General features: G+C 45.8%; 1 protein-coding gene across 1 annotated transcript; it reads left to right on the forward strand.

The window, feature by feature from the left end:
* The first annotated feature begins 41,107 nt into the window (after positions 1-41,107).
* Positions 41,108-162,292, forward strand: LOC119455806 (protein artichoke). Its single transcript, XM_037717277.2, has 5 exons — positions 41,108-41,289; positions 152,493-155,547; positions 156,670-156,973; positions 158,363-158,835; positions 160,356-162,292. The coding sequence occupies exons 2-5, from the start codon at positions 152,509-152,511 to the stop codon at positions 160,587-160,589; spliced, it is 4,050 nt and encodes a 1,349-aa protein (XP_037573205.1). The 5' UTR covers positions 41,108-41,289; positions 152,493-152,508; the 3' UTR covers positions 160,590-162,292.
* The last annotated feature ends 126,066 nt before the right edge of the window (positions 162,293-288,358 follow it).

Consider the following 288,358-nt stretch of genomic DNA (forward strand, 5'->3'; position numbering starts at 1 on the left):
ATGAGAACACCCGTTGTGGCAGGTTTTATTCCATTCTCGGTTTAATTGTACATTCCCGTCTCTATATTGGCTATGCCGGTCGTGGTGGCACACTCACCAGGTATCAGACAGGTCTTAAAGCGGACCCGTATCTTTTGTTCTAAAAAAACGTAAAATACGCCGGAACCTAAACGGAACCTCCTCCCGAACCTTTAGCAAAAAGAAAAATTATCAGCGTGACGTGCATGAAATGAAATAATGGCAATGGCTGCCACATCGTAGCAGCTTTCTCGTCCATGTCCTAGTTCACCGTATCCACTAGGAGGGGTGCTCGCCACGCCCCACGCATTATCGCGCCAAGCCTTTGTATCGGCTCGGTCCGAGATCATGTGGCGCAACCGTACGTCTCCTCGTCCTGCCTTGTAGGCCATAGTATCGGCGCAGTGATATTATTCTCCGCCATTTTACGACGCCGCAGTGGTGCCACTGATCAAATTCCTCCGCTTTTGCTCCTCTCGTAGGTGCTGCTTAGTCAGGACGCTTGAAGAAATTCGTCTTGTAGCTATTGTGTTTGCTCCGGCCCAGGCGTAACGATAAAAAGTGGCTCGAAACTTGAAAATTTGAAGCAAAGGGCACGCAACCTTACTAGCGAAATTGTGGGCTTTTAATTGCGTGCACAGTAATTATTATTGTTCAGATGTTGGAGACAATATTGCCTAGCGAATGAGCAAGCTTATTTACCATTGCTGAAAATTCTTAAAATTTAGTACTTTTAAAATTCCTTTAAATTAGCGAAGAGCAGTTTTGAATCCTCATGGTCCACATATGCGATTTTGTAGAGTGATTACTCAAATCCCCGTGAAGCGCTGTGATTACTCGCCGAAGAGGAACATGTAACCTTGGCACACTGCGCCATTTTGACGCTACTTTGTTGTTGTGACATTTGATTCTAACGTGATGTTTCCTCGGCATCCACCATCACCGAGCCCTGCCTTGAATAACCCACTTCATTACTCTTGTTCTTGTGAAGGATTTTAGATGTCCTAATTGGCTCACATGTAAATAAGCTATACCTGTACAACATTTAATATCGATAATAATATTATCTTGTTTACAAATATAATTCATAATGATTTATAGTCTTTTATAAGTTCTTATACTCGCCCACGCAGCATTTTGTTAATTTCTCGTTTTTCTTTATCACTGGCCGTGGTTTCTCAGTGGCTATGGTGTTGGGCTGCTGAGCACGAGGTCGCGGGATCGAATCCCGGCCACGGCGGCCGCATTTCGATGGGGGCGAAATGCGAAAACACCCGTGTACTTAGATTTAGGTGCACGTTAAAGAACCCTAGGTGGTCCAAATTATTCCGGAGTCCCACACTACAGTATGCCTCATAATCAGATGGTGGTTTTGGCACGTAAAACCCCTTATTTAAATTTATTTTTTTTGGTTCTTTATTAAATACTAAGACTCCGGAAATATAGCCCGTATCCAGCCTATTGCCCAGGCAATGGGGATTATCCTTATAAATGCCTAGGCACGTTTCACATACTGTGGAAGAGCACATGACTTTCAAGAAGCTCCAACCAAAAAAAGTACGTTTATTTTCCCGACGTTTCGGAACCAACTCGGTTCCTTCTTCAGGGTTAGTAACCACGGTGATGTCGAGGCGTAACTTGTAAGCTTTCATGGTCGAGGTGGGGGAGGGGGTATAGGAGAGGTGTGAGGAGAGGTTTTTGGATTCGTCATGGCTACTTAGGGGCGGTAGGCTGGGCGCGCTCCGGGATGCTTCTGTGCTTAACCGTGAATGTAACCTGACGGAAGGCTTCCTTTCGAACGGTTTAAGCTATCGTTTTCGTTGGTTGGTTTAGGTTAGAATTTCAGTCTCTTGAAGGGAATTTTATGGTCCGTCTCTTCTGAGTGTTCGGCTAAGGGAGGCGAGGGGGGGGGGGGGTGTTCGCTGTCTGGACAATGTATGTTCTGGCATCGTTCTTTGTGTTGCCGAGGTGGGGAAGGGGGGCGGAGGAGTTGGAGGGAAGGGGAGAGGAGGGGGTATTGGTTTCTTCGTGGTTACGTTAGGGTGGTAGGCTGGGCATGGTCCAGTTTGGTTAATTCTATTTTTTTTTTTGGCTGTGCTTAATCCGTGAATGTGAACTGACGGCAGGTTTCTTTTGGAACGGTTTCAGTGGGTTCTGGTGCTTGTGTGTACCATGACTCCAACAATAGTCGTTTTTGTGGGTAGGTCTCGGTTGTTAGAATTTTGGTTTCTTTGAAGACAATTTTATGGCCCGCATTTTCTGAGTATTCGGCTAGGAGGTTTCACTATCTGGGGAACGTTCTGACATCGTTCTTGTGTTTTTATTGCGATAGCAATTATATGGACACTTCAACCGGATTTCTGCCGTCGGCGTCGTCGTCGTCGTCGCCGTCGCCGTGACGTTCCGTATAGATAAAATCTTCGCCGCGCGCCGTATGCCCCAGCGGAAGCGTGGGGGGACGCGCGCTATCACGGAGAGCGAACACACTCAATCTCCCACGCGCAAGCAAGGAAGCGGAAAGCCAGCGCCGGAGGGAGCAGGGGGGGGGGGGGGGGGGCACTTCTCTGCCAACAACCGCGCTCGTCGCTCCGCACAGTCTCTTATCTCTCCCACGCGCAAGCCAGGAAGCGGGAAGCCAGCGCCGGAGGGAGCATGGGGGGGGGGGGGGGGGGGGGGGGCGCACTTCTACGCTTCCAACAACCGCGCTCGTCGTTCGTTCGACCGCACCGTCTCTTATCTCCACACGGCTCCGACCTTTATGCCGCTCAGTTTCCGTTGATAGAGCGCACGTACCTTCGCCCGAGCAGCGGGCGAAGGTACGTTGCGCTGCCAGCGTTTTGACAGTCGTTGGCTGCAGTCATTCAGTGTGATCTATTCATGTTTGTTTGTGCGCGCTCACACCACGCTTGTTCATTCAGTTAGTAATAGTCGGGCCACATTTTCCAACGCACGCTACACATGCAATGCTGCCCAGATCGGCAGTGCAGCACTACAGGTGTGTCCCTTCGCACGCGCTGCCCACGGGAAGCGCTTCTCATCAACACCACCGTTTCACACGCGCCTTCTCGTGGTCATCGAGTCTCTCTTCATGTCGGTCTACTTACGCCGCAGCACACCTGCTTACTTAATCAGCTCATGTTTACTACAATTCATATTGCTACCAAGGCCGCTCACCTTACTTCGTATGACATTGCTGTGTTGCTATCGCATTCATTGCTTCGCCCTTAGGGCGAAACTGTGACATTTTTTTTATTCTTTCGGGCAAGTTTTTCGTTTAGCCAATGTATGTTGCCTGACAGTCGGAACGTTTGATTTTGTGTACGACTCTTTGGGCTTTCTCTCTTGGTGAACGGTCCATGGGTTTCGGTAAGGAGATGGTTTATTGTGTTAGTCGGTTTGTACGTAACCTTTATGCCTTCTTTCTTCAAAATTCTGCTGATGGCGCCACTGGTACCTTTGACGTGGGGGATATATATTTGTTTCCGGGAAGGTGGGGAGGTCGGGGCCTTTTCTCGAAGTTTATTTCTTTTTTGTTGTCGGATTGCTTTTCGTATGAAATGGTTCCGGTAGCCGTTCGTTTGGAGTTCGGTAGTCTTGATCCAGCTTTTGTTTTTCATAAGGCTATTGTTTCAGTCTCTCCGCAATCTAAGCGGCCTCTGTAGTTAGTTTTAATTTGAGAATTGCTTGTTACTCGTACAGTCACCCACTTATTATTTATAATGCTTACAGTGAATTCTGCAAGTTACGTCTGTACCTTTGAAGTTTTTCTCCTGCTGTGAATTACCATACAAGGATAATAAAATGTCCGTATTGGCGAAATTTTATTTTAGCAACCTTGACGATTTTCACATTTTACGTATGCATCCATAATTTCGCTTGCACATGAGAAGTAGCACCCGCCACATTTTGAAGATTTTTGTTCTCATCCAACCGCAAATTATCCAGCAATCAGTGAGAACGCTTGGTGGTCATTAGAACGTGGCGAACAAACAAACTAACGTGTTCAATCCATCTCCTAGCTCATCAGGGCTGTTCGCAGCAAAAAGTATTGGATTGCTCCTCTTTATACAGCCAGCCGCGCTATTTAGCGCATAGCGACCGGTGCCTTCCTCGTTGTTCACCACCAAAGGTATATCATGATGACTTTTCTGTTGTTATGGCGTATGTCCCCGATTCAATTCTGTATAGTGCGGGCAGAGTAAATGTTTGTTTTTGGTAGCAAACCGCACATGTATCTAGCTGAACTCTCCTTAACTGTTCTTTCTTACCTTTGTACCTTCCTCTGACTTTCTTTCGCGAGTGTGCATCGCGGTCTCTGGAACCAACATGGTGGAGAATCTCGCATCTTTTTTTTTTTTTTTCATCTAGCAGAAGTCTGGCAACAACAAAAGACCCATCCACTCGCTTCCTGTTTCGAACACAGGGAGTCGACTGCCGCTTTCCCACAACAGCGGGTTGCGCAAGGAGAAGCACGCTTTCGGTGATTGTGTGCACAATAAAAATTGAACGGAAAAAGCAACGCGGTTAACAACGCTGCCCGTTTATGTCTGACACGCTGGAAGCGAGGACGCACATTGCTACTCCAAGGCGTAGTTCGTATACAATTGCGGTTGAACTTACTTCGGCTAACCGTTCAGAGTAAATCGCGTCGCGCATTCAGGTTATATCCCGACATTGGATATAGTGGTCATCGTTGTGCACAAAGGAAGTATCTGTACGCAATTGCGTTGGACATGCCCTCGAATTACGGATTTATAAAATGCCCACAAACATTTGGAACGAAGAAAGAGAGAAGGAAAAGTATAGAGGCTAACCACGCTCACGCCCGTTTCGCTACCCTACACGCGGGGAAGAGGAAAGGGGAACGAAATACGCAAACTAGATAAAAAGAGTCAGTGTGCGCAAACAGGCAGAACATAAATCCACTTGTTTAAACCAATATCCACTCTCCCTGACTTCAGCGCAAATCTGACTTGATCTCCCTGACTTGTGACTTCATATCGAATCTGCTTGACTTCAGCGCATGCTGGAAAATTACATCAGCGACAATAACAACTGAAAGAAAAAAAAAGAAAAAAAAGCTTCATGGCTGTACAACTGTGATCGAACTGGTGACGTTATAATTTGCAAATGAGCATCGTGATATCTCTGGTGCGGCCACGCGTGCAGGCGCATGGGAAACGTTTGTATTGTTATACCATCGAAGCCAGAAAAGCAGTGTTCAGTGAGCAACCTGAATGCTACTTCGATGAACTCTTTTTGACTTAATTAGTACACGCCTTAAGCTGAAATGGTAATGATGTCAAAACTGACCTTTCGCCGAAAGTAAACATTATAAGAAAGCAGGATGTTTTGGCACGAGAAACACGATTTCAATGCAATCCTGGCTAATTTTTTACAGGGAGAAACCGGAATTTCTTAACAGCCAGATGACGGTATGGTGCTGTGAGGGAACACGAGTTCCAAGCAGAAAATCCTAGTGTACTGTAATAACTGCATTTTATTTCCACAAAAGTTAAACTACAGCTGTTCATTCACTGTTTTCTACTACATCTAGATGTATTAAAAGTAACTGTCAGTGATCCGTCGGTATACCCGCATGTGCTTTTAGCTCACTGCAGGGTTTTCTGCGCGTTCAGCTTAAAAAGTGCGAGGCGGACCTCTCAAAGTTGAATACTTCCTGGGACTTTGTTGTTCACAAATTCTGAATGCATTATTCAGCATTTGTCCAACCATAACATCTTGGTTCGTCTTGGCTCGTTAATGGCTTCAACAAACGGTTTTGCATTGAAGCAAAATTTCCTAAGTGACAGGAGGCACCTTTTTTTAAAGAAATAGTTCGCGAAGGGCCAGCTGTTTCAGAATTTTCTGCGTCGCGATATTTATAGTTCAAATGATAGGCTATATCTCCTGTTTCCAACTTTTGTGGATTTAAAACTCCTGTTAAATTATGTAAGAACCAAAATTGCGGATGACGAGATGTAGCTTGATAATACTGTACATATTCAAGCGCCGTGGTCACCGTCCAAAACTTGGTCAATGTCATTCAAACACAAGGAAAAACGTTGACAAGCGGAAATGTAATAACCATAGGAAAAAAGTTAGCTTCTTTGTTAAACATTTAACGAAGTAAATCAAAGATCATGTCGAAAAATCACAGTATCATACTTTGCCTTGACAGAAAAATATAGGCTTAATGTCTTGCTTTAATGACCGAATCTGCATCTCTATGTTGTTTTCAAGAAGTGGACATTCATTATCATACTTGGACTGCTGTAATGTGAAAAAAGTTATTCCAATTATTTTCCTTTTTGCGTTTTGTCAGGGGTCAGAGCTGGGCTCCGATTATGTTATCAACCCGATAGTGCACGTGGCAGGCGGATGATACGAAAAGGATAAAGTAGAGCGAAACGAATCGCTACATTATACCGGCATTGCTCGTCAGCTGTTTGCACGTTAGCAAAATTTGCACGTTTGCAAAATTAAAAAATTGCTGCGTATATGCTTATGTACTTATCCTAATATACACTATTTACCTGGAGTACTATCTTTTTCTGGCTTAAACCAATTTTCTAACAAAAAATGTGATATACAATTATCCGTATCCGATTAAAAAGACTGAGCCGTTGTGATAAAACCCAACACTTTGTCCAGCGACGACCAAGCAGAATTTCAATCGCATGCAAACAATGCACACGAAGCACACTGCGCTCAATGGGAAATTGCACCGTACTAAGAGCACGACATTTAAGAGTTATAAATACAGTTTCCTAACCACGCCAACAGTGGAACCGCGCATTTTCCTGGAATCCTCCCGAATATACGACAATGGATGCTTTCAACGGGCTGGAAGTTCTTGAAGTTTTATCTGTCCAGCGAACGCTTGGCAGATACTGCAATGCCGATCCTTTGTTGTCCGCACGAGGAAATGGTAACTATTATCCCCGTTGTTCATCTGGCTGGTTCCCCTTGTGTTCTGCGTCGAATATTATTTCTGTAGATAATGAGAAAGGAGAAAGAAGCACGCATTAAGCGCCTCGTTTTATTGCACAAAACGACGTAATGTGAGCGCCGTCGCAGTGATGTCATTAATAGATTGCGCCTTTCCGGTATGCCAAATTCTGTGTAAGCGAAAAGGACTTGATCCTACATTATCTTCGTAAGTTTATGATAATTAACCCCGTCTTTCTTATGTAAAATGAATACTGAATCGCCTTAAGCACTTTCCTTCCCGATGCATAACGTCTTTCGGGCTTGTACATGCGTAGTCCTCAGACGACGATAAAGCGTTTTATGGACGACAAAGCGTGAATGACGCGCGGAGCAGCGGGCGGCTGGCACGCGCAAGCGAACTTATGATGAAGAAGTTTGTGCGCAATTTGTGCGACGGGTGCTGTAATCTATGACACCAAGAAACTTTATCTAGCTTTTGATGACCGCCCCGAAGTCGTGAACGTATAGATCCTGTCTTTTGTCGGTATGCATACTAAGCGACGGTTAATCGATTGCAGGAGTAATAATGGCACCCGGACACTTAGAATAGTTCCCGGTTTGGGCAAGAGGCAGCAAGCTTGGTATTAGGGTTACTTTAAGGGAAGAATTTTTTTGGAGGTCGTTCTAAGGCACTAAACCTAATTTTCAGTTTTAGCTGTTATCAGGTGTGCCTTCGTTGGCCCGCGAGCTCATATTAAAGTGATAACAATGTCGGCGTTTGGCATAAAAGAGAATGTTGCTGTCACGAGAGCTTTGGAAATATAGTTGGACGTCCAGCTAGACCAAAAATATTCTGCAAGAACGAGCTCTACATACTTTCCAGATGAGTTTCCGGGAGTGTTTCATGAGATAAATTACTCTCTATAGACTACGCCGTTGTTCACAGAGAGAAAGAAATGAATATTCAGGATCTTCCGGTAGCTACGATGTGGGCCTTGTTTCAGGTACGTGTAATAGTGTTCCGTGAAGAAATCTCTAGTGGTTGTTTACACCTCGTCTAGAACAAGAACAAGAACTTCGCTGGTAAGGCAAATTGGTGTTTGATATTAAGGAGAAAGTGGAAAGCCGTGTAAAGTAGAATGATATTACTAAGACTGTGGTACATGTGCAACCGCAACAGATGCGCCACTTCATTGTTTACGCAGAGATATTCTCACGTGGTAGCAAACACAAAAAAGAGCACCAATTCACCTCTCCGTAATCATGGACACTAGCATAAAAGAAACAAAGAAAGATGTGCACAGGAAAGCACTCGAGCGATTCTCGGAGCAACGTATGAGTTTACTAGGTCGTAACCGCACTCTTCCGTGGCGTGCCGACGTTTTCATTTGCGGAAGCCATATTTCACCTCAAGCTGAAATTCTAATCACAGCGTATGAAAAATAAAAACAAACATTTATATTTGTAACAGCAAATGGAATCTGACTCGCCGACATGACCTTGGGTGGCGCTAGCTAGTATATTTGTAGGGGTAGGACTACTACACGCACAAAAATATACAATAATGCGGACAGGGAGACAGCCGTTGCCGTACCACAATAGCTGATGTCCAAAACATGGTGTCCATGATGAGTTTCCGTCTCTGCAATTGCTTCCGGAACATGCCGTCAGCAAAAACATATCTTTCGAGGTTAACGTCTGTTACTCGGTGGGAGCCGTTGCTGGGGCCTAGTATCCCTGTACAAGCTCCCAAAGGGAGCAGACTTGCGTCTACCTTTTACTTTCGCCGCTCGCATCTGTACTCGCAAAGCGTCACCACATGGTCCAAAATGACGGGAAGTGTTCCGCCGTGCTAGATGGAAGCCAGCTTCAACGACGCGACGCTGACTTTTCATTACCTTCAATTAATGCCATCAACATCGCAATCGAATGCTTCCTTAACACGCTTGACATGACATGACATAACATCAACGACGTGTACACAAGCCATATCATGAAATAAATGACGACACATGCGTGACATAATATGAATGGCAGGCATGACACGACAAGAGTGACATGTATGCATGACAGGATGAATAACATGTGATGACATTACATGCAAGACACGAATGACATGCACGTATAGCATTGCATGCATGACATGAATGACATGTCATACATGTCATAACGTACATTTTGTGTCACGCATAACGTACATTTTGTGTCAAACTGCGCCAGCACTGATCCAAAAGCACCCAGATAGAGCCTGCACAAGGAGTGGGAAAGTCGGTGACATTGCCGTGGCAGTGTTGCTGTGTCCACTGCAAGATTATGATGGTGATATGAGGAGAAGGTGGGCATATATAAGTTTGCAACGTTGTGGCATCTCTAAAGCCGTGCGTCCGCCCCAGTGGCTTGTAGAAAGGCTATAGCGGCACCGGTTATCAGGGCTGCGGTGTTTCCATTGGGCCAAGGACCTAAAGGAAACTCGTCTGATAGCGGCCTCTTATCGACTTTTGCAATGGAAGAGACCAGTTTCTATCGTTCTTGCGCGTAGGTGGGACAAACGCAGAATACATGATCAAGCGTTTCTGGTACCGGGCAGTATTCACAATTTGGGCTAGTGTCAATGTTACCAATCCTACGTCTATAACTCTTCGTGAATGCGATACCAAGGCGAATCCAGTGCACCATGCTTGTTTGGCTTCTTTTGAGACGTCGAAGCATTAGCTTCGAGCTCTCTGTGTTTTCTATTCTACTTTCCGTGATTTCTGCAATGAGCGACAAGAACACTGGGGGATGTGGACCTCTGGAATGGGTCCTGAATTGGGTCCTGAACGACCATTTCGTTATGCCTCCGACGTGAGTGACCGCTTCGACCCCAGCATAGTCCCGATTGAGTCATCTGATGGCTCCTCCACTGAAGATATGGGCTTGGACAGCGATTTTACCTTCGTGTTAAGCCGACGTGCAAAGATAAAGATAAGAGGGAGATCACCACCCAGTCGTCTGGCGACGAAAAAGGTAAGTGGCAAGCGGTCATATGCTGTCGCGTACGTACTAACCACGACGGCAGACAACCTTAACTCACTGAATAGGCAGAGCCTGTCGGAATATTTCGAATGAACTGCCCCTGGTCAAGAGAAAGAAATACCTATAAATGATCGAAAGAACATCCTTACGATGGAAGTCAATACACAGACCATTCTGGAAACACTGAAAACAATCACTCAGTTGGGAAGCATCCCCGTTCGCGCATTCCGCATGCACATACGGCAACGAAGCGAGAACAGGTGCCATCTACGACGTGGACATTGAGATTGCAGACGCTGACCTCGCGAAAATACTGTCATCGTCGGCTCTTGTGCTCAGCTTTCACCGTTGTGGACGGTCCCGATGTGTGAAACTAGTATTTCAATTGGAAACTTTGCCAACACACGTCAAGGTTGTGTATGTGTGGCATTCGGTACGTCCTGAAGTGCCAAGGCTTTTACAGTGTCATAAGCGTATGAAACTTGGGCAACATGTCATAAATGTCATGAATGAATGTCATTCTTGTCATGTCATACATGCATTCTTGTATGTATTGATGCATTCATACAGTATTGTTCCAACACCCAAGCTCAGGATTACGTGACGCAGATTGCTTCTGCAACATGCCGTGTAAGATTTTTCAATTTTTACTTTAAGGAAGGGTATTGTGCACCATGCAGTCCTCATGCTGCTGGTCTCCGTACAACCCTCGGTCGGTCACGTTAAGCGCATAGTAAAAATCTCCGAGTCGCATCTCTGGAGACAAGTGCGACTTTATCGTGACCAGCCGCGAGGGCGGCGCTTTTCGCGGTTTCCGGAGTGGGTGGCTGACGGACAGCTGCGGTCTCTTCGTCGCCTATCTGCTGTCACTTCTGAGTACTGGTGGCAGTGCATCGTGATTCGGTTTCCCAAGTCCCGTGCCAGGTCGCCCCGCACTGCTGCCAGCTTCCATATTATTGGGAATGTTTTCCCTCCTGAGAAGATCGTGGATGTTCACAAGGAAAAACCGAAGTTCAGCGTTGAATGCGGCGTCCCCGCGCACGAGCTTCTTGCCTTGAAGCGCAGTGTCGCTCAGAAAGTTGAAGAGCAATGCCTTGAGCGTCTCTTTCTTGAGGGTGCCCACTCGCTCTTGAGAGACCAAAGTACTGTGCGTCCCAAGATGTCTACAGGCCATGTCGTCACCGCCTTCCAGTAACGCGGTTTTTTACTACTTCAGACTGACAAAAAGGGTGGCTTTGTTGCCATGCCTACTTCACTCTTCCTGAATAAGGCACTTTACGCCATTGGGAAAAGGTTTGCTTCCACGTCAGCCTCTGCGTCCAAGGTAAAAATATGCGCTGTGGTCATGTGCAAGAAACTGAACTTGCAGTGCCTCGCAAAATCGGTTAGCCAATGTAGGAGGCACTAGCTTAGACATGTTCTTCACGGTTAAAACGCATAAGCCGGATTATGCCTTTTAAATGCCCTTTTGTGCAGGGTGTCTCTTTCTCTTTCCTTCTTAGTCTTTCTGACTCCCGTTTTGAGCCCAGTGTAAGACAGAACAACTAATTTTCTCCTCTGGTTCACATCCCTGCCTCTGTACAACTCCTTTCTTATTTTTTCAAAGCACGCAAGTGTTTTTCTCACAATCCGTAAAGAAGCCTAAACCTACGGTACACGCTCTCTACATACGGGTCATTTCAAATAACACAATCGTTTATGTGCCTCCGCTAGACATGGAAGTGTTATTGCTACAAAAATTCATTACACAATCTTTGAAGGAATACGAATTTCACGGACACTGCTGTTGTACTGCACACGAAAACTTACGCTGACTGATGAAGGGATTAAACGTGCTGTTTCCTGCTGCTTGATGCCTCTACAATATTACAACGAAGCTGTCTATGGCTAGGGTCCTATGAAATTTTCGTGTCCGTCAACACATCTGCGTGTGCCAAAACTAAGCTGAATTTGATGAAAAATCGCTTTATTCAGTGCAAAAGCTTATACGTCTGATCACTTGGATATGCATTTTCAGTAGATTGATTATCGATAGGCGCCATTTTCAACATCAATAGACTCTCAGGTAGATAATAAGGGTTTATCAAAAATTTGACACAGTGCGACCCGCGTCGGCCATGTGTACGCGCGCACCACTATCTCTTTGTCGTCGTTCCAAGTGCTTGCGTGCCTGGGTTCCTTCCGCCCTTCCGGAATGGTGGTCCCATCGCGTGTGTCTAGTTTCCTCCGGCTTCACGAGGTGGCGGTAGTCTTCCACGCAAATGTATGCCGCCGATGAAGACCGCTGATCAAAATAAAAGTGTGTGCGCGTGTGTCTTTCTTCGGGATGACCGACGTCGCCGCTCAAGAGAAATAAAATTTGCTCATACCTTTGATCTAAATTCGGTGTCGCCTCTATTTTGTGTGCTAAACTGCTTGGCCGGCAATCCACCTTCACAGCAGTGGAATGGCGTGTTATTTTTTTAGATACATTTACCGATACCTTAGTCGTCTGAACTGCTTGAAACAAACGCTTTTCTGCCTTTCATATTATAGTCAAGGCCGCCCGTCGGTGGTTCAGACCCCTTCCTGCCTTTCTGACATCAAAAATCCGCAGTTAGTAAAGGATTTGCTTCATATATAGGTCCCCCAATCTTATACTGTCAGTCTGTACGATAAAAGGGCTATGCCAGCCGCGTAAACAGTACTTTTGCAGGTGCTTTATACGTTCCGGCGGACAAAATTTTCGCCCAACGAGTAATGCCCAAAATATATTTTAAAAAATATTGTTAAATAACTTCAGACGTTTCGCAGCTATATTCAACACACTTGAAGACATCACATTCAAAGACAACTCCATTATGTTTGAGAATTTAGGGGAACCTGTCCGACATTTTCATTATCAAATGTGACATTTCGTAGCCAATGCATTCATTTGCATTCAGCAGCGGCAACCTCAACACAAAAGCAACCCCGTTCCTCTCCGGTCTTATGCTGATTATTGGGAGGGAAATGGGGAAAGCAGTCTTGTTTGCGCCACACTGCCGAGATCAGGAACGGATCTGTTATCAGATCGGCCCGGCTTCTAGACTGGCCACCTACGAGGAATCGGCTACGACACACGGGGGCTGATCTTTGTGTCGAGGCTCCAGCCTGTGAGTTGAGAAGTCAGCTGCCTTAGTGTGAAATTTGGTGATAAATACCTCGGCACAGAGGTGATGTCGAAGCGTCAAACAAATTAGTGTGTCTTCAAATACGATTATCTTACAAGTTTCGGATACATAACTCCAACCATATTCTCAAAATTTCGTACAGTTTTCTAACTTTATTTTTGTTACAATTATGTTTGTTGACTGTACTAGTTCATCAAAATTGTGCCCACCGAAGTGCAAAAAACTGCTGCTCAATCAGCATTAGCTTATAGCGATCATAGTATTTTTAATACAGTTACTAATAGTGCGACTTTGAAGTCTTTGCACATGTATAGCGCTAGTGATCGCTTCAAATTGGCAGTGCTCACCTTCTTAAAAAAGAAGAGCTAAACTTTCTGACGTTGCCCGGTAAAAGCCTAGCATAATTTACTATGACAATACGAGCTCATATGAGGCATGCTTTATATGCTTTATTTTTCAAGGCATAGCGTTTCACAATAATAATTCCCGACGGCTACGCAGCAACACCATGGAGAGATGTATCATTTAGTTTTTGTGCCATGTAGTTATGTAACTAGCTCTAGAAAAGGCTTCATAACCACAAGGGAGCTCCCCTTGTCTTGTTTCTTTATTTTTATGAGCACTCTTCCACGCGAGAACTATTAGCGCCTAGCGAAGCTGACCAAACCTAAACCATCGCACACAGAAGGTCTGGTATGCGGTACACCATGATGGCCTCCTTCTGGTGGACCGTTTCCTCGCGAACAACAAGAAGCACACGATAGAAATCAAATCATGAACGGTGCCGCTATTGAGTGTGCTTTGCTCCTTCCTGACCTCCGCTATCCTCTCTATTTCGCTCGTCTCAATTTGATGGCTGTTCTCGTGTATATATACCTCCATTGGAAGCCACTTCTTCTCTTTCATGGACCAGTAGTGTTCGGAGCGGGAACCTCATAAAGGATCAGCGTCATAAAAGAGCACCAATTCTGCTGACCCCGCAAGCCCCCGGACTGACGTATGAGGCGTCGAGATTATTACGAAGGGCGTCACATTTTCTTCGGTATTGGCAGAAATAAAATACGCAGAGATATAAGCCGCGCTCAAAATACACTCAGATCGCCCCCAACCAGACGAGGTTTCCTAAACGCTACACTTCATCCTTCAGATTATTACTTTGTGCCTTCATACTCGCTTTTCAAGTCGAAATAGGCTGCTTTGCTGCCTTTGCTGTCTTAGAAACGTCTGAGTAAAAGCGTGAAATCTTGGTATTGCTGTTCGGGTGCACACTGTAGGGGTTTTAGGTGTTTATCCGAATTTGCAGTAAAACTTTCCTTTAAAATTTTTTTTCTTTACACTTTGGCAAACGAAACGCCCATTCTACATTGGTAGTTTGTTGTTTCAGATTAAACACAGGAGCTTCGTTAAGGGAAACCTAACTAGACTTGTGATTCAGTCGGCATACTTGGTTCCAACAGCGCTATGAGGAGAGATGTTAGGCATTTGTTGCACCAAATAAACAAACTGACAGATATATTGCAGCAGGAAGAAAAGGTTTCACATCATAGTTAGGAAAAAGCCGTGATTTAATACATTTACGCACTAATAGTGATCGCGTGCTCTTTTCCTAGTAGATGTACAGTTGACTACAAAAGAGATCAGACCGCGGGATCTCAGAAAAAGCTGAATATCAGCGCAGCATCGTAACGCAGCCTAGTATTCGCATTTCCAGCCTCTACTAGTACTTGCGAATAACATTGTGATGTGCGGGTATACTGGTTACATTTACAGGCTGCTAGGAAAATCAACATATTCTGAGATCTCGTGGTCCGTAAACATTTATGGTTGACTACACATGATGTACAGGAAAGGCACATATTAAGAAAATCAACTAATATTGAGAAAAATGTATGGTTACTAGTGATCTTCCATGTACAATGCACAATACTATTCTTACTCCTACGTAGTATTCACTTATAACAGTGAGTTTCGGTGTGCACTGTGCATACTGCGTTTCTAAGCAGACTTTCCCAGCAATGCAAAAAAAGCCTATTTTATTTTTCAGAAATTGACAATTGTCTTTATTATTTCATACCTCTCCATAAAATTTGAGAGTTTACATGATCAGTCATTTAAAGATCCTGGTACGAAACACAAACGAAGCATCGTTTTCGGAATCAAGACTCGCAAATGCTCATTATCAGATATTCACCTGGCTGGTGGTATGTGTTATGAATTGCACAGGTGCTCACGTACTTGTAAGGCTGTGTTAAAGAAAATAGTGGAGTTGGATTTATTTCTCATCTGCAGCTTACAGCCGTTTGTAATTGAGCTAAACAGAAAAATCATACAATTTTTTTTCAGCATTAGAATATGGAAAGCATATACCAAATATTGTAATTTTGCAGCCTGAACAAAACAAAAGCGAATATCTGACAGGCACGTATTCATGACAATTTCAATGAGCATCTCATACACACTAACTTTACAAGCGTAGTGGCAGCGACAGGGTGTGTTACGTGTACACGCATTATTCAATGAGATTTAGCAGCATTTTAGGACACCCTACATAAGCCAATGCCAATGTGCTGCAAACTTATATCATTTAGTAGCTCACGCTCTTCCTTATAAAATAAAATCGAGGTTAATGCGCTCGGAGACACAGTGCGTTCCTGCTTAGTAATGAACATTTTATTAGGCAGCGATCAACTGCATAGACCTTTCGTAGTGTTGCAGAACAAACGCTATAACGTCTAGAGTACTTTCTCGTCTGCTCTCTCTTTTGAAGTGGTCAATCTTATCGGTAATAATACATTAAGATCTGAGGAAAAGTCGCTTGCGGTAAGCTTTCCTTGATTACATTAGTAATTGAGCTCAAAGACAATGATTCTTTGGCAAACAGGGAACGTACTTCGATTTGATAAGTTAACAACGGCGTAGTATTGTGACGAAACACTACAAAACTGACGACGCTCCTGTCACTTTTTGTGAATCAATCAATCAATCAATCAACTTGATTTTCTTTGAATAGGAGGAGTACGGCACTAAAAGCTTGAGCAGCTTGACGAGGTTTCGAACCCGTTACAGCTGCTAGCACACCACCCCGACATTGCTTTCTGACTGCGGAATCGCCTCCGCAGAACGTTCATCTTGATCATTCTTCAGGCATGTGCGCTAAAAATTTAGAGTTTTTCCCGAAGGGCGAAGCATTCTGAGTGCTAACTTGGTTTAGCGTTACGCTGTAGCTCCTCCGTAGGTGTTCTGGTGGCGTGACGCCGCATGCAAGGCAGCTGGTGCTGCGCAGCATAAATGAGGACGCTGACTCGATGCGGAGAAGGGCCGCCGACGTGGCTGGCGTTACACGTCAATGGTGCGCAAGATGAGACAGAAGGAAAATTATCGGCATTCGCAGCTTGAAGTGTGCATTATTTGTTGCGCTCGGTTCACTACCTGCACCACTGTGTTGTATGGACACAACTGCTCAGCAGGGCTGCTATCTTGTACGCGTTCAAAAAAGCCGACGTTCGGTTTCGTCTCACGCGATTGGTCCAGGCCGCGCCGATATCGAGGCCTAGGCCAATCTATGCCAATCGCGTTAGGCGAAACCGAACGTGGGCTTTTCGAACGCGGACAAGGGGCGCGATCTTGTACGCGTTTCAAAATGGAACGGAGGCGGTCCGTTCCATCTAGCCGCACACGATTGGTCAATTTGAACCGTGGCGATCAAATTGACCAATCGTGTGCGGCTCGATGGAACGGACCGCCTCCGTTCCATTTTGGAACGCGTACAAGATCGCGCCCAAGGTATAGCGGCCCAGGAGCACTAAAGCATTTGAGCGCACAATGCTCGTATACTGGCAGTGGAAGGCAGAACGCTGTCCTGCCTCTGCTGCACAGTGAATTGAGCCAACGCTTCCTATAGCTATAGCACAAGACCGATGCACTTCGATCCATGACTTTATGCTACCTTGCCTGATTGCTATAAAATCTGATGGGGATGCTTCCGAGCAAGATCCGGTGAGTTTGACGTCACCATTTTCGTCGCGACGGGATTGGCCAGGAAAATTTCGGTCCAAGTGGCATGACGTCATAGATCAGAGTGTAAAGGTCTGCTGTCTAAGAGGAGTTGATTGAGTGGAGCATCAGAGTGCGCGCTTCGCTTCCTTTCTTGCTGCCAAACTCATTGCGGCTCTCTCGCTTCTTGCGCTGCAGCTCTCTTCTCATTTGTGTTATTGCGTAGGTGTAGGGAAGCGATAAGATTTGTCATACTTGAACAAATATTGGGTACATGAATGCAGCGAGAATTAACGCATAAGACTAAGTACTGCCAGCGAAGCAGGCTTTCGCGTCACTAAAATGAAATCATTGGTGGTAGTGTGTCACAAAGCATGAAGTGATCAGGCATGTGGCTCAATAAAGCGAGAAACATTCTCGGAGACGCGATTTACTGTGTTTTTACCCGCACTGTACTCGATTCGCAGGTTAGCGTTTAGTTCCGGGTCGGTCGATGGCTGTGAAATTGGGCATGTTTTGACACAGTGCATTACTAGTTACAAAGTGAAAATGAAAAGAACGAAGGGGAGTTAGCGCTTGTATAAGCAAACACAGTGGTCAAGGAATTGTGTCTTGCATTTTGCAACCGAAGTTGTATAGCGGCCATGAAGTCTTCTCTGATTACCACCAATAAGCTTTTATTGCGTTCCCTTGACTAGGAAACACGAGAAGACTGAGACAACAAGCCGGCTAGCAGCAAACAATACTAGCGGAAGGCCAAAACAGTCAGTTTAAAGAAATATTGCCTTTCTTTTTTATTTCACAATTTCGGTATCGGGGAGCAGAATGAAAAAATATACATATAAGTATAAGTATATAAGTTTATTTTCCAGGTTCAACTAAAGGGTTTTCTGGCAAAAAGAGCGCCATCAATAAAGCGAACCAGACAAAAAGGCGGAGTTAAAGCGACTGCAAAAGAAGTGAAGGCCAGGAATTATAGTATAAGTATTTTCCAGGCGCTTGAGACTCGGAATTAATGTGACAGTCATATTGTCACGCGCAGGTAAGTAGTCCGTGGCGACGGACTACTTTGCCCCCTTCGCTGAAACGAAAGCTCTGCCGAGAGGTAGTGCAGTCGAAGTGGCGAAATTCTTCGTCGAGAACATCCTGCTGCGACATGGTGCCCCAGAAGTTCTCATCATTGACAGAGGAACGGCCTTTACTGCAGAGCTCATCCATGCCATTCACCCAAGCCAAAACAGCCAGACAAGCCACAGTAGGGCAACTGCCTAACACCCGCAGACGAATGGTCTTACGGAGTGGCTGAACAAAATCCTCGCCCACACGCTTGCCATGTATACATCTAAGTCGAGCACAGGACGTGGGATGATATCCTGCCATACCCAACCGTAAAATATGACAGTGTAAGAAACAGCGTATATGAGGCCGTTAAAGTTTATGACGTAATAGTTCAGCGGAAATCCGCTAGGTGGAGATAAGTAAAGGGAAACTGAGACATCCACCCAAATGTAGCAATTTGCTACAATGGAAACTCAACCGGGTTCCTCGAAAGAAAGCCTCGCAGTTGAAGAAAAATTCGTCCTGGTCCGTGACGCTCAAGCTGATCCAGAGAGCAGAGAAGATGTCAAGAGCCAGCGGAGCCCTGGACTAGGGGTCCCGGACCAGGACAAATTTTTCTTCAACTGCCAGGCTTTCTTTCGAGGAACCCGGTTGGGTTTCCATTGTAGCAAATTGCTACATTTGGGTGGATGTCTCAGTTTCCCTTTAAGTTTGTTTATGGAATGAACCCAACGACAATTCTCAACGCCGTGCTGCCGCACGTCACCGACGAACAGAATGTCGACGTTACCATCTATATCGAGTGCGCCAAAGAAGCCTGACAGCTCGCCCGCGTGCGCATCAAAAACCAGCAGAGGACTGACAGCCCACATTACAAGCTTCGTCAACGCTATGTGGAGTACCAGCCCAGCGACCGTGTTAGGGTTTGGACCCTAATACACCGACGAGAATTTAGTAAGAAACAGTTGCGACGTTATTCGTACCCTACAAGATCATTCGAGTATCGGCGCACTGGACGATGAAGCTGCGCCAGAAGGCATTTTGCAATCGCAGCAGCGCCGCGCACGACTTCAAGTCGTCCACGTGGTGCGTCTTTAGCCTTGCTACACCCGCGGACGAACTTCGGGATTTTGTTGCTTTTTTTAAAAAGCGGAGCTGTTTAAGTTTTAGTTTCCCCGCGCAGCGTTCACAAAAGCTCGCCTAGCGAAGACCTCACGGCGCGTTGCCTAGCAACCACCTGCCACAGCTGCGCCTCGATTCTCCTAGCTCCGGCAACGCTCCTCCGCCGCCGCACCAGCGATGACGTCACTGCGTGTTGCATAGCGCAGCTTGCAACACCGACACCCCGTTCCAGCAGACCCGCTCCATCAATGCGGTCGCCTAGCAATCACTTACCCAGCTTCGCCCAGCCATGTCATTGCTTCGCGCCGCAATTCTTGCTATGCTTAGTCATCGCATGCAGCCCATAGCCTACAGGGACGAATGCCCGTGGTGTGGGGCCACACCAACCCTATACCACATTACGTGGGAGTGCGCGCTACACAACATAGAACACCACGACACGAACACCACAAGGGAGCAATGGGAGGCACTGCTGTCCAGCTCGGCCCTCGACGACCAGCTCAAGCTGATCCAGAGAGCAGAGAAGATGGCAAGAGCCAGCTGAGCCCTGGACTAGGGACCCCGACCATTAGCGATGCCCCATTGGGGCAAGACAAAACTATCTTTGGATTAAAGTTTATCTATCTATCATGACAACACTTTGTGAAGCTTGGCCATGACGCTTCACTGATTATAAACAACATGTCGCCTCGATGGCGGCACACACAACTCTCGTAGACGTCGCACTGAGTAAATGTAAGATGGGATGGCCGAAGAAGTACAAGACTCCCGAAGAAGAAGCCGTTCAGCTGGAAGCTCGTTGTGTCACCAGCCGAGAACGAGTGCGGTGATTGCTTGTTTATCCGGAGTATCCCGCCGATGCTGCTGCTGCTAAACAGCGACGAAGGGCCGAGGATCCTGAGTTCCGAGCCCGGGAAAGCGAGCGTAGGCGACTGAATAACCAGCGACGTCGAGCAAGTGATCCAGGCTACCGAGTCGTGGAGAATTTCCAGCGTCGTGTCCGTCAATCAACGAGTTTCGCCGATGGCCGATTCCAGCGGGAATTCCTCGGCGACAAGTTTGGCCACAGCTGCCGCGTCTGTGACCGGCTTTGGTTCGACACCAATCTCTCTACTATGAGCTCGGTCACCTATGAGGTCGGTATGAGCTACGTGATCACCACCTCCGCTGCATCGCCAGCCTTGGGCAACTTAGTCCAAGCTGCTCTAATTTTTTTATTGCGATAGCAATTATATGCACACTTCAACCGCATTTCTGCCGTCGGCGTCGCCGTCGCCGTGAGGTTCCGTATAGATTACAAGGGCGATAAAATCGTCGCCGCGCGCCGTATGCGCGAGTGAAAGCGCGCGGGGGACGCGCGCTATCACGGAGATCCAACGCACGGCGGAAAGCAAACGCGACCGTCGCTCGAAAGGCCGTGGGGGTATGGGGGGGGGGGGGGAGGGGGGCGGGGCGACGTTGTTCTACGGCACCAAATGCGTATCTTGCGACCGAGCGCAAGGGGAACTGGCAACGCAATCTCCCACGCGAAAGCAAAAAAAAAAAAAAAAAGCGGGGAAGCAGCGCGGGAGGGAGGGGGGGGGGGAGCAGCTTCTACTCTGCCAACAAATACGCTTGCAGTGGCTGCGGTGGCCGTCGCCCGCACCGTCTCTTATCTCCACACGGCTCTGACCTTTGTATGCGCTGTGCATTCGCCGCTCAGTTTCCGTTGAAGTGATAGACCGCACGATTCCTCGCCCGCTGCAGCGCCTGCGCTTGCTGCCAGCGTTTTGACAGTCGTTGTCTGCGGTCATTCAGTGTGATCTATTCATGTTTGCTTGTGAGCGATGACACCACGCTTGTCAATTCAGTTAGAAAGCGAATGTGTCCAAGTTTATGCAGCCGATAAAACTACTCTACTATCCTTACTCCGAATAGCTCTCTACCAATTTGCTATCGCAATTGATGCTTCGCCTTTAGGGCGAAACTGCGACATTTTTCTTTGCATTACGCTGACTTTCCCGCTGTTCGGTTTGCGGCATCGGGACGATAATTTTTAGGAGGGGGTCATCGATTGGTGTGCTTTATCTTTCTTCGGTGACCGCTATTCTTCGGCTAACAAAAATTAAACGTTATCGCTTAGTGCATGACGCGCATGCATGATTTGGAACTTAAGCGAATGTTATCGTTGTTTCTATCTGCCTTGTATAATCAGATTGCATGCGCGACAGAAATTCTGTGGTCGTTTCTGGAAGCCACAGGGGCGCCAGCGATATTGCACTGGAACCTTCGACGAGTGATGTATAAAAGCCGACGCTCTTGACCCACTGATTAGATTTCGACGATCGCCGACTGTGTTCACCGCCATCGTTGTGTTTCGAGTGTCACTTGGTTTGTGGGCACCAGTTCGTCCAATAAAAGTTAGTTTCGTCATTCACTATTTTGCTACCGTGTTCTTGACGGTCACCACAATGTGACAATATTGAATGCGGGTCTTCTGCATGGGAAGACATTTTCTCCAGTTAAAGTTTTGTTCTGCAGTGGGGATATGCTCGGGCGATCACTGTTGGGGATACTTTGCGGGATTTGGCGTGACTAGCGGCGCACGTTGTCGATGTCGACGCATGGGCGGAACATTGCCGAGAGCGCAGTTTTGGCGGAGTGCCCGGAGCGCTGCACCGTTAGACGTCCAAGCATCCGGTGCTATGGGCACTGTAACATTCGCGGTGCTGGTCGCACTCTACGTTGGGGCCTGCAGATAAGATTGCCCCGCTTGCAGCGATATCTTTTCTTTTTATTTTTGCCACACCCTGATTGGCTACGTAGCGCACAAAAAGCGCGTCGCTGAAAGAATAAACGGGATTGTCTTCCTGGCACTGCGTGGGTCGTCTGTTCCTTGGGCCGGTCGTCCTGCCGCCCTCGGCGTCTAGCCGCCGAATACGTAACAGCACGCGAAATTGCGTAAAAGTCAAAGTATGCCCGGAAGTGAACACGAGAGAACGCCCCCCCCCCCCCCCCCCCTCACCAGAGCGACGGTATTGCGCGCCAAACGAAGCGCGAGAAGTGCGAAATGGTCATTTAACCTGCTGTACGTCAGCAGGAGTCATGTGGCACAAAATGAGCTCGGCGTATCTTCATAATTTTGATTACTGCCTTGCCTATGCGAAGTTTCATAACCCATGCTTCTTTGAGGCACTCGCGCGAAAGCAACGCACGTAGGCTTACTTCGACAATCACTGCACAGTGTTATTCTTGAGGCGTGCAGCAAATTCCATGTTTTATTGCGATAGCAATTATATGGACACTCAAAAGGAGATTTCTGCCGTCGGCGTCGCCGTCGCCGTCGCCGTGAGGTTCCGTATGACGTCAATGGAGATGAAATCGTCGCCGGTGGTAAGTGGTTCTTGAGGGAAAGGGAAAGGTTGGCGCTATCTTCTGCAGCCCTTGAGGGAGCACGGCTCAGCGCCAATTGCCAAACGCTGTATGTGCGAGTGAAAGGGCGCGAGGGACGCGCGCTTTCACGGGGAGTGAACGCACGGCGGAGAACAAACGCGCGTTCTGCGCCGTGCTCGCTTAAGGGCTGCAGAAGTAGGCGTCTCTTTTCTCCTTTACAATCACCATATATGTAGAGCAAACGTGCCTTCTTCCGAAGCGCGAGAGGCCGTGGGGGAGGGGGAGGGAAGGGAGGCGACGTTTAGCTGCGGCATGAAGTGCCTATTTATATTAGAGGCTCCGGCAACAGTCACCAACGCCGCACGCATATTGAGCGAACGCGGGCAAAACGCCGACGGCGTCGACAACAGTTCTGCGTGTTGCCGGTGCTGCTGCATTTCCAAGTTTATACAGCTGATAAAGCTGCTATCATTACTCCGTATAGCTCTCTTCAAATTTGCTATCGCAATTGATGATTCGCCTTTCAGGTGAAACTGCGACAACTTTTTTATACTTTTCGTTCATCTTGAACAACTCCAAGTGTCACGGTAGTATCAAGACGCTGCACAACAACCGCAAACGAGATACAACAAGCGACTACACCAGCTCTGTTAAGCAGGTCCGACATTTATCTTATCTCAACAGAGCTTTCGTCAGCCGCCGCTCGATGACGCGACCGTCTGTGAAGGTTGCGAATAGGTACTGGGGCTGATCTGCTAGAAAAAAATGTCACAGTTTCGCCCTAAGGGCGAAGCAATGAATGCGATAGCAACACAGCAATGTCATACGAAGTAAGGTGAGCGGCTTTGGTAGCAACAACACGCAGAACTGTTGTCGACGCCATCGGCGTTTTGCCCGCGTTAGCTCAAAATGCGTGCGGCGTTGGTGACTGTTGCTGGAGCCTCTGATATAAATAGGCACTTGGTGCCGCAGCTAAACGTCGCCTCCCTTCCCTCCCCCTCCCCCACGGCCTCTCGCGCGTCCGAAGAAGGCGCGTTTGCTCTACATATATGGTGATTGTAAAGGAGAAAAGAGACGCCTACTTCTGCAGCCCTTAAGCGAGCACGGCGCAGAACGCGCGTTTGTTCTCCGCCGTGCGTTCACTCCCCGTGAAAGACGCGCCCCTCGCGCCCTTTCACTCGCACATACAGCGTTCGGCGCGCGGCGACGATTTCATCTCCAAATGACGTCATACGGAACCTCACGGCGACGGCGACGGCGACGGCGACGGCGACGCCGACGGCAGAAATCTGCTTTTGAGTGTCCATATAATTGCTATCGCAATAAAACAGTAGTTTATGCAATGACAAAGCTCAGTTGCTACATGCACTTACGCGCGAAATGCTTTTACCTTTCGTTGCTATATATTATACGATCTACATCGCATAATATGCCCATGAGCCTCTCAGGTCTCCCCAGAATTAAATTTATCTAGTTCAAATAATCACAGGGGATCATGATCTTTAAAAGGAAATTTACAAAAAAAAAAAAGGTCTGTTGGAGCTCATATAGCAGACATTGCCAAATCTCTTCAAATTTGCTATCGCAATTGATGCTTCGCCTTTCAGGTGAAACTGCGACAACTTTTTTATACTTTTCGTTCATCTAGAACAACTCCAAGTGTCACGGTAGTATCAAGACGCTGCACAACAACCGCAAACGAGATACAACAAGCGACTACACCAGCTCTGTTAAGCAGGTCCGACTAGGAGCGTACTACTGTCGCCCAAAAAAAAGTGTACAGTTATTGCAATCCACCGGTGCTAACACACGGGGCAGAAACTTGGAGGTATACAAAGTTCGAGATCAAGTTCAGGACCGGGCAAAGAACGATGGAACGAAAACAGTTAGGCGTCACGTCAAGATACACGGAGAAAGCGGTGTGAATCAGAGCGCAGACAGGGATAGCCTATATTGCTGTTGACATTGAGAAGAAAAAAAAAAAGCCGAGCAAGTTTGCACTCGGTCGTGCGAAGCTTAGGTACAGCGAAAGTGTCAATCTTCAAGTCTTACTGGTTGCTACTGCTAGGTTTTAACTTGGTTGCTGCTAGGTCTTAACTTGATTTAACTTAACTAAGCATGTAGGGAAGGTATTCTCGAGCGATCAATTTTGGAGGTACCTTCCCTTTCGCGACATTTCGCGTGACTAGCGCTAGACGCGTCGGCGCCTACGAGCGACAGCGTTCCTGGCATGTCTCAAACGCAGGCAGGCAGGCAGGCAGAAGCAGTGTCTGTGTCGGGCGAAGCGAGCGCGCACCTGCGCGGCGGTTACTAGGCAACGCGAGGTGAGGTCATCGCTACTGCTTCGGCGCATGCGCGGCTAGGCAACGTAGGCAGCGTCGACAACAGCTCTGCGCGCTGCCTTATTGGTGCGGCTGCAACTACTTTCTGTATTTCTCTCTAATTTTAGATGCGAAGCAGCTTATGGCGGGGGCTTTGTCCGTCGCTCCTTCCGTCCCGCGGCGTCCCACACCCCCACAGCGCATGCGCGTTCCCTCCCACTCTCTCTCCTCTCCCACGCTCCCCCTTTTTCTCCTCTAAGAATCCTCTACTCTACGGAGCGGCGTCCGCGTCCGACACCCCCACAGCGCATGCACATCCCCTCTCTCCTCTCTCCTCTCCTACGCTCCCCCTTTCTCTCTTCTAGGAATCCTCTACTCTACGGAGCGGCGCGCACGACAGGTGGTGCGACAGCTGCATACTCCGCTGGGGGCGCCATGGTAGTTCCGCTGTATGAAAATGACGGAGCGCGCGCACCTCATTCTCTCTCCTGTGCAGCGCCGCGATGAGCGCTCGGGCCGCTGCCGCAAAACGGGAGCGGTGACGTGGCGATTCAGAACTTTGGGCTCGCGAAGCCGAAAGGAAACGTGAATGGCGGCAAGCGGACCCTGAACTCCGGGCTCGGGAAGCCGAATCAAAGCATCGAGCGGTGGATCCCGAGGCGGCGCGGCAACGCGAGGCCGAATCACAACGCAAACGTCGAGTGGTGGATCAAGCTAACCATCTCCCCGCAGCTTCGCATCCACACATGGTTCCCTTTAGCGGGAGATGGAGTAATTATTTTTCCTTTCTCTCTCCCGAGCATTGCACGCGCCACGCACATTCTCTCCTTCCCTCTCTTTGACGTCCCATGTCAAGGCAACATGTGCACGGCACGGAGAGGAAGCGAGGCACATGCCGCTCCGATAGGCACGCAGTGACGTCATAGCTCGGCGAGGTTTTGCGACAGCAGGTGCCACGTTTTACGGTTAGCTAGAGCAGCTTCGCTGTTAAAGAATTCAGTGTCATTCCACTCTGTGAAGGGGGATGATCAGCGGGGCTGTATATATGGAGATAAAATATATTGATTTAAATAAAGACACATACCGCATGAATTGTAATTTTCCCCCGTCTTTATTATTTTGTCACTAAGGTGACTATAGCTTTGTTGTCGCAATGGTAGACGGCCATGGGTTCTGTAACGACGCTCGAAAGGTTCTTCGCAAACGTCAAATCTCTGCAGGACCGATGACGTGTGGTAGACCCACCGATGTTTGTATAGAACTGAAAGCTGAGTCTTTCCAACAGAAACGCCAAGAACCAATTTCGTCTGGCCGAGACAGATCTACGTTGAAATAACCCACAATTACGATGGACATGGACTCGGCGTTAGCAGCCTCCCGCCACCTGCGCGCCCGTTAATGCTTCTGCTAGCGCCCTCGTTCTTCGTAGGCATGCTGTTCTTCCTCGGTCTGCTCAATGAGCAGCCTACCCATAACACGACCGGAACGCAACTGACATAACGTGCCTATGCAGTGCGTGACATCACCAGCCAAAGAGATACACCCATTGGCTAATTTCAGTTTTTTGCGCAACGCAGCCAAATGAGGAAGAAGATGACGAACGTGCGAGCAGTTGCACGAGTGCGTTCGCGCGGTTGTGACGAGGGGCGCCAACAGGCCAGCTGTGAAAGAAGATGACGCTCGAGCCGTTGTTGATGATGATAGTTTTTAGTCTACGCGCTCAGTCTACGCACGCAGCGATCCGTTGGAAACGAGTGTATAACAGCTCCGTTGTAAAAATAGAGCTGGGCAGGCCATGTAATGCGTAGAGCAGATAACCGGTGGACTATCAGTGTTATAGAATAGGTGCCAAGGGAAGGGAACCGCACTCGAGGACGGTAGAAAATTAGGTGGCTTAATGAAATTAATACATTTACTGGCGCAAGTTGGAATCAGCGCAAGACAGGGATAATTTGAGATCGCTGGTAGAGGCCTTCGTTCTGCAGTCGACATATAAGTCGGCTGATGATAATTATAATGATATTATACAAATTCTAGATGCAAATTGAGCACTAGAACTGATGCTTTGCAGGACTTGGCTTCATGTTTATGCAGCAAGCTACATATATTTAAAAAATCAGGCAACTTTTCACTAGGTCGCGCAAAGCTTAGGCACAGCGAAGCTTACTGGCTGCTACTGTTACGTATTAACTTGGTTGCTGCTAGGTCTTAACTTGGTTTAACTTAACTACACATGTAGGAAGGTATTCTCGAGCGATCATTTTCGGAGGTACCTTCTCTTTTGCGACATTTCGCGTGACTAGCGCTGGACGCGTCGCCGCCTACGAGCGACAGCGCTCCTGGCATGCCACAAACGCAGGCAGGCTAACCAAGTTTGGTAGAGTGCCTAGAACGCTGTCGCTTGCCGACGCCGAACACGTCGGCGACATTTCGCGTGACTAGCGCTGGACGCGTCGGTGTCTACGCGCGACAGCGTTCCTGGCATGCCAAAAACGCAAGCAGGCTAACCAAGGTTGGCACAGTGCCAAGAACGCTGCTGCTGGCGGACGCCGAAAGCGTTGGAAACTAGCCGCTCGAGATCAATCGGCCAGCTTCGCTGTCTTGAGCTTTGCGCGGCCTAGTGCAAGCTTCCACATTTTAGGGGCGAAGCACCTTAGGGTTCAGCCTTGTCCCTCGTAGTCCGTAGCTCTGGTTGGCATGGAGACCACTATGTATGTATGTATACGCATATAGTATACATATATATATATATATATATATATATATATATATATATATGGTATATGTACGCCAAGCTCCGGCTTCCGGAAGCCGGAACCGGAAGCCGACTTCCGCTTTCGTTTCCACTTCCGCTTCCGGTTCGACTTTCGGTTCCGCTTCCGGTTCCACTTCCGGTTCCGGAAGCCAGCTTCCGGCTTCCGGAGAACGCTTCCGGCGTTTTTCTCTCTCGTCCGTAGCTAGGGGCGCTGCGGTGCACAACGGCGTTCGTTCCCGACGCGCGCTCTCTTTCTCGTCCGTAGCTAGGGGCGCTGGATTGCACAAGGACGTTCGTTCCCGATGCGCGTTCTCTTTCTCTCTCGTCCGCAGCTGTGGTTTACCCGAATGATCCCCCGGTGCTTCGCCCACTCATCATCATTCCCTTCGTGGATATGCGGTGCTTTTCTTTTCTGCTGGCTCAGCGCGCCGCGGAGAGACGAGAGGCGGTGGTCGGGAAGGTAGGGAGCTGGCGAGGAGGAGACCGCGTGCAAATGCATGCGGTCTCCTCCTTTTCTTCAGGGTTGCCATGGCTATGGCGCAGAAGTTTCTTGGCACACACCCCAAAGTACGGCTGGCTTAAACAGCTTCGCTGTTAAAAACACAATAGTACATACTTGGCCAATGTCGAAAAAAGGAAGAAACAAAACGTGATAGCTTGCACTAGGCTCCGTAAAGCTCAAGACACAGCGAAGCTGGCCGATTGATTGCGTCTCTTGGTTGTAGCTAGTTTGAACTTGGTAGTAGCTAGGTTCGGCCTTGGCTCCGCCTGAGTTCCAATGCTGAAACCGCGTTCCACCTCATTGCAATGCCGACAACCCATTCCAGCAGACTCGCTCCGTGGGTGCGCCTCTCTCACTCTCTCTGATTTTCTTTATCTCTCTCCCGAACACAGCGCGCAAAACCTCTTCACCTCACAGAGAATTGGCACGAGCGCATGCGAACGCATCAGCTGTGGACGAAGACGACGACGTTCGAACGCAGTCATACGGTTCGCATAATCTGCATTTATGCGAACATGCATTTCGCTGCAACCACTAGGCTGTATAGGCTAGTCTGTATAGCCTAGTGGTTACGACGCTCGCCTTGGGACCGTGGGTACGCGGGCTCGAATCCCACCTCGGCAAGAAAGTTTATTTTTTATATGTATTTCTTCATTGCTGATGATGACAGTTTCTTGATACGAATCACAAATTACGAATGGCTCAAACAGCTTCCCTGTTAAAAATTAGCAACCCATCCCCTACCAGGAACAGGGAGAACGCGAAACTTGTCGTACCCCCAAAATAGGCTGCCGCGTTCTTTGGCCACCGGGTACACTGCCTTTCGTTGACGCTTGGCATTGGTAAGACGGACATTTAACACGGGATCCGCTGCCTACCGCTGTAATCAAACCTGGGCTCAGGCTGCGTTGAACACAGGATCCGCACGGCAAGCGCGAGCCCGCTCCCGGCGATGTTGACAGCGTTCCTCGTCGAAAGGGGCCTGTTCCGCCGCCGACCGAACAACGCGTGGCCTTCCCATCCGTTTGCCGAGCGTGCACTGAAAAGGAAACCGACGCAACGCGCCCGAGGCCCTGTCTTCCCTTGTGCTTCACCCGGCGCGCACCCGCTCCTGATTGGGTGCTCCTGTTATGGGCGCGCTCCTCACGTCTTTCACCAGCGGTGTATTCTTAGAATTTCCTGCCGTTTTTCTTCAACGAGTTTCCTGCTCGCATAAGTATAAAATATGTGTGCCAGTGCCTTCAAAAAGGCATCAGCACCAGTACCTTCGAGTTCGTATATTAAGTAAGCGAAGATAATTTGGCAAATACCATGTACAGCCGGGAACACTGGACGCTGTGGCTGTCGTTGGGCTTCATCCTGGTACCGGCGCCTACAGATCACATAGATTGTTACCACTAGTACCAGCTGGGCGAATATGCCATTGTTCCTTTGCCATCGGGATGAGGCTCCAATTCCAAAGGTGCGCTCTCCACATACATTTAGTCGCAACGCATTCAAAAAAGCGTGCCGAGTTTAGCTTTTCCCGCAATTTGCGCACCTTTCATTCTGCACAATGTGCCATATGACGAGGCGTTAGCGCTTCAGTACGGCGCTCAATCTTCTCAGCCAGCAATACTCTGGCACCACTTCGGGGATCTTGTTTTTCGTCTATCGTTTTCATGCTTTGGGGCTGTTTTTTATTGCGATAGCAATTATATGGACACTCAAAAGCAGATTTCTGCCGTCGGCGTCGCCGTCGCCGTAGCCGTGAGGTTCCGTATGACGTCAATGGAGCTGAAATCGGCGCCGCGCGGCGAACGCTGTATGTGCGAGTGAAAGAGCGCGAGGGGCGCGCGCTTTTACGGGGAATGAACGCACAGCGGAGAACAAACGCGCGTTCTGCGCCGTGCTCCCTTAAGGGCTGCAGAAGCAGGCGTCTCTTTCCTCCTTTACAATCACCATATATGTAGAGCAAACGCGCCTTCTTCCGACGCGCGAGACGCCGTGGAGGAGGGGGGGAGGAGGAAAGGGAGGCGACGTTTAGCTGTGGCACAAAATGCCTATTTATATAAAACGTTGTGAGCCGAGAAGGTGGTAAAGACTTCCGACGCTGCTCGACAAGTGTCCCGTTCTGATCTCGTCGAAAACCTCCGAGCCACCCCCAGAGGCTCCGGCAACAGTCACCAACGCCGCGCGCGTTTTGTGCGAACGCAGGCAAAACGCCGACGGCGTCGACAACAGTTCTGCGCGTTGCCGGTGCTGCTGCATGTCCAAGTTTGTACAGCTGATAAAACTACTATCCTTACTCCGTATAGCTCTCTACAAATTTGCTATCGCAATTGATGCTTCGCCTTTCGGGTGAAACTGCGACAACTTTTTATTGTCCTCTTTAAAAGACTGTTCCGTTAGCATGCACTTATGTCTATCACCGTATTTGATTTTCTGGGTGCACCGGGTGTTGTGACGCAGTTATCAAAAAACAGCCCGGCCGTTGTGGCCCAGTTGGTTTGGCGTGTACCGAATCTTGCTGGGACATGTTTGTAACGCTTTCTGACCCTCAACATTATTGTAACTTATTTCGGTACTTTTGTGGGTTTTTGGGCATGCTGGCCGCACAGGGCTTTGTGACGCAATTAATTTGGCGGGGACAGAATATTACTGGGATTTAATTGTGGCACTTCTTAAGCCCCTGCCCAAACAACATTTAACTTCTTTCGGTACTGAGGCATGTTGAAAACGTCGAGCGATCACCAGGAGTCATAGCACGGGAGTGTGTTGCATGCGACGGCCGACCGCGCAAAAGACAACGCCGAGGAGCTGAAAAAACAGTAACTTGTACGTGAAAAATGCCGCCTTCTGAATGACTGAAGACATGCTTTGTACCCACTGATGCCTTGACTGCGTGTAGAAGGCATTCTGCAAGCGTCTGGATGCGAGCCTGTGTTGTGGCCACCTCTATATACTTGGCGTACCATCGCATCGGCTGAGGCTGAGTTGTGTTAACAATGCTTAGTCGCCTTGTATTTGTACTTTTAAAGAGCTGGAAATAAGGCCCGGGAAATGGGAAATGCTTGGAAATCAGATGTCTCCATCATATTTTATGTATAGTATTGTTTGGGATGCATGAGGTGACGTGTTTTCTATTCTGTTTGTAAAAACGGATCGTAATGTCTCCCATTCACCACTTACGTACGTTTCGCCCCTACACGCAGTTTTCCTATGAGATTTAAATATCAAAATGACGTAGGCTTGTAATTTTTTCAGCTGATGCCGTCCGGCGGAGCTTCATACGGGAACTACTACTGTATACCTGGCGCCCCAACAATAGAATAACGCAAGAAAAGTCCGAACCAAGAACTTTTACAGAGCACAATAAACATTTCCTCATTTCACGAGGCGTCTTCGTCTACTTTATGAATTTCCACCTTGCACAGAGGATAGCTTCGATGAAGGCTTGTAAAGATTCCGCACCAAGACAGCGCGTGGTTGAGAAGTAAAGCAAAAACAAATTTCGCGCCAATCAGCTAGCGTTCGAAATGCGCGTGCATAAAAACGAAATCGGAAGTGTGGTTCAGGTGTTCACACCATTCGCTTGGTGGGCTACAATCGATTCGTCCGCTGGGCTCTATGAGAGTGTGCGCTCTTGCTGACTTTGTTTCTCTATGGCGATAGTAGAGTGTGCTAGAATGGGCGAGTGGGTCCAGCGGACGCCTTAGCAAGCGCCGAGGGCGATGCAAAAAACGTTGACATTGCCGCGGCACTGCCATCGTTTTATCCTTCAGCTCCGGTCAATAAACGTTTACTCCGGCTGTTTCGTGATAAACTTTTTAAAGCGCAAACAAGAGACAAGACACAAAAGGTAGGTCAAACACGGGACAGGTGCTTATCCTGGGCTTGTCCTGTGCTTGAGCTCCCTGCACCTGTCCAAGCGACTGTCCTGTGTTTGATCCTCCTTTTGTGCCCTGTCTCTTGTTCGCACTTTAAAAAATTTGTCAAGTATGCACCAGCTAGGCCCACAGAAAGTTCTTCTAATCCGGCTGTTTCGGCAGCGCCCATTCGCTGAGGCAAGCTCACGAGCAGAGTAGCTGTCGTCTGCTCGACGCACCGTCATTGCTGCGTCGTTTGCATTCATTACGCCGCTCTTTTACAGCGAAGCTGTTTATGCGGACCCTGTGCCGTCGTTGTCGGACTTCACTAAAGAGGGGCCACGTGACCTAGCGGGAGACGAGAGGAAAAGAGCAGCTAAACAGACGGAAGGGGTTGGAGTGACCCCTTCCTCCTGTGAGAATGCTGTGAGAGGGTGCAGATGAAAAGCCGAACGAGGAGGGGGGTTGACGTGTAGGAAAGAAGTAGGTCAACAGAGGAGTAAGATGCGAGATAAGTTCGCGTTAGCGTTGGTTGTAGATATGGAGCTTTGGTCAAGGACTCTTGTCTGGGAACGTCGTAGAAAAAGCGCGATGAACGCGCTAGGAACGCCGTTGCCCATTGACGCCGACGCGTCCCGTCCCCCGCAAGCAGCGCTGTTTGGGCCAGACAAGCGGCCGCGAAAGGAATTCCGTCTCGGCTGTTCGCTCCTATTGCAGCCGGCCTAACCCAGCAGGACGTACCTTTTAGGAGCGAAGCACCTTAGGGCCAAGCCTTGTCCCTCGTAGTCCGTAGCTCCGGAAGCGGAACCGGAAGCCAGCTTCCGGCTTCCGGAGAACGCTTCCGGCGTTTTGCCCGAATGATCCCCCGGTGCTTCGCCTACTCATCATCATTCACTTCGTGGATATGCGGTGTTTCTCTTTCTCTTTCTCTCTCGTTCCCGACGCGCTCTCTCTCTCTCGTCCGTAGCTAGAGGCGCTGCGGTGCACAAGGGCGTTCGTTCCCGACGCGCGCTCGCTTTCTCTCTCGTCCGTAGCTCTGGTTTACCCGAATGATTCCCCAGTGCTTCGCCCACTCATCATCATTCACGTCGTGGATATGCGGGTATTTTTTTTAAAAGCGAAGCTGTTCTTAGTCGACCATTCGCTGTCTGTCGGACGTCACGCAAGTGATGAACCAAAAGAGGATGATAGCCGTGCCCGGGAAGGGCCCGGCACGGCTATCAGTAGAGAATAGAAAAGAAAATAATCACTAGAGAAAACAGTGGTGCAGTGATTGTTTAGCTAGCAGGCGAATGTTGCTTATTACATAATTTTCGTGACTTTCGTGTTTGTAGCTTCACACTTCCTTGCACTTCATATTCTAAGGTGTATCTGTTTTTAGCCGAGTCTCCGAAACCCGTCTAATTCGCCGCGCACGAGCCGTGCATTGTCAGTGGCACCACGGCGGCGGCGAAACGCGATGGCTAAAACGACATCGAGCTTCCGGGTCGTTGCTGTGGGATCAAAAATTTCATTAGCGATTTAGAGGTTAATGCAAAATAAATGCGTTAGCATTACGAAACACCTCTTTGAGGTCCCGGCTTAAACCGCGTTCACCGCATCGCGATGTGTTGTTGTTCAGGAGCTCATTGGGCACATGTCCTGCCTCTTCAAGTAGGCAGGACACGGTGTCCCAACTATCATGCACCAATGTTACAGTGCTACAACAAAGACGACTTAAAGGCAAAAGCCCGAGCGCCGCTAACTCAATGAGACGACGAGCACTTCTAGCGGCGAAGCTCCTTAGCCCTTTCAGCCCTGAATTTTTTAAAACGCGCAGAGAACTTTTTAGTCGTTTTGTATTGATTTACTACGGCCTAAGAAACACAAAAATATTTAGTTTATTCGGAGTACCACATCAGCATAAAATCTGGCGTCATGTCCTAATATATAGACACCAAGGCTTAGTGGTTGTAAAGAACAATATGAAATATTTCGAAGTTGCATATTATTCTCAGCTGTATCACACATTTAAATGTATAAAAACTTGGATGATGGTGATTTGACAGTGGTTCTTTTGCAGCAGACGCCTCAAAAATGTTCTTCGCGCTGGTTATACACGGCTCACCATTGCACTTCAATGGCCTCTATCTTTGATAGTCGCTTTGTCGGACATATTTTCGTCATAGATGGCCAATTATTCGTCTGCCGTACAACAATTACTGCTCCACAAGCCTGCAAAAGCAAACTGTATATCCTGATTTTCATCGTCATCATCTTCTACCTCCGACACGCAAAATTCCTTCATCATTGCGCTTGAATGGCCACCTTCTACTTGATAGTCGTTTTGTCGGATGTTTTTTCGTCATATATGGCGAATTCTACGTCTGTTGTGCCGCAATTACTGTTCGCTAAGCCTGCAAAAGCAAACTGTGTGTAGCGCCCACCGACGCCGCAACTCGGGGACGCTAAGGTCGGTGCTGCCGGCCGGCGCCTTGGTGCCAGCGGCGAAAGACGACGGAAATAAAGTTGGGCGGCGCGTGATCGATGCGTGAGCATGGCACGTGCTAGTCTGTTATAAAAGCCTGCTGCGCTGGTCCTCTTGTTCTGGCACTCGGCCGCGACCCCTCGGTTCCGGAAATGTGTATCCTGTTTTTCATCGTCGTCGTCTTCTACCTCCAACACACACACTTCCTTCGTCTTTGCACTTGAATGGCCTCCATTTACTTGATAGTCACTTTGTCGGATGTATTTTAGCCAAAGATGGCGAATTCTTCGTCTACTGTGCAGCAATTACTGCTCCCCTAGCCTGCAAAGGCAAACTGTATATCCTGCTTTTCATCGTCATCGTCTTCTACCTCCAACACGCACACTTCCTATAGTGCAGCAAAGATATTTGGGTCCTTGATACACATACTTATTACTATAGGAGTCCCCTTTCCACTGAATACAGAAGATCAGGCTGACTTACCACCTCGGGAATGATAACACAAAAAATCGGAAGCTGTTACAAGCAACAGCGTCCTCACTGTACATTCAACTTATTCAGGGCCCTTGGCAACCATTGAGCCCTGGTGTCCTATATTTAGGACACGCAGATCATGGCGTGCTGTGGGCTATGCGCAAATAAGATGCAAAACTTCCCTATATAAATACACCCCGAAGCATATCAGTAACACACAAAATTATGATCGCTACCGAGACAATAGGTATTGAGTAAAATATTATCAAAAGACAGGGATACTGCTGCAGTCATGTTTCTTGCCTTCCGCCATTTTGATTTCACCACTAGGGCTTTCTCAGGAAGACAAGGATGAAGAAACTGTCACCTATGCTGGCGGAGGTGTATGGTGAATAGCTCAAATTCTTTTTTGAGTTTGCTAACCATTTGCGTAACGATTAAGAACAATTTCCCTTCGTGTCCTTTTTATAGGACGCCAGGGAATAAAGGGTTAGGGTCGAGCCTTGTCCCTCGTCGCGCCGTCGTAGCCACGCTAGTACTCGCCGCTCCCGCTAGAGGCGCAGCTGTGCTCTATTTCTCTTTCTATATCGTTCCCGACGCGCGTGCTCTCTCTCTCGTCCGTAGCAAGGGCGCTGCGGTGCACAAGGACGTTCGTTTCTCTTTATGTTTCTCTCTCGTTCCCGACGCGCGCGCTTTCTCTCTTTCTCGTCCGTAGCTAGGGGCGCTGCGGTGCACACGGGCGTTCGTTCACACCGTGTTCGTTCACTACGCGCGCTCTCTCTCTCGTCCGTAGCTAGGGGCGCTGCGGTGCGCAAGAGCATTCGTTCCCGACGCGCGCTCTCTTTCTCACCAGTCCATAGCTCTGGTTCACCCGAATGATCCCCTGGTGCTTCGCCCACTGATCATCATTCACGTCGTGGATATGCGGTGATTTTTTACGCTGTGTGAAATTTCTTTTGACTTTTCCTTTATTTTCTTTATGCACATTTTTTCCACATCTTTGCAACTCATCCTTGTTTCGCCAAACTCCGACCGTGACTCAACACTTTTTTTGCTGAGTCATGGTCGCTATGAAACCATATTACCATATTTTGCAGTCAATATTGCAAGTCATGTTTTTTTGCAAATCACTCTTCTTATGATTTACCATACTTGAAGGGTGACTTAGCCCTTTTTTGTTACTAAACCACTCTCACTTGCACCGTAAAATCTCGCATATTTATTTGCAAGTCACTCCCCACTCCATAATCCCTTGATTGGCTCTTAATTCAGTTGAGTCATAGTTATGGTCATGACTATGACTTCGACCATTAACCTTCAGCCTTTTCCTTCCCATAGTACCACATCCGAACCCATTCTTTGGTTTTTGAGTATTAATCTTTTTTTGCGCAGTCATTGTTATTTTTGCTGAGTCATAGTAATGATTATGACTTCTGCTGCCTGCCTTTAGTGTTTCCTTCACTTAGTACCCAAGTCCGAAGCCATTTCATTGGTTTTTGAGTGTTAATATTATTTCGCTGAGTCATTGTAATTTTTGCGGAGACATGCTCATTAATGAGTCATAATCGTATTCAGCTATCATTACCGTTATTATCATAACCATACTGGCACTCATTAATAATTACTTCTGAATTCTTTGCCGCATTTAGATGGAAGCGAAATGCAAAAACGCCCGTGTGCTTGCGTTGTATTGCACGTTAAAGAACCCCAGGTGGTCAAAATTATTCCGGAGCCCTCCACTATGGCGTGCCTCATAATCAGAACTGGTTTTGGCACGTAAAACCCCAGAGATAAGAAGAAGAATTCTCGATTCTTTGCCACTTTGTGGGTTTTATGGCGCTAGCACCTACAGACAGTTTCTCAAGCAGCACACCGGAAGTCGGCTTCAGGCAACCGGAAGTTTAGGTGCCTCCGAAACCGTGATAATAATAAAAACCCATCTAAAAGGAGGTAATGACTCAATTTAAGGGCTCTATAGGATAGATATGAAATAGGAGCATAAGTCTAGTTAAGGAAAGGGCCAATGAACTGTCAGGTCTGTCTCATCATTATGACAATTAACTATCATCGTGAGCAATGGCTCGAACGTAGTCGTCTTCCACAGCTGGCTCCGTTCCCGCTCATCATTGTAGCGTAGAATTTCACTTTTGTCATCCTGATGGGGAAGCCGCGTTTACGGGGGTATGAGCCATTGCTTAAGAGGATATGAGCCATTCGTGAAAGAAGCCCGCGAATACAGGCAAAGTGCCTCGGGCGCCCAGTGGCGCGGCAATTTTGGGAGTTTTCGCGGGCTTCTTTCACGTTCGGAAAAACACTTTTATGTAACATGTATTGAGAATCAGAAAGCTGCATCGGGAGTTTTTCATGTTGCTCTGCAATTTTATCATTGACACTTTTGATCTAATTATAATATTGAAGAAGTTGATTAGTTAATTAGGACTAATTAGTTAATTAGGCGGAATGCTAAAAATTATCTCAGCATCTCTAGGCGACTGCAAACCATTACCTTGGTTCTGTCCAGTTGGTGGTATTTGCATATTTTTAAATCTTGGTGCATGATAGTTGGGACACCCTGTACATACCTCTACCTTGTGACCATCTTCCCACACACCAAACGCATACACTTTTTTTCCACTTTGAGACTCCTAATGTTAATGCATTGAAAGCAAAAACCGTCAGATCACGCTGTCGTTTCCCCTGAATTTGGATAGATTAATTTGTTCTGTGGAATCACCTGAAATAAACAGGAAGAATTAGGATTGGTGAAGGAGAGAAGCATTTACTATTAAGAAAACTGGCGGCTGGTGTGAATGTGTGATCATAATTGTGAGCGTTACTGTTGCTTTCATTGACGGGAGAGTTTGCATTTCGTATAGTTCTACGGGGCGGGGCCGTGGGTGATCGACGTGACATGCAATATTAACGCCATTTCCAATATATTCCTTAAGGAAGCGCCTAGCATACTTGCCAGGTCTCTGCAGATTTGAGAGAAAGAAATATAATAAACTTTATTTCATGAATACCTTTCGGGGTTCACTGGAGTGGCGTTTACAAAAAAAATCACGCGTCATTCCACTGCTGTGAAGGTGGATTACAAGCGAAGCAGTTTAGCACATGACATAGAGGTGACTCAGAACCTAGATCAAAGGTATGAGCAAATTTTATTTTTCTTGAGCGGTGATGGCGGTCGTCCCGAAGAAAGACACGCACACACACCTTTATTTTGATCGGCGGTCTTGATTGTCGGCATACGTTCGCGTGGATGACTACCGCCACCTCGGGGAGCCAGAGGAAACTATACACGCGTGAAGCGACCGCCACACGGGAAAATCCAAAGGAAACTAGGCACGCAAGCGCTTGGAACGACGACAAAGAGAAGGCGGTGTGAGCGTACACATGGCCGACGCGGGTCTCACAGCGGCTAATCTTTGAGCAAACCTTATTAACTACCTGATAGTCTACTGACCTTGAAAATTGTGCCTATTGATAACTAGTCTACTGAAAATGCATATCCAAAAGATGAGACGTATAGGCTTTTGCACAGAATGCAGCTAGGCGGGAGCTGAGTAATGGCACTCGCAGTATTGTTGACGGACACAAAAATGCACTGATCCCTAGCCATAGACAGCATCGCTGTAAGAAGTTATTCTCTGCGCACACAATGCTGCCCACAGCCCACACAGCGGACGACTTCATGAACAGATGCCAGTTTTCTACTTACTACTTCAACACCAAATGTCAGAATTTGGAAACCATACCTAACTTTAGAAACAAGACGGAGCGCTTATCTTTTGTGTGTCTGAGCAAAGGTACTACTTTTCGGCTTTGGGCCAGTTGGTGATCTTCATAATTTAGTGTGTTGAGCGCGCACGAAACAAAATGAAGGAATGTTTCGTTGTGGCGCCGCAGCGTATGCCCTCGGTGTAGTTGCTGAACCACAGAAAGTACTTTTCGAGCAGAAAATACATTGACTGGCAAAATATCCGTTGCGACTTATGTCTCGTGTTGATCTTTTTGTGATGTGTTTGTATTTTATTCTATAAAATTAGAGACCCTTCTGTGGCTCTCTGTGTGTAGGCTTATTCGTGTTCCTTCACATGCGTTCAACATATTCATTATGGGGAAATGTAAGTTTTCTACTCTGCTAAATAACAACGGCGTATTATTGATGGTATTGTCTGTCTGTGCTTTCCTTTGTGTTACTTTTACGCTTTGGTAACGTCAAGAGCGTATTCTTCTTTCTCAATATCATTACAATTCTCATAAGCTCGTATTTTCCAGGAGGTTTTCACTGCAACGAATACAGTGTCAGACGGATCCAGCGCAAATTCAGAGACATGTTCATGTTAGAAGGGTGTAATGAGCCACAGACTGGTTTATTATACGACAAAAGTAGTTACAGAGCGAAAAATATCTGACAAAATAAATTACACGATCAACGACAACGCTGAAGGACCGGGTTAGGCGGAAAGTGAAGTGTGGACGCTAAGAGGACAGCATCGAAGCCGGTTGACAATAAGACCGCCCATGCGACGATAAAAAAGTAAAGGAAAACAGCAAGCAAGAAGAATTACGTTAGGAACTGTGGCAATGATGAAGAAGAGGACGAAACAGTGGAAGTGAAAGCGCTTCACAAGGGGAGAGCGATGGCCACCAACAAGGAAGAAGGCTTCGGAAATGGCCAAGACACGGAACCAGAAGACAAGAAAAACAGGGAAAAGACCGGGATCACCACCACCACCAGAATAGCGAGCCGGAACAGTCCACGAGACGACTGGAAAAGAAAGGGGTGCCAAGTCATCCCTCCTCCCAAGTCAGCCTTCTTTCTATTTTTGTCACACTGGGAGAAACGGATAGCCATGAAAACAGGTTCAAATTGAATGTAGCGGAGACGGGAAGCACAGTTAAAGAATGAAAAAAAGAAATGGAGAACGTTCCAGACAAAGGTGGACACGATGAAATGAAAACGAGACTCAGCAGAATCGGTGCGCTGGGGACAGAAAGGGAACCGAAATGGTGTGGGTGCACTAAAGAGTACCAAGCAGAAGGAACGCCGGGTTGCTCAGGCCATTCGAAGGGAAGAGGAGAGCGAGGAGAGAGCGAGGAGAGGTAGGGTACGGGAAGCCAAAATGGAGGAGAAGGAATCGCTATACGAGGCAACATGTCGGGGAAGGGATATGGGGAACGCTGGGGGTATGAAAGGGAAAATGGGGGAAGTTAGGGAAGGACTGAGATGGAGAGAGGTTGTGGGGAATCTGGCGGGGGAGACGAAGGGAAAAACGGGGGGGGGGGAAGTAGGGAAGAAAACAAAGAGGGTTGCTTAGGATGAAGAAGGGGGGAAATCGGGCACGTAAAGGCAAGAGCCAGGAAGAGGAGACGAAAAGAAGACGCCCTCCTCACCCTCGGCTCCCGCCAGAGGCCAGAGAAAAAAAGAAAAAGACTGAACGAAACGCCGGGAAGCGTAGGAGTGGGGGAGAAAGCACCCCTCCGTCGACCCCGGCGGCAGCAGCAGCCACCGTTCGGCGGCATCGGCATCGGCGAAAGTTGTAGGGGGGCGCTCGGCGGCCGATGGTGTCGCTGGTGGCACCAGCCGGAGCCGCGCGGCGCCCAGACCCGCGCTTCGCTCCGGATGCTGTGCGACGACGAGCGGCGGTTGAGGCGGCGGCGGTGGCGAGTCGAGAAACGGCGCTGAGAGGAGAGAAGAGAAGCGGCGGCCGCGAATTCCGTGCCCGGACGCCCAGTGTTCATTCGACTGTCTTGCGAAGCGCGCCTCGAAAGGCGCACTGCTAGACTCTGTCTCTTTTTCTTAGCTTGAGTTCCTCTTTAACCCCTACCCCTTTCTGTGTTTTTTTTTTTTCTGCCGTCAGGCACTTAAATCAACTGAAGAGTGTTAGCACAACAGAACTTTTCACTGTTCATCCACAAGGTGACGTCCAGGGGAATTAGAGCTGCTGTGTGGCTCCCTCCCAGGCCCTCCGTTTCGCGCCTGCGTTTTCAACTTGAGGGTCCGCAACGCAGGCTGTGCTACTTGGGATAAATGCATCGATCGAGTTCAGTGAACTTTGGATGAAGTTTTGGTATCACCTACCGAAAGATACCGACGTGACTTACCCTAACCGTGAGCTTCCTCTTGTGATTTCTTGGAGGATAAGCAAAGACTGGACTGCAATCCTTGCCCAAGAGGAATTTCTACAGTTTCCAAGGGATCGCTTCGGGGCACCACTTTCAGGGCACCTTTTTCTTCCCAGAGGTGAAAGGGTAAGCTTCCGACGCCTCGTATCTGTAGTTATCTCACCTCTTGTTGCACCTCAACTTTGAATGTAAAAAGTGGAAGTACGATGGTGACGTATTGTTTTTCCTGAACGATAGCAAACTGTTTTTCATATTCTGAAATTCTATCTGTGTAAAATCTGGAAAACAGACGGAAGCTAATCACATTCTGCGAGCAAATTACTCTAGTGATATTTGCAAATTACCTACAATTTTCAAAATGGGAAAGATAATGAAAATTGGTATAAGGAGAAAATCTCAAGGATAATTCTACCACCGTCCCACCAACACAATGGCTCTCTCGCCAAAGTTACTATCCGCAACTGACTCCATTACTCCGCGTGTAATACACTTGAAAAAGAAAAACATTCGCTCTATCATTACAGAATATGTCATTTCCAGGTAATATTGAGTGGGTAAAAACGTCAGAGCTGACAGATCATTATGGTTTATGTTCACACTGAATTGCATCGGGAGACATCACGAAACTTCGTATCGCCAAATTATGTATTTTGTTGAAATAAGGCTGATGAGCCGTCTGTGGCCTAAGTAAAAACACAAGAAACAAATAAGAAAACAGCTGGCCTTGTCGGAAGGTAGCGCCCTTAGAAGAAAATTAAGTTGGCATAGCCTGTCGCTGAGGCGGTGTGAATGCATTATTATAATAAAAGATGATGCAGCTCTGAAAAAAGAGATTGGGCAACTAAAATATGAAGCCTCATACACAAACAATTTGCTCTGATACAAAGGTAGCACTTTTTTATGCATGATAGTGGCTTGACGGCGATAGGTAAAGATTCTTTAGGCTTGTTTTGTTCTTTTCTTTTTACTCAAAGAGGCGTAAGCCGTATTTAAAAGAGACATAAAATGGTGTTCCATGATTGTTTGTTATGTGTAAGTTCTAAAACTTTTCCTCGTGGAAGCCGAGGGTATTTCTTCACACTAAATGGCCGGTTATGAACGTCGAATTCCTCAAAGTGCGTGAAACTTGCACAAAGCTTATATTTGTTATAAATAAAACGTCTACACTAGCAGCATTAGAAACTCAAAGCAACTGAGTACTTAGCCAACAAGAGTTAGCAGAGCCAGAAACGTTCGGTGCATTGTTTATGTTGAATACAGCCTTTGAGCCACGAGGCCTAACCCTTAGTGCGCAAACACGCCATCCATTGGCATCCAAGTTACTCGCTTCTTTGCATTTGTTTCTGTCTTGTGTTCATGTAAAAATGTTTTGTCTAGTGTACATCACTTTCCTAGCAAAGAGTAAGAAAATACTTGTATTGAGAAATATTGTTCACTGGTGAAATAAGACATTACGATGGTGGTAAGTGACTAAAAGCTTTATATCTTATGGCAGATGTCAAGTTTTTTCAAGCTTTGGTCAGTGTTGGTAATAACATCTGTAGCACTAAAGACATTTCACTCACTTTCGCAAAAGAAAGCGAAGTTTTATCGTATAATTTTGTTGCTGCATATCAGTGGGCAATATGTGCGAAGTAAGACATAACTTGCTAATAGATCAGTATGGACTGGTATTTGGCGATGAAGACCTAAACGATGGTGAAACTAACATGAAATGAAAATATTCTCAGAGGAACAACAAGCACGCTTTAAAATGACCAATTCTTGAAATATATATCGCCCTCTTAAGCGTTGTTTGTCAGCTAGCCCTATTTTTGAAGTAATATTCGAAGTTTTGGTGCGCAATTACCATCTACTGGGCACAAATACATACCGCAAGTTTTTTGGAAAAGGAACCTGTCGGTTGAAGCACGCCTCACCTACGAGGTGCCTTTAAATTATTTGGAATATCACAGTTCGTTATGTTCAGGCAATGCAGGTGTAGCACATAATTTTGATGGGTATGCTATCTCAAAAGTTCATACGAACAAAAGAATTACATTATATATTGCTGATTATTCATAAGCAGAAATAACTCTTCAGATTAGAAAGATAACTATAGTTACCACCATGTTTTTTTCGCCTTCATTCAAAGCAGCCAGTCATTCAATCGTTGAGACGCTAACTTCTCCGGTCCACACTTTACCGTACCAATAACGCACGATATTGTTTAGCAGCACTTGTTCCTATCAAGTGCAGGCACACCTACTGAATCCATTCATTCGCATATGGTCCCGGAGTGTTCGCGCAGTTCTTCCCTCCCAGTTTCTGTCAGGGAGCCGAGTTGGCTAATGTTCCCACACAGTATCCTTATTATCCGGAAAAGCCACTCATTGTGGGCGCTTGATTTTGGGTTGTGGACACAGCCATACATTTCCTATTTTGTTGGAGATCGCAAGACAATGCAATTAAATAGGCAAACTGCATTTATGCGGTCAAATTGTATTTATAGAGTCACAAGACACATAATGAATGTGTTTTCCGGCGATGTTAAAGAGGGGCGACCGGTCGGGTTCAAACTGTTTTCTGCTCCAGGATGTTTTGTATAAACGCTAACTAGCTTGCTTCTTTTTCACGGATCTACATCAGCACTCATGCGTATGAATATCATTTGACGACCATGATGAAGACGAAAAGTTGTTTGGCCGATTGAATTCCAGAGAATATGATGAGATGGAGGGGCTTCACGGCTACAGATGGCGCCACCACCCTTACGACGGCAAAGGGGCATTCGCTGGTTCGCTCTCCCTGCATGCAGCGACAAACTAAGTAAAACAAAATCGATGAAACACGCGCTTTCTGTTTTCGTGCATCATGCTGGAATAACTTCACATATTTGTTCAGCTTCACACGTACTAAGGTAATCAGCACAGTGCACACGCACTTATTTATGATATTTTGCAGCATTGCCCAAATGACTAGCTTTTCTAATGCTGCTACAAACTATCCGACGGTTGGATCACTGTGCATTGTGGTTGTTATGATGCTCGTCGGCCGTACTTTTTATTTGTTTTTTTTTTAAATATATTTTGTACCACGGCAGCAGTTTAGCGCTCGAACTTGAATTTGCTGCGTCTGCTGGTCCACTCCTTTCGTTACGGCGATGGTAGCGGCGTTGTTGTCAGGCCACCTGCTAATGGCCACTCTCGTCTCCAGCGCTCAGACAAACGATACTTGGTTAACCACCGTGGCTAGGATTTGAACTCGTGCGAGAGTGGCAATGTGCAGCTATAGGAGGTGTGCGCGCTAACTTGCGTGCTCTGACGCACCAAAGGTGCGAGGTCATTTTTGCTGCGTTTTGTGCCTCATAGAGACTGTTGCAGTGGTGTCGCCAGTGCTTGTACATTATAACCTGCAACAGACGGATAATATGAAAATGCGTGCATTGCAAAAATACTGCTTGTTAAGAGATCGTGCTGTCTGCTTTAAGAGCGTTATGCTACTAATTTCCTTTTTCTCTCTTGAAATCTTGTTATCTCCGATCAATTTTTATCGTCCAAATATACAATTCAAGCTGATGCTTCTAACACGAATGCAACAGCCATTGCTTACAGGAAAATGAGCAGGCCGCAATTATCATTAGATTTGTTAGCGTTGCAGCTAGTCCTGGATAAAATGGCATGGTGGCCAAAGAGTGAACTTCTCTGCTCAACATTGGAACTACCATGACGACGTGAAGCTGCTATGCAAATGGCAGCATAATCTCTGCATGAAAAGAATTGCCAGTTTCGATCGAAGGGCGAAGCAATGACTGCGATAGCAAAGTATAGCTTTGCACTTGAACTTATTGAACACTGTTCTAGCTATACGCGAGTCCGACTAACGCGGACGCGACATACGTGGGTGCACTTAAATTTCTGGCACCCTTAAATCTTTTAACTAGGCATGTATGGCCTGTGTTGACACGGCACACGCGCCACTACTGTGCCCTTAAAGAGTTGCGGCATTAATATTACATCACTTTCAGGTTGGAGCACTGATATTGTTTAGCAATTTTAACCTTTAATAGGCTGAGCGAATTTCGGTGAAACGGCATGCGCTGTGAATGGTATATATGTTTCATGACAATTGGTCGTGGGCTGTCATTATCAACATTATAATTTGATCAAGAACGTAAGGCCTGGCACAAGCAACTTTGGTGATTGAATAGCGTAGCAATACAACCAGCATATACGGCATGGATAAGCATATAGCGTGCCTAACCTTAATGAAAAACACCACCCAAGCAGTCCGTACAGATAGTTAACCAGCGAAGCTGTAACGTGCGGCCCCGGTGTTTAGCAATGGGTTAATCCCGACGCTGAAGCGTTTCTCAAATTATTTTTTTAATTTTATTTAGGAAATACTGCGGTCATTGAAGACCAGGCAGGTGGGGAGGGGAACAAATTTGTCAAATATGCACACATCAAAAGCAATAATTAATTATGCAAGAGTATACAATGGGCGATCAATAAAAAAAAGAGATGAAATGGAATGGACAGTAAAATAACGAAAGCCAATGTCTAGCACAGACACACACACAATATATATATATATATATATATATATATATATATATATATATACAACACTTCGATTAACAGCAACATTCAATAATTAGAATCTGACAGTTATCCCTGCAGATTAAACAAAAAGTAAATTGTTTTGAAACCAGCACAATAAATAGTGTAAGCAGTACACAAAAGCTCGGGCTCAGTCAACGTTCATACCGAGCAAAGCTTTCTCGAAGTCATCAGCACAAACGACATCTGATGGCAAATTGTTCCACTGAACAATTGTTCGAGGAAAAAAAGAATATTTGAATATGTTTGTCCGAGCAGTGTATGGGAGCAGGTTATGCACATGACGATGCCTGGATTCACGTTGTAAGAACGGCTGTATGTACGTCTGCGCAGGTATATTTAGCTTGCTATTGTAAACGGAATGCAAAAATTTTAGGCGCGCGATTTCGCGGCGATTTTCAAGCACAGGGATGTTATTTTCCTTCATTAAATTGGTAGGAGAATCTGTTGATCGAAACTTTGAAAAAATAAAACGTACAGCCCGTCTTTGAACCATCTCAATTTTCTGAATATCTTTTTTATAGAAAGGGTCCCAAACCACTGATGCATATTCTAGCTTTGGTAAAATGTAGGTTTTATATGAGAGCATTTTCAATTCGGGAGGTGCTTTTTTCAACTTGTGTCTCAGAAAACCAAGTTTTCGTGAAGCTGATGCACAGACGTTTGTTATATGCGTGGACCATGAAAGCGTGTTAGTAATGGTTACTCCTAGGTATTTATATTCATTTACTTCATGTACTGGTGTTTACTGAACGCGGTAAGTAAACGCGAATGGGTGTTTTTTCTTCGTCACGCGTAGAAGGACCGTTTTATCGGGGTTTAATGCCATTGATGACCGGGTGCACCATTGACTAACTTTTGTTAGGTTAGGTTAGGCGAAATCCAAGTCAACCTGATCTTGTCGACAGGTTACTTTCTTGTACAGAACGCAGTCGTCAGCGAACAATGGGATAATAATATTCGAATCAACCATATCTACTAAGTCGTTGATATATACTAGGAAAAGAATCGGCCCTAGTACACTTCCTTGAGGAATCCCCGAAGATACTGGTAATATGTTAGAAGTGTGTCCCCTCACATTAACGAACTGAAGCACGATTTGAAAGATAAGCATCTATCCAATTTATGATGGAAAATGGAAGATTAAGGTTTTGGAGCTTCAGGAGAAGTTTTACATGAGGGACACGATCAAATGCCTTGCTAAAGTCCAAAAAAATTAAATCTACCTGACCAGACGAATCAAGTGTCAATGCGATATCATGGACAGTTGTTACGAGGTACGTGCACGTTGATAACTGTTTTCGAAAGCCATGTTGAGCTGAAGACAACAGGTTATTACTTTCAAGGAAATCGGTAATAAAATGAGCAATAATGTGTTCGAGTACCTTGCAGCACGCCGACGTCAGAGAAATTGGGCGGTAGTTTTTTTTTTAGCAGATGATCTCCTTCCATGTGCACCGCTACAACTCTGGCGAGGCGCCAATAATCTGGTAAGGTCGCCGTTTTGATCGATTCACAGAAGATAGTAGTTAAGATATGCGATACTGGTTCTGCATATCGACGCAGGAAAGAGTTCGGAATTCCGTCAGGGCCCCCAGAACATGTTTGGTTACATGTTTGTGTTTCTAGTGGAATGCAAGCGCCAATGACGGGCGGATGCTGCTAACCACGACGCCGAGCTAACTCGAGATATCGAACGCATGCGACAACGGTGAGCCGACGAAGCGGCGTTGCGGGCAGAGCAGCGTCAACGGGGCAATGGCGGGAACGCGTTCGCCGGGGCCAACGCCCGCTTTCAGCGGGAGTTTCTCGAGCGGCACTTTGGCTTCGGCTGCGACGAAACGTCCAGGTTGAAATCGCGGAGTGGAACGCAAGCGCCAATGGCGGGCGGATACTGCTAACCACGGCGCCGAGCTACTCGAGATATCGAACGCATGCGACAACGGCGAGTCGAGGAGCCGGCGTTGCGGGCAGAGCAGGTACGACGCAGAGAACGACGTCGCTAACGGCGCTGCCAATGGCGCGCGCGCTTGGTTGCGACGTAGAGAACCACGTAACTGAGGCGCAGCCAATGGAGACGTTTAGCGAAACATGGGACGAACGGTTTTTTGTTTCGCCTAGCCATATACAGTTTTCGCTGTAATATGCAGAGCCTCACGGCGACAGCGAAAATTCTCTTGGAGATTCCATATAATTGCTATCGGAATTAACGGGTGGAAAAACACAGCTCTTTACGTGTGCTGAGGGATTCTATGCAAGATCATGGAGTGCTAGCAACCACTCTGGGAGAAAAAGAATACTTGCGTCTTATTTTCGACGTGGTACAGATGCACCTGGGCGGGTACGAAAGTATTGCAGAAATAACTTTCATGCGGCTGCTGTTGAAGTTGTTGATGTTGTTCGTAGTATGGAGGGCGAACAAATGGAACGAGATGTACCTTTGCGGCAATTGCATCTTAAAATTTAGATTCAACACAGATGAATAAAGGAAGAAGCACAGCCGGTGAATTTTGCTCACTGCCATACAGAAATAGGAAGTACGTCTGTCTGATAAGCGTGCTGAATTTCTTCCGAGCACCAAAATCGAAAATGTGGCGATGTTAATTCTTCACAGGGGCAATATGTAGGTATCCGATATTGCTTTAGAAGTTGCTAGATTCAGCTCCTTTGGCGTATTGTCCTATTGAATAATGGCGTTTCAGAGCAGGTCAGTTTAGGGCGCCAACATCATGTGGTGATTATGATCCTTGAGGAGTAATATCTAAAGTGCGTTAACCAATTTTTTTTTGGTTGGCCACTTTTGTGGGTCGAACAGACAATACCGCGTTCTTCAGCATCTTAGTTACGTAAATTATTTATTTCATAAGTTGATTCAGCATGGATTCCACGAAGGGAAGTTACCATAGTCGCGTTATTAGAGGCAACAACGTTTATGGTAACGGTGTTCTCGGACATAAACGCACTCGGTACGAGAGCTTGCTGAGAAATGGGGAAGCTGAAAATGGCGAGTTCTGATCTGCACTTTTTTCCTAGGGTATTATTGCTTCTCTTTACTTCTGCTTGTAAGTAAAAGGACACCACGCTGCGCAGCCAGAATGAGCAAGCTCGCAGACACATGAGGAAAAAACGGTTGCTGTGGCAGCGAAAACACGCAAAAAAAAAGGCCCACGTAGGATCACTTTGTCTCACTCACTAACCAGTAACCGTCCTCGCTAGACTGAATCGCTTCGAATATTTACCGCACAGCCCTCGTCGTTCATATTCGAGAAAACTTTGATCTCATTTTCCCAAAGACATAAGTAATCACCTCCAAACCACTCCCGACTGCAGCTGCTCATTCGCTCCCCGAACACGATTACAGCGTTAAACCAACAAACATACAGTGACCATCCAACCGCCTCTCTCTGCAAATATTTTGGATCGAACGAAAGCGCTACTCAGACTCACATAATCTGTTTACGCTTCATTGTCACACTCGCTCCTCGCTTTTTCAGCCTTATTTCTCGTTCTCCCCCCTCCCCCCCCCCCCCCTCCTCGTCCCTCTCGTGCCACTTCAAGACGCGTGAAAGACGAGCCTCGTCTCTCTTCTTCGGAAAGCAGCGGCGGGGCTGCGCCGCTATCATCAGCGTCCGCCGTTCTTGGGTGTAATAATTTGCACCCTCGGGCGGAATCCCGGTTCGCCAGACAGGCTGGAGACGTACTTGAAGTGAGAGCCGCCGACGGGACGCGGAGTTTCCCTGCGGAAGCAGAGGCGCGCCGTCTCGAAGCCCTATGTACCCTATCGTTGTCACTTTCTCGCGCTCTCAGAACGTCCGCGATAGAGGAAGGCGCTGAAGCGAAGGCACAACGAGTAATAGGGAGCAAAAGGAAGGAAACGGGTGAAGGAGATGCGACGCGACATAACGCTTAAGAGAGAGAGAGAGAGAAGCCGAAGAAGAAAGCCGGGAGGCGGTCTAACCGTGAAGGGAAGGCGGCCCATCCGCATCGAGTCACTCTTCTCTCACTTCTTCTCACTCTCGGACACATCCCGGCTGGCCGCCTAACGATGCGGCGCACCGCCAACGGCGCTGATTAACAGGACGCAGATCCCGCTCTCCCGCTGTCTTTTGCCTCACTCGAGAAACGCCGGCGAACGACGCCTGCTGGCCGCTGCTAATAGAGCAGCCCAGATTGCGCGCCGACGTCGCCTTCGAGCACGGAGGCTCCGATCGAGACCCATCCGCCCCCTCCGTCCCCTTCGCGATGAACCAGCGAGCACACAAGCCGAGAGTAAGCGCAAACACGGAGCCCCACTACCGTTTGATAGACAGGAATGGGAGAGCCGTTTCGGAGAAAGGCGACAGCGAGTTTGCGGATTCGCTGCCCAAACAAGATCGTGTGGTTAGAGCCTTGGGCAAGAGCTAGGGGAGACACTGCGACGAAGATGGTAATCGCTGGCGCCGGCAAAGTTAGAAAAAAAAAACACACACACACACACGAAACAGCATTTTAAAGAAATTGATCACGTGACAGAACGCGCAAGTAAATAATGTCCTAAAGTATAGGCCTAGCCCGCGTGTACAACCATCACAAGAGAAGAAAAAACCTTCTCGTCTAGGAACAGCATCCTTAGGGAAGCAGGAATCAGCTTATATGCGATAACACAGGCGCAACGATTCGCAATATAAAAGCTTGAAGGGAAGTACGTCCGTATGAATGTTGTTTTCCTGTTTGCTTTTCCGCGTTGAACACTAGAATAACCTTACTTGCGTCACCGGTCGGCTGCTCTAAGATGTCACCGACGGGGAGATGGTTGGTTGGTCAGAGTCAGGGTAAGTATGGACCTGTCCCAGTTCGTTATCCTGCGAAAAAAACGAACAAGTCTGCCAAATCAGTAAACGCGTCTGTCTACATAGTACAAGTCTTGTACAGCGAAAAATATGAAAATATTGAATAATAGGCATCATTGATTATCACTCTTTATACGGCAAGAAAACTGAATGCGACAATACATATATACACATTTTTTCGAGCGTACATCTACCGCTATAGCTAAATGAAGCTAATAATTAAGATTAGGATTTCAAAAATTTCTATGGCACAAGTAGAACAAAATCTTTCACTTCCTTCTCCCGCTGGAATGTGAACAGGAGCCTGGAGCTCCCCCTGCGTTTTTATTATTTGTTATGTATTACGGGAGGGGGACATGCAGTTCCCTTTTAAAGATGCCGTGCGTATACTTTGGTGATAGCTGAGGCGGCTGAAAAACACAGAATTCTAAATAATATCTTCAAAGTTCAGTAAGAAACAGCAAGCGAGAGTATTTTGGCGCGGTAACGTCGACTTAAGTTTGCGTCCAACGTAATCCTGCGAAAAACGAACAGAAAAACAACAGCACCTTTTGTTACATTCTTTGCAGCCTTTCCGCATTAGCGGGCACACCTGCGCCGATTTATTTTGTACGCTCGGGAGAGCATACGTTCGTTACCGTGTTCAATAGGTACACATCCAGGTAAAATATGGGGAATCCTCTCGCGCGTATGTGGTATGGGGGATGGCGAAAGTGGTCCTATAGCAACAGAAAATATTATTCTTGGCACAAGGCACGTTTCCTATAGGATATGTTTACCGCAATAGATGAAGAACACAAATCACTCAAAGGCTTTGGTCGACACGTTCGGGACGACACTGTCCGCGTCATCGCACCTGCTTGTATGCCTTCGTGCTCGTCTATTATGCGGCAAACAGGGAGCCGGGCTCATAGCTACTTAAGCCTAACAATATAAACACCTTTGCCATTGCATTGCTCGCCTTCGTTGTGCATATAGGTATGTGGAAGTGTTCCTTGAACTTGTGTAGTTATTTCTGCATACCTTACTTTCATCATTTTCACACTTAGATCACGTGAAAACTTACAGAAACATGAAAAGCAGCAAAAGCAGCCGAGTTGCCATATTACGGGGGCCATAATGTAAAAAAAAAAAAAACGACGCAAAAGAAGAACACGAAGTTGGCCTGTATTGGTAGATTCCACTTCTGCTATATGCAAAAGTGTCAATCATACTGTGAGAGATGGCTTGGCAAATCAAAAAAAGAAAAGACGCTAAAATTACAAACACGGGTAGGGATGCCACCCTAAGACTTTCGCACCAGACCTCTGTGACCTAGTGGATTTTCACGGTGGCCATTAAGATGGCAGTTACCTAGTTAAATGTTTTCTTGGCAAGTAAAGAGTGCGTCGGATTTTAGAAGCTTTAGAAAAATTTACTTTGAAAGTTGAGAGACATTTTTCTTTTGCCAAAATGACGGAAACACGACAAAAATTCGTGGGAAAATGTCACGTCATATTCGTATACCGGAGCTGTGGTTCAGTGGCAAAACTAAATAAACAGCAAACGTTCGGATTTCCATCAGTAATATTAAGCCAGTATTTCCGCCGAATTAATATAACTAGACTTCTGAAATGGTAAAAATCGCCAGCCTAAGCGGATTTAATGCATTTAGCGTTCCTACACATGGTGACAGGGCGGCTGTCAAGCTTCTATGAAACATTAGCACCTTTCCAATGTTAAACGTGGCAAAAAGTGTTGCTGCTCTTTTAAAGGCACGAGAAACAAATGGCGTAAAAATGCTTAGATCGCGCGCACTGCCAGCATGGAGAAACCCAGCATTGAACCGAAGCACCGCGCGATGGCGTTACCAGGCCCTAGGTTCGCCCCGAGTTCGCGTTTCTCTCGTTTGCACGCCGACGCGAGTGCTGCAACAAACAAACAAGAGCAGGTGAAAATTCGAAGTGTCATAACACTGCTTAAACGCTACGTACTGATTCGTCCTTCCCTCGAGGGACTACTTCATACCCGTTTGCATCGACAGGACGCAAAAGTTTGAGAATCACTGCCTTCGCCTTCTGTGAGGCTGAATGAAAATTCTGTGAGGCTGTGAAGCAAATAGTGCCTCACTCAGTGCGAAGCCGACTCACTAATTGCAGACTCGTGCAGAAGTAAAAATGTCCACATGCAGCCTAAATTGGGCACCATTATGGCGAGAATAGGGCACCATTATGGCGAGAATATTGGTTATGGTGGGGCTGTCATTCCCTAAGGAAACGTTTCGTGAAACCTAGAAGTTGAGATTTACGTACATGCTGCTCGGCACTAGAACGAAGGCCGTGACACCACTTCAGAATTGGGGGTTAGTAGGACGGCTATTATGTGTTTAGACAAGGGTCTGAACATCAAGGTTAAACTCAATATGCGTGTGAAATATTGGGGGTTGCCTGCTTCTCTAAAAAAAAAAAGAGCCGCTTCAGAAAAATTGCCAGATTCTTATCAAAACGCAAACGCAAAAAGAGAGCAGCAGTCATAACCGTGTGTCTTTTGCCAAATCAGGACATGTTAGAGTAAACGGTTTATGCAAAGCGCTGATATCAAGTTTTCTTCAAAGTGCTTCCACCGTGGTTGTGCTAGCGGAATAGGAAGGCAAAATTAATCAGAGATCACGCTATTGTATTTAACCCATCACCTGTTATCATTGACACCCGTAGCCTACTTTTGCGTAGCCAACCCTCCGAACTGTTATGCCTCTGCGTTGTCTTTAATTTTTCTAAGTTCATCCAATACGCTGTTTGTGTATCTAGAGTAGAAAATCGTCAATCGACCGCTTATTCTAAGCACGCAGTGCTTGGGACGTTGGCCAGATCGCAAGTCCAGATGCGGAGCAATTTATGCATTACCTGCATTCCTGCACAACACGGGGCTTGTATTGCGGCTGCGAAAATTCTACATGATACACTATTTATTCTCGTCTTTCTGCTCACGTCGTCACCGCTCAGAACTCTCTTCCTGTCCGCATCTCTTTATCCCGGCGCGGGGACAGGAGTTATTCTGACGTCGTTGATGCGCACAGTGTGGTGTTTTGTAGAGCCATTGCGGGATAGATGTGGCAAAAGAATGCAAAAGCAAGCAGTTATGGGTGCATCTCATGCAACGAAGGCACTTTTAACCTTTCTTAGAAACACTCGCATCAAATGGGATACTTCAGTTTGTTGAGTGTTCCGGTGTGTTTGGTCTATGTTGAGTATCTGCGACGTGAACTGTGCATATCATTTCATTTCTGATTTTACCCGTCTGGTGTAGCCTGCTGTAGACATGCCGCCAGGTAAACCTCTCAAAGAATAAGTAAAATGCAACCCTCCCCTCCTTTCACTCTCTTTCTCTCTTTTGAGTTGCTATAATAAAATTAATCAGAAACTAGACGCCGAGCTAACTGCCATTTCTTAAATAAATTTCTCCCTCTATGTCTCTCTCTGAGGCCTTACGGGGTACATGATCAATATAAATGCTGGTATCCGTGATATTTGTAGTTCTGTGGGATCCACTTCTGTAACACGAGCTACAGAATATGTATCTTTATGCTATAAAAAATTTCACATACATGTTTTCTGAATGTGAACTCAGTCATTGGGCAGCTGGCAGAAATAGAGGGACAGTACGTAAATATTAACAACACATTCACACGTTTAGCAAGAGTTACGCCGACCGAGTCTTGCCTAAAGAGCCTCCGCCCACGAAATTTTCTAGCACGACTTCCCCTTTATCGTAGAGAGCATTACCAACCGTTAAATGTGCACGCAACTGAGATAACAAACATATCAGAGGCTCACTTTTTTTCTTACTTCCTTTTCTTTTTCTTTTTTTGTTACAGCGCGACATTCATCAATGTGAAACTGGTCGATAGGTATCAGAATATTAAAACCGCTGGTCGCGCCAATTTAGCAACAGTCACTGGATTCGAACATAGCATTGATCCTCAATTCACACACTACCTAAGACAGAACGCCGTGCTTTGTAATATAGATGTTCCTGGCAAACTACCTTTGCTAAAAATTTCAAGTACGGTTTTCTCTTTGGAAACCTTGTATAAAAATAAATAATTCACCCGATTGTTGTTTTACTTAAAAGCCGCCCCTCAATCGAAGAACTGCAGCTATTTGTGCAGCTTCGGAGTCGAAAAAGTAGAAGGATCCTGAAAAATGGTTTCCTAGTTAGGGTATTCCATTTTGGGCCAAAATCAAATTCGGTGAGAAGAAATGGCTCAGAGTTTTATTCACCCTATTCAAATGAAGATCAATGGAGTCATGCGCGAAGCGGTTCCCACAGGGACAGGTTTAGCAGAAGCAATGGAGACGTCAATAAATCTGTTGTAGGCAAAGAATCAGAAGAACCGTAATACTGAGAAGAAAAAAAGCGAAGGCAAACGTTGGTTATCTTTCGGTGCAAACACGGCTACGGTTTTCCTAGGCCGCTGACGACGTTCGGCCATAAATCGATTAGTTTCCGAGCCGCCTGCCACCTTTTCTTTGTTCGTAATGGAAAGCCAATAATCGAATTTTCTTTGTAATGCTCCAGCCTGCCATCTCGGTTAGGTTTGGCAAACTCGAATGTCTATGTAAATGCAAAGCGCCGCCTTTGGCTAAATTTTGCTTCTTCGCCCACTGAAGAATAAAACGCCAGCACCTTTTTATATATCCCGTATACAATAAATGTTGCTGCCCTATTGTTGTGAAATCAGGCAATGGAAGAAAGGTGAAGAAAACATAATTCTAGTCAAGCACCTTAATGCGCCAACATACAGCGGTCTTGCGCAAGCGAGCAGAGTAACACACCCAATGTGACATCACCGTGAAATGTTGTCCCTGATGAATTAGAGGAAAGGCTGCGAGCTCGTATGTTTACTTCCGGGAACAAACACCAAAACGCATTCGCGGAAGAAACGAAGCCACTTCATGGTGGTTTTAGGCGGTCCCCTTTCGGAGGTCAAACCAAATGCTGTCTAACCTGGAAGATGGGACGAAGAATCTAAAGTTTCTAATGTAACGCTTAGTTGTATGGTCCTCCGTGTTTTTGATGCGAATAGCATTCTTGGCATTGTCGGACCAGCTTTTTCTTTCCGGCTATCTAGCTATCCAGCTTTCCCACCAAAAACGAGACTGATCTCCAAGATATCGCCGCATAAAAATGTGGGCCCATCCCGATGGTAGTGCAGTCTAAAATGCGGCCCGTTCACGTGGTTATGTGCCACGTGGGTATGCGCGGACTGCGTGTTGGCGTCGCTAGATGCGGCAGCGTGTCCAGAGGAGCCCAGCAGCAGTGCACGCCTCACACATGACACGTTTCCGCTCTTCGTTTACTTGAATATTCATCGTAAATGAGTTCTGCCCGAAACTCATTGGGACTTCGGTCCAAAGAGGAGGAGATTGTTTGGGCCAACTTGCTTGAGCTTTCAGTTTTCAGCAGCGCCAGCATTTGGATTAGAAAGCAGATAGGAATTACTGTGAGCACTGCAAACGTACAGGAACGGCTCGTACCATTTCCGCGGTAGTCTTTTCAAGCGATAACATACTTCTCATATGTGCAAAGCAATTTTGCGCCTTCTCTTGTTCTTGGTCTTGCATGTCCCGGCTCTATGGCCTATACAGACAGCACAGCACGAATGATGAAAATATATAATTTTTAAAAATTCATGATAATGTAATTGCGTTTCTGGGCGAAGTGCTTTGGATGCATTGTCATTGTACGGAAACTGTGGAGATTGGTTCTCCGCTCTGCTCTTCTAGAGGTGGCGTAAGTAAAAATGTGTGCCTGGCGTGCAAGGTAAGACTACATCTATTCATAGGTTGCTGCGTTCGCGAAGACATAGGTCAACTGCTCCATCAAATGTATGACACGTACACCATAATCGATTATTCGTTGGTCAGGCACGTGCAGCAGTTAAAACGTGCTGAAGTCACGAAATTATACATCTTACAAGTGCCACATTTTCCCTAGCTTCCGACGCCCTGTGAACTGCAGACTCATAAAACGTGAGATAATATCCCTCATGCGATGTGGCGTAAAACTTAGGCATAAATCCCCGACAAAATGAGACCGTCTGATAAATGTGCAGTGAACGGAGGATTTGTTGATAAAGAGAGGTCTTGTGCTGTTTTGTGTTTGGCTTGATACTGAACTGATCATGTCCGGCGGAGAAACAACAAAAGAATGAGCATGGATTACCCGACGTTCGCACGCGACGGCAGCGCCGCTTCTAATTACTTAGCGAAACATACAACACAAGTTCCATGATTTCCCAGCGCAGATTGAATATACATTTTCGCCGTGCATTTTCTTTTCCAGAGAAGCTTTTGATTCCGCCAGCAACGCAACCTGCGCCAGAGAGCTGAATTTTTGCTGTGGCATGTGACTATCAGTGGTGATAAAATAACAATTATCTTGTGTACACGTTACTCAAAAAGACAACCACTTTTTTGCGAGGTTCGTTAGCCAGTAATTTTTCTTCGGCCGCCTACTGCAGTATATGAGCGTGTGTCTGTCAGAAATAGAAGCTGCTTGCAAGCGTCTTCAGGTTGAACCTCATCCTGCGCAACGTCAAGGCAAAAACGTGAACCACCCAACTGACATTGAGCTATTAACGTGCAAAACAGACCACTGATAATGCACACAGTATAATCAGGCTATTCTTAATTCGCGTAAAAAAGATTTTGGTCTTTTTAGGCTGTGAACAAAATAGACAAGGACCAACATGTTGGAGAAGTGCGACACAATCTGTGAAATGCTGAAGGAAAAAAAAAAAACAGACATTGCAGGGTAGCCAACTGGGCTCAGGCTGATTAACATTCTTGCCTTTCCTTCCTCCCTACCTGCGCAGCGTCGTATATGAGCCTAAAATGACACTCGTGCCTGAGCTGCTGAATAGTTGTCAGATATGTATACAGAATAATGAGGGCTATAAGTAAACATCTGCGTATAATATGGCTGTTGCAATAGTTGGAACCAACCCATTTTCTTGCTTGTAACTAGTGTCCGCAGTAAATATGAGTGTTGCTATTGACATAATCGGCAATCCTCACCTATAGGCAGAAACGTGAATTACGGCCAACCTTATCGCTTCTACGTTGTTTTCCTGACGTTGTCCTGCGGTACCGGGTGCTCTAGACAACATTTCGAGACTCGAATGTCACAAGGATATTTCGTGGGCAATTCGACGAAGCCGAGGGGCTCACGTACAAGAGGCTTTTCTCTTCATGCAGGCTATAAGCAAATAAGACGCGATCATCGCGGGCAAAGACAAGGAACGCGGAGGAAACGGCCCGGGCACGCTTTCATATTCAGTGCGCGGCGTCCTCAAAGCCGTCACGAGAAATCTCTTCTTTGTATGTGGGCGCGCAAACGCATTCACGTTTATGCGTTTCTGTATCCGAAACCCTTTTGCTGGCGCTTGGGAGCCGCGGAATTTCAGCATGAATGCGTGGCTTATCGCGCAGCAAGACACCCTTCACATGTAAAACAAGAAGCGTGGGAGCGGTCTTCAAGCGTCCGTGACTGGGATCAGTCCTCCCCCCCCCCCCCCCCCGCCCTACAACCCCGCCCCTCACCTCACTTCACGCCCTGTCCTTTTCTCTTTTCCAATTTTCCTGCGAAGCAGGATCAAGCTGACGTCGCGGGGAAATGTATATTACCGTCGAATGAACGCCTCCGAATATCGACGGCGATGTATACAGCCCGGTTGCGGTGGAGTGGTTCCTAGACGACTGTGCTGCTACGGTCGTCTTATATATTCGCGACAAAACGAAAAAAATATCAAAAGAAACAGTTACCAAAGAGGAGCCAAAGCACGTGCATCTTAGTGAGCTTCCTTTTCAGCTTGAGCTTCTTTCCTAAGGGAAAAGAAAGTGGTAATGCTGGCTTCTCAGCTTTCTGGCAACGAAGTTGCGATTCTTGGCGCTCTATAGGTCGTGCTTCGACGACGTGCTACGTTGCTACCATTTGTTTCTTTCTTGCTTTTCTGTCTTTTCTTTCTCTATTTTCTTTCTTTCTTGCTGCTGCTTTTCGCGCCGACTCCGCATCATTAGGAGAAGCGACGCGACTTAGGAATATCCTTCCTGGCGTCGGAAAAATGCTTCCTGCTTTGACATCTCTTCTCGCTCTTTTCTAGGACGTTCTCGCAACTCTCTTCCCGATCTAAAGATGATGGCTGATATTTACGTTTCTTTTTTTCTTTATTTAGCTTTTCAAGCGAAAGTGATACTGCCTACAGAGCTTTCATGCCCATTCTATCTATTTTTTTTTCAGCTTCAGTGTGAAGTTCGTTTTTTATTGGTATTATGCCGGGTGACCCCCAAGTTCTTTTGTCACTTCGTTCAGTATACGTCCTTCGGATGACCGGCGCGACGTCGGCGGAAACGCGTTACGTTCACATCGGCTATGATGGATGGCTCGATGCTATACTGAACCCGAAACCGTGACTGAACTAGAAGCTCAGAATGCTGCTCTTCTTGTGTTGGTGTCAAAAGCTATTTTCTATTTAGGCGAGATCTCTTCAAAATACTTCTCTCGGCCCTTTTTTTTTTCGCCGCGTTGCCCGTCGCGCTACCGAGCAGAGCAGTTCCGTAACGAAGCCGTCGAGACGGGAGTACATGTAGTTGCAGCCAACGACGGAACGAAACTAAAGCGTTTCCACCAATTGCAAGAAAGGCCGATTCATAAAATTCTGCTGGTGACGTGTTTTAGCAGCGTGTATTTTTGCCTTACGACTTTCACTGAGGTCCTCTGTGGTCGTGATCACGTGGCCCATTTTCAATTTCCCAGTCATTGCCGTGTGTTGCTACTTAAACTTGTGCATGTTCTGAAAGAGCTGCAGCGCATACAATGAGGTCAGTCGTCTTTCTTGCCGTCGCTGCGCATGAAGCAAATGTTATTTTGCTGTCTGTTTTTCACTATTGCTCTCTGGCAGCGCATGAGGTGACAAGTTTATCGTGTTGCGTCGGTATGTGCGGCGCGCGTCGTTAAGAATGGGCGATACATTTGCCGCCCCGGTATCCAGTGAGGTGTTTACGTACCTTAGAAGGATATAATTATATGCCCACAAGTTTGTATTAAGACATTTCAAATGAGAGCTTCCTAGGTGTCGCCATAATGACTTCTGGACTGTAGTAATTATGCGTGAGTGCGCTTCGTAAGCACTGCAGAAGCTGCAGTGCGAACCCTTGCACTCACGCGTGATAGTCAGAGAAGATTTGCTCTCTCCCCAAATGGAAAGGTCAATGAGTCACTGTTAAAGAAATGTTGTAATTATTTTGTTCTTTACCTTAGCGTTGCCAGAGTTAGGCTGTTGTTCTGAGAAATGTACTAAAAAATGGGCGCGTGCATCATGTGCGTGCTGTCTTACCCTAAACAAAACAAGCGAAAGAAAGGAACGTAGGCACAGCAAGGACTAGCTGGTTAGTCTGCATTAGGATAAGGGTGTAAGCACCCTTAAACAGCCTACACCCTTTTCGATAAAAAAAAATAGTTTTAACAGCGCAGAAGTAGACACCAAAGCTCGTTTATGCTACTGCCCCTTGTGTCCTTGCATTTATTTTTATTTTTACGTGAAATGTTGCTGATCTTGTTTATTCCTCCGTCCTCTTCGGCAAATTATGTCAGCAAAAAAGAATGGTTTCGCACCTTTACGAGCAATTTTACTGAGCGAAGTTGTTGATACGACATTTCGTTACACTTATTGACTTGCTATGTTAATTCTTTCATTTCATAATCTCCTTAAGCCTTCTGACAGCCTTTGATGAACTCCACTTAAGTAGTGGCAGTTTAGAAGTATCACACAATGTGAAGGGAACGAGTGCTCTCGTAGCTTTATTTATCAGACACTTAGTTCTTGTTTTTCTTCTTATTTTCCCCTTTTATTTTCGTTGCAGTGGCATATCGGTCAACAGACCGATATTCCCCTGAATTGCTACTGCACATCTTACTATGTTTTCCAGAAGCGCCTGACAGGTCGGCACAGCAATTAGCCGCTCAAGGAAAATTCTCCAGAGTAATTCCGCCCGCTGCAATATTAACGCAAAATATCATCCGATGCACGCCAATCGAGAATTGTGGAGTATTGGTAGCGACAGGTTCCAGTTTTGTGTGAACACGTGGCGAATTTCAAAAGAAAAGTCAGTTTCTGTGGGGAAAGAAAAAAGAAAACAGAAAAAGCACATTTCTATACGACGTAGCGTAAAATCGAAAAAAAAAGAAAGAAATAAAGTTCCATTTGGCGCCTTCCCCTTTCAGCGTGCTCGCACGATCGTTCCGAGCCGTTTCTGAGGCTGGGCGCAGCGAAGCGTCAGCCGCCGTTCCCTCGCGCCGAGACTCGTATACACGCACAATAACGCAACAGCCGCCATATTTTCTTTCCCCGGGAAAGCACATCAATGTGTCGATCTGGCGAGAGCGGATGGGGATACGGCCTGATTGTAGTTGCCACGGCAACGCCATATATATACATGGATCGCCGCGCCACCTCGCCGTCCATCCCCTTTTCCGTCCGCTGCACCAGCCGTTTAGGGACTCGAAAGGGGGGCGCGCCCCCGGGCTCCGGCCCCGCGGCCCCCTTTCTGGGTGCCGGTAAATGGTGCCTGTCCGGGGTGCGCGCTCGGCTCTCGGAATGTCGACCTCCAGCGACTCGTTCCTTCTTCTTCTTGGTTTGTTTATCTTACGTCGGCGTATACATACGGCGTCTCACGCCCTCACCATCGAAAGGAGGAAGCCGTTGCCTACTTCACGGTTGTCGCCGACCAAAGAACAGACTCGCCTCGGGTGCAACAGCCGTAGGAAACAACTATACTGTGATGGAGAGCGTAGGCATCCCCCCTCAGCAATGACAACACGGGACCCCACGCCCGAGAGGGGGGCGAACGGGAGGAGTTCGGGGGGTGAAGTAGTAACGCGTCCCGGGGTCGGGTTGGCCCTCGTCCGAAGGAGAACATCACGTTCCCTTTCCTCTCACCGGGTCGCGTCAGCGCGTACAGCACCGCGCCGCGACGACCGGGAGCCGTTAGCCACACGGTTGGCTTCGCACGGCACCCATTCGCATTCCTCGCGTTTCCAAGCCCCGCGCCACGGTCGCACGTTCGGCTTGGCTGCAGCACCCGCTCGCCTTCGTCGTCGTCACCGGCTGAGACCCGCCGCCCCTTATCGTCGGGCTTCACTGCGAGCCCCGCGCTTACCCCATCGGGCCGGGCAAAACGTCTCAATGCGAGATCCTGTCGCTCTTTCTTCTTCTTCTCCTAGGCCTGGTCGTTCGGGATAAGCCCTGCCACCTTTTTGTGTGTCGTTCTTTTTTTCTCTGGTCTCTTTTGTCCAAGCGGGTCGGGTCTCTGTCTCATTTTACTCCTCTTCCGCTAGGCCTTCCGTCCTTGCTCTTTTGTCTTCGACCGTCTTCGATTTGCGGTAATGGGTCTAGGGGTAAAATGGTTGCCCGAGAGCCGATCTCTTCTCTGTCCCCCCTCCGCTCTCTCTTGGCGACGTTTTCCACTAGGCTGAAATCAGGAGCTCCCCTCGTGGATCGCGTTATCTGGTTACGCCCTTTGTCTTTCTTTATCTGTGTTTCCGCCTATCTTGTTCGCGCGAAGCCTCGGCCGTCTTGCGCGTCGGGTGACCCCTTGTGGGCACGCCTCCAAATTGGCAAGAGAACGCGGCACTTTCGGATGCCCTACCTATTATGCGTATTAGTGCTCGTCTTTGGATGATGGGTTTTCGGCCATTCGTATTTACATGAGTCCACAGTGAAAGTGTGGTATTCATTGAAGCTAGTGTATCTTAAGTTCTGTTTTGTTTTATTTTATATTACTTTCTGTCTATCAATCAAATGCGGCAACTTGTTAATATAGAGAAGAGGTGAAAAGATGCTGATAAAACGCTGTACAAGCGTCTTGAGAGGATTATAAATGGTGGAATTTTGTCATGTCGCTTACAGATATGTAATGACCTATAAAAAACAAAGCATGGCTGGTGAGTTATAACACGACGCAGAGTGCGCACTTGTATCATCTTTTCCGCTGTGCGACAGTTAACTGCAAACTGAGCCTTCACTAAATAGAGTGTGAGCAAACAATGTATCTCGTGAGTAACTTAAGAGCGTGTTGTTTTTCAACGCCTGCCTAAAAAAAACTAGCACATTCACAAATAATTATACATAAAGTGTACCTGAAGATCTATTTCTGACCAACCTGCAATTGAGGTGTCAAGAAAAGAACCCATTCAAGTAAATAAAAATAAGTTTATTCTATAGTTTTAGTGAACCAGAAACACCGGCAGCAATCAATGCCAAGAACTTCGAACGGAAACAATATATATGACCAATAAATTGCATTAGGTTCTAAATAACGTGTCTTTACACTGAGTGACTATAGAGGACGGCTGATAACGACTACAACACGGAAATGCTGGGGTATCAGAACAGTATGTGCAGGCAAACGTTGGCTAAAGTAGCTGACCTTTCTCTCTATCTACAAAGTATAAAATCAGCGCGGATCAATAAATTGAAGTTTACCGCTGCAACAATGAGGTTCTGCTAGACACAGCTTTGGCAATGCCACCATTACACTGAAAAGGATCCACCTGGAAAACCAAGTTCTCCATGTACATGCCCATATTGCAGAACAGGCGCATAATTATATGCACATGCAATGCCAAAAAATGATAAAGTTGAAGGTATTGGCCAAAGCCCATTAAAGAAAAGGGGCCTGGAAGTGTTATGCCTGAGAACGTGACCCTTGTTGGAAAAGTAGTAGCAGCACAAACCATTTATTGAACCTGAAACGACAACGACCATTGAAGCTGTTCGAGCTTCCTTCCTCACCGGTGGATAGGCTTTTCTAGTCGAGAAGCCCTGCCGCAGCAATCGACCTTATCATTATGTACAGCGCGCTATTCGGTTTCTGCCATGTTTGTAGCATCTCTTGCAAAACTTCTCATTTTCCTCCCGCATGTTGTTTGTAATTAACAACCCGAACCGCGCAAAAGGGATGTCTTGTTTTTCATGCGTCGTCTGAAAAATTGGCGCTACAAGGTAGTGCACGTTCACTATAATGTATTCAAAATGGCGTAGTGTCAGTCACAGAAATTTCCGTCAATTCCCAGAATTCTCGTTGCTCAGGCGTGGGATGGCACAAGACCTCAGGGAAACGCAACTGTGGTTTCACGAACACTATGCGCATATAGAGTTCATCACTTACGACGGGCCAACCTACTGCTCTGTGAGGACTGATGCAAAGCTCGTAACAAAATTGGGCTCGCGTCCCCCCCCCCCCCCCCCCCCCCCGCTACTTTACACGAGAACTATCAACCTTTAAAATCAGTGGATTGAAAATCAGCAAAGTGAGAGAATTTCTAGCAAAATGCCGAGCTTTGAATACTGTTTGACATCGTCTGTGCTATTATACTATGCCCTCTAAAGTCATTAAGGAACAAGCTATTTGTAAACTCACTTAACTAGTTCATTTTTATCGCATCAATTGTGATGTTCGCTGCTACTACAAAGCTTCAACTTTAGGAAGTGGTAATTTTTATCTTTAAGTTTTTATTATCTCATAGAGTCGTTGCACAAACACGTGGTGTAGACCTCCAAGTTTGCAACATCCCATAGGGGGATGTCTAATTACCATTACTCCTACAGACATGTCCGTAACCCGCCCCTACAGGCGTGTCGCATTTCCTATCACATTAACCTTCTTATCACAGCAAAACATGCTGTCTGCGCCGCGAAATGTTGTGGTCATCGACTTAGGCAGAAAGAACGTCAGGTGCTTTTTCTTCCCTATGCACATGGGCACCAGCAGCCTAAGCACCGGTATTTCCAAATAGGAATTCCTTTAAAAACATCCATACGTACCTTTCTTAAGGCCACATTTTGCGACACCATGTGGCAATAGGAGCCCCGTGCGTTTTTATATACGTCAAATTATTGTGAATGAAGCCTGTACTGTACTGTGTAGCTCCAGGAGTTACCTTGAGTGTGCTAAAATAGACTCACACAGTTGGGCAACTTGTTTTGAGAGTTTGCTACAGCCGAAAATTGTGGAAGCACTTAACATTTTTTTTTTACAGCGAAGCTGTATATGTCTAGGCGAAACCAAAATCCGTTCGTACAATATGCGCAGAAACTGTCATCATCAGCAATGGCTCGAGCGTCGTCGTCTTCCTCCACAGCTGGCTCGTTGGCGCCCCTCGGCAAAAACCGCGCGAACGCGCTCGTGCCACTGCTCCCACATTCGTCGTCTTCGGCTTCTTTCATAGCTGGCTCCGTTGCCGCTCATCATTTCAGCGTAGAATTTCACTTCTCTTGTGTCGTCGTAATGGGGAGGCCGCGTTGACGGGGCTATGAGCCATTGCTTAAGAGGGTATGCACCATTGATTGTCTTAGCGTGACGGACAGATTTAGTTTTGAAGCAATTTAATTTTGAGAAACCGCAAGCGGCAATGCGACAACGGCGCACTGCGCGCATGCCGTCAGTGACGTCGTTCTCTCCGTCGCAGCCGAACGTGTGTGTTAGCTCATTAAGAAACACAAAGACGTAACCAATCATTGAGAAATGTTTTAAGGAACCGTCGGGATTAACCCCGTAGTAAACACCGGGGCCGCACGTTTCAGCTTCTCTGGTTAACTATCTGTACGGAGTGCTTGGGCGGTGATTTTTTTTTTCAGGAGAATAAAAACAATTCTGGCTATACAGTGCGATAAATTGTCTCAGTGCTCGAATCATGGGATTATTCTTTCAGTATACACTTCAGATTACCCAATAGCCTCAAATACACACTACGTCATTTTGTCGCTTACATTGGTGCTACTATTTCCACAATAGCGCTTACTCGCTGACACTAAGCCTGGCGACTCGAGTCTGATGACGGTTTGCTAGCATTCCCGAAAAAAAAAAGAGCTTATATAGCAGCTATACCACGACGCTCTACAGCAGCCGGTTCAGGGATCCTTCCTGTTTCCGCGTTCGCGTTCTCACGTAACCCTTCTGGCACCTGGAAAGAGCAAATCCGCGATTAATGCGGCCGGCGAGGCGCATTCACGGGAGCTGTGTGCGCGAGTATCAAGGGCTCTCTAGAAAAACAACAACAAAACAGCCATAACTTCTTCTAGCGTGCGCTCTGAACAGAGCGAGATGCCACGTGGCCCAGTCCCTGTTCATTACAGCGTCGTCAAAAAGGAACATTCATCACCTCTGCCAGTTGCCATCTGTGCCGCTGCAGAGATGACGATTAAAGGCCAACAGCGCTCCGAGAGCATGGGAGCGAAAGTGTTTTGCTTCGGCTGCGCTTTCCTTGATCCTTTCAGATTGCGTGACCACACGGGACTACGGATTACGTCCGGGGATTACCACTGTGCCAGTGACGGCGTTAAGCCGGCCGGCACGCGCACAGGAAAGTGTCCGTGCTATTGTTTTGGATTGCGCTATCTTTTCCTCTTAGATGCTTTTTGTATGCAGCTTCTTCTGCGGGTCTCTTTTCCCGAGGAATTTATCACAGTCGCTTTTTCCTTGCGCTTTTGAACACAACTTTTTAATCCGTCCTTTGTTTTCGTACCTTCTCTAGACGAGATTGCGTGCTTCTCGGTCGAGCGCGACTTTCTAGGCTTTTTTGACCTCCCCAGGCATTCTTTCTGTGGTAGCGTGTCATCAACAGCTGTTCTATCTGGCTTAGCTCTCTAGATGGTTGTCTCGGAGCGCTAGTTTGGCCGCCATTTGCGACTAGAGGTGCTTAATCATTAAGCTCGAGCTGCAATTTCCGTTCTAGGCAGCGCAGATATAGTGCTGTGATTCCTATAGTGGGAAATTATTCGAGGATTGCAGTTTTGGAGATGATTTCTGAAAAACGACAGTTCAAATAAGTAAATTTTTGAAGCCTGACAAACCAGCCTTTTATTACCTACATGCGTTAAAATATTTCATTCTGCATGCAAGTCATATTTGCTATACGTGTTATTTCGAAACTGCTAGAAAAAGGTAGTAATGAAAGTATAACGTACATCATCCACAGTCGTTTCATGAATTTTATGAGAGGATTCAGTTTTCCCCTGCGTGAAAGTTTTCTTCCCACAAAAACCATGGCCACAATTTCTTGGCATATTGTGCGTTTACTTTCGAAATAAGTTGTGCATTTATTTATTTTTATTTATACAGTTTCCTACAGCATCCTTGTGGGTATTAGTGCAGGGAGAAGGTATGAAACATGGACTGTGACATGCGGTGCAATATACAAAATACATCCAGAATGCTAATGAAAAACAAACAGTGAAACAGTTCAATGATAATACAATGATGGCAGAGCACAATACACAAATACAATATCCACAATAAAACTGGCAAACAATGCAACAATTCAGTAATGTCGACATAAAAATGTGGTTATGTAACAATGTGAAAAAGGATGGAGGAGGCGCAGTAATAATTAGATCAGGCAAACAGTTCATATCGTGTATAGTACGGGGGAAAAAAGGAAAATTTGAAAATATTTAGTCGTCAATTATACTCTCGTATTTTCATACTGTTGTCCACGCGGGCGGACACTAAGCGGGTTCTTTGGGTAAGCTTCATTATTATTTCGGTTTTATTTTGTTGAATGTTACAAAGCAATGTTAGTCGTAAGTACTTACGCCTCTCAGAGAGCAAGGGCCACCCCAAACGTTTCACAATATTAGTTGACTGGTTCGTGAAATCATACTCTCCTGTTGCAAATCGAGCTGCACGCTTCTGTATACGCTCCAGTATGGCAATATTCCTTTTTGCTGCCCGGTCCCATATCATGCAGGCATACTCTAGGATCGGACGTACATTTTGCGATGTACAACGTTTGTGTTAACTGTGGCGGAGGATGTCTGAAATTGCGTCGTAAAAAGTTCAGAACCCGGCTCGCGTTTGATTTTAAATACTCTAGATGAGCGTTCCAGGACACCGTGCCTGAAAAAATAACGCCTTGGTATTTAGATGTCACAACAGGCAAGGTAATATCATTGATGAGATAATCTTTCATGAAAGGCTGTTTCTTATTTGTGAACATAGTGAGTGTGCACTTTGAAATATTAAGTGCCATTTTCCAATTGCCACACAAAGATAGAACAGAGTTAAGGTCTTCCTGCAAGGAGTCGTAATCAGTTTCACAGCCAACGTCGCGACAGGTGCAGCAATCATCAGCGTATAGTCTAACTCGGCTAAAAACAGTTTCAGCAAGATCATTGATGAACACCAGAAAAAGAACCGTGCCCAGAACAGATCTCATGCGGAACGCCAGGTAACACATTCGCGTAAAATGACGACAAACCATCGAGAACCATTCACTGCATGCTAGCTACGCCAATGACATCAGACAGATTCAAAATTATACCAAAATATGATATTTTTATTGTTAATATGTGCGTTTACGTCAAATTTCGGCCGATTGAGAGTTGGTATTCATGCCTCGTTGATGTCTGCATGCAGAGCTGAGATTGAAGGATAGGTTAAAACAGATACCTAAAGCGATACATCTACAGATGCATTGTTGATCCTGGACACCCTCACATGTACAGTAACTAGCCCTAAATGAAGATCTTACGTTTACCGCTATCTTGCTTTAATTCAACAAAGCACTTGACACCGCCGCTGCTCGCCTGCTTTGTCCGGACATTTACTTTCCGACGGTGGCGAGACCACAACACGTATTTGCAGCAGATCTCCGACAGTGAGATCCGCGAGAAACGGTGGTCTTTCACTGTTTTATCTTTTTGACGAACAAATCTATCAATGACGCTAAGCATTTTTCATATTTTTTAAACAGTCCGGTTAAAGAAACTATCATCTCAAGACGTAGTTAGAGCGAAACGGAATTACTCGTCAGCGCAAACTATTTAAAAGCTTGTAAGAATGAATGGGCTTGTTACTGTAAGTGTTGTTCTATTGTAAACCAGTCACTTCGCTTGGTATTGTCGCCAGTTCCTCCATGCGATGAGAAAACCGTTTATGACATTCTACACCACGGCCACTTCCTTTGCTGCAGGAGCAACCTTTGCTTTGGCACACGTGCCATTTACAATTGCAATGCGTACTTGTGAGCCCATCGCATGGCACGCGCAAGTTCTGCGGGGCAATCCCTAGGTGTCTCGTAAAAGAGACTACTGATCCCTAAAAGCTGGCACCGGAATACGGGAGAACCGGGCTGGCCACTTTTGTCTTGTCGCAGGAAGATATCTGACAAATAGATGAGAAGGGGCGAATTCGAGACCGGCAACAGAAGCAGCCAAAAGAGGAGAGGGCGAATGAGTCTGTGGCCTCACAGCGATCAGGACGCGAAGGTGCAGAACATGTCAAAGGAGAGACGCTGGGGGGGGGTATGAACGGAATAACAGCAGATGGGGCAGAGGCGGCTCGCGTATCGCGTACTAGAGCATCGCCGCGAGGCTCTAGATCATCATTGAAACCAACGCCGGCTCTACGAGGAAGGAAGCAGGCAGCGGCGGCAACGAACTGTGGAGTGCGAGCATCCTGGAATGGGACGTTGGGGCAATAACGACCACTTTGGAGCCCACTCGATGCGTCTCCGGAGCGCCCGAGGACGTTGATGGCGTATTCTAGGATGCGTGAGGAGACAGCTTTAGTTTCGCTGCTCTCGGTTTGACGCCGGTCGTTCTCTACTGTGAACGCCATTTGCGTATCGGAATTTCTAACAAATATCTATCATACACGAAGTAAATCTAGATTTCTCGGACTGAAGTCACAGCTCTTACCTGGTATACCTTCTTCTTCTTTGTGGGGTTTTACGTGCCAAAACCAGTTCTGATTATGAGGCGCGCCGTATATAGTGGAGGACTCCGGATTAATTTTGACCACCTGGGGTTATTTAACGTGCACTACAATGCAAGCACACGGGCATTTTTGCATTTCGGTGGAGTATCATACCTCCGCTATTTTTTCGTTATAGCAAATGTGCTGTAGAAAAGCTGGTGCACTTCATGCGATCACCAAGAACGGGCTTTTGAACCAGAGAGAGCGAGAGAAAAAGCAAGAGCTGAAAGGCGCAGATCTTAACCGAATTCAGTGTCTGGTTGGCTGCTCTGAACAAGGAAATGGGGTAAAGGCAGGCAATATGAGAATGCACGATAAAAAAGAAAAGAACGCATCTGTTCGCACACGTAGGAATACTGACTTTATTGTTACGCACGTTTGCGCGAATGTAAAGAAACACGAAAGTTCAAGCGCAGAAATGTGTAATCGGCGCATTGTAGAGCCATGAGAGAATTCACATGCACACTTCTGCACGTGATGGTTGAGTGGAAGTGTACATAGTTAATATTTCAAGACAGCAATAACATAATCCCGAAACATGTCTGGCACATTTTCATTCAGTTTCTACATGAGTATTGGATGTAGATGAGCTGCGACGAAAGAAAAATTGTTTGATATCAAGCAGCAGCCGCAGCGGGGTACGTGAAACGCCATGTGCGTCTGCAGATAGTGCATGAACACTATAGGGTACAGAAATTAAGTAACCAAATACGCAAGTTACATTTATTCACGCATTAGGAAGGTTACATGAGTAACTGTGATTATACCTAGTGGGGCTCTTATGGTAAAATTTTGCAATCATGCTCACTTCCTATTCGGTGTGGGCACGTTTGTTTTGCGGGGGGTGTTTGGGCCACTATAAAGAAATGACCCTCTTACTATAGGAGCCTGAAAATACCCTGCACCGCTCAAGCCCATCGCACTCGTAGATGATTGGGGCTCCTGCGCTTGCCTCAATCTCCTGGTTTGCGCTCCCTATGAAGACGGACGCGTTCCGCCATTGTCAAAGGGGTTGGATAACTCTCTGTCTTGCTGCCCGAGTATCTTCACGTCATTTCTGGACCGGACGTGTCGAGCGCAGGGATCCATAGAAGAGCAAGTGTGAAATTTCTGCAAGACATTGCACACTTGTAAAGCCCTTATAACTCCTTACATGCACCAGTTTGATTTTGATAAACTATGCCTACTATAGCATAGTAAGCTCTCTCAAACGCGATCATTCCTATTCGGATGGACAAACGGACTGCCGAGCTACGCCTATCTCAACGCAGCACGCGAGGATAAATTTATCTCCGATTGCGTCATGCTGCTGCTGCTGCTGTTGATCATGATTATGATTTATCGGCATCCCCTTCGAAATGGGGCGGTGACAAATGGTGGCTTGAGTTACTCAGGCGTGCTATACAGGCTTTGTATTCTATAATTTTTGTATACATCCCTTTAATGCTCTTTTTCTTTCTCAAAACTTCTCTAACTTGTACCCCTACCTATGCCTGTAACGAATGCGGTCGTATCAATCTCTTCCCTGCTTTTTTTCCACCAATACGCCAAACAACTCGTGCTTATCTCGAGTATTGACCGGTTGATGCCTCCATCCACTTTAAGTCCAAGCGCTTCTGGAAGGTGTACGTAACCTACGGCTCTCACTGGTTGAAGCCCTTCGCATTCCATTAGGATGTGTTGAGTGGTCTCCGCCGTTTTGCTGCAGCATACACTTGCCTCATCTAGTTACGAATATTTGCTCCTGTACGTTTTTGTCGTGGCGTGTATGCGTGGCACGACAACAGCGCCATCTGTTGCCGTAACACAAGCATGATCAAGTAATAGCTCCTTTCCTCTACATAATCGTACAAAAGTAAAGCGTGTGGCTTGTACGGTTGCAAAGAAATAAGTGGTAATGCTATACCATCTTTTTGTTACATGCGCTTTTAGCAAAACACCCTCTCTGACCTATTTTAGGCACCGTTTGTGGTCAAAATATGTAGATGATCTAAGCGCTTCTGGCATTTATATAGAGGGATCACCGTACTTTAATAAACCTGCCTGTCGTTGCTAAACATGCCTGTCGTAACACCACCCCCACCTCACGAAGAGAATGGTTGCCTGCAGTTCTATAGCGATCACGTGTTGTCGGCAGCAGAACGAGCGCAATTATTCTGAGCAGCGTAAGCATGAAAAAAGAAACGAAAACGTGTTTGAACCCAGTTAAGGGTTAAGACTAAGCGACCGCGAATGCTTCTGTTCCATTTGAACAGCCTCTCGTATGCATGTTTAAACGAAGTGAACTGTTTTATTGACTTTTTAGTCTCTTGAAGGAGTTTGCGTGCCTTTAGGACACTGTGTGGCGCTCCTCGAGTATATCAAGAACTGAGCGTATAAAACGCTGCACATCAGGCAACACTAAGCCCGACTATAGCCTCGCTCGATGGCTCAAGCGCTACTGGGCGTGCGCAGTTGGGTATAAAGGACGCCGTAGTGGCGGGCTCCGTATTAATGGCCATCTAGTGCTCGTCAGGATGCGCCTAAATCTAAGTACACGAGTGTTTTGGCGATTTGGTCTCATCAATATGTGGCCCCCACTGCCAGGAACTGAGCCCGCGACCTCTTTCTCTGCAGTATAGAACGACATAGCCACTAAGGCCCCGTGGTGGGTCGTGGACTTCAGTTATTTGCCGAAGAGGTCACGCGACACGACCCTTCTTTGTGGGCATGATGGTGGTACGAGAACATGCAATCAGCCGTTCTCGATACTTCACCATAAATGGATGCTACAACTGCCTGTGATTACGTTGCTTGCCATGCGGGATGCTCCAACCAACAAGTTCTATATACGCTAGAAATACGGCTAGCCCACTTGTACACTGGATCATCTTCTTTCTGAGGGGTTTTATGTACCAAAACCAGTTCTGATTATGAGGCACGCCGTAGTGGAGGGCTCCGGATTAAATTTGACCTCCTTGGGTTTTTTAACGTGGATAGCGCGTAAGAAACAATCGGTAGTGACCACAGCCTGTCCTGACAGACGCCAAGCTCAAAGCTAGAGTGCAAGCACAGTGGGCATTCTATTACGTTTTGTTGAGTAATGCGAACAGAAAATGTGCATTTTATGCTTTTTACAGGCATCCTAATTGGAGACAGCTCATGAATATGGTAGCGTCAGTGCTGAAGCCATATCGCAACGTGCCTTGGGGTTAAAGCTTCTTTGTCAGATTTTTACTCGCTTGGTAAGGCGATGATGAATTGCTGCGGCGTCAAACGTGCCGAGATAGTACGCTCGGCAGGCTCAACCCAAGCCACGGGACACGTTCCACGGTATGCACTTTTCACGCACATTTCTTGCGCCATGGGAACAACAACGAAATAAACAGATATGCTTGTGCCTGAACTAGCCCGTTTGTTTTGGCCGATGCACACGCCTCACAGCGCGCGCAGCAGCCGGTGTCACTGTGCGATCTAAATCTCTTTGTATATACGCATTCGTTCTTGCGCTCAAACTCTCCTGGTGCTGCGTTCGCTCCGCGCGCTAGAGCGTGCCAGACCCACACGCGAGAAAAGTTTCACGCTTTCGCTAGGAAGGGCGTCTGTAGGTCACGGCCTCAGCGGGTGAGGTTAGGCATAAAAAAAAAACGCGTTACAGTCACAACTACTTCCATTTCAGACGGCACCACTGCAGCGCGCCAAGTTTAATGGTGCAACAGAAACTTCTTGTCCGTCCAATATATTTTTGCGCAATTTTATATTTATTATGCTTTTACAAGACGACATCATCGGAAGCGACATTATACTGAGATTCGAAAACATGCACAAACGACCTTTAGCAGTGAGCTGCGGTGACGTGATAATCAGCCGACGAGGCAATGTGACAGAGAAACTCATCTTCCCTTCGCAATTTCAGAGCCCCCAAGAACTTCCTTTTTGGTTGAATGTCGTTAATACTGGTCTACGAAGGGCCTACAATGCATGGTGTCGTGAAGGAAGGTGGTAGAGAAGCAAGCGGTTGATGATCGATCGCCAGTTCAGCCGATCAATCGCCAGTGCGATAGAAATACTGCCCTGATCTTTTACCACACACACTCACTCAGACACACACGCAAAAAAAAAAAAAACTATTTTCTTGAGTGTTTTCGATCAGAACGTCTTCAGATTAATCTATCTGGTTTCTAATAACTAAGCATCTTAGAGAACGGAGATACACAATGTCCACTTCCGTGCTTGCTTATAAACAGTCTGAAGGAAAACAGGCCATTAGGACAAGCTGGTCACTGAACCCGACCAAAGTTGTGTGCCTCGGGAGCCGCAGATGGAAAATTGGCTCTCATCGTCGAAAGAGCAGGGATGTTTTGACAAACGAGTGGGCGCCCAAAATGAGGACTAGATCAAGCGAGACACGGCAGCACGCGACCGCAAGCCAAATAAAACGTCGAAGCACTCAAGAAAGATGGCGAACTGAGGAAACAGGGTACAGTAGATTCAGACAAAGCAAACAGGGTGACAGTGATCCACTCGGAAAAAAAAATAGTACAGTGGACGTTCTGGAGCCACCATCGCAGCTTCCAAGATGGGCCAGCTGCGGCGAAGGCTGAGGGGTTTGCCCAAAGAAAAAGCTCTGGCGAACTTAGCGGCAAAGAGCAACGGGCAAGGGAGGTAATTGGAAACTTGGGGATTAATTCTACCCCAAGAATGGAGCAAACGGGAACAGCAAAGAAAGCCCTCTGCGTTATTTGCGAAGCAAGACGAGAGTGAACGAACTCTTGTTCCCGTTTTTTATCCCTTAGCTCAGCCACTCTTTCTAGTTGAGCAGCGTTTTACTCAGTTTGAGCATACAACGAACCATGGGGAATGTTTACTTGCACGAATCTTCTTGAGGAGAAAATAACAAGTGAAAGTTTATACCATCAGGTCTCTTCTTAATGTGCGTAATACTTAATGTATTACATTCATTATTAAAATGCGTCGAACTTAATGTGTGTAATTGACGCAAAAACCGCAATATTGGTCAAACTTTTTATTGCGATAGCAATTACATGGACACTCCAAAGCAGATTTCTGCCGTCGTCGTCGCCGTGAGGTTCCGTATGACGTCAATGGAGATGAAATCGTCGCCGCGCGCCGAACACTGTATGAGCGAGTGAAAGGGCACGAGGGACGCGCGCTTTCACGGGTAGTGAACGCACGGCGGAGAACAAACGCGCGTTCTGCGCCGTGCTCCCTTAAGGGCTGCAGAAGTAGGCGTCTCTTTCCTCCTTTACAATCACCATATATGTAGAGCAAATGCGCCTTCTTCCGGCGCGCGAAAGGGCGTGGCGGGGAGGGAAGGGAGGCGACGTTCAGCTGCGGCACCAAGTGCCTATTTATATCGGAGGCTCCGGCTACAGTCACCAACGCCGCACGCATTTTGTGCGAACGCGGGCGAAACGCCGACGGCGTCGACAGCAGTTCTGCGTGTTGCCGGTGCTGCTGCATGTCCAAGTTTATACAGCTGATAAAGCTACTATCATTACTCCGTATAGCTCTCTACAAATTTGCTATCGCAATTGCTGCTTCGCCTTTCAGGTGAAACTGCGACAACTTTTTTTCTCAAAATACCGAGGCGAAAAGTCAACCCCGGTATATAAAACCGGGGTTGACACGCACCCGCCCAGTCATAGGGTGCCTCGATGTCCTCCTCGCCCACCGCTCCCCTTCCACTGGGAAGTCGCATTTGCTCTCCGCCGTGCGTTCGCTCCCCGTGAAAGCGCACGTCCCTCGCCCTCGCGAGCTTTCACTCGCACATACAGCATACGGCCAATGAGTTTTAACGCGATAGCTTAAGGGCCCCGCATCGCAGAAAATCCGGCGTCGGCAACGGGCATGCGATGTCGGAATGTGGCGGAGAAATCATCCCCAACCACCCCGACCGCGCAGGCCCTCCACGTGGTGCAAGGTTTTGGTGAACAAAAATTGAATTTCTCGCAGTGAAATCCGTCAGCAAAATGGTAAAGTATGCTTCACCATACGGCTTCGGATTCGCTGTCATATTGTTTAGCAATCGGCGTCGGATTGTAATTTGAATGTACCAGAAAAACCTAATTCTGCTACTAGGAAAGTCAAACACAAACCCCTTTTCCAGCATTTGTACCAGACCATAGCCTCCTATATTATATATATAGGAGGCTATGACCAGACCTACAGCCTAGGGAGCCTACATGCAAGCGGTCTTTGCATGTAGGCTACCTACTACAGCCCCACGTTCGGGTACTTGCGAAAATGATATCCAGATGGCGCTCGCATCCTTGGAAGGTTAGGGAGCCTACATGCAACACTGTTTTGTTGCATGTAGGCACCTGAGGACGGATAAAATTGGGGCTTCACCTGCTAATTTGTTTTGATCGGGCCCCATGCCGCAGAAAATACGGTGTCGGCGTCAACGGCGCCCAATAATGCTATCGCGTTCCACTCTTAAGGCCGAAGCTTAAGCGTACTCCAAGTTGTTGTTTGTTCTTCTATTGCCGGATGCGACCATCGAAGAGTGAGCTCTTCACAGCTTCGCTGTGAATAACATTATGTAATCTTTTATTAATGCCTTGAGGGCTATTGTATTTGGAGGCAGTTGCATTTTCATGCATACCCATCTTTAAAAATGTTGAAAATCGCACCCATTTCGAGATATTCATCATCAAACTGCATAGCTCAATCGAGGCAATATCGAGACTGAGCGCGTCCCGCTGCGACTCAGACGGCAACGCCCCGTAGAAGAAATGTGGCGCGAAGTTTGAATGATATCATGCCGTGGCAAATCCTGACCTGATACACGGCCGCATATGCTTGTCAGGCAAAGCGTGCCGTATCTGTAGCTGCCTCGATTGGCCGAGATGTTCAGTTTCAAACTTCCTCGCGCTTGTCATCACAGGGCGTTTCGGTCTGATGTGATAACGGGGCCGGCTTTTCTGCGCCCTGCGACGCACACTTTTGATATTTGTCGAATAAACCGTTGAAATTTGATGATGGATATCTCGAATTAGGTGCGACTTTCATTAAGATACAAACAAAATGAGGGTGTATTAAAATGTGACTGCCTTGAAATTCGTCATTTAAGCAACTGCCCCTAAAACACTAATAAAAAAGCTAATTAATAAACTTTTCGTAATTAGCCTTCTGAAACTCACATTAGCGGCAAAGTATGTCCATCACCTAGGAACTCCTATGTGAGAACGCCACGTTCGGTGCGCTTACAGTCTCTTAATAAACAATCTGTACTGTAAAAAAACACCCTGTATATCTTCATCCATCTTGGCACGTGCTACCATGGTTATAATGAATAACCCCGCGCGCAGCAATAGTGGTGATATTATAAATGACTTTGAAGACACATTCGTTCTATATTCGTTTTAGACTGAACTCTCACAAGAGCAACACATATTCACTTTCCTTAATCAGATTTTGTTAACACTCTCAAGAAAAGGTGCGGGAAAAGCGTTATTCTTGCACTTTTTTACGCTACCGGGGTACAAAAAATCACGTTCGCATAAATGCACAAAGGACTGATCTCGTTTTCTCTCCTCGCATCCTTCTAAGTATTTCGCATCTTTTCGGCCCGTTTAGTACACTCGACCTCCCTTCATGTTCTTTTTTCCACTCCAATACAAAGAACGAGCTCCACAACGGGAAAGAGCATGAGTAATTATTCTTACGCTCGGATGAGTGTGCGCTTTTTCTTGCGAAGGCACTGCCTCTGTGTCAGTCGGTGTTGTGCAAGAACAAAAACAAGAACGAGTGAGTTAGTCTCGCAATGAAACGTCCGCAAAAGTGTAACTGAGAGGTTAAGATCAGAGCCAGAAAGGCGCCGCCTATAACACCACTTCCTCCTCGAGTGCACTGTGAATGCCAAGCGCGCCTAGCTGTTATAATAAGTAAAGAAAAAGTGTTTCCACTATAAGGAGACAACATACGGTCGCATTAATGTTCTCGTCAGCCGGTCGCGAATTGTGCTTTCGTGGATCTCCTTACGGCGAGAGCAGACTTTGTCTCTCTGGCACAGAAATATTCTGTATTTTTCGCCGCGTGGTTCTATCTTTTCACGCAGCCAGGTGTGTGTAATAGGGGTAAAGGTGGCACTTTTCTGTTTCTCTTTCAAATCTGCTTTCACAGCGCGTTGACCCATACATCGTGAGGCGGTGCGGTTAATGAGGGAAAAGCAGTGACCCGAAAGAAAGGGCTCTCAGTATACTCACAGATTTCTTTGTTCGCACTGCTCGCAGCCGTAACGAGCATGGCTGCAAAGTGTGCCATGCGCCACCATTTGACGACTAAAACACCGCTAACGAAGGTGTTTCTAGTGAATGAAGATATACACTCGACAAAGCAGAAAGGTCTTAGGGACTGTGCTTGCTTCGCCAGCAGGGCAGGCTAAGAATTCTTAACTCGGGTCATTGCCTCCTAAGCTTAATACACACACACACACACACACACACACACACACACACACACACACACACACACACACACACACACACACACACACACACACACACAAAAGAAGAAGCTGTGAAATAATGTCTGATAGAACATCAGATGAGTGAACTACTGTGGCCATTAAAAACAATAAGAATAAGACGTTACAACGTCATTAATTTGTATTTATATTCAAGTATAGTAACACTGATAGAGCATTAGCACTGTATTTCATTCGATGCCTATGGCTCAACTAGGGAATCTGGCTGTTGTGTAGTTTGGAAGTCAACTCCTTTTGAACTAACCAACAAGGCAGAGGGCAATTTCACGGAAAAATAAGGAATGTTTGGACCGACTTAGTCGCCTGAAAAACCTGTTGCAATATTGTGGGTCGACAAGTGGGTGGTTGAAGTTTCCTCCCCAGGAGGAAGTTGTGCATTTCCATTTTGCTATTGCTTCAACAATGAGGGCGGGCGTAAGGTTCCTGACACTATTTGCTGACCAAGCCCCAACACTAAGGTCAATAAATATTGTTGCATTGAGAGTTCTTAATGGCAAGGGCAGCCCCAAGTGCTAAACGTGCGCGGTAAGCGAGGTTAACAAAGTAGTCGTAGCGACCCGCAAAAACTGTTGATATGATGGAACCATAGCCCTACTTTTTTGTCTTTTTTATTACGCATTACTACCTCTGAGTACTTTACGGTCATTTTTTATCGTTTCACAAAAGTCAACGTATACCAGTTCAAGAACTTACGTTAACCAGATAAGAGAGTAAAAAAAAAAAGTGGGGAAGTCAACCATGGTTGCATCCGTTTGGCTGCCCTAGACGCGGGGAAGTGGGGAAGAAAGACAAGAAGGGATAAAAACAAGAAGGAAGCAAGAGACTCACTGCGCGCGCACCGCGGATGAATGTTCACTCACGTATAGTTATAAGTGCCCGAATAGTCTGGTTGCTTTCAAGAGGGGCAGAAGTACTTAGGCGGCCTTGTGCATACTAGAGTTTGGCCAAGGTCCAAAGATATTTGATTCCTAGAGCGGTTATAGAAATTTGAACTCCGAGTTTGACCACCAGGGTTGCTTAACGTGCGCCTGAATCTAAGTACACGAGCGTTTTGAAGACAAGGTCTTTGCTGACTTCACATGGGTTTGACGTATCTGGGATCGAGCTGTCCTGTAACCACTTCCACAAAATAAACCACCCTTTCGCGCCTATAGACCGTCGTAGGGAGTCGCCAAAAATATGTAAATGTAGGTTCTCCACGAAGCAAGAAAAGATAATTAGTTGCTGAGTAAGTAGACTTAACCGGAGAGGTGTACTTAGTGCCAGTAAGGTAAAAAATCAACGACAATGCACCCTGGACTGCACTGTCTGCGGCATGGGCCAACCTTTCCTCTTGTTCTAAAAAGAAAGGGTCAACCAAGTGTCGACGCTAAAGAAGACAAGGTCGACGTAATTTCGCGTGACATACGATACGAAGATACAAAATGAGCTAATAATGAACACGGAAAACGAAACAAAAGGAAACAGAATATGGTGATTTATTAACATTTATTCGTCGAATCATTTTAACCACTTTTAGTCATTTTATTGCAGACTATGAGGTGGACAGCTAAAAATTATTTTCGCCACTTGACGTTATCTCCATGCAAGATAAATATAAGCGCACGAACATTTTCGCACACAGCGACGCTTCCGAAGGTGGTTGCCGTGGCCATTAATTCAACCGTAGAACTCAATCTCAGCGCAGAACGCCGCCGCCACTGAGTCAATGGCCTCTTCAGCGGTCCTTTTGCGTTTAAGTAAAAGGCTATTGCGCTGAAGCTTCACGTAAGCACCCCATTATGAGCGGGCTCGGATTGAATCCGGAATAATGAAGAAATTTAGACATCTATTCTTTCCACAAATAATTCAGCGTAAGGATTCGGAGTGAAGGTCGGTAACCTTGTGGGATATGAGACTGTCACCGTGAACATGCAAGTCATGTAATTTTGCAGATCGTTGTTTTGGCACGCAAAACCCCACAATTCAATTTGTCGTCTTTGTTCGTTCTTTTTCCTTCTTTGCGTTCAACGACACATTCGAAGAGCCTTTATCGCGTTTCTCTATTTCCCCTTGTCTTCATTTTATCTGGCTACCTGCTCTTGATTTGTGCGCCCTTGTGGCCATTAAATTTCTCTCATTTCACCGGTTGCTCACATAGACGTTGTCGGCGGCGTAGAGCAGGGAAAATACAAACGTAGCTGTTCTACCCTCCAGAGCATTACGCAGACAATTACGCAGATCCAACGCACAACTTTGGATGTGTTTGAAGTGAAGCTTTCCTGAAGCGCCTAACGAAATGAAATAAATTTGCCCAATTCATTCGTGCGTGTTTCACGTAAAATAAACAGGCGGGCGCTTGTGCTCTGAAGGGCCCATGCTACGCAATATGATACATACGGATATCATCTCAAAAAGCGCATTGCTGTTGGCACAATGGACGTTTGCGGATGATTGCGGACTAACAGCGGCCAAAGCAGTCTCTATTCGCTATATAAATACCTTACGCATGTATGTTTTATATACGTAACAAACATAATTAAAAGAAAGAAAAAAGGCGATTCACGTCTAATGGTTAGCGAATCGGGCTTGCGTGCTGGATGAACGAGGTTCGATACCCCCATCAGCCACATAGTTCTTTTTATTATTATTTTATTATTTTTTAAAGTGTGAGCTGTTTAGCCGTACAACAGCAGCACCGAGGAACCTTAGTCGGGAAAGTGCGGGAGAGCTTGCAAAGAAAGCTTCGTTTTAAAAGAATGCTCCTAACCATGGCCGATCTTTTCCACCTGTTTGAAAGAAATGAGAAAAGCAGATTTCTAGTTCCCAAGATGTGAAGCTAGATCTAGTATTGGTGCCCTTGAAGGGGTAAGGAAAATGATCGAAGATACCGACAAAGGTAAACGTCTAAAAAGGCCAATTGAAGAACAAGGTCGCGCAAGAGAAACGATAAAGAGCAAATAATAAAGCGGATGTTATTGAGGATATTAGCGCAAGCATCATATACTCGTACATATAATGTCGCGCTATGTAGTTTTGTTTCGTTGACTGCTCTACACTTTTGTATTCTTATCTACCCCATTTAGGAATATTCTATTCTAGGGTCATAGTTCAAGTGATCGGTGGTTAAGGATAGCACGCTCCATTGCTTAAGTGCAGGTGTAATGTAAGTGCACCCTGTTTATTTTCTTTTGTCGAAAACTACTTCGCCACACTATGATCAGTAAGTGGGCTATTCGCAGCCATCAATGTGGAATAAGATCACCGTAAATACGGAATCCGCAACCGCAAAACCACGCATAGTGTTTCAGGGCTCGCTACATTTTTTGTGCCGCCTGGTCGAATCTGTTTGTAACATGAATGATGCAACTCCTTTCAGACATAACATCAAGGAAAAGAAAAATGGGGTTACTTCCATGGCTTCGAAGCGCCTTCTGCCTTTTCACAGCAGCCGCTATTCCAGCATTTCTTTTTTTTCCTTTCCCCGCAGCGCTGTATCGTGTTTTCCCCTAGCGCACGGAGACAGACGAAAACGCGAGTACTGCGCTTCTGCTTGCATGCGGTTTGGAAAAGCAGAACGGTTTGAAACAAAGGGTAGTCAGATTGATGTCCGTCGGCACAGCGAAAGCCACCCGTCTCCTCTGCGTGTGACAGCCGCGCTTCCTATCTCAGAAATGGATTTATTGATTGCCCTGCTTTCCTCGCATCCCATCGTCCTTCTTGTTCCGGCCTTTTATCTGAGTAGAGCGCACGTTTTTTTTTTTTTGTATTCGACGCGCAGCGTGCCTCTACATCCAGCGTATCCTTAAACGCGTCTTTTTGTTCATGAGCAGACCGGGTAACTTCTCGTTCGTACGTGGCAAGATGTTTGCGACATGTTGACTACTTTTTTTCTACAACGGTATCTATATGTAATGGAGATGTGCCAAGGTTTTTTTTTTTTTTCTTAGTCTGTTGCTGCTTTCCGGTGAACCTCAAATCATTTTGACGTTCATACTGTTCGCACAACACAGTATGCATTCATGGGTGCCATCGGCATACATTAAAATGTAATCACTCAGAAGCCGGTTCCAACCCTGATTTATCTCCAAATGTGAATCTCGGTGTCTGAAGCCACTGTCGCAATTCTAGGTGTACCTGAAAACAGAACAACGCATTGGAGTAGTTTTGGAATTGTTCGCGTTTCAATTTATGTTGATGGTATGCGTGTATGTACACCTTTGAGCAAATATATACGGACCACGGGAGCGCGTGCCAAACTAAAGTCCCTATATGTAGGGACTTTATGCCAAACTGCATCGATGCACCACCTTCAGGCGGCGCCTCCTGTCGAGAGTGGCACTCGAGCGCAGGTGCGCATGCGCATCAAATCTTATTTGATGGTGTGTCATGTTGCTTTCCTTGACAACGTACGCTTATTGCCGATAAAACGTTCAACGGGCAGCCGCCTGTGCCGCTTCTTCTGCTCGGTCATATCTGCGCCTAGACTAGACAATACTTATTTTGCTACTATGACAGTGACTCTAAAGATAATGTCGAAGATGTATCGGTGAAGCCGCAGAAAGAGGCCGCAGCTTAGAAAGCGATTATAAAAACTTCGTTCCGGAAACGGAGCACTCGGAACTCATTATGTAAAATACCAAGCAGAGAAACAAGCAATGAAAAGCAATCCCAATACTCCTACCAATGCGAACATTCTCTTACGTGCAAAAGTGTCCATTTTAATAAAGAGCAGTGATCACGGGTTCGCTATCTGTTAAATTATTTTTATGTAGAACAGAAAGGGCCAATATAAGGCAATAAAAAACAGTGTGCCAAACTGGCCTGCAGTCAGGAATAAGGCTGAAAAATCCAGACAAGCAATATGGAAGGAGAATGACGCTTTAGAACAGAAATGTGAGAGTAGCATAGAACTAATAATGAGAATTTATCGAAATAAATTTCAGATGCCTCAGGAGAATTTGCGGGTAAGGGACAAAGACACACAAAATATTTTTAAACGGCAAAGTGCTTACTGATGAAGCAACAGGGCATGAAGGCCGCGAACCCCAGATGTTTGCTCGAATTGGCTGACCTGCCAGATCTGATAAATAGTAGAAAATAAGGAATATTATATATTGCTTGAAAGAAAAAGGAAGCATTTGAAAGCCAATTGAGCATTAAGTTAGCTGAAAAGAGATTTTGCTTACAAGGAAAAAAAGATATAGGCAAGGGTATGCATGCCAATACCATCAGCAATTCTTGTAAGTGCCTGCAGCAGACGAATCTTACATTTAACTGCGGAGTAAGAACAACCAGCACATAGTCAGGATTAGGCTTCCACGCATAGAAGTAACATATATTGTGTGTGTGAAAAGTGATGAAGTTATAAGGATATTGCCATCTACCTAGGACTGGAAGATGAAGTAACAGTCGATATGATACAGGGTACCAGAAATATCCTACTCAACAAGCTCGCGGCTTTTTATTCTCAATACTTGACCACTTCAAAAGCACCAAACACTTGCTAGGCTGCGAGTGTATTAATATTCTATCAGAAAGAAGACGTTCCAAACTACTCAATATTGTATAACTATTAGCTTGCTTTTGTTATTGTACCAAAAGTCAATAAGGGGATTTTGAATAGAACTGCGGCAGCATTTCACTTCAACTAGCCCTGCGACCACGCAAACAACTGACACGCTAGCAAGCTTGCCCTGATTGCCTCTGGACGGCAGATGAAGTCTGAAATAAAGCCCCCTGTTCATCAGCCCTCCTTGATTGACAACAAAGTTTTATATCTCTTTCTTTATCTCTCTCTCTCTCTCTACGATGGCCTCGCCTCGACAGTTCGATCTGCCATGCTCGAGGAAGGGTGCGCAAAAGCGCGCCCAGCGGACAAGGGTGTGTGATCCTGTCGCGGGACCAAGCAGCCGAGCAACGACACTGACAGCGCTGTTGGAGCGCGGAAGCTTCGGGTTACTCTCACGACAACAATCTGGCAACGGCTCCGGTCAATTGTTAGAACAGCAAAGCACGACACAACGGGGCGGCCCAGAAGGGAGTACGGGAGGAGGTCCTGCCCATCGTGTCCAGTCTGCAATCGGAGAAACGACCGTCTAGCACAGATTGTTGCCTGTCTCCTCTGCCCTCCGCTAACGCCGCTCGACTGAAGGGTAACGCGAGACGCGCACTGTGAGCATTGTCGCGTAGTCGCCGCTACATGTATATACTGCGCTCCGCCCCGCGCCATCGCATTTCGTCGCTAATGGAAACGAATGTGCGGGTGCGGGGTCGAAGGGGACAGGGTCTTTGTTTGGCGAACGCTTTGTCGCTGGACTCGGGTTCTCGGCAGCCGGCCCTGTCAGCTTTCCTTCCAGCTCCACTGAGACTACGGTGTAACATTCCGGTAAGCAACCGGAGACGTTTTTGCCCCAGCCTGCCACCTAGGGCCATATTGACCAAGTCGACATTACTCCCACCGATTCGGTTTTCTGCTCCACAAATTGTTATTTTGATTGTAAGCGCATATTGGTAAAACGCATGCATAAATAAATTTTCTTTGGTGTCAACCAAGGGCATTTAGTGCGTCCTGAATTTACAGTAATGTACTTTCTCGCCGAACGAGAGAGGGGGGGGGGGGAGGGGCAAAGAGAAGCAATTTTTTACAACTAGTCAGCACGTCATGACTGGAACACCAAACCGAGGCAGAGTTTGCCAAGGAAATGAGAGGCAGCGCATTTAGAGATAAGGGGCCGCATTCACAAAGGTCTTCTTTAGCCGCATTCGCTAATATGTCGAACATCAGTATTGGCTGAAAATTTCTCTTGGAAACCATTCAAGCATAAGTTGTTTTTTGAAGCCGGACCAAGATTCCGCAGAAGAAACGTTGTTTCTTCGGCGGAAGAAGGAACGTGGATGATGTTCCTTGACTATCATATTTACTTCTTTTTTATAACTTCATGTGATATAGTCACATTGATAAAAACATCCGTAAGGCATCTAAAAAACCTGGCTTCTGAGAGAGCGTTCACGTTCACCAAGCAAGACAATTTTTCGCACGATAACACTCGTCTCGGGTCGTCATTACAGAATACGTTTCATAACTGCCGGATTATGACATTTCCTGTAATTAATCATAGGTACGGCAACATTCAGAGAGCAAAGTAAGGAAATATATGGCAAGAGAGTGTACCATAGAATGTCTATGGTTACGCCCTACACTAGAGAAAAATAAAGAAAAAGAAGAAAGATAAGAGAAATATTTAGAAAATGTGTGAGAATATATGTGACATTTCTGTCATGCACAGTCCGTTAAAGTGTCATGTACAGACCTAAAGCTTCACGCAATGTCGCAAGGTGACGGAGTCTCAGTAACAATCCAGTTATCTTTAGGTATGCTGCAGCGCCTCTAAAACCGCTCGTGCTGAATAGTAGTCGAGATCAGTGTACAAGCATTTACAGCATTGCTCCGTACATCATGTTGTTCTCTTGGCAATATCACAGTACACGAAAAGTCAAATGCTTTCCATGTTGCCATATACCCTTTGCATAAAAAGTTTAACCGTCCAACCCGTTCCATAATTTGTAAAACAATTGTGAGGCATATCCTTCAGAAATACATTTTTAGCGAGACATATATGGTCTCATAGTTATCACGTAAGTGAACTTCAACCAGTTCACGCACGAAAAAAAAAGTAGTTTCCGAACTCATCCATTGTGCGTGAGTGGCCGAGTGGAAAACAAGAACATCAAGCATAATCACGACAAGATATCCATCTTTCATTTGATCAGCTCTTCTTATTTTGTTGATGTACATGGGCATACAAATATCAATTATCATTCAAGACGAACAAACTGCGGAAAGATGCCATTCACGAGGGGAAAAAAACGACGACAAGAGAAGTTCAAAGAGCAGAAGCTCAAACATCTTCGACTGATCGTTGTAGAGTGCTAAGGCGGCACTACAAAAGGTAGTGAGGTCATTGCAGAGGGGCTTCAGGGGCTTCAACTATTTATTTCTAGGAGACTGATACGACTCGAAACTTCATAATAAAGCCCAACAATCCTTGTTGGAGCCCATTTCTCGAAATATAGCTAGAATGCCGCCGGACGTGACTTTGTAACTTTACTAGATTGCTCTGAATCGACCAGTACAAGGTTCTATCAGAGGGGGTGCTACATGGTAAGCGCTATTCAACGGCTCTAGAAGGTGTAGCGAAAGCCTCAAACATGTCAGGCAACCTATAGCAACCTAGCTGAGCCTCGTAGGTGACGATCGCTGAAAGGCATCGCTCCTTGAATGGGCTTTTCGGTATCGCACTGTAAGGGGAAGCCAGTCCACCGAGAAGGGAGGCCGCGACGGGATATTCTTCCATCCCGCGTCTCTTCGTCGTCTCCTGTACCTTCCGTCGAGGGGGCACCGTCCGTCTATCTCGCACACAGTGGCGCTTCTGCCAGAGGCTGCCACTTGAGAAAAAAATATGAAAGAAACGGGAGCACGTATAGAGCGCCGTGGAGCAGAGCGAATGCCAAGTCCGGTGTCCCGAGCCGTCCGTCTTGCACGCGCCGTCGAAACGCCAGGCGCAGCCGTTCGTTCGCACCGATAGCGTGATTTATCGTTGCCCTCTAAGACCATGGCACGCTCACATTGCTTTCCCCTCGGCCACTCTTCCTCGACGTATTTGTCTCTTTCTGTCTTCTCCGCCTCTTTTCTCTCTCTCTCTCTCTCTTGCCTTCTCTCTTTGCCTTTTCGCGTCTTTACTTTTGGACCAGCCCCTCCTGACAAGAGGCTTTCCTCTCTAACGCCCACTGTGTCAGATGCACGCAAGTATACCACCAGGCCGAAAGGCATCGCGAGAGGTTTCGATGCCATTTAGCCAACGGTCTCAGTGCGACCCTCAGAAATGAGGAATCTTGGCTGTTCGGATGCCCCCTTCTAATCCAGGCCGCGCTGGAAGCATCCGAACAGCGTTAACCATCATCGTTCGCTGTTCCCGCAATGTTTACGCAAGCCACACTGTTTATAAAACGAAGATAACGCCTATGGTATTTCAAATTTTTTCGTTTTTTTTTTCTTCTTTGAGCGGTACTTAATTAAGCGCTACCCTGCATTTTTCCACGACCTGAGCGCCAGTAGGTGGGCAGCAGTACCGTCACAGATTTCAACACCGTCTGGCCTTAATTAAAGATGCTAATAATAAACGAAGGCAGCGAGAAATATTGACGCGATTGAAATATTCTGATGCGCGAAATGACGGACTTTAATCGTCGTGCCTTCATTCACAATCGGGTCATTTTGAGCCACAAATTAAATAGGATGTCGATTGATTCGTTGAAAGATGACGCAACAGCTGCGGGTCTTTTGTGATTGAGTTCTGTTTCATCGAGACTCGACTGGCTAACCACGCTTTACCAGGGTGTCGAGTGATGTTATGGGTGAGAACTTGTTCTCAGAAGCGACCATAAAGGCAGGCTTGCAGCGTTAACTACTCAACGGGGGTGTAGGTGCTCAGTTCCAGCCGGCGGCTACGTCGAAAACGTATCGATTATTATGGCTCGCTTGTGCAATGCATTGCAACGATGCGCAGTATTTTGCATTTTTGTTTGGGAATTTCATGAAGAGCAAATAAAAGCCGCGTGCGCACGCCATAAACTTGCATGAAATATAGCTTATCTCGCGCAATCTTCCTGGATCTCGTTATATGGCTAGGGTTCAAACTTTGGTTTATCACAACCGATAGCCTCCATGACATTAGCATTGCGTCACGTTAGTTCTCGCGTGTGCGCTTAAATTATGGCGTGCGCCGCGCCGGGTGCAATTTGCATCGCTGGTTGTCATCAGGTGGGTAACCATAAAACTGGGCGATAAAAATTGCTTCTTTTGTTATCTATTTATGGGCACGGGTCTTCCTGACCTTTTCTCTTTTATTTTACAATTGTCACACAGTGAATTGCGAAACTTTAAGGTTGCATCATCTAGCATTGCAGCCAGCCGAACAGATCTGATGTTAGAAGAAAAAAAAGTACGTCTGGCAGTAAACTGTATGCTTCACCAGCAATGATACGCACCATGCACAAAAAGATAACAGCTTCTGCACTAAGCCAAAACCACAGCGTCTCTTCGCGACGAGCATCTAATATTTCCTTCGTTGTTAAAAGCATTTCGTTAACATTTATCTTCGGGTGGTCTCTTGGCTCTTTCTGCGCGGTGAATTTTTTAATTAATAATTTCTTCCCATGCAATCTGTCTCCGTTTCTTATAGTGAGGTAAAGAAGGTTGTGCCCGAATAAGAAACTACTCAGTAGTAAGTTGCTGATGAGAAGAAGAACGCAAACTTAATTTCCAAATTGATAAGGTTCGAGTCCTTTCTTTCTTTATTCATGATAGATACATGCATTCATCAGAATTTTGAACGGAGGAGCAGGGAACGAGTAATGTAGCTTATAATGTCTTGAGTCGCCCTACAGAATTCACAATAAAGAGCTCCTTATTGGGCACGTTTTCCAGTCTTTGGCTCTTTACACAATCACAAAAATAATTTTTCCAAGTTAGTATGGTCAGAAAATCCATTTCTAACGTAGTTGAAAGGCATAAAATTGTCCGTATCAAAACACAAACAGTTTTTCCTAAGCCAGTATTCTATTAAGCAGGTGGTCCGAAGAATACAGTGCTTATCCCACAGGCCTTGCTACATCTCAGAAGGCAGTTTATGATAAAATGTATTTTTCTTGATGTGAAAAAAGATTGTCATCCCTTCCCCCTATTTTCTGCCCATGTGACGTAAAATACATTCAGAATTTCAATTAGGCCGCTGCGCGTGTCATCTCTGGTCAAACTGCCCGAAAGCGCAGCTGATAAAGTCTAGTAAACTGCGCACGGCTATAGCTTAGGAAAAGTGTTGCCCCAAAGTTTCTCAGATCATCACCTCGGAGTAATACGCCGAAGATGACAGACATAATCTTTAAAGCAGTTGTAAAATAATCTGGCAGGCGCTGAAGAGTAGCTTAAGCATTTGTTTTTTCGCTGTCTAAGAAGTTATAGCTATGAAAGCCTAAAACAATGAGGCAGGCACAAAGGAGTGGCCTCATCGTATTTTATTTCTGCGCGCTAAAGTTATAGTCATGAAAGTCAATAAAAATAACAGCACCAGAATATACTTAACCAAAGAAAAGTACTACAGCAATTCGTTCTTCTTTAGTGTGATCGTAAATAAAACAGGGATTGGTGTACAAGTCGAGAAAGCATAAAGGCAAGCTAGCCAACTTACCTGGAACTGTAAATTAGGTAGGGGCTATTATTACAGAGAATAGAAGAAAAGCTTCGCTTCATATTTCGCGATAAAGGAATTCAAACTGGTATAGAAACGAACTCCTGCGGAAGGCGGCAACCAATTCCAATGCCTCTGCATGGTGTTTATGGTTTTGCGATTAAGATCACAGCCGCAGGCTCTCATCTCTTCTATTCTTGTTCTGTATTATTTTTTTTTTGATTTACCAGCGCGTTTACCTTCCTGTCAATGCACTTAAGCAACACAGTACTGTAACCATGCAGTATTCTTCCTAATCAACGTGAAATGGTTTTTCTCATCAAGGGGCACAAGTGGCTTGTGGTCTGTCAGAGATTCTTGGAGTCTCAAGATAAGCGAAGCTGTGCCTGATCTGGTATCGTTCCGGAAGGAAGAGCGCTCCCCCGTATAGCAAGGCTTAAGAGATTCGAAGTGGCTTCGGGGATTCTTTCAGAGTTGATAAACTCGCTGAGCGCTTCTTCATCTGCAAGAACGTTTTCAGTAGTGAGCAAGTCCAGAAACGCAAAACCGACGTGAAAGAAATATAGACCTAAATATTTGTTTGTACTGCAGCATTTTAAATACAGGCACCAGACAGCTCTAACATTCTTGTCGCTGTCTAGGATTGACATATGCTTTAATTTTCCACTCTATTTCAAGGACAAGAACTTTTTTTGCGCTTATCGTCTTTAATAACCTTCAAGTCAAACGCACAGAATGCAACAATGTCAAAATGTATATCTGCACTTAGCAGGAGTATCATTAAATTACTTGCAATGGCAGTTGTTTGTCTGCCATTGCCACTGACTTAATTTGCTGTTGAAAAATATACCGTTCCGGAGCTTGACAATATGTTTTATTCATTGAAATAATCAAATTATCAGTCCATAGGCATAGTGTTTGCGTCTGAAATTTTCAAGTGTACTAAAAAAAAAAGATCTTATATACGTTTTGCAATGGCTTCTTTGCATTGTAGTAGTCTAACGCGGTGAAGCGTAATACAATGTATTGCGGTGAAGGGAAGTGAGAATATGCACAAATATGAAGTCTCATTATTTATTCAAATTTGGCATCGCCTCCACGACACCAAAGGCACGACATGGAAAACAATAAGGTTGCCAAACACTTCAATTAACAAGATCTTGCTGAAAACATCGAAGCTTTTTCGTAGTTTTTTTTCCGGAATCCGTAGATATTTCCCTCACAGCACTACGCTACATTTGGGCAGACCAAAACGTTTGCCTATTACGAATCTGCCACCGCAGTAGGGATACATGCAGTACTCTGTTGCATAACACTTCCATCGTGAATTAGTAGTATGACCTCGTGGCAATACATTACCCAAGCGACAGCGCAATGCATCCCTGCACTTACATAAGACTCAACAAGCCAAGCATTCCGAAGCGTACCAAGAAGAGACCAATGTAACACGCAAAGTTCAGGGTGGCCATGCGACTGGCCACACGTACGACGGCTTTTTACCATAAGTTTGCGTTTGAGGCTGGAAACATAGACCAGTGTAAAATCAGCAGTAACATATTATTTTACTTATAATCAATAACTTCCATTCACTGCGCGTCTACTTCGCGACGAACTTTTTCTAGACGATTTGCCTCACATATCAAAAATTGAAACACGTACGTAGCCGTTCTTACACGCGTTTCCTTCTTCAGTGGACAAAAGATGAAGACAAACAGGCACGAAAAGTCACGTTCCAAGTTCGCACGTGCGAACTTTGACACGCGCACAAAAGGAATAATGGAGACCATGTTTTAATTTTCAAACACACTGACTACGAGCCTCTAGACGCGAGGAAACAGGCGTTTGTTTAACGTGCAAAGCACCGAAAGCGAAAATAACAGAAACCCAGTAAGAAAAAAAAAAGACTGTGCGGAGACGTAAGGATCCACAAGGAAAGACGTGCGAGAAAAATATAAGGGAGGAAAACACAAAGGGTTGTGGCACATAGGTGCGCACTGCGGCGTAACTGCGGGTCAAAGGGCGCCGCTGAGGCCACGGGCCAAATGGTGCCCCTCGAGCGCACTTGCACTGCAGGCGGGCGCTGTTGCCTCTGTTCATCTAATCAGGGTTGTGGAAAAGCTGGCCCCGAAGAAGCTGCAGGCCGCGCACCTCCCGAGTTAGCGAGGAAGCAGCGTCTTCTTGTGGCCCGCCAGGCGGCGAAAGCTCGGAAGCAATTTCTCACTTGGCTGCGTCGGCATCGGCTGCCTTTAAGAACGAAGCGGGCAATCGGTGGCCGAGCATCGCGCTCGGTCGACGGCGACTACGAGTAGGGAGGAGGCCTCAGCTGGCTGAGATCGAGTAATAAAAGGGTTCGAAAGGGACAGCAACACCACACCGCGAACCTTTGGTTTTGGCACAGATGTGATGTGCAGCGGGAGCAACGCTGCCGAATCTCGCTAGCTTGCCTACAGTGGGAGAGTTTCCTTCGTGTACACTGGCTCTCGCTATCGGGGTGGCGTTGCGTTTGTTTCAATAGCGTTGGTCGCCATAAAATAGCTGCCGGTTCTGTTGGAGTGTCGCCTCATTTAGATCAGCAATTCACTATTATGACATAGTCTGTTTTATACGCCACACGAGTGTTTCATTCCAGGCAGATCTTTATGAGCGCAGGACAAGCAATGAATTCAGGTGGAGTTTGAGCCAATAAAACGCCCGTTGCTGTAACAGTTTTTCTTGGTTTTGTTTTGCTTTGCGCCCAATTCACTTAGGTTACCTCTGCATGCTCTCAGAAAACCGTGATTTATTACGGGGTAGTGAGGACAAGCCGAGATCATGAAACGTGGACGAAGCTGGTGGACCAACTTTTTTTTTTAAAGCGTACGGTGGCTTGCGGTTGTCTTGTTGATGTTGTTGTCTCTCTCGTAATTGTATGGCGTGCGTTTTGCCTGCGGCCATGCTTGTAAAAAAAAAAAAATAGATATAGGGCAACTCCACAGGGCCCCTAGCGTCGCCGTGGTTAAACCACAAATCTTGTTCTCAATGTTGACCTTTACTCACACTAACAGATTGCTATCTGAGCACACTCGTTTCTCATCATCAGAATGAATAAAGGAAGAGTTTAGTGAACAGGCAACCTACCTTCATTTGACCCAGCTGTCGTGACGACCCGACAGTCATCCACCGCGAAACAATGCTCTTCAAAGGTGCAGAAAAGTCTGCGATGGAATCCGAGCATTGGAGGATTTAATTGCCAAATATTATCACCATTCACGTCCTTACTTGGCCTATCCTCTCTAGCAGGTGGTTACTTCTGTGAGGTTGCAAGTTCCCGACCTTGGAAAGATGTTATCAAGGGATCCACTAAAGTCTAAACTCCGACTCTACTGCATATAACATAGTTTGAGAATCCTCCATTTTAATTAAAGGTGGAGCTTCAAGAAACCCTAGTTTTACGGCTGCTTTTTATATTCCAGGGCATGAAACATGGAGACGTTTTGCGCTGTCACACCACAGGTCACCTACATTTGCGGAACAACCAGACATTCTTCAAGCTGTGACATTTGTTGACGAAACAGCACACCACAGCTAATGGCACTTTTATTTCTGACTCGAAAGCAGCCCGGGAGACACTAACGCAATATCTTCTACAATTTCACCCTTCCTCATTATCTAGCGAAATTAATAAAACACTAGCTATCGTGGCCTTCTGTGGCAGTCAGATTAATTCACAGAGGATTCTAAGCCATTGGAATAGTAGACAATGAAGCAGCATATAAAAGGGCAGCAGTGGCACATACTACAATATCACTGATACCTATTTTCTGCTCTCTCCAGCGTCACAATCACCATACAACGCTAAACCGACTGGTCTCAACACCGTTTTCAGATGCCAAGATTATTTGACCCTGCGCGTCCCTGGCGCAGAAAGCAATGAAGGCATTGTTACGCTATTTGAAGTCTACAGGTCTTTGCGACCGTTTGTAGACTGTGCGCGCGACTAGTTATATGTCTAATCCTTACCTCGTCTCTTTTCACCCCTTTACCTTCTTCCCCCTGAGCAGGGTAGAAAACTAGAGGGCCGTCTGGCAAACTTCCCTGCCTTTCGTTGATTTTTTTGCTCTCTCTCTCTCTATTGCCTTCTCACGATCAGATGCTAAGTGTCTCCTTTGCGGCCTGTAAAACAAGTGCTGACGGATGACATGGTTTGATGGTGGTGCGAAGTCGTCTCTAATACCTGACCTTGAACCTCGGCTCCGCATGTATATAAATCTCATTTTTCGGCTGCATACTAGACACATTCCAACACCGCTTACGCTGCGAGGTAGCCTATACACCTTACGTCTTGTTTCGCCATAAAGAAAAAGGACATCACGTGAGTGCCCGCATTGTAGCACAATGAAAACTGCTGTGGAGTTCTCTCTTTTTGAGTGCCGACAACTTTGCCAGCAGTGACATTTGTTTCGTAGACGCCTGAACTCACTATAGGCACCATTCCTTTGTGAAAAAGAAAAAAAAATATTGGACCTTGGTCTTTCCTCAGCAAGCAGGGATTGGTTCTCAAGACTCTACGAAATTTTCTAATAGGCAGTGAACTTATAATATCCCTGTTTACTATAGTCAAGATGCCATTTTATTTTCCTCCATGTCCACACGGCCTATCCATGCTTTTAATTTTCTAGTGTTATAATAAATTCTTTTTTTCTTTGCTCCGTGATATTCGTACAGGGAGACCCTTCATCCTGCAGTGTACCTAAATATAGGCTGATAATGATGATGAGTTGTACTTGCCCTGTTAATGTTTTGGCACTATGTAAGATACTTTTGACAGCGTTTTGAATTTTCATTATCTTCTTCTGTCTTTGTTGCTTTTCCGACCTATCATTCAGAGATAGCTGGCCCTATGTGTGGCCAACCTCTTTATATTTTACATTTGTTAAGAAAGAAAAAAAGATGAAGAAAACCAAGACCAAATTCTTGTATATATATATATATATATATATATATATATATATGTTGCGAATTGCATCTTACGTTAGTCGGTATTTCGCTTAACGCATTCGTACTTCTTACATACTAAATAATGAATTTGCTTTTTCTGAGTTGCACCACAACACTTGCATAATGTTTATGTTTTGATGTTTTGACTTTCAAGAACAAGCAGCCAAATGGATCGTGCTGCGCGGCGCCTGGAATGGGCGCCAGCCCTGAGCAGGACATGTCGCTAACGATCACATACTAAACGCCGTGATTTTTACTTCTACCGTTATTCTAAGAGCAGGCAATACATCGTATAAACGTAATATAGCATATAGAGAAATTTACGCAAGTGTGCGAAAGACCTTGTGTTTCCTGGGCTCATTCAGAAAAGCTGAGGAAGTAAGTGTTGCGCATTTTGGGGGCATGGATACATTTCAGAGGCAGTTCAATTGCGAGAATACTGCTATCGTGTTGCGCATGTGACGACCAATGCGCCATTTTGTGTGTTCACGAGCCCTGTGCAGATAATAAAGTACGAGAGACGCAAGAAATAACAAGAAAGCAGTGAGAACATGCAATTACTAGATCTCGCCTTTATCCATACAGCCATGAAGACCACTTCCAATTTTTTTGTAATTTGAGGGTGGTTAAACGTATTTAACAAATTCGTTCAAACCCATCCAATTGTTGTAGTATAGAAATGTTTCTAGAAAGTGACTATGCAGTTACTTGCTTGTGAATTAAACTGGCGAGTGTGGCCGTAGACACGCCATCATCCGGGCCGTGAAAGCACATGCGCACCAGACTCCTCATGCGGCAACAAAAAGAATGACAGCGAGTTCCATAACATTTCAGCACTTCCACGTCTTCGCCACCGGGGCGCGATAGAATGGCGCCCAACGAATTTACGGCAGCAGTTCTACACTACATAAATCTAGGCCGCCATCGGCTCTTTACTGCCGGCTTCCACGGTTATATTAAGAAGTGGACGACAATGCTTTCTCGAACCGCACTGAATCATGATATATCGCTTATGGCCGTCAATGCGAGGCGCAGGCGGGGAGGAGTAAAAATGTGTCCGCGAGTGGTAGTCCCCCCCGTTTTACTGCTCGATTCAGAAGAAACTTTACGGCAAGCTTTCTCTTCTCTCGGCTAGACTTCCTTCATTTTTTCCTCACAGGCGATATAGCGAACATTTAGGTCTTGAAATAGAAAGTGTAGACTCCTGTATTGCGATCCTCAATTTATACCGAAGGCACGGCATAACATTTTGGTTCAATGTTCGTGGTTTTTTGAAGTGCAGGTAACAATTTATTCTGATCATTTAGTTGGTGTAAAGTAGTGTCTCGCAATGTAGCGCCCTTGCTAGAGTGTTTCGGGAAAGTTTGGTACTTGCTGACGCTGAAACTTTTCAGTGGAGTCACAAACATAAAACAAGGACTTTGCATAATGGCCTTGTTTTCTTTCTTTCCTGCTTTTTTTTGAAATACAATATACAGCCACATTTAGCAGACTGCAGCAGTACCTTGAGTCTCTCGCAGTCGACGGAAAAACAAACAATATTCTAATGACGGGAATAGTTAAAAAGGGAGGCAAGGAATAAACGATTGTGTTATCCTATCGGCATCACACTGAAAACTTCTCTTTCGCCGTTGTTTGATCCCAGAGCTTTAGGCAAACATCATCTCCACTACGGCTCGAAACGAGGTGCTCATGGCTGTCTCCATGTATTCTGGTAGGCCCCGTATAAAATGGGAGAAAAGATAATCGAGATGATCATTTGCACGTTTTCAAACGTGAAAAGCATGGGAGCATACCTGGACAACGATGACTTCGGTCTTCTTGATAAAATTGTTTTTTTTTTCAATTGTAGATTGTCCTAGGCCGAACAGGAACTTAGCTCGTGAAGAATGCAAAGTCAGTGAGAAGATGGGGTCCACATGCAATTTTGACAACTGCGTTGAGCTGTCTACTTGTCATTGGCGCAAAAGCCCGACGGCACTGTCGTTGACTGTCGTTTTTTGTTTTTCAGTGAACAGCGCGGCAGAGCAATTTTAGGCACAAATATGAATTATAACTTCCACGCTTTCACCTTCCACGCATTATTATTCATAAACTCAACTGAAGAACGTCGTTAAACATTTCATTCCAGCAAGATGAAAGATCTTTCTTCGCGCCAACGTCAAGTTTTACTTAGTAAACAAAAAATCAAAGAAAAAATAAACCGAAGCAGAAGTAGAAGCAGCCGCAATACTCGGAAAAACAGTAAGAAAAGCATAACGCCTCGAGTGACGTGCTTCTTTTTACTCTTCTTTCATGGCCTTCAGCACTAAAATCTTTGAAAAAATGACAAATACAATGATAAAAAGCAACACAAAAATATCATCAGGAGTATACCTTGTATATACGAAGTGCTTGTTCTACACATCGAAGAAGGGCTCTCTGGTTTTGACCTCAAATTACAAATTGAACGGCGGTCTTCGAAGAACTTCCTTGCTCAAGGAACTGCGAAGAAGACAAGAAGATAAAGAAAGAAGGCAAACAAACTTAGAATGGGAGTGCTCAACGACCACGTCCGTTACGAGATCCGTGTGCCAAACTGCCAAAGGGAACCGCCAATGGTTTCCAACTCCGCCCCAACTGCGCGGCACTCCCTTTCCCACCCCCCTCTTCCCAGGTCTGTGCTTACTACTTCTTTCTGCGGATCACGCAGCTTGCCAGCCCTCGTCAGTCGACTGCAGTTGGCGGCCAGAGACCGAATAATGCCGGGGCCAGGCGAATAAGTCGATGCTGACGAGAAGAACATGACGCGACCGTTCCCGAGATACTCCTTGTTTACCGCGAATTTTCTGACCCTCTCGCTGCTGCCTCAAAGCTCCCTGTTTCTTTCTGCTTTGTGCCGGTAGGATGTGGTCGGCGGAGTTTTGCTCATTGCGTCGGCGCATAAACAAGTGCGCCAGGGTGCACACACACCGAGAGCCTTGTTCGATGACCAGAAGCCTCAGCTGACTGTGAGGCTTCGATGCAGATGCAATTGCGGGGGCGCGGCTTTGAGAGGCACGTCGAAAGGCGAAGGCGGCATCAAATGAGCCTTTGAAGGAGAGATTCATGGGAGCCGCTAGCTTACGTTGTGCGCAGTCGCCGGATCGTGATCACATTTGTTTCGCGCTCTTCGCGTCGGCAGGCATTAACCTTTCTTAGCGGGCATTGTCCGGGCAGGCACATTCTCGTCGTCTTGCGTTTTTTCTTTAGTCTCTTCTGTTTTTTTTTTTTTTACTGCTCTAAATTAATGCTGAAGTTCGAAAGATGGAGCAGTTAGTCGGAGCTTGGTGAAAATATGAGTCTCTCTGTTTATTGCGTTTGGGTTAAGTTTTGCATAGGTAAGTTTTAGGTTGGGGGCAATCGCCATGGTTGCTTAGTGGCTTTGGCGTTGCGCTACTAAGTATAAGGTCGCGGGATCAAATCCCGGCCGCAGCGGCCGCATTTCGATGGGGGCGAAATGCAATAACGCCCGCTTAGCACGCATTGGGTGCACGTGAAAGAATCCCAAGCGGTGAAAATTAATCCGGAAGCACCTACTGCGTGCCTCATAATCACATCAGTGGTTTTGGCACGTAAAACCTCAGAATTTAATTTAAATAATTTAGGTTGGAGGCTGCCCTAGGCGCTTTCCTTTAGTCAACTTTCATCCCATTGACCTTGTTATCGCTATAGCTTCGTGCTGTTTTCGTAAGATTTTTACATGGCGTTAACAGTATGTTTAGCATACAAAGAGCAACATGTGCGCTTCGTAGCGTCAGAACACAACAAAAGAGATGCTACGTGCACATGTTGGGAACAAGCCGATAGCACAAAATGCTTTTCGTCAAATGTCGCACATTACTCTACTTGACACAGAGGCCACAGATTACGACAAAAAGCAACACTTTGTTTCTGCAAACAGTTAAGTGCTTTTCTACAGCCACCATTTTCAGCTTAGTGGAATTCCAGACTCCTGTGTCTAAACTATCCGAGTTGTACACCGCACAACCAGGCAAATGTGGTAAACTGTATATCTTATCCCGTACAGCTACTCGCTTAAACCAACTAGGCACAACTATATCTGAATAGAACATCCTTAAGTACTCGTCAGCGCATTAACTTGCGCCATGATCACAATGCTGATCGTGTTTTGGATGATTTACCTTTATGCTCGGTGCATTGCGCGAATTTGACCCACGTGCTACGTTGACACTCCTAGGCAAATGTGTCAAAGTTTTCACACATAATGAGTCAGTATTTATTGGGCTTATCCTATTTCTTTTGCTCACCCTCTTTCGGTAGGCATGCAGCATTTGTCGTGAGTACTGACGAACCAAGTAACAAAAACAGCCTTTTCGTGGTTTCCCGAGTTGTGGCAGCCATCCCCTTTATATCCAGCCTATCCCCTTTATATCCAGCCTTATATCCAGCCTATCCAGCCCTTCTCCTGAATTAAAGCAACACAATATAAAATGATAAAGTCTATCTGAATACAGATTTTGAAGATAGAAAATGACGAAAATGAAAAAAATCAGAATGCTGCCAGGAAGCACCTATTTTGCCAGCAGTTATAGATACATTGCTTTCATACACTGCGGCATTGACGGGATTTGGTGACTGTGCATAATGGCAATATATTTGGTTACATTTTTCTATTTAAATTTACAATTTATGCGTTCCTTACAACACTTTTTTCTTCAGGCTCCTGTTGATATAGTTTTTCTTGGATCCATAACCATTCGTTACTGCCTGCTTGCCAAATCAATTTATGTCTTTCTACATAACCTGTGACAAACTGTCTCATTTCTCCCTCTGCAACGTCAGCCGTGTAATCGACTTTGACCGTTCATTCAATGTACTGTTGCCGAAACACCAGAGCCATGTACGTCGTGTCGAAGTAAACGATCGCAGCACGAAAAACAAGTATATGCAAGAAAGGCACTACGTTTGACTACCAATGCCGGAACACGCTTTGCAGAACGAGACACGACAACGGTCCCAGCGGGAGTAGCACGACGCAGCAAGCGGTCGATCGCTGGCGCAACGGGGGAAGAACACGTGGTGCCAGCCCGGGTGGCGGAGGCGGTGGCGTTATTGAAAATGCGTGCTCAGCGTTCTCTCTGTGCGAATACCACGGCCACGGTTTCACACGCCTTCGGTCTTGATAAATTAAGGCAGTGCGCAGATCGAAGAAGGTACCTTCCAAACCGGCGGCTGTTCCTGCTCGCCAGGTGCAGTTTTTCACAAGTCAGGCACGCAATGCCGGCGAGCTCTCGGCCTTCCACGGTACCCGGCTGTCTTCATTTCCTCGTTTTGAGCCACCGATGCTGCGTTGGCTGACTTCGTCTGCCTTGGACAGGCTGTGCTATTTAGGAAGCCGTTGTTACCGGCAGCCATTTCGTACGACTGCGGGATTGCGTCGCTCACCCGGATTGAAAGACCGGGAATGAAAAAAAATATACCACAAGCCTCGGTGCTGTTTCTTTACGGAAATATGAAGGAGCGACAGCCTCCCGCGCAATTGTGCTTTACTTGCGTTTAGTTCTCGCTGCAGCTTTCTGCGACTCGCATTTTACGAGAACGTCAAGACACGTTGCTGGCTAGTTGGTGCATGATTCTTAATCATCATTGTAGCGCAGCAAAAGACGAGGACGCCGGGACCAACATGAGCTGGCGCACACTTTCAACTAATATTTTTCCGAATAATTAAACCATGTGTACGGGTTACAGCCCATAGGTGTAACATGATTATATACTTTTACATCAAAGAAAATGTGCTTTTGGAATCCCGCTTTGCTGCTTACTTTGCAAGTTTCTCAAATGTCCCGTTTGTGCAACAGTTCAGCCGCTTTAGGAAAATCCGGCTTGTCGGCCGAACAATAGAACTCAGGGTCGCATTCGTTTGACGGTGGCTGGCAATATTTCGACGAGTGCAGACCCTCATCGAAAAAGAAGGCCAAAAGCAATAAAATTGCTTTGTATATACACAACGTAAAAAAGGAGGCTTTAAATGTATAACTAGCAGTTGTGGGTGATGCAAGTAATGAGGAAACGTACTGCGATGTGAACGTATGAGGTGGATCCTTGACGGCAAGGAATTGCAAGATTGTTGTGCGCGCTTACAGTCACAGTCAGCGCTATGGTGTTTCAAACAACCTGAAGTACGGCTTTCCGGCCGTTCCAGAAATACGAAACAAGACTGACCTGCCTACTTTGGCCTTGAAGCAAACAGCTCTGCATAGCTTGCACACTTTCTACTTCGACCGAGTCCACTTATACATATGTGGGTGGCTCTTCCACTCAGACCGGCTCCACCGGCGCAGTGGTTATACCATAACGATCAATGAACATCAGATGCAGGATTTTTCACGTCACATCATCGACCGGTTTAGAGCTTGTTGCCCTCCGAGGTGCCGTTGATTATATTAACAACCAACCGGTTAATCGGTGGGCAATATTCTGTGACTCAAAGGCGGCCCTACAATATCTTTTGTCAGCTCTTCGTCGCAGGTCCTCCGAACAACTCGTGTCGGAGATACGGGAAATGCGCCATCATAAGATTGCAAAAGGACACGACGTCATGTTTCAGTGGCTGGCGGGTCGTTGCGGTATCGCCCGCACCGACCTCACCGACGAAGCTGCTAGAAAAGCACACGAAGGAGCAAACCTTGTCTCTGTGGCTTTATCGAGGACTTACGCAGCCTAAGCAAGCTAGCGCACCGTATGACATTGGAGAAGTGGCACACACCTGAATTCACCCAGCATCGGCTGCATTCTCTCGAGCCATCTATGCAACTGCGGCTGTTATCTGGACTTCCACGAAATGATAAAACAATGTTGTGCCGCTTACGCTTAGGCGTTGTATTCATCAATGCATATAGGTGTTTGATTGGAATGACTGATAGCGCCGAGTGCAATGCCTGCGGTGTCGAGGAGACCATAGAACCAGGCGCGGATCCAGGGGGGATGTCCGGATGTCCTGACCCCCCCCTCAGATTTCTGCATCGCCCCCTCGCTGACAGGGGGATGGCCCTGTCGCAAAAAAAAATATGGCCACCAGCATTCTTCAAAAGTATTTTTCGCGAGTACCAGTGGTATCAGCCATGTAGAAGTAAAGCTAGCTCGCTCACAAGCTTAGTTGTATTCCGTAGGAGTGTGGTGTCGCGAAGTTGCCGTAGTTATTTTTTCTCATGAACACCTTGGACCTCTTGGAGCCTGCCGTGCCTTACTCGTCCCGTCGGTGGCGTCGAATGAGCGAGGGGACGTCCCTTTTGCCAAACACGCCGAGGTCCGCTCGAGCGCCTTCGCGCCTGATTAACTTAGTTTCCCCTTGAGGTGTCAACGGTTGCCTCATTGGCTGTCATCGGTTCCGCAACCAACCTGCTTAATGAAAGAGATCTCTTGCTGAAGTGTTCATATATAAATAATATCAACTAACAGCAAAAGTAAGAACTACGCATAGGCAACCTTTTTTAACTGTAGCACTCATTGTGATCACAGTTACACGTTGACAATATCCAGTACGAGCACAGTACCGTTCGTACGCTACAAGTTCTTCATTGTAACTTCGCAGTTTTATTGTCGTACATTAGGAATAGGAGGCTCAAGCCCACCGGATCCGTTTATCTGAGTGGGCGTCCTTGCGGAGCGGGGCGAAGCCTCGAGCCGCGGCTGCGAAGTGGGGGAGCGTGACGTCAGCGGCCAACGCCAGCGCGCGGGCCTAGGATGGCGTCGCGTGGTTAGAGAAACAGGAGCAGATGCCCCCCTTGTGTAAAAGGATGACATCGCGTGGGAAACAAAACATGAAGATGCTGGCTCGCACTCTCGCCTACTATGCCACATCGTTATTCTTGTAGGTGGCGTCGTGAGTCTTCATACGCGGTGATTCGCAAATCGTAAACAACCAGCGTATTGGTTGCTGCGTTGGAGCAGACCGTTACGCCCGTATTCAAGAACGTTCCTCTAGTCAACACACCACCATGACTCAAGAGAGAAGATGGCACCGCCATCCCTCCACAGAAGTGGTCACTGAGCTTCATGATCATTCACGGGAATTCATGAGAATTGTCGCGTCTTTATTCTCGATTATTCTGCGCAGTACGACAATTGAAATTTGGAGTCTGATATATCGGAGCACTGCATGCTGTTCACTGCATGCTTAGAAGAAGTATTCAAGCTCTTAGACTGGGAAGGATTAGGAGTGAGGATCGACGGCGAATATCTCAGCAACCTTCGGTTTGCAGATGACATTGTCCTATTGAGCAACAATGGAGAGGAATTACAACGAATGATTGAAGACCTTCATTGAGAAAGTGCAAGAATTGGCTTGAAGATGAATATGCAGAAGACAAAGATAATGTTCAATAGCCTGGCAAGGGAACAAGAATTCAGGATCGCCAGTCAGCCTCTAGAGTCTGTAAAGGAATATGTTTATTTAGGTCAATTACTCACAGGGGACCCTGATCATGAGAAAGAAATTTACAGAAGAATAAAATTGGGTTGGAGTGCATACGGCAGGCATTGCCAAATCATGACTGGGAGCCACTGTCGTTGAAAAGAAAAGTGTACAATCATTGCATTCTACCGGTGCTAACATATGGGGCAGAAACTTGGAGGTTAACAAAGAAGCTCGAGAACAAGTTAAGGACCGCACAAAGAGCGATGGAACGAAAAATCGTAGGAGTAACGTTAAGAGACAGGAAGAGAGCGGTGTGGATCAGAGAACAAACGGGAGTAGACGATATTCTAGTTGACATTAAGCGGAAGAAATGGAGCTGGGCAGGCCATGTATAATGCGTAGGATGGATAACCGGTGGACCATTAGGGTTACAGAATGGATACCAAGAGAAGGGAAGCGCAGTCGAGGGCGGCAGAAAGTCAGGTGGGATGATGAGGTTAGGAAATTCGCAGGCGCAAGTTGGAATGCGCTAGCGCAAGGCAGGGGCAATTGGAGATCGCAGGGAGAGGCCTTCGTCCTGCAGTGGACATAACTATAGGCTGATGATGATATAGGAGCACGGACACGCTAGAATAATTCTTCCGATCGATACTGTGTAGAAACGACTGTCTCTAAGTTTTCAATACAAACATACCCACTTACTCTAGTCAACAAAAAATAATTGTTCAATTTTGGTTAATCGGGCTGCTCACAGCTATAATTATCATCTCACTTTGTGCCCCCTTAGTCACATAACTTATTTGCACAGGTGGTCTTCGCATGCCTCCCAGTGCCTAACTTTAAGAAAACCATAAAGCTTAGTTTTTAACGCCCTGTATTATCAGGCGCAGCCGCCAAGCACATGGCTGTATTGGGTAACGTCCTTTTCCTATAAGCTCGGAGAAACCGATACCTGGCTTCGCTACAGATCTTCTTCCTCTTTCCTGGGTTTTACGTGCCAAACTCAGTTCTGATTATCAGGCACGCCGTAGTGGAAGGCTCCGGATTAATTTTGACCACCTGGGGTTCTTTAAGCTGCACTACAACGCAAGAACACGGGCGTTTTTGCATTTCGCCTCCATCGAAATGCGGCCGCCGCGGCCGGTATTTGATCCCGCGATCTCGCGCTCAACGCCTGAGCTGACTGAGCCACCACAGAGGGCTACAGGTGTTGCTTCAGCCGTATAAAACGCGGGTTTATCGTGAGGAAAAACGGTAAATTTCGGTAAATAAGAAAGGCTACTATCATCATCATCATCATCATCATCATCATCATTGACAGAAGCTGACCCCCCCCTCAGAAAAAACCTGGATCCGTCCCTGTAGAACACCTACTGTGCTACTGCCCATCATTCAAAAACGAAAAGTATAACGTGCGCACAGCTCTAAGTCAGCTGGATAAAAAAAGCCATTCACCTTGAACAAAATCTTGGGACCATGGCCTCAAATATCGCAGCTACAAACGGCCACAAAAGCGCTGTTGCGATTTTTCAAAACTATTGCATTGAGTGACCGTCTGTGATCCGGACTGAGTGACCGTCACTGACAGAGCTAAGAACTGTTACCACGTCTGCGATGTCGACAGCGGACTTTATCTTGTTCTCCTAATCTTTCCCTCCACTTTTACCTTCCCCCAGTGTTGGGTAGCCAACCGGGCTTAGTCCTGGTTAACCTCCCTGCCTGTCATTTATCATTTTCACTCTCTCTCTCTCCTGTGTGCGCTGCATAATCCCGCTGCGCGGAATTGTGGCATCACATGTGGCATCACATGTGGCATCACATGTGGCATCACATTCACCAACGATTAATATCTCTTTCTGGCTTCTTTCCTTTTTCAGGTTGTAGCGCAAGCCCCGGACGTGGCTGTTTGGCCATGTTGGTATGACATGATTGAAGCATTTAGCGCACAACAAGAAGAGGAAGAAAAGCAGACATGAAAATCATGGCCGCTGTATGTTTCATGTGTAATTCTCATTTTCGTCTTGTGCCGTAAAAGCTTCAATCGTGCAAGCCATTGTGTGGCTAACCTAATTAAGCTGACAGCACACCGAAACCTTGCTAATAATACCACGCTCGACTAATTTATGTGCCCCTTTCGCTTTAGTGGCAGGAGGCAGAAGATCAAGTTTTTCTTTGTCTATATCAAGCAGCACGCGATAATTCTGGCTCGTTCCAAAGCGGCGGTGAGCGAGTGCAGCCGTGCAGATAAATATATTAGGCACGGGGACCTCGTTGGGACTTAATTCACGTCGAGTGTCAAATGACTGGTGCGCGTTTATGTATACACGGCTGAGAACGGAAATCGAATTCGCAATGTTCGCGCTCCCGGTGCTCCCGCGGTGGCTGTTTAATTTGCGATATCGCGTGCTGGGCACCGCACATAATACAGGGCAGCACAGCCTCTCTTTCTTTTGCCCCAGGGGCCCTTTCAATCAAGGTCTGTGCCGCAGGAGAATATTCGACGGTCCGAAGTATTTTTTGTTCTTTTTTGGCATAGAAGTTTGGAAAATTCGCAAACAGGATACAGAAAGTGCACTCGAGACGGGTTAATTTAGTTGTCACAAAAAGAAACTGCTTCTTATACTTCCCGCGTTCACTTTTCGTTTCACCCTTTCTTTATTTCCTTAGTTCCGATATTGTGCTCATCCTGGACGCAGCTTATTTGCTTAAACGAATCTGTCCTTTTTTTATTATTTTACGCTTGCACAAAGACGCGTTTTGTGCACGAGGAAGTCGATGGTGAGTACTTTACAGAAGGCATAAGTTGGATTTTAATAAAGAAAAATGAATTGCGCACACTCTTGAGCAGGAGGGTAAGAATTCAAAGAAAATTTTGCGATCTAAAATAAGTACACACATAAGAGAAATAAAAGAAAAAGAAGAAAGCTCCAACTTTTGAACCTGTGAAAAAAAAAGGATGGTAATGCTGTTTGTAATATTTACTGTTCCTTTTGATCCCAAATCGCCGTTCATAGCTATCTGGTAGACTTCAGAATTAATGCAGTAAATATTCTTCGTATGACCCTGCAGGAATTGCACTTGTTCAGAGGAAAACTTGAAATATTATTGTTAACAAAGGTGGGGTGAGAGCAACTAAGGAAGCAGTACGTTCTATTGAAAGTAGTGTTTCTAGTGTCCGAGGCCATTTTAGTGCATCGATAGTTTCAGGCGGAACTATCCGCATAATGTTTTTTTTAATCTGCAATGACACGCATAAGCTTCAATCTGCAGCACTGCGTCCCAAAGTTATCTACCTAATCAACTGAAGGTACACAAGACAATGAGCACAGCCAGAGTTATGAAAGCAGACCAGGCTTGAAAAATATTATATACATTTCCACGTTTTACACTGACTAACCTGGCTTGCGTGCCAGGTTAGTCATGTCAAGTGTTATTCCTTGAACTTGAAAAAAAAAAAAGCTTTAAAATTTAAATACCACGGTTAGATGCCAAAAGCTGCGCCTCCATGTCTCCACTGTCTCCATCATCTCCTCATCTTTGCTGTGGCGAAAATTGGATTTCATTGCTTAAACGCTGAGATGAAGATGGAACTAAGTGTAGTAAATTGCCATGTTGCTGCCACGTCGGGTATTTTTGCGAAAGCCGAGTGATTTCGAAACACAGCTCAAGGTTGGTTTCGGCCGTCAGGGACAACATAGGTCAATTTAGTGTCAAATTTCTCGAAAGCATATGACTAGAATATGAGTAAACTAGTTCTTTACAGTTACACATCCACCTTACTTTATACCCAGAATGAATATTTTGCCTAATCACTTCCGAGTAAATTTTCAAACAATGTTGAAGGCAATGTGCAATGTATTGTACAAGGGGTCTTGGGAGGATAATGCTAAGCAAAAGGAAGTCTCGAACTGAATGAATTCGTCTTTGCCATGCTGCAAACGGGAAGGTATTAGATATATATAGAATGATCAGAATCCGTAAACACGTGTACCAATCTCTTTTTGCCAATACAAGCACACAGTTTCATGGAAGCTACTACAGATTTACTGTTAACAATATTGCTGCTAGCAACATTGCCGCTGAAGTATTTTGGCAAAGCGTGTAATAATTTGCGACACAGCGATTCCTTTGATGATTAAGTAAACTTTAGCCTAATTGGAAACAAATATCACAGTCAGGTCACACAGCTAGCATGTGGCAAATCAAGGAGACCATACACGCTACGAATTATTGACCACATAAAGCTGCGGCTATGTTTCGGACGCTCGCTGTTATTGATTACTGCTTCGAAGGCACAGTTTCTCAGTGACCGGTAAAAATCGGGGCACCACGTATTAACAATTATATCAAACGCAGAATAAATTAGGTACTCTCAATATTTTACAGCCAAACTGTGAATATCAAAACGTAGTGCGACCCCAAAAAGAAATCAAATGCGCGGATGAAAAATTTCCAGATATGATTGTTTCTCTTTATTCGCTGCAATGCAGAGAAGTGGCCTTCTTTAAAATGTACGCACTCACACTAGGCTTTTCTTATCTGTCTGAAAACAGTAGGCGGAATATTCAAGAAAGCTTATCACTATGTTTCTTGTTTTTCACTCAGAGTGTAAAACGATAGCAAGGAGAATTGCTTCGTCTTAGTAGACGCCATTTACATCCGACGTATCTTCAGGGAAATGAAAATGCGGACGTCTTTTCCATCGTTATTCTGACTACTGGAGATAGTAAGATACGCCGTTATGGAGAATATGTTTCTCAACTGTAAATACTAGCAATAAAATGCTTATTGAGAAATACGCTGTTTGCGTTTTGGTGAGGAACACAAGTACAGTAGGCTTCCATCTGCAGGAGGAAAAATAACCATAACCCAAGAGTGCTTACGGCGGTGTACGCTCCTGGCAAATAAATTCTGGCTGCGAGGAGAACTAAGGGTGCTTGTTGACAGTGGAACAGTGCTAAACTGGAATGGGCAGAAAGAAAAAAAAAGCTTACCAATGCGCAACCATCATGTCAAGAGAAAATATAAAGAATGACGTGTTTCATTTATGCCTTTAACAAAAGCGATGTTTCTCAGTTGCTCTTACCATATGCCAGCCACATGCTTTACTATAGGCATTTCCCATTCGCGTTCACATTCCTACATTCGCAGAGCTCAATTCCTAGCAGATTATATCTAAAGTTCTTACTTTCATCTATGTCCAAAGTCTTGAGGCAATGTATTGCGACTCGAGCCTCAATATTAGATCTTGAATCGTTTGCATGCCTCACGTTTTTAATTTTTGGAGCAGTTCATGAATAGAAGAGACATTCAACAATTCCTTTTTTACAGTGAATGACGGCTTTTCCTTTACGACTTCGTATAAACGTAGATTACTTCTTTTACATCTAACGCTTTTATCGCTAACGAAAAACACCACTGTTCTGAAAATATATCTCTTGAACATACTATACATATATCCACAGATTCCGTGAAGGGCTTCAAGAGCATTAAACGCAAAAAACAACTGCAAAAGGTGGCTGCGTTGTCTGAATTATGGTCAGCTTAAGAAAGTAAAGAGAAAGAAAGTGAAAGTTCTGTTTTCTAAAGGCCCTACAAATTCATTGCTGAAAGCATTTCCCGAAACTGATAAATAGCGTTTCTGTTTCTTGCGAAAGTTCGACAGAAGTGATTGATCTGTCAAGTGAGTAATCTGCATGATGAGCCACCATTACCTGTCGGATAGCCTCCACAATGAAAGCGGAAGCAGTTTATGGAAATATACCTACCGTGAATGGGTTTAGTGCCCCACATCATAAGCTGGTCATCTTGTAAAGAAAATACCACACTTGACACCAATTTTGGTCTCTCTCTTAGAATATTAAATATTCTCTGTTTTGCCCTAAGAAGATTCTGCATCAGCTACATAAGAGTCAAATGCCTGACTCATGATACTTATGAACAGGTATGCTCTTTTTATTTATCCAGGAGCTCATCAGAAACTAAAAAACACCCAGCCCAAATTTTCAGTCTTTTGTTCCAACTCTGAAGAAATGAATGTTTATAAGCTGGAAGCACAAGAACCATTTATAACGGAGGTTGCGAAGAAGGTTTAATAACGTGGCTTAGAAATATTACGTCCTTTATATAACCTCTAGGTATTACGAAACGTCAGGATGAAGGAGTACGTGTGGTGTGCTACCCATTTCTTTTATTAACTGCGTAGCACAATCTCAGCAATGTGAAGTTTGAAATCTAATGCCCTGAAATATACGGCTCTCCATTTCTTTTCTACAGTTCCTAGGACTTTCACTGTGCATTTTTCTCTCTTCACGCGCATTTCGTTGTGAAGTGTTCGGAAGCACGCAGGAAGACGTGTTATAATGAGCATCTCATGTGCCGCAGATCAGGTTTGTCGTGAAGCTAAGAAGCAAACTGTCAATGGTAATTTCAAATAGTACATTCCCTATTTGAGCACAAAAGCTGTAAATTAGATGAAACGAAGGACCAAGAGAAAATAATAAAGAACGTTTGTCCTGCTTCCAATTATCAGAAGGGTGTTCTGGGTAACTATGCAGTGAGTGAGTGATCTATACTAGTGACAACGGAAATGTTGGCAGCTGCTTTGTCGCGGACCTGTCCACAAACAAGAGATTGTCTAATGAGCAAAGGATTATAACATTAGATGAAACAAAAACTAACAGAGCGTATACTGGACGCGTTTTGAGCGCGTCGTAAAATACTGATCTTGATATTCTTTGAAGCGTCGTCGGATTTGGAAAATGTTACGTGCGTTGAACCCTGCATTTCATCTTTTTTATATCCTGATCCTAGAAAGCGTGGCTCCAAGTTGTGTTTTGTAAAAGGACGCATCTTTTTACGGCATGATAGGAGGCAGATGGCGTAGGGTTACAATTCGGTTTTATCCCCACACACCTTTGTTGAAGGCGTCGGGGTAAAATTACGAGACTTCAGCACTTTTCTCACAATCATGTTTGCTTTTATTTTAAACCAAGTACGCTTACAGTTTGAATAGTAGGGCCAATAGCGGTAGCTTCCGATCTTTAAATATGTACAAGCGCTTTTAGGTAAGCCTAAAAGCCTAGGACCTTTTTAAGCCTTCTCGTACATGCAATGCGGAATCCTGATAGCACTGACTTCCTTCTCGCGAGCACGCTTAACCTCTGTAATCATATTCACGCAAGGGAAAGTGAAGTTCACACCAAGTGTTTGAATACTAGCTAGGCACGAGCAAATTTACCTCACGATTTGAAGCCAGTCGAGCAAGATATTGATGCCGTCTTCTTTGATGTGTTAAACGGATCTAAGTGCTATGTAAATGTCCCAAGTTCTGCCCGCATGCTTGACTAACAAAGCGCTCAATAGCATTTTCCTCTCAGTTTGCGTCACTCTATGCAAATTCCAGCACTACGGCGCCTGGTGTTTCTTGAGAGCGCTGTTATGGGTTGGCGTGAGTTGAAAACCTCGCTTAGCTTCGGAAAGTTTCTCTGCGCGACCGACAGCAACCCCATTTCTTTGGACTCAGACAGCCTGGCGTGCATGGCCCACTATGGATACCAACTCGAAGCGAGAGACTTCGAACCTAGGACACCTTATTGTCTAAGCTAAGCTATCAAAAGCGAGAGACAATGAAGTGGCGTTCGCAAAGGCGAAGGCGACCCTGATGTTGGGTGTCTGAGTGTACAGGCCTAATCAAGGCAGCCTTGCGATGGAAAAGACCTGTCGCACTAAGTCAGTCTCCCTCTTTTTCTCTCTCCGACTAAGGAAAGATTGCCGGGACATATTAGACGTCTTCAAGCAGCTCGAGAGATCAACAAGCTCAAGTTCCCTTGCCTTCCTCTCCATCTTTATCGCCCCCCCCCCCCCTTCTCTCGTTCTCGGTTCCATGGCTTTCCCTCACGTATGCCTCCCACACTCCCTACACATGGCGAATGCCTTTTCCCTTTGAGACAGCAGCAGTGACGAGGTCCGTTCATTACAGCCACTCTGCCTGTCCGAGTCAACTCTTTACGCCACGCTCTTGGCTGACATGGCGAGGCCGCTTCGTTAATTTGGCGACGGGGCAATTCCTTCTGGAGTCCCTGCATCTGGCTTGTTTTTCGCGCCTCACTCTTTGCTTATAGGAACTCGGTGTGCAGGAAGAGAAGGGGGGGGGGGGGGGGAGTTTGCGGATCTGCCTTTTGGAGTGACGCATTCGAGTGCCGAAACAGAACGAGCGCGGTCATTCTATTCACCGATTGTGAATTACGTCGTGAAGAACCCCATCGAGTGTTCTGCAGTTCTCCTAGATGGCGTAAACACGCCGGCTGCACGATATTGGTGCCCGTTTGCCAGGATTGTTGGGCGCCTGTATTTGTGACACCAAGTTTATTGGAGATGAGGAGGGGGAGGGGGGGGGGGAGTTCATATTGAAGTGCGGTAAAGAACTCGGCATTTTTCCACTGCAGTAGGACAGAACGGTCAGGAGACAGCGAGCAGCCTTTATAAACATAATTCACCCAGCCTCAGCCTTTTCCCGCGTGCTCAATAATCTTCTACTCCTCTTTGAATCTGAAAATTCTGAAAAATCTGAAAAATGTGAACTAAGTCATACGTATAGCTGTTTCCAAATGGTGTGCTAGCGCTGTGTTTTCGGCTTTGCGCTTGCAGACTCAATTTGAGCCGTGACATCACGCTGGCGAGAACTAACAGATTTCAATAGAAGACACGAGACAGGCTGAGCGTGGTCAAAATGTTTTGCTCAAACCTGCTTTTGAAGGTATTGTGTTTGCTCGTGACGTCAATGCGAACAGAACAAAGACCTTTCTTTATCAAAAAAAAACTGACGCAGCCACTATACTCAGAATCCGGTAGCTCTATTCTCCACGTCGAGTACTGGGCAATACTCAAAATGACATGACTTCAAGAACTTGCGAGCGCGTGAAACCATGACCCCAAGTTCATTGCTCCTGCTCGAGCTTCCGAGGACGAGTGGCACTGGCTTCCTCTATAAGGCGGTCGATGACGTCCAGCAGGCTCCTCTTGTGCCACCGGATGGATGAGTGACCTTCTTCCTTCGTCGCATGCTGTTGACTTCCGGCGGCCTCCTATACTCGAGAAGGATGGATGCGCTGGGCCACACTCGTCCCGAAACGCCTCCGAAGTGTCTTTCTCCTCGCTGTATTTTTCTAGGCAACCCTTTATATTCTTATATTAGGGCGACTCACGCAGGAGCATTATGTTCCTCTCCCTTGCCGTCCGTCGTTCCTTATCTGCGCCGCGTGCGACGAAGTGCGATGAGGGCTTGGCTTGGCTGAAAACGATGGCTGCGATATTGCTGCTGCAGCTACGACGTCACTGCAGCGAGCTTCTGGGCGGATAGCTGGCGCGTGATTCATACGTCCGGGCCTGGATCACACGCGCCGCTCCCACGGACACAGGAATTGATGCACTGATTTATTCTTCTTTTGAAAGTGGTTGTAATGACGGGCTGCTCACTGGAAAAGCAACTCGCTGTGGCTGTTGTGTTCACAAGAATATTGTTTTAATGCGAAAGCATTATATGCCCAATTGCGCGAAAATCTATTGGCGTGACCAAAAGATGGTAACAAAAATGTCCGATGCCGCAAAGAGGAATCATATGCTCGGATTGACGTCACATTTCTCAGCGAGGTTCCTGATAATAAAGTAAATTAATGACTTTGAAAAGAACATTTGCTACATTTCGGTCTGGGCGGGAAGCGAACCCGGATCTTCGGGATGCGAGGCGAGCACCCTTCCCTGACACCACGGCGGCTCCACGGTTCTGGCTTACTAAAGGTGTGCCTAATGCGTGCGTGATTGCACACGTCATGTCGAAGCCATCTGGCTGACTAAAGGTGTGGCTTATTACGTGCGTCATTGGACACGTCACGTGAGGTGGAGACACGTGACGTGAGGTGGAGAGAGAGAGAGATAAAACTTTATTGTGTCCATGATGGGGTCTGGGGGCAGCGGGGGTTGGGAGACTAACCCCCAGGCCTCCCCTTCCTCAGACGGCGGCCAGCCCTTGCTTTCTGGCGGCGTCTTCGGCCATCCGGACGTCGCAGAGCTGCTCTTCTGGGTCCAAGCTGAGCAGCAAAGTCTCCCACTGCTCGGCCGTAGTTATGATGTGTGTAGTGTTAGTGCTGTGAGTGTTGGTGGGTGTAGCTTTCGGGCATGCCCAGATGATGTGATCGAGGTCAGAGGAGGTGGAGCCACATCGTGAGTTTATACGTATAAAATGAGAGCGTTCATGACGTTCCGAGGTCTACAAACGGTATAATGCTTTTGCGTTCGCACATGTAAGGATTCCTAAGTGTCTCTGCCTAATTTTTTTGTTCTTCTCTTCTGTGTACACACTTGGCCGTTTTTTGAATGCTGGGATTAAGGTTTCCAATTTTAAGTACATTATCAGTTTTGTCAAATTACCTTCGAGTGGCACTACTGCGCACACATAGTCGAAAAAACAAAGAACTCCAGTGCCATATTTTCAATGCTTCTTGCTCCTAAGGTTTTTTGGTTCATGCTGCCCAGCGCTGCATGCTCCAAGCAAGGCCGACAGAGTGCTGTTAAAATAGACGCGGCTACATATGCCATAAAAGCAAAACATGTTTCATGCGAATACTGCAGAAATGGGTTTTGGTGAGGCATTCAAGAGCCACAGCGGGAAGAACTGTAGTGAGAGGAAGGTAAATCATGTCCACAGATTGTACATGTCTTGGTTCTTACATCATCATCATGGCAGCGTGCATTCGTAGTTAGCCGTTACATTTGCTATAATTAATGCTCATAGTTTACGAGAGTAAGGGATATCACTTATTAACATAGGGCACACATTATAATTTCAGTCATAGAAAACAGAGAAGGAGCCTGGCCGCAGGTTCTCAGGACCAATTAAAGTTCTTGTCACCGTCAGCAGACTTTGTGATAGGCATACGCACCACTTCGCTTCGGAAGCTTGATGTCATCAGAAACAGCGACCACATCTTTTAAAAATCGCTGCTCCATCTTCCTATCATGCACTACCTTGTTTTGATCACATAAAGATCAATTTATGGTGATATATATGTGAACGAGAGGGATGAATGAATCAACTTTACTTCCTTTTTTAGAAATTGGGAGAGGCCGAACGGGGGGGAGAGGGAGTGGGATCAACACGAGATGCAGCTTTAACCAATGTGAAACGTATTGAGTAGTAGACCAGAAAGTCAGGAGATGTATCTGAGCTTCTTCTATAAGGCCAGTGGTCAAATGAAGCTTATAATGAGAGTTATTTATTGGGGTACACGTGCGGCGTCCACGGGGACTTCACTTTCAATTGTAGCACCATCCAGACGCACGTGGATAATTAAGCTCCAGGTCCCAAGCGAATGGATCACACCTCGGGCCCGTTACATGCCACCTTATTCGTGATTAATGGCAGTCTACAATCATAATAAGACTAGCTTGCTTGACACAGACACATTGGGCTATGAAGGGTAGTCATCGCTGTATTATGTCTAGGCAAGCCTGTGCTTATTAACTTCTCCTTGCCTTTCTTCCATCGCGTCCTGTACATGCTATACTTCCTCTGGTTCGTAATTCAACGCCGCCATTGCTCCCGTGGGAGCCACCAAGCCTCGTCTTCCGTGGGCACCCAAAAAATGAAGTCTCAGCAGCAATTAAGGGGAAATCCCGCAGGTTGACTATCGATCGGCATGAAGACATTCCCTCCCAGTCTGTACTTCTTTTCTCAACCTTGCCTAGGCGTGTTCCATAGAAAAATCTGCACTTGTTTCAGTTTTGCGTATTCTTTATTCTTGAATCGTTTTCATGGCTGCGAATTTAGAAGCGGCCGCGTAGTTGTCCCCCGAGTTGAAAATTGTCGCGCCACGAAGGGGGGTTCATTTTTCTCGACGCCTTTTTACAGAGGACCCACTCTCGTATACTCTCATTTGTATTCGTGCGTTTCGAGCCCAAATTAACAATTAGTCGTGAGTATGCGCGTGGGTGCGCGCAGCGATGAGCTGTGAGACCACTGCATTGCCTTGTGCTTGGTTAAACAATGGCGGGTAAGCGTATAAGGCACCGTCTCTGGCCTTTCGCAAGGAAAACTTTATTTTGTAGCTATAAAATGGCGGCCACCCTCACTACGAGCTTCCTCTTTTCTTTTTCCCTGTCTCTTTTGCTTGCAAACAAAGGCGCGTCGGAGCTAGGGTACCCAGCTGTAATAAACTTTCAAGCGTTAGTGGGAGTATAATTCATAGAAATGAGAAGCAATTGCATGCAGTGTTTCCCGACCCAAGGCGTCACTAATGGTTTGCTTGGTGAGTGCGGGCAGCTTTCCTGGTTCCTCGGCACGTTTATTGTAGAAGAATAGATGGTTCGGCCGAGAATAGCTTATCACCAGTTTTTGTAACAGCCGTACTTTCTTGCACTTCTGTTCTTCTCACGAAACTCTTAAGAGAACCTACACGTGCTCTCCCTTCAGTGAAGCAGCAACAAAATTTATCAACAATTTCCGCACCGCGGCACCATGATATCAGTGTGCAGGGACAAAAAAAGGTATCAGAGTTGTGGAACGACCAAATCTTCAATCATACAGTTTTATAGATACAGAATACTACAGGAAAGTTCCGTGATAGTATCTCCATGTGCAATCAATATGGTCGTTATGACAACATGGCAAAGGTAGAAACTGCAAGTATGTTCCAAACCTTTCTCGATCTTGCTTCAGACGACCTTGCGGATACCTGTATCAATATTCTTGAGGCTCATTTTTTATGACAAAGTCTTTTTATCATAACAATTAGCCACATTTAGTCGCTAAGTTATACGATTCTATATATATCTTCAAATACATATAACACTATTGATTGCTTAGAATATGTGAAATATCCTTCGTGCAGTGGTTGTGCTATTCCACAGCTTGATGCAACCTTTTGTTTATTTCACAATACATAAGTACGCGAGGTATTTAATGCTGAAGCGAAAGCTGACGACATGAGTCACCTGATTAGGCCTCGAGCATCGTGTCTCATTTGCACAGAGGCAGAGCAAAACTAACAGGATATTCACAAGATAACAGGATATCATGTGTTAGGTGTCTGCGATCGCCAATCAAACAAACAAGACTGCAGCTGCTTCCTACAGCTCTCGGCTGACGCTTGTGACAGCAGTTTTTAAAAAGTATTATACAACTCAATTTGATTTTGCATCACGTGTAGAAATAAAGTCCACTTTGTTTTCTTAGCATGCCTTTTTTTTAGTGCTTTTACCTAAATGTAAGTCAAGGAGGATTGACATTTGTGCCTCAAAAAAGTCAGTGCACGTATTGGCAAGAAAAGAAGAAGTGAAAGCGCCCCTGCCCATGCCGCTAAGTACGTATAACGCGCTTCAGCTAAGGCACGAAAAACCGGGTTTGTAGGCCTTTTATGGCCAAAAGACACCGGTAATTACCTTTTTGCCGAGCACTCGCTTTGTAAACCTCGTGACCATTGGTTTCTCTGCCTCAGGCAACTCCAAGTCGGATGCGAGCTCGGTGGTAGAGACGGATGAAACATGATCCCTGGGGTGACAGGGTTCTAAACAGAACGCTAAACAACGAACACTGAAGAAGACAAGGGACAAAACATTTGAAATGTGAGCTAAAGGTACGAAGTCAGCAAAATTTTCAGAAGCTATAACGCGGAAGGTGCTTACGTAGCATACGCTGAACATTGCAACCACCTCAATACTTTTTTGTATCTTATCTTCCTCCGAACTGAAGTAGCAATATGGAGGGGGGAGAAAAAACTTATCCGACGTTCTTGCCACATCCGCCAAGCAGGCCTTCTGCTGCGACAAGCGAAAGTCTTGTGAAAGTGGAAAGAAATGAAAAGAAAGAGAGAAAAAGATGAAGGCTTACAATACCAAGAGAAGAACACAAATAAACGAGCGAGAAAAGAAAACGACGTAGGCCATAGATCTTGACTAGATGGACAGAAAAAGGCTTATGTAGGATTTCTCAGCTCGTTCGTTGTAGGCGCCCGCCTTTCCATTGTCACAAAACCTTCCTTTTTGCCTAGTCCTAACATGAGCCCTCCTTTTTTTTTTTTTACTCTGTGAACGTTGTACCTTGTTCTTCAAAGCGTTTCACGTTTAATGCCTGAAAGCAAAAGACGACTGACGAGCTCATGAAGCCGATTTCTGCCTCCTTGTTTCTTCGGGCTTTGGAGCCAAATAGCTTTTCGTGATCACCGAGTACTGGAAGGAAACAACGCGCTTCACTTTCCGAGATTTCCACTCGGCTCTATATTAAGCCATGACAAGGGTGAAAGACAAGGTATCTTGTCTTCTTTATGGCTATCTCCCACTTTGAAGGTTCTGATACTTCGGATTTCCTGTCATGGTATTCCTCCTGCGTCGACGTGTCAGACGTTTTGCGCCTTCTTGAAAAATCCGCTGCTTGAATAGCAACATGAAATAACGCTGAGGTAACCTGGAGCATTGTGCAAGGTATTGATAAAAAGGATTCACAGAAGCAGTTTATTTCACAACATTGACAGTGAAGTGGGTTCGATAAAGAATGCGACGCCATTCATTCTGGTTAAAAAAGCAGACCTAACAAAAGAATAAAAAAAACATAGAAAGTAACATGTGTTTTATCAATGCAATGTCAACTGTCAATGAGGCCATTTCGTGCAAAAGAAGTTTCTTAGATTGATGAAGATATTTGTGGTAATTCCCAGTATTTCCTTCCATTGATGCCTCCTAATGCCATGTTCTCAGTGTTATCACAGACAACTCACATATTTCTTCTAATTGGTGCGCTTTGGGCGATTTACTGCTGTAATTTATTGCGCATCACGCATATTATGAACGCGTGTTGAAATCATAGACGAGCTCTCATTGCACCATGGTTCATCCGCGCAACACATGCAATAATTTTCCGTATATAATATAGGGTTAAAAATATCATATGTCCATTCTCCACTTTGTATTATTCACAGCACCGTTGAGCTCTTCCCCTGACTAAAGATACCTCCATAGTGGCCAAATTGAAAGTTATTGTTTTAGCCAGTGCAATCCTTGCGTGCCTTCGGTTTGCGCACCATTACCCTTCGAGCGTGAAACTGTAATTTAAACAAATTATTGATGATGGATGCTGAGTAAAGACACACTGTACTGCGTAGTTAATTAAGGTTATCTTGTTCCTGCTCCTCATTTTCCACTACATTTCCCACTGCAGTCCGCTCAGATTTTCAGACTGATTAACTGAGCCGTGAAAATAAAGAGAGAGAGAAAAAAAATTGGCACACTCATTAGCTTCGCAATTTCTGCACGACACGCAGAAAAATTCACAATAAAACTTTGCATAATTCTCTCGCACATTTTTGACCCCAGGTCACAGGTAAAGCAAAACCAGGACTCAGCCAATGCGTAGATGACATTTTCGTATCATTTTCCTGAAGCTTAGCGCCGCTCAACAAATATTAGCGGCGGAATTCACAAAACATTTCGCTGGCATGTGCTCTTTGCCATTGGCTGATCACCTTCGCTAATAATACGTCCAGCCTCAGGATTGGCTGGAATTCATGCTTACGAACATAGCGAGCGTAAGAGCCTTTTGTGGATACGTGCACGCAAAGAACTGGGGCCGAATTAAGAAAGCTTTTCTTTCAGAATTGCTTAGGCGTTGTCTCGCCGGCAACGCTAGTGATATATATCCGGCATCAGAATCGTATTGAATTTTCTCGTACGAGCAATTGAAGCTTAATAAGTTTTCGTTAATACAGGTCCAGGAGTTTGGAGTGCTAGCACATTTAGGTTTCGCTCCCGCTCCTATTTCACCGGCACAACATGTAAAAAATATTGGGTCGTTTAATTGGGTACGTTTTTTGCGCATGTCCAAGTGCGAAATAATTGATTTAGGCGGTCTATGAGGGCAAAGATATGACGGAGTACGCGAAGAGATCGTTTTGCGTTCATTTGCGAATGAACGTGGGCGTCATGGCTGCCTGACCAGTCGTATCACCCGTGGTATCTATACCGGCGTCCTTGCCCGAATTCGAAAACCCTAGAGAATGGAGCACTATGAACAAAGGGGAATCACATTCTTATGTGCTGTAGTCTGCAGTACGTCACGAAAAGGCAAGCACAGTGCCATATTTTCACCCACTGTGTGGCCAATTGAACACAAGCAGAGATAAAATTTGAATATTTTTGCGAGGTGCAGCGTCTAAATGATAAATACAAAGGGAAGTATCAGTCTAGCTCTCAGTCTTGCGAATTAGTGCAGGGATTATTGCCGGACCAAGGTGCGGTTGTCACGTAACCGTTAGCGTCTTTCTGCGTATCTCCAGTCGTGAAGCAGTGCTGACTAGCTTTCTTTCTGGAAGGTTGGACACATAATCGTAAAATAAAAGTAAATGTTATAAAAGTTTTGTTTAAACTCTGGGGTTTAACGCGCCAAAGTCACAATCTGATTATGGGGGACTCCGGTTTAATGTGACTACGGGGGACCCCGGTTTAATTTTGACGACTCGGGGTTATTTGACACGCACCCTTTGCACAGTACCGTCAACCGCAAAAGTTTACAGGACGCAGAATCTGCCAAGAAGCTGAATTCTCGCGAAACGTAGTCACACAGCCTCAACTTAAATGTGCCAGCATGTAGGATCCTGCGCCACCTACACTGTGATTCATTAAATTAGAAGTGCCATACCATAATAGTGCCGTAATTCACACTTGCAGGGGAAACCGCATCCCGTAAAATTTTGCTGTTGACTGTACATGGTCGTTTTTGCATTTCGCCCCTATCGACAATCGAAATGCGGCTGTCGTGGTCGGGATTCGATGCCACACCTTCGGGCCTAGCAATGCAACCCCAAAGCGACTACGCCACCACGACGAGTTAATATTAGAGCATGCAGCTTCACGAGACAATTCAAGGTTGGCTCTTTGTAGTGGTCCTTGCAGTTCCACGTAGAAGGTGGCGAACTGGCTGTGGAATTTTGCTTTTGGCAGCTTTGTAACACGTGTGTACTTGCGAAATCGTTAACCCTAACTATACCTCATTTCGCCGTCCTTACACCGCAGAATCGCGGAACACCAGCATGTTTGTGTGTTTACGCAGCAAGTCTAATGATTGGTGTTGCAAGTATCGCATTCCTGAATACGCAAAGAACAGGGTTGCTAAAGCGTTAAACTATAAGACCACAACGGAATAAGATAATACTATTTCGCTGCGGGTGTAAGTGGACCACGGAAAGCAATAGACAAACCCGAGGCATCCACCTAAATTCCTTCCAATGGTGCGACTAGTTACTTAAACATAATATGTCTCAAGTAGAGTACTTGGAAGACTGTTTAAAATATCTAAGAAACACTGCGATAAAACTGATTACGACTTAGCTTCCAAGATTTGTCGCAAATATAACGAAAGTGTGCAACGGGTACATGGTTAGGGCTCCAGTGCGCAATTTTTATCTGATTACTGTCCTCTGCGACTAGGGAGAGAGAGCGAGGAGAGGAAAGGCAGGGAGGTCAACCAGACGAGCGTCCGGTTTGCTACCCTACCCTAGGGGTAAAGGAAATGGGGAATAGAAAGAGGAAAATAGAGAGAGAGAGAGTACTGAGTAGACGTGGGACGATGTACAGGGACACTATAGGCGGTCTTTTAAACAGGTGCACTTCAAATACTGTACTAATGCACGAACCGCTTTTTGTGCCAGTGACGGGTGTAGCCACGGTCCGAGTATCTTTGACTCAGAGAACGGTCTCGAATACAGTCGCTTTAAAGTTGCCTTGAGAGAGAGGCGTTGTACGCCGTACCGAGAGTAGGTACACAATAGGTGCTCGATGGCTTCCTCGCACCTACAGGAGTCGCACATCGGGCTCTCGGCCATTCCCATACGATATGAGTAAGCGTTGGTGAACACCACTCCCAGCCACAAGCGGCACGGTAAGGTTGTTTCGGTGCGGGAAATGCTAGATGATAGTTGTAGCCGTCGCAAGGGGTTGCAACCCATGCAACCGGCAATTGAAGGCACTTGAACTCCAGAAAGCTTGTGACTTTTTGCGTGCAAGCAGGCGAAGTTCGCTGGCAGTGTCCGTCCTCGCCAAAGGTATAGGACGCGTCTGAGTGTCTTCGTGGGCAGACCTGGCAGTCCTCTCAGCAATGTCGTTGCCGACGATGCCACAGTGAGCAGGAAACCACTGAAAGACTATGCTGTGCCCTGTTTCCAGAGCATGGTGGTGTACTTCGCTGATGTAGGATATCATCTGCTCGGAAGTTCTGTGATGTAAGGCACACTTGATCCTGTGAAGGACTGCCTTACAGTCACAAAATATGACCCATTTCTGTGCCGGCTCTTCGGTGACGTAGGTCACAGCTGCATGGATGACTGCAAGTTCTGCCGACGTAGATGTAGTCATATGTGATAATTTGAATTTAACTGCAATCAGCTTGGCTGGAACGACGAATGCGGCCGTTAAGCTGGTAGGCGAGGTCGAACCATTGGTATATATATGTATACAGCCATGATATGTCTGGTGCAGTAAGAGGAGCGTCAGTTGCTTCAGAGCCGGCGATGGATGATTGGCCTTCTTGGTGATTCCGGGAATAGCGGCTGTCGCAGGCACCACAGGGGAAATGAAGGCTTCGCCGCCGGTATACACTCTTGATGGGCGCTAATCACTTTTGAAAAGGTCGCTTGAGCTCTCTCGGCTTGTAGGGAAGCTAGGTGATGGTCGGAGATCCTTGACAGATGACGAATGTGTGCTCTGAGGGAGTCGACAGCTACGTGTGTCTTGATCGTATGGTCTCTCGCGATGGCTGTTGTTGCTGTTGTTGAGGTGCACCGTGGCAGCCCTAAACACGTACGTAGGGCTTGACCTTGTATGCTCTCAGCTCTACATTAATATATGCGTGTAATAACCAGCGTTACCATGAAATGGGAAAATAATGGTGTTCGGAACAGTCAGGCATACTTTTTTTTCTTTTTTTTTCTATTTGCGTGAAGCTAAACATTCCACTTTGTTGAATGGGGCGAAAATGCGTACGGCGCAGTAAGTTTCGACGCCCCTGTGGGATTTCTTGTCCATACCCTAGGACGAGCGCGTTTGACTCAAGAAAATTCGCTCCTGCAGCGTAGTACCTGAGGAGACTCATTAATATGTTTAATGCCGGGGATTGGGGCATGACACACTTCCGCAGTTACATTTGTAGATTGCAGCTTTCGTCAATAAGGAACGTTGCGTCTACGACAAGTAAAAGACAATTTGTGTTATCTGCGCCACTTTCGGGAAGCGCCTAACGGTAACGGGAACTGTGTTTACAGAGTGAGCCGGTTAGTATTTTAATACTGCAAAGATTATTCGCCATATACATGGTCGTGGTCTATAAATTGCGCGAATACCAGAAATTCTTTGATGTAATAGTGATAGCTTTCGTAACGTCGCAGTATACTTCTCCTGTGGAAATCGGGTAAATGCGTTTTCTTCGTCGAAGTGCTCCATAATGATATCCGATAATAATGTATTGAAGAATAAAGCGTAACGATACATGCTTTGTCCTCGTAGCCACAGCATAGGTACAAGTTATTTGTTTAACAGGTGCACTGGTAACACTAGAAACAGGCATAATAAATATAAAGTGCAGTAAACATATTTTCCATGTTTATTCCTGGGAGGTTGCTCGCTTATCGCGCAACACAAATTTGTGCTTTCATTTTTATAATACTCTTTCTGCCTGATTGGTTTGCACGAACAAAATGAGTTGAGCTCAAGACTAGCTGCTATATCTCAGCTCTCCTTTCAACACGTGTCAATTACAGCTCAGGAAAGAAGCTAAAGACAAAAATAAACAAAAAAAAAAACGTTGCGCCGTTTCAGCACGGAGTAGCGACAATGATTGCAAAAGCCCACTTGAAGCACTCTACTTTGGAAGTAACTACTCCGCGCTTTCGCAAGATGCAACCAGAAGAACCATTAAGGAATCCAGAAAGAGGAAGAAAAAAAAAGGCCGAAACAAAATACCGTCTGCTTGCAGGAGGTTTATGCAACAACCCATTATACTCTGCGGCACTGAAGCAAGTTTACGGCTGTCATGGGGTGCATTTATTTATTTGGCGCAGAAACAAGATACTTTGCTTGCCGCTCGTGCAGCCAGCTGACGTCGCAGCCATGACGACCCCACCCGTCACTCGCGTAAACGCGACATAGTTGGAGACGCTATGGCTCTGCGCTGAGCGTCGCAAAATTTATGCTCCCCCGCCTCCTCCCACCCCCACCCCTTTTCCCGCCTCCTTCCTTTTCACATCTTCCTCCCGGGTTTTATAGTCTCGGCATATAACTCCAGCAAACAAAAAGTGTGGTCGGGATTCCCTAATTAAAGCTCAAATTTATAAGCATATCCGCCGCTCTGGTTCAACAGCGAAGAGGCCGAACGTCTGCGCTGCATGGCTCGGGGTCTGTGCAGGGCGTGACCTCCTCTCGGGGTCCTTGCTAGTGGCCACTCGCCGGGGTGCTAATTGACTCGCAGAGTAATAATTTAGGGTGGAAAGAGGGTGGTGCGAGAGCAAAGGGCATGGCGCGCATACTCCTAGTCATCGGCTACGGGCCGCCGCGGGAAACCGACTCGGGGCCGCAGCCCTATCGAGCCCGCGGAATGTCCCTCGTCGAGCACTTCGGAATTCCATTAGACGGGTTCCCTAACGAGTCTCGAGGGGCAAAGGCTGTTTTGGCGGCCGGCCAGCGCCCGGGCGATGGATGGGCCTCTTTTCGACAGAGCTGCGATGTAGGCAGAGTGACAGCCTCTCTCTCTCTCTCCCTATCCGCGACGACCGATGTCGGCGGCGAGTGGCTGTCTGCGAATAGAGGCGAGTGTTTTCGCCCGACAGTTTCTGTGCAAGCGTCTCTTCTCCACGAGCGTTTTGTGACGCAAGCACCGGCGAGGTGCACCGGTTTGCGCGCCGAGGGCTCCCGGCCGCTTCATTGCCGATTGGGCCGGTGTTAATTGAATATACTCGTCCGCCTTCTCCTCGTCCTCCTTTCCCTCGAAACTGCGGTACAGCCGAGATTGAGCGTGGCGAAAACTTTGGGAGTGACGGCGCGTTTATTGCGGTGGCGATGCCGTGTTCGGGGTGGCGGCTCCGCTGGCATGTCTTCTGACGGTTAAGGCGATCGAGTGCAGAGCGCGTCCACTGATTCATAGAATGGAGGAAATGGGCCTCTCTTTTAGGGGATTGCGATGCTAAACACGCTCAATTATAGGCAGAAAGGCGTTTGGAGACGCTCAACATATCAATCGTGCGATGCGTCAGCTTATGTCTGCTTCTATTATGCAGTATTCTGGATGTTGTCGTACAGTTGTGATGTCGGGGTAGCCATATTTCAACGATGCTTTAATTTGGAAACTAACTGCGTTTTCTGATGCCGCGCCACAACTGTGTGCGGTATTTTTCAGAGACTCCATTCGTGCGTTTGTGCATTACTTGCCGCTCCTGAGTGTGCATCGTCTTAAAGCTTATTATTTTACACGTGAAAAACCTACGCAGCCGTACGATTGCACACACCCTTCGTCATTGCTAGCACATGTAATCAATCAGTCACGATTCGCGTAATTGTCTCAGTCAGCGTAATTATCTCAACGCAGTTTTAACGCGACAGCGTTAAGGGTCCCGTGCCGCAGAAAATCCGGCGTCGGCGTCGGCATCTGCGGTCAAGAAAATCATGCCGAACCATCCCAACCACGCAGGCCCTTCGCGTGGCGCAGAGGCGCTGGTGAACTAATCGAATTTCTCAAAGTAAAATGCGTCAGAAAAATCGTAAAGTACGACTTAACCACAACATACAGGTATGAAGCGTCAAATTGTAATTTGAATATACGAGAAAACGTAATTCTGTTACGCGTAAAGTGAAACACAAACGCGTGCCTAGGTGAAAGTGCGGAAAAAAGAAAGTTCTAGTTGCCGGGAAGTCTGACAAACAGTCAGAGATCTTTGAATGCTATCGCATTCCACTCTTAGAGGTGAAGCTTAAGCGTCATTCAAAAAATTTTTTTCTCTTTTCTGACAAGTAAATGACGTGCCATTCAAGGTCTCGCATATTGCTTTGAAGATGTAGCTATAATAAGACAATGGCGTTGTTTGCTCATTCACGTATTAACTACCGTTTTGCTAATCCTGCATTCTCACAGGCTTTGTTATGCCTACAGCTGTGACGGACACCGATATTGCGCCTACACATCTTACGTTTGTTTAAGCCGAAGAACTTTAGTTCGATGTCCAGCCTGTATAAATATGCTGCGCCCTGATCGTTTTCAAGTGCTCTGCGTCTGTATATTTACCTGCGTTTGTTCTTCCTACCTCCCCCCCCCCCCCCCCGCACCCTAGTGTAGGATAACAAACACAATTCGTTGCGGTGGTTAACTTCTTTGTCTTTCTCTTTCTTTTCGTCTCTCTCTTTCTAAGAAATTTATTCTCGCTCTTCGCTTTTATTTTTTCGCCCTAAGTCAACAAATCATAAAGAAACAACTCTGCGCCGAGTTCGTTCATCTAGAAATATTGCCGCCACAAAAACAACACAAAAAATTGTATCTGATTTCCAGTATTGATTTTTTTTCTGAAAAAAATTGGTGAGCAGCTCGAGAAACCATACGACAGTGCAAGAACTCACAAGCGCGGAACGTTTGGGGAAGTGGGAGGCAGCCGCAGCCGGAAACTGGAACTGGGCAAGACGGCCATGCGCCTGAACAGCTGTCGCAGGCATAAACTATGCGTCTTGTGGGCGGTAGCAGCTGCGGCGTCGTGCCGTCGTCCGCGATGTAGTCTGTAGCGCGCAGCGTCGGGAATGAAATGCGACACTTATTAGTGTCACGACTGTGGTCATTTCTGGTGCGCCGGCCATCGCGAGGTCGTGGCACGGGTGGGATCGTTTAGCGTGCAGATGTATAAGAAAGCTTTGCGGTGGCTTCCTGGACGTTTGCTGCGCTCTGATGGCAAAATTGACGGAGGACAAACCCATCAAGACCTGCGTGGTCTGCACCTGTTCGTTTCTTACTTCCTGCACTTGCGATTCATTCGTTTCAAGCCTCTAGAAGCATAACAAATTGAATAAAGGTAGGGTCCCAAAAACACTTTCCCGTCTACTCATCTTATTTGGCACCGGAGAATTTTGCATTTCGTATGTTTTGAGATGACCTGCTTGAATACGGTTTGCCTGTCGTGGACAGGTATTAGACAATGTGTCACACTTTGATGTGTTTGGTATTCATGGACATCCCACACCTCAAGTTCTCGTGGCTTCCTTTCTAGCGTTGGCCGAATATATTATACATGTACACAGTTAATCTGTTAACTTCCATACAACACGCGATGTCACGTCATTTTTTAAAACCTGTGCTTGCGGAGATGGTTGCGCTAGCGCAAACGGCGCCAGCTACTACTCTGATTTGACAGATGTGGGCAATATGATGCAAATTTTGCAACTAAAGACAAGAAAACGGTCTGCGGTGTCGCTGAAGATTACGTATAACAATATAAGATCCTAAAAGTGACAGTTCTTACGAAACAAAAATTGTCAAAATATTTGAATTTTTATTCTCGCCCGGAAATAATGCTATAGTGTAAAAATTTGTTTTCTCCCTTTCTTAGGTCAGCCATATATATATATTTTTTTCAAAGGTGGTGTCTTTTCAAAGAAATATAACTCCACAAAAGTAGCTTTGTATATTTCGACTGCATTCTCCATTGCACCAAACTATTATAACAGATGTGATTAAGAAGTACCATTTGTCTAAATTCTTTTATGTTCGGATTCTATTTTATCCCCATCACACGGCGTCATTCATGAAATTCGAGAAAGTATGACTTTCAAGAACGTGACTGGTGACCAATTTTAGCATCTAAGTCATACACTGCAGCAGTAACTTCCATCGCGGCTCATCGGTCAAAAGTTAAGCATTAGCAGATTTTGCGGTCCCTGATTTTCGAACGCGTACCGCCCCCCATTTTGAAGAAATTGTCACAGTTCGCACAGACAGTAATAAAGAAAAGTGGAGTCGCTCATCACTACGCCGATGGCTACAGCTAAGAAGGGGGATCTGAGTCATTATCGATTTTTCGATTTCAGCCCCACGGAATCGCAGGAGCATTTTGCTTCCGTTTACTTTCTGCATTCTCAGTGGACCCCTGTCAGCTGTCTACTTTTACGTTTTCTGGAAGAAGTTACTTCCCTTTCATGTTTATTTCTGCTTTGCAAGAAGCCTATGAAGTACGGTCTTCTGTTTTTCTTTGAATGTTTGGTTGAGTAGGCATTGAGCTTGACACTGCAAGTACGCACATGAACGCCGTTTTTCGTTAAAGATGCTAAGGAGGGTTAGGAGAAGAAAAGATTCAGGGATGAGGAAAGAAAAGAGAAAAATGTGGGACCAACGTTACGAGCGCTGTTATCTGCTGGACTCTCCAACAATGTAATGGATTTCGTTTAGAGAGGGCAGGATTCCTTATCTTTTAGTTTCCGCCTGCCTCTGAAAACTGAGCTTTATTACATGCAGCTGATGTATCCCCGCTCCTGCACATGCCTCCCAACAGCCACTTGGTCAGCCGTTGAGCGTGGTACATTGCCACTGTTTGTATTGTATACAAACTGGTGTTTTAAAAGCATTTTTTTTTATAGCGGAGCTGTTAAGCTTTTCGTAAGTCCGTTTCGTGCCGACAGAAAACTCACATCACACACGTGCGTAGGGATGAGTCTCGCCGCGGTATGCGTGCGCTTCGCTTTCCCTCTCCCCAGCCGAGGAGAAGCAAGTGATCCCTTAGCCGTGACGTCTCTGATAAGCTAGAAAGCTCTGAGCAGCCGCCGCACGGACTGACGTGTCGCCTCTCTCGTCTAGTGAACACGGGTGCACAGCTACCATGGGGCGACCATTGAAAGGCAAGACTCCAGAGGAAGAAGCCGCCTACGAGGAAGTTCGACGTGCGGCTCAGCCGGACTACGATCGACGGAGGAGAGCCGATCCTTCTTAGCCTATAGCCTAGCGTATGATCCTAGCCAAACCATTCATAACATCGCAAAACTTATCAAAACCTAGCAACACTTACAAAAAGCCGGAACTAGCTCCACTGTGACCCAGCCTTGCACCACTAGTGCACACTGCCCACATTTTTGTAGCAATCAAGCGTTAATGTAAAGACTACGTATGGTATTGTATAGACTGTCGTTAAATAAACATAAAAGTTTCGACTCCATAAAAACTCAAACTCTCGCTATGCTAACCGTAGTTTGCTAAACTGCGATTAGCATAGCGACACTTTGAGATTCCCCATCTCAGCAGAATCTGTCTCGTAAGCCAGATTTTGGTTTCACCATTCAGTACTTTTAATAGCAACGGTGATGATAGGTCTGACGGAGCTCTGCGCTTTCTTGTGTCTACGACATTACTCATGTCTATATTATAACGCTAATTTTCCCCTCTACTGCAATTTCCTGAAACGCAGACATGCACTTTTGTTATTTCTCTCCAATATGTGGGAGTAAAATTATCGTGATTACTTATGTTCTCGTTGACGTGCTTTGCCTGTTAGCACACGCCACTACAATGAGAGCAGGGAATCCATTTTTTTTCCGCCGTGTTGGTAATCTTTCGAAATGTGCTAGGTCCTCAGTGTTCCCTTTTTGTCTAAGAAAAGCATCATGGATGCACGGTGTCAAGCAAACAATGCGCAGTTTTGTGGCATTGCGCAACAGATACGTGCATCGAAGAGCAAAAGTCAATTCTTGAAAGACACACAGCACAAGGGAATGTTCTTCCTCGTGGAGTAATGTGTAATATACAACACAGCCTCGGAAAAATTAGCAAATGTGTTTTGCCGGCCCGCGTACGTAAAATGATACTAGGTACACTTGCTGCTTCATTCATGCATTGTTCAAACTAACGTCCCTCTTCAGAGTCTCTGTCTTCGTTTAATTACTTCTTCTGCAATCACCTCGTTTTTGAATATATTTCTACTTCAGACTGCTGGCCATCATGTGACCAGTTGACATCACTTTCCATGTCGCATGCATTCTTTCCGACTAGCTCACCGTCACAATATCCCTCTGGCAATGCACTACCGCTCACTGACCACTCACTGACACCTGTTGTTTTCTTAAAAGGAACATACCATAATTCTAGTTTCACTAAGAATCTGTCTGATCCAATATAGTCTGAACAGACGTGCTGACGAGAATGAAGGTTTGCTTCCTGCAGTGGCAGCCGCAATCGAATCAGGCGCCCTGAAACTGCCTGACAGTTGTTGCGTGTCTGCGACGAATTTACTGCATGAGAGTGAAGGGATAAATGTTCCCTTGTAACACCGTCCCACCATATGTGAAATTTATTTCCATGCATTAGTCAGAGAAAAAGGAAATATGCCCTTCGAGACAAAAAAAAAAATGCATGAAGTAGTTCACAGCCCACAATACATTATTCAGTTGTCTTAACCTACGCTCAGTGCATGCAAATAATCACATCAAAATCAAATCAAGATCAAATCAAGAACAAGTCACGAACAATGCAAGATCAAATCAAGATCAAATCAAAATTAAATCAGATAGTTTATTTATTTTTGTAAAGAAAAAGGATGGGGTAGCCAACAAGAGTTACTCCAATAAGCAGCTTGACGAGGTTACTCCCGGTGTTGGCAAAGACAGAAGGCACATATAATGCATTTCTTCACGCTGTCAATTTCTGTTTCTGACTTCCAAAAAGAATGGCTCTCGGCTGAGCGTTCAGCAGGAAGACGCATACTAGGTATATTAACGGCACGAGATTTCTAGTGAGGTTGTAATAAAGGGTTAGGGCTTTTGCACATTGGCATTCGTGAATGAGAACGAAAGTAGCGGGCTGTCCACCGAGCGTATCTTTCACATTCCTATAATCCTCGATTCTTAAGAAGAGAATCTAGTTTAAGTAAATGAGTGCGGGCAGCGCAAAACCACAAATCACACGGTAGATACAACTCAAACAAGGCTATGTACTCTTTCATTGGGGTTTTGCGAAGCCCGTTATCATGAACCAGGGACAACTTACCTAAGTTTCGGTTCTTTTTAGTTTTGCAGGTTATTTATTTCCCGACGTCAAAGCCTTACATAGCATTCTTGTTGCTTATAATGGATTTGTTGGTCAGATGAGCAAAATTCGTCCCTTTGCTCACCATGTTAGCTGATTACATATTGTGCTATCGTAGAATCATGATTTGGCACTCTGGCTTTTCCACGCACCCAAGAATAACGCGCATTACCAATATTCCGGTAGATCATTCTACACTGTAGTTCATCTGCAGCATTTTGTGCGTTTTATGCTCTGTTTCGAGTGGAAAAGAATGAGAGGATGAGGATGAGGATGAAACCATGTCTGTTCCTGGCATAAACACTGAGATCAAACAGCGGGCAAAACGCCATGTGACAAAACAGCCTTCAAAAGAGGCCTATGGCTTTCGGCTACTGAAAGCTTAAACTTAGAAAAAGGAAAGCCATCAACTCAGGCTTGAGAAGAATTATAGGATTAGAAAGGCAGAGCATGTATCACGAGATAGGAAGGAGCCCATCACTCTCCGACGCTCACGCGGGGCATCGTGGGGTTCGGGGTAGCTGTAAACTGGAAAGCGAAAAAAAAAAAAAAACTGAAAAAAAAAAACAGTGGTTCGGGGAAAGTGCGGAAGCTCCACTGCCGGGGGTCGGTGGCTGCTGAGAGTGGCGTCTGGATCCGACGCTGGCTTCTTGTCCCAAGCGATGCGGAGGCGGGCGTGCACAGTCGGGGTCCTCAGCGAAGGAAACAGCCATAATGGGTTTTTGATTTCCCTTTCCGTGGGGCGTCGATGTCATTAGTCCAGCATCCTCAGCTTCAATCTGACGATGGCTGTGCTGCTGTACAACGCGCCAATGTTGAAGGAGACGCTCTGGAGATAGAGACAAGGCGTCGGCACGCACTGTCGTTTTTGAGAGGAGAGTGAGAGAGAGGTGGCAGTGCTAAAGATTAGGTCAAGTGCTGCTGCTGCTGATGCCACTGCAAATTCACCATCGTGTTTCACAAGCAAAGAATGCCACCTGCTACTGTTGCTGCTTTCTTCGGGAGCGTCTCTCTTCTATTTTCTTGTAATAAAGTTAGTCAAGCTTACGAGAGAAGAGGATACCGAACTTGAGTTATTGACGTGCTAACTCATCCAACAATTCCGAGCCGATAATACAACAAACAGCAGGCGCAATACTGTGCCGTTGCCTGTTTTCTATAGTCGAGCTGAACTAGAGCACTGCCCGTGCCGACTTTTTCAGCCCGGGCCCGGCCCGGGCCCGATTTTACATCGGGCTGCCCACCCGCGCACGACCAAAACTTTTATGGTGAGACCCGGGCCCGGCCCGGGCCCGGAAATAATCTGCGTTACCCGCCCGGCCCGGCCCGCCACCCCTTTACCTTAGGCCCGAGCCCGGCCCGAGCCCGACTCGAAACCGGCCCGAACCCGGCCCGAGACCAAAAAAGAGCACCGAGTGGCATTAAAAAAATACAATAAAGAAGAGAATGAAAGTAATTTATTCATAAGGCATAAATACATGTCATATGCAATTATGAACACCATTTTAGCGGTCTGAACGCAAATACCATCGTGCAAAGTAGTACGAATGACCCTGCCGAGCAGTATCACCAGCAGTTTCCAACGGCGCGACTTTGATTCGGCCCAATCGACTTCTATCGCCACCCGCCGTGGTGGCTCAGTCAGCTAAGGCGTTGCTCTGCTGAGCACGAGATCGCGGGATCGAATCCCGGCCGCGGCGGCCGCATTTCGATGGAGGCGAAATGCAAAAACGCCCCTGTGCTTGCGTTGTAGAGCACGTTAAAGAACGCCAGGTGGTCAAAATTAATCCGGAGCCCTCCACTACGGCGTGCCTCATAATCAGAACTGGTTTTGGCATGTAAAACCCTCGAAAGATGAAGATGACTTCGATCGCCACGCCGCCACAGTATTTTTCCACGTCGGGCACCTCACTGCAAAGCATGCGCCGCCACAGCCGCTTGCCCCACTCAACCGTATTCTAGTACACTATAGCCGAAGCGCCGCCACGACCGCTCGTGAGCGCAGCGCATGGATGGAGTAAATGGAGAAAGCAAGCTTCTCGTTCCTCCACGGTGCCGCGTAATGGGCTCCTGCTAGGCAGCCAGTTGAGAACATGCGTGCAATCATGGATGGACGCAGTGCCATATTTCAGCCGCGTGACGAATTAACTTATCTAACCAGTCATCGTTTTACCAATTCGCCTTTGACGAATCAGCAAGTCGCGAACGCGCTTACACCGCACTGAAAGCATTAATTGCGCTGATTTAGGTAAGGAATACAATGACATCCTTTGGTTTGAGGCGACTTCGGTCTTTCTAGACTTTTACATTCTGTTGAAACAGAGCAAAATACGACGGAAGAAGAAAAGGGAAGTACACAGGAGTAGCACTGCCAGCTTCCAGCTGCGCCGGGCCAAGAGATTTTTCAGAGTCGAGACGCGTGAGGATAACTCGCTGCACGTTACATGAACACCACCAGAAAGTCCGAGCCCGGCCCGGGCCCGCATCGAATTACCCGAGCCCGGCCCGGGCACGGGTCAAAAAGCCCATACCGTGCCCGAGCCCGGCCCGAGCCAGTGAAAAAACTGCCCTACCCGGCCCGACCCGGCCCGTGGGCCAGGTCCATACTAAATACATATGTGAAAGATGTTGCTCATTTTTTCCCTCTCATTTTGCTGTTCTTATCACCGATGGCGAGCTACGCTGCATCTATTACAGGGCACTTCGTGTAGCACGAACTCATCCTTTTAACTTGTTTTTGTAGAAGCATTGAACACATCTATAAGATGAATTTGTTCAGCTGGTACTAGAGCTTTAGAGACCAGCACAAAGAAAGCGGAAAATATTCGTTCTTCTATAGCTGGGTTTTCTCCATGCTGAAGTACAGCGCCCTAGTTCTGAGGGTGGTGTACATAAACTTGGGTCTGACGCCTTAATTTTTTCAAGCGACTGTGACAGTCTGTGCCAATGCAGGAGCATTTTTACATGGTTGTCTTCCTTTTCGGCAGGTGTTCTTTTTCAGTAGCTTTCCGTTTCTCTAGTTTTGAATACAAACATTTTTAGAAGATCTCTTACCGCTTCAAAAGAAACTGTGAGGGCGTTGAAAAACCTTATCATTCAGTATTCCTAAGTTTACAGTGTCGAGCTGCTTCAGTTATATCTGTCTCATTCTGTAATCCCCCCAGAAAAAAAAAGCTCGCAGGAAATGTAGTTGCAAGTAAGCATCGTTGAAAGACTGTCTGCCAACGAAACAATCTTTTCCCAACTTGAGACATTGTTTTCAGGCTATAATGGCTTGTATATGACAATGACAAGACTCCAGACGAGCTATCACAGCCTAAGTTAACCACACACGAGGGTGGAAAAATGGCAAGAACAAAATAGGGTAACGATTCACACTACAGCAGCGATATGAAGCCAATATATGCACACACACACAAACACAAAAACATGGCCGTGAATCCAAATCCACGTGACCCCCGAAGCCACCGCTTGGCGACCTGCATGTGTATCTAACTTGTGCGTGGAGATCACTTTCAAACCTGCGAGAACAAAGCAGGTGGAGGACCCTCGAGGTAGGCCGGAGCGATAGCTGTTTCTCGCGATGCTAGTGTGAGCGATGCCCATTCGGAGCGCTTTCGATTTCCGGACTCCCCCTTGAGATTCTTGGTCTGCGCACAGGGAATCGTTCTTCCGAGCATGGCGTGAACGCAAGGATGATTCTCCCCATCTATTTGTAGGGTGCTTTGTTGACTTGCAACCGTCACTGACGCACAGCGCAAGCCATCTGCCCTCTCGCGCTCTATAGAAACACCATCAGAGACACGGTGTCTTTCCAGAGCAGATCGAAGAAGCCAAGCCAAGCATTGATAAGAAGTCTCTTTTTTTCCTGGTAAAGACAGAGACTAACATAGCGAGGTAAAAGGAGAGCTGCGACTATGTGAGGCTAGTGGCGCATAGCTCCTTATTATCTCCTATCTCTGTATAAAGATAAAATGCTTTTTTTGAATAGCTGGCCGACCGACCAAGACAGATTAGACGGGGCCGCACTTGGCATGCGTCTTACTTGGTTGTTTTTCTAGATTCAAGGCAACGCAGGAGATTATCATCCACAGCCGCAGCGCTATCAGCCTAATTATTTCAGTGCGAGTTTACGCTTTGAAGAGGGAAAGGAAACGTTCGGGGTCGGTATACAATGATGCTGTGATCGTGGGAGCCAACTATTATACAACCGCTTGTAGCAGGGAACCTAAAATCTGCAATTGTAGATTACGTGTCCTTTCCTGTGGCTTTTGATCCCCTCTAGTTTGTAGTTTGCCAATGTCAGTGACCTAATAGCGAAAACGACCTATATATATATTTCCGAGGTGATTATAAGGTTTCCGGAATTTTTTAAAGATTGCCTGTAGCAGATAACATATTTCTAGTCATTCAGCTGAATTATTCAGAAAGGCGGACGTTATTTGCATGATATATCACTACACATATTCAAGTAATTGCAACATTACTTATTACCTTTTTAATTAATTATTTTACAACACATATGGCAATTTCCGAATTGTAGTCGGTGAGTGTCCAAGGCGTATCCTTTGGAATGAATTTGGAGAACGACACCAGCTTGCAGATATGCGCCATCAAACCCACCGTAAGAATTCAGTTTTGTTCCACCTACTTCTTTAACAAAACGCTCTTTTATGCATTGAAGCACGAAAGTAACTGGAACGCCTAAGTTTTAATCGCACGCATTGGCAATGAATATATCGTCAGCGCTTGTGTGTTACCTTTGCCTTCTGCTCTCGACTGTTTTGTGCGCGCTGCAGTATCATAATGAACGTCGCCCACCATATTGCCACAAATAACCACCACCCAAAATCATGCTAAACGTATTGTTGCGTAGCAACGCGCATTGGTCCTTCATAAAGTTTCCCAGAAGCAATCGATGTTGTAGTGTCATTAGAGCCAAATGCATGAAGCTGTGACTAACAAACGTTTTCTTGAAAAGCTTCTGCGCTTGCTCTGCTTAGTCTGCGGGTTTCGTCTGCATATCTAGAAAGCAATATGTGAAAGCAAACCATATTTGATCTAACAACAATATTCTGTAGACTTTCGTCATGTGCTTTTTAAGGGTATAAAGAAACTATATGAATTTAATTTGAATAAGCATATCAATATTTTAGACAGAAGACAAATATATGCCTGAAAGCATGATGTTGAAATACTTGGCGATAAGATAGATGCAAAATATTATGCCGATCTTATGCGCTGTCGAATCGGAAGCTGCCGAGGGTGTTTTTGAGAAGCGCTGTTTAATAAAATATAAACTTAGGGGTGCAATTTGAAAAAAAAAAGAACAATCAACTGAAATAGACGCGTTTAGCTGTACCTCAACATTTCCCATAATTTTTTTCTCATGCACCTCCAAGTCAACAAAGTTATAGGGAACCAGAGTACTTCACCTGCTGGTGAAGTACTCTTCATGGTAACACTCCTTATTATGCCAGTGCTACAATGGTTGCGCATGCTGCTCGTTTCTACAAGTGCAGACACAGATTTAGAGACGTTACACTATACAATAACTGCAATCTTTAGAATCTCCAGCCTCCGGACCGATCGTCGAGGAGCGCCCAGTACTTGTTTTTATAAATACTGTCGCCTTCGCATTATTTGCTACGAAACTGGGCTCCATGGTTCCAGCATCAAGCACATACAACCCAACATGCCTAAGGATGTCACAAATTCAATACACCAGGGTTGCTTAAAAAAGAGAATATTGAGGTGCTTGAAAGAAAAGAGGCATGAAAAAGTTTAGAGTCATACTTTGCTCACAAAACTTCCGCAGCACCTTTTGAGTTAGCTGAACAAAGAAATAGTTTGAAACGGCGCGCTGGGTTAGCTGCTTCGCTCAGTTCTTTTTGCCTGGCGCTCCGGTTTCATACTCGATCCCACGTTTGTGATAAATGTGCACAGCAGCGCCAACTTCTTTTGCTCACTTACTCACTCCACTTCGCTCTCAAAAGGAAGTACTGTGAGACGTAAACAGTGAGGACGGCGATCGATTGCTTCGAAGCTGATTGATATACCCTCAGCTGTATACGTGGCTTACTGTCGAAATCGACTCGCACCCCATCAGCAAGGAACAGTCAGCGGCGAGCGAAAGATACGAACGGGATGTTCTTTGTGCCGCAGATGTGGCAGAAAAAAAAAACAATAAATACGGCTGCCAGTGAGCTGCGTGTGAGCCCATGTTATTCATTTACGTGTATTCACGTATACTCACTTTTGACGGGTACAGAGCAACAAACATTGCTTCACAGCCAAATCCCGGAACGACTTTCTGTGAAACCGCGATGGAAGCGTCTCTATACCTGCACTATTAGTGGAAAAAATTTAGAAATAGTTTCCCCTCACTTAAATGGAACGGCGTTCCATATAAAATTGCAATGTATCCGGAAAGGTGCTTCATATAGCAAGAAATCATCCGGATGCGTTTTTATCAATGACATCTTGTGTTGATTAATGTCCTTTGTATCGGGGAGAAGCCGCAGGGTTGAAAATACATGAGGAGCCGGCCAATCGCATAAATGACACTTTGGCTGCAGCTATGGTACGTGGGCTGAACAATCAATGCTACTTTAGTAGAATTTCTGAAGAGGCTAGGCCTAAATTAGTTGGTGGCGCACGCTATGTATTTACGAGTAACCAGATATGGATCATCTATGCATCCTCCATGCCCTCTAGTCGCATCGACAAGGAACCACCAGGAACGAGGGCTTCACCGCAGCCGCATAACAAAAGAAGGACATCAGTGATGCTAATTCACAAAGAACCGTATAATTAAACGCCTCCTTGTCCTGATCGACGCGCAGAAAAACATTGCTGCTTAAGCAATGAATCGAAGAGCAGAAGCCACTGCGGCTTCGGAAGTGTTCACTGAAGGCGCACAGTACGTGGGCTGCTAGGCCCATCCCCAACGCTTAGGGGTCCCATCAGCGTACCACCAGCATCCCCGGAATACCCTTTATGCTCCGTACATTTCTTTATTTCTTCGGAAACACGTGGCGTAAGAGCTCCGTAGCCTTCACGATGCAAATAAAGATATTTACGGTGAACGGGAGCGTGTTTTGCCTAATGAGAGATACAGTGAGGAAGACTTGAATAGAAACCCGAACACCATACGAAAAAAAAAAGAACACAATAAAAGACAAGCTCCTAATGATAAAGCAGGCTTCAGTAGGCCTAGGTGCTTCGGCTCAGCAAACAATACAAATAAAGGAAGAAGGACAAAACTAAGAAAGGAGAGTGCGAGCAAGCACGAGGAAGATGCGGGGTGATAGGGTGGCGCGGTAATTTCTCGCGTGTTAAGAGCAAAGAGCGGGAGCGAAGGCCAAAGAACGAAAACGAGGCGCTCGTTTTAGCACCTACCCCACAACGCCCCCTTTCCGAGGTGCCATAGGGACTCCCCATATTCATTGGAGGCATTCTGCTCCACCCTCGATGTCTGCGTACATCGTTCTTTCTCTGTTTACTGCACACGAGAAAATGGGATGGTTGAAAGGCCACGACCCGTTCTGTAAGGGACCAGATGCTGCATTAAGAATCGGGTCACACTGCTGCTGCTTGTTCTTTTGCAGCTTCCTTTATTTTGCTTCTCTGTGGAGAGAGAAAGGGAAAGGATGAGGAGGCAGCCAATCTCGCACCGCACTCAGGAAGGCTCCTAATTAGCTTAAGGAGCAAAAATCTAGTTACTTTGCTCAAGAAAACGAAGAAAGCAAGGCGCGAGTAGAGCTTTAACAGTAAATTGCTAGGATGGAAGGAAAAAAGAGAGCGAACTAGGACATGCACGACGGCCGTGTTTACAGATGGGGAGGGGAGGGAGAGTGAAAGGGGGGCGGGATGAATGGATCGAAGCCGGAAGAAGACCCTTGGAAACGCAGCTATCATGCGCGAGACCGACGCAAACTCGCGAAAACACTTCCGTGTGCCCCAACCCCACACTCTTCGTTGCACGCCATTTTCAAACATAGCCGCGATGCTGCGGAGAGTCTCCGAGAGTGGGACATAAAGGGTGGAGCATAAAGTAGGAACGCGCTGGAAAAGGAACCAAAATGCTACAGACAGCCACGGAGAGATAAATGACGCTCGCCTTAAAGTGACAGTATCTCGAGCGTACTTTGCGTCTTCGCTGCTCAGCATCCTTGTCATTATGGTATTCAACTCCCGCGTCAGCACCGACCAACATGGCTTCGAGCCTGACTTTGCTTCGTAGTTTGAATATAGATAGAAGCCTTCCTCGGAGCCGCGATTTCATGCCTAAAGCGGGGAAACGCCGGGTGCCTGCCACCTTCGCGCAGGTGAAATGCGCTGAAGCTTCCCGTTAGCTTGTTTCAGGTGTATTTTCGTTACTCCTAGAATATTTTGCCTATCTAGTGGGCGGCATGGTTCATGCGAGGTGCACTGCAGCTTCAGAATTTATTCGTGCTTTCTTTTTTCTTTTTTCAAGGAAGCGGCGGTATCCCGTTAGGAAATGGACCTCTTATCGTTTGACTCGCAAGAAGACGTTCACATGAAGTCTCCTTCGTGTGAGTTTGGTGTGGCGGCGTTCTAAGACAATAAAAGCATGTAATACTCTCTAGAAAAGTCAGCTTCTTGTAATCTGGTTGAAGCAATAATTATTATATAGTTCCGTTGCGCGTCCTTCAACCATTTTATGTCGTTTACTACGTCAAAAATGTCGCTTGTGGCAAGTATTAACTTTATCCTAGCGTTGTTCGGCGCAAGATACGAGATGCCGATTATAGCGACAGTTGTTTTTTACTTCTTCAAAAGAAGAATCTGCCCTGACAATAACCTACAGCATATTTCTGTTACTTTGGCGAAACACTCTGATACAACAATATTTAGGGCTCAGAACACCTCAAGTAAACGCAGAAAAGATGACATACACGAGGTGCAGTATACAGAAAGTAAAGCAAGAAAAAAGAAAATGTATTGGAAGATGTACAGAATTTACAGGTTACGAGGTTAGTGCAGTGGTTGTAAGCACGTGAAAATATGTAGCTTTCTAAGAGTGGCGCCCATTCGATAAAGTTAGCAAGATCATCGAGGAAAATGGGCGTTCATGTTTAAGGACGTTAAGTTTGTTAAATGGGCGAGCATATTTTTCCATATATTGTGCGCCAGCTTTACGCACGGTATAACTCCTTGAGATTGCGCACTTCCGTGTATTGATTATTTACAGCACCGCCAATCTTCAGACAAGGTTTGGGCTGCAGAAACAATATACATTAAAAGTGGCTTCTTTAGTTGAAAGAATTCTACGTCTCTCCCATGAAACATTAAGCAAATCTCGCCTACTTGTCAAGCGTAATGGTTGTCTTTATACATGTAATTTTTATCAGCACAATGTGTTTGGTAAATGTTCTGTGAAAAGTGTCCAGGATGGATTTCTTTTTTAATTAATTTTGGTTACAACATTTTCTTCCGGAAGTTCAAGCCAGCATTGGTTTATCGAGTAGACACAACAAAGGCGAGCGTAATTTTTTTTCTTTTTCTTTTTATAAAATGACTTTTATCAACGTCAAAACCACATATTGGCAAACATAATCAATCTTTTCTTTTCTCAACTCGAAAACAATGACGTAATTAAAACTGAGAACAAAAAGCGATCGATCCTTGACGTTTTTGTTATCGCTTTAGGGTGATGAATGGGCTCTAAATTAAGCTCTCACAGCACTTCCCGATTAGCACATTTTTTTTCCTTTCCAGTCATTCAATGAAACAATGAACTTTGTTGTTTCTGTGTGTTTTTCCATTCAGATTTTGTAGACCTTCAGTAGAAAGTGCACAAACGCACCGGTGTGTCTGACAGCGATATGAAATATGGTTTAGTGAGAAGCAATGACACGTAAAAGCAACGCTTTTTTTACATCGTCACGTATAATTTGGCCCCCGTCTATCGTGAAACGTAAAAATAAAATTACAACTTCCCCGACTCTGTTGTTGGCTTGAAGAAGCCAAGAAAACAGTATGCGCCATTGTATAGCACATGCTTTCTATATTCGTCTGTCCTACACCATAGCTTGCTTCTTTTATTTAAATATTTATTCAATCTACTCTCTTAACTACAAGCAAGACGTACCAATGAAACAAAGAGCCTCTTCAATCTCTTTGATTAACACCGAACGCACTCGAAACAAGATTAGTACCTTTGTGAGTTTTCTGGAAGTGCCTGTGTCGAGTCAGCCCTCAGTGAGGACTACTATAGGCAAAGTAGAGCTCTTTCTAGCCTCCTTGAATAACTTCATTTTTTTGTTTATCACACAAGAAGAGAGGAAGTACGTAAAAAAGGAACACTACGAACACACGCGTAGTTTAACCCAACGAAAGTGGCCCTCCGTAAACTCGTATTATGGTCTAGTTAAAGTTTGGGCGAATTTGTTCTGGTAATGTATGTGTTCCTTTAGAGCTGCGCAATACACCTAAGCTGAAGGACACAGAAATAGCTAGAGAAAAAGGAACCAAGGCAGGGAGTTAAACCAAGGCCACACGCGGTTGTGAGTGTGTTCTGGCGCGCCACCTTACTGGTTAGGAAGGGGAACAGGATAAGAAGCAGAGGAGGAGAATGAGTGTGCGATGATTATTCGCTCGTGCATATATAGTCGCAGGCACTAGCCTAGTCAAGCTGTCTTCAAAAAGCGCAATAGCGCTTTGTTGGTCCGATGCATACTGAAGGGGGTGCCCCAGCCTAGGTTCCAGAGCCCTTGCTTAAAAGAATTGTGCGCTGTCTTAGCGACTAAGCTTAGTACGCAGAGCATACCGTTTGAAGTCGTAAAATGGACAGTTGCATAGAACGTGCTCTATAGTTTACAAAGAACAGCGGCAAAGGCGGAGACGTTTGCTTCATTTTGTTTTCTTCTTTAGAGCATTTTGCCTGTTGTGCGGTGCATTACATGAATAAAGAAATTGCAGTCATAGACTGGCGGGAATTTACATGCTTGTCTGCCTCTATTCATCGCCGCGGACACACGTACCTGATCCTAAAATTGTAATTTTTCTTCCTGATAGATTTGTAAATGTTTTCACGAGGCACATCACCCATTGCGACTGGCACTCTGTTAGCTACAGGCTTCTGTAATCATTTTCCGACATTCTTATTCTGTCATATTGAAGAACCGTATAAATGTTGGCATACGTAATGGCTCTGCATGTTTGGTAACGGGACACAGCAGTAGTTAGTAGGTTAGCTATCCTTTGAGCAAAGTATTGCAGCGTCATCGTCACCACCGCGCATCGTCAGCTGACATCATCGCGCCCTGCTTCTTTCGTCGCTCAAGTCACGAGCATCGAAGAACGCGCTCACGTTCCCGGCCGGTCTGGTCGCCACACCAACCGCTCCGCTCGCCGCTTCGCCTTCACCACGGTGGAAGACCTACAGTATATGTCTATATATAGCATATATTATATAGTATATATCTTACGCCGTCGCCTTCACTTACACGTGACAAAGACGCCACGCCACATCGGTCGCCGTCACGTCTTCCTCACAGTACGAGTTCACATCCCTTCGTTGCCCTTAGCCTTTTCCCCCATTTCTTGCGACAGAATCAACGGGGCATACTTATCGCATAAAATTTTATTGCTATAGGAATTATATTCCAATTCAAATTCTTTTATTTCTGCCTTGTAAAGATACAGAGAGCGGATGCGCAGAAAAAGCTGTCAGAAACAGCTTGACAAAGATGCAGCCCCCTTTCGCTCGGCAGCGACTTCACAGCAAGGCTTTTAAATCAAAGGTGATTGCAGTCTACGACACTCCAATCGGATTTCGGCCGTCGGCGTCGTCGTCGCCGTCGTCGTCGCTGTCGCCGTCACCATGAGGTTCCGTATAGAGTCCAACGGTGATGAAATCGTCGGCGCACGCCGTATATATGTATGCACGAGAGACGTGCGCTTTCACGGGGAGCAAACGCACGGCGGGGAGCAAATGCGACTTCTTCCGTCGCAGGAAAGGCCGTGGGGGCGGGGACGGGAGGGAGGAGAGGTGACGTTCAGCTGCGGCACCAAATGCGTATTTATGTAAAATGTTGCGAGGCGAGAAGGTGGCAAAGACTTCCGACGCTGCTCGACGAGTGTCCCGTTCTCATCACATCGAAAACCTCCGAGCCGCCCCCAGAGGCCCTGGTAACAGTCACCAACGCCGCGCGCGTTCGGTGCGAATGCGGGCACAATGACGATGGCGTCGACAACAGTTCTGCGCATTGCAGGTGCTGCTGCATGTCCAAGTTTACACAGCTGATAAAACTGCTATCCTTACTCCGCATAGCTCTCTACTAATTTGCTATCGCAAATGATGCTTTGCCTTTCCGGTGAAACTGCGACAGCGTTTTTTTGTCTAGCAGGTATAATGGGGATGCTGGGAGCATTATGCACGGCCTTTTAACACACCTTTTTTAAAGTGTTCGTCAAGATTCAACAAGAGGAGATAAAAAAGGGGGTGCCTTAAACTGTTTCCTGAGACAACCTGCAATTGCCGTAAATGACCGGACAATCGAGTGCATTACCGAGAAATTCGTAAAGTTTCGATGTTAAGAGGACAAGTGCCTCCTAACGCTGCCTCTGAAATCCGAGAAGCCCCAGAAACGAGCACCGAGTACACTACTGTTAAACCTGTCCAGTGGCTTAAAGTGACAGTTTCCCCCTCCCCCGCTGCCATCTGGAAATAAATAAATAAATAGGTTAATTGAAAGAAAAAGATAAAAAATCATGTAAAGAAAAGACACAAGGAAGCACCGGGAGCCGTTAAAAAAGTTCGCATAAAGGAGAGTGTCTACGCCAAGTAAGTTGTGCAATGTAACAATGAAGTGTGATCTGCGCAGTGCTTTGGAAATGAGATAAGAAGAATAAGCGCTATACGGAAGCATCACAAGACACTGACATGCATCTGTTAGCTAAAGAGCCCATACAGCGGAGACGATAACTGTGTTGCCTTACAGCGTCGCAAGCGAGGTTCTGGTTGGTCACGCCTTGGCACTTGCGGGTATGTTTTTAGCATGTGAGCAGCATATGTTCATAGACGAACGTCGAAAACAAGAAAAACTGAGCGTGTCAGGTGTCACCGGGCCAATTAGTTGGAAACAAAAAAACCTTGGCATGGTTTTCAGCGTAGAGGAGTAAAGTAAAACAGTGCGAACACCTCCGGCACCTTTCTGGACTTCGCACCTTGCTTTTCTAGGATTGTAGTTTCGCGCGGGATCGGTATCTCCCGTGTCGAGACTGAGGAAATACAGTCGCGTGTGTATGCTTATTCTGCTTGTTATATAGCTTCTGATAAAATTCGCAAGGTACTCCTTTCTATTTCCCGTTCGCATCCTGTCAATCCAATCCTCAGGCACGCGGTTTTTAGTAAACTCGCTATGGAATGGCCGCGACGGGCTCTCGGGCCTTCTTCTTGATCAGGCACCCTTGTGAGCGTTGTATTTGAATCCACAATGGTGCAATAAATGCCCTCCAGAAACTGTTGGAGATGCACGCTGGTCTCGCATGACCGCCGGATTGTCTGGCGGTGGAAGAGAAGACATTGGATAGCTGGAACAAGGCATGGGGTGGCTGTCTGTGAAATTGCTCCTCGCCGCCATCTTTGTCCTCGCTGCAGCCTTCGATGGTGAAATAATGACATCGTTGTGTGGAAGTAAACAAAATGGTGAAAGATGTACTTTCGAAAGAGTGAGTGGGGAACAGGGAACAAAGATTGAAAACAAGAACAAGAAAATGCAGGTGGTGGCAGAGGGCGTGCGAGGAAGTTTAGGAATCAACGAAAAAAAAAAATTTCCCGGATCAACCCGGGTGTCGGGGGACGTTAGAAGAATCGGTTGTGACGGGGTGGGGGCCTACCATCTTTACTACTGCCCTGCTTGCTCGGAAGAAAAGATCTGGAGTCGATTTCATTTGAGGACAGCTTTACGTTTCCCTCCAGTCATGGCACCAGCCGCGTGGGGAAAGATATATCACGGCGCTTGCAGCTTACCGAGCTGTGGGAGGAAGTGAAGAAGCTCGGAACGGTGATGGGACACAATTTCAGTTTTCTTTCATTGCGCTTTTATTTTTTTTTTTTGCGCAGCTACTTCATGGACACAATCACGGAGTTCTTTCTAGCCGTATTTTTGTCCTCTGTCAACTGCACTACAGGAGGCAAGTGTTCACCCTGCTGCTGTTGCAATCGAGACGGTATACAGTTTCCATTCATCGGCCACGGGAAACTAACAAAGACGCCCATTGTCCTCGTTTTCTTTGTTACTTCCAAATAGTCCAGCAAGCTTCTCTTCACTGTAACAAATCGTAGCGGGTATTTGAAATAGAATGGATAAAGGAGATCGGGTCGTGCTGATATCGACTCGGGCACGCAGTTGTCCTGCGCTAAGTGAGCACTTGCCGCCAGGATAGATTGTTACATGCACCCTTAGAGGGCAAGAGCGATCGCGAGTGATCTTACTTTTCACTGAGCACAATTGTTGGCTAAGAGTGGCGTTTAATACGGCGTACCTTCAAAAGCCTACCCAGTAATTCGAGGCATCAGATGGTCGGCCATGTTAGACTTGCTAAAATTATCAGTACTTCATCAGATATCGCCCATAGCTATTGATTCTTCAGAGCAAGAAATCCTCCAAACGTAAACTTCCTTTAAATATTCACGCAAAAGACAGATTTGCGACAACCAAAAATGAATCACGCTATGGAAACGCTAGCTTCTCATGAAAAAGACCGCATCTGGTATATGCACTTTTGCAAAAGCGGGAGATAAGACGTGTGAAATGGGAAAAAAGGTTTATTTTGATGAGATGAAGGGCACAAAGAGAACTGACTCATCCGGCTGTTTGTACAGAGGTCGGCATGGTCATACACATCATATAAACTTTCTAAACTCACAAGGCGAAGCGCGCACATATAGCCAGTGTCACATCAAACATCCCATAAATAACACAATATCGTAGCAGACAACACATTCTTTGATGCATATGACGTAGCAAAGCTAAACCACTAAACTTAAACGTGCTGATGAACGTCAGCAACAATTCTTACAGCCAGTGTGACATAGATACAGAACTGCCCCAGAAACAACATTCTAATAATTGCGTTTCCTTTGAAGAACTCCATGAGAGCTAACAGCGTTCATTGCTGATCACAATAGTTTTTGAGCAAGGAAAGTGGTTAGTGAGATTTAGGAATATCAACGGTCTGGTTGGTGGTGCTTAATGGCAAAATGTCGGTAGGAGAGCAACAGGTTAGCTACATTTTCGTTCTCATAATGCCATTATCGAAGGGGACACTCACCGAACCACACACACGTATCATAAAGGAAGTTGCACGAGTTGCATTAGCTGGAGCAGTGCAGGCGTTTGTCGGCCGGCCGTGTCATGCAGTGTAATGCGGTGCATGTGAAAGGCAAGAGTTGCTTGAATACTATAATGAAAGCGGCCTGCTTTGTGGCACACGGGCTAGCTGTTTTCGGTGTAATTGGTTAACGTGGAAGGTCGATAGCTCACAGAATATTCACTGGCTGATAAAGGAGCACGGCACACAGATTTGCCAGAGCGAGATGAAAGCAGAGAAGTGGATTAGGCCGTACTCATTACTTCCAACCTTTAGGTGCAACGCAGGCCACCCCGCTTATTTTTTTCTGGTCCACTCAATGCCGAAAATAGTGTGTATAGCGAGCAAATTATTGATTGCGTTATATTGAAGTATTGTTACCATGACTGCGTTACAGCTTGTTGCACTTGCAGAGACGCTGTGTGGTACAGGCTCATTTCCAAGGCCCCTTTCACCCTGAACCCTCATCACTAAACATAGCAGGACTCTCTTATGAATGGCGCACTGTTGCGAGATATGAAAGCAACTAAATATCAATACACACTTCGGCGTCCTTTTCGGCACCTGTACCAGCGTAGAGTGCGCCTGTAGAGGCGCCTGTACCAGCGTAGTGTAGAGATGTAGGGGGTATTACGCCGATGCCAATACAGTAGTTGTGGCTGAGAAACTTTTGTGCTACGCACGATTTATGTGGAAAAAGCGTAAAATATCACCCATATCTTCTTATTGCGTGGACGTTGCGCGTCGTCATTAGCCGTGCTTTCACCGAGCCGGATATGCTGCTCTAGTGCGTTGTCTATGAAAGCGGCTGTGAATGGCTGTACTGTAGGTCTGTTTCTTTATGTCCATACATTCCCCACAAATTTACTTCGCTTGGTCCTCTTCACTCTCTTATCTACTTTTATTGCGATAGCAATTATATGGACACTTCAACCAGATTTCTGCCGTCGGCGTCGCCGTCGTCATCGCCGTGAGGTTCCCTATAGATAAAATCTTCGCCGCGCGCCGTATGCCCGCTATCACGGAGAGCGAACGCACTCATCTCCCATGCGCAAGCAAGGAAGAAGGAAGCCAGCGCCGGAGGGAGCGGGGGGGGGGGGGGGGGGGGGGGCGCACTTTTACTCTGCCAACAACCGCGCTCGTCGCTCGTCCGCACCGTCTCTTATCTCCACACGGCTCTGACCTTTATGCGCCTTGCATTCGCCGCTCTGTTTCCGTTGAAGCGATAGACCGCACGTACCTTCGCCCGCTGCGGCGTATGCTTAAAAAAATTTAAAATTAAATTATGGGGTTTTACGTGCCAAAACCAGTTCTGATTATGAGGCACGCCGTAGTGGGGGACTCCGGAAATTTAGACCACCTGGGGTTCTTTAACGTGCACCTAAATCTAAGTACACGGGTGTTTTCGCATTTCGCCCCCATCGAAATGCGGCCGCCGTGGCCGGGATTCGATCCCGCGGCGTATGCTTGCTGCCCGCGTTTTGACAGTCGTTGTCTGCAGTCATTCAGTGCGATCTATTCGTGCTTGTTTGTGCGCGCTCACACCACGCTTGTTCATTCAGTTAGTAATAGTCGGGCGACATTTTCCAACGCACGCTACACATGCAATGCTGCCCGGATCGGCAGTGCAGCGCTACAGGTGTGTCCCTTCGCACACGCTGCCCACGGGAAGCGCTTCTCATCAACACCACCGTTTCACACGCGCCTTCTCATGGTCATCGAGTCTCTCTTCATGTCGGTCTATTTACGCCGCAGCACACCTGCTTACTTAATCAGCTGATGTTTACTACAATTCATATTGCTACCAAAGCCGCTCACCTTACTTCGTATGACATTGCTGTGTTGCTATGGCATTCATTGCTTCGCCCTTAGGGCGAAACTGTGACATTTTTTCTTCTGGATCGCCCCCTGCAGAGATGTAGGGGGTAATTATTCAAATTAGCCCACATTCATAGCAAACACAATAACAACAAAAAACAAGCAATCGCTTGTAGCAGATTCAGGACATCTAGCAGACTCGGAGCAGGCACTAGCTTTTTATATGGCTTGACTTTCCCATTTACCTCGAGGTGTTCTTTGAATGAAAACATGTGATTTCGCGAATGTGTCTGCACTCATTTTCTTTCAGTTCTTTCTTTTTGGTGAGGTGAGGACATTCCTTACCTTCCTCTCGACGAGTTACAGGGAATTACGCCGACGTCCTTCGGAAGCGCCAAAGGACGTCCCACCATCTTGGGACAGGCAAAGAGAGCCGCTCCATGTGACGGGCTGACAATAAGCAGGGTCGCGGTTTTCCCCTCGCGGAGTCTGAGCATCAGTGCAACGAAGCGCTGCAGTCGCATAATGCACACACAGGGCTGGCCGCGAAGGGAGGGCGGCCGGCTTCCTATAGCGCACAGGATTCGTGGTAGAAATTAAGCAGCACACTTGCCTCGAAAGCGAGGAAGAGGTCAGCCTAAGGTAGACTGTCAGTTTACGGTGAGGGAAGAGAGCGTGAGGGTAAGAGCTGATAGAAAGTGGGTGAGAGACCCCACCCCAGAAAGTGAAAGAAGGGCACACGGGCACGAGGTAGCCGCTCTTGGGAAGCTATGTTTGCACAGCTAAACGAGCTGAATACTAAGCGTCGTTGCCACACCTGGACCGTTTCCACGCCCGGCTTACCATCCGAGCTTTCTAGGCGCCGTTCTGTTGTGTGCACACAGAAAGTTTGCGAAGGAAGGGGACACGTTGTGTGTTCCTTGCTCGCGTGCTCGCAAGCAAAGCAGGGCGCCCGGAGCTTGCGCCCTTCTGCGACTGCCACGCGGCTGTCCTCTCCTCCATTTGTCTTCCTTCTATGCATACATCTTGCGCAGGGACTTTATTGCCGTGAAGTTGACAGCGCACTCAGAGGTAGCAACGATTCGACGGCACGCACGCTCCCGACTTGCATCGGGTTGCGGCTGTCTTTCTCTTTCAGTAAAAATGATTATGGATGTCAGCAACACCGAGAAACTGTGAAAGTCAGAAACTTAAGCTGCAGAATAAATGCACAAAGAGAAATGAACAGGAAGTGCTGCAGAAGGACGCGAACAAAAAGATGGTAAGATTATTAATATGACCTTCATTCGATTGCGAAAGAAGAGCCGCAGACGAGAGAAGAGAGTCCAATAAAAAAGTTCTCATGCTCACTTTGAATGGATGGCAAAAATTGCTAAATATTTAGATGTAGAACTCAAACAATGTGGCACCGAGCTGTGTGATTGCATCGAAGACCTCTGAAAAGAAACGCAAGAAAGAATGTACGGTGACAAAATTGTGAATTGGTATAAGATTGAAGCTCTCTTCCATCGGTGGCAGAACGAGCAAATTTAAAAACAGCAAGGAAATGAAACACGCATACAAGGGAAGAAAGGATTTAAAAAGATAAAAAAAGTTATATGTTGAATTGTGCAGGGACATTGTTACCGCGCTAGGCCCACATATGAGTATCGACGATACGCTGTGCACACAACTCCTCCAGTCTCGTACGCACGCACGCCTTCGGTTGTGCCTCGACGACGTACAATTGCATTTACATTTCGCTCTGCTCGCTCAGTCATATCTGTATACATCCGTAGGTTCGTAAACACAATATGCTGTGTGATCTACATTATCCGTATGAAAAAAAAGTTCCCGGAGGAAGTAAACAGCGAGCCGTCGTACTTGTTGCAAGTCATCTTCCCAAAGAAATAAAAAGAGAGCAGAAACGCAGTAAAGCCAATCTATAGGGGAATGGAAAGAAGCCCGTACTATGAGCACAACGTTCTTTGGCTTCTATGAACGCGTTTTGATAGAAACTGATATATAGGGAGAGGTAAGGATCATATGTAACGGAGCATGGATATCGAGAATAGAGTGGACGTTTTCCGCACACTGTGGGACTAAACAAAAAAGAAAATTGCGTTGTCATTCGCCTTCTCCGCTTTCATTGCAGTTTCTTTAAAGTTTTGCTTTGCTTTCCTTTTTCTTTGTTCGCTTTCACATTGAAAACCATACTATAGTGATACTTCTCACAGCATACCCCCCCCCCCCCCTCCCCCCATGTCACCCAGAAAAGGAGGCAGTGAAAGACGAAAGCAGCGAGGGTGGGACAGCCAGCCTAAAAACAGACACGTCGGCCTAGGCGGTCGGACGCGAATCCTGCGCACGCACCCGTCAATGCACGAGGAAAAGCTGGGAAGGAGGCTTCAGCATCACCCGAGTATTAAGCCCCGTCAACAGACCTCCCTCACCACGTTTGCGAGCCACTGAGAGACTAAGAGAAGGAGCCTTCTCCCCGTATTCCCGTTAAGGTGTCCATCGCCGAATAAGGTCGTCACTAGCATTTTATTCTTCAAATATTAACGTTGATCCTCCTGCAGCGAGACGAAATCCTCCGCGGTACTGTTCGACCGTGACTTGAGATAAATGTGTGGCATTTCTGACTCGAGTCAAGTTTGTATTTATCCACGTGATGGGTATGACAATAAAAATGTAGCGAACTAACACCAAAACTTTGATACGCTTCCTTGCGGTACGTCGCGGCATTTCTCGCTTTCTAAACAGAGATATTCAGACAGCCGGCTGGTTTTACTCACTGCAAGGAATGTCGCTCGTGCTTTTAAAGGAAATTGAAAAGCAAGAACATGCCTTAAAAGAAAGCGTACTCTTTGTTCGAAATATATTTTCATAGAGAACATATTTCGTCGTAAATGATAGCATGGTCGAGAAGACAGCGCTGCCCGGCGGCCTCCTCTTATAAGTATAAAATTGCTTATAATTTTGTCACGAAGGCAGACGAGTAGAATTTATCATGTATTATTACGCACACCTTTACCGCTTCAAGCAGACATAACACCACCCTTATTATTCATCAGAATAAATAAGACACATTTATCTTGTGGCCGTTATGTTCAAAAATGCGTGAGCCAGTTCCTAGTGGCGTCAATAAGCACAAAAATTGCATTGAAGCAAGAACGGCGCAAAAGTTCACAATAAAAAAAAGGGAGCCCTCAGCACCTGGAGTCAACGAAGAAGCAATTTCATGCAGCAGGAACTTCAGGAATTTTATTACCGAAATTAGTAAAGGGTAAATAATCCCTATAGAAGTAAAGAAAGTGGATCAACATGAAGCAGTGATGATTATACACTGCGATAAGGCAGGTTATATCATGCTGTATAATAACACGAGCAGCGAGGAAGCGTTAGGTGTGAAGTTGAATGGAGCATGGGCGTAAGCGAAGTAGGTATTTGTATTTGATCAAATTACGCTATGAGTAGTACAAATGAAATAACCAATAAAAGAGAAGGAGAGAAACAAAAGAAAGGCTGGGAGATTAACGAACTATATAGCACTAAAGAGAAAGGATAGTTGCAGAATATAATATTCTAAACAGGCGAAGTGAAATTTAGCGAGCTTAACCCGTAGATTCTATCACATTTTTCCCTAGTCCTCAAAGTGGACCTCCTGTTGCTCTGTCATTGGAATGTATGTCTTCATACTAACGTTGATGTATCTCCGCTCTTCAACAAATTTCTGCTGTTGAGTGCCGTTCCATAAATCCAACCTTGTTCTCGACAAAACATTCGGCGGACGACATGTCCGCAACAGCATCATGCTGGTCATTTTTGTCTGGCCTTGCTGTGCTGTTCTTTCGTGCAGTAATTCTAGAAGTGGTCCGCATCCAGCAGCTATGGGAGAAGCAAAGCCATCATCATCATCATCATCAGCCTATATTTTATGTCCACTGCAGGACGAAGGCTTCTCCCTGCGATCTCCAATTACCCCTGTCTTGCACTCGCGTATTCCAACTTGCGCCTGCAAATTTCCTGCAATTGCAGGCGCCTGCAACTTGCGCCTGCAATTGCAAGTAAGGTATTATGTTTAATATCTGCGGATATTTTCAAGAAATTGCTATTTCCGTATTTTTAGCAGAGTAATGGGACTCGTATACTCCTTTGTCATGCGTCTATTATGTCATCCTTTTCCAATATATATATATATATATACATATATATATATATATATATATACATATTTCATTGATGCAAATGTACTGCTGGTCAAACATACTGCATTCTTTTTGTTTGTGAACACTAACACCAAGAAATTCAAACCGAAGGGATTGCGTAAAGAACACGTAATAGCACCCGAAAAATTACATGGGTGGCAGCTTCACCATGCCGCCTATTTCACCGCTGCCAGTGCCTCGCGGACGAATGCGAGGAACAAAGTTTCTTGGTTCGACGTCGGCCGACCCCTGAACTATTTTTTACTTCCTTTATCCTCTAGCGAGGCAGGAAGACTGTTCTGTTTGCCTGCCTCCACGGTCCCGACACCAGTGGGCAGCCATGGAGTCCGGTCAATACGAGGCTTACCGGTCCAATCGAACCACCCCCCGTCCTTCTTTTTGAGTTGACAGCGAGAGTGAACGGTGTAGGAGGAAAAGCACCCGTGCGTCTTGCGACACCTATTGTGCAATGCGTCCTTCTTCTATTGCTCGCGGACGAATGTACATTCGTTTGTATTCCTTCTGGCAGCAAGGAGGTCTCTCTTTTATTCTGTGATGGCACGACGATTTCTACCTTATATTTGAGTCTTTGTTTGTTTTCTTCTATTTGTTACGTTCACTATTTTTATATTTACTTCCGTCCAAAGAACCTGTTCCATTTGCGGTGATGTCTTGTTTGTTTTCGCATTTTCATTCTTCGTTTTTCACTGACAGCACTGTTTCCCATGCGGGCTGAAGCTGCAAATTCACCTTAAGTTTCACAACATGGCAGCACCGCTCAGTCTCCTCGTTCCCGCAACGTTTCATTTTTGTTTGTTTCTTAGTGTTTCTCCTTACGTAAAGAATACCATAAAACTGTATCCTCCGATACTGGGACACCTTTTTTTTTTCTCCAGGCTGCGCGAAGCCTTTGAAAGAGATAGCAGTTGCTGAATTTTACATTTTATTTAACTCATATTACAGCGTTTTATTTGTCACATATTTATCCCAAAATGCTGCGCTAGGACACAACACGAATAAAAAGACAGATAAACACACGTCCAGGATAATATTAGAAACAGCAATAAATGAGGAAGGCGAAATCCGCGAGCGGATTTCATCTTACATAACACCAAACGAGTACAGTTTCGTAATCATGTACGGTTTAGAAAAATAACAATCCGTTGCGGGGCGTTGTATAAACTGCCCTTCTTATTGCCATTCAAAGAGGTTCTATTGATTATTGACGGTGCTGGCCGCATGATTATGCGTGTAAGTTTTGCTCTGCTTTTATCAAGCATGAAAACTGAACTGAATTACATGAAAAAGCGAGCCTACGTTACCATTGAATATAAAACATTCACGGTCACAAAGCAACAAATGTGTGTAAAGGTAGTGCCTCATGAATGGCTCGTTGCTGGGTACTTGCGTCCATCAATTTATAATTCTGCTTTACACGAGTCTCTTAATTGCTGCACGTGTGTGAGCAATTGTTGATTCATTATTTCTTCCTGGGGGTAACATTTCTGAGTGTGGTAACGGCCACCGGAGCGAATTAACCGGATACTCGATTCTTTTTTTTTTCTTTTCATTCCGGTTACAGATGCCGACAACGTGACATGGTCCCTTTACGGCTGCGCGGGACGCTGGTCCTGCAGAGAGCCGCGTCATATCCCTGTCTCACGTTAGGATGGCATTGGCTATTAACGTGGATTTTGCCGCTGCTGAACACGATGCTGCTGCTGACGCCACCAATCAGCGCCGAACAGCCCAAGGAGGAGATGTGCCCCTCTTGGAACAGAAAGCCTTGGTGCCCGTGCTACGAGTTTGACAGCGACGTCTTTCTCGAGTGCAACTCTGTCACGCCGGACCAAATAAGGAGTACACTACTTGAAATTCACAGCCCCGTTAAGATGCTCAGCATATACAACTTGCGGTCCAACATGACCACGTTGCCAGCCGGATTCTTCGTAAACAGGACCATCGCGCGATTATTCGTGTCGAATACCCCGCTGGAGAACGTGGAAGACGGTGTTTTCGAAGGCCTGGAAGACTTTCTGGAAACTTTATCACTAACGCAAAGCAAACTAACGCACGTTCCGAAAGGAGCGCTGAAAGACCTAAGATCACTTCGGTCTCTCGAACTAAGTTCAAACAAAATCGTCGCACTTGAAGGCTACGTTTTTTACGGACTTCAGCTAACGAACCTGCAACTTTCAAAAAACAATATTACGGACATCACAGAGTATGCGTTTGGAGGGCTAGAGAACAGCCTTGAAGAACTCAACCTGATAGACAGTGGTCAAAAAGAGTTCCCCTTAAACGCCCTCAGAAGACTCAGGAGCCTGAAAGCATTGAGACTTGCTGAAAACGAAATCAGAGATATACCAGATGACGGATTCACAAGATTCACTGCACTGCAACGGCTAGACCTAAGTTCGAATCGCATCCGCGAACTCAACGAGAGAAGCTTTGTGACCATGCCGCGACTCAATTCTCTCTCGCTTCACATGAACCAACTGAGTGATCTAGATGACTCGTGCTTCATCCATCTTCTAGAGCTGGAAGCACTGGACCTCAGTCAGAACATCATCCACACGCTCGGTCGCAAAGTCCTGGCGCCCCTTAGAAGGCTACGCACCATCGAGCTGAGTTCCAATCACCTGCACAGCATAGAAAGTGGCACCTTCCGAAACATGACTCATCTTCGTGAAGTCCTTCTCACCAACAATAACATCCTGCGGATAACAAATGATACCTTTTTAAACTCGTCGCAGATCTCGGCACTCTTTCTCGCGAACAACGCTATCACGCAGATTGAGATTGCCGCCTTTTATCCGCTACCACACTTGTTCCAGCTTCACCTTTCTCACAATCAGCTGCGTTCAATACACCCAACCATGTTCAAGAACAACCGTGAACTGCGCTCCCTATCTCTAGACAGCAACCTGATTGCTGACCTGCTTCCCGGGACATTTCAAGAACTCGTCGAGCTCCGGGACCTGAGACTAGAAAACAACCTGCTTAAGAAGATACGGAAGGGAGTTTTTTATTCGTTGCCAAATTTGCAAGAGCTGCACCTCCAGTTCAACCGAATTGAGACAATCGAAAATGAAGCCTTCCAGAGCCTGGCGAATTTGCAGCACCTCAATCTCCACGGCAATAGGCTCACAGACGTAGGCGACATTCTGAGTCGGTATCCATCCAGCCTTCGTTCTCTGATCCTGACGCAAAACGAAATAAGCAACATGCACACGGACAGCATGAGTGGTCTAAATAAAGTGGATATTCTGTGGCTAGACTGGAACCGACTCAAGAGGATCAAGAAGCAAATATTCCGTGACCTCATCGAAGTGGACCGACTCCACTTGAATCACAACGAAATCATAGCTATCGAAGACGGCGCATTTGAAAGGATGGTCAAGCTGCGAGCTCTTTACCTTGAGTACAATACACTGAGCCACGTGAACACGGACATGTTTAGAGGCGCTGAAAGCCTGGAAGAGCTCTACCTATCGCATAACAACATCATGGACATTGAACCGCAAACGTTTCAGTCACTGAAGAAACTTCGAATTCTGCACATGTCGCACAACCAAATTTACGTTATAAGAAAGTACATGTTCGAAGGTCAAATACCACTACAGGAATTGTTCCTCTCAAGCGTGATGGCAGAAGACGTTGAAGCAGGGTCGTTCCTTGACCTGTCAGCTCTCACTCATCTCGACCTTAGCAATAACAAACTTATTAGTGCTAGGGTTGACTTTTTATACCTGCCTAGCGTGAAACACCTAGACCTTTCAGGTAATAACCTTACCGGTGTTCATGATAACATCTTCTACGGCCTCTCTTCCTTGGAGACTTTAAAAGTTGAGAACACTGAAATAAGTCCAATCACAAGCAAACTTTTTGAGCCACTTTCTCAACTGAGGATCTTGAACATCAAAGGTAATGCCCTGGATTCCCTGGAAGGCACAGAACTGCGAGGCCTCGTGAATGTCACGGAACTACACCTCGATGGAAACAACCTTAAATCTTTGCCAACGGTTTCCGAGTCACTGCCAAATTTACAGTTATTGTCACTTTCGCAAAACAAGATAATTTCAGTACCGAGCAACGCTTTCAAGGGAAACGTTGAACTCGTCAAGATAAATCTTACTGACAACATGATTTTTGACTTAAGCAAGGGTGCATTCCGTGGTTTGCCAAACCTCAAGGTGCTGGATCTCACCGAAAACGCTCTCTTCTCCATCAATTCCACAATAACCGAAGATCTCGGAGCACTTCAGGTGTTGTCTCTCGACGGAAACAATTTCACCTTCATTCCAAATGCGCTCCTGACATCCAACATGGACGAACTCACGACGCTAACCCTAAACCGAAATCCTCTAATTAGATTTCGTGAAGACTTTACGACCGAAGGAAGCCTACCCGCACTGCGCACTCTGAGCATAGATCATGGCAATATCTCTATCATAGCGTCCAATGATTTCTTGGGCTTCCCTTCCCTCTCCACGCTCTCCCTTCGGCACAATAGTATCATAAAAGTGTCGCCCGGTGCATTCAAGCCTCTGAAAAAGCTCCAGGTGCTCGACTTGGGACACAACGCCATTGAAATCTTGCCTTCGGAACGCTTCCAGGGCATCGATAACCTGCAGGTAAGTGAACTTTTTTAGGACCAGGACACTCAGATGCTTAAGTTTCTGTCAGATGTCCAGCTTTCTACCTTGTGGTGCACTCAATATGATCTACATTACTGATTATTTTTGTAGAGCCTTGCTCAAGCCTAAGTATACCAGGCATGAAAAGGTCGTTAGCACTGTGTTAACGGCTAAAGACAATTTTATTAAGCACTCAATAGGCGACAGGGCACTATGCCATTTAATTGTGTAAGCAGTCTTCAAGCACCAGAGCACAAATGCTGGTTTATTGCCGGTGAACTTTTGAAAGAAATGTAAGGGTTAAAGCCTATTGCACAATCGTTAAGGGTGGGTTAATAGGATCCTTTCACCGACAACAGTGTTTCTTCACTAAATATCCCTCTCTCGTGGCACCGATGATTAGGAGATAAGCCGTGACGTCTGATTGGCCGAGGTGCCCGAGCGCTGTCTCATGCCCGTGCACCAGAGACGCGCTCTGCGCTGTCACATGCGGCGTTAGACTTGGCGGACGCTTTTGTATCAGCGGCGCGTGGAGATGCTTGCAAGGGTAGCGCGGTAAAGTGCTCTGAACCAGAATGTAGAGATTTCTTCGCAGCAAAATGAGCTGCAACGCATGGTCCGTGGCAACAACGACGCTCTCGCGAAAATAGTAAACAGTATTTCACCGCTGCAGAAGCGTCAGCATTTGGGTTGGTTGGTTGTGACTTGAGCAAGTGTGAATTCCGTGGTTTTCCAAACCTCAAGGTGCTGTATCTTCCCGAAAACGTGCTCTTTTGCATCAATTCCACAATATTCACCGTTCCAGCTATTACCTGCGCTTTTTGTCATCTTCTTTCTTCAGGGAGCGATAATGGCAGAGCGGAGCGGACGCCCTTAAACCCTTAGGGCAGTGGGCTCTTCTTCACGGAGATGCGATACGGACCCAGAGCAGAGCGGACGTCCTTAAACCCTTAGGGCAGGGTGTTTCGCAATGGCGCACCTTTGATCTCAGTATGTATCCGGTTACGTATTGTGGGCTTCGAACACTTCAAATTTTCGAACTATGCAATGAAAGCTCACCGACTACACACAATGTAACGTGAAACGCGCCAACTGAATGCACTGATGCACTGCATGCAGGTGATCAACCTCACGCGGAACAATATCGTCGACGTAACCCGTTTCGGCACCGACCTACAACATTTGGAGCATCTGGACCTGTCGTTCAACAAGATATCCCGTCTTCACGAAGGGGTGTTCAGCAGTGTGTACGGCCTGAAAGGTTTATGGCTGGGCGACAACCAGATCGGCTGGATTGCCATCAATGCCTTCGCGAACCTTACAGCGCTCGTGAGCCTCGACCTGCGCAACAATCGACTCGCCTACCTCTCCAGCTCTGTGCTGCAACCCATTGAGGTGCGGCTTGGAGAGCTGCTTCTCCACGGTAAGTGAGACGACTTCCCCGTTGAAGTCACCAGGGATACTTCGTAACTCCTTGGGGACGAGTTAATATCTTCTAGTTCATGACTTTTTCCACCACGCCAATAACGGCTCTATGCTGTTCGCAGCACACTTCCCAGATAACATATTTGGACAAGGGAGATCGATCTGCTTCCGCACAGTCAATGATCAAAACAAAGATTTATGACCTTTGGGGTAGCTTTTGCGAAAAATACCTAAAAGCAAATAAGAAAATGAGCCAAAAGTTATTCCGATAGCTTAACTGAACGTATTATGGTACACAAGCTTATAATCACAGCAGCAAAGTTGTCAGAACTGCCTTTAGACTTGTCAAAAACCAAGCGCATCAATTCGAGATAGACGATATAACAATTTTCTGTAGGCCCTAGAAATACACACCTTCTCGTTGTACAATCTTTGTTCTTCGTTTCGTATACGGACAACTTCCAGTCTCCTTTTCTACAACTACAAAATCAGTTTAGAAGTAAGCAGCATAGGCTGCTGTGCGACGTGTCGACACTGAGAAAATAAGACAGTGTGGAAGAATAGTGGTCTGTTAAACAGATGCAGATTCTGCTCGAACCATCTCAAATGTACTCCCTATATTCGCAATTGGGCTGATCGGGGTCGCTCTAAATGTACGATCACATTCATGTATGGTGGCGTCACATGAACCAAAAACCTCCAAAACCCTGTAATGAGTAAAATGTTATTATACCCTTCTACCTCCCTGACGAAGTCTGGAAAAAAGAACCTTGATGGCCAAGCCTAGGGATCGCAATGTGGGGGATTAATAAAAAAAAAGTTCTAAAGAGCTCAACTTTCCCTAAGCTTATGCTTTAGTTCAAACATTGTGCATGAAAAGCTTTCAATGCTGATGCACATTTACTGTGTGGCATGCCAGCAAGTCCAGTTTCAAGTCCTGGCCCTCCACGACAGGAAGTATGTATAAATGAATAGAGTCGAATTTGTTTCTGCATTTGCTAATATTTCCGGCGCTTTCTTCTTTTGTATCCTTTAGGATTGCCACACTGAATGTAACTTGCTAAAACCACAACAGCTTTTCACCAAGTTCACATAACAGATATGTGCCGTCTCCTAGTTGGTACATGTTTATGAACACGAAAAAGACGAGGATGAAGTAGGACGAAAAACAAGGAAGACAACTGGACGATTATTCTTGAACTCGTAGTTTAGCGACTGTAAGTCAACGATGAGGAGGAGGAAATCATTTTTTTTGTTTGGCCCCCTAGGTTTCGTCATGTGAACGATGAATATGGCAAAGTTGAATGACTCCAGGCCAAGAACGTGAAGTCCCTTGTTCAGCAAACGCTACAGGTGTTGCAATTCACGGCTACGAAATCTTCCGCAGGCAACCCGTTCCACTGCGACTGTCGCCTGCTCGGTCTCTGGGAATGGCTGCAGGACCATCCGCGCCTCAACACGAGGCGACCGAGCTGCGCGCAGCCGGACAAACTGGCAAACCAGTCTGTCGCCTCACTGCACCCGGTCGACTTCTGCCCCGCGCCCCTGATGACTTCTGCCGAGGTGCGCCGCCTCGACCACGACCGCCTTCAGCTCGAGTGGGACGTCCAGAATGGGACACTTATCGGCGGCTTCCTGGTAACCTACCACGCCACCTCGGAGCCCGCGCCGGCTGCTGGCGCTTCTCTCGAGCCGGGCGTGCGCCGCTATGAGGTGGATGGGCTGCGCTCCGAGACCTGGTACACGGTGTGCGTTACCGCCACCGGAAAGTACCTGCGCAGCCTCGGTCGCCCCACGCCCTACACGGCTGACGTGGAGCGGCCCTACGACATGTCCACTAACAACCGCAAGTGTTTACAGGTCAGTTTTGACAGAATGACATCTTGAACAGTCACTGTTTTCCGAAACATGATAGCCTGACGTCATGGGTGTCAAAGTAAATTTATTTTCATAATTAGCAAGAAAGGACGCGGCACGCCAAAGCGCCGAACTATTTTTAGGTCACACGTGAGCACCTGTGTGTCTACTAATTTATAAAAAATTAACGCCCCTTCCACTCCGTGAAGGTGGTCGAACGGGGAAGCTGTGAACGGTGTTACCTGCCGCAAATGGGACGCTTCGGCGTCCATATGGGCGTCGGCGTTCCTAGCGCGTTCCTCACGCTTTTTCTATGACGTTCCCAGGCAAGAGTCCTTGACCAAAGTTCCGTATATACAACCAACGCTAACACGCACTCCTCTTACACCGCACTCCTCCGTTGACCTACTTTTTTCCTACACCGCCATTGGTTGGCGCGCATCACGCTCTCCCCCTCCAACACGAGTATTGGACGGCGCGACTTACGTTAACCCCCCTCCCCATTCTCCTTTTCATCTGCACCCTCTCACAGCCTTCTCACAAATGGAAAGGAGTCACTTCAACCCCTTTCCCCCTGTTGAGCGCTTCTATTTCTCTCCTCTCCCTCTAGGTCACGTGAGCCCTTTTTTAGCGAAGTCCGATAACGACGGCACAGGGTGCGCAAAAACAGCTTCGCTGTGAAACGACCAACAGTGTTGTCACAGCATGTGGCTCATCCGGTTTACCACCGTTTGCTGCATTCTCAAAGCGCCCAACTCCGTAGTGACGCCGTATTTCGGTTGCTACCTATAAATGAAATATCAGCAGAAAAGTGTTTATTGTTCTCTGCGTGAGCCGACGTAGGGAAATAGCTTCGGCAAAGCTTTATTTGAACTTGTTGGAAGTAAACTGATGGCTAAGACAAAATACAGTAGGCGGCCTGAAATTTCGGATAAACCGATGTGGAAAGTACGCTTTTGTTGGGGAAAAACTTTTTATATTGGTAAAAATGGAAACATAACTGCCTTGAAGCGATGCCCTCATCAGGCGCAGACAATTACAGACCGTTTTGACTATGGTACTAGTTCTTCAATGTGGAGAGAAGCCTTGCTGTAAAACACCGTCAACACTCAGCTGTCTGGTAACGTGACAGCGTACCGAGCATATGCTTGTTAATTGCAACAAAATTTAGACAGTAACTTGCAGAACCTCATTTCTCCAGGACCAAATGCAGCTTCTTCAATAATCGTTTTCTTGATTTAATGGTCAGTGTTATCTCCATCTGAACAAAACTATTTTTACGAATGATTGTTTACGCAAAATAGGTGACAGCTAATTTGTCGCTTTGTGTTCTACACCTGTAATTCATCTCTTGTGAAATCAAAAAGAAAAAAGGGTTCACGATGTTTTCTTAGTGCGAGATTTACACGAGACACTATGGTTTACCTCTTAAAGAGAAATCACGTTTTAAGTCTTGAAGAGGAAACCCTGTTTTATCAATTAACGAAAAACCATGTTTCAACTCTTGTACATGCTTTGCACAGGTGCGCACCCTGGCACGCACGGACAGGACGCGCGTGACTCTGTCAACGCTGGGCATGATCCTGGGCGGCAGCGTGAGCGCCGTGCTCATTCTCGTGCTCGCGGTGCTGCTGACAGCGCTGAAGTTCCGACGGCGACGCAGGCGTCGGCGGCCGGCCAAGGCACAGGAGGTTCCACAGGAGTACATCTCGTATCGACACTTCTCAATACAAAGCAACGACGGTGTCTACTCCTGACAGCGCGAGCAGCGCCTGGCGCAAGGCGACATCGTCATCGAGTGATTGTGATGACCATACTTTCCTCCACGCCGTGCTGTGTGGAAGACCAGAGGAGTGACAGCATCTCTGAGCCGACGAGTGCTGTCCGTTCGCACTGGTGTTTGCGAATACTGACAAAGAAGGATTTCTCAGCCTGTGCAATATCGGAGTTCCAGCTTTGTGTCCTCATTTCTTTCCCTTACAAGATAGTTGTGAAAACTGGGTATTTTTAGTGCGTGCCATAGAGCACATTCATTTGAGGCTAAGCAACTCTTACAGAAAACGCCAATTATTTGAAAAATTTATTGATAGCCATGCGAACGTGAACACACGAACCTCGCTTCGCATTGATGCCGTACTTATCAGTCATCTTCAAGCATACTGCTCGCGAAGTTGGCCTAGCTGAACTAATATCTGGGACTCAGCCCTAGTTTTGACTCAGTTACGAGTCGAATCAGAAGTTGTAGTGATTACGTGGTTCTTCCTTGTCGAAGAGCCCACATGCTCGACCACAACAATATTCAATAATCTTATATAAAATGATGTGAGAATCTATAGAGAATCCCGTATTTTCCATACGTCTTGTGGGATTATCGGATACGGGAGTCCCAGGGCATACAGCATTTTTTTATGGGGTTAGCTTGCATCTCAAGCAATGTACTAGTTCCAGTCAAATTTATCGCCCACAGTATCTAATAGAGCGTTCTTCACAGTACTATATCGAACATTTCCCAACTGCCGCATATGGACTCTGAAACAGTCTGAAAGCCAACCGGAACCACACGAAGAAGATAGCGTGCTTCATTGTATAGATAGTTTATCGAGTTGAGAGTGTTTTTATAGTTTCTTTGAGGAGTGTTCAAATTCCTTTTGCAAACACCAGTGCGGACGAGACATGACGACGTGCTTCCCCTACAGACGTACGGTGGCAAGGCAGAGAAACAATAATGGCGACGAAGTTCAGACTTATTGAAACTGTGCCTACGTGATCTGCCCACTGCATCGTACGTGACGAAAAAAAAGAGGAAATCAGTGTCGAAACAAGAACTAGGCGGGCTGCTAACGACCCGGTCTATTGTGACGCCTCCCAAGCGTGACACCCACGTGGCGACTTCCGCATGAACTCTGAGTTCGTGCTTGACTCCAGCGAAGAACGCCAGAAGTTTGCCGAAGACTTTTACACGCTGTGTTTACGGAAATATTTCGCAGTGAACTCGACGCACGATGTTTGTTCTTGATGTTGAATGCACTACTTGTTTTGATTTCACTTGCAGCAAGAGCGCAGAGTACGCACATTTCATATCTAGAAACAGTTGTATGCCCGTGCACTGTCTGAAACATACTTATCTTCGGAATGGTTATGAAGAGTTTTTGCTCATTGGTTTGTACCGGTTGTCTACGCTCTGCCGAAGTTTTTGTCGTGTGTATGATTAAAGAAGTATGCTTTTTTGATGAATGGAAGCAGGAGAAGTCAGTGGTGTCTGGTATAGCATTTCAAGGCTTATAGATGTCCAACAACTGGGAGGTATAGGGGGTAGATTCTCGTGCATGGTGATTTTATAAAAAAAAAACTATGTATCGGCAACAAGTAAGTGTGAATTTAGTTCTACTTTTAAAACAGGGAGTTATTGGTTTAATGTTTGCCTACTGAAAAAAAAAATAAACAGTAAGCACGTAGCCTTGAATCCAGCAAGTCATTTCGGGTTTAAAGTCAGAAAGAAGTCGGAAGAGGGGCAAGTGGCACTGAACAGAAAAAAGGGATGGGGCGGGGGGGGGGGGGGGGAGGCAAATAAATTATTTGAATATCCATAACGCGGCTCGGAGGTTGTAGTGGATTTAATATATTGGCAGTTCTGAGATATTATTTTCGAAAAACCAAGCCACAGCAGCCTATCTAATTCTCTGCGGCATACGCAGCTGTGGTTCATGAACATTGGCAGATGTACACTTGAACGGACATTTATTGCCCTGCAAATTAGATCGTTGCCTATGGCTTGATTTAGGCTTTGAGAATTAACCATTTTTTAGCACACCTACTTATCTTGGTATCCATTCATATGCTCTAAAACTCAATAGTAAAGAGACTTACATTTTAAAAAATAAAAAAGAAGGCTTATTATAAAAGCCAAATGGACGTAGCAGATTTTTCAAGGAATCGACGTTCATTCTAGCAAAGTTTTCACGTCAGTGTTTTGCAATGTTCAATGTTAAGGATGATTGCGGCTTCGATGAGCTCAGATAAAACATTAAGTAGGTATTTATCCTGCTTTTTCTTGCCTAAGCTTCCCAGCACAACATCGGCGTTATCATGAACATTTTGTGTGTCCGGGCATGAATAATGATCGATAACGGTTAGAAATTTACCAAACAGAATGACAGTACCAGGGCATAGCAATTTTAACCAGGAAATCTTGCAGGCAGTGTGCTTACAAGACAAAACACAAAAGACAATGGGCGTTTACAGTATTGTATGTAAAGTACCAACATATGTTTTTTTTTTCCTTGAAGTCCTAATGCTGCAGAAAGGGTGGCGTTACATAATCAATCCAGAAAACAGTCGCTGTAAATTAGGTTCCCTGTTAGCGGTTTCATAACGGAGGCTCTATTAATAGCTGTATGTGAAAAAAAAGTGCGATGTGGCGACTGAGCACTGCACAACATCCCATAAGAATTTCCTTGTGATGTACTTCGCCATAGCATCAGCCTTACAGCTTTTAAATTATCGAGAGCCTCGAGAAACATTATTCTAAAGCCGAATTTGCTTGTGAGATGCGCTGCCAATGGTTTTCTTTTGTTCGACTCTCGTTTGACCTTTTCCGGTGTCAGCATTCACGTGCAACATTTGTACAACATTGTTGGCGGCCTATTCTTGCAGGTAAGAAATGAGGTGACCCCAAGTAAAGCACGGTCTTAAATGTTGGAACGACGTGTTGTTCTGAACCATTTGTAATAAAAATGTGTGTTTTTGCAACGGCAACGTATTATCATCTTGCAACAGGTTCCCCGTTTGAACGTTTCACAGAATCACATACAGTTTGCACAGTAAAATAAATTTGGCGCTCTATTGAGGCGGAAACCATTAACTTTCTTGTGGAACCTATGGCTTCCATGTGAGCAGGGAGGAGTAGAAGCAAGCAGGCTCAAGTAGATGTGGCAACTGTGTTAGTGCAAATACGCGACGGGAAATAACACTAAAGAATTCAGGTAATTGCATGGATACCAAGACAATTCTGTTGCAGTCTGGGATCACAACTCTTGTACCAACCAGCCCATAAGATCCGCCTGGTTTCCGAAACAAAGCGTAGGAAAGAGTGTTTTGCATGATAACAGTGCAGTAAATCACAACACAACTGGGGCGCTCTAACGTAAAATGATTCCAAACTGTTTTGATTCCAAACCCCTGACGTCAAATTTACGTAACCACCGATGCAAGCATCGGGCGGTGACCCGCAGCGTTGTCTGAACCACCCAATAAAACACTCACCTCGTTTATAGGAGGTCACCTTTGTTCGCTTTCAAAATCAATAACATTGTCTACGCTCAGCGGTTTTGCTTATCTAATTCGCTGACAAGAGGCGAGGAGCACGCTCTAGTGGAGAGGGTTTCGATGAGGGTGAGCCTGCACAGTGAAAATAGATAACCGCACGAAGAGGGTGGGGCCGGTTTGTACGATTGGTCCGCTTCGCCTTACTTAGCTTGCAGTGGCTGGTCGAAAATCGCGGCGGCGTGCAACGGAAGGATAAGAATGCCGCTAAAACGGATCCTCAGCCAGGAAGAGTTCGCCGAGCGATGTCGTATGCATACCCAAAGGGCTCGATAACGTTTTACTGCCACGCAAAAAGATTTATCATGCGCATATAAACACATGCTCACCGGCAGGTGCGAGTAGCGAGGGCCTGAGCGGTCGGCGGGCAGCCATCTTTGATTCCTTTCGGAACGGGGCTGTCTTTGGCTATTCAGAAAATTTTTCAGTTTTGTTTGGCATATTAATGCATTTTTTTCGCGTACGCGTCACTTTGACGTGGTCAGTTTTCGCGGTATTGTGAGGTCGCGTGACAGACAGGTGAAGTTGGGAGTGGCCCGAAAATATTTTGACCAATCGAGGAGGCTCACTGTAGAAATTGTAATCAAAACCGTTCGGAATCCTTTTACGGTATAGCACCCCTGGTTGACATTCTCGTAGCATGCACTGCAGAAGTGGAGAAGTATCCTGTAGATTTATTTCCTGAATTGCAATCCGGCATTGAGAAATTTTCAAGTGCGAATGATTTTTCAACTATAGAGGACTTGGACGTCAATGTGTGGCGTATTTTACCATCACTTTTTAACTGAACTTATAGGTACGCGTAACAAAGCGTAACTTATTTTATGGGCTTGTTCATCTCGGAAAAGGCTGTCGCACACTCAGTCGTGCATTACTAATTATGGTAGTGAACACAAATAAATTATCAGCATTTGCAATTTCCGACTGCATTATCCGCGAAAGTACGCTGTCATCGAACAGTGAACACTATAATAATATATGTTAGAAGAAAATGACCATGAATTCGCTACGTCTATAATCATTGTCATCTGTTCCATGAAAATGCTTTAAAAATAATATTTTCCCGGCATGATGTAACCATCTTTACTGCATTATACCAATAAGCATCGTTGATGTCGCACACCCTCAGACACCTCCTTTCTGTTGTACCTATAAAATAATCTTCTCAACAGAAGGCCAGACATGAAAGTGAGTTGCAGCGTGGCAGGTAAGTTTCTTTCTCATTGTTTAACAATGTCATTCACGGTGACAGCGTGTTCAAAATGGTACTGCGTGGGCAGCGTAGTTAATAACCACTCGATAACATAAAGGAAACCGGAACACTAATAGTCTGAAACTACCTATTTTTGCCCAATATTTTGCCTCTTAGGATCGCTTTGCCTGAACGCTTCCTATTGACATAATTTACATCTTTATCAAAATAGGCGAGTACATAAACAGCAGCATGTGACTTCTTCGTAGTTCAGTGAATCCACAATGCCGTCAGGTGAGAATTCAAACCTGCCATAATTACTTCCTTATTAAAAAAAAACGTTTATAGCCCTGATACAACAATGTCCAGAATGAACATAGTGAAAGTACCTTTATGCGAATGACGACGGGAATAGAACAAAAAATATATTTTTTTGTCGTTCGCTCCGGACTTCTGTAGCATCATTCAAACAACTCTGTTCTGTCTTTTTTTTTGTGTCCGTGCGCCAAATTGCACCAAGTTATCCATATTTAGAATGCAAGACCAACTATAGACGAACAGTCAAACCTCATAAATGCTTAGGCTATATTACCTAAAAATATATTTGTGGATAAAGTACGGGCAGCGAAAGATGTTAGGTCTAATGGTTACACCTTACCGTAGAGAAGATGAGAAAAAGCCACAGTTTTGCCCGAAAGCCGAAGCATCGATTGCGATAGCAAATTAGTTGTCAGCTATACGAGATAAGAATAGTAGTGTTAGCGGCCGTATAACGTTGAAAGTATTCCCTTATCAACTAAATGAACAAGCATCGTGTCAGAGCGCACGGGCAAACATGAAGAGGTCACTCTCGATGACGGCGAACACTCGCTGTCAAAACGCTGGCGTCAAGAAGCGCAGCAGCAACAGCGAGCGAAGTGATCTTCATGGGGTGTATCGCCAGGCCTCGGAAACTCCGCTGGTTTTTTGTCCACGCGAATTGCAGCGCCATCCATGAGATGGATGCGAAACCAAAATTGCTTTTCTTTTTTTCTCAGTTACTCAGTTACTTTTTTTCCCAGTTTTCTCAAATTGCTTTTCACAACATTGTCGTTTCTCTCTCGCCTTCAACTATCGGCGGTGCGGCTGGCGCGGCCCGCGCTCGTCGTCGTGCGTTCTGATAACGACCAAAACGGCCGCAATTTTTTTTTCCGGCATTACGCGATCAGTTTTGCGGGTTTCGCCTTCCGCGCTAGCAGTGTGGTCCGAGTGGTACCCTACCGTTGCACGTTTGTCGGCCTTTCCCCGCAACGTCTCGCAGCTGTCGCTGTTCAATGGTGTGCGAACACATCAAGACGAAGTGAGCCATGTGACGTGAAATTCTACCGCATCCCTAAAGACAACAGGTGAGCACTGTGGAGTTTACTTCCCGGTTTTTATTTGTGATAGTAATTCTGCGCAGTCGTACATGGCTTCCCGGTGGTGAGGCAGTAGCTAGCTGATTTGAAAACACCACAACGATGCAGTAAATCGTTATGTCAAGAAGCAGCAAACATAGAGCTCCTTATAAATATAGTACCACCTGTGCGTATCGCAATGAACACGTTTGTAGGTTTGCGCTTTGCACTTATTTATAGCTAATTGGTCGCCATCGTTTAAAAATGTCTTTCTGAGAATTAAGGTTGACATATCACAACTAGTACTCTGCCGCGACGCGAAACGAGGTTAGTTTTGTAAGTTCCAACTGCGATGTTATAATTTATGATCTTCACTGTTCTTCAGGATGGAAGTGTTTTTAACCTACGCTGGAAAGATGGACCTAATGGGTTTTCCCAGGGACAAGGTCAACAACCGCAGAATATGCTCGGAGCACTTCACGGAGGTGGATTTTATGGACCGAGCGAGAAGCAGGCCGTGAGAAGCTATTCTGCGCATTGGCGATTAAAGCAATTTCAATAAATGTTTTTTACATGTGCGTACATGAAACACCATCCGCGTTTTGTTGCATTCTATAGTGTGTTGGACTGTCTGCTCCAATTCTGGTTTTCGCAAACGTACACAATAAAGTGAGTCCAAAGCACTGTTGTGCTGTAAGTAGAATTACTTTTTAATACAATTTGGGAACATGCTTGCTTGATTGTAATAATGAACGCGACTGCGTGCATGAAAACGCAAAAAGAATCCACTGCGCACAAGCACGCAGCACGAATGCACGAATGGCACGGCCGGACAGGAGAGCAGCGCGGAGCGCGCGCTTCGGTGCGGCGGTGCGTCTGATAACGCCCGCGACAAAAAAAAAAAAAAAAAAAAAAGAGCGCGCCGCGGACAACTAAAGAAATAAACAAAAGAGTATTGCGCGAGGCATAAGTGGATGGTGAGGCGAGGCATGGGAGAGGGATAGGAAAGTCAAGAGGGAAAGGAGAAACGATCGGAACAACGTTATCATAAAAAAGGAAGAAAAAAAGGTGCTATAGCAAAAGGGGGAGGGTAAAAAAATCGCGCCGCTTTTCTTTTTTTCTTCTTGTTTTCGCCACCATAGTACCGTCATCCATCCGCTAGGGCCTAACTGAAGTGCGCCTTGGCGCTAGAGTCGACTGAGCGTCTGCTATAGGAGAACCAATGGGAGGTATAGGAAGATTCACCCCCTGGTATCGCTTCAAGGCAAACTGAGCTACGAGAACACCGCACGCACAAAGGTATGAGTGGCCTGCAGATCGTTTCAAGATAAGGCGCGCGCGACCACGGGCGGCCCTGAAAAGTGCGCAGTTGGTGCCAGAGTGGCCGGAGCAAAACGCTGCCCCCCCCCCCCCACCCTCCCACGCTGCCTCCCTCCCTGCGCGTACATGATTGGGCCGCAACCGTCGGTCCCCTATGCTCGCGGTCTCGAAATACGCAGTTGCTCTCAGAGAACAACGCCGCCCCTCCTTCCCGTCTCCCACGGCCTTTCGCACGACGGAAGACGACGTGTTTCCTGTCAGCTTCCCTCTCTCGCGCGCCAGATTGAGCCGCGATCGTCGGCACCCCTCGCACGCTTTCACTCGCACAATACAGCCTACGGCGCGCGGCGGCGGTGTTATCGCCCTTGGACTGTAAGGACAAACTACACGCACGCATGCCAGCGTGCGAAAGCTCGCGCCCACGCACCTCACGCATGCGCCGATGGTGCAGGGCAGATCGTATGCGTCGAAGCGCGGCTCGAGCAGAGATATCTAACGCAGAAATAGTGCTGTTCAACATGGCGGCACCCATGGCTCCCGCTTCAGCGTGAATTCGCATGATGGCTACGTTCTCACTCGCGTTGATCGCCAGTAACTGTTGAAGTGAGCTTTCATTTTCGCTAAACTCACCTGAAAAGTTTGTTATAAGCGCGTAGCGCGTCCAATTTCTGAGATCATTCTGCGACTCCGGCGCCCGTAGGCCTAACGAGACGCGTCGGCATAGCAACAACAGGATGGTTGCTAATGGGTTGTCTTGACTTGGGTATGTTTGGTACCAGGAACAGACAAAAATGTGAGCTAAGAGGGCGCGCGCTGCCGCGCGTCTTGTAGGTTCAAACCACCATTACTCGCGAGGCGTGGCAAACGCAAAGGCGCGTGAGTGCGAGCTTTCACGCGCCGGCGCGCGTACGTGTAGTTTGGCCTTTATACGGAACATCACGGCGATGGCGACAGCAGAGATGCGCTTGGAGTGTCCATATAATTGCTATCGCAATAAAATGTAAGACGCACTGAAAGTTTATGGGAGGATAGACTATCTGCAGGGAAATCACAGATGCTTCCTTTGATAAGCATTGTATTGGAAGCTGACAATCTTGCTCGATCAAAGAATACCCTGGCCTGGTAGCTTACAATGTATAATCAAAGGGATATTGTACAAAGAAAGCACCTGTGTGAGCGCAACTAGGGGGCGCGCTTTCTCACAGAAGGTGCGTGACGTCAACACACATCATAAGATCAGTGCACCACGGTGCGTGGCATCTGTTTACCCGTTGGGACTGTCGTAGGTGTACAGTAGAAGAGAGTAACTAGCGGCGCAGCAATTGAAAATAAGGAAGTAGAGGCTCGCTGCGTGTTTTTATTTACAATTATATGGACACTCCATAGCGGATTTCTGCCGTCGTCGTCGCCTTCACCGTCGCCGTGAGGTTCCGTGTGACGTCAACGGCGATGAAATCGTCGCCAGGCTCCGGACGCTGTGATGTGCGAGGGAAAGCGCGCGAGGGACGCGCGCTTTCACGGGGAGCGACCGCACATCGGAGAGCAAACGCGCGTTCTGCGCCGGGCTCCCTGAGGGGCTGCAGAATTAAGCGTCTCTTTCCTGCTTTACAATAACCAAATATAGAGAGCAAGCGCGACTTCTTCCGTCACGCGAAAGGCCGGGTGGGGGGGGGGGGAGGGAGGGGAGGCGACGTTTAGCTGCGGCACCAAATGCGTATTTATATAAAAACTTTGCGAGGCGAGAAGGTGAGTTTCATCAGATAATAGTAAACGTTTATGGCGCCTTTACAAGCTACTCCATTTCACTTAAAGGAAGTATCTGCTAAAAAAATGTCGTGGTTTCGCCCGAAAGGCGAAGCATCAATTGCGATAGCCAATTAGTAAAGAGCTATTCGGAGTAGGGATAGTAGTTTGATCGGATACATAAACTTGGACACATTCGCTTACTAACTGAATTAACAATCGTGGTGTCAGCGCGCACAATTAAACATGAATAGATGACACTCGATGACCGCAGACAACCGCTGTCAAAACGCTGGCAGCAATCGTAGCCGCCCTAGCGAGCTACAGTTCGTGTGGTCTATTGCTTCAACGGAAACTGAGCGGCAAATGCACAGCGCATACAAAGGTCATAGCTGTGTGGAGATCGCTTTCCAGATACGGTGCGTGCGACAGCCCGCACCGGCGCAAAGTACAAGCGCAGTTGTTGGCAGAGCAGAAGCTGCCCCCCCCCCCCCCCCCCGCATCCCTCCCGCGCTGACTTCCCGCTTTCTTCCTTGCGCGTGGGAGATTGAGTGGCCAGTTCCTCTTGCGCCCGGTTGCAAGACGCATTTGGTGCCGCAGCACAGCGTCGCCCCCTTCCCTCCCTCCCATACTCCCGTGGCCTTTCGCGCGACGGAAGTCACGTTTGCTCTCCGCCATGCGTTCGCTCTCCGTGATAGCGCGCGTCCTCCGCGAGCTTTCACTCGCACATACGACGCGCGGCGACGATTTTATTGCCCTTGCACATTATACGGAACCTCACGGCGACGGCGATGGCACAAATCCGCTTGAAGTGTCCATATAATTGCTATCGCAATAAAAAGAAATAACAAACCAGCATTCAACAACAAAAAAGAACAAGTAACAAGAGCGCAAAAGCCAATCATGTGACCTAAATACAACAGCTCACAACAGAAATCACATAAAATAAATTGGAACATACGGACATCTGTCATAAATATTGAAGGGACAACTGACAAAGCAGGTCACATAAAACACATTAGAATTAAGTCAGCTCCAAGGAATACAATAAAGACAAATAACTCCAGAAGTCACATGAGACACACAAAAACATAAAGTCAGCTCTGAGACATGCTCTAAATACTGAAAACGCGGAACCAGGTCACGGAAATTCGCATGGATTCAGACACAGTGTTGTCCTGTGTTGCCTGTGCTTGCATTTTTAGTTCTGTACTTAGAACCCCGGCTCATAAATGCACCGCACAGCTGTCGCTGGAGATTTGCGATGGAGTACTTGAGGCCATGCATATAGGCATAACTTCTGTAAGTCGTTCGAGTTCATTAAATACAGTTTTGTGATGCGTTTGCATATCCTAATGCTTATGTTTCTGGGAAACTACCCCAGTGACTCGGGCGTTTGAAGGAGTTATGTTATTTAAATTCCTGTCTGGGAGTTTCTGAGAAAAACTTCAAGAGTTTTGGGGGGACGGGGGGGGGGGCGCAATTCGGTAGAGATACATTAAAAAAATGAGCAGAAAACGATGACACTAAAACACAAAGTACAGGGTGCCGCTACGTCACGACTAAATACACAGTTTTTTTCGGCACATGTACAAGCGTTTAAATAGTTGGTTGCGACATGAAACCCGAAAGTGCCTTCATGTTATGGGTGAAGGGTGTTGTGTATTGTATTCCATTGTACCGCGCCTAACGGTACATTCGGGCAAATTCGCAGATGCATCAATGTACGATTGAAAGATCTGTGCTTCCTGAAAAACAAATAATGCGTGATGATGATGATCATTGAAGTTTATTGGTGCAAGGTCCAGGCGCGGACAAAGAGCCCCAACAAATAATAATGTGTACTGGCATTTAGGCCAAACATTGCCTTACCATGCAAGCGCTCGATGTTTTTTCAAGGAACAAAGGTTCTACTCACGAATGGTATTCGAAAGGCTCATAAAATTAAGAAGGAATTTTGCATTTGAGAGATAAGTGATCAATATATAATTCAGCCTTCACTTGCGCTGACAAAAAATGACATTTCTCAAATGCGCAGTTCGTAACTGAGTCCGTTTTGTCCAGGTCTCCTTTATCATTTCAATTTATAACGCAAATATTCCAGGATGCTTTCCTTCGTGTCATAGTTTGCAGTCTTGTACACTTGCTATACATGCAGTAGATAAATGACTGGTAGAAATTCAAATTCTAGAGAGTACAAGATGAAGGACAATCGACAAGGCCTGTTTCCTTTATTGCACCAACTTTCTGCCTACTGTTTATCGTTATACTTTTTATCAGTTTTCGAAACAGTTCCTTGATTCACCTATTGATGTACGAACTAATCTGCAAACTAGATGCAGCAAGAGCCTTCCTTCTCTTTGAAAATTGATGGACCGCCGTGAATTACTTTCAACTGTTTCATACCATCAAAGCAAGGGTAAGTAAATACCACCATACTTTTTGTGTCGAAAGACATGCAAAGAGGGGAGATGGGGCCCATGCCGTTTCATATTCGTTGTGCGGATTCTAGAATGCTTCGATGCGAATTGTCCTTTTCTCCTTTTTTTTTACTTGTGCGTCTACAATCATCTTCAGAGATATTTGCATTCATAAGCACTGGAATTCACTATAAACATGCCTGTTACCGGGATCGAATTCCTTCCGAAATGAGGTTATATGACGGCATAGTGCAGTAATACGTATTACTGTAGATGAACCCCCATAATCTATGACGACACGCACTGCTCCAATAATGTCGGAATGGATGAACGAAGACTCTTTTTGAGCCGAGTTATATGTTGCAAAAGTAAGGAATGCTACAGGAAAGAGTGCAGGAAGGAGTGCTGATGTAAGAATATTGAATTGAAAGGAGAAAAATGCACGTTTCACAACGCGCTTCCTCATAGCGTGATATTTTCAATACAAAAGCATACTAATGGTCCTTTCTAAGTTGTCTCTCTAAGAATTTGGCATTCTCATCGCGTTGCGCACTGCAGTGCAGTTGATGGTACGTCTTTTAAAATCGCTTCAATACTGCATGAACATGACGGGGAGAGTTGGAGCAACTCACAAAAAAAATTTTATTCTCGTGGATAAAAGCGTGTTATCTCTTTTATATTCCCACATTTTACGTAGTTGCCATGGTGAGCAATATTAGAAAAAAAACTTCCCTTCCCCTTTACTTTTATTTGAAGCATTGTGCGTTTGATTGAAGCGCCTACAGCCATCTTATCTGCCTTTTTATTATGTTTGTGATGTTATCAAACCTTTAGTGAAAAGCAACGCAAGAAGACGCACACAAGAGAAAAAGAGCGCCAGTATGGAAGGCAGCAGCTGTGTTTCTGTGGCAGCACAACTGCCGATTTTCGCTCAATCCTCTATGCAAACCGAGAAACTGTTCATCAACGCGAAAACAACAGCTGTTTGAAAGAACCGCTCTAACATCTTCCTGTCTACGACATTTCAAAATTACCACATTGAAACCTGATTTATGGCCTTGTGCTAACTCTCCCTCAGTGTGCATGTGCTTGCGTGTGTATTTGTCTACCGGCGTAGGGGGGGGGGGGGGGGGGGGGGGTACTTGAAAGCACTTGGGGTGGCTAAGTCTTTTGCAATAACAAACTTCACGGTTCATGCTTTGTTCGCGCTTTCGTTCGGCTACAGACAACCAGTCTCGCTGTTGGCCTATGCATTCATGTCTCCTATGCGAATGGATCTCATCCAGCGAACGGCACGCAACTTCCCGTCGGTAGCCCATCGACGTTCGTACGCGCGACACAAGATGCTCGGTTGGCTACCCTACGCCTGGGGAGAGAGGAAGGGAATGAATAGATAAGAAGAAGCGAGAAAGAAATAATAAAGTGTCAGTCATTCACAGAGTGGGAGGTAAGGCACCAAGGCAACCAGTAGGAAAGCTCTCCCAAGAAACAAAGGACCTAATAAAGAAACGACAAAACTTGTATATATCCACCTCAAGAGATCAGATAGAATTCGCTGAACTGTCAAAACTGATCAACAAGAAGAAAGTAAGGAATATTCGAAATTATAACGTGGGAAAGATTGAGGAAGGCGTAAAATATGGACGCAGCATTAAATCAGTAAGACGAAAGCTTGGCATAGGACAAGGCAAGATGTGTGCACTGAAAGATAAGCATGGTAATATCATCAGCAATTTCGATTACATAGTAAAAACAGCAGAATAATTCTATACTAACCTGTATAGTGCGCAAAACGGCCAAGCTACTTTCATTCGAAATAGTGATGAACCGGATACAGAGGCTCTTTCTATAACTAGCTATGAAGTTAGAAGGGCCTTGAAAGACATGACCAGGGGAAAAGCTGCTGGAGAAGATGGAATAACAGTAGACTTAATCAAAGATGGAGGAGACATCATGCTTGAAAAGCTTGCGGCCCTTTATACGCATTGCACAAGTTCAAGTGTACCAGAGAGCTGGAAGAACGCTAACATTATACTAATCCATAAGAAGGGAGACGTTAAAGAATTGAAGAATTATAGACCCATTAGCTTGCTTTCAGTATTGTATAAAATATTCACCCAGATATAATTTCTAATAGAATCAGGGCAACACTTGACTTCAGCCAACCAAGAGAACAAGCTGGTTTCAGGAAGAGATATACTACGATGGATCATATCCATGTCATCAATCTGCGGAGTACAATCAACCTCTCTATATGGCTTTCATAGATTATGAAAAAGCATTTGATTCAGTAGAGATAATAGCAGTCATAGAGACATTGCGTAATCGAGGAGTACAGGAGGCATACGTGAATATCTTAGGAAGCATCTACAAGGACTCCACAGCTACCTTGGTTCTCCACAAGTAGAAAGATACCTATCAAGAAAGGGGTCAGGCAAGGAGACACAATCTCTCCAATGCTATTCACTGCATGCTTAGAAGAAGTATTCAAGCTCTTGGACTGGGAACACTTAGGAGTGAGGATTAACGGCGAATATCTCAGCAACCTTTGGTTTGCAGATGACATTGTCCTATTCAGCAACAATGGATATGAATTACAGCAAATGATTGAGGACCTTAATCGAGAAAGTGTAAGAATTGGGTTGAAGATGAATATGCAGAAGACAAAGATAATGTTCAATAGCCTGGCAAGGGAACAAGAATTCAGGATCGCCAGTCAGCCTCTAGAGTCTGTAAAAAGAGAGAGAGAGAGAGAGAAGTCATAGGGGAAAGGCAGGGAGGTTAACCAGGCTGAGCCCGGTAGGCTACCCTGCACTGGGGAAGGGGGAGAAGGGATTGAAAGAGGAGAAGGAAGAGAGAAGTTCACAGTTCACACCTTGCACATGTACAGTGAAGCGTTCATAGCTAATTTTCGTCACAGGCGGTCATACAGGCTTGTGCACTTCAAAATCTGTCTGTAAAGGAGTACGTTTGTCTAGGTCAATTACTCACAGGGGACCCTGATCATGAAAAAGAAATTCACAGAAGAATAAAATTGGGTTGGAGTGCATACGGCAGGCATTGCCAAATCCTGACTGGGAGCTTACCACTGTCATTGAAAAGAAAAGTGTACAATCATTGCATTCTACCGGTGCTAACATATGGGGCCGAAACTTGGAGGTTAATAAAGAAGCTAGAGAACAAATTAAGGATCGCACAAAGAGCGATGGAACGAAAAATCTTAGGATTAACGTTAAGAGAGAGGAAGAGAGCGGTGTGCATCAGAGAACAAAAGGGGATAGCCGATATTCTAGTTGACATTAGGCGGAAGAAATGGAGCTGGGCAGGCCATGTAATGCGTAGGATGGATAACCGGTGGACCATTAGGGTTATAGAATGGATACCTTGAGAAGGAAAGCGCAGTCGAGGTTGGCAGAAAGCCAGATGGGATGATGAAGTTAGGAAATTTGCAGGCGCAAATTGGAATCAGCTAGCGCAAGACAGGGGTAAGTGGAGATCACAGGGAGAGGCCTTCGTCCTGCAGTGGATATGAATAGGGGTGATGATGATGATGATGATGATGATGATGATGATGATGATGATGATGATGATTCACAGAGTCAGTCGCAGAGGAAGTCCACTGTCACAAGCGCTCATACAGTCCAGTCGCCTTTAAGAAGTGCAGAAGGGCTTTTGTGGCCTTTCGCACACAAGAATACATAGGCCACGGTCCCAGGATCTTTTCCTCTGAGAGCACTTTATTATCAAATAGGCTGAGTTGAGCCTGTAGAGTACGCCGTTGAGCGTCAAAAGATTTGCAATGACACAGAAGGTGCTTAGAGTCTCATCGCACCCGTACAAATTGCATGCGCATTGTTAGCCATTCCTATTAGGAATGAATAGGAATTTTTAAATGTGACACCCAACCACCCGCGGCACAGTAAAGTTGTTTCGACACTGTAAAGTTGCTGCGCGGCAACTTTAATCACTTGCTCGCCACATCACCCTTCTACGATGGAATTCACCGGATTTCAGCAACTCACGCTTGCAGTCTCTCGACCCTAACTTGCGACATCGTCTGCTACCTGGACTCGCCCGTCGCGAGAGCGAGAAAGCAAGCATAGAAAGGCAAGGGGCTTAACAAAGGCTGGCGCTGAGCCGGGCTCCCTTAAGGGCTGCAGAAGATAGCGCCAACCTTTCCTTTCGCAAACAAGCCACTTAGTAGTAACCAAGGGTAGTTCCGGTTGTCTACCCTGCATGAGGGGAAGGGGTATGAAGATAAATAGAGAAAGAAAGAAAGAAAGAGGGAGAGCCGTGATAGGGGAAGAGAAGCGAACACGAACAATGTAACCGCGTACAACATAGAGCGGTAGCTGGCGGTGCTCTGAAAGTCTATTATGAAGGCCCGTAGCCCTCAGGAATCTGAGTGGCGCGTACGAAGCCTTTTGAGCGACGTTTCTTTGGGAGCACTAGAATAAAACATTTTTTTTCTTCTAGTGGACGATTGTCCAATTGTTGCAGCACTGCGCACATCAACTGCCTGCCAATAGCGCGGGCAGGCACAGATGCATATGTCACACGTGAGACTGTTGATCATTACAATTAGTATCGCATTGGAGTTAATAAATGCGACGCCGAGCCACAAACGGAACAAAGTGTTCTGTCCGCGTCGTGATAACCCAGGCTGTAAATGCAGCTGTAAATTCGGAGTTAACGAACATAAACCACACATGTTGAAAACTATTGAATCCCATCATGTACATTCACTGGGAATCTGATGTAGCCATCTACGTCAGTTCGCGAAAGCGAAATCAAAACACATCGACCACTCTCGTGTGGAGATCAGGCGGCTTCAACTGCATGATCATGCTCCCTGATATAGCAAGGACCCAGAAGTCATTGAAAAATTTTGTCATGTTGATTGTCATGGCTGTGATAAAACGTCTGCCGAATTTCCGCGACTAATTGCTCATTGGTTCCACTGCGAATTACGTTTTGTATGCTATTTAGGGCTGTCTTGTAGTCGCAGAAAACTGTTCATTGTTCTGGTGTCCCTGACTATTGAGGTCAAGTGCAGCATGAAGTGCAGCAAGCTCTGCAACCATCAATTCAGTCATACATGTCTACTTGATGTCTCTATTTTCTTCAGCCACACAGCAGTTGAGTTTCACCGAGCCCTATGTGTTGACATGTTGGCTGCTTTTATGCCGCTTGCAAATGTGTTTGAATGTTGCTTGGTTTCATGCTTGCAACGACGCTCCAGTTTAATTTTTATGGCCGTAATTGTCATTTGTACTTGAGGCCACCGCAGATGCAACAATGAAGGTAACAGTCATGTAGCATGCGCGAATTGTGTTGTCCAGTAGGTCTGATGTCTTGCATTAACTTTGGCAAATGTTGAATGTGACCTCATTGCTAGTAGCAAAGCGCAATGGTGTAAAGTGTAGCCAGTGAGGTGCCGAATATGTTCTCTCAGAACATATGTAGCTATATAGACTGAAATTGGATAATCTCTGGCAATGCCCGCCGTCGCGATTGATGATACATTGCTTGGGAGACCAAGAAATGAGTGCTGGGGGTTGCACACTCTGAAGTCTGCGAATAATTGTCGCACACTTATTTTCTAGTATAGATAAGCTATACCTCAGGAATTTCAAAAATAGTATGGTATAAATTGCAGCATTGATGATGCTGACGTGCCCCAGGACTTATTGCCGAGAAATGCGAGTGTCCAAAATAGCGACCAAACGCTTTGTGTCGTACGAGACGTGAGGGCTCCGAGACAATTCTCTATCGATGATGACGCCAAGAAATTGATGCGTTCGTCTGTTTGGTAAAATCTGATCATTGATTTCCAAAGCACACGAGGTCATAACTTTGCGATTAACAGCAACAAGTGCACACTTATCAAGTAAAAGTTCTAATCCTTGCTTTCTTAGATATGTCCACACTACTGTTGAAGCCTTCTGAAGTCATGCGCGGACTTGTATGCATGTCACCCCTGATGCCCGTGTGCAAATATCGTCGGCATATTTGGAGAGCTGTACGGTTTTCGGCAAACAAATCCGCGAGGTTTCGAGCAGCAGCTTGGACAGCGTGGGGCTAACTACTCCGCCTTGTGGCACAACGCGAGAGGTGTAACTAGACGGAATTGGTCCGTATTTAGTCAAAATATGTATACGCAGCTATTTGAGTGAGACAGAGGACGTCAGTATGTCAATACGACCGCGGAAGGAGCAGGCCACTTAGCCACACTCATCACGAAAAATTAATGTATATGCATACAAATTTCCAAGTGACTCTCCACACTTTTTCGGTCTTCCGAAAGCGGTTTCGAGAATTGAATCACTGCTCCCGGTTTGCACACTGCAGTCTCCCTGACAGCCGGTGACTGGTAGGTCTGCGCTTGGCTCTCGGAATGTGGCTCTCTCGGGGTTTTTATTTTATATCAGGCCATATCGTGGGTTCCACATTGAAGAAAGCAGCCGTGGCTTCCTTCACAGTTCTCGGCAGCTCACAGAGACAAGGTTGGCGTGGCCAAGAAACAAACATAAATAAACAAATACAGAAACCCCAAAGGGAAACAACTGCGTCGGCGGCCGTTGGGCGTCCCTCAGCAATGACAACATGATACGGGAACGGAAGCGGAATGTCCATCTCGGATCTGGAGCAGCGCTTTCCTTTTAACCTTTCCGTCGTCTGAGGTCTTTTTTTCCCTCCTCTGTGGGGGTCACATGAAGCTGCTGCAGCCCAGGGCTGCTTGCTACGTGGTTTGGTGCGCCCGGTACCTATTGGCATTCCACAAATTTCTACAGCCGCACCAGTGGCACGCGTTCGACTTTCGCTGGCGCACTTTCCTCGTCGCTAGGCGCGGATCTTTCCCGTTCCCCATATCGATGGGCTTCACTGCGAGTCATGTTTGCTCCCGGTCGGGTAGCACGAAACGTCTCAATGCGTGATCCGGGCGCTCTTTCTTTTCCCGTGTCGCGTGAGGGTAAGCCGAGGCCAAAGCCCACAGTCCCCTTTCGTTTCCCTTTCTTCTGCTTTTGTCTATCGCCATCTTTAGTTCAACTGCAAGACCAGAAGTGTTTTCGTCCTTTTTAGTGTTCCCACCAGACCCTGGATCTCTTGCTCCTTTGTTTGGAACGGGCTTCGGCTAGCGGTAATGACTCCCGCGGTGGAATGGTTGCGGAGAGTTGATCTCTCCTGACTCCTTTTTCTATCTTTCAGCGCTCTCCTCCAATAGGTGGAAATACCGAACTCCCAGTAAATCGAGTTACTCTCTTCTATTTCATTGTCCCCTTTTGTTTTCTTTTTTTCTCTTCCTGTCTGCGTCTTCGTATTCATTCCCGCAGCTTTGTTGTCTTTGAAAGCTTGGCACACACCCGGTGCCTTACCACGGGATTTCATTAGATTGGTTGATTGACCTACTTGAACACATTGGTAATCTGTCCAACAGTAGTAGCGAAATTCTTGCAGAACATTTGTTTTACTTAGTCATAGTTATTGCTCCAAGGACAAATCTAGGGGTGGGAGCTTTTCACAAAGAAAAAATCCAATGCTGATTGAGGCTGCAATCACTAAAATAGCAGTAGGTTATTTCAATTCTGGGATCTTACTTGCCTAAAGCTGCGATCTGAATAAGTCACTATATATATATATATATATATATAGTGGTGAAGGTCTAGAGATTAATGTCGACTCCCTGGGGTCCTTTAATGTGCACACATTGCACCGTACACGAGCGTTCTTGTAATTCATGCCCACCTGAATGCAGCCGAAACGGCTAAGATTGCAGCCGCGACCTGGAGCTCAGCAGCGCAAGAATGTAGCTATACTGGGCTACAGCGGCAGGTTACAAAAGTGGTAGCAAATAACAGATAATTAGCGTTCCAGTTACTTTCTTGACAAAACGTCGTTTTATGCATTGTATCACGAAAGTAACTGGAACGCCAATGCATTTCTCTGCAAAGTTCGGGATTTATTATCTCTAAAGTGGCTTCTTCCTGAGAATTCGTTCCAAGTGAATCCGCCTTGCGATGGTTAGAATTTGTAAACTGCAATATTGGCCACAAGGTTATTAGTTGAAAACTTAATTAGTGAATTGTTGTTAATTAGTCGACTATGCGCTTCGATTTTTTGTCCAAGTAATGTCCCCCTCTGCGAGTAGACCAGCTCATGAACTAGAATTGTGCTATCTGCCACAGGCAACCTTTAAAATTTTTTGAAAGTGTTCGCTGAGACAGCCTGTTTATAGTTAGCATGCTGTATATAGACAAAAGCATGGCGAATGCATCACACTATAAGCAATAATGCTACAAGTATAAACAGTAGAAAGTGTTTTTAACGCGGTCGTTAAGGGCCCCGTGTCGCAGAAAAACCGGCAGTTGGCGTGGATGCCGGTGTCCTGTGGCGGAGAAAATCATCCCCAATCAATCCGACCGCGCAGGCCCTCCATGTGGTGATCAGGCTGGCACGCTAGGCCGGTCGGTCCCGTCGTGGAATTCGCCGGGTGCGCGTTTTATTGTGTTTTGCTGGACCCAATAAAAGTTTATTCACTCACTCACTCACTCCACGTGGTCCACGGTTTTGGTGAACAAAAATTAAATTTCTCACAGTGAAGTACGTCATAAAAATGGTAAAGTACGACTTTACGATTCGGCGTCGGATTGTTTACCTTTCAGCGTCGGATTGTAGCTTGAATGTACGAGAAAACATAATTCTGTTACGAGGAAACTCAAACACAAACCTCTTTTCCAGCATTTCTACCAGACCTACAGTGCGCGCTTGGGTAGTTTACTTAAGAAAATGATATCCAGATGGCGCTCCCATCCTCGGCAGGTCAAATTCGGACTTCGCCTGCCTAATGCGCTTTGGACACGCGCGCTCATCGGGGCAATAGCGAACAAATATGAAAATAACAACGAAGGTGCTAGGGCCTTCACATTTTAATATAAGACCACTTATACTGCCCCTGGAAGAATGTCTTCCCAGCAATGCGTTTCTGTTTAAAAGTGAAGCCGAGTTTAAGGGAATCGGTGTAAGCTTGGTCTTTGTAAGCTGGCTTTCCCACGTTGTTTATTGCAGTGAAGCATACTCAAGGAAAAATGCGATGCAAACGGGGCTCCGATAACGCTATCGTGTTCCACTCTTGAAAGGCGAAGCTTAAGCATCCTCCAATTTTTTCATCTAAAAGGCAAACGTAAATTTCAAGGACATTCGTATCACCTATAACGAGAGATAGGAATTACACTCTGCTACTGTCTACGGGAAAATAGACACTTAAACTCTCCGGTGCGTGTTTCTACGCTTACGCTTTAAACAAACGTTTTACAAGTGTAGCTGTTTTTCCCCTAGAGAAATTTGTACATTGCAGCGAGGACATAAAAGATTAGGTACTTGGGTTTAAAAAAAGACATTCTGGCATTTTAAGTGCCAGAATCATGAGACATGCAGTATAGGGGGGAAATCCGGATTTATTTTGACCACGTGGGGTTCTTTAGCGTGCACATAAGTCTAAGCACACCAGCATTTTTGTATGCCGCCCTTATCCAGACCTCACCGCGCAGCAGGTGGAATCGCATCCACCACCCCAGGCTGAGCAGCGCAACGCCAAAGCTACTGAGCAGCCGCGGTGGGTGGTTCACCTGTCAGTCTTAATAAAATTAGAGCAATTGTCAGCTAATTAAAACCTCATATTGTGTATACACGTGACTGATGGCAAGATGAAATTAAGAGAACGCGCTTGAAATTGTCCACAGCTTATGAACTTTATTTCTTTGCGTGTACACCAGCTAACCCATCAGAAGCAGGATAGAAAGACATTTTATTTCTAGTCAAAGTAGTCGCTGCCGGAGCCAAGCTCTAAATTCCCGATCGTGGTGCTCAGCCGAGTTGCCTGAACCCTGTAATGTGCTCTGTTGGGAGGACCATCAGTGGCCATGTAACATCCGACATGATTCTTAGGCAAGCCGTAGTGGTGGACTCCGGATTAATTTTGACCACCTGGGGTTCTTTAACGCGCACCCAATGCATGGTACACGGGCGTTCTTAAATTTCGCCCCCATCAAAATGCGGCTGCCGTGGCCGGGATTTGATTCCCCACCCTCGGGCTCGTTCACAGTTCTCATAGCGGTTACACGCATAAAGCTGGGTGTTTTAGCGAACACTTGGAAAGAGTTTTAAAAAATTGCCTGTGGTAGATATCTCAATACTAGTCCATGAGCTGGTCAACTCGAAGAGGAGGACATTACTTGCACAATAAATTGAAATGCATAATCGGATAATTAAAAATACACTAATTAGGTTTTAGCCAATTACTTTATGGCAAATATTCCAATTTGCAAATTCTTGCCTGGGAGTTCGCTAGGTAGATCCACTTGGAACCGATTCTCAGGATTACACCAGTTTCGAGATATCAATTTCAGAATTTGGCGAAAAATTACCTTGGCGTTCCACTTACTTTTGTGTTTCAATGCATAAAATAATGTTATGTTAAGAAAGTAAGTGGAAGGACAGTGCATCTTCACCGCAAGGCTGACGGCGCATATCTCGTAAATGATGTCATCCAGAAAATTCTTTTCAAGTGGATATGTCTGCCGTCTCACCCCCCTTCGGGGGTGTCTGATCGAGGTTCTTCGGGACAAAATAAAGTTCTTTTCACCTCACCTCACGCGCTAAAATGTGTACATTACAATATGTGCCATAAGGTAATTAGTTAATAATAATAATAATAATAATAATAATAATAATAATAATAATAATAATAATAATAATAATAATAATAATAATAATAATAATAATACTTTATTGACATAATACTTTATACCATCTGCGGTATTGGCACCAATACATGATAAGCTTTCCAAATCCGCATTGAGCTTCAAGGGCAGAGCCGACAGGCAGGGTTTACAAAACTGCAATATCGCGGACACCACAGAACATGCAGGAGCGTTTTTTAGCAGGAACATGCAAGAGAAAGAAGCCCTAACAGCAATGATGAGAGAAATAAAAGAAAAAGAAACGACGTAACTTACTCGGAATTGTAGTAAGAGGTAGCTTGTATAACTGGTCTTATATTACAATAGATAATTAGGGATGCTTTGTTAATTAGTCGAATATGCATTTCAATGTTCTGTGCAAGTAACGTCCACCTCTTCGAGTAGACCAGCTCACGAACTAGAATTTAGCCGTCTGCCACAGGCTATTTTAAATATTTTTAAAATATTTGTTTAAGTGTTCGCCGAAGCGCCCTCTATGCGCTCCTGGTCTGACATGTGCGTTATTTCGCTATCTAAGCACATTTGCTTTAAATTCTTTGCTACAAAGGCACTTCCAGTAAATGTGGAGATATAATCGCAATTCGTTAAAAAAGATTCGTATTGGTAGTTTTGTTTATTTATTCACCAGTGCTTTTCTTACGCCTGTTGCTGGGAAGGAAGATTCTTGGGCTTGTTCCGGGTTTTTGCTTGTTATTGATGTGCCGCCATGCCTAATCTCCAGTGTACAAGGCTTAATATTTGGTAGAATTTTCTTATGCAGCAATATGCTGCTCCTTATATAATCGTAAGGTGCTCTAATGGTGAAAAGGTGTTCATTGTGCATGTGACTTTCTTTACTCAAGTGATTGCGACCCCCCAACGTTCGCGTGCACTCCGTAGCGGTGGGCAGCTGAGCGTTGCTTCTCGTATCCTATGAGCATTTAAGCGCCAGAGCCAAAACAATTCTCTTCTCCTTGATCCCGTGAAGTTTTTAATGCAGTCTTTAACATCGTGATTCTGCAGTGGGTCGTGTACACCGGATCACCCAAAATATAGAAATGCTCTGCCCACGTTATGGTTAGTCTCCTAGTTCATGAAAGTCCCGACAAGTTACAGTCGCGGAAAATATTTGTACAGCAAATGAACAGAACAAGCGGTGTTTCGTTTCACTCATGGCATACATTCGGAAAACGTATAATAGTGGCAAATAAAACATCTAAATTCCAGGCGGCATGTTGGGCAAACAAAGCGTTTCAGCTTCCTGTTCAACTTTAGTCCACAAACTTGTGTATTCGTCTATACTCTGGATTACTGGTTCACTCTAGGCATTCTATGTCAGCCGACCCTATATGAGGCCCGATACCTGCTATGTTCCTCGCATTAGTTATTGCATTGTGCGCACGGCACGGGAATCCTCCAACATGCAATTATTATGTGCCAACATCGGAACAACGAGCTGAAAAAACAGCCTTATCCGCTCACGTGAAGGGGTTCGTACTGCACACATGTTTTTTAGCAATACAAGCAGCCTCGCAGATACCATTCGTATCTGTCATTAGAGAAGAAATGTTCGTGAGTTCCTGCTGTGGTAAATCCGTAAGCGCCGCTGCTCCAACAACGGATGAGCGCGATGCGCCAACGACAAAGGGTAACACGCTGTGCCGAAACGGGCGGGAGATTTGCTTTATTTGTGATGATGGCGATCTCTTTAGATTGCTCGACCGTGCGGTACTACGGATTACGTCCCAGGATTACCACAGGCGAAAATGGGTTGGCGGAGTTCGCTGACGCGCGTAGGGCAAGGTGTCGCTGTTGTTGATGCCGCTGTCCAATTGTGTATCCGGCGCCTCGCACTTCGTGGTGTTCTTTTCTTCGTCGTTTATCGCGGATAGTGTGAGTGCGCCATTTGCTTCTTTCCAGCACAAGTACACTCATCCCCTCACCATGTTTTCTTGGCACCTTGATGGCGTGCTACGCCGCTTGGGCCGACTTAGGAAGCCATTCTATTTCATTTCTCTATCTACTGTTGCAAACCAGCATGGTCTCGTACTTTATCAGGCTCTGCTCAGCAAATCGTTCTTTATGACTCTAGGCTATCAGCAATATTCAGCACAGGATTCTTAGTTTTGATGACAAGCAAGATAATAACGTTTTTCACATATGGGGGTATTAACTTGCGTTTCCCACACGTGGGATATTATGCATTCAAATAAAGTTTGCTTGTTGAGAAAAAATTGTCATGAATTATCATCCCCCGAAAATAAAACTACCGTTATCAATTGAACGGGTTCGACATCGTAAAGGAATGAGAGGAATCGCGGTAAAACTTCCCGGAATAATTTTGACCACCAGGTTTCATTTATAACGTGAACGTACACCTTGCTTACCGAGAATTTATACGCAACATTCTCGGATCACCACACATGGAATTCGAAATCACCACCTTGCGGCCAGCAGCAGGATTCTACTACCAAGACACCACACACGGTAACATTGGCGTTAAACATTATATCTGAAACAGCATTGCGAATTAATATTGCAAGGCATTCAATAGGCCTTGGTTGTGAGATTTCGGAAAGCGTACATCTGCTGCGCTGAGCATAGACACTATTGATGGAGACAAATGCAGTGTTGGTGAGCGTCTTGGGGCCTCTACAAATTTCGCAGTTTCTACCGAAAGGCGAAGCACCCATTGCGATAGCAAATTAGTAGAGAACTATACGGAGTAAGGATAGTAGTTTTATTAGCTCTATTAACTTGGACATATAGCAGCACCAGCAATGCGAAGAACTGTTTTCGACGCCTCCGGCGTTTTGACCGCGTTTGCACCGAACGCGCGCGGCGTTGGTGACTGTTGCCGGTCCCTCTGGAGGCGGCTCGGAGGTTTTAGACAAGATCAGAACGGCACACTCGTCGAGCAGCGTCGGAAGTCTTCACCACCTTCTTGCCTCGCAGCGTTTTTATATAAATACGCATTTGGTGCCACAGATAAACGTCACCTCCCCTCCCTCCCTCCCGTTCCCCCACGACCTTTTGCGCGACGGAAGAAGTCGCGTTTACTCTCCGCTGTGCGTTCGCTCCCAGTGAAAGCACGTATCCCTCGCGCGCTTTCACTCGCACATACAGCATACGGCGCGCGGCGACGAGTTCATCGCCGTTGGAGTTCATAGGGAAGCTCACGGTGACGGCGATGGCGACGACGTCGAACGACGGCCGTCGTTCTGCCGTCGGATTTCTGCCGTCGCCGACGGCAGAAATCCACTTGGGGTGTCCTGTATAATTGATATCACAATACAACGGCTTAATAGTTAGTGGTGAGTAAAATACCCGTCCTTCTGCAGCCTCAATATAACTCCTTCCTCAGCATACAGAGAAATTCCGAGAATGCACCTCAATAGCCGCTTTCAAATTTCAAGTGCTAACTACTGAGGCGAGAAAATCCCCGCCAATGAAGAATGTATTTAATACGAATTCCACGCTTAACTATTGTATTTAAACCTGAGGCAGTGCTCTTATTCGATGTTTCTGTTGCGTAGACTCATAGGAATCTAAAATTATCACGGTGAACGTAAATTTATATCACCCGTAAAGCCCCGAGTGATTTATCACTGGCATTGTGGTTTAAGGGCTTCTAAACTACCTTTCATAATTAAAAAACATCTTCCTATGAAATTAGTACATCAAATTGCGAAGTGTTATATTAGTCAATTTGGTCGACTTTCTTAGTAATCATTCATCTCTGATGCCGCGTGTGTGTTCTCACAGACGCCGTGGTCATAGGCCGCTGAAGGACTCCGACGTTGGCTGCGTGGCTGTCTGCTAAAACCGTAGCCGTACATACGCCTAGCTGACCTCCAGCATGGAGCCGGTGAAACTTAACGTGGGAAAGAAAAAAATATATATTACTCGTTAAGAAATTGACAGTCACTTAAGTATCCTGACGTGATTTCAATGCAGAAGCAGAATAACTTCTCTAAGTTATCAATATAAATTAAAACTCTACCTCAGTTCACCTTGCTATAATTCGTACCAAGCTTAATCAAGCGTAATCTACCTTATGCACTTTAATCCCCCTTAATCTAGCTTAACCCACATCAAACCACCCTAATCCACATTTATCTGCACCTTAATCCACTTCATTACACTTTAATCCACCTTATTCCGCTTTAATCAACCTTAACCCAAATTTAGGAGTGGGTCAGGTTGGTTTTCTAGGTGTGGGTCATGGCGTCCGCCATGGCTTTTAACCGAGGAATTACGCAGTGCAAGCCGCAGCAAGTACAGCGCCGCGTACGTGAAGTCATCATTTTGTCACGTGGGTTTTTGTTGCCATCGGATGATAACGCCTGGAGCTCACGGGATTTTTCGCTTCCTGTGGCATATAAGGCTGTCGCCTTAAAAAATCTGGGCAGCTTGCACTAGTGGTGCAAGGCTAGATTAAACAGCGGAGCTGGTGATCGACTTAGCTTTTCTTCCAGGTTTTACTCGCCTTGGCTAGTTTTGCTAGGAAATGCGAAGTGCTGCTAGGCACGGTATTCCGATTCGGCTCGCCGCCGACGCTCAGATTCTCGTTTGCCCGCACGACGCGCTTCAAGATAAGTGGCTTCGTCGGGTGTCCGGATCTTCTTTGGTCGTCCCATGTCAAGGGTACAAGTACTCGCCACAGAGTCAACCAGAGTTCGGCCACCGTAGCGGCGGCTGCGAGCTTTATCTCCCCGGTGACGCTACGGCCAAGCTGCGCATCCACACTTGCCGGGGCGCGGCTGGGCGAAACCTGCTGAGCCGCCGCCAGAGACGCCTGCGGCAGTCATGGACACCTGCGCGTTCGGCGCGAACGCGGGGAAACGTGGACGGCGTGGGCAGCCGCTATGCGCGTTGCCTCGTTGGTGTTGCTGCTATTTCTTTCTCTCTCTCGCTCTTATTTTCTTTCTCTCTCCCGAGCATAGCGTGAGCCAGGCGCATGATCTTCTTCCTTCTCTTTAACGTCCCATGTCAAGGCAACATGTGCACGGCAAAGATAGCAGGCGCAGCACACGCCGCTCCGCGAGGGAGTTGCAGGCAACCCAGGTGACTCATGGCTCAGCGATGTTTTAGGGGTGAAGCTCCTTAGGGCCGAGCCTTCCCCCCCCCCCCCCCCCCCGTAGTTGTCCGCAGCTCTGGTTTGCATGGAGTCCGCTAGGGGCGCTGCGGGGCACAAGGGCTATAGAAGCACTGTACTATACTGTACACCTGTACAGTATATATATGTATATGTACATATATGTACATGTATATATTGCTAACTGTGCTAACTGCGCGAACTGCGCTAACTGTGCAGTTCATCATCGTCTTCATGTGTATATACCCATCCTCACAATCATCATCATTTTGTCTGGTTGGTGTTCGTGGGCTTTCTCGCGCTGTGTGACAATAAAAGAGCTCTGCCTTCGTCCCGGGCGTCGTCTCACAAGTGGTGAAGCGTGCGTTGATATCCCCGTCCTCTTGCTCTACCGGTCACCCCTGGAGCTCCGCTCTGGTCGACGGTTGTGCTCGCCAACATCAGTCATGGCACAAACGACCGCGTCCACTGCTGCTACCACTTCAGCTCCACCAGCTGGGTCTATTTGGTCCGTCACCGCACCGCAACGCGACCCTCAGGTTTTTTCTGGCCTTCGCGGCGAAGACGTCGAAGACTGGCTTGACCAGTACGACAGGGTGAGCGCTTGCAACCATTGGGACGAGTCAAACAAGCTCCGCAACGTTGCCTTCTACCTGAGGCTGGTCGCCCAAACTTGGTTTTTCAACCATGAGCGCGACTTCCCTGATTGGCCAGCATTTACTGCGCAGCTGCGGCAGTTATTTGGCACATCTGCTGGGCGCTCCGAAGTAGCGAAACAGAAGCTCGCTACCCGCATCCAGGGAGCCGAGGAATCCTATACCTCTTACATTGAAGACGGTCTGGCTCTCTACCCTCGCGCTCAGAGTGACATGCCCGAAGGGGAACGTATCCGCCATATCCTGAAGGGCATCAACTCCATTGCCTTTAACGCTCTTGTAGTCCAGAGCCCCACTTCAGTTACTGACATCACCACGACATGCCAACGCCTTGCCACGATCTGCGCCTTTCGTCTTCCACGCGCCTCCTGCGACGCTCACCTTACCGACAACGACGAGTTGCGAGCGCTCATCCGCATCATTGTGTGAGAGGAGCTTCACGGCCATGGTCCAGCCAACACCGCCATTGTGTCTCTGCGCGCTCCTCCTCCCAATTTGCGCGAGATCATCAAAGAAGAACGGGCATCCATGCCAAGTGTCACACATGCCCGGTCCCCTGCATCTGTTTGTGCACCTTCTTACGCCGAGATTGCTTCGCGGCCTCCGGTCCCAGTTCCATCTGCACCTGCCACCGTTGTCTGCGACCACCTGACCTCGATGGCAGCGAAGGCCCCCGTGCAACCATACGACTCAACCTGGCGCCCTTCCCGCCCAGTATGCTTCTACTGTGGCATACGTGGACATATCTCTCGTTTCTGCCGCCGGCGCCAGCATGACGAATGACGTGGCTATTCCGCCTATGAGAGAGACTATGTCCCCAGATCGGACGCCTACGATCCAGGACCCTATATATCCTCGTCACGTCGCTCGCCCTCACCTCCATTGTCCCAAAACATGTCCCGGTCTTCTCGCTCACCCCGTCGTCGTTCCCCGTCTCCGTTCCGCCGTACTTCACCGACCCTGCGTTTGTTTGCGAAACTGCTTGTTTGCGAACTGTCCCAATTCCTCCTGCTCGCCCGACTAATTTAATCGCTGTTTGTGTGGAAGGTGTTTCTGTCGACGCTCTTATTGACACTGGCGCCGCCATTTCTGTTATTCATCGCGCACTATACTTCCGTCTACGAAAAGTGCAAACTCCGTATGTTGGTCCGGTCTTATGTGGCTCCAATGACAGTCAGATTTACCCTACGGGACAGTGTGCTGCTCGTGTCCTCATCGACGGAATTCACCATCATATACAGTTTATTGTGTGTCCGCCGTGCGCTCATCCGATCATCTTAGGCTGGGATTTCTTGTCAGCTGCACCTGCTGTCATTTCGTGTGGAATACCACTTATACATATTACGGACACCTAGCTCTGTGACGCAGCCGATTTCTCGCCGCCCCAACTTGTCACAGCGGCAAATTTTGTTCTTCCACCCGGCCAAGCCCGCATTCTCACCATTAGATCTAGCGAAAATATCGATGGCGACGCAGTGGTTTCCCCTTCTCAGCGCTGCATTTTTTTGGGGAATCGCCATCGCTTCTTCTCTAGTGCGTTTCTCACGCGGCTGCGCCAGTCTGACCGCCTACAACACGACGTCAGAGCCACTTCTGCTGCCGGAGGGGTCCACTGTTGCCATGCTTATCGACGCAGCACCAGTATGTGTATGATCCCAACTCAGACTGATGCTTTGCTGACCATCTGAAGGAAACACCAACATTGCTTTGACGTGTGTTCGGATGGCTTGGGTAAAACAACCGTGGCCGCTCATCACATCGAAACCGACGGATCCCATGTCATTCGTCGCCACCCTCACTTTGTATCGTCTGCTGAACGGAAATTTATAGAAGACCAAGTCAACGACATGCTCGCATGGAACGTTATAAGGCCTTCAGCAAGCCCTTTGTCGTCTCCTGTTGTCCTAGTTTAAAAAATGACGGTTCGGTACGCTTTTGCGTCGATTATAGGGCACTAAAAAAGTTTCCCGTAAGGACGTATATCCTATGCTCCGTATTGACGATGCTTTGAATACCTTACAAGGTGCCGAATACTTTTCGAGCCTCGACTTGCGTTATGGATATTGGCAGATCCCGATGCATGAGCCCGACAAAGAGAAGACGGCGTTTGCTACACCTGATGGACTTTTCGAATTCAACGTAATGCCTTTTGGTCTGTGCAATGCGCCAGACACATTTGAACGAATGATCGACAAAGTACTACGCGGCCTCAAATGGAAAATCTGCCTATGTTACCTGGACGACCTTGTCATCTTTTCGTCCAGCTTCTCCCAGCACCTAGAACGTTTAGACGACGTTTTCACGTGTCTAGTCAAGGCCGGTCTCCAGCTCAATACTAAGAAGTGTCGATTTGCGAGCCGCAGCATCAAAGTATTAGGTCACGTGGTCAGCAAGCACGGTATTGAGCCAGATCCCGACGAGGTCGCTGCTGTACAGCACTTCCCAACACCAACCACACCTAAAGACCTTCGCAGCTTTCTCGGATTAGCTTCGTACTTCCGCCGCTTTGTCCGTGGCTTCGCGACTATCGCAGCTCCTCTTCATAAACTTCTGACCACGACCATACCCTTTACCTGGACGGATGAACGTGAAGCCGCCTTTCAGACCCTCAAGCGATGCCTGATATCAGGACCAGTGCTTCGTCACTTTGATCCCACAGCCTCCACTATCCTCCACACTGACGCAAGTGGGCATGGAATAGGCGCTGTCCTGCTGCAGCGGAACCACGCGTCTGAAGAGCAAGTCGTTGCCTACGCGAGTCGTACTCTTTCTCCTGCTGAGCGAAACTATACTATCACCGAACAAGAGTGCCTCGCCATCGTATGGTCCATACAAAAGTTTCGCCCCTATTTATATGGCCACCAATTCACAATTGTGACTGACCACCATGCTCTGTGTTGGTTGTCCTCCCTGAAGAATTTGTCCGGACGCCTCGGCCGTTGGGTTCTGCGTTTGCAGGAGTACGACTACACTGTCACATATAGGTCTGGCAGGCAACGTCAAGATGCTGACGCTTTATCTCGTTGCCCGCTGTCGCCAAATGCCCCTGTCTCACCTTCCCTCCGTTCGGCACCGCCCAGCCAACCGACCACAACCATGGCCCCGGTGCGGTTCGTGACCTCGGTCGACATTCTGTCCTCAGAAGACCTCGCCTCCCTCCAACGTGCAGATACGTACTGCCGCACAATTATGGACCGGCTCACTGGCTTATCCCATCCTCCCAACAGCCGCTTAAGACAACTGGCATGGTTTAAACTTCATGATGACTCACTATTGCGGCAAGTTTACCACCCTACCGGTCACCGATGGGTCCCAGTCGTCCCTCGCTCACTTCGACTGCAAATTTTACAAGCGTTTCACGACAACGCAACGGCTGCCCACTTAGGATTTCATAAAACCTACGACCGCATTAAGAATCGCTGTTTCTGGCCTGGCCTATCTACTAGTGTTGCCAAGTACGTCAGTTCGTGTGCGTCATGCCAACATCGAAAACGTTCGACCTCTCTTCCCGCCGGCCCTTTACAACCATTGCCGTGCCCGTCCGTTCCCTTTCAATTCGTGGGCATCGACTTATACGGACCCCTTCCGCTTACACCCGCGGGTTACCGCTGGATTGTCACTGCCGTGGACCATGTCACTCGCTACGCTGAGACGGCAGCTCTTCCTTCTGGTGCGGCCTCTGAAGTCGCCGAGTTTGTCCTGCAAGCCATTATCTTGCACCAAGGTGCGCCTCGTGTTCTTCTAAGTGACCGTGGCAAGACATTTTTTCCCATGTTCTTGCTGAAGTCCTGCAAGCCTCAAACACCATTCATAAGACCATCCCCAGACCAATGGTGTTACCGAGCGTTTCCATCGAACTTTGTCCGACATGATCTCCATGTATGTGAAACCCGACCACACAAACTGGGACACTATACTTCCTTTCGTCACGTTTGCATATAATACTGCCGTTCAACGCACAACAAACTACAGCCCCCTTTTCCTCGTGTACGGCCGTGCACCGTCTTTTGCTTTGGACACCACCTTTCTCTCTACGCCTTCTGTTCCATCCACATCTCTACCAGAGGAGTTCGGCGCCCGCGTCGCCCGCTGCCGCGAAATTGCGCGCGCCCACACCGCGACCATTCAGGACAACAGCAAAGTCCGTTGTGATGCGACTCGTCGTGTCATTTTGTTTCGACGAGGCGACGAAGTGCTCCTGTGGACGCCTGTTCGAGTGCCAGGGCTCTGTGAAAAATTTCTTCACAGGTATCGCGGCCCATATACCGTGCTTGAAATAACATCTGCCATGAACTATCACGTAGTTCCTGTTACCACGGTTACTGACCGCCGTTGCCGCAGCACTGAAATTGTTCACGTCTCTCGCCTGAAGGCCGTATCTTAGGCGTTCCGACCGTTTCTGGCTCGCTGCCTTACCGGCCGCTTTCGTGAGAGGGGGAAGTTAGTGTGAGCGCTAACTGTGCAGTTTATCATCGTCTTTTATGTGTATATACCCATCCTCATAATCATCATCATTTTGTACGGGTTGGTGTTCGTGGCTTGTCTCGCGCTGTGTGACAATAGAAGAGCTCTGCCTTCATCCCGGGCGTCGTCTCACAATATATACACATATGCATGCATATATAGCTGCTTTAAAGCTGCTTTAAATAATGCGACTGAAGTACGCATTCCATTCTCACGGACAAACACAAATACCATACTTCGTTGCGTAATACGCAATTGTACGTTGGCGCACTGGACCCAACCCGATCGTCAATACAAGCGAGTGCATAAATGGGGCCCAGAAATGAAATACCGCATTCCTCACAAGCTCAAAAGAAGCCAAACAAGCATGGTGCACCAGATTCGCCTTGGTGTCGCATTTACGAATCGTTATAGACATTTAATTGGTTGCCCAGACATTAGCCCCAATTGTGAATAATGTCAGGAACCAGAAACACTTGATCATATATTTTGCGTTTGTCCCGCGTACGTGCAAGAACGACAGAAACTGGTCTCTTCCATTTCAAAAGTCGAAAAGGGGTCCCTATCCGACGAGTCTTTTAGGTCCTTGGCTAAATGCAAACAGCGCAGCCCTGATAACCAGTGCCGCTTTAGTCTTTCTACAAGCCACTGGGCTGAACACACGACTTTAGAGATGCCACAACGTTGTAACCTTGTGAATACACACCTCCTCCTCTTATCATCACCATCATCATCATCATTCATTAACCCTTTTCCTCCCCGTCCCTTTTCCCCAGTGTAGAGTAGTAGGCCAGAGCAAGTTACAGCTCAGGCCGACCTCTCTGCCTTTCTGTAAATAAACCTCTCTCCACACACACACACACACACACACACACACACACACACACACACACACACACCACACCACACCACACCACACCACACACACACACCACACACACACACGCACACACACACACACACACACACACACTACATACATACATACATACATACATACATACATACATATATATATATATATATATATGCGGGGGACTCACGATTACCCGAATGATCCCCTGTGCTTCGCCCACTCATCATTCACTTCGTGGATATGCGGTGTTTTTTTTTTTTTTTTTGTTAATGCGTTACCGACTGACGGTCGTCTTGAACAGCTTCGCCGTAAAAACAGCGCAATGAAGGTGTGCGAAGAAGCAGTTAAATGAATTGTGTGAGGTGTCCCCGAGGTAAATCATTCATATGCAGCATAATTCGTAATGCAGCAACTAATAATGCAGTAGATGCATTAATGCAATAATGCAATGCATTAATGCAGTAGATGCAATTAATAATGCAGCAGTGCAATACTCACAAGCAACAGACTTGCAAGAATACATGCAAGATTTCAATGTAACCTGCCTATCCCTGCGAGGCACGCCCCGCAACTCGCGTGAGTGAGAGCACGCGCCTTTTACGTCGGCGCCGTTATATCTAAGGTGAAAGTCTAGCCACCGCAGTCCACAACAACGGACACAGGAGCCTCAGAATGTTACCTGTTTTAAATGTAACGGGACGAAAGCACAGTTTAACGCGAGAGCACTAAGGGCCCCGTGTCGCAAACAATCCTGTGTCGGCGTCCCGCGTCAGCGCCGACCGTCATGTGAGCGAAAGATAATTCCTAACCTCGCATACTTAACAACGCAGGCCCTCCACGTGGCGCAGAGGCGATACTGAACTAACTAATTTGTTAAAGTAAGATATGTCAGAAAAAAATTGTCGCAGTTTCACCTGAAAGGCGAAGCATCAATTGCGATAGCAAATTTATAGAGAGCTATACGGAGTAAGGTTAGTAGTTTTATCAGCTGTATAAATTTGGACATGCAGCAGCACCAGCAACGCGCATAACTGTTGTCGACGTCGTCCGTGTTTTGCCCGTGTTCGCACAAAATGCGTGCGGCGTTGGTTACTGTTGCCGGAGCCTCTGATATAAGTGGGCACTTGGTGCGATAAGTGGTTCTTGAGGGAAAGGGAAAGGTTGGCGCTATCTTTGGTGCCGCAGCTAAGCATCGCCTCCCTTCCCTCAACCCCCCCCCCCCCCCCCGGCGGTGATTGTAAAGGAGGAAAGAGACGCCTACTTCTGCAGTCCTTAAGAGAGCACGGCGCAGAACGCGCGTTTGTTCTCCGCCGTGGGTTCACTCCCCGTGAAAGTGCGCGTCCCTCGCGCCCTTTCACGCGCACATACAGCGTTCGGCGCGCGGAGACGATTTCACCTCCATTGACGTCATACGGAACCTCACGGCGACGGCGTCGGCGACGGCTACGGCGACGGTGACGCCGACGGCAGAAATCTGCTTTGGAGTGTCCATATAATTGCTATCGCAATAAAATTGTTAAGTACTACTTCAAACAACCTACAGACATGATAGCGTCGCAAGGTAATCTGAAAATCTGAATATAGAGGAAAACATATTTCTGTTACGCGGAAACTCAAACACAAACCCTCCTTCCAGCGTTTATGCCATTCATAGGGTGGCTCGATGGCCTCCTCGCCCTACACTCCGTACAGGGTGGAGACATTCTTTGACGGGGCTCTCGCCTCCAAAACCGCCATTGCCATGCCAAGCTCGCGCGCCGAGACGTGAACACTTGCCGCGTTTCGATGGCGTCCCTCGGAGTGGACATGAGAATGGCAGCGGTTGTGCGCACCCTGTACGGAGAGGCGAGCGAGGAGGGAATCGAAGAACCCGAACTACAGTGCCTAGAATAATTATTCTAGGCACTATATCCTAACCGTTCATAGAGCGACGTGCCCCGCTCGGCTCCTTGCAACAACACCATCCCGATGGCGCTCGCCTCCGTGTCAGCATAGGGCGCTGGCGGCCCCACCTAGCTTAATCGGGAAATGCTTCTCGTACGATCCGCACCGCAGTCTCTCGCTTTTCGCAGTCGCGCACGGACCTAGCTTAATCGGGAAACGCTTCTCGTACGATCCGCACCGCAGTCTCTCGCTTTTCGCAGTCGCGCACGAACCTAGCTTAATCGGGAAATGCTTCTCGTATGATCCGCACCGCAGTCCCTCGCTTTTCGCACACAGACCTAGCTTAATCGGGAAACGCTTCTCGTACGATCCGCACCGCAGTCTCTCGCTTTTCGCAGTCGCGCACGGACCTAGCTTAATCGGGAAACGCTTCTCGTACGATCCGCACCGCAGTCTCTCGCTTTTCGCAATCGCGCACGGAGCTTAAGCGTAGAAAAGTTGCTGTCGAACCAGTCTATCGAACACTCGGCAACTGTGTCCCAACTCACTGTTCAGAAAATCGCGGGCAAACCGTCTGTTGGCACCTCCCTCGGCTCTCCGCACTTGCCGCTGGAAATTATCTAAGACTCGCAGGCCCGGATCGTTTTGGCGAGGCTTCTGGTTGCTCAAACGGGTTTGCTCCCTATAGTGGGCTCAAAACTCTGTATCTTCTGCCATTCCCTCTCGTTTATATAGTTGCTTCTTCCCCGGCGCGATACTCTGGATCGGCCCGAAGTCGTCTCATACGCTCTCGAGTAGCGGTCCGCTGTCTTTTGCGCCACGCTTCCTCTTCCTCGGGAGTGACGATCTTTGGTCACCCCATTCCCCTCAGCAGCGATGGTGACGCGGCTGTGACACGGAGATATATATACCCTCCAGAAACCTGACGTCACGGCTTAGCTCCGCCTCTGCACAGCTGCGGCAACCAATCCGTACGGCGTGGTGACGTCATGGCTCGGCTCCCGCAGCTGTTGCGAGGCTCGGCGCAGTTGGGCGAGACGTTGCTAGGCGACGCAGTGACATCATCGCCAGGCGGAGGGTTTTCGGTGTACACCTAACGCCGCAACCACCAGTTTAAACAACTTTGCTGTTAATAAATAGATACAATCTCAGTCTTACCCGAATAGCAGCGCTGACGGCGCTAGCAAGGTTTAGTGTTGCTTTAGAACTGCTCGAACGGTGTGCGTAATATAGACGTGTGCCACATGTTGGCGAGACGCAGCAGCAAAGCAACACCGGCTGGGCCGGAGGAACAGCGCGCGGCCAGCTACCAAGCGTCTCAGAGCGCTTGCGTGATCACCGGCACCAGCGCCGTTACAAAGAGCACATCTCCATGAACCGCATGTACCCCGCGGAACATGATACGCTCTGTCCTTTTTGCAAAAGGGAAAAGGGCACCCTGCCGCACATCTTGGCCGAGTGCACAGAACTCAAGACCCCCCCTCCTCCCCTTCCCGCCAACACCCCCAATCCCCAACCCCTTGAGCGATGGGAGACCTTGTTATCCAGCCCCGCCCTACCGATTCAGCTCGCACTGACGGACAGGGGCCAGGAGCTGCTGGGAACATATGGGTCCCGTAACTAGGGAACCACCCCGTCTGGTACCTGTGGGCACCACCAACATATTTTGGGCCTAATAAATGTTTATTCATCATCATCCATGTTGCACGAGATAAGACCAAGGAGTCAATGTGACCAGCGGGAAACCGTCAGCGATAGGAACGGTCAGTGAAATATTAGATAACGTTAGCTTGACGTTTACTGCTCAGACCAGAACACACAGCAGCTCAACAGGAACTTGTCTTGATAGTGACGTGCATACAGTGCTCATGCCAGCCACGGAAGGCAGCATACGTGACCCTAGCTCCTCCGCTGACAAGATTAAGCGCAGGTTTGACAGTCTCTCGACTTCGTTTGGTTGTTACAGCAGCCAAGCGCAATGAGCGTCTCTGGTGACCCCCTAACCGTGAACATGCGAGCCGCTTATGCGCCGTCAAATCAGAGAGCACGAGAATCGCAGTGGCGCCGATTGGGTTTCCGCGCCTGGAGAGTCCGTATAATTGCTATCGCAATAAAGCTAAGTCAACACCGGCGCAAAAGAAAGCAACGCAGCGATTTGAAGTTCACTGACCTATTCAATAGCCACTCGAAGAAATCCTTCAGCTGTGCATATACGAGCGATGTACACATTACTATTTCTGACTTTGTATGTACCTTACTCCGACTGCAAGTTAGGTTGGACATACCACGATATCAGATAGGCACGGGGTCGACTTTCATCGCTGCTGCTCAGCCGGGCGGCGGCCTTCTCTTAGGGAGCCTACAGGCAAGAGCTGTTTACCCTCTCTGCGCTCTGAGCGGCTTCGCAAGGAAGTGGCGGTAACAATAGAGGCAAGCGGGAGAGAGAGCGTGCACATAGGAGGCTTTTAATCAACACCTTCTGGTCCAATAACCCCGTTGAATAAAATAAGAATAGCTCTGCAGTGTCTTCTGCATCAAGCGGCCTTTCAGGGTATTCACACCACTTCTACCCTTCGGGCCACTTCGCCTTGCGCTTCATTTGCTGAGCGCTCTGCGCTGTCAGCCAACTGGCTGATAAGTCTGGCGCTCCTTTTGCCGAACGGAGAGATTTATGAGGGCCAGATCTGTTCTCGTTACACCCAAACCTAGCTACGAGCAAGCGACCGATGTAATTACTCACAGCGGCTCCCGCCACCAACGCCTCCGCATTGTTAGTCAAGCCTCCCCAGGAACTCAGAGATCCCGCTTTCTATCATTTATTCGGTCTACAAAAGGGTGCGTGGAAATATGCGCGTGGGGGAGTGCCGGTGCGGCGATAAAGCCGCTCTCCTTACTCGAATCGATTTGGCAGAATTCGCTTTGCACCCGCGATGCGATCATGCCGTTACTAACGGTTCCCCGAGACAAGTTGATTTCCTGTTCGAGCACTACCTCAGAACGAAGAAAGCCCGCCATCGCCGTGGAAACTTAGGCTGACGCACCTATTATATCTACCTTTACATAGAAAGAGGCCTGGTTACACCAACGAGAGAGAAAGAAACTGGCATAGTACAAATAACACCGTAAATCCGAGTCCTGATGAATGAATGAGCATACCCTCTCACAACAGAAGTGCGCCAAGTGAGTTTAGTTGGGGAATCAAGTGTAGAGGGAAACATTTGCTCCCTGCTACATCATTTCACGGGCTAAGGGGCTGCATTTCGTGAAAGTTTTTTTTTTTAAATAAGAAACTGGACGTAAGCATGAACTAGTTATTATTTTCACACTTATGCCTTTATTCTTAAGACTTGGTTCAGCAGAGCAGACGCCCTTGTTTCGAACTCTCGGGGAACCAGGTTATCCCCATATCTAGGGGTGTGCGAATGTTTCAATTTTTCAAATGAGGAATTGAATATTGCCACATTTGAATAGGTCTTGGAATCACATAGTAACCATTTGTAAATGAGTGAGTATGTGAGTGAGTGAGTGAGTGAGTGAGTGAGTGAGTGAGTGAGTGAGTGAGTGAGTGAACTTTATTTGGTCCACAATAGACACGAGTGAACTCGACGTCACCTGGCTAGGCCCACTCGGGGACCATCAGGTCAAACCTGATGGCCCTCTCGCGGGCCCTCTGGACTGCCAGGACTTGAGAGGTCTGATCCTGGGCCTTAATAAGCATCATCATTTCCTCTTGGGTGAAAGGGGGACCGGCAGATGCGCAGCCCCACAGGACATGCTCGAAGTCCGCATAACCACCACGCAGGGGGCAGTCCGGGCTTGGGAACCGTTCAGGGTACATTGTGTGCAGTGCTGCAGGGCTTGAGTAAGTGCTGGTTTGTAGAAGTCTGAGAGTCACTGCCTGGGCCCTGCACAGTGACGAGTGCGGCAGAGGCAGGAGTCTTCTTGATAGGTAATTGTGTTTGCATATCTCGTTGTACGAGCAGAGAGGCTCAGGTCGTCCTAGAGAGGACGCATTACCCGGCGCACGGTCAGTCAAACCTCGTGCAGCCGAGTGTGCCTCCTCGTTGGGGTTGAGCGAGGCACCTTCAATGTTTCCAAGGTGCGCAGGGAACCAGGCCAATGAGTGATCTTTGAGGTCTTGGTGTTTTGGATGATACGTAGGGCCTGGGGAGTCACCATTCCCATCTGAAGGCCCTGATAGCGGTCTTGGAGACTGAATAAATCGTGTCATGTATATCGCCCGTCAATGCAAGAGCGATGGCAACCTGTTCTGCAACGCTGGAACTAGAAGTGCTGATGGTAGCGCAGCTGATGATTTTCGAATCGCAGTTGATGAACACTGAGGAGAAGGCTTGTTCTTGAGCGTACGAAGCAGCGTCTACGAAGCATGTTCGATCCTTGTTCAAGCGGGCACTGGCGAGCAGAGCTTTACCCCTTGCTCGTCTTCGTCCTTCGTTGTAGGTCGGATGCATATTGCGTGGCATCCGGTGTATAGAAATCTTGGATCTTATGTCGTTGGGCAGCTTCACAGCGTCGGGACCAACGACCGTGGTGTTACGTCCCAGCATGCCAAGTATGGCTCGGCCCGCTGGGGTGCCGGACAGTCTGACAAACTGAGAAAACTCTTGGGCTCCAACAATTTCTTCGAACGTGTTGTGGATGCCCAACTTGAGGAGGTCTGTGTGCGTTCGGACGGGAAGGCCAAGGGCAAGCTTGAATACTATTGTAAATGAGAATATTTTTTAATAGTTTCGGCCATTTTTACATCTGTAAATAAAATCAATTATGTGTAAACTTAGAGCAAGACCAGGACAGTATTGATATCCTTTCGAAGACCTCACGTGCGCGCAATCGTGCTCCCGCTGAGCACTCGAAAAAGGACATGCGTCTAACACTGCGCGTGGTGTACATGTTGAAGTCGCTACCATATCTCTTGAACGCTGATACCTAAACGTACTTCGACCCTTTCTCAACACTAAATATCTTGAAGAGAAAAAGAGCACTCTACTCTTAGCAGCTCGAATTGGTGGAACCGTCCGTGTATATGTGTATGCGATCAAAATAAGACTCGTGTAGGAGAAGCAGAGATAACTCTACCGGAGCAGTGGTTGCTCCATCGGACGTCATCTCTTTGCTATTTAAATACTCTCACAACACTACGTCGACAGTAGCAGAACTTGCGGCTTTTCAAGCTGCACTCAATTACGTGCTCTAGCAGCCACCAAATCGATGGACCTTTTTCTGCGATTTGAAAGCAGCCCTACAAACTCTGCCGTTTGCCCTACGTCGTGGGTTACACGACCAGCTAGTGTACGAAAGAGTGCGAGCTCATCATGGCGTGCTCGAAAAAGGACACGACATTGTATTTCAGTGGTTGCCGAGGCACTGCGGAATAGTCGGTAACGACAGCGCTGATGAAGCTGCTTGCTCGGCTCATCAAAAAGAGCAGCGAGTGCCTATATATACCACTCTCAAGAAGGGATGCTGCGCGGCAACTTCAATCGCTTGCTCGCTGCATCACACTTCTACGATGGAATTCACTGGGTTTAACCGACTTACGCTTGCACTCACTCGACCCTAACTTAAGACTTCGCCTGCCACCCGGACTCTCCCCCATCGCGAAACAACTTTAGTGTGTCGCGTGTGGTTGGGCGCCACATTTACAAATTCGTATTCATTCCTAATAGGAATGGAGAACAGTTCAGTGTGCAATTTGGGCGGGTGCGATGTGACCCTAGAGCACTTTCTGTGTAATGGCAATCCTTTGACGCTCAAAGACGTACTCTACAAGCTAAACACAGCCTATTTGATAATAGAGTGCTCTCGCAGGAAAAGATACTGGGACCATGGCCTATGCATTCTTGCATGCGAAAGTCCACAAAAGCCCTTCTGCACTTCTTGAGGGTGACTGGACTGTATGAGCGCTTGTGACAGAGGACATTCATCTGCGACTGACTCTATGAAAGGCTGACTCTTGATTATTTTTCTTCTCGCTCCTTCGTATCTATTAAATGCGAAGTTTTTCTTGGCGAACATTTACAACTTTGACAGTATCTATCTATCTATCTATCTATCTATCTATCTATCTATCTATCTATCTATCTATCTATCTATCTATCTATCTATCTATCTATCTATCTATCTATCTATCTATCTATCTATCTATCTATCTATCTATCTATCTATCTATCTATCTATCTATCTATCTATCTATCTATCTATCTATCTATCTATCTATCTATCTATCTATATAGCCACCTACGTCTTTGCGATCTTATGATCGTTACGTTAAGTTGGTAGGTACCAACTTTGGCATAGTATGACAGGAGTGTATGGCGAACAGAAGTGATAGGTCATGACAAAAATGTTCTGACATGTATGTCATGTAGGTCATGAAAATGACCCATAGAAAAGGATTAATACTAAAAAACCACTGAAATGTGTTCGGACGTGGGTACTAAGTGAAGGAAACACTAAGGGATTCTGGTAGAAGTCATAGTCATAAGCATGACTCAGAAAAAATGACAATGTCTTAGCGAAAAAAGATTAACGCAAAAACACCCCTGAAATGGGTTCGAATGTAGTACTAAGTGAAGGTAAAGGCTAAAGGTTGATGGCCGAAGTCGTAGTCATGAGCATGACTAAGGCTTTCGCCTTAAGGTCTCTTAGGCATACCTAGAGGGACTCCTGAGGACTCAAGACATGATTGACGTGTAGGTCATGAAACAGCTGTCTACGTCTTGGTGCTCTCATGTTCGTTTCGTTGACTTGGTAGGCTCCCCGCACACTGCTTCGCATAACATCGATTACCACAGAGCGTGGGATCTGCCGGCTTTTCTCCCTCTTTCCCCTTCCCCAAGCATAGGGTAGCCAACTGGGCACGGCCTTGGTTAACCTCCCTGCCTTTTTCGTTCCCCCCCCTCTCTCTCTCTCTCTAGGCTTTGCACAAAAGTGTGATGCGGCAAAACAACCTATGCTAACTCGCATTTTCTTTCCAGCCGCGTTACTGCTGAAGTAAGATTGCCTCGCCTTTCCCAGAATGCATTAAGCTTCCCTTCTTATTCGCGCTAGTTACTTTCAGGAATAGCGCAAATAAGTACACATACACACAAAGAAGACAGGACGGATGCGGACGAGCTCTACTATACCAACGTTTTATTAGAATCGACGCACCCTCCGATTTATAAGGTGAGCCATGCGAGGTGATAAAAACAAATCTAAAAAGTAAACAATATTACGAAGGGCATTAATGACCGACTCAGTGAGCACGCGCTAAAAGTCAAGAAAAAAGATGACAAATATGTACATTTGGTTGCCCATATCGCCACGTGTGGTTTATCGCCACGTGTGGCACGATTTTATGAGAGCACTATCTTAGGCAAATCTGCAAACTACACCGCTCGAGTGGCTCTAGAAGCATTCTTTATCCACAAGAATTCAGCTATTTGTATGAGCGAAGCGTCTATTCTTTTGCACAGTGCCGAACTGAATTGAACTCTGTTGTCTGGGGCAGATAGTAGTATTGTTCACTTTTTTATATTTGTTTTTGTTATCTCATATGGGGAAGTGGGCGTGACACTTGTGTACATGGTTAACCTTATAAATCGGAGGGTATGTCGATTGTAATAAACAGTTGGTAGTTGCGCTCTTCCGCGTCCGTCGTGTCTTCTTCTTGTGTATGTGTACTTATTTGCACTATATCTGAAAGTAATTATTTTAGACCAACTAGCCCAACAGGCGGTCCTTCTATTCGCATTACGCCCATGATAATGCGCACAGCCCTACGTCGCCTCAATTTTTCAAGGAGCAACTTTCTTAGTTATCATATGTGGTTACCAGGTCTATGTACGCTGCGTCTACCACGTGACCATCGTGAACGGGCTCAGCATCCCACATTTGGGCACTTGTAGTTCAGCCCACTTTCCTGTCTTAGGCAACTCACTCGAAAGCTCTCCTTCTTCAATCCTACAATACAACAGGTGACTTGGATGCCACACAGCCGCTTAATGTAGATTGAAGAGCCCGTGCTAGAGTCTTTAAGATGCAATCCATTTTGTTGTACGCTATAGAATAAAATCAATGCATTCGAACTTATTTTGAATAATAGCAAGCTAGTGTAGACATAACGTCAAAATTAGAGCCTTAACCATCCATATGTTGCAAATAATAATTCATATGCGTTAATCAGATGCGCACTGATGGTGACTTGCTAGTGGGCCGGAGCCGTCGGAAGCTGCAATAAGCAGCTTTTTCTCGCCACTTCAATATTTCTGGTGGAGAAATCAAATGTCCCTTGCTTGCTTGCTTGAGGGATTGATTGATTATGTCGTCTTCCACTGTTTCTGCGTCACTGAGCAAATGATGCGTCACAGCTACACCTGATGTGCTGAGTTATTTACGACAGGTGAACTCATCCCTAACCATGGGACACGCTCCCTCTCTTGAAGCTGTATTCAAATATCAGGCACTGCAGGAAAGAAAACATTGCTAAGAGATGCTCACTCGCTGATTAGAATATGTTCGTTTCGGCCACGCGATCTCGCATATGCTAGTGACGCTGTTCTTTTAGGCTTTCTAAGTGTGTTCTTTTCGTTTGAAGGCTGTTTGCTGCTTCAGCTGAGTTTGTTTCGGCCTAATTGTGTAGCTCCGAGGTTTGGAAAACAATTCTAGTCACTCACACGTGCTGCACACACATGCGAAGTAAGTTCAGGAAGAGCTGATTTTTATTACTACGTCGAAGTGTGAGTTCGAGCATAAATTTCGTCTCCATAATGCGACCACGTGCCCCCTCAATGCCACTGTAGACACATTCACTAACATTACTGGTGAGAAGGAAGACTTAGTCAAATACATGTTTTCAAGTACCCAAGCTTTCACTTAGGTTTATTTTTCTCCTACTGCTGCCTTTTTGCTAGGGTAAAAATATTTTTCTCCTGCACCACTACAAAATCTTTACCAGCGTACGGAGGATGCAAGGAGAACCTAGTTCCGAACAGCACTAAATACCAGCCACGGTCGCGTACTCAGCAGCTTAAAAGGTATGGAATGTTATCGGGACATTATTGTTTATTGGGAAACCAGATCGATGGGAAATGCCAACTAGCGTCACTATCCATCCTACTGCCGTGAAAATTTCCACTAACGTTTAGGGAAGTTAACGAGTTTCATTCCCATTTGGTCAGGACGATGTTTGTTTGAGGCGACTGAGCCTATGCTGTGATCAGTGAGCAAAGCAAAACAAACAAAGAAAAGGAAAAAAAAGTGCAATACAACAGCACAATAATTTGTCATGCTTTCTAGACCACGGCGCAGCCATGACCCGGATTTTTCGAAAAATGACGTCACGGACGCCATTGATGAAATATTTATCCTTATCATCTTTAGGTTTCCTACACCCTGCACTGTATTGATAAAGAACAAAACATCCGGTGTTCCTTTTTAAGACTAGGTCATGTGCTTTGACAGCTCAATCACGAAGAACACAGTGGCCATTAGGAAGAGCTCTTCGCTAAACCCGACCACGGCTACGACTATGTAGCCGCAAATGAGAGCAGGAATGTTGAAAGACAAGTGATGCCACGATGAGCGAATGTGGACACAAAAGGAGAACTGCCCAAAGCACAATAGCCCGCGGCCGCAGGAGACTTAAGACAAACACACACTCGAAAGAAAAAGGAAAGCCTACAGCAAGCATACGAGAGAAGATTGAGCCCGAGCTAACAGCGCAGCGACAAGAAAGCACGACGGCGGGCTGGCACGGACAAACACCGAGAATGTCGCAGCGAAAATCCGGCTACGAAAGCCTAGGCGCCTCGGGAAAGCTATGAAGATGGCGCCACAAGCAAAGAGCGATGAGTGAGGAAGATAATTGGGAACTTGGGGATTACGTCTTGCAGAAAAATTAAGAGAGTGACCGAAGAGAGTAAGCCGTCGTATTGTTTGAGAATAAAAGCCGAAAGAAAATATATTGATCTCTTTTTCTTTTTGCCCTGAGTGCTGCCTCATTACTTTTATTCGTTGGTACTTTTTAACTCAGAGTGCACGAGGAGTTTCAAGAAATGTTGACTTTGAGACAAGGGCTTATGACTAAAGAAAGAAAATACAACGAGGGAGAAGGAATGGAAAAACGACTTTGCCTGGAGAGATAAGAATGTGTTCAAAGGCAATAATCTTCACTTGTAACCTAATAATTGTAGACAATGTCCAATATGTATGTAAATATCCTTGGTCTAATAAAGCTCACGACAATACAGAATCACTCAGTCGAACTTAGGTCTGTACGTTGTAAGAGTTAGGCATCCGACATATGGAATTTCTTAATAACAAAGAAAACCACGTCAACGTGACTTAACCCTATTATTAACAGACATGCTGAGTTGATAGCTTAAAAATTAAGATAGTTATTGTGTCCACAACGTGACAGCTGTTGTCTTCTAAGGTAAGATCTCAGAAGTATCACTTAAGGTTTAGTATGCTACTTAGAGGCAATTTAATCTTTGACATAACTTGAGGGCCGTGCATATACATTTTCAAGAAAGCCACGAGTTTATATGTCTGCTTTTGTCAGCAGTGTAAGAAGAGAGACGTCAAAGTATGACCAACGTTTAACGTACCATTATTTCCTATTATTCAAGTTAACTTGTGCCACGTCTTCCATTCAGCTATGTGCTATTACGATGCCATAACGACGTGGCTGGGCCTCAGTTAGCCGGATTTCCTATATATCCACTTAGTGTAAGATCAGAGAAAAGGCTGGACTGGACTGGGAAAACTTTATTTAGGTCCTGCAGGACGCGCGTAAGCGAAAGGAGAAATATCCACTCTCTCGTCGTATCTTGCGACGCTGTTACTCCGGCTCCAATGAATGCTCGGCCGCACGCCCCCCAACGAAATGATCTCGTTTACTACCCCCGCGGTCTTTGGCACCCCCTCCTGCCTCTCTTTCTTCCTATCCCATTTCCTTATTTCCTTCCCTTAATCTAGGACTGTTCCCACATTGAACCCATTTCCACCGGACAGAATTTTTTGCTATTGAACCCACAGAAACTGCAGAATAATGTAAAGAAAATAAGGACAAAGTAATATCCCTGAGCCTTGTGTTTCTTTAACGACATGGCTTGATTATTTCTGTCTGTCATCCTGTTTACAGAGGCACAAGATAAAAGAGAAAGGGGATGATTCAGGAGAAAACGCTTGGTTAGATACTAATGGCGAAGCGCAGATGGACGTAGGAAGGCTCCTTTGAACCAGCTTCCTGCAAAACACTGAGAAAGGAAAGCGTGTCGAGTCCGAATGAGTATTAAAAGCAGTCTTGCGCTAAGAAAAACATATGGTGGCATTAAGGTTCTGATAAGTCGTGTTGAAAGCACGATAATCCGGCAACCTTCTTACACCAGGAATACTCTTTTTCTTTCCGGAGCAGTTTCCTTATTATTCACCAGAACACGATGTAGAGCATGCTCTCATGTGTGATAATGCGATCAGTGTAGGCGGGAACTTTTGTTGCTCTTAGCTCTTTTGCCCTTTCGGAGCGTGTTAGAATGCTGTTAGAGATGACTGCGAGAAAGAACACCAATGGACGTTCATGACAGACAGGGTGCTCGCGGCCAGATTCACGGGGAAGAGCCGTACTTGCTTAGTGATGGTACAGGGTCCCCAGTGTATTCCTGAATGATTTTTCTACTATAGCTGTATATTGCTACATAAGCCCTACCTTCCTCGGTCAATATTCTGCTACCGCTGCTTTCAACGTGGACACATTAGGCATTTTGCCCAAAGTGTACTATTGACCCAGAAATGCTCACACCAGAGGGCCTACCACGATATCGATGTGGCCTATGTAAACCTGATGAGCACCATATGACAAGCACAAATTGCCCGACTAAACAAAAGGCCACAGCATGGCTAGGGAAGGCTATACCGAAAGAGAGTGTTGTAACAACTGACAATCGTTATGAGATTCTTGCACAAGAGCCAGAGATGATCATGGCAGAGGAAGCAGAAGCTCAGGAAACACAAATGTATTCTTCTGCTCCTAAACGCAGCAAGCACTCGTAGACAAAGAAACAAACATTAGCAGAACCTCTGTATCAGTCGGATGATGACCACGATGACATTTACGCTGAGATAGATGCATTGGCAAAAGAGATTGAGTTGAGCGACTGCACAAACAAAGAATTGGCAATTCTGCAGCGTCAGAAAACAGGACCAACACGTAACGCATCAACGAGTGCGAATGTCACTGTTACACCTGGATCCCGTCCGGCACAACAGGTCAATCAAGCTGTTTAGACAACAGTTTTAGATCAACTTGCTCAGCTAACATTGCTCATTCAGGATTGCCTACATCATGGCTGATTCTCTGGAGCAACTGTCACAGAATGTAATTCTACGGTAGAATTGTCGGGGCCTAAGCTCCAAGTTAGGAGAAAATTAAAACCAAGCTTCAATACAACAAGCTTCATCTGTGGGTACTGCTTATTCAAGAGCATATTAAGCTATGCTCCCTGTCCACTTTTAATGGGCATCATAAGCCATCTATTAGAATAGGTCTGCTACTACAATTGCTTCAGCTCCGGGAAAAGCTGCAGTATATGCATCATCGCATATTGCTGAAACAGCGATTGATCTGGAGCCATGGCGTAGTGGTAATCAAGAAGTTGTCTGGGCCCTAACACGACCAGTGAAGACTCATGCCATTCTAGTATAATTCTACGCCAGACCACAGCGCACACGTTTGAACTTGGGGTGGATAGCCCATTACAGTCTACGTACACGGGAATTCCTATTCTAGTGAGTGGAGACTTCAATGCTCCACATACAGAATGGGGATATAAGTACAACTCCCGAAGGGGATGTCAACATAAAAACATCATGAGCGATGGCACTTTTACACTGTTGAACCACCATGCTGTGTCTACGATGCTGCAGTGGCGGGTCGAACCGAATACGTGGGGCATAGCGAAGATCATATGCCAATAGTGATTGGTTTACACCGAATGTGCATAAAGAACATTCGACGACGAGTAACAGCCACGCATTAGGATAAGTTTCGGAAATTATCAATTGATAAAGTACCCTCAGAGCCCTCGAAAATTATTCCCGCTTTACAAGAACTGCTCTAGACCAACACTACTACAACCACAATTGACGAGGAACAACCTCAACCAGACCTCGTTCTTTTGCAACTTTGGGCAAAGCGACGTCAGGCAGAAGTGTATGCGTCGAGGAATACCTGATGTACCAGGTAGCCGTGCACGTGCTAACCATATAGCGGCGAAGAGGCGGCGGCACGAAAAGCAACTTTCTCGAAAGCGATGGTATTGGAGGTGCAGGAATATTGGATCTGGAATTGTCAACAGAGCACTTTGGCCTACGTTCCGGTCAATGGAACACACTAATAACTAACCTGACCCTGCAGCGAGTGTTAGGTTAGCAATGCAGAGTACGCCACATGAATTTGCAGAACATGCTGCTAGAGCGTTTTTCCCAAAGTATGATCACGTGTCAACTATTAACTGCCCCGAAATTGGTGCGTCTTACCCAAATGCCAAATCCGAAATATCCAGCCCTTTGAGCATGGCCCAACTAATAGCGGTGATTGAACTTTGAAGAAACGAACACCACGTGGTCCCGATGGTATTACTTGTGAGGTTTTCAAGAACATGGAAGGAGCAGCTCTTGACGCACTTCTTCAGGATATTAATAAAGTATGGGATACTGGCAGTGGCGAACCGATGGGGGGGGGGTTACAACCCCCCCCCCCCTTTTGTTTAACCCCTTTGCTTTGCTTGCGCATTTTAGTACTGAAACTTAGATGTAAGACGCGCAATCGTCTGCACACTCGCAAAAAGCGCATTTTTTTGACAATTTCCCGTGAATAAATTGAAATTAGTGCAGTTTAGATGGTATTGGCAAACTGTCAACCCCCCCCCCCCCCCCCCGCCCCCCTGGCAGAGATCCTGGGTGAGCTACTGGATACTGGTAACGTTCCACCTGATTGGAAGCGTTCAGTAGTTGTCCAGATTTGTCCAGATTGCGAGACCAGGAAAGTATCCAAATAACCTGTTGGCTTTACGCCGAGTTTCACTAACTTCACCTGACAAGATGCTGGCTACACGTCTTTTCTGGTGGCTTGAACGTCATGATAAATGTCATCCTGCTCCATTTGAATTCCGTTCTTTCTTGGGAACTTAAGAAGGACTTTCTATTTTGTCAGACGATGTTTTACAGGTTTCACCACACAGTTGGGCTGTACACACGGTAGTAGCAACAGACGTAACGAAAGCTTATGACAATATAGACCTAGAAATAATTATTGCCTACCTCATCAAACTGGGACTTCCACCGCGGATCATAAGATTTCTCAACTTATTTCTTCAGAATCGCACCTTTGTGATTAGAGTAGATGTAAGGCAAGAAGGGCGCTTCGCATCGAACAGAGGAGTCCCACAGGGTTCGGTTCTTGCTCCTCTTCTCTTCAACATTGCTCTATTACCTCTAGCCTGGGAAATAAACCTGATTTCAGACGTGAACTTTTTAATATATGCAGATGATGTCACTTTGTGGTTCGTACATAAAGATATCTCTAGACAAACTCAAGAGCTTCAAGAAGCCCTTGATACTCTGCACAACTACGCTCGGCAAGCAGGGTTGGACATTTCTACCACAAAATCAAGCTATGTTGTGGTGGCCAACGAGGCAGGACACACAAGGATCACGCAACAACCTTTTACATTTAGACTCGGCGCAGTGACAATCCCTGAGACTTCTGAGGTCCGCATACTGGGTCTTGATATTCACCGCTCCGGCAGTAGTGTACACTGGTTCCATAAAATCAGACAGTGTTCGACAAGAACACTTCATCTTATTCGTCGTATTACAGCAAAAGAAGCTTGAGCTCTTACTGACGTAGCTCGACGGCTGGTACGTGCAGTCTTGCTGCCAGGAATTTTATGTTGGGCACATTTTCAACACCTGACTTTGTCACAGTTGCCACAGTTGGAGAGAATTAACCACGACGCTATGCGCACAATCACAGCACTACACCGCATCACCTCGATACCAACCTTACATGTACATGCCCAGCTCAACACAATTGCACCGCTAATTCTGCAAGGTGACAAATCATGTGAAATCAAAAGCAACTTGTTCCGGCTGTCGCTGCGTTGCATGCTCATTTTCAAAGCGGCAATCAAATTGACACTAAGCCCTATTCAATGCCTCCCTGGGGATTCACCAGCATCACAACTAATAACCCAACGAAGTTACGACGCAGCGATACAACAGGTATTATTGGACGAACACGATATCATTGATTCATCATGCGCTAACACCTGCAAAGTATACGCATATTACGGATGCTGCTATCATACCAGACGGCGGGAGGAGATCATTCCTTAGTACTACGCATCATTTTATCAGCGGTCACCAGTTTTATTTATCTACGGAAGCTAGTAATGAAACTACAAGCCATCCCCGACGCTGTGGAAGATGCCACATCCTAAGCGGCCTACTACAAACAACTAGATATATTCACTCATACCTTAGCGGCTATTTAAGAACTGAAGAATACTCACAAATCAATGCAAATCTGCGAGACGATACACACTATGAATAGTAGAACAGTTACCTGCGTTAAAGAACATAGGATTCAAGCCCATGTAGCGAACCATCACAACATTTCGGGTGACCAGCAGGCACACTAACCTCCCTAATCCAGATCTTCCGTCTATTCCCCTCCCAGCTCCACGCCCTAACTCCGGGCTAGTAAAAATTTTCTCCGGCAGGACGCACGTGCTCTTAAGCCACCATGTGTCTGCTTCCTCCCCCTTCACTTTCATAGGGCGGAAGAAGTTGGGCTCACCAGGCTTCGGTCCGGGGTGGCTTTTACACCGGCTATGATCTCAACGTGGAACTGGTCGTATTTACCACTGGGTGCTTCGTGTGAATACTGCTCCATCCCAGTGATGGAGGCAGATGCGTACCACCTAATATGGACATGTCTAGGCTTACAATGGGAACGCTCACGTCTCCTATTGCAAGGCGGCCTCCACTACAGTGTCACAACCAGCTATGATCGCTCGATACATAACAGATTCCACAAAACACTGCTTCAATTCATACGCAACACAGGTCTCGCATCAGACATATAATAAACGTATACACATCAAGAATTATGACTTAAGTGCAAGAAGTCGTTATCGCAATAAAAAAAGAAAAGAAAACACCAATGACAGACTTCTGCTTTTCTTAATGACATCATGACACTCGTTTTTCGCATGGCACATAGTAATAATCAGCGAGGCTGCAAACTTTCACATGGGCTGTGCTTCCACCTCCCCAGGCCCAAGTGTACGACAATGCCTTTCGAAGATCGTTCTTCTTGTAAACCGGCTTCTTAGGAACATGAAAAACTGTTCGCTTAATCAGATAGGACGGGCACAGATACTTGAACAGCCCCTTCAAATATGTGAACGAAGAGCACAATTCTCCAGTTTGCTCCTTAAAAAAATCGTTTTTTTCCTTGCCTGAACACACTTATACGCCTTTAACATGACAAGGCAGTTCTTCGCATTCACTTTTCATCCTTGCTTGCTGCGTCATTTGGTGACTTTTGAAGTGTAAAACACTTACAGTTTTCATCGTTGGTGACGACATAAATTTCTACGTCTCACACAAAGTATCCAGAAATTTTAGAACTGGTGAGAACAAATTGATGACATGCCTAACACGTAGTGTGACCTGCCTGTAGCTTTACCTTCACAGAATATTTTAGCTTATCATTTCCTGCTTGTTCTGAAAAGGATGAACGTCATTGTCCGGTTTGCTGCCCTACACATGCACAAGGTACAGCGGGAGTAAATAAAAAAAGTATATAGATGCCAATGCGTTTGAATCTATATAAGCACACGCACGCACGCACGCACGGACACACGCACACACGCACGCACGCACGCACGCACACACACACACACACACACACACACACACACACACACACACACACACACACACACACACACACACACATGCACGGGAGACCAAAAATTATACCGAGCCTTTTGTTAAGTGTAGTTTCTGACTACTAGCTATATAGAGTACGACGGACGCCTTGAACGCTTCATGGTTTCAGAGGCAGCATGTGCATATGTACGTATCGCAATTAGAATTCGTTCTATCCGCAAGATACGTTTACTTTCTCATTATCGTGCAGTCGTAGATGCGTGAAGGCGAGCTTTCTGGTTTTTCTTCTCTTTCTTTCACCGCGTGGCCGGCGCCGCCGCTGCCGCGCGGATGGAAGATGGATGGGTGCTATGAGCGTCCCCTTTGAAATGGGGTGGTGGGCTGCGCCACCAAGTTCTTGTTTTTATTTTGCCGAATCGCGTATGCGCGGATGTGCATAGGCAAGTGTCATCTGGTGGTTGTGCATGGAACGCAGCAGCGCGCGCGGCGCCCGTACTCCGCTGTGATTGGTTGGCCTATTCGGCCAGAGAGCAACCAGGCCACAACCCCCACGGTCACGAAACCCAGCGAGGTTCGCAGTGAAAAGCTTCGCTTTTAAAAAAAAGCATTAGAGAGAGAGAGAGAGAGAGAACACTACATGTGCGCGGGAGGATGCGCCGGAAGACTATAAACGGTCACTCAGGCCGGAGCACTTCAAGAACTCCCCTAGTGTGCGAATATGTATTATTGCCAGCGTCGGATATGGCGACGGCCTTAGCATCTCTGACTCAGAAAATGAACTCGAGTCCAGCCATCGTAAAGTTGTCCAGAGATAGGTGCACTGGACGTAATAGCGATGTCAGATAATTATTGCTGAACACACAGTGCTCCTCATGAGACTACACAACCCTTCGTCAAGCACTGGCGACGCGCTATTGCATAATGTAAGAAATGGGAAAGCCTAAACGCTAAACTTTCAGTTTTATTACTGTGAGGGTCAGGTAGACTGTCACTGAAGCAGTACTTGTACAAGGAGGTGCATATGCATGCAAGGTTCAGTCAGAGGACAGCGACTGACATCGCCGCCTGCGCAGCGATTCCCGATCTACATGGCAAGTGCCAATTGCCGAATAGCAGACAGTTCCTTAAAACATGAAACCGGGTGCTTTGTAATATCCACAAATGATATTTTGCGCATCTGAACTGTGACTCAATCTAGCTTTTTAGATATGCCATTTCTTAATAAATTTGTATTGCTTAATTTTTATTTATTTATTTGTTTATTCATTGGTGTTTTTACTTTTGCATATTATAGCAGTAGGGATAACATCGCATATCAATCGCAGACAAAAAGTCGCTCAATGGCAGTGAACGAACATCTCCAAGCAATGAACTTAAGTGTTCAAGAGTTAAGAGAAAAAAAAAAAAAGCTATTTGTACTTGTTGGTTCTCGGTTGAAAAGGTTTAGGCGACTGTGAGAGCTAAGAGTACTCTAAGGTTCAGTGAATTTACTGAATATATCTAAGCGGGTATAACGTGATGAATTAATTACGGTGTGCCGAAACTTCAAGCTTTTAAAGTGGCGACGTGTTGGTGCAGGGGTTATGTTTAAATTAGAAATGTTATTGGCAGGTGAAAAGTCTATATCGCATCTATGGCAGATAAAACCTACAGCTCTCTTCTGTATAACCAGTAGCCAATCTTGATGACGTGTTTATTTTAAATGGGAGACCAAGTAGTCAGAATTAAAAGTATATTTTTTTTGGATAGCCTGTCACTTACAAATTTCCGAGTTATCTGTACAAAGCCATGCAAAAAGCAAAATATGAAGCCCATAAAACACCTAATTGCTATTTTCTAGTGACAACCATAACCACAACACCGAACTGCTGTGGTGCGTTAGATATTTATAGACCTTTCTTGCTCAAGATTTCAGAAATTAATGTGTTAGCATGCAATATATAAGTCACCACACAAAATAACATTTTTGTCCAGAGCGCCATTATCACTAGATAATTATCCGGTGTGCACCGGCAAGACGCATGAAACAATGATTGACTGATTTATTGGTTTCCATTTACACACACACACACACAGCACTTACAGATGAGTGGTAAATGTTCAGCTTCCATGTGTTGTTCAGACATAGTTGGAAGTGGAATAGGGATCTAACGGACGAAAATTTTAATCTGACATATAACATTGGACGCAACCCGCACAGATGTTGACTTTCGAGAATATTTTTTTTTAATAAGCGGACATCATGGGATTGCGGCCAGATCTCTACTGAATTGTCCAACAACGTGAAAAAAAATTGAAGGACACCTGCACCCCTGGACCGCACCGACCAAACAACGAGACATTACGGCCACTATGGCGTTACAGTAGAATAGTCGGAAGAGCGGTTTTGTGTATGACTAGAACACACAAAAATTCGGGTAGGCTGTATCAAGGATGCAGCAACAGTGGGGTCTGTGAAACGTCTTGTGCTTGCTGCAGGTGGTGTATGGGCACTAGGGTACAGAAATGACGTACCCAAATGCCGAATTTTTATTTATTAACGCGTTAAAAGGCTTACATGCCTACTCATGTAAAGCCAGTGGCCGTCTTCCGGTCGCATTTTGTAATTGCTTAGTCGTAGTGGGCCTGTTTGTTTTGCAGAAGGTGTTTTGGCAGTAGCGTAAAGAAATAACTCCCCTTCCAGCGGCGCCAGATACTGCCCCCTCGCCGCTATAAAGCCCGCCGCACTCGTAGGTGGTTGGTACTCCTGTACTTCCTGTGCGTACCTCAATATGTTGCGCTCTCTATGGAGAGGAACACGTCCCGCTGTGGCCCAATGGCTTTGTCCCTTTGTCTTGCTGCTCGAGTTCCTTCATACCCCTTCTAGACCTTACGTGCCGAACGCAAGGGGGGGGGGGGGGGCGAGGGGAGGCATAGCCGAGCAAGCGTGAAATTCCAGCAATAAATTGCACACATTTATAACTACAATGAGCACCAGCCCGAGCTGTATAAATGTGAATGCCGATGGCTCAAGTCGAAGCCCCTAGATCAAGAATCAGCCTCGATCGTTTCATCAGAATCGTGTTTTTTTTTCCTGGCATAAGATTGGAAAGGTCTGGTTTTTGTTTACGCAGTTCGGTTAGGTCATATCTTGTGAATCGTATAACAAATTTGTGTATGTATTTAGTGCTGCCGTAAGTTGGCAACACTGTCACTTTTGAGCGGGGAAATAAGCCTGGCAGAACTCAGTGGGGATTTGTCTCACGCTTGCTTACTGAGCGGCTGAGTATCGGTGAAGTTCTGCAGACGTATGCAGTGAACGAGAAACTGCTGCAGGCCCTTCTGAGGCATCTAGACTCTGACCGGGACGTTGAGCTACGTTGGAGAACATCACAGTGTTTCGTGTTCAAGATGGCTGTGCGACAACCGACGACATCTGCAAGCATGGACCTGCGTCATCCATCTGGCCACCAGATGCCGTCCCCTGCCCATAGGGATCGCCTTCGGCGGCGGGGCAGTCTGTTACGATTCGATCAGAGCGGCCATCCCTCGACCACATGCAAACGCATGGGAATCGGCGTGCCTAAATATCGCGCTCGTCAACATGAATAGACGTGTCCGTCACGAGGGTAAGAGACGAAACATGTCGTGCCGTCTTGCAACCCCTATCATGCCCGCTGAGGACGTTCAGCCCGTTACGGTCACCCACCATCTCTACTTCTTCTGGTTTTTCCCATGTCCTGCAGTGGGGGAGAAGAGAGGGGCAGATTGCCCAGATGGTGGAGGGTATAAGAAAGCGAGCCATCAGCCACGTGGAGAACACTTTTTGCTTTGCCCGAGCGTGCAGGTGCATGCGCGCTGAACGTTTTTTGTATGTTGTCTTTTCAGCACACCGCTCACTCGTAACCATTAATTAAACCTTTGGTATTTGTTTTTACGTCACCTCGCCTTCCCTGTCGGACCCTCTCCGATGATCAACCTGGTTCGAGCTCCAAGCAGATGCTGTTGAAGGTTCACCAAACCCCGGCCCGTAACAAGGCCTTAATTCCACATGAGCATGGGTATGAATTTGACGAATTATGCCTTCTGATTTGGAATCGTGTTTACGATTATGCCACTGCCGAAAATTTACATCATCGAAATAGAATACCCTTGTTAACTGCATTATTAGCTCTGTGCTTGTCTGGTTGAGCTCTGCGCCACCAGGTGGCTGCACCGAGCAGGTTCCTCACGTTCAGGTCCCTCAGAAAAAAAAAGGTAAATCCGCAAATTCTAATGTATACAGCTAGTGAAAAGCCCGATAATGTAGTATGTATAAATATATTATAGTGGCCCACTTGCTGTGACAACAAATAAATAAAAACGGGCTGGAAATACACCTCAGGTAGTACCTGCGAACAATTTACCCACCTAAATCACAAAAAGTCAATATATTGATGCTGCCCACGAACAGTTTTAGTTTCCTTTCTTTACTCTTTCTGACTTTCTAATTTCTACAAGAAAGAAGACGGTGGACATCACCGCCACATTTATTGTGTGTTCCTTTACGACGGTTCTAAGGCATCCAGAATCACCATTTCTTGGCATTTATGGTTTTCAAAGCAAAGGTTAGATACGTAATCTCACAGTATTTTATATATTTCGGAGCCACATAGGGCATCGTGACCGGATGCAGGGAACGACCCCTAAGCGGCACTAAAGAGGCGCATAGCGTTTGAGCAGCTTCGACGTGATGACCTCGTGGCTAACAATCATTTTCGGCATTACCACCGCCGTGTCAAATGCGACGGAGTCCTGTTCGGCAGATGATTATCACCTTGGTGCTCGTCGCTAGCGCGGTGTCGCGTGCTGACAATTTTGCGGGGGCTGACGGGGCGCGGATGTGCTTGTAAAGACGAGAGAGAGAGAAAATATTGTTAAGAGGAAGAGATGGTATTTGCTGCAACCCTTTAGGGAGCATGACTCCGTAAAGACGAGAGCAAATAGGCGCCAAAAGGAAACTTCTCTCGCACGGCTTCATGACTTTATCACCAAAGCACCACTGTGGAATTTTCTTTTCTTTCTGTCGTTTTCTTTTGCTAATGAATGCTATTAACTGCCCTTACGAGTTCACAAGACGTTGTAGGTCACAAGTAAAATAACGTATTGATCACCACGTAGTACAGTCAGCGACAGGAATCCCTACAACCTAATGTACACAAATAGGGAATGCAAACGGCGATAAGGGAAAATGCACGTACCACTGGAATATTGAAGGCAAAATGTCTCATCACACATGGGAATGATTCAAAATCCTCTATCCTCAGCGTGTCACTTCTGTGCTTCGTTTCAACATTTCCAAAACTTCAGCATTGCTTCTAATTTTTGTGGAGTCACGTGTTGTTTTCCCAAGTATTGCTTCCATTCTTGTTGAGTGAGTAAGCAATGTCCGCTTCGTACGATAGTTTTTGGATACTTTGACTTGCTAGCGTTTGACAGTTTGAAGTTCCTCTGCAGAGCCCACCATCCTCTGCTGCGGCCAATGGCGGCTGTCTCGAGACTGACTCACTGCAGCCGTTTGTTCCCTAAAATCCAGTCTTTCTTATATTTTTTTAACATTCTGTGGCCAAACTCGGGAAGCTTCTTGTTGGTAAGTGCTCTTTGTCATTGGCAATCGGTCTCCGTTAATAATACATCGAACATCAAGACTGGCGGAAATTTCTGATTATCAATTCTAGCGTCCGAGCTCTTTGTGAATTTTTGCCCTGTTTCTAAACGGGTAAAGCGCAAGAAACGTTTACCAGCCAGATTTCATTTTTGTTCGCAAGTAATGACGTTTTGACACTAAATATATTACGAGAGTTCAATAAATTGTGATTTATTTTTCTGAGTGCTACGATGTTCTTTGCAGTACGCAGGGCTTATGGGGAAGGAAACCAATTCAGGTACTTGAGGATATGTTATATTTTCGAGTTTCTTGACACGAAAATGGTATACAACTAAGAGTCAAACAAAGCTTTACACATGTAAAGTTGCCCTTCCAGTGGCAAAATTAGCATTTAGTTGCAATTATAATAACTTTGTTAGGGAGGTGTCTTTACTTTTCAAGTGCAAATGACCTATGACTACGGCAGGTAACAAGGAAGGGCTTTGGTGTGGCCTTTTGATATGCACACCACGCCAACATTTAAGTTGATACATATGAAAACGTGACTGTTCATGGTGGATACAGGAATGCGAAACTAAATAGTTCAGCATTTGGTTCAATGGCGCCCTCTCCTCTCCAGCTATGACAGCAAATTTCTCGCATGTTTTGCTTGGTTATCTTTTGTAAGCATTTTCTGACTTATAATAGAATGTTGCAGTATGGGGGTTTCCCTACATTTCTTGCATAGTTTAACTCGTTTGGCAAAGCAATATACATTGTATTTGCAATTTCCTGTTTCTTTTCGCTAGCTTTGAAGTTTGTTATAAAAGCGTGTATATATAACCTGTCTTCATCAAAAAAACGTTTTCAAATATTTAAGTTGTTTCTGGTTCACCAAAGGCCACTGCAAAGTTTTTGGCTATCATATTGAATGCGAAGGAAAAACATCGTCATCTTTGTTGATGGCAAGAAAAGGACCAAGGCGAATAAGAACTATTTTGTTGGGATCCTTCTTGTCTCTTTATACTTGACACGGTCTGCGAAGTTCTAGTAGCCAGAAAAAAGTATTTAGCTGAAATGCACGTAAAAAATCACCGCCTCTGATTTGAGAACTATCAAGCCCTTTTAGCGTACGCGAAGCCAAGCGTACTTTATCAATCACAGTAGCATTAATTTTCTTGGAGCTTTATATAGAGTACATGGAACATGCAATGTTCACAATACATGCAATGCAATTCATACTTTAGGGTATTTTTTTGCAAATCATGCACACAAAAATTCGCTCTATGAAACAAGTACTACTTATGACACAAAATTTTGTGCGCAGAGCAGTACCGGCTATGTTTCAGTCTCATAACTTTACAAGACGTCATACTGCAGAAAAAAATACTTCAATTTAGATATTCTACATGTGCACAGACTATACTGGAATGGTCCTAGTCTCCATAAGTTTCCGATGAATCGAACACATTCCGCCATGACGTTAACCTCTCAACCTGGTAAACCAATCCACTGACTGAAAATGTGCGTTCGAACTCACTAACACTCTTCAAGTGCTAATTAACCATGGTACTGAGCATGGTACTGAGGAGAACGCAAGTCAGACTGGTTTTAGACCTCGAAAAATAACTAAAGTTAGCTTGTTCATATGGAAACACCTAACTTCACATGAATCGTCAAGGGGACAAGGCAAGAATCCTTCTCGCAGCAGGCTTTAAAATAAAGACGTGGTCAGTGCTTTGACGCAGGTGACCATGTTACAAGCCATAAAAGCAGCCAACTTTGGCACACAATTTTTCGCTTTTACTACAGCAGCTGTTGCCAAGCACTCTTTCACTGCTACAATGCCAGGGGCTGTGATGCTAGCTGGCCATATCACAATGAAAGAGGTATGCCGGCTGCAGGCGGCTCTTTCTCTTGTTGTACATCAATGATAACCCACTCTGCACTATGAAGGTGAACACCGCAACATAACAGTGAGAAAACGCTGTATCTATAGTATAGTATACTATAGTACAGTATAGTATAGTATAGTGATGCTTTCACACCAACTACAGGGAAAAAGTCATCTGGTAAAGAACTTTATGTGATGAGAACAAGTACACAAACAAAGAAAACATGGGCAATGCAAATATAAATAACGCACAATTCAGAGCAACGCCAAGAGATGGAAAATTGCAGTAACGTCAGAAATCTAGCGTAGCTTCTTCAGCTTCCATTTAGGAGATCTCTCTGTCTTTCACGTCCAGCATTTCTCCTTTTAAAAAAATCGCATGCAATGTTGCCCATTTGTATTTGAAAAACACCACTGAACTGCTTCTAGCATGTTACGCACTTTGGGAGGAACCGCTTCTCGAGTGAATTTTGCCTTCGATGTCGTCTTACGCTTGTCTTCAGCCCGTGGAGACTTAAACGCAACGATAGGGGACGAGCCGGCCGCGTCAGTGCGCACGAGACTGCTACACCACGGGGACGGTTGGATACAAACGACAGTCAGATTGATGTCCCGCCACACAGGGAAGTCCCCCTTTTCCCTCCTCCTTCCTTCATTGCCCCACCCTCTTTCAAAACTTCCCTTCCTCCCCCGACTTTGCAGCCCTATCTCAGAAGCGGGTTTATTGATTACGCTGCTTTCCCTACGCCTCTCTGCTCCTTCCGCACGCTTATTTAATCTTGCAAGGCGCGTTTTCAGCTTCGTTTTACTCGTGAAGGCGTGCTGAAAACGCTGCTTCAGCAGAGCGTTTCTGTTCCGCCTCCATTCGCTTTACCACAGTCTTTCGAACTTTCAAAACACAAGGGAATTGTTTCTGCTTAGGTCCGTGCCACGAAACGTTGTCCTCCTTTGCTATTGCGCGGTTTTGTAAAGACAAAAATTTAGTGAAAATGCTGAGCTGTAGGGATTCTTTCGAGTCTATTAGTGTCCATAAGCGTACGGCAATGTACTGAAGCAGTGACGCTTTGGGCTATTGTAGGGATGATTTAATTGAGGACGCAATCTAACGCAATGAGCGGAAACGTTCTTTCTCAGAAATTCCTCGCCTTTCTCTCCTGCTGGAGAGGTGCCCTCTTTAATCGTTACTGCTCCTTCAGGATAAGCCAAGTTGTCAGAAGTGTACCAGTCCCGGAGACACGTGATTAGGCATCTTCAGTGGTCACACCTCAAGACAAAAGCGCCCAGAGTGATAGTCCTGCTCACTTAAGGCTCTGAATCTATTGCTGCGCAATATGATGTAGCGTTCCGTACTCTTAACACAAATCTCCTCACTTATAGAACACCAGTTCATCCAGTACTCCAGTATGGCTCTGTTGTATGGACCCCACACAAAAAATCTGATATCGACAAAATTTAGTCGGCTCAGAATAAAGGGCTACCCTTCATTTATCGTAGCTACGACAGGTGTTTATCACCTACGACAGACATTTTCCAGGCACTTATTAACTCTCCACAATTTCCTCTGTCCAGCAGCTATATCAAACCCACTAGATATACATCCACGAATCATCATCATGAGTTGGCTATGTCTCTTTTTCATCACCGTACAGGTGCGTTTAAATACCGTTTTCTTTCTTTTTGTCCGCGCTATAGAACTGTGGAATGCTTTAGCGGACCATTTTCGATCTTCATCGCCTGCTGAATTCCTCTTGTATAGGGTTAACCAGTCATTTCTATTGAAACGAAGCTTTCTTTGCCTTTTCTCCCGACTTTCCGGCCGCTGCTATGGTCTTGTACGCACGCGCCCCTAGGTGTTTTGCAACACCCCCAGATGGCGCTCACCTCCACGCATCCCGGCAAACATGCTAAAAATTTCCGCAGTAGAGTTTAGTAAGGCGCTAGTGGACGTTTGGTGGCAGAAAAGTAGGGAGACCACAAACAACGGAGACGTACAAAAACAAGAGTTCCCAGTAATGGTTCAAACAGTTTGATGCTGGGAATTCTTTGTATCGGTTTATTTTCTCAGAAAGATAGGTAGACCATTAGGCAAAATAGTAAGAAGAGCTTGGTGGCGCTACCCACCACCCCGCATCAAAGCGGCCGCTCACAGCATCCATCCGTCCATCCGTCCATCCATCCATCCATCCGGCCGGCCGGCCGGCCGGCGCCGCTGCGGCGGCGTTTCAATGTTGTAGCGTATGGCGCGTGCTTGTGCGTCCGTCCCTAAGCGACAAATATGCAGGTGCTCGGCTGTAGAGGTCGCGTGCTGGGCTGTGATACCGTAAACATTACAATCGTCCATAGCCTGAAGAGAGCGCTTGGGGCTGGCGTCTCAACAGCGTGCTGGCCACGTATGCAGAAGGAGCACTTAAACCCGAACATGAGCGTCTTCGCTACGCAACGAAACGTGGTGCATACCACGAATGTATGTACACAGTGTATACACACAATTATAATAATTAATTGAAATACGTACAGTCCCATAGTTAAAGTTTAACACTTCTGCCAATGCCATGCGCCATGTGAGGCAATGATAATGCTCAACCTTGTCAGATATTATGAACAATGACGCACAACAACGCCTCAAGCAAACACGTCTCCATGTGTGTTCTGTCGACTACGCAGACAAACAGCATTGGTGCACGCAAGGTAATGTTTAGCATCAACTATCAACTGCGATCCCACAGTGCGTGGGATCGGCAGATTTTTGCATCTTGTTTTTGTTTTCTCTTTTCTTTTTTCTATTTCCGCCTTCTTTGCCAACTCTGTATTTTCAACTCCCCCTTCCTACGACAGCCCTTCGGGGCTGCAGTATGTTGAAATAAACAAAATAGTGCACTGATGATTTTCCTCAACGATTTAGTGTAAAGTCGTATGGCAGACCACTGCTTTGTTCAAAACGCTAGGTGACAAAGAATTCAACAACCGCAACTCTGACACTACCGCTATTTCTCTTTGTCTATGTCAGCTTCCAGTACAGTATCGCAGACATGCGGCGCGAAAATTTTAGTTCAGGGTTTAGTTGACTCCTTATTTGGGCGCGACACTATCGTCTTTGTAATTCACCATAACAAATAAACATTTACGAGCAATTGATCGATGGCTTTCATAGATTATGAAAAAGGATTTGATTTAGTAGAGATACCAGCAGTCATAGAGACATTGCGTAATCAAGAAGTACAGGAAGCATACGTGAATATCTTGGAAAATATCTACAAGGATTGCACAGTAACCGTGGTTCTCCACAAGAGAAGTAGAAAGACGCCTATCAAGAAAGGCGTTAGGCAAGGAGACACAATCTCTCCAATGCTATTCACTGCAATGCTTAGAAATATTCAAGCTCTTAGACAGGGAAGGCGTAGGAATGAGGATCAACGGTGAATATCTAGGCAACCTTCGATTTGCAGATGAACTGTCCTATTCAGCAACAATGGGGACAAATTACACCAAATGGTTGAGGACCTTAACGGAGAAAGTGTAAGAGTGGGGCTGAAGATTAATATGCAGAAGACGAACATAATGTTCAACAGCCTGGCAAGAGAACAAAGATTCAGGATCGCTAGTCAGCCTCTAGAATCTGTAAAGGAGTACGTTTATCTAGGTCAATTACTCACAGGAGACACTGATCGTGAGAAAGAAATTTACAGAAGAATAAAATTGGGTGGAAGTGCATACGGCAGGCATTGCAAAATCCTGACTGGGAGCTTACCACTGTCGGTGAAAATAAAAGTGTACAATCATTGCATTCTACCGGTGCTAACATATGGGGCGAAAACTTGAGGTTAACAAAGAAGTTAAGGACTGCACAAAGAGAATGGAACGAAAAATTTTAATTTTCAGGGAGAGGCCTTCATCCTGCAGTGGACATAAATATAGGCTGCTGCTGCTGATGATGATCGATGACATCAGGCTAAATATCAAATGTCTGCAGAGCAAACTAGGTGCCTGCTGAACTCCTGCTAAGTGATGCCACACATTGGACGTTATCAAAGATGAGATGATAAAGCTAAAGAAATGTTTGCCACTCAAGACAGGCTATGACGATAGAGATAGGAGCCTGAGACGTTTGTACTATTAAAACCAATGTTTTGTAAGAACTATATTCTGAACACGTAAATGCTTGTATATTTTAAACCGGGCTACTCTTGTTAGCAAAACAACCAATCGACGTTATTTCCGCCTTTTGCTGTTTTGATTCCAGTGAGCCGCAGGTTTTCTTTGTTGGATCCCTGGTCGACGTCATCCATGATAGAATGTGTAAGCGCGACTCAACGACTAAGCGACTCAGAAACAGACACACAGAGACAGCGCTGTCTCTGTGTGTCTGTTTCTATCTACGTCGTCGTTCAGTCGAGCTTACACATTCTATCATGGATGATAACCAACTAGCCTGACAACGTGTTTCATCCACGCCATCCCTCTTTTTTAACTTCACGCGGGAGAAAGCGTTCACGGACATAGGACGCTAACATTTTTTGATGCCTTAGGGCATCAAAAAATCGGGCACTATCATCGTAACTTTTTGATCTACTTAACTTAAACAGTTATTATAATAAAAAATAATCTAGGGTGTTACCCGCCAAAACCACGATTTGATTGCGATGCATGCCGTAGAAGTGAACTCCGCATTAATTTTCACAACCTAGGGTTCCTTATCATGTACCTAAATCTAAGCACACAAGCATTTTTCATTTTGCCACCATTGAAATGCGGCCGCCATGATCGGGATGGAGCCCGCGACCTCGAGCTCAGGAGCCAAACTCCATATGCACTTGGCTACCACGGCAGTTAACCTAATGTGGCACTGTCTTTCGTGCTGTGGAGTGCAATATTCACCGCCAATACCAAACGTTTTCCTTTGTCACAGTCCTACATTTAACACGGAAGTTTCGTGAAATGTAAATACTTTTCACACAATGCTTGTTTCCGTAGTAGCTGCACTTGCCATTGAGTAGAACATAGCCATCTCGCCAGCTTTACCACAATTGTGAATTCGCTTCTAATCTCAACGAGCCCTGAAATGACTACGCGCGTGTGCGTCTCAACAACAGAACGAAGAGAGAATGCCACCAAGGAGTTTTATTCCGGCCATTTTACATAAACGACCATAAAAATTTAGCGCTGTCGCCTGAACTGCAACGTTCCTCAGATATTGTTAAGCATAGATAGAGCGTTTTTAGAGGAAGTGGAGCACATAATGCTTGTGGGCGTCATCACCAAAAGCATAAGGTCAGCGATAACAATGTGCACATCGGTGAGTGTGAAAATTTATAGCTCAGACTATGGCGACCTTTATGGCGTGCTCTCTCTCCCTTTATGGCTCCTTGGTTTCGTGCTGGTTACCGCTCCAGATATTGTTAGAAAAAGTGTGGGACGACGTTACTGTCATGGCCCCGGCAACAAAAGCACGATACGTGTGATGAAACGCCTCTATTAAAAAAACTATAAAAAATACGATAAATATATACATGGCCTCTGGGTCTAGGCTGTAAATGAATTTATAAATCTCGCTCGTCCTTATCATTCCTAGGAGGCTCGTGTATATGGGTTTGCTGTTTCACCATTTTTTGTAGACCTCGTCGTCTCAACCACGTCCCTGGAGGGACTGCTGCCTCTGGGTGGCCAAGGATCGGAAGTCTTACAAAAAAAAAAATCACAGCATATCCACGGGGTGAATGATGATGAGTGGGCGAAGCTCCGGAGGGAATCATCGGATCTCCCGCCTAAGGGGACGCTAGCACAAACGCGTTAGAGACGTGCAGTACTCTCTAGTAAGGGGGAGCGGCCACAGCGTCTTACGCAGCCATTTACACATGCCGGAACGTGCACCGCGTTTGCCGACGCCATCACATGACTGCTGAGAGAGTATACCCCCCGTATTCATAAACGCTCCTCGACTTGAACTTGACTTTCCACCGCCTTGGGCAGCGCGTTCGAAACGCGTTGAAGGTAAGGCGGAGAGGCCACAGCGTCTTACACCAGCTTCTTACACGGGCCGTAACGCGCTAGCACAAACGCGTTAGAAACGCGCTAGAAACGCGGCCTTTCGTTAATGTTGGTATTTATTGCCATCGTGGTGCTTGTGTCTATGTGTGCTTCGTGGCGTAGTGGGCTAACGCCACGTGCTCGGAAGCGAGGGGTCCCTGGTTCGATTCCGCGCTACGGACACAACTTCGGAATATTTTTTCTCATTTTTCTCAGACTGGTTACACACTACTACTACTACGAGGGACGAACGGGTGCCGCTTTAAGGAGCTTCGCCCCTAAAAATGTCTGAAGTGGGGTGTGGTTTCAAGGCCGCATATGAGGCACTTCGGCCATTTTCTCTTTTGCGGCGGATCTGCCGCTGATCGCCGCTGATCATGTCGTGAGCATATTTGATCGTGTCGTGAGCTGCGCCCTATCGGTATCGATAGGGCGCAGCTCACGACACGATCTGCAACACCAGCTGCGCCCTATCGATACCCTATCGGTATCGATAGGGCGCAGCTGGTGTTGCTGTCCGAGTTCTTACTCTTGTGAGTGGGACGGAGACTTGTCATGTGAGGCCACGGAGGTAACGGGGCTTGACATGGTGGAATGCGCCGTTTGTGTGTCTACCTGTGCATTTCTTTCGCTTCTTTTAGTTGGAGCCGGTAGTTGTATTTAGTCGGAAGTTGGTAGCGCATTTCTTGCATTGCATTGGAAATTTGAATGAACGGACGCCTTTTCATCGCCTTCAGTGTCAAAAGCAGGATCTCGAAAATTGATTTACATTGCTGCTACCACACAGTGTAACATTCACACTTGGAGTGAGCCCACCAACCAGAGATCGTTAATAGTTTCAAGGTTCTCTCGCTACATAAGCATTGAGGCGGTTGGTGTGTTGAGCCTACATACATAAGCATCATATTACAGTCAAATCAGCGTCAATATTTCATTTTGGGTGCGGAATGGGTGATTGTCTGAAAGGTAGTTGACAGGATACTGGAAAGTAATTATATCAAACATTGGGCTAGTCAGTGAGAATCCCAACTTGTGGTCGTTGCTCATAAAGAAAAAGAATGGCAGCTGGCCTCTTTATGTCGACTACAAACATCTGAATAAGATAACTATGGAGGAGTTGTATTCTTCATCGTGCATAAGCCATGCACTAGGCTACCTGCATCGAGCAAAATATTTATGTTCATCGATCTGCAGTGCGGTTATTGACATATTGCTGTGGATTCTACTGACTGTGAGAGTACCGAATTTGTAGCCCCTGACGGACTCTACCAATTCAAAGTTCTGCATTTCCGTAACTGCAATGCGCCAACCGTATTGGAGCGCCCGATGAATTTGTTCATTTGAAGCTGCAAATGGTCGAGGTGCTTCTGTTACATCAATGACGTCACCATTTTTCAGTGACCTTTGCCAGCCATCTCCAGTGCATGGCTACTATTCTGCAGGTGTTCAGCGATGCCATTCTGCAGCTGAACTCGTCCAAGTGCTACTTATATCATTGCCCAATTATAGTGCTTGGTCATATTGTTATGGCTGCTGGCATTTGACCCGATCTTTACATAATGCGAGTCGCGAAGCACCAATTCCACCTACCCTTTTCTACTAAACACGTTCACCCCTTATTCGACTCATGTTCCTACTCTCACCGCTACGTTAAAAATATTGCCAAGACCACCAGTCCACTTGCCGGATTTCTCGAGGAAGATTCGCTTTTCTTGTGGGGTTATCAGAAAGCTGAGGCATTTTCTACGCTTAACGCCTCCTCTTGACCTTATGGAAACACTGATACCCATCTTCTCTTGCTGAAATTCGAACCCATGCCAGTGGCTAGGTATGGGACGCCATCCTTGTCCAGTAGCAACAATTGCCATGACTACGTCATAGTGCACGCCAGCAACCAGCCGTCTATAACAGAGAGCAATTCCTCGATTACAGAGATCGAATGTCTTGCCTCGTTCTGGCCGATTTCGTAATTTTGGCCGCATACCATTATCCGGCCTCGATAGTCCCTGACCACTACGCATACTCCTGCCTTTTTTCGCGGAGAGATCCGATAGATCACCTTCGAATCACGCACTACGATGAAGACGAAAGACGTAGAGAAAAGGAAATTGTATTTGTGAAGAGTAAACGCTGTCATAAATCCTTCCTTGGCGTGGTATATTACCACGAACGGTTACAGCCTTCATGCATGCCGCCCAAAGCGCACCCTGCCACAAATATTCAATAGCCTGTGGTTTCTAAAAGCACCCGAGCGCACAGCACTGCTTACTCCATTTTCCATCCGGTTCTGGGAGGCTACCTCCTTCCTCGACTCAAGAAGGCTTCGCAGCTTTGCGCAGCCAACAGTCATTGGAGGAGCTAGGAAGAAAAGTCGATACTGACGAGAATAACATGAAGCGACCGTTCTGTACCGACCTTAGTTCTTTCTTTCCCAGACCACTGTAGCCTCTCCAAAGCTCTTGCTTCTGCTTACTTCACCTAGGAATTTTTTTTTTGCATTTGTGTTCAATACTCAGAAACTGGTACAAATGTGCACAATAAAATGGAGTGTCTTGGTTGGTGACCCGGAGCCGGCTGACGCTGAACCTTCCATGCAGATGCGATTGCAGGGGAGTGGCTTAGGCATGGGCGAAGGCGACTGGGTCTCCAGAAGACTCCATTTATGGGCACCCGTTAGTAGCGGTGAACGTCACTCACTGCACCGTGATTACATATGTTTCAGGCACCTCCCGCCGGTAAGAGTTACTTTTCTCGGTAAGCCAACTGACAGATGGCCAAACCTCAATATTTTATTTTGTTTCCTCGCTTTATACCTCACACAGATTCTCTCCGATTCTCCAATAAAGTAAACCCTTATTCGATACTTCACAATCACCCGTTTACGTACAATATTGAAGTAGTGGCTGGGCTAGCTGGGCTAGGAAATAATAAGGATGACATGAGACAAAGCATATCTCTTGTCGCTTGTTTGCTACTGGTTCTCGTTTTAAAACACTGCTTAATTTTTTTAACGGGTGGGAGGGAGGGCGCTAGGAGGAGTTATTGTCAACTAAGGTCAACTAGGCTCCTCTGATCTCCTTGAAGCTTTGGGTTCAGGGATAGCACAGGCAAAGTAAACATGTCCGCTGTAGAGATTAGTAAGAGGTGGTTGGAGGTTTGGTGGAAGAAAAGCAGGGAGACCACAAACAACGGAGACGTACAGAAACAGAGTTCCCAGTAATGGTTTAAAAAGGTTGATGCCTGGAATTCTTTGTATGTGTGTTTCTCAAAAATAAAGGTAGGACATTAGCCAAATAATAACAAGAGCTAGGTGGCGAAACCCACCAGCCCGTTTCAAAGGGGACGCTCACAGCATCCATCCATGCATTCATTGTATGTGCCACGCATACCTTAGTTCACGTTCTACACCAGAAAATTGTACTGCTGGCAATATCAGAAAGTATTTTATTTGTCTGAATTGTGAAACGTGGCATATGGGTATCAATAATTTCCTCATAAAGGTTAAGTTGATATCTGACTCTTATGTGCGTGGATAATATGTGACGTACAGTCTCTGTCAAAAGTATACGGGCTACGTTGCCGGCGACCACCAGACTGACTATAGGCTGTTTAAGGAAGTATTTGTGGTGTGTCCTAAATTCCAACACCCTGTGGAGTGAAAAGAACTCTCGTTACTACCATCTAGAGTTCTGGAGTGTCAGGAGTGCCACGGGAACCGCACCACACAGCCGAACTATATATATTATGAAGGCGTGGAGGATCTCATATACTTTGGGCATTTCCGAGGAAGGTGATATACATATTATGTTGCTACATCTTAACCTAAGATCAAATTCGAAATTATCACATGTCTGACATTATCCGGAGGTGCTTTTGCATTAGTGGGGAGCTAGTGCTTGTGTGCTTAAACATGCGTATTTTTCAAGTCGGAAGAGCTACGTTGATGCAATTATTATTCGCCAACGATTTTTTCCTGAAACAAGTAATATGTATTTGCACTGAATGCAGGTCAGTGTTTAGCGTTGCGAACTAATCTACGCGTTTTAGGAGTACCCTGGTCAGTATACAGGCGAAGGATAGACGAGCCCAGGACACCTGAAAATTTTACGTGCACGTTAATTGTACAGCTCTATTCCATGTGGAACACAAGTCGTTTGTTATGGAGCATATTGCCATGACTTACCGAGTACCCACAAGTAAATAAATATGCATATCTGCCAACGTGGGGCCATCGAAATTTGGGAGATACAACAAGTGGGGGCCAAAAAACGCTATCTTTTTTGTGGTGGTCACATCTACGTCAAAGACCGCTCTGAGTGGCTACCAGTACAGTTATAAGACGTCTCGGCGCTCCTAGTGTGACCAGAGGCAGCGCGTGCGTGCCTGTGTAATTAAAAACAACGACACTCGGCTGTCTATGGCGCAGCAACAGCTGCTGCTGTAACGCAAACAAAAGATTTCCCAGCCAAGTATGTAGTAGTCATGACAGAACAGAAGCCCGCGTTGGTCTGAATTGAATTGGTTGGAACTGGTGAGTCTCCTGGACAAATGGAGAGAGTAGGTAGGTATGCACATGAATCTATCAATGTGGACGAAGAGCACTGCGCCGTTGCGTTATGTATACCTCTTCTGACAGTTCTTTCGACTTCTCGATTGTCGATGGCGCAGAGATAGCTGCTGCTCTAACGCAAACGAGAGACTTTGCCGGCCTAGGATGTAGTAGTTTTTACAGAATTGAAGCCCGCGTTGCGCAAATATGTACCCGTATACCGTGCAGCAATTAGTTCCTGCTTAAGGCGGTGGTCCCACTCCGGCGGCACGAGCCCCCCGTTTTCAGTACTTTTGGAGTAACCGTGGCGGCTCTTTTACTTAGGATATAAAGCTGCGGTATATACCATAAAAAGCTTAATTCTTGTAGATTCCAGCTATATATAATATAAGGAAATTGAATAATGTGATTTAGAAATAAATGTTCAAGAACAAGCATGAGATAATGGTTTTTACGAACTGTGTCTCAGTTGTGACCATATTTAGAAGAAACTACCGCACTTACTGCATTGCGGCTTGCTGTGTAGCTTTAGGACATATTTATCTAGTTCCTAGACGTAGCAAATTAATTTTTCATTTATACTTTTTGGATAATTTGCTTTTTAAAATTGCCAAATATTGAAATCTTTTGTTGTAAACACCCCGGCAACTACATGCTCGAGGAAGCTATATTTTGGATAAAGTAGAGATCAAAAAATTTCCATTTAGGACACAAAATTTCATGTATGTAACTTTATTAGTTTTAAAGCGCAGCTTCGTTGCTTTATTACCTTCCCACAAAAATGGGCAAAAATAAAACCAGAATTCTAAATATTGCTTACTTTCGGCGGCATTATTAGGAAACCTAATAGAGTTACATGAATGAAATTTCGCGTCCTAAATGTAAATTCTTTGAACTCTACTTTCTCCAAAATGAAGCTTCCTTGAGCATGTAGTTTCCGGGCTGTTTACAACAGAAGATTGCAATATTTGGCAATTTTCAAAAGCAAATTATCTAAAAAGTAAAAATTAAAAATTAATTTGCTACGTCTAGGAACTAGATAAATATGTCCTAAAGCTACAGAGCAAGCCACAATGCAGTAAGTGCGGTAGTTTCTTCTAAATATGGTCACAAATGAGACACAGTTCGCAAAAACGTTGTATCTCATGCTTCTTCTTGAACATTTATTTCTAAATCACACCAATCAATTTCTCTATATTATATATAGTTAGAATCTACGAGAATTAAGCTTTTTATGGTTTATACGACAACTTCATATCTTAAGTAGAAGAGCCGCCACGGTTGCTCCAAAAGTGCTGAAAACGGGGGGCTCGGGCCGCCGGAGTGGGACCGCCACCTTAAGTCACTATCGTTAGTCAAATGATTCCACAAAAAAGTATTCACGCTGAGGTTTGAGTAGTTTCCTCCACAATGCCATTGCTGGAAATGACGAAGGTAATGCTCTTGCATGGGCAGCAGTCTCACATCCCCTCAAAGTCCACGTGTAATAGACTAATGAAATGACCAAATGAAACATCCGTGCTCACGGTCGAGTTGTAGTCCGCCACATGCGCTTTGCGTAAATGTTTCGTCGATAGGAAGCATCAGTGACTGCATCGAGTAAGGACATTATCTCCTGATACACCAGCATGGTAACTGAACACGGCAAGTAGCCATCCTCGCTCTGTACTTGTGCGACGATACAGAAGACATTGAACACTATCTGCGGCTGTCCCAAGTACCCTGATAATACGGACGCTCTTCGCGAAAACGTACAGAAGAAATATTTTCGGCATACAGGTTTGGAACCCTTGTGTTTCCACAAGCGTCCGCTATAGCTCGCAAGAAAGCTTCACGTCACCACCCAGCATTTTTAAGAGATACTGGTTCGCTGTACCCCAGTGATATTGCAAAAATACGCTCAGTCGATGCCAGTTGCTGGTCTTGGTCCCCAGTCTTAACCAGCCTGTAACTACAGCTGAACGTCATCAAACACTTGAGCGAATAAATTAAATGCAAATTGGCAGTACGGAGTGACGAATGAAGTGACGAACCGTGAAGGGACTATACTGTAGCGACTATAACGAATGGCGCACGATATAAATGAGGGAGATAAGCACGTACATTATATCCCCATTCTTCCTTTACAGGGCACTAGAAAAGAGGTAACCGAAACAGCTGAGGCGTCACTTATGGAGCACAAAGCAGAGCCGAGTTCTGATATTGAGAAGCTAGCATGTACAACGCGGACAGAGGGGAAAATGCCCTATTAGAAAGTATCCGTGGTTGCTGAATCACTTAACACGAAAACAAAGTATGGGTAACTTCACCTGCCTGTTGGTTACGGGCTTCATAGGTTTTTTTTTTTTCTCCTTTAAGGGTTTTTCACTGCCTGCGTTCAGGATTAGTAAAACAAACTCGTCGGAGACTAGGAAAAATGACAATTACAGCAGTTTAGAGATATCTCGCCTTTGTCCATCTCCATGCAACACGCTTCCATGAGCGACAGTCTGATAGTAACATCGCATCGTTTTGTACCGAGAAAGACACACAAAATTACAAATGAATGACATTTCTGTGAGCAATATGGCCGAAAGCGTACGAATAGCCGTAACTGAACCAATGCATATATGCATGAAAAGTACAATAAGATCAAAATGCGAGAGTACATGTCATATCTTCCAAATTGCCCATGCAACGATATCATAACGCCAGTCAAAACTTCGCGAACAAAGGTCTTAAGCAGGGGGATACTGACTTACCAAGAAAACAAAATACTATATACATATATAAAGAAAAAGCCGCCGAATCTACATCCTAGAGTCGTGTATGATACAGAAATGTGAAAAAAGCAGCAAATGTGCACAAAATTTTTGTTTCATAAGGTAATTAAAAGTGGCGCCAAGGGAAATGTCAAATTCCAGCAGTGAAATTAAGATTACCAGTTGCACTAATATATTCACGCAGACGCCAAAAGTAAAATCAAGGTATCTAGATCAGATTTTTAGTTTGTCACTATTGAGGCCCTTTTTCTGGGCCTCTCCCCGCTTCCCTTGTAGAGCAGCATGTTGGCGAATACTTTTACACTGGCAAGCATTCTGCTTTTTAAGAAAGATATATGTCTCACTGTCTAATTGCACCGTGAATACATTAGAAGGAAATTCTATATCTGCAGTACTAAGCCTAACGGTTGATGATGGCTACGTATGTTAAAATAAGTCGACAGACACCACCAGGCTTCGTTTGTTTTTACTTTCTTCTGCGCAATGAAGGCGCGGGTGGGCCTCAATCTTTTTCTCTGGTTGCTTGCCACAGGCTTCCCGGTGACCCCTTCTTGGCTAGATAGAAGAATTGGCCCGCTTTTCCGGCAGCGCCCGCAATGCGACTTATAGCGTGAGGCGAATTTTGGTCATCTATTCATTTTCTTTGTCTTAGCGGCATGAGCGTTATTGTGTTCCCCGTTCTTGCCCAGTTTCTTTCATATGTTACGGCCTGCGCAACGATATTGGGTGAGCACGGAGCGAGGGAGCTTGACAGAGGAGAACAAAAAGCGCTTAGTTTATTACTCCCGGTGGTGCTGGCGCTGTTGCTGCTGAGGCTCCACGGCCCAGGAGCAGGGCTGTCGGTGCACAGTTTGGCTCGTGATTTATGACGTCTTGGCTCGGATTAGATGTGCGGGTTGGACTGAATCTGGAACTGATGCGATTGACTTTTTGTCGCCGTAAGGAAGCTTGCGCCTTTGCAGATAGAGTTGCTGCGGCGGTTAACGCATGGTTATGGATCCTGTGCAGTGCCGTTCAATAAAGAGCCTTTCAGGCGTGCCTACATCCGTAGTACGGTATTAGAAAGGGCGTAAATAATGTTAATCACACGGGAGGAACATTATTTACAATACATAGCCAATACATAGCCAATAGTAGCCAGTAGGATCAACTTTGTTGCGTTGCATACGTACTTAACTACCGATATGTTTTATGTGCTAGTACGCGTAGTTATGAAGCTCGTCTCCAACGTCTTTAGATGAACCCTTTGCAGCCTTTTCAATTGATATTGGACGGGCTCTGTGAGAGCGGAGAGCTGCTGCTCAGTTAAGGAGTGATGGTAAGTACTAACTTTAACCCTTTAAGTGGTAGCTGAACAATATTGTTGACCTAACAAAAGCATCTGCAAGCCTATAGAAATCGAAAATTATAGTCTGTGCCTTTCAATTTACCTTTATATATGTACCGGCTCAACAGTGGTATTCACTAAAAGGTCGAGCGTGAGCAGTAGCAGATGTATTGGTCACAAAGCCGGAAGGCTTCGTCGTTAATCTCTGTAGCGCACGTGAAGGTATTATTCTTGCCAATGCGATTTTTCTTCCTTTTTGAAGCAAGCTCTAATTTTGTTAACTTCATCAAGCTACTTCTCAAGAAAACACATTGATCTTGCCATAGCAAGTGCCAGAGACCAGTTTGGAACAAACATTTCACCTCCTTTCACCACCTCGTCCACAATAATTTTGATCCTACTGCAGCACGCTTAGTTTTAAGAGAAACCGTTTAATATTTCATTTGCTATGTAGTTGAGCAAAGTGAAGAAGAACTAAAGCAATAAAACAATTCTAGGTCAAGTCTTTCTTATCTTTCCAGTTAAAGGGTTAAAAAGGCATGTTCTTTCCCAGTTATGGCTGAGAAATAAAAAAAGCGCTTCGTTTCATGACTGAATGTGTGCTCCAAACGGCACGCCTAAATTAATACTACAAATTGCCTAAATGTGGTGCCAGAAAGACCTCGCACCAAAAAGATCAACAAGGTTTCATGGCGATTTCGCACATCTCTTCCTTAAAAGCTGCCAGAAATTTGCAAAAAGTGGGGTTTTATGGCTTTTTACAATTATGGCTTGCATGATTTATTTTAGTTATTTTACGGTTTCAGGTATTCTCCGCAAATAGGACTTACCATAGTCGGCAGCGCACTTGTACTTATAACTTTCGTATTCGTTAGGTACATGGCGATTGTCACACTGTCAGTAACCAGCGAAAGCCAACGAAATCGCACTCAATGGTGACCACTCAACCTGCACCCTGCTGTCAGACGACAAACCTCAAATAGGCTACTCAAGCCTACTCATAAGCTAGTCTGAACATTCGGAAGCAGAAAAATTTTAATTTCCGCGTTCCCTGAGTCCCTGTCTACAGCTGAATCTTTCACTAGGCCTGCTATAGTAGGAGTCAGCGTTTCTGTGGCCTCTCGGCATTGCATTAACATTGACCTATTCGACAGCATTTCTTTGAAGTACGCGGTTGTGATGAAACAATCAGGTATGTCACCAATGACTGGTCCTGATTTTGAAAACTGAGAATGCACTCCCTCTTGCCCTTGATAATGTGGACAGCCGTACACTTTCTGAATGAAGAGCTCTAGGCTATCAGCCTCAACGGATATCTGCGCCTTATGATCACCATATATTCCAAACGTTCTGCTCAGCTTTACGGCAATAATAGGTGAAAGAGTGAGGGAGCATGCCATTGTAACGTCCTTTTTCATCTTTAGGAAAATAACAGCGCTGGATAGACAAGGACACAGGCAAAGAAGAACACGACACTGGCGCTGACGCACAATTGAATTTTATTTCAAGGAAATTTGTTTTCATGACGCTATGGTTTGTGTCTCGTGTGGTTCGACACGTCACCGGAACGGCTACTGCTGCGCATGTACAATCGATTTTTAGTTGCCCTGTCAGCCAGGATTTATAAATGTGAATTTTCCTTGAAAGAAAATTCAGTTGTGAGTCAGCGCCAGTGTCTTCTTCTTTGCCTGTGTCCTTGTCTATCCAGCGCTGTTATCTTCCTAAACACGAATTCCCACTTAGTCGCCTAAGTTTCTCTTCTAGTACGTCCTTATTTCTTGTTTGGTCTTCATTCATTATATTATTGCGATAGCAATTATAGGACACTTCAACCGGATTTCTGCCGTCGGCGTCGCCATCTCCGTCGCCGTGAGGTTCCCTATAGATAAAATCTTCGCCGCGCGCCGTATGCCCGAGCGGAAGCGTGCGGGGACGCGCGCTATCACGGAGAGCGAACGCACTCAATCTCCCACGCGCAAGAAAGGAAGCGGGAAGCCAGCGCCGGAGGGAGCGGGGGGGGGGGGGGGGGCACTTCTACTCTGCCAACAACCGAGCTCGTCGCTCGCCCGCACCGTCTCTTATCTCCACACGGCTCTGACCTTTATGCGCCGTGCATTCGCCGCTCAGTTTCCGTTGCAGCGATAGACCGCACGTACCTTCGCCGCTGCGGCGTATGCGCTTGTTGCCAGCGTTTTGACAGTCGTTGTCTGCAGTCATTCCGTGTGATCTATTCATGTTTGTTTGTGCGTGCTCGCACCACGCTTGTTCATTCAGTTAGTAATAGTCAGGCCACATTTTCCAACGCACGCTACACATGCAATGCTGCCCGGATCGGCAGTGCAGCGCTACAGGTGTGTCCCTTCGCACGCGCTGCCCACGGGAAGCGCTTCTCATCAACACCACCGTTTCACACGCGCCTTCTCGTGGTCATCGAGTCTCTCTTCATGTCGGTCTACTTACACCGCAGCACACCTGCTTACTTAATCAGCTCATGTTTACTACAACTCATATTGCTACCAAAACCGCTCACCTTACTTCGTATGACATTAATGTGTTGCTATCGCACTCATTGCTTCGCGCTTAGGGCGAAACTGTGACATTTTTTTTCTAATACCCCGCATAGACCACATACCCCGCATAGACCACATACCCCGCATAGACCACATAGCCCGCATAGACCACAATACCCCGCACCATCCCGCAAGTTAATCTCAAGGAATTCACATTTTAGAATAGATCAGCATCAGCAAGAAACGCTTCACTCAGGCGTTGAAGTGGCTTCATTTACATGTTAGCACTTCTTACAAGTAAGAAAATAACACGATTGGTATTAAATCCCATTAAAATGTCATAGTAATTCAGAGTAATCGCAGAGTAATAGAACGACGAAGTCAGACACACGTGCCCACATTCGGTCAATTTAGTTTCCGTCACTCCAGCGCAGCCATGCAGTTTTGCTGAGAGGGAGCATCAGTACTGCATCGAATAAGGACAATGTCGTCTTATAAGTTCGCATGATGATGCACGAGCTGGCACTGATGGTAAACCGTATGTGATAGTCAGCGCCGATGGTTCTCCGTAAGGAAAAAAAATGTAAGAGAAATCATTTTGAATTTACGTGAAGCTGTACCATCATTGGAACCAAATCTATAATATAACCACTAATTCGTCTGGAAATTTCGCGATCATATCTAATATGAATACGAGGACGCGTAGCATAGCCAATCTAATGATAACATAATTTAGGCTTTATTTATATCCTCTAAGTATACATCTCCGAATAGAAGGTGAGCATACGCCTGAAACGGTGCTATTGAAATACTTGATAGTGTAAATATTTCGTTTCCCCCGAAGGGTGAAACATTGACAGCGATGACAAGTTTCATCATTGCGTTTGAAATCTTTGAGCGGGGTTTTAACCATAGGCGGGTGCGACGTGCGTGCAATTTTTGCTAGGAACAACGGCGCCTCGCATCTACCAGGCGTCTTACGACGATGGTGTGATGATGACGCTCGCCGGTGGCGTTGTAGGCCTCTATAGTGCAGGAGCTAAGAATGACGGGAGACCGACGGCGTAAGTCAGCGCCGAATTAAATGTTAGATAACGAGCTTGGCCTTTACTGTCTGACCTGCTCAGACCAGTGCATATGCACAGCTAGCAGGAACGTTAGGGGGCTTATATTAGCTTTCGGACACACAACACTCCTGCCACCTGCGCAAGGCAGAACACGGTCCTAGCTCTGCCACCGAGCCGACTGAGCGGAAACTTGGCAATGCGCCCACTTCATTTCGCCATACTTGCAGCCAATCACACTTCTCCTCTCCGGAGACCCTCCCACCCGCCGCGCGTGAGTCGCGATATTGCCGTCGATAGCAAGTCAGCGCGACTACCGCGACACCGATCGCAAGAGTGAGCTTCCAGCCATCCATATAATTTTATAAAAAAACCTTCCGCACCAGCACCCACGACATCTTGTGTTCCCAGGGCGGCCAGTTATAGCCGCCAAAAGAGCTTCACGCCTTTTGTTTCTCTTTATTTTGCACTTCCAAGAGACACTGCATTCTGGGCGTGCGGTCACACATTCTAGTGGCGTTGCACTAGACGCATAAGCAGATAAATTTTCGGCATCCATCGCAAGAAGAAACCAGCCTGTTGCGACAAGCCACCACAATAAGCACCAGCTACAAACAAGATTACTTTCCTTCTTATCCCCCCCCCCCCCCGCCCTCCAGCCCCAACCCTTCGTTTTACTCTCTCTCTCTCTCTCATGAGGGCTTAGGGACACCAGGAGATTAATACAGCGCGATTGAGCGCGACAGCTAGGCGCAACTATCACGAGGAAGAGGCGACCACTGAACACACTTTCCACATGATTCAGATATAAATTCAACGGGGCCATGATTGGGCTTCACCTGCCACGCTGCCTTCTGCAATTCCTACTAGCTGCACGCACTTCACGTTTAGCCTCCTGATCCCACGCTAGCACGGAGCAAATTGTGCATGTTATTTTCAGTGTAAGACTCGGCTTATACGCCTTTCCGTTCCCTGAACGGCCGCAGTAATCGAAGTTATGCTTGAAAGAACACTTACAGGCAGCAGCAGCAGCCACGCCCGGCATTATCTCCTCGCCAACATTCCCTCGAGATTTTATCTCGAGGCGTGTTTCCTGCGAACCCTGGGCACGCCGGCTTGCGTCTCCTGCTTCGTAATCCCGAAGTGCCATAGATCCCGTGGGAACTGCGTTCACGTGGGTATAGTCGCGAAATGAAGGTCTCGCCCGCAATTAGGAGAAATTCCCCCTGGTTGAGTACGGCGCTTAGTGCGCAGATAGGGACCCTTTCTCTGGCCGCGTTTCTTTTCTTGCACTTTCTGCAAAAGGTTCAGCGGCAAGTGTTTCCCGCCTCCAGATCGCGTCTTTCTTTGCTGCTCCGGTAGCCTCGAACTCCGGCGTAAACCGCGGCACTCTCGCTCCGTCGTGTCCCGAGTTTGAAAGTTATCGCCCCCGCACGTCGGTCTCATTTCTCACGCTGCGATTCGCGGGGAGTTGCCTCATAAACGAACTGGCTCGGGTTCGTGGATTACAACGGAAATTAACAGTGGGCTGCGCAAGCGTACGTTGGTGCTCGCAGAGCTGTGTCATGAAACCTCTTTTGTAGGTTAGAGCGAGAACTGGAAGATAGCGAGCCAGCTTTGGAGAACATTTCCTATGTTTCCACAGAAGTCTTAGTTCTTTTCCAGCTCCGATGGGAATTGTCTAGGCAGTCTTTTTTTCATTCTTACTTCAGGGCTTGAGAGACGCTGGGTTTGGGAACAATATGCGGGGAAAGCAGTACTTCAGGTGTTATTTGCAGGATAATCATGCAAGTGAATGGGGTGCTCACGATTGTTTTTCGCTCCCACGCGCATAGATAATGGTTCTCGAAAGCGCCACCCGCTTTATCTCCAGTTCCTTGAAGAGTACAGCGGCATAAGGGAAGCATTCCGGTGTGGGTGGAAGCTTTCAGCTCATACTGCAACACTTTATTATTGTTATTATCATATGGTACATACGAGCTGTCACTTTTAATTGGCGCCGGCTACTCCTTTTTGCATAGAGATAAGAGAAAAATAAAATAAAGAAAATAAAGAATAACATCAACGCGCTAAACTAAAAGTCAACTCCAAATCACAATTACACGAAGTCCAGACACATAAGTACACTAATGTCCAAGTCCCTTCTCAATGCTGCAGCACTTCTTTATTTATAGCCAGAGTTCGCAATAAACTAAAATATAAGGGGGTCGTGTCAGCATTGCACTTGCTGCTGTTTTTTTTTTTGTGTACGACTAAATACAGGCAGTCGCAATACGTGCGATAGTGGCCAACGGAAAGAATCCGTATTCCACTCAATAAGCTAACTTGTTTACGCGGATGATGTAACGGTACTGTTACCCCAGAATATTGTAGTATATACAGGGTTTGCGTTGAGTGAAATTTATTACTGAAGCACAATATAACGCCTTCAGTGGGCACAAGTGCGGAGACAGAGAGAAGGAGAGATACGGACAAATAGAAAGGCATAGAAGTTAACCAGGTATAACCTGGCTGGAAAATAAGGTCACTCTGATTTCACTACGACACACGCAAAGTGCCGAGAGCTGGGATGTGACAAAATTTGATCTGTTACTGTTCACTGGGGGAGAAAGAATAGGGAAGAAAAAGAAAAAGGAAAGGGAGGGTTACGGGGATGGTGATTGGCCTAACACGCTGGACACTTTCAACAATAAACCGTTGGTGGAAACTCGTGCCATAGTTTGAGAATCTCTAGAATATTGTAACAATAAAAAGCTGTACTAACAAAGTGAACATATAAGCGGGTAAAAAGAAATCAAGTGAAACGAATGAGATATGACATCCGATTCCACTTGTCTCGTCATATATACTTCAAATGCGCTACGCTCAAAAAGCGCTACGCTCTTCAGTGGTCGAGTCGCAAAAACTGTATCGTATGTTCACCATGTTCGAGGTTCAAAGCGAGAGGGATCTACTCATACAGATTGGTTTTAACATATTCAGCATAAGAGTGAGAGCTTCAGTCACTCTTTAAGGAGAAGCTACTTAGCTGCTGCTTGTTTTTCAGCGATCTGAAATATGTGTTTCTCTAAACAGTTAGCTAGAGAACGTCCGAAAGTAGCATTATCGACAATCGAAGTTTCCTCTACCCCCCGCATGATGCGTCTGTTGGTGCTCCGATGCACTACGAATACTTCAAAAGATGGTCATTGCTATTCTCTTGGGAAGATCGGTCACATTTGTGATATCCTCTCCTTGTCACTGTTCCAAATTTCCTAAGAGTCGCGTCACTTTTTCTTTATTCTCTGCTTTTACAGTTCGATCAATCGCTTCGCTTTCGCCTGTCAAGGCCATTGACAAGGCTTGAAACCAAGATGTAACTTCCCGTTGAGGAAACTTTGCATGCTCACACGGCGAGGCCTGTACTTTCTAGCTTAGTGCACACCCCCTCGCACAAAAAAAATCTAGATTATTGAGAAGTTACTGCTTCCTGCGCACATAATTGATAATTTTTGTAGTCTTAAACAAAACTGTACTTTCTTGCAGAATCATGATCAACCGCAACATGTAGTTTCCCAGCAAGTTTTTTTTTTAGTCCGCCTCACTTTCCGATGTACTTTAAACAGGGTGCTTCGATTTTTCATCGTACCCAACATTGTTACTGTTATACCTTCCATCTCCTGGAAGTTACAGGAATCCAATAACGAATTCACTTGCCAATCTTTTTCACGTCGTGTTATGTTTTCCATAGCCATACTGTCCTTTCTTCCGCCTTTCCATAAAACAATCTAATAACAAGAACGCGAGCGAAATCAGGCGCTGCATGGACTCTTCAGAAAGGGTGACGTTTCATTATCATAACATTATTTTAGCCTTCGTTTTCATGTTATCTTCTTTTTTTTTTGTATTGGTCTTCCGTGTAGTCCACATTTCTCTCAGTAAGGCTACAAATCCAGACCAAGTCACGACGGACGGACTTTTGACACTCGGCCAATGCATCACAGTTCTCCCCAGGCGTAATTTTTTTTTGTGCAATTTTTTTACATTCTCCGTGGAATTGCGGTGATTGAACAAAGGCCTAGTCATTCCTCATTCGAATGGGTCGAACACCATGCGAGTATTGCAGATGTGAGGAGTCATAGAAAAACCTCCTGTGCCTCTTTCCTCGCTACGCCGAGCAGCGCTTTCAACTCCGTATCACATTTGTGACCTGCATAGAAGTTTCATTCGCGGGGACAAAAGTACTTCGAGCGTTGCCACCCGCATCGGAAGCTTTGTATATTTCATTTAGCACAACAGTTAATACCTTTTTCTGACTTCATTGTCCGTTTTCTTCTTCTGGCTATAAGTAACAAAAATCTCGCTCCTCGGATTCTGATATGCTTCTCGTTCACCGCATGGCGAGTGCATCGGCTTTGGCTACCTCAGATGTCATGAGGTAGCCAAAGAAGGCTCATTGGCCAGATTGAAAAGAGGGCCAATAAGAAGAAAAAGAGGGCCATAAGAAGAAAACGCACAATGAAGCCAGAAAAAGGTCGTGTTTACTGTTGTGCTAATTGAAATATACAAAGCTTTCGACGCGGGTGGCAACGCTCGAAGTACTTTTGTCACCGCGAATGAAACTTTTGTGCAGGTCACAAATGTGATACGGTGTTGAACGCACTGCTCGGCGTAACGAGGTAAGAGGCACAGCAGGTGTTTCTATGACTCCTCACATCTGCAGTTCTCGCATGGTGTCTGCTCCTGAGCTCACCTATCACGTGACGCCTGCGGCTAAAATGATGTGCCATATCCACCACAATGGCAGTGAGGGACGCTGGTTAACATTCACAGGGCTCATATTTGCACAAGCACAAATACCCAAGAAAGTAGATGGCACGACAACCATCACGGTAGCTGAATTTGTAGAACACAACACGCATAGTAATGCTCAAGATGTGGGCTTGGCTAAATGTCAAGTACTTTAGGTTTGGCTCCCACCTGCGCTAAGTTCTCTTTTCGACCACTTTAATTTTCCTTTTCCTCGTTATTTGTACATTTCAAATAGACATAACAATAATTTGCCTAGGCTTTCTATGACTTCACTGTCTGTTTTGTTTTTCTCATATAATTGTAATTGATAAAAAATGTATCCCCTTGGATCCCCTTAATAATTTCACAATCCCAGAAAGCGACGTATGCTTTTCTGTCGTTCCTCAAGTCCACAGATCTCAGTAACCAATTCTAGTCTCTTCGTCCACCTCCAGATGCAGGAACACTAAGAGATCTCACACAATATTTTTCTTTTCATTCCTTAACCCCTTTGCCACCGCGTAGGGTAGCAATCCCAAAGTGTGTTCCACAGATGACACTTTCATAGGAAAGCATCTGTGGAAAATACAAAACCATGTTGCCTTTGAAATTCCCATGAACTCCTTTCTTATAGCACCTGGTATTGCACAAGGAGGCTGCTGTGGAAAGAGCACAGTGGGTGCGGCGAAACGGCTGAAATTAAATAACCGAAAAAATTATGTTCACCCGTCAGCAAAAGTATACGGACCACAGAGTCACTGAAAAAAAAAAACACAATTTCTTCGTAATTAACAAGCATAAACTGGAATTGACGAGTACACTGGAAACATCGCAATGCTAATTTTGGACAGCAGTCCTCAATTTCAAGTCGCGCTCACAGGCAGACGAAAAAATTGCCTTTATCGCGCAACCCGTGGTCCGTATGCCTTTGCTCACGAGTGTTCATGAAGCAAAAGTTGCCAAGTCAGCCATATTCTCTAAATACATGCAGCTGTTGGAAGGACACTGATTTCTTAGGGGAACTTCTATTTCTTGCAGCTTTGCCACTTTCATTATTTTTCACCCATGACCTTTTTTTTTTATTCGTGGTCAGCTTGACCAATTGCAAGGCATACAGCAACCAAAACATTATTTATTATGTGCAATGGTGGTTACAAGCACGTGGCGCACATTTTGCTCTAAAAAGTGAGTATAAAGTAGATGAAAAACAAGATTCAGGCGGGAAAAATGGAGAGTGTTGACGTACGAAAATTGTGAAAGAAAAAAAGCTTCGCGCCGTATGGCAGGGCTGGTGTGACAGATGGAATGTCCTATACGAGTTTCGAGTTCGGTGATCATGCTCGACACTGCACTGGCCAGAACATTACTATACAGTGTCTCAAGTCTACAGGTCTCTCTGACCAATTATAGACACAGTGGGTACGGTCACGTGTGCGTGAGACTAGCGCTTTCTGTCTCCCCTTTTTTATCTTTTCGTCCTTTTTCTCCTTGGCCGAGTGCAGTGCAGCAAACCAGACAAGCATCTCGTTAACCTATCCACCTTTCTTTCTTTCTCTCCCTAGAGTTCCTTCTCTTCTGGAGCTAGCATTGTCGCACATTTATACTTTTCCCTAAATTATTACTCTGAACACACTGCAATTTTAAATGATTTAGATTTAGCGTTTAAGGTAAAAATTGTAAACAGCCCTTCGGGGCAGCTGTCGAAGTTCTCAGGTTGTCAGGCTATGGAGACGAGAAGGATGTTAAATTGCCTATGACTTTCACCGTTCTCAATTTCCGAGAATATTCAAACACGAGCTCAGCCAATGTTCACTAAACCTTTTTACACTGTCACATTGAATAGAAACATTTAGCTGCTGGTGTTGTTGGCTGCTCCCGTATTACTTACTGAAGGTAATCACATTTGACATAAGATCCATACGCTATTTAGGCCAAGGTAAAAGGAGATGAAAACGGCGCTCGCGCTTTCAAATGTTTGGCATTTTGTTTTACGTTATTGGGTTTCTATTACCACTGCATTTTTTAGGCTACGCTCTGTACTCCCTCTCGTCGAGCAAAGTCAATGGCGGAGAGCTCAAATTGTGCTTTTCCTCAACGTTAGTCTGCGACTTCACAATGACACAAAAAGAAAGGGAGATCTTTGGCAGTTGGCAGATGTATGTCAGTCTGAGCAAATCATACATCAAAGACAGCGATTGTAGAAGCGCGTTTTTAACCATTTGCCTTGTGTAGTACTGGGACCTGTTTGATGGCTGTTCGTAGGGATGATTCATCCGCGACGTCCTGGTCATACGTCCGCTTCGGGGTTTACATGTAGGCTGCATTGCCATACCAAACCTTTCACCACCGCAGCCGTGGCGGTCAAACTCCTAGCTAACATCCAACGTGGCGCAGGTAAGACGCTATGTCAGAAAAAAAAATGTTACGGAGTCCTGGCACAAACTTTCGCAGCCAATTTGAATGAAGTATACACAAACCAACGTTTATGTTATATTCTTTGGTAAATACGTTTGAAAGCAATATTTCAGGACTTCAATGCAGGTTGCAGTTCTGGCTGTTTGATACAGACTATTGATACAGTACGCACCGCCTCATGCTTTCACCACAAGAGAAAAGCTGTTCGGGAAGTCTCATTACCAACTTTGCTCTAAAATTAATGCATTGCCCCTGCTGGTGTTTTCTTTGTAAACGTTGCCTAATTAGTGCGACAGGCTAAAAGATGATATTCCGACGTCTTTTTAAAGTTTTAATAATTTTTATTAGCCCGCTTGTCATAGCATGTCAGTAACAAACGAAACATAGAAAACGCGGTATGAGGAGACAGCAAAAACTGACGCTGTAGCGACGCTAAGCCGAAAGAAGGCGTAAAACATAGCCTCCCTGAAATCCAGCTCCTATGCAATTCCTCAAGATACGAGAGAATCATATGTAATTTTAAAACTAAAATTGCAGGCATAGAGTCGAAGAATTTCCGCACTTAACGGTATTGCAAGAATAAAAATATCTCAATACAAAATTACTGTGCAGTGCTAAATCAACTTATCGTTTTTGTACGATAATTCTTAACCTCAGGATTTTGAAACAAAGTTATGTCGTTTCTTGAACCTCCAAAGAGTTCACGCCGATGACAAAATCGTGCAATTACATCGGGATTTCAAAATTTATTGGTACCATGCAGCGCGCTGTGAAATACGGACGTCTCAACTACCGCACGCGATGCATATAGTGAAGGCGCGAAATGCGCAACGAATGGAGTGGAAGGCGGAGAACGGCTGCGGCTTAATTAAAGGGCAGATTTATGTGGAGGCGCGCTCTTTAGTGTCAGCGACTAGGAGGTCAAGCGTCCACACTTAAGCTCGGATGTCACGGCGCAGTAAGTTTGTGACGCCATGTACTACGTGTCATCACTGCTCGCCCGTTCCGCGGCTGCTAATTGACTCCTCCAATAGTTCAAGGAGAAGAGAGCAGCTGAAGTGAATGGAGCGTTCTTGTCGCCGGCCGCTATAGATCGCGGTTTACCGACTCTGGGTTGCCACCCATCGAGCCCGCAGAATGACCTTCGTCGAATCGCTTCGGAATTCCATTACGTGGACGCCCCTAACAAGCACCGAGCGACAGTGTGGCGTTCTTGGACGCCGTCGCGCAATCTGCCGAAGGACAGACATCACTATCAGAGTGCAGCAAACTATATATAGATATAGGATCGTGCTCTACTCGGCTGGCTGGTGTATAGGGCTCTTTTTTTTGCATTTATAACAAGAAGATGTCTCCCCACAGACGCAAATGTTTTCTTCACAGAATTGCGCATGCATACACACAACCTTCGTTCTCTTAGAGCCCCTGCGGCTTAGAGCCTCATTTGCACTATACGCAGTCTAACAATTCAATGTTAACCCAGCCGGTGTTAATTCGATATTTATGTTCCTGACTCTACTCAACATAGCGATGGCTTTGTCCTTGCGATATTGGTCACTTTACGTTTTGTTTTAATTAATTCATTCGAACAATTCAAGTAATAGGCCGCAAAACCTCCTATTAGTACGGCACAATTTTTCTGAATAACCAGGGTGGCCATGTGTCTTTCGGCACTTGATGCTACGGGTGTACGGATATCGACTGCTTCATAAAAGAAATATTCTACGCCGTTTTTGTTTTCATACTTCTTTCATTCTTCTCCAAATTTGTTACCGTTTGCCTTCCTATTCTTTCTTTCATCATCTCTTGTCTGAATTTTCCTTGTTCTTTTTCTTGAGCTCCTCGCTTTTTTTTTGTTTCACTATTCCTTGTTCAATTTCAGCCTTTCGCCCTTTCTTTGTCTATACCTTGCTTGATTCCGTTGTTTCTATCTCTCTCTCTCTTGCTACCCCTTCAGTAAATAAACTTCCTTTTAGTGTCAAGACAAGAAACTTTTTTTTAAATATGGCCAAGGTAAGCACAAAATCTTTCAATGCTTAACTGATACATACGTATAAGAAGGCGAAATTTGCATCACAGAATGAAAGGTTCCGTTGTACAGGCTCAAAGCGTTCTTTATCCAGCGACTCTTTTGTGATAGGTAGTAAGGTATACGTTATTTTTTTCTTTCAGAAATCAAGTTTGTTTTACCTTGTATTTATTGCACAGATTACGTACTTAAAGCGCTCGCATTATTGTGCCTTTAGTAAGCCAGCTTATTACGTAAATTGTTGCCATAGGTGTGGTGTCTGGATCAACTATTTTGCGCCCACTAGTCATTCTAATATGATGATGTGTGGTGTTTAATGGCGCAAGGGCCAGTTATGGCCAAAGAACGCCATGACAGATGGTAATGAATGCTTTATGTACTATGAATCAAGTGATTAAATTGAGTTACAAATGTAAAAGCAATGTGGCTGTAAAGAGGCCTAAGAACGGGTTGCTGTAAACTGCGTAAAATATAATGACAATGATTCATGACAAAACAAAAGGTGTATAAAAGTTTGACTACGATAAAGTGATCTAACAAGAGACATACAAGAACTGCTGTCTCCACAGGGCTCTTGAAGCAGAGATCTCAGAGGCATGTTCTATAAAGACTAATGTCACCGCTGCTACAGCCTCGAAGGTGAGGCTATGCTACACATGACCCGGCCAAATTACTTCTAACATGTTAACTTCACCTAAAAAGCTAAAAACTGTTTTCAAGTTAAAAAGCGTTTCGTTAGTAAGAAAAAATGCTGGATGGAGTGCAATATGCTGGCGATACACAGAGTGAAAATACTTTTTACGCTCCCTTTCTATTTCCCTGCACTGGATGAGCACATGGAGAACTGTAAGTCTGTCCCCACACCTTCGACATGACGGAGGATTACTTCCAGTCAGTAGGTAAGAGTGCGTGCCGAAGGTATGACCTATTCTTAATCGACAGAGGAGCACTTCCTTGTATCGTGCTGTTTTCTCCGATATCCACTGCCCTAATGTAGGTTTGATAAAATGCAGTTTATTGGATACCTGGGTATCCCACTGTTTCTGCCAGTGCTTCTTCAGCTTGTGCAGTAAGTATGGTTTAATGTCTGTGGCTGATATAGGTATGCTTATGTCAGTGTCGCTAAAAGCTACTGAGGTAGCGTTATCGTCAGCATCTTCGTTGCCTTTTATGCCACTGTGTCCACGTACCCAGCATAGGATGATGACTTGTTTCCCCATATAAGCTGAGCATAGCAATGCATAGAGTTCGTTAAAGACAGTGTTTTTATGTTTTTGTAACTCATTAGGGCTCGGACTACGCTCAGTAAGTCCGTGAACACAATAGCCCTAGTGAGATTAGTTTGCGTTATATGTTTTACTTCGGCCGTAAAAATACTGGTATATGGATTAAATCTACCGGATCGTAAAAACGATGGTCCTACAGCTGCGTAAGCAACACCAGCCGGAGACTTTGAAGCGTATGTATAAAATTCAGCACAGGAATACTTCTGCTGAAGCTTAAGGAAATGTGAATGTACATGTGCCTCAGGTGCTCGTTTTGATATTTCTACGAAAGAGATGTCACATTCGATAGTATGCACTCCCAAGGCGGTGGAAGCCGAGTAGGAGCCATTAGGACATTCTTTAGAAGGGGGACGTCTGTTTCTTCTGTCAGTGCTTCCAACCGGAGGGACAGAGGAGGCCTAGCGGCCGGGTGGTTACGGAACAGCACGGCCGTGGACAAGTCGCGAATAACTGAATGGCATGGATGATGTACATCTGATTTCACCTTCAGGGTGTAGGAGAAACTTAAATATGTCCTTTGGAGATGAAGAGACCATTCGTAGGATTGAACGTACAGGCTTTCCAAAGGGCTAGTCCTGAACGCACCTGTAGCAAGACGGATACCCAAGTGGTGGACGGAATCCAGCATCTTCACAGCACTAGGCGTAGCAGAGTTATAGACAATGGCTTCGTAATCAAGTCGTGACCGTATCAGACTTTTGTACAAGTTCAAGAGACACCTTCTGTCACTTCCCCAAGATGTGCGGGACAAGAGCTTGAGCAGATTCATTGTCTTCAGGCACTTCACTTTCAAATATTTCAAGTGTAGAACAAAAGTTAATTTATAGTCTAAAATGAGGCCTAAAAAGTTATGTTCATGGCTCACGGATAGCCGTTCTCCATTGAGATCAATAACGGGATCCGGTATTACACCTCTTTTCTTCGAGAAGAGGATGCATGTGCTTTTTGGGGGGTTTAATTTAAAACTGTTTTCGTCCGCCCACTTAGACAATTTATTCAAACCAAGCTGTACTTGTTGCTCACAGATACTAAGATTACATGATTTGTAACCTATTTAGATGTCATCCACATATACAGAATAAAGCATTGTACGTGGTATGACAGTATGGAGCCAGTTCATTTTTACAACAAATAGAGTACAGCTGAGCACTCCACCCTGTGCTACGCCAGTCTCCTGAGTAAATGGACAAGACAGGACATTACCAATCCGAACACGGAATGTGCGGTTCGAGAGATAACTTTGAATTAAGTTCAGCAAGTTTCCTCGGACGCCCATTGCTGCCAGATCACGAACTACTCCGAAACACCAAGTGGTATCGTATGCTTTCTCCATATCTAAAAATATTGATAAGAAAAACTGCTTGTGCACAAAGGCGTCACGGATATTTGTTTCGATGCGGGCACGGTGATATATTGTGGATCGACCTTCGCTGAAGTCGCACTGCAAGGGATCTAGTGTTTTGTTGCTTTCAAGAAAATGGATAAGGCGCCAGTTAATCATTTTCTCAAAAAGTTTGCATAGGCAACTTGTTAGAGCTATAGGCCTGTAACTGCTGACCGAAGTCAGGTCCTTGCCCTCTTTCAGAATAGGAATTATTATTGCCTCCTTCCAGGCGGACGGAATATAGCTGGCAGACAATATGGTGTTGAAAAGTGATAGGAGTGTTTTGTGTACATCGAGGTGTAAGTGTTTGATCATCTCGTAAACTATTCGATCGTTTCCAGAGGCCGATTTATTACAGCAATTTAGTGCAGCCTGGAATTCCGCCATGTTAAAGGGACGGTTGCAAGATTCATTTCTTTTTCCTTTCCGATCCAGAGGCAGTCTCTCCGCTTGTTGCTGGTATCTCAGGAATGTATCTGAGTAATGGGATGAACTAGAAATGTACTCAAAATGTTCCCCTAGAGAATCAGATTGGGCCTCAAGACTGTCTTTTTCTGTATTCACTAATTGTAGAGGATGAGTTTCACGGCCTTGTATCTTGTTTACCCTAGTCCTGGCTTTTCTTTCATCTGTATAAAAATTTATGCTTGAGATGTATCGCTGCCAGCTTTCCCTTTCGGCGCGGCGGCGTGTTCTTCTTCCTTCAGACTTTATTTTCTTGAAGCTGATAAGATTCTCTGTAGTCGGAGAGTTGCGGAGGTGATTCCAAGTCTTATTTTGTTTCTTTCGCGCTTCCCTACATTGATCGTTCCACCAGGGAACACTTCGCTTGGAAGGCGATCCATTTGTTTCGGGGATGCACAGTGACGCTGCATCAACAATAAACGCTGTTAAATACGCCACTGCATCATCGATAGGAAGTGTAGCGATGCCTTCCCAGTTCATGCGTGTGAGTTGTTTATGACGCTTCCAGACGGCTGACTCGACTTTCCAATGGGGGACGCGTGGAGAGCACTCATCTGCTTTTGTTAATTTTATGACAATCGAAAAATGGTCGCTCCCATATGGATTCTTAATGACGTTCCACTCTAGGTATGGTACGAGTGTACTAGATGCAATGCTTAAATCGATAGATGAATATGTTTTGTTTGCCACGCTGTAAAATGTAGGCTCTCTCTTATTTAGTAAGCATGCACCTGTAGAGAGGAGGATAGGATAGGATAGGAATAAACTTTATATGTCCAACGGTTATGGCTGTTGGTGCCCGGGGCTAGGCAGCCAGGGGTCCATCGACGGAGAAAAATCTCTCGAGATCCTCGGCAATAGCCCTGGCCCGCTGGACGGCCCACTCCTGGTCTTCGAGTGCCTCGCTGAGGAGGGCGGCTTGCCATCTCTCTGTGAGGCGCCCGCCTTCAGAAGGTCCTGATGTTGTCTTCTGCCTTCCTCTTGGTGCTTCTTGCTCATGGCGTTGACATTCCCAAAGCATATGGGCCAAATCATCCCATTCGTGCTCGCACCAGGGGCAGCCGGGCGATGGGTGCCGCGCGGGCCACAGGCGGTGCAGGTGGTAGGGGTTGGTGAAAGTACCTGTCTGCAACCGCCTCAGGTCGACTGCCTGGGACCTGTCCAGCCGCCCGTGGGGTTGTGGATATTTCTTACGTTCTTTCTTGTAGTGACCAAGAACCTCTCGGTACGAGGCCGGAAACTCCGTGATGTCGCGGTTGGCGTCCCCGTGGCCCCCAGCTACGTCCGCCGCGATTTGGGTTGTGTTGGTAACTCCTCCGTTGGGGCCCCGCACAACAATGGCGGCGGCTGCCCTCTGGGGGATCGCGTCGCGGCGGGTAAGCTGCCTCGCGACGAGATGGGCGCGCTCGTTGTGGTTGGGCGGAATGCCGGTGTGTCTTCGGCCGTTGGTATTGTTGTTGTCGTTGTTGTCGCGGCTGTTGTCTTTGGTGGTGCCAAGCTCGCCGACGTGCGCGGGGAACCATTTGAGGGCCTTGTTCGTTGTAGAGAGGAGAAAGCTTTCTACTAAGCGCCCTCTAGCATCACAGCGACAATCTCCCCAAAGGGTGTGGTGTGCATTAAAATCATCTACGACAATATAAGACTCTGGAAGTTCATAGATAAAGCTGTGAAATTCTGTTTTTGACAGGTGGTAGTTCGGGGGGATGTATAAAGAGGTAATTGTGACCAGCTTATTAAAGAGTACTCCACGGACAGCAAATGCATCTAGAGGCGTTTTAAGCTGTATTTGCCGGCAAGCAGCACCTCTATCTACTACTATAGCCACACCACCCGACGAGGTGGTGTGGCAATCACGGGGCCTTTCCAGGCCCCGTGATTGGGGTCTTCCCTTTCTTCCCGGCGCACTCGAGGGAGCTGCGCCGTTCTTTGGGCGTCTGAGGCGCCGGTGTTTTGCTTATATCCATCACCTCGTCTGAGGCGGTGGATAGTGCCCGCTCAGCGGGCACGTTTGCGGGTTTTGGGCCTATCTGCATGGGCAGTGGCCCTGGGTCCGGCAGACCCGCGGGTCGGCTGGCCCTCCTTGGCAGGGGGCGGAACAGCACTGGCTACTCTAGCCAGGGGGGCTAATGGCGTGACCGCCGTCACACTCCTTGTGACATGGGCGGCCGCCGAATGATGGGACGTTGCCCTCCGGCGCGTCACATCGGTGTAGGACGGATTAGACTGGTTGTTCATCGAGAAAAGTTTACGTGCCTCTTGGAATGATACGTTAAATTTGATTTTGAGTTCGATGATTTGCTTTTCTTTTTTACACGATGGACACGAACGGGAGTACGCTGGGTGATCTCCGTCACAGTTAGCAAGCACAGTGGGTGGTGAAAGTGCAGGTATCAGACGAGTGCTCATTGGATGCACATTTTGCACAGGTGGTGCGCCCTCGGCAGCTTTGCGAACCATGCCCGAACCACTGACACTTGAAGCATCGGCGCGGATTCGGAATCTATGGCCGTACACGGAGTTTGCAGTATCCAGTTTCTATTGAGTCTGGGAGGTTACTAGCTCCAAAGGTTATGATTGCATGTTTTGTGGGGATTTGCTTGTTATCCTGATGGTTATTATTTGGACCTTTACTACATTCTGACCTGATCTTGTAACCCCTCGAGTAGCTAGCTCTCGCTAAGATCGTTTAGGTCATCTTCAGAGATGACACCGCGGACAGTGTTCAATGATCTGTGTGGGCCCACTGACACAGGCATGTCTCCAAAAGCAATGAGTTTTGATAATTTGCTGTACTGATTCTTGTCACGAACTTCAAGAAGAAGGTCGCCGCTTCCCATCTTAGTTACTTTGCAGCCTGGGCCTAGTGATTCTGTTAAACATTTTGAGACAACAAAAGGAGATAGTGTGCGGACTGTCGTGGTTTCGTGCTGACTGTGAAGGACATGATACTTTGGGAATATTTCTTTTGGCTGCATGAAGAAATTGAAGGTTTCATCGGTTCGTCCCCTCTTGAGGGAGCGATCAGGGAGTGAAGGGAAATTGGATTCCATGAAAAGATTGCTATATTCGGCAGGGATGGCCACCACCCACCATGAAGCGCAACTAGGGGACGACATAGGACAAACTATTCAGTTCTGTGCACGCCAACGGTGCATGCCCACTATAACCAAATACCTATACCCAAGGCTGGATATAATGCACAAGGTTAACCATTTCTGCCCATGAAGTCAGAAGTAAAAGGAAAATAAAGAGAGGACAGGAAAGATTGAAAGTGAAAGAGAAAGACGAAGATTGGAGAGAAGGACAGGAAAGGGCAACTACCGATTTCCCCGGGTGTGTCAGTCCGGGGGTGCCGTCTACGCGAAGTGGAGGCCAAAGAGGTGTGTTGCCTCCACCGAGGGGCCATAAAGGTCCAAACACCCGGGATTGACTCAACCCCCAGGATCCCCTTTTCCCCGGACACGGCTAAGCCGCGCACGGCTACACGCGGGTGGCTCCAACCCTCATGTGCTCCGGTACGTGGTGGCGCAACTCACCAAACGCCTGGTGACGCAGACGCCCCTGCGGGATAGTCATTCTAATAGCATACGCAATACTTGCAACAAAACGCATCGGTATGATTTTCCCTAAATGAAGCCAGAAAAGCGTAATGTTTGAAAAAGACGTGTGTTATCTTTATTGTTCTCGTTTACCTGTGCGTTATTTGTTCATCACAATGCTGGCCATGCTATCGTATCACTTAAGCCATCATGCTCATGAATGTGTAGCTTCCTATTTTGGCTCATGAAGAGTATCTTTCAGCACAGTGTCTTTTTTTTTCGCAGCTACATCTGCTGCTTCAAGCCATAGGTATTCTTAAAAAGAAGACAGAAAATATACGAGTATAGTTTGAGAGAAAGAGCGCTAAACGTTTCTTACGGCAATGTTGTGGCTTTAGAAAGCGCCAATCTTGTCGAAGAGAAACTTCCAGTTCACGCAGTTTGACGAGTTTTATTTGCTGTACTTTTTTTATTTACGCCGCTCTCCCTCAATTCGTGCCACTCCAACACGAACAAGTGCTACATCAGCCGCTTCCTTTCCTTTCAATGTCAAGAACACCCGGCACCTCTTTTGAAGTAAGCTAACGAGATCAAAGGTATGATCCAAAGCATTGAAGGCGCTACAATTTGTCCTACCACAGCGATAACTTGGCATCATCCACGACATCGGAACAAAGGCGCACCGGAAGTAAGGCGGTATGTGCTTCCGTGAGCCTGCGTTTCGTCCGATGTGCTCTGTCCTGCTCTCAGCAGTTAGGTAACTTAAGGAAGTTTTAAGGGCTCACGGAGTTTCCAGAGTTTCTTTGTGGTCAAAAAAAACTTCTTCCATGTCCTTGAACGCCGTTGTCGATACTTGTTCATAAACGTTAAACCAGTATTGTAACACGCGCAGTTTCTAATTACATAGAAAGATCATTGCTTATATTAGCAGTAGTCGCCTGGAGACAAGGAAGAACAAATGTAATTTGGCAGTGATTAGAATGCTCGCGGGTCACAGAACCAGCACTGTTAACTTCGTGCAAGTATGTGTTCATATTGGCTCCGAAACATTATTTGATGGAAATTTCAATCATGCAATGCACAACGCAATAAAGCCTTGCTTTTAGCGTTGCATTTCTCTATAGGGCGAGCGTAATAAAAGAAGTACTTTTGAAATGCACATCAGGCATGGTCTTACTCGCTGTTGAAGAGAAACTGGTGCATTCATTGAACTGGGTATGTCTGGGTAACAGAAACAGTTATATTTTTAGAGGGCGACGTCAGCAACAACTAAAAAAAGCAACAATAGATGCACTTTATATCGCTATTTTCTGGCCGACTACAGCTACTCGTAAATATGAATCGCGCAATAACGGCACTCAAATTTTTGTCAAGAACAGAAGAGAGTGCTATTTAGGACACTAGAAACGAAATTTGTATTCCAAAAATGGCGCAGAATTCTCTTCCCACACTGTTGACAAAAACAACCTTGGAGAATGAAAGAGGCTGCATCAAGCAGGATTGACTGAACGCGCATAAAAGGTGTGAACGGCGCAGGGCTAGCCGCTCACCCGGAAAGGAAGGGCGTGCGATTGTGCAAAGCAACTGCGGCACACACGCAAGCAATCCACAAAATCCCACAGTGACTGTTATGCAGCCGAAGATGGTGGGTGACCAAGCAGTCGAACTGACTTTGAAAATAGAACGATACTTGAATGAAGACGCCGTTCTGAAGAGACCGAGACGATTGGAAAACTCAGCAAAAGTGCGAAAGCGTTGGTCGGCCATCGAGCTCCGCGGGAGGAGCTCGATGTGCAGCTTTGCATAACTTTATAGTGGATGCACACCAGCACCGAGGCATCGCATAAAGCTGCCTACCAGAATCCAATGTGGCCGTAAATTTCTGGCGACCGACCTCCTTCACGGAATACTAGAGCGCTGCAATGCCACAAAAGGAGTTCAAAGAGCAAAATCTGCTTTTGCCTGTACGTATATCAAGATATGGTTGCTATTTCTCACATTCTACCACAACCCCCCTCCGATCCTGTTTTCGTTATAAATAAAACGGCACCGTCCTGTGTCTCTGTTTGTTCCGATTCCGCCTGTCACCACGGACTCTTCGCCACGTTTCTTGCACTGGCGAGTCTCGCGGTGCATAAATCTCGCGAGATTGTGCGTGCGCTATTTTCAGCTTACTTCTCTCGACTCCTCGGTCTCTTCCGCTCAATAATTCTTGAAATTCATGGAACTCGGTGTCAGTGGTTGGACTGGCTCTTGTAGGCGGAAAGCCGCCAACATCTTACTGCCGGAACGACCTAGGCTGCACGAAGAGAAAGCCGATTCTTCACACTACTAAGAGGGCTGTATGGTGGTGGCTAGGAGTGCATGGTTCCCACTTCGTTTCTCTGTTTATAGCGTTTATTTATATGTATATATTCATAACAACTAAGAAATTCGGGCTAATACAGATATATCAGCGTGATATTATGATTGAAAAGTATTACTATTGTTTTGTGGTACGACGAACAGGGTAGCAGGAAGCAGGAGGTCTCAAAATGCATTCAAAATTCAGCACTTGCGAACCTGCGCAGTGTGGAAAAGAAAAGCCCCAATTCACCACCTTTTGTAGACTTCTTTTTCTATTTCAGAGGGGGTGGGAGAAACTGACGTCGCCGCTAATGACATGTTTCTTAATTCCAACTTGTAACTATATCGAAGCTGTTTATACATATACAACCTATGTATGCCCAGACAAGTTCAACATAAGGCTACATAAATGCACAGTGAAATAAAATTTAGCTGAAATGAATCGAGATTATGCGAATAGTGGTAAGAACACGCTGCTGAGTTGCCACCAGTGATCTGTTATTGCCCAAGAGGCAGCCGCTGTATTCGTTGACCGTTACATGCGCAATCTTGACAAAGTTCATGGAAACCGGGGCTGACACATCGGAAGTACAGCCGTACAATTTGCTTTTAGGGATCCAGCCTGTCCTGGGCGTATTTCTTAAAACGTGAAGTCGGAGTATGCGAACAAATTAGGGAAGAAAATATTTGAGAGAATAAAGTACGAAGCTTGCAGCTGTAACAATCAAATACAGTGACACAATAGATAGGCAGGCGCGTTTTCGCTAAAACTCATACGGCACGGTACCACAGTGTGCCAAATGCTACGTGACCAAGCATCTGCGTTCTGTACCCACCCCTCGTGCTCCACATTGAGCATTCTGAGGCAGCGTGTCCTCTCATAAGGCTCAACTATGTGATGTTCCCAAAGTTCAATCGCTGCAACACCAGGTGCCGCCTAGAGATCCACGTTAGTGGGCGTTCTTGGAAGTTGGGTCCCGCTTCCACAAAGGCTACCTATTACAGATGTTACTTTACCTGATCTATCCTTACCTCTTTATTGACGCTCCCTTGCACGACACTAACACCCTCGAGTAACATCAAGGGCAAATGTACGCGCTGTTCAATCAGCACAACGAAGAAAGCAAGTGATGTTGGCTTCTTATCAAAATTCCCAGCAATGCCTACACGAAGCAAACTTGCAATAGAGCATTCAGTCTAAAGGGAGCGCATGCAGTTGGACGATTTTTTGCCACGTTATGCAGGCTTCATCCTGTAAAAAAATCGTGTCGCAGGATTCGAGCAATGCCACGCACGCGTACCACCTATTTCTGACGCCAGAGCTCCTGTAGGAGCAACATACTTTGACCAAGAACATCAGCGAGATCGCTGCACACAGTCGCTCTGGTGCAACGTGCGCAAAACTGTTCTATTTCTTCTTTCTAAATCAAACTGAATGCTTCACTGACATCATGACGCACACGTGCACTCTAGCCATCGTGCAGAAGAAAAAGTGCTGGGCGAATTATATATGGCGACAATTTGCAGCGTATTACGCTATTAATAGATTGCACCTACTTTTTTGAATACCAAACAAGCACGAAATTTTTTAACAGCGAAGCTGTTTAAGCCAGCCGTAATTCGTGGTTCGTATCAAGAAACTATCAAGAAATAAAAGACTAAACTTTCTTGCCCAGGCGAGATTCAATCCCGCGTACCCGCGGTCCCAAGGCGAGGGTTGTAACCATTAGGCTACACAGCCACTTTTTTTAACATGGTATTTATTACAATGAATGAAATGATGTATGTACAGGAACTATTTACAATAATATGAGCACCAGGTGGACATAAGTAATCAAACGTCAACGAGAAGTCATATGAAGATAACGTCACACACAGCAACACCGTCCTTCACAGCAAAAACTTGTAAGGGGAAGTTAAACAATTAATAAAAAGTGGATACCAAGCCGGCTGACATTTTTCTTGGTGGTAAATGTCCTTTAACTGCATGATCATCCGAACGAAATGCGATCTTGAGGAAATTGTTTTTTCTGCATTTCGGTCTTGCATACGAGATTTCCATAGGCTATGCAGGCCTATGAGTAAAAACCTATCGAATGGAACATCATCATACGGAGCAACAAGATATCGAATACTGTGAGAATTTAGATCAAAATATTTTTGCAAATTTCTGTCGATAACATCCCAAAATAAAATGGCATCTTTACAAACAATAAAACAGTGTTCAATGGTTTCAGGTACGTCACATAGGCGACAGTTAACTGAAGAAACGAAAATATTCTTTTTATGCAGCCATGTTTTAACGGGCAATGTGTCAGTGTGTAATTTCTTTAAAAAAGTTTTTGTAGACGGGCGAACTGGCATTTTGTGCACTCTTGGAAGCACATCATGTCCAGGTAATGTGATGTATACGGATCTATAAAACGGCGGAGGGAACAACGTCGATATTTAATCTTTCTAAAGAACTTTTCGTGACACAGTAAACAAATAATCTTTAGAAAATCGAACAGTCAGAAAAGTAATAGAAAAATAAACCTCACTCATAAACCCCCATAAACAAGGTCTAGAAATTCAATTTAAGGACACCAGCAATTCTGGCAGGACATATACGAGGTTAACCTGCATGAAAGCTCGTAATGCCGGATGAAAGCTATCCCGAAAAAAAAAAGCGACAGACTAACTGTCGCACATATAAACGCACCAACCCTAACCCTCCAGCACTCACTGGTCGATAAATGTTGTCGCGTCTCATAGGTTCAAAACCGTGAAGACCATATGAACGTTGAAAAAATCCTATGAAAACGTTGAATGTAAAGCCTTGCGCAGTGAAGAACCTGAAAGACGTAGAAAACTTTGGTTGCCAAAAACATGTTGCAGGCTTCTGCTCTTTCAAATATTGATAGACGGTGCGGGACAAAGGTATTTGTGTAGCGCTGGAGGGCTGGAACGCGCTCTCTCCAGTAGTGTGCACTGAACTTGTAGGCATGCAGTGTAACTCCTAGATATTTAGGTGGCACACAGGACCACTGAATTCCAGCATAATGTGATGGTGTAATGGCCCAATTTCCAAACCATAGCCCTGAGCTCTTAGTGCTATTCATCCGCTCACCGGAAACAGAACCAAACTCTTCTATGATAGAAAGAGTTTTATCGATGCTAGGCTTGTCTTTGCAGAAGAATGCAATATCATTAGCGTATGCTAACACTTTTACCTCATTACCAAAAACATTAAAACCACGAACACTGCTGCAGTTTAAAATGCTCAATCAGAGTGGTTCTAAGTAAAGGGCAAAGAGGAGCGGGGACATAGGGCATCCTTGTTTCGCGGAAGAACGGATGTGGACGGGATTTGAAAAGGCTACCATTGACAATAAAGCGGGTTAAACAATGACTATTACAAAGTCGAACGCCATTAATCACTGTGGATCCTACATTGGCGTGTTCTAGAAGAGAAAATAAAAACGAATGCCAGACCCGATCAAATGTCTTTGCGAGGTCAATCTGGAGCATTGCAAGTTGATCATAAGAAGTCGAACAGTACTCAAGAACTGTACGAGCGATGTGTATGTTAGTTTGTATGGAACGGCTTTTGATACCACATGTTTGATGAGGACCAATAAGAATTGAAATCGCTACCTGTAACCGATTTGAGAAAACTTTAGCAAAAATTTTTTAGTCAACGCTTGACAATGTTATCGCTCTATAACCATCAACAGAACGTATTTTTTCTCTGTCAGTACTTTTAGGTATTAACACTGTGTGGCTTTTTGTGAAAGACTGTGGTAAATCCTGTAGTTCAAAGCTTGTTAAAAATATCTTCAGTAGAACAGGCGTAAGAATGGACTTCAAGGTTTTATAAAATTCACCCGAAATGCCATCGGGACCGGGACTTTTTGACATAGGTAACTGATCAATGGCCACCTCTACCTCCTATTTAGTAAAGGGACCGCTAATGACTAAACAGTCTTCATCGGTTAGAGGAGTTATTAAAGACGCAAAGTATTGCAGAATCTTGATATTCTGGTTTCCAGAAGCATCATTGAAGAGCACCGAATAGAAGTCTTCGAATTGAGACATAATATCACTCGTGTCAGTTACTAATGCGTCTTTCAAATACATGTCGGTAATAACTTTCGCAGAAGCGTGGCGGCGTTCATCAATCAAAGCCTGACGGGTCGGCTTCTCAGAGAGCAAGGCGCGGTTATTACGTGATCGAACACGGGCGCCTCTATAGCGCACTGCGTCAAACTTTTGCAAGTCACATTTCACGTTTGCAATGTCATCAGCGTACATTCCAGGAGATTCACATTCAAGCTCCTAAAGATTATAAAGACTTTTCAACAATTTCTTCTCTTCATAATTTTTGTAAAACGACTTAATAGAACCAAGTTCAATGGCAACTGATCTGATTTCTTGCTTAAAAAGCTCCCATGCAGCGAATAGTGGCAAATCAAGAGAGAAGCAATTTTTCAGTGCTAAGCATACCTGATCAGTAAACATTTGTCACCAATTATAGATGAATTTAACTCCCAGAGTGCCCACTTAGGCCGGAAACTAGCACGAGTGTCTTCGCCTAGTCGCGTAATTACCATACAGTGGTCGGAGAACTAAATAGGGTGAGTTTTGCATAGGAGACTTCTAGAAATCAACGATGTCGAAACATATATACGATCGAGTCTAGAATGTGAACTTCCTTGAGTGTATGTATATGAACAAGATATTTGCCCCGATGCTCCTGTATCTATGAGGCCCGAATTTTCAGTGATGTTAAATAGCACTTCACTACTTTTGCCCTATGGGTGTTACGTAATGAGCGGTCATTCATGTCGCACATGCAGTCGAAGTCTCCTAAGAGAACAACACTACGGTCACAATCTAATAAAGGAGCTACCTTTTCAAATAAGGCAATTCGTTTTGCAGAATCATTGAACGCATAAACGTTAACGATGCGCCATGGTACGCTACACAACAAAATATCACAACATATCCACCGCGCTTCAGAGTCTGCATTATAAGGCGGTATATGGAAGGGTCTTCCTCAAAAGCAAAAGGCAACCTGCCAATAACGCAACTGCATGAGACACACAAACATTGTACTCGGACAAAAAGGGCTCTAATGCCCTTGCAGTGTCTTCATTACTTTCGATCTTTGTCTCCTGAAGGGCGACAAAGTCGAGTCTTTTGCTAGGTAACAGTCGGCGTAGCTGCAACTGCTTCTGTCGGGACCGAAGCCCTCGTACATTAAGTGTTGTGAAAGATAGTTGCTGCGAGAGCGCCATGTTGCCTACACACCGTTTCTTGTCATTGCTGCGTGAGACCAGGCGCGGAGGACGAAGGAGATTCCTCTCCTCCACCAACACCAGGCCTTCTAGATCTTGACCGTCGGTGCTTCTCCTTATGTTTGAGTGAACGTCGGCGACGCAGTTGCCTGGAAGCGTTTGGCGTGCTGTTCTCTTCACTCGACACGGAGGTTGTCGAGGCACGGCGATTCAGCAAAGTGTTGTTGGAGAGTGTGTTCTCCATAGGGGTAGGGCACTGGTTCGGTAGCAGAGCAGTGGTGGTTTCTGCAACTGGAATATCTTCTTTTTCGAGTTCACTGCTAACTGCCTCAATGGTCTCCGGCTCTTCACTCTCCTTTGTTGCCTCTTCCACAGGCTCAAACTGTGCCGTTGTGATCTCAGTCGATGCAGTCTCGCTAGCTTCTGCACTGACCGTTGGCGGAACTTCACTGGTGTCAGTTGGCAGATCTCCCGTTGCATCTAGGACCTCTGTGACATCCATGATGTGTTCTTGCAGTGCGTCATCTGAAGGTCTTGTTCTATGTCACAGCTTGTCAGCATACGTTACTAGACAGTCTGCAGTCGCGTGCCCAAAGCGTCGGCAATCGTCGCACCTAGGCGTGCGACAGGGACGGCGAATGTGACCAACTTTGTGGCAGCGAAGGCACAGTGGGGGTCTTCCAGGGATGAGTAGAAGACTTTGTATTCCGCAGACTGTCCGTAAGTGTGGGATATCGGCGACACTGACACCATCAGCAAGTGACAGAACAACATCTCGATTGAGAGTTCGCATTTCTTCCATATCTGATACTTTCCAGCTTTCCTTGGATATTGACAGCACTTTTGCGAAAGTCTGTAGTGCCTCGCGTATGTAAGCATCCTCTAAATGTTCAGGAAGCAATAGCATCTTAATCTTTACTTCCGCTGGCTCCGGTTCACTCACAACACATCTCTTAGACTTTACCAGAAATTCACCGCAGGTCACTAATCTGGCTTTCGCAGACGGCGATTTGCATGTCCCCATCCAGACGTGGGACATGTGGAATTGGCCGATGGAGATTATTTCTCTCAAGGCTATAATTTTCCGGAGAGCATCTCTGAAGTCTTGAGCGTCCGGCTAGGTCAGCATGTAGAAAAATGGAGTCGGTGACGAGCTTACCAGTTGGGAGACGAGGCAGGACGATACGATAGTCATTACTGCTGGCTTGAGCCTGGGCAGCACCTCAGCCAGAGGCCGATTGATCCTTAATAGTGGAGGGCATCAAAGCGCGACTCGACCGTTTGGAACGCCGTCTTCTTCTGCCTATACAGGCTATTATATATATATATATATATATATATATATATATATATAGGCTATACAGCCATGCTTGCAGAACATGCACTTATGCGAACCATATGATTGCGTTCGAGTGTGGTCGTCTTCGTCCACAGCAGGCGCGTTCGCACGCTCGCGCTCTGCGAGGTCAACAAGAGGTTTTGCGCGCTATGCAAACACCACCTAGATTCTTCTAGTCTAAGTGGTGTTGGTTATGCCCGAGAGAGAGATAAAGACAATGAGAGGGAGAGAGAGAGAGACGCATTCACGGAGCGGGTCTGCTGGAATGCGTTGTCGGCATTGCAACGCGGTGTCGGTGTTTCAAGCTGCGCTATGCAACGAGCAGACATGGCCGTAAGTCCGAGACGCGCAAAAAGAAATTAGCATCATCATGAGTGGTAAGATGAAAAGTTCGCGCGCACTTCCGCAAAATTTTGGGCTACTATCACCCAGCTTCGCTGTTGAAAGCGTTGTGCGGCCGAGTGCAAGGTTAAGCGATTTTTTCTACCCGCTTTGGAGATATATAGCATAGGTAAGTGAGACACGCAATATGTGAGAATGACGAGTAATTTAAGCTGATAAATACGCAATTTCGTTAGAAGGCCTATTTCGTGGCAATGAACGCAATTTGTATATGTCCTAAATTACGAGCGACTTATCGTCAAATAATCCCACCACTAAGTACAAATAAACCATGCCAATGACAGTTGTCTGCACTCAAAAGCAATTTCCCGCATTTAGCGTCGTGCGCATGCCCGCTGCTGCAGCCCACTGGCTTTGACGCTAAGCAGCTGACCTCTCGGTTGCGGGTTCTATCTGGGCCACTGCGGCCGCATTTCGATGGGGCTGAAATGCAAAAACGCTGGAGTACTTAGATATAGGGGCATGTTAAAAAATACCACGTGGTCAAAATTACCCGGGAGTTCTCACACTACGCCGTCCCTCATAATCATATCGTGGGTTTCGCCTGTAAAGCCCTAGAATTTCCTCATTTCATTTGATGCGTTATGCATGTTACCAGCCTGGTAATAATAAGCGGACTTAATTACCCGCCTGCGGAAAAATGCCTGCGAAACCTTGAAACTGTAAGCTAATTAATGACCATTCCCACTCTATTGCTGGTCACGTTCCTTCTAAGTTTACCAGCATAAACAAGATACTGGAGTTTCGAATTTCTACTTGGTTGAAACCGCGCCACTTCGTTAATCACATTCATGTCCTCTTGACATCTGACAGTTTCATCTCATATATTCTCGTTTGAAGCTCATAGGATCTTTTTTTTTCTCAACCGATATTTTTCTAAGTGCGCACTGTGTCCAGCTTTGAGTGACCGGTCGCCAATATGCGCTGGATACTTTGTTGAACATAATTGGTTGGGCTTAAGTCGTTGTCAACGTTTCGTTAGCTCATTGGACATTTCATGATCAATACAAGGTCTCACGAATAATGCACATGTTTTACTCAAAAAGGCAATATTTTTTACAAATGGTGGTGCTTTTTTGTTTGTGATCTGTAAGCGTGAATTCAGCATTTACACAATAAATATGTCCACGTGAATACCTAAGACGGTGCACGTCGTCCTTTATCTATAAATAAACATACTACTCTGTATGGCCAGCCGTTGAGAATTCAAAATGTGTTGGCAGCCCAACAATATTTTCAAGCTTAACTTTCTTTGCCAGCGCATGACGGTGTCGCTTCGGTCGGTTTGTATCTTTCAGATTATGCTTTTAGATAAGCTCCAGCCTTTAAAACCACTGCATTTTGACCGACAAAGTAGTGATAGCGTCGATGCTCCTGTTTTCTATTGTCAAACAATATATCACGGCATAATGCCGGTACGTATTATGTAGACTCATGGGTATACCTAAAGTACACAGTCCTCTTATTGAAACATCGCTTGAATATAAACGGCTTGTTTCATTTTTCTCATTTTGGCTTCCTCATTCCTAAAGACTTTCACTGCTGCTTCATTGTGCCACCGGACGCTCCTGGTTATTTACTACGCAATTTTGAGCAACAAGTAGTCCAAGTGAGCGCACCTAGGATCTATATACGTGTTAAAGCAACAAAATAATAAATAAAACCTGTAAGTATAATGTCGGCTCAAGAGTGTATCTAAAGCACACGGAACCCTTAATCGAATAGCCCATGATTTTCAACGGCTGTTTCAATTTTCCTAAATATATTTCATCTGGCATCCGTCCTTTTTGGGCCACTAGATTTGTGCCAATAGGTACTCGCCACTGTGATGTGAGACGTAAAGAAACCTAAATTTTTATTTAGATATGGGTCACACTTCTTCTCGTTGCCAATCTTCCCTCGACAAACATAATCCATAACATTCGTCCTCATGATATCGCTGTATTGGCGTATCACATTGTCCATCTGCATAAACAGCTGTTTGCATTTAGGCATAGCCTGTGAATGGTATACACAGCACAAGCCTAAGAACTGCATGCAATTCCACGCTGCATTGGATTGGATGAAATGAAATTGTATGTATGGTATTTAGTTATTGAGCAATTACTCACCCACCTTAGGAAAGTTTCGCTGCACAAACAGTTCAACATGCTCATTGCATCTTAATAATTTTCATTCAGAGTTTGTCTCTTTGCATAGTGCATAATTAAAACGTTCCAAAAAAGGTTAACGTTGATGTTATTATGTGTGTCGTACTTGCTGATTTTTTTTCTTCAAGAAAACTACGGCTTCATAACTCTGAAAGCACTAGGAGAAAGCCTTAGCTTTTAGCAGTTCTGTTCACATACGTATATATCAGAAACGTAAACTACTTTACCTAAAGAAGCACTGAACTGACCTAAATAATTTTCTTCATTTCAAAACCCATTCGTAATAACTGTCGCGGACTGTTGACTGCTCCGAAACGTTTGAGATATTAATAAAAATTGAGCAAGTACATTGAGAAAGAAAACCAGTATCATGCTCAACGTCATTCAGTGCCACTTTAGATAGGCGTTTCAGTTAGCAGAAACGATCTAAAGTAAAAAATAAGTAAATGTAGCCCATTATTATTAATATTACCTTGTTCACCTGGCTGATTTCCGAAAACGCATTATTCATTAAAATGACAGTTTTTCATGGAATCAAGAAATAGTAATAACACCTCACACATTGGAAAGCTTCACGAGAAAAATTTGAGAATTTTGATCGGAGCGGAATATTTAAAGGAAGTCAATCTGACTGCGCGTATGCTAAACTTCTAAATGATTTTCAGTCACTGTACAACGCTTCATTTCCACCCAAGATTTCACGAACATAAAAAAATCCCAAGCAAATTATTAAGCAAGATTCAGATTAAGAAAAAAGTGTTTCGGAAATTTCTTAAAACCCGCGATGTCGACTTGGAACTTATAAAGCGTTTCGGAACTGCCTAACAAAAGAAATCCGGAGGACAAAATATAGCTATTTCTGCGAGCTCTTCCCTATGCCACCGTTCAGACCAGATATAACATGGAAAAAAACTAAATACCTCGCTAAATCATTCAACGCATTCGAGTATTTTACCAAAAATAAGTCAGAATAAGGAACATTTTACTGGGTAACGATTAGCAGATTTATTCAATGAGTACGTGTATTATGTGAATCTCGATACCGGAGAAACTAGTGACAATGTTCTGCGTTATTTGGAACACTGCAATGACAAAACCGTTTATGTTAACTTTCTCTTTCTTTTTAGAACTTAACAACAGTGCTAGTAGTGACGCAGATCGTAATTAAATAAAACCCGTTAAATACGTACATTAAAGACCTTCTAGCACCTTTCCTAGACACGTTTTCAATCTCTCTTTAGTAGACGGCGTTTCTCGTAAATTAGTCTCCAATCATGGTGTGCTTAGTAGAAGTGTCTAGTAGAAGGCGCTTCTCTTAAATTTAGTCTCCAATCATCTGCTTTTTTATATCCTATTTTAGCACTGCTAAAAGCATATGATGTAATTTAAACATAATTACTCCGTTTCTTCATGAATGTGATAATGTTACTTTGTATTTAATGGGGAATTTACACTGCATTCTGTAGTTACGAGTCTGTTTTTTTGCATAAAGTAAGTTGTTTCAGTGCGTTATTTAATTTTCTTTCCAATGAAAATGCCTTGCATTGCTGTTGATAGTGCTGTTTATTCTTTGTTTGCTGTTTAATGCTGTTGTTATTGCTGTTTTTCTTATTTGCTGTGCATGTCACCTTTGTATCTTGATTTTGTGCACTTCGGTATGCTGTACAATCGATAAAGTGTATATCCGGGAGGCCGCACCTAGTTAAGCTGATTCTCAGCTTTTTCTCCTAGACTCCCTCATCTTCATGATGAAAAATAAAGGAACTATATATATTTAATTTATTTGCTGAATTCATTCCTTGATTGTACGAGTGTTTTAAAAGTAAAGTTAAACAACAATATTTTAAATATAATAAAAAGCAAAAATTTATTCGAAGTTCCACCGATGAAATCTTTAGAAGTGCAAGGAAAACGTCTAATGCTGAGTAGGAGTTCTTGCATTGATTTTGTCGAAGAAGATTAGCGAATGAGTTGAAAAACTGGGACAGCTCCATCAATCAAAAAGGCTAAGAGAAGCCACGGCCGCACTTAAGTTAGAAGTTAAACTGGGTCGGATGGTTTGATGTTAAGGGAAGGGTTGGAAGCTGCTGTTGCAGGAAGAAAGAATAGTTTTTATGTGTGTGTGTGTGTTCTTTCTGCGGCAGCTGTAAAGTCGTTTCTTTGTACTCACTGGGATGGTGGAAAGCATCAGCGCCTTAGCAGTAACTTGCCATTATATCTCTGTCCTGAACTGTGGTGATTTCGGCCACACCAGCAACAGAATGTCGGGCTCGTCTGAGCTGCTTAAATCTTTGTTTAGCGCTAGATGTGCTCATTTTGGTGCTTTCATGTTTTAACAATTTATGTCAAGACGCAGTAGTCACAACGTAGAGTACTGTAATACATAAAATTATCGCCGGATTACTGGTGTTTTAAATGAATGCATAGCGGTAATAATTGCTAAGACAATTAATCAGAATTCCTAAGTGAAACTTCAAATATTCACCTCAAGAAGCACGAATGAAAGCAATCATTTGCTATTTTTCGTATAAGCACTGAGTAAAAAAACTCTCAGCCCTTTCAATGGGACGGAGATGGAAGACCAGCGAAGCTGTACTATTCTTCTTCCTGGAGTTTTACGTGCCAAAACCAGTTCTGGTTATGAAGCACGCCGTAGTGGAGGGCTCTGGAATAATTTTGACCACCTGGGGTTCTTTAACGTGCACTACAACGCAAGCACACGGGCGTTTTTGCATTTAGCCTCCATCGAAATGCGGCCGCCGCGGCCGGGATTCGATCCCGCTACCTCGTGCTCAGCAGCGCAACGCCTTAGCTGACTGAGCCACCCCGGCGGGTGAAGCTGTACTATGGTGGGAATTACGTATTTCCAATTATGACTATTAGGATGTGATGGAGTAATTGGTTATTTCAACTATTAAAGAATAAGAAATATATGTGATCCGATGGTTTTCATTTACTTTGTGACCACAGGGACCATGGCCTTACGGTCACTACGGTGCACCGCCACAGGGTGTATGGCAAAGGTTGGCACGTTCTTCATAAACACGTCACCAACGCCGCGCGCGTTCGGTGCGAACGCTGGCCAAACGCCGCCGCCGTCAACAACTGTTCTGCGTGTTCTTTGTGTGACCGCACACAACCACTGTCAAAACGCTGGCGTGAGCAAGCGTGCCAGCAGCAACGAGCGAAGGTTCATGCGGTCTATCGCGTTAACGGGAACTGAGCGGCAAAAGCACCGCGCCTACAAAGGTGGGAGCCGTGTTGCAGATCGCTTTCAAGACACGGTGCGCGCGACAGCGGCGCCGCATAAAGTACAAGTTGCTCGCTGAGCAGAAGCCGCAACCCCTCCCTCCCGCGCTGCCTTCCCGCTGTCCTCCTTTCGCGTGGAAGATTGAGTCGCCTGTTCCCCTTGCGCCCCGTCGCAAGATACGCATTTGGTGCCACAGCTAAACGTTGTCTACCCTCCCTTCCTCCCTTCCTCCCTTCCTCTCGTCCCCCACGGCCTTTCGCGCGACGGAAGAAGTGGCGTTTGCTCTCCGCCGTGTGTTCGCTCCCCGTGAAAGCGCGCGTCCCTCGCGCGCTTTCACTCGCACATACAGCATACGGCCAGTTTTTTTCTACATCCGGACGCAACCATCGAACACTGAGCCCTTAACAGCTTCGCTGTAAAAATATAAAAAGTACACAATGTGCATCTGGTTGCTAGTTCCAAAATCGGAAACTTGACAACTTTAGAAGAGCTCCTATGTTTTCACTGCTGCTGTCATTTAAAAATTAGGTTGCCGAGTCACCGAAAGCGCACATATTGTCTTTTTTTGAAGAAGCGTTAGGAGTACTGGAGAAAAGTTTAGACTTTACCTACCGTTGAAGATTTATTTTGCCACACTACTCAATCTACCAACAATTGTCAAATCTTACAAAACTTGTGAGGACGCCTTTAGGTGTGGAACGCGATAGCATTCAAAGATCCCTGAATGCTTGTCGGGCTTCTCGGCAACTGCAGCCATCTTTTTTCTCCACCTTCGCCTCTGCGCGCCGCTACCGTTTTACGCTGCCGAGGAGGCGAGCACCATCTGGATGGGGATATCGCAAGTAACCCACCCGAGCGCGCCGCTGCTGTTGTGGCAGAAATGCTAGAAACGGGGTTGTGTTTGAGTTTCCGCGTAATAGAAATATGTTTTCTCGTACATTCAAATTACAATCTGACGCCTATCTTCTCTGTAGGTTGTAGTCGTACTTTACAATTTTTCTGACGGATTTTACTTTGATAAATTAAACTTTTGTTCATTAATGCCTTGCGCTACACGGAGGGCCTGTGTGGTCTGGGGTGGTTCGGGATAAATTTCTCCGCCATGGACGCCAATGCTTACGCCGGCGCCGGCACCGACACCGACATCGACGCCGTATTTTCTGCGACACGGGGCCCTTAACGCTGCCGCGTTAATAGTTTAACTTCAGCCGTAATTTTAGACGTTGCATGATGGTGCTAGTAGAAGAATAGTAACGTAAATGTTTAACAACACGTAGAAAATCTGACTGATCAAATTGATCGATTTCTACATGCGCAGTAAAGAAAGAGGTAAATAAAAAATTGGTGCGCTTGTCGCACGTGTTGTCTGGAATGATAGATGAGGAGACTTCAGTTGAAAATTCCGCATTTTGATTTAAATAATAATTAGCCAAAGAGTTGTCGCCATTCACTGGCAACGCCTACTAGTGAGGCAAAAAATAAAGGTATAAATTCCTGAAATGGGCAATATTTAAATAAAACAAAAGCATGTATCAGCACCAAAGGTACATGTTCCCTCAAAGAATTTTAAGTCCTCGTATGTCTGAGCTACAAAGGTTTGTTTCCTACGCACGAATGGGACACTTGGGCGCGACAAATCTTTTAGGATGAAGCCAACTGAACTGCGTGTCCTGTATTTGCAGATTTTTCTGTGATATGCCACTGACTTCACGGGACGCTCCACGCACGGGCCTGGCCATCAGAACTACTGACCATCGTCACTTACAACATGCCACGCAGCTATCCTCGGATGGTATCAACTATGGACTGGCACATGCGTATGGATCGACAACGGCCTCCACCCCGCTGTGAGAACGGAGTGTAGGCTACTTAAGGGCAGTCGCCACCGAGGTCTTTCGTGGGCACGGCGAATCTATTAGGATGAAGCCAACTGAATTGCGTGTCTTGTACTTGCAGGTTAGTAGTTTTGGAAAGTGATTCAAAAGTGACAATAGGTTTATGGTTGTTTTGCCATGCCCCAAAGCCTGTGTTGATATTGCCATGACATGCTTGTCGATGTTACTGTTGCTAGAGCAAAACTCCGAACCTAAGGTAGAGGATATGCTGCTGAAACTTTTCGACGGGTGAAAAGAAATTAGAGAAGACATAAAGGGAATGATAGCCAACCAATATTTCCTTTCTACTCAACTAGACAAGCTGAACCAAAGAGTGCTTGAAGTAGAGAGCACATTGAAAACAGTAACGAAGTATGAGGAATGATTTACCCATATTGAACCACCTTGAAGCATATGGTAACCGCCATGGAAGCTCAACAAGAAAAACGAGAATCATGGACACGAAATCACGAAGTCACCTATGTACACATGGAAGCAAACGTTTAGACACCATGGCGTCAGCAAAAAAATATACCTAATCTCATGTCACAACTATATCACGACAAAACCAATCAATGCATTGCACTGTTCACACTACTAGTCGTGTAGTCGTGGGCTATACCACTTTATCACCGGAACCGTGCGTTAGGCAACAAAAGTATTTTATTTCCCTTCTTTTTGCCATACATGTGGTTTCCAGAATTTTTCTCGTGAATCTACTTATGGGCTGAGAGCAGGATAGTACATCAGCAGGACGCAAACGTACATAACTTCATGTTTTCATAGGAATATTCCGAGCAGACCATTAATGACATCCCGCTACAATGCTTGGCTTTTCCTTCGTTCACGACGTGCTTCAACAGTTTTTATTCACATCAGCCGGCAGTATTCGCGTTGTTTCTTTTCGAAACGTAATCTTTTTCATGGGTTTAAAAGACGGCGCACATGTTGACATGATTGACACGCACATGATGACAAAGACGGGGCGCACAAGAGACATGACTAATCACCTTTTGGGATTCCCATTAGTTTAGAATCGCCTGTAGTAACATGCCAACCAAGCTGCGAACAAACATTCGTAAAAATGTTTCAGGCACGACCAAAAGGCGAATGTGAGTAGGGCGTTTTCATTTCAAGCTTACTTTGAGCACACGCGTTTTGTTGAATACGTAAGCACTATATTTACGCTAGTTTTGCTTCAGGCAAAGCACACATGCAGCAACAGCAGCAAACTTGGAACAGCCAAGACTTTTAAGCAACAAATGTTTTTTTTTTCACAATAAGTCCTTCATCGACTTTGCTGTTGCAGAGGTCGATCGCCTGCTTCTGGAACTTGTCTGTGTCATCTCACTCGAAGCAACCGCCCCTCTTGCAGTCTTTAACCATAGAAAAACTTCCAACCGACGGTTCGAAGACTGACGAGTGTAACATTTTAGTGAACAGCATTTTCCGCATGACTTCGCACATGATTGGTAAAATCGTAAAACAATGCCAACTTCTTAATGTTTACGAAAAAATTCGGGAGTTGATTGGTTTGTTAGTTAGCACACCTATCCTCTAACAAGTGTACGTGCCTTCACTCCTGACTAAGCTGGACCTCGACAATTTCAATGCGCCACCTAAAGTAAACGTTAAAAGCGATTCTATAATGTTCAAAGTATGTTAAGCAAATAACTAATCATGACGCGAACTTTCAAGTGTGCTGGGCGAAACACCATGGAGCTTCAAAAGTTGCATGTTTATTTTGCTGTTCTCGCCGAATATTCTGACTTCCCTTAATCACCGAGTGACGGTTTTCACGGGGCAAAAGAGGGAAATAAAAATCCAAACAATGGGGACGGATTTCCCAAATATAAACTTTTACCTTCCGCACAAACAAAACTGGCAGAACAGCGTCTGAGTAATAAATAGCCTTGGATGTATATATGGAAGCATCCTGCTTGCGTAAATTCTAGATGGCCTGCGAAAACGCTGAAGCATAAACAAAGGGTGCGACGAACGGGTTCAGCCAAGCTGCAGGATTCGAAAGGCAGAGTGCGGGGCACGAGGCAGGAAGACGCACATCACTCTCCGTGAAACCCTCATGCAAGACAGTGGGGTGCGGAGGAGTGGGGGTCATACGTCGAACCAGGAGAATAACAGAGAATGAGGGCTCGAGGCGTGCGCGGCGGGCTCTCTGCCAGGCGGGGTTCGGTGGCCGATTCAAGAGGCGCCTGTAGCGGACGCTATAGGGAAGAGTCTGGATAGAGGGGAAAGCAGGGGCACACACAGTCGTGGATGATAGGAAGAGGAAGGCGGCCTAATGGGTTTTTGATTTCCCTTTCCGCGGGACGTCGAGGTCATTAGTCTAGCATGCTTCGACTTCACTGCGACGAGGAACAAGCCTCTCCCCTGCGCGCACGCGTTTCTAGGAAAAGCTTTCGGCGAGGCTGGCTACAGCGTCTGCGCAGGCTGTCGTTATTGAAAAGAGAACTCAGTCGCAGACAGAATGATACGGCGAGTCGCTTGTGTCCTCGTTCCCCTGGTACAGAAAGGCAGACCTCTCTTTACCCGCTACATCTGCTGTGGCTTTATTTGCAATCATCGCTTCCATTTTGTGTTGTACCTATTCTCACCTTATATTTTTTGCAATGTGTGTTCTCCACTGTAAGCTATGCCACCTCTGTTTTGAAGCATTCTCGCAGCAGCTCATTCATCTCTCAGAAGCGTTCTATTTTTTCCAGGGCGCCTGCTTTGCCTGTGACAACTGGCGCCACCACACGCCGTTTTCTTTCGCAGCCAGAATGTCGTCAATACGGGAGTGAGCCGTGATGCTGCTACTGGCAAGGGGTACCGTGTTAACCATCGTTTTCCCACAAATCAGAGGAAATGTCGAAGCTCCACGGCTCATAATATTATCGAACTTCCAACACGTAACAGTGGGCGAGCCTGTAAAAGAAGAAACCAACTTAGGGCTCGTACGTGTCGCGTGCGCTGCTACAGGAAATTCATACATCCAATGAGCATGACAAACGTTTTGCTTAATTGAATGCTCAGGAATAAGTTGACAAAGCCTCAGAAAGTGCACTGGCCGTCTTCAGGGTGACTTACCAGAACGAAATTTTATATTGAGGACATTTCAACGCAAACGCTCTAGCACTGACAGTGGACGTTGATTCGGTTGTACTTATGGTGGAGTTAAGCAATACGCAACATTGTGTAACTAGTTTAAGTTGCATAAATATTTACTTATCACGAAACTAGTATTGGCTTCTGTGAATTGTGTGCACTACGTCAACCCAATGATTGAAAGGTGGAGATTGCCTATGTAAATCGAAGGGTTAGAGTTCATTCCACTGTTCCTACTATGTACTCTAACTTAATGTTTTCGAAGTTACGTTACCACATTTTCGATGAGCAACTGTGTGGAGACCTTGAACAGTCCATCGCCCTCAGAAATTCTAATGACTGATCATATTTCACTCTACATCGTAATTCAAACCTATGCTACCATGACTGGCTGTCTTATTATTCAGTCCTTCATTATTGGCCTTCTTTCATAGATAGAGGCACTCTCCCTTTAGTACGGCTCCCGCAAAAACAACGAGTTTCCATGGGGCTTATCAATATTGCAACTGTTTACACTGCGAGAGAATGCGGCGTGTACCCACACTTGTTTTTCCAGAGAAGCTTGTATACGCTAGCCTGCGCCGGCGATGTAACGCTAAAGAAAGCCAGCTGCTCTCAGAGCTGCACAGGTGGCTCGTACTCGGCACGCGCTTGTGCCACTGCTCCCTCGTTCGTCGTCGTAGTCTGCTTCCATAGCTGGCTGCGTTGTCGCTAATCATTCTAGCGTAGAATTTTACGTCTCTTCTGTCGTCATAATGACTAGGCCACGTTTACGAGGGTATGAACCATTGCCTAAGGGGGTATGAACCATTCATTGTCTTACCTTACGGACAGGATTTAATTTTGAAGAAATTTCATCAAAATCCATCCAGTATGAACGCGCTCGGGAAAAGGCTCGTCGTCGACGTGTCGATTCTAGTGTGAGGCTTCAGAAGCCCATGCGAAACGTTAGCGAAGAGCCGCGGAGCCCGAGTTGCGGGAGCAGCGATATTGAGGCCAAATGTCAGCGTCGTCTAGCCCTCCAGGAACCCGACAACGGTGGTGCACGCCTCGGCAACGCTAGCGCCAACTTCGCCAGTGCGACGGCCAGGTTTCAACGCGAGTTTCTCAACCGGAACTTCGGAGCCAGCTGCAGTGTGTGTGACCGGTTGTGGTTCGAGCACGACGTGGTACTCGTCAGTGCAATTCGTTCGGACGAAGACCAGAGAAACACAGGACAAGCTTCGCTTACCCCCATTTCCTAGACAGGAGAGGGGCGACTGATTTTTTGCAATGGAAACCATATGGGCACTTCAGGCAAAATTTCGCCATCGCCTTGATGTGCCGGATATATGCAAGTGTATAAATATTTATATAAATAGACTGGCGCTATTATCTCATGCGTATGACCATGCATGAGAGCAAAGCCTGGACAGAAAAGAAGTTAAGTGTTCGGATAGCAAAATTAACCCTTTTAACATAGTGAACACAACCAAAGCTGGTATGTTAGGCTGCTTTTGTTCAAAGAATCAGCCACAAAAAAAACGTACAAGAATACATATACATTTTATAAAAGTTTTATTACTGGCAGTCAGGAATGAGAAGGTGAAAATAGGTCTTTATTTCTGGTGGCTCTCAGGAGGCGTGGAAATCTTCAATGCAGTTTATCTTTTCAATATGTGCGCACAACGAGGCCACGTAATTTTTGCAGATAAATCGGGTGTGCCTTGTGCATGATCTCAACTTGCACATGCGGGTGATTTTTGAGCCACTTTCACCGGCCAGTAGCCAACATTGTCATGCGTCACAGACAGCTCTACATGGTGAGCTCTCTTTAATGCTACGGCGTTACCTGAGACTGGCGCCTCTGGTGAAGATGCCGCTGACGAAACTATGACGTGTGAAAGATCCGTACATTCATTGTTCAATTCCGGCATGCCGTTTTACGAGCCAATCAAACCAAGTGCTACCGTTTGACTCTAATGTGAGAAACTGAATCATATCATGATCAACAAGCTTCAGAAACATCTTCAAAGGGCTTCTCACTTTCTCCAAGCCATCTGCTGGCATTAGAATGCTTTGTTCTTCACCGCATTTCACGTTGATATCCTTTTTACAGCGCAGCTGAATAAGGCAGAGGTTGAACCGTGATGAGCGTTGATCAGTAGGGAAAGCAGAGCATAGGAGGAGCCGAGATGCAGAGAGAGAGAGAAAGAAATAGAGACAGACATAGAGCGAGAGAAATAAATAAAACAAAATGAACTTTCTGGGCTAGGCGGGATTCGAACGCGGGTACACACGGTCCGAAGGCGAGTGTCATAACGGCTGCGCGATACACCTACTTTTTTTTATTTATTGCCTGCGCTATAAACCAACGCTTGCAGAACATGCATTTATGGGAACCATATGGTTGCATTGTACCGATGAGTGCAACACAACTTGCTATTGTCGAGAGAAAGAGTAAATGAAAGCGAGAGAGAGCGAGAGAAGTAGAGAAAGAGAGAGAGAAAAAGACGGAGAGACAGAGAGTGAAAGAGAAAAAATAGAGAGAGAAAGAAAGAGAGAAAGAGAACTCCGCTGTCTCATCAGATTTCAAAAGCGTGGAACAGACATTAGTTTTTGAGCGACTGGCAGCCCAATGAATCTCGGGATTAGCCCGGCGTTGCCTTTTCGCTTCGACGTCAGCCTATATTATCGTCGTCAGCCTCTACATTATCGCTACCCCATTCTTCTGCCACTGTTCTGGCCCATTCCCCAGAAAGGACATGGGCCACATTGCCACAAGTAATACTTGAATGTGGAGATGGTGGAAATTCTCTGTGCGTTCGTCTCTCATCCTGACTCTTCCTTGCACTAACATCATATATCGCCTGCACCTTCATGAGACCACTCCGCCGACTTCTCACACTGTGGTTGCGTTGGCCTTATTTGGTGTTTTTGTTTCGGCACCACTTTCGCATTGAACAGGACGAACACCAAGGAAAAAAAGCCGGCAGATTCCACGCACTGTGGGAATCGATGTTATGCGAAGCAGTGTGCGGGGAGCCTACCAAGTTAACGAAACGACCCTGAGAGCACCAAGACGTAGGCGGCATTTTCATGACCTATACATGAGACGCATGCCATCACATTCTCGCCATGAGTCCTCAGGAGTCCCTTTAGCTGCAGCTAAGAGACCTTAAGGGGAAAGCCATTGTCATGCTCATGACTACGACTTCGACCATCAACCTTTAGCTTTTTCCTTCACTTAGGACCACATCCGAACTCATTCCACTGCTATTTGAGTGTTAATGTTTTTCCGGTGAGTCATCCTCATTTTTGCTGAGTCATAGTCATGACTCTGACTTCCAACACTATCCTTTGGTGTTTCCTTCACTTAATATCCACGTCCCAACCCGTTTTAGTGGTTTTTGAGTGTTAATCCTTTTTGGCAGAGTCATTGTCATTTTTGCTCCGTCAGGGTCATCATATGACTTCTACAATCATCCTGTAGTGTTTACTTCACTTAGCACCCACGTCCGAACCCATTTCAGTGGCTTTTGAGTGTTATTTTTTTTGATGAGTCATTGTCATTTTGCTGAGTCGTGCTCATGACCACGATTTCCACCATCGTCCTTTATTTATTTATTCAAAATATTTAGTGTTCTCTTCACTTAGTGCCCACGTTCGAACCCATTCCAGTGGTTTTTGAGCGTTAATATCTTTTCGCGAAGTCATTGTCATTTTGGCTGAGTCATGCTCATGACTATTACTTGTAGCAACATCCTGTAGTGTTTCCTTCACTTAGTACACATGTCCGAAACCATTTCAGCGGCTTTTGAGTGTTAATATTTTTTCGCTGAGTCATTGTCATTTTTGCTGGGTCATGCTCATGACTACGATTTTTACCATCGTCCTTTAGTGTTCCCTTCACTTAGTGCAAACGTCCGAACCAATTACAGTGGTTTTTAAGCATTATTATTTTTTGCTGAGTCATTGTCATTTTGGCGGAGTCATGCTGTTGACTATTACTTCTACCAGCATCCTGTAGTGTTTCCTTCACCTAATACCCACGTCCGAATCCATTTGAGTGGTTTTTGAGCGTTAAACGTTTCCGCTGAGTCATTGTCATGACCTACATTACACGCATGTCATGACATTTTTTGTCATGACCTATCACTTATGCTCGTCATACAATTCTGTCATAATATATAAATTTTGGTACATACCAAGTTAACGAAACGACCATGAGAACATAAAGTCGTAGGCGGCTAGATAGATAAATACGGTCAAAGTAGCCAATGTTCGCCAAGAAATGCTTCGCATTTAAAAATTGGGGTAGCTTGCACTAGTGGCGCAAGGCTAAAGACACAGTGGAGCTGATCGGTTCCTAGCTGGTCCTGGCTATACGAAGTGATACTAAGTTATACGAAGTAATGCCAAGTGATACTAACTTATACGAAGTGTATGAGAATTTCCTCGTGGTCCGTGGCATCGGGGAACGCCACGCGAAGCACTTGCAGTCCGAGCACACGAGAAGTGGGGCGAAAGCTATGCACAGTGTACGGGTGGCGCGTAGCAGACGACACGCCGGGATGACGTCACGGCGCCTCCGCAGTAGCACACAGCTGGTGGCAGCTCGGGCGAGCCGCCGCCAGAGGCGCCTGCTGCAGTCACGGACACCGCGAGCGTTCGGCGCTAATGCGGAAAAACGGAGAACCGCGGATGGCGTCGGCAGCACCTGTGCGCGTTGCCTGGTTGGTGCTGCTACAATTTGTTTCTCTTTCTCTCGGCTTTCATTTTCTCTTTCTCTTTCCCGCGCATAGCGCGCGACGCTCTACAAGGTGGTTGCTAGGCAATGCAGTGGCAGGCGGAACACATTACAGCCGGCTTAAACAGCTCCACTGTTAAAAACGCGTGCAACTCGAATTTATGTAACTAATGACAGAATATCCTTTAATTATAGTGGGTAAGGTATCCCATAGTGAATTAATGGAATTAGTGGTCAATTTCCAGTAATTAGTTCTTTGTTTAGGCCACAAAATTTATTCTGTGAAGCGAATCCTGTAGAAGTGACGTGGGGGAACTGATCTAGGTTAATAAGAGCTACCGGGAGCTTTCCGTTGAAAAATTTGTAAAAGACAATGCAGAGGGAGTATTTATTAATTTATTCAAAGGAAGTATGTTGTGATCACAAAGCAACAAGGAAGCATTAGCTGTAGGATCGTTAAATGTTATGATAGGTATAGCCTGGTTTTCAATGTGCTGCAATAGGGACAAATGTGCGGGGTAAGTGTTACCCCATGTAGAGATAGTCATTGAAGTGACTGAATAAATGCGTAATTAAGTGATAGCAGTGTTTAATTATCAAAGTATGAGCTAGCCTTTAATAGAATTCCAATGCGCCATATACCGATTTCTTCATTGGTGAGTTTATATGCATGGTACATTTTACATGCTTATCCAATTTTACCCCGCGGAAGGAAATATTGTCACAAGCAAATATTGTCATTACCAAGGTGAATAGATGGAGGGCCAAAATGTACCTATTGTGTGAGGAAAGAATCATAAAATTAGACTTATTAGTTGTATACTACGCCATTACTCTGGCACCATTTAAACACATTGGCGGCGTCTTTGTTAATTTTGGATAAGAGTAAGTCCGTACGTTTACCTGAACTTAGTATGGTAGTGTCGTCAGCATAAAGTATACAATTGGATCAGCTCAGGCATATTGGAAGGCCGTTGATGTATATTAAGAATAGGAGAAGACCAAGGATAGAGCCTTGCGGCTTGCGAGTAATAGTTACTTTAGGTAATGAGTAAGTACCAGATATGCATACTGATTGTTCTCGATCTTGTAAGTGCGAAGTAAAGTTCAAGCTGGGCCGATTATACCAATTGATTCTATAGCTTCTGAAACAATATGCAATGAACAATGGAATGAAATGCCTCTGAAAGGTCAATGAATAACGCATTGTAGTGAACGCCATCCGCGCCATCCATCAACAAAACTAGCAGCATTATTTCATGTTGTCTGTTAGAGATAATAATAAAGCCTGGCCGAAAACCAAACTTCATGAGTTGGAGAAAGAACGTTAAACTTTTTTCCATATAATTAGTTATACGAGTAACCATAATTTTTCAATAACTTTGCTGAAGAAAGAAAGTATGGCAATAGGACGATAGTTCGAGGGGAGAAATTTGTCACTTTTCTTAAAATAAAGAATTAGTTTGGCTTTTTTAGATGCGGCCGGGAAAATGCCAGTTTCAAATATTAGGTTGAGTGTGTGTGAAAATGGGTCACAGATTAAATGGGCTACTAATTTAATGTCCTTGGAGGGAAAGCCGTCCTATTCAGCACTCGCGTCTTCCATGTTATGGATGACAATAGATACTTCTCCAGGGGAGACAGGATAAAGATAGAAGGTGTGAAACGAACGAGGGCATAAGGAATTGACAGGCTTAAAAGAGTCAACTTCCTGTACAGAAAATTTGTGTCCTTCAGAAGCCGCCCTAAAATGTCAGAAATGCCATATAGCGATTACCTAAATATTCAATGGCTGGCTCTTCGTATTTTTTTATAAAGGTTATCTTTCTTTTCGTAGACAGTATAAAAGCCTAGTGGTTATCCACGGGTTATATGCAGTCTAAAATTTATGTCTATAAGCAATTAATTTAGTGCTTGCGGTGAGGGTGTTAGTTATGATGTTCAAGAACTTCTGATAAGCATTTTCGCGATTTAGCGGTGCTAATTCTGGTGACCAGTCAGTGTGGCTGATTAGATCTATGAATAAAGAGTTGTGTAGATTGCTCCTAGAAAACTGAAAAGCAGTTTTCAAGCAGCAATCTACACAACTCATTAACTTAACTGAGTGAACACAGGGTAGTGGTTCGTTATAGGTAATTCAATAACACCAGCATTAGGAGGAGCAATAAGATTAGGAGGTAATATGTGGTCAATAAGAGTACCTTGTCCGTCAGAAGTGCAACGCAATTCCTGCAAGAAGCTTCAGAAGTTCTTGTAGACTTCCCGAAAAATGTATGGGTTGTAAGCTCGTCATTGAATTTCATGTTGCCGACAAATGGCTTACAGCATATTTTCGAATTATTTGTGGGCAGCCCTATTTGCCCCTCCTTGGTGTGCCCAATGAAAAAATCACTTCGTAAAAGTCACACGAATCAAACCGCATTCAAACAAGTCACGTAATTGTTTGATTAGCAATGCCCATCTTATTAAAGACTACCGCAACCATAGATATCATGACATTTGACAGTTTCCTCGAACTAGATGCTCACTCAGAACTGACAGTTTCACAATTCAATGAACAACCGGACTTATTTTCGCCCACGATCCAGCTTGAGGTCAAACTTCACATCATTTCGTTTTCCCATTCCCTGTAGGGATGCCATAGCTCTTTTTCCCCGCCGCGTTTTCGTATTAATGTTGTATCCCAAAATACGGTAATTATTGTGACTTCGACTCCGGACCCACGCTCACACATTAAAAAAAATTGAGGAGGCGCTTAGGACTGCTTACGTCTGGGAATGCGAAAGAATTGCAGTCCCTTTCGTGAAATGTTTTTGGTTGATGTTTTCGACATGCATTAAAGTTCTTTCTGCTGATTCGGTGTGCGTGTTTGTGTATACGTTGGCCACAGAGTGGAAGCATTCGTTCCATTTTGCTGCAGGACAATGAATTTTATTTCAAGTTATGCGATCCTCTATGTTTAATGATGGGTCTGTCATAATTATGTCATCGTCTTCATCATCTTAACATTTCACAGCTGCGCACTTAGGTAGACGCTTCAGAGTCCATCGCAATAGAGACAGCCCCGATGCAATCCGGAAAGCAAGTGATGCGTGGGAAGCAGCGCACACATTTTATACACTCATGACGTGGCGCCACCTGTTTCCCCATTGGCTGCGCCGTCACGGGGCCAATAACGCACGCACTAGTCCACACCTTTATTGAGCCAAATGGCTGCGTCGTGACGTGTGCAATGATACACGCACTAGGCACACCTTTAGTCAGTCAGAACCCTGGAGCCACCATGGCGTTTGTGCAGCGAACTCATCTCGCACCCCGGAGGCCCGGGTTCGATTCCCACCCAGACCCAAATGTAGCAAACTTCCTTTCCGAAGCAATTAACTTTGTTTACAGGATCATCCATGAAAAATTTGACGTCAGTCTGAGCATTTTTGGCGTGCTTTTACGCTTGGCGCGTTCGGCTATTTTTGGATCATCTCTTGATCATGCCGGATGTTCTGCCTCATGGGACATATAGAGCTTTCGCATTAAAGCGAACTGTTTTAAAAAGTCGCAGTTTCGCCCGAAAGGCGAAGCATCAATTGCGATAGCAAATTAGCAGAGAGCTATACGGAGTAAGGATAGTAGATTTATCGGCTATATAATCTTGGATACATTCACTTACTAACTGAATTAACAAGCATGATGTCAGCGCACACAAGCAAGAAAATAGATCCTACTCGACAACCGCAGACAACGGCTGTGAAAACGCTGGCGTGAGCAAGTGCAGCTGCAGCAGCGAGCGAATGTTCGTGCGGTCTATCACTTCAACGGTAACTGAGCGGCAAACGCACAGCACATACAAAGCTATGAGCCGTCTGCAGATCGCTTTCAAGTTACGGTGCGGGCGACCGCCGCAGCTGGGCAAAGTAGAAGTACGCAGTTGCGGGCAGAGTAGAAGCCGCCCCTCCTTCTCGCGATACCTTCCCGCTTTCCTCCATTCGCGTGCGAGACTGATCGACTGCGTCACCAGTTCCCCTTGCGTCGTTGGTGCCGCAGCACAACGTCGCCCCTCCCTCCCTCCCTCCTTCCCTCCCATCCATCCTTCCACGGCCTTTCGCGCGGCGGTCGCGTTTGCTCTCCGCCGTGCGTCGCTCTCTGTGAAAGCGCGCGTCCCTCGGGCGCTTTCACTCGCACATACAGCATACGGCGCGCCGCGATGATTTTATCACCCTTCGACTTTATACGGAACATCACGGCGACAACGGCGATGATGGTGACGGCAGAAATACGCTTGAAGTGTCCGTATAATTGTTATTGCAATAAAACGCTGCGCGCAGCCGTGTACAGTCCCCCGAGCCAGCACTGTCAACGTTACCACAGTGGCTGCTTTCCCGGTGTGGACGCCGTCGCTAGAGGCATTCGCGACATTACACGGAGTTATATGTGTAGGGCGACTCTAAAGGACCCTTGCAGATGTCGGCGTCTGCTCTGCCGTGTTGTAAAAACAACGATGACGCAAGCATGACCCACGTGCAAGGTTTTGGAGAGAACATGACGTGCGTGCAAAAGCGAGGGTGAAACATTAAAGCTAGAAGGACTTGCTTCATACACGCGTTGTTTGATAAGCGTGTAAGCAAGGGTCAAGAGGCGCGAGCTACGCGCCGTTCAATCGGCAGCATACATACGAAACCAAGTGAACGCACCGTCGCGGTCCACTTTTCAGCTGATATGTAAACATTATAAATTATTTATTTTAATGCGATAGCAAATACACTGAAGTTGGAGGCTCAGGAATGCCGTCAGGCACCACCGCCGTTGTCGTGCTGTCCCGCTCTACGGCACATCAGGGGCTCGCCGAGGATTTTCTTTTTAACCGCATTGGGCGGGTGAGGGAGGGTGAGGTCCTCGGGAGGCGCGGTGTGCGTTTCACTTCCCTCTCCCCACAGGCACTGAGCCGTGCTCCCATTAGGGTTGCAGATGTATGTGTTTCCTCCTTACCTCATACTCAGCCGCCCTCAGCCCTATCTTTCTTCCATAACAACGACCAAGCGACCTGGACCGCAATGTCCACGATATGCTGAATCGCTTCGGTGACAGAGCATGGACAGCCTTTCTGCCAGTTCTACCTTCTGCTGCTGGCATGAGCGTCGAACGCTAGTGTTCTAAAAGCACTCTAGCTTTTCTGCTGAGCTGCTTTGTATATGCACTGCTCTGAGCGGAACGGGCAGCAAAAGTGAACAAAACGGCATGTAATACTTCACTGAGCGCTGAGTAATGCCAATGGGGTCCCGTCGGTCTCATCTTACGTACAAATGAAGAGCGACCCCGGCAACGCTACCGGCGAACCTGCTCATCATGCCGCTGTTTCTTGTACCCAGCTTGCGTTGCATCGCTCATTGTGCTTCGCCAACACGTCTCGACCCGCCCTTTCTCAAAACACCGTCTGAGGAGATTCATCACCACGCTAACTCATGCTATCGCTTTTATTGCATTGCCCATTGGGCAAAACCGCCCCATTTCTTTATCAAGGGTTTTACAAGTGTTTCTTCGCTTTGATTGATATTGCTTCAAGTCAGTCTCTATTTCGAATCGTCCAGATAAAATCCCACTAAACGTGCCTAATTCCACTCAAGTGTTGCTGCGCCGCTACCACGTCACTGAGCCCACCGTGGACCCTTCTGTTCAAGCGTAGCTTTCTGTTAGCGTGATTCAATATAACGTTCCTGACTGCCGAAGTGGGGTAGCTATCTCGCGGCGTTGGCCTTCTGCGAGGACGTTCTGGAATTTTGTTTTTGAATACAAAATAAAAGCAAAAGACAAAACAAAATAAAAGTTTTAAAAATGTGTTCTCGTTATCATGTGAACATGCAATATTTTTTTATAAATTTGATCTTTCTTGCGTTAAGGTGGCGGTCCCAATCCGGCGGCACGAGCCACCCGTTTGCAGTACTTTTGGAGCAACCGTGGCGGCTCTTCTACTTAGGATATAAAGTTTTCGTATATACCATAAAAAACTTAATTCTTGTAGATTCTAACTATATATAATATAAAGAATTTGATTATTGTGATTTAGAAATAAATGTTCAAGAACAAGCATGAGATCCATGATTTTGGCGAACTGTGTCTCAGTTGTGACCATATTTAGAAGAAACTATCGCATTTACTGCATTGCTGCTTGCTCTGTAGCTTTACGACATATTTATCTATTTCGTAGACGCAGCAAAATAATGTCGAATTATTACTTTTTGGATAACTTGCTTTTGAATATTGCCAAATATCGCAATTTCTGTTGTAAACAGCCTGGCAACTACACGATCAAGGAAGCTAAATTTTAATAAATTAGAGATCAAGAAATTTCCATTTAGGATGCAAAATTTCATTCATGTATCTTTATTAGTTTTCCTAATAATGCGACTGAAATTAAGCAATCTTTAGAATTCTGGTCCTATACTTTTGCCATTTTTGCGGGAAGTTACTAAAGCTACGAAGCTGCGGTTTAAAACTAATAAAGGTACATGAATGGAATTTTGCGTCCTAAATGCAAATTTCTTGAACTCTAATTCATCTAAAATTTAGCTTCCTTGAGCGTGTAGTTGCCGCGCTGTTTACAACAGAAGTTGCGATATTTGGCAATCTTCAAAAGCAAATTATCCAAAAAGTAAAAATTCAACATAATTTTTGCTGTGTCTAGGAAATAGATAAATATGTCCTAAACCTACAGAGCAAGCAACAATGCAGTAAATGCGATAGTTTCATCTAAATATTGTCACAACTGAGACACAGTTCGCAGAAACCATGTATCTCACGCTTGTTCTTGAACATTTATTTCTAAATCATAATAATCAATTTTTTATATTACATATAGTTGCAATGTGCAAGACTTAAGCTTTTTTATGGTATATACGACAACTTTATATCCTAAGTAGAAGAGCCGCCACAGTTGCTCCAAATGTACTGAAAACGGGGGGCTCGTGCGGCCCGAGTGGGACCGACACCTTAACGGGCATAAATAAGGTCCTTTCGGTTGTGATACATGAGCACTTTCTTAACTACGCTTGATTTCACAAATTCTGGCTCTCTAGCTTGATAAAAATATAGTCATTTTGCCGTGGTCATTCAGTTCTAGCATCTGTAGGGGCAGCGGTGCTTGCGAGTGTGCAGTTTTAATTCCGTATGTTTTTTTTTGTTTTGTTTTTTTTATCGTCGGAGGCACATACAAGTACAGTGATTTCCCCTCCTCCGACATATTAGTTGAAGAGGAAGGCATTACTTTCACAACAAAACGCAAACCGCAGATCATTTTTACAACCAATGGCTATAAATATTTGTTTCAATTTGTTAGTCTGCCGCACGGTGAGAAAATTATCGCAGAAAAATTATTAAGATATGCAAAGATAAAAGGCACGCGAATAAAACAAAATGAGACACAAAACCCACCGCGAAACGGTCAGAACTTTTTGTCCGACTAGCTATTTATAAAAGTATTTGCGAGATTAAACGGGCGGGAAATGTCGCGAGAAAAAAACACAGCTTAAAATGTGACCATGACACCTTTTCTACATGGAGATTACGTGTATGGTTACCATGGCCTATACAATACGTGGCATCGAAACCGCAAGTCTCCCTCCATACCAACCTTGTGAAAACAGATGTGGTAAAATCGGTCGAGTTTGATTCTTTGCCGGTGTTCACGCAACAATTTCCAATTTCTGGGGGTCCATAACGCGTACTTCTAATACTAGGCCATCAGTTGTAACTGCTACCTACGTGAGAAGCCTAGTTGTATTTATAAATTGTACACACGTGCATTTGTAAAAAGTTGACCCTAACTCAGGCCTGCATTAAAGAGGTTGAAGGGGAAAGCCTGCGCACTCACGACACATTCATTAAATTACTTTAAATTTTCGTTCGAATGCGTTGTTAATTGCTATTACTTTTCTCCCACCAAAGGTCGTAGGTTCGAGTGCCTTAATTAACATTATGTTAATTAACTGTGTCTTAATTAACTTCGCCTTAATTACCACAACTGGAAGGGGGTTCGACCATCAAAGGTGACACCATCAATTTATGTGCCATTGAATTTTGGCCCCACCAAAGGTCGAGGGTTGGACTCCCCCCAAAGGTTGTGGGCTCGAGTGCCTTAATTAACTGTATCTTTGTTGGCGGCACCATGAATTTTGGTGCCATAACGCCAGACGTCACATTTTCCGACCTATGAGCCTTATAAGGATTTCGAAATAATGAAGTGCCTGTTTACCTCTTTGGTGGGGCATTAGTTGAATTTAGTCGAATCAGAATTGTTGGAAGCTTTATATTTGTTAGGAAATTTACATATTTTACCCTTTGGAAATTATCTAGCAAGTGCATAAAAATATATTTGTAGTTACATACTTTCGTAACTGGTGCATAGCTTTGAACAATACATCAGCTGAGTAAGAGAACACATACAAAATAACGGAATATACTGGCATATCAGCACTTAGTCACATATTTAATTTACTAATCAACACCTGATGGTATGCAAGTAATGTGAGAGACGACTCACTCGGAGTCGCTCTGTAAATCATTCAATCACCTTCCTACATTCTTACCATGTAATGAAGACCACGCAAATTACACTACCATGCTTAAAATGTAAGACAAACTGATCCAAGTCGACCTCTTGAATGTATTGTCGCTGGTATAGACAGAAACCTTTTTTAAATCATTCTTTGTTGATACAGGTAACCAAAATGCAATTAAGAAGTCCTTGCTCATTACCTTTTCAAATAATAATTTGGTGGGCACGTGATGAGATGAAAAAAATCAAGCCAATATCAATACCGTGGGGCTCACTTAGCGGAAATTTTCATGCGGAGGACAAGTTGCTACAAGCATCTAGAAAATTTTAAAAGCATAGAGAGAGAAAGAGACAATTTATTCTAGGAAAGGCAAAAATGTTGGTCTGAGCAAGTTCAATTCTTGCCTACTATTCTCCTAGTTTACATTGAAGTTTCAATCATTAGTATAATCCAAAAATGTCCCTCACTCACTGCTGTACAAAAATGACTTAAATGCATATTGATTCCAGAAGTCGCCATATAGAGATCATGCGAAAAGAAGAAAGACAACAGTTATTATGTTAAAGTATTAGAATGAAAATAATATATTGGCAGAAATGATAAATCTGTCTTCTTCAAACCAACAAAACTGTGTTTTCGAAAAGTAGAAAACATAATATAAAGAAAAAAATATTAAAACACGTCCAACCTTGACGGTTCGTCTTATTGTTCTTGGATGATGAATAGGCCCTAAATTAGGCTCCTAACGCACTTCATGGTTAATTTTTCTTTATCAGGGTGCTACAAGAAACAATGAAGCCCTAAGCTTTTGTTTCTTCTATTCAGCGTAAATGCCGAGCAGACTGAAA

Source organism: Dermacentor silvarum, chromosome 6 (genome assembly GCF_013339745.2).
Source record: "Dermacentor silvarum isolate Dsil-2018 chromosome 6, BIME_Dsil_1.4, whole genome shotgun sequence".
NCBI lineage: Eukaryota > Metazoa > Arthropoda > Arachnida > Ixodida > Ixodidae > Dermacentor > Dermacentor silvarum.

What these genes read in the sequence shown, in the direction of transcription:
- LOC119455806 (XM_037717277.2), top strand. Translation starts at nt 152,509, where the DNA reads ATGGTCCCTTTACGGCTGCGCGGGACGCTGGTCCTGCAGAGAGCCGCG. An exon ending in TGGAGAGCTGCTTCTCCACG is followed by an intron (nt 156,974 to 158,362) that starts GTAAGTGAGACG and finishes AATCTTCCGCAG; the next exon opens with GCAACCCGTTCCACTGCGAC. An exon ending in ACAACCGCAAGTGTTTACAG is followed by an intron (nt 158,836 to 160,355) that starts GTCAGTTTTGAC and finishes TGCTTTGCACAG; the next exon opens with GTGCGCACCCTGGCACGCAC.